The sequence below is a fragment of the Heterodontus francisci genome, chromosome 17, assembly GCF_036365525.1.
Source record: "Heterodontus francisci isolate sHetFra1 chromosome 17, sHetFra1.hap1, whole genome shotgun sequence".
Lineage (NCBI taxonomy): Eukaryota > Metazoa > Chordata > Chondrichthyes > Heterodontiformes > Heterodontidae > Heterodontus > Heterodontus francisci.
This window is the reverse complement of record NC_090387.1, coordinates 51,133,502-51,421,859: the sequence shown is the minus strand read 5'-3', so window position 1 is coordinate 51,421,859 and position 288,358 is coordinate 51,133,502. Positions and strand designations below refer to the sequence as shown.

At 43.5% G+C, this 288,358-nt stretch overlaps 1 protein-coding gene across 5 annotated transcripts; it reads left to right on the top strand.

The window, feature by feature from the left end:
- Window positions 1–59,416: 59,416 nt before the first annotated feature.
- LOC137378924 (dipeptidyl peptidase 9-like) lies at window positions 59,417–207,227 on the top strand. Of its 5 annotated transcripts, XM_068049423.1 has the most exons (22): window positions 59,417–59,572; window positions 87,514–87,628; window positions 89,551–89,640; window positions 101,103–101,347; window positions 108,623–108,735; window positions 119,364–119,537; window positions 129,687–129,855; window positions 131,381–131,491; window positions 134,314–134,442; window positions 135,591–135,652; window positions 136,680–136,780; window positions 139,170–139,347; window positions 144,710–144,869; window positions 154,795–154,874; window positions 156,628–156,780; window positions 179,234–179,369; window positions 183,251–183,396; window positions 192,731–192,877; window positions 195,109–195,261; window positions 198,554–198,696; window positions 203,933–204,044; window positions 206,400–207,227. In XM_068049423.1, the coding sequence occupies exons 3-22, from the start codon at window positions 89,585–89,587 to the stop codon at window positions 206,490–206,492; spliced, it is 2,661 nt and encodes an 886-aa protein (XP_067905524.1). In that variant the 5' UTR covers window positions 59,417–59,572; window positions 87,514–87,628; window positions 89,551–89,584; the 3' UTR covers window positions 206,493–207,227. The 5 variants fall into 5 exon arrangements, with proteins under 5 accessions (XP_067905524.1, XP_067905525.1, XP_067905528.1 ...); XM_068049424.1 differs by lacking the exon at window positions 89,551–89,640; XM_068049426.1 differs by lacking the exons at window positions 59,417–59,572; window positions 87,514–87,628 and adding an exon at window positions 90,390–90,601 and having other exon boundaries at window positions 89,552–89,640.
- Window positions 207,228–288,358: the final 81,131 nt, after the last annotated feature.

Below are 288,358 nucleotides of genomic sequence, written 5' to 3'. Positions count from 1 at the left end.
ACTACTAGCCAGATTAATAATCCAGAGAGCATGAGTTTAATCCCATCATAGCAGTTGGCGAATTATTTATTCACCAACAAATTCTGGAAAGATGGTATCTATAAAAGTGCCCATGCAACTGTTGGTTTGTTGCAAAAATACAATTGGTTCAGTCACATTTTGGGAAGGAATCCTACCCGCATGGGAATGAATTAAAAGGCAAGAACAGATTTAACATCAGACAGACAAAATAATCCTGCTGTCTGTATATTACAATAATGCAAGTGATTGTAGGGAAAATAATCAAATAACAATACTCCATTTGAGTCTGGCTGTCCGAACCTGACATTATTTTTATGTAATTCTCTGTTCTTTAACTTGCGCTGATGTGCCATGTTTTTTTTTAGTTGGAATCATTGGGTAGTGAGCAGGACTAGAAACCCCAGCTGATATTCCTATGCCACCCCTGCCTGACTCAGGGACATTGGGCCCACTCATAGTGGCCCAACTGCTTTCTAGGCCTAGCTATTTGTTCAAACGTCAGCCAGAGTTCCTGCTCTGTATCACTATCCTGTAACCCCTGGAAAGTTTGTGTGGGTGGAAATCAGATGAGAACATAGCAGTTTTTCTGAAATCTCACAGGACAATATTAGAAATGAAGGTATGAACACATTTATTTTAAAAGGATTCAAAGCTTTATTAAAGTAGCTTAGAGTAATTTCATGCAAGAGCATTAACAGGCTCATGACTAATATTGCACATCCCAATTTCAACCTACTTTGGGTTGGAAATGAAGTTACTGTATTTGAAAAGTCATTGAAGCCAATCATTTTAAGAAATAAGATTTCATCCAGTTTATACTTTTTCCCAGGTGTGTACTGTGAATCCCCAAAGACACTGCACATCCATAATTGCATAGTGCAAGTGCCTACTATATATGGTCAGACTTTTATAGATTTCGGAAAACAGATGGTCATTCCGTGGAAGAATATATCATGGACTTGAACTGATATTATAAAAGATTGATTGAAATTAAATTTGGGGATCCCGGGATCAGTACTGGCATTTAGATTGATGTATTGTGCTAAGATTTCTCATATGGACAAGTTGCTGGTTCTAACTAGTGTTTCATTCTGAGAGGGAGACCCTGCTTGATCAGATGTCTGCTGCCTTGGAAAGAATTCTGGGGAAACTGTCATTTCCTTCGGCCTTCATGGAACGAATGTGAGATTCTGCAGTGACGCAAAGAAGACTCAATGATTTCCAAATTTTGAAATGGTCCAGGTACTGGGCGCAGGCGTCAATACAATGGAAGGATTAAAGACTGGCAGAATGAGGATGGAAGAGCCTTTAACAGATCTGGCTGTTAGAGCAGAAGATAAAATTGGAACAGCAATAATGGGCCAATGAATTCCAGAAACGCCCAAGGAACAGTTAATAGGTGGTTCTTGTGTGATTGGAAGTTATTATGTGGTCAACTGCCCAAAGTGGAGTGTCAGGGTCCTCAATGACACATGATGAGGATGATGCATCCAAATAAATTATACTGGCCATAAGAGGTTTTCGTCCTGTGATGAAAGTGTTAGTTGTAGACTCCTTTTTAACGGTGCAGTGCTTAATAGTGCTTGCACTTTGACCAGTATGTGGAACAGATTGGTTAAAATGTTACATTAATTCGCTAAGTAGTGAGGATTGACGTAAGGATATGAAATATAAATGTACTACTTTAGGTTTGGTGATGACAGCACGGTGATTCTGTAATTCCATGTAAAATAGCTAGAGTAAGCCATTTTATAAATACTGATGTAGTCTCTTCAAGAGATACTTGACTTGGAACATGATAAGACAATTACTTTTGTAAAGTCAGTGATCTGCAGTTTACCCAGTCAGGACATTATTGTATTCCTTTAACAAAACCTGATGTTTCTCTGTGTTGGACAAGTATTAATGGCATCAGGCGATTAAGAGTGGGGGGGTGGGGGGGGGGAGAGTCTTCGTTACCTAGAAAATTTGCTTACCCTACTTGGCAAGGGTTAAAAGTCTTGTTACATGATGCAGGTGTGATTGATGAGTATGTGAGGCTAATAGAGATTAGTGAGAAGTGTGAAACTGTTTTTTTTTTAATGTATTGGAGAGTGCCGTCAAGTCCTATTTTAAGCCTTCATTGGCACATGACTTTAGATCCATGCAACTACCTTGTTAAAGTTATGGGACAAAGACCGGAATATTTTCATTCTAGCTTTTTGTAGACCTGGCGACCAGATTTAGTCATTCTACAATAATACTTGGTAAGGACAAAAGGGTTATTGTAGATAAAATAATGTAGGAATAGATATGGATCAGACTGGGACACCAGCAAAGGTTTCTTATGGAAAATTGAGGGGAATTTGCCAACAATGTGAGCTAACATATGAATGTCGTGGTCATGAATGCTGCAGCTGAAAGTCCTTTCAGCAATGGCCTCTGAAAGGAGTCATGTGGTGATTGGTGGAATGCTACATAAAAATTTAGCTGATCAATCAGACTGCAAATTGACAACTGCCCTGCCATGGGTGGTTCATGCAAAGAATTCACCCCCGATGTTTGAATGATGTAATCGCTATTATTTAGTCAATGGCTGAAATCCCAAAATTATTCTTCCTGTATGAATAGTCCTCCTGCTCTAGAAGTTACTACAATTAGTTGCTTTTTCTGTACACTTTAATGCTTTGCATGCAGGGAGATGGAATGTCATTAAGGCTGAGGGGTCTCAAAATTTGGAGAGCTCCTGAGGCATTGTATAAGACCAGCTGAGACTGAATTTAATTCTGGAGATTCGTTCTATTATAAGAGTGAATGGAAAGGCTCAGGTAAGGTAGGGCTTGATAAGTCAATTCTAATAAAACTTCCCATGATTATTGGAATCCATTACAAAATCTCGGATTCTGGGCAGCTAATGAAAGTAAATGAGGTACCTCAAGTACTCCTGTTTTGTGGTGAAGCTACTGAAGAACAGGATGCAGTCGATCAAGGGTTGGATAGTGGCAATAGGAGTGATCATGACGCACATGACCGAGCTATCTAATCCAAAGGCCAATTGCCCAGAGTGGGTGATATGTATTCCAGAGGGGTCGAGTGAATGGAGGGATGTGACAATTGTGGGACATGTAGGCAAAGCTACTGGCAAGTTTAAATATTGATTGAATGTTCAGGATGATGGCCAAGAAGCAAGATCTATAGACTGGCAGAATTGGGTGCAGGAGTGGAGAGCAAGAAAGTGCAGTGAAAATATTGATAATGGGTCAGGAAATGACCCTTGCATCAGAAAATGACTACATACTGGAGAAAGACCATCCAATTAGAGGGTGATCTTGCAGTAGTAGCCCTAACAGACCTAAAAATGCAAGTAGAGGCTATAGCTTGAATAGATTAATGAAATAAGGCCACAGAACAGTCTTGGAACAAAAGCAAAAGACCTCAGATCCTGAAATTATGGTAGTTGCCAATAAACTTGAGGATAAACTGATGAGGGGCAAAACAGAGAATTAGATAGTTAGAGAGCATTCGGAGTTTATTCTGAGGTACCAGATAAGGGGCAACCAGCCTTGTCACATTGATGGATACGTACTGGGAAAAATCCTTGCAGATGGGACTTATAAGGCTAAAGCAGGGCTAGTTGAAAGTAGGGTTTTGAAGGGCAACTGGGACTCCACAGCTGGAAAAGTAATCTTGAAAATCTCATTAGATCTTTTGGCCACCTGCTCATGGGAGTGCAGATCAATTGATGTAAAAAGTGCGTTTTTGTAGAATAATGCTTTTCGGAAAGATGTGTTCCTGAAACCAAAGAGGCAGCAGATGCAAAACTAAACAAATGTGGTTATGGCCTGAATGATGCATCCAAGGATTTATATTTTTGGTGAGGTCTGTTTTGTTGAAAGAGTTGTGCTCAACTAAAAGCAGTTCTCATCAGTATCATAGAGAAAAATTTTCAGGTGTCTTCATGATGCAGGTTGATTTCTTATAGGGTAGTACTGCGGAATTTGAGAAATAAATTTTAGAGTAGAATTTAAAGTTGGGAATCATACTTGTGCGGCTTTTAAATATAGTGGTTTAGATATTAAACACAGTAAGGAATAATTTATTTTCAATAGGTCTGTTATCTGATGTCCCTGCCTGATTGATCATGCTAGGCCATCACAAAGATGGAGAGTCAGAGCAATCAAAGGTTGAACTAGTTGGGCACTCAGACCTGACCAGATGCAAGCTTTGATGTGTTGGAGTTAAAGATAGAGTCATTATGGCATAGAAAGAGACCATTCAGCTCAGAGTCCATGCCGGCTCTCCGTAGAGGATTTCAGTCAGTCCCATTCTGTCCCCTCCATCCCCACAGCCCTGCAAGTTTATTTCCCTCAAGTGCCCATCCAATTTCCTTTTCAATTCATTTATCATCTCTGCTTCCACCACCCTCCATAGGTAGCGCATAGAGGTCATTACCACTCGCTGTGTAAAAAAAGAAAAAAGTTATTTCTTGCATTCCCCTGCATCTATTGCCCAAAACCTTAAATCTGTGTCCCCTAGTCCTTGTACTATTTAGCTAACGGGAACAGCTTTTCTTTGCTCATAGGATCATAGGAAATAGAAGCAGGAGTAAGCCATTGAGCCATCAAGTCTGCTCCACCATTCGAACAGATCATGGATGATTTATCTACCTCTGCCATTTTTCCCCACTATTCTCTTATCCATTGTCGTTAGTTGTCAGAAATCTATCAGTTTCGGTCTTGAACATGCTCAATGATTGAGTTTCCACAGCTCTCTGGGGTAGAGAATTCCACAGATTCACCACCCTCTGAGTAAAGATATTGTTCCTTATCTCAGTCTTATATGGCCTGCCCCTTTATTCTGAGACACTGTCCCTTTGTTCCGGACTCACCAGCCAGAGGAAACATCCTATCCACATCTACCCTGTCACACCCTATAAGAATTTTGTAACTTTCAATGAGATCACCCCTCATTCGTCAAAACTCTAGAGAATACAGTTTCTGCAATCGCTCCTCATAAGACAATCCCAACATCCCAGGGATTACTCTGAACCTCCATTGCACTCCCTCTATAGCAAGTATATCCTTCCTTAGGTAAGGGGGCCAAAACTGTACACAATACTCCAGGGGGGGTCTCACCAATGCTTTATACAATTGAAGCAATACATCTTTACTCCTGTACTCAAATCCCCTTGCAATGAAAGGGTAACATACCAGTTGCCGCCTTAATTGCTTGCTGCACCTGCATACTAGCTTTTAGTGACTCTTGAACAAGGACACCCAGGTCTCTTTGGACATCAACACTTCCCAACCCCTCTCCATTTAAGAAATACTTGGCCTTTCTGTTTTTTCTTCCAAAGTGGATCACTTCACACTTATTAACATTTATACTCCATCTGCCATGTTCTTGCCCATTCACTTAGCCTGTCCGAATCCCCTCGAAGCCTTCTTGCATCCTCCTCGCAACTTCCATTCCTTCCTAGTGTCATCAGCAAATTTGAAGAGAACAATTGGTCCCCCATATCCAAATCATTTTATGTAGATTGTGAACAGCTGTGGCCCAAGTACTGATCCTTGCGGTACTCTGCTAGTAACAGCCTGCCATCCTGAGAATGACCCATTTAATCCTACTCTCTGCTTTCTGTCTGTTAACCAATTCTCAATCCATTGCAGTATATTATCCCAATCCCACGTGCTTTAATTTTGCTTACTAACCTCCTGTGTGGAACCTTTATCAAAAGCCTTCTGAAAACCCAAATACACCACATCCACTGTTTTTTTTTTATCTATGCTACAAGTAACATCCTCAAACTCCAACAGGTTCGTCAAAAAAATTTCCCTTTCATAAAACCATGCTGACTCTGCGCAATCATGTCTGCCTTTATCTAAACCTGTCATAAACTTCAACATCTCTATCAAATCTCCCCTCAATCTCCTTTCCACCAAACTAACCTGCATACGAAAATACGAATTAGGAGCAAAAGACGGCCATTTAGCCCCTCGAGCCTGCTCCGCTATTCAGTAAGATCATGTCTGATCTCTGTTTCGAATTCCACACTTGCATCTACCCCTGATAATCCTTGATACCATTGCTTAACAAGAGTCCACCTACCTCCGCCTTAAAAATATTCAATGACCCCCGCCTCCATCACCTTCTGAGGCAATGCTCCAAAGTCGCACAACCCTCTGAGAAAACATTTCTTCTCATCTCTGCCCTAAAAGGGCAGCCCCTAATTTTAAAACAGTGCCCCCGAGTTTCGGACTCTCTCAATAGGAAACATCCTCTCCACCACCAACTTGTCAAGACCATTTAGGATCTTATAAACATCAATCAAGACTCCCCTCACTCTTCTAAACTCCAGTGAAAACAAGCCCAGTCTGTCCAACCTCACCTCGTAAGACAACCTGCTCATTCCAGGTATCAATCTACTAAACCTCCTCTGTACTGCCTACAATGCATTTACATCCTTCCTTAAATAAGGAGACCAAAACTGCACAGTATTCTAGATGTGGTCTCACCAATTCCCTGTGTAACTGAAGATCACATCCTTACTTTTATTTTCAATTCCTCTCTTAATAAAGGATAGCATTCCATTAGCTGCCTTTATTACCTGCTGTACCTGCATACTAACTTTTTTGTGACACCTGCATTAGAACACCTAGATCCCTCTGCACCTCAGAATTCTCCGTTTAAGTAATACTCTGCTTTTTTTATTCTTCCTGCCAAAGTGAACAACTTCATATTTTCCCACATTATACTCCTACAGATTTTTGCCCACTCGCTCAACCTATCTGTATTGGTCTGCAACCTCCTTTTATGTCCTCTTCACAACATACTTTCCTACTTATCTTTGTGTCATCTGTAAATTTAGCTACCATGCCATCGCTCCCCTCATCTAAGGCATTGGTATAAATTGTAAAAAGTTGAGGTCCCAGCACAGACTCCACTCGTCACATCCTGCCAATCAGAAAAGGATCCATTTTTGCGTATGTTTTTTGTCAGCCAGCCAATCTTCTATCCATGACCCCTACCCCATGAGCTCCTACTTTGTGCAATAACCTTTTATTGGCACTTTGTCAAATGCCTTCTGGAAATCCAAGTACAGTACGTCAATGGGCTCCCCTTTATCCACGCTGCATGTTACTCCCAAAGAACTCCAGCAAATTTGGTTAAACATGATTTCCCTTTCACAAAACCATGCTATTCCCAATTACCTTGAGTTTTCCCAAGTGCCCAGCTACAACCTCCTTTAATCGATTCGAACACCTTTCCCACAACAGACATCAAGCTATAGTCTATAATTACCCGTTTTCTGGTTCCCACCCTTCTTGAATAGAAGGGTTATATTTGCTACTTTCCAGTCTGATGAAACCTTTCCAGAATCTAGTGAATTTTGAAAAATTAACATCAACGCATCTACTACCTTATTAACTACCTCTTTAAGACCCTAGGATGAAGCCCATCAGGACCTGGGGACTTGTCAGCCCGCAGCTCCATCCATTTGGTCAGCACTGCTTCCCTGGTGATTGTAACTTCACCAAGTTCCTCTCTTCCTTCCACCTCCTGATTTACAGCTATTGCCGGAATGTTTTTTTGTATACTCTATAGTGAAGACAGAAGCAAAATATTTGTTCATCGCATATGCCATTTCCTTATTATCTACTATTAGCTCCCCATTCTCTCTCTCTAGAGGACCAACACTCACTTTACTTCTTTTCCCTTTTTTAAGTAAACTGTAGAAGCTCTTGTTATATGTTTTTACATTTCTAGCTAGCTTCCTCTCATACTCTAATTTCTTTCTCCTGATTAGCCTTTTAGTCATTCTCTGCCGTTCTTTATATTCTGACCAATCATCTGAACTACCACTCATCTTCAATTATGTGCCTTTTCCTGAAGTTTGATGCTTTCCTTAACTACTACTTTAGTTAACCATGGATGGTGGGCCCTCCCTTAGAATTTTTCTTTATAGTATACTTATTCTGAGCATTTTGAAATATCCCTTTAAATGTGTGCCACTGCTTATCTATTGATCTCCAAGCCTAGTAACCCAGTTCGCTTCAGCGAGCTCAGCTTTCATGCCCACATAGTTGCCCTTATTCAAGTTTAAAATACTAGTTTTAGACCCACTCTTCTCTTTCACACTGGCTGGATAATTCAATCATATTGTGATCATTGCTACCTAGAGGTGCCTTTACTCTGAGGTCATTAACTAATCCTGTCACGTTACGCAATACCAAGTCTAATATAACCTGCTCTCTGGTTGGTTCCAGAATGTGCTGCTCTGAGAAACTATCTCGAAAGCATTCTATGAACCCCTCATCCAGGCTACTATTGCCAATCTGATTTTTCCAGTTTATATGTAGATTAAAATCACCCATGATTATTGCTGTCCCTTTATCACAAGCACCCAATATTTCTTCTTGGATACTTTGTCCTACATTGTGGTTACTGTTCGCGGGCCTGGAGACCACTCCCACTAGTGACTTCTTTCCCCTCCTATTCCTCATCTCCACCCAAACCAATTCTACATCCTGATCTCCTAAGTCATCTCAAACTATTGCACCAATGCCATCCTTGATTAACATTGCTACCCCTCCATCTTTACGTAGCTTCCTATTCTTCTTGAACGTCATATACCCCTCAATATTCAGGACCCAATACTTGTCATCCTGCAGCCACATCTCCATAATGGCTATCAGATCATATTTATTTACTTCAATGTGTCGCCATCAGTTTGTCTACTTTGTTATGGATGCTTCATGCGTTCAGATACAGAGCCTTTAGTTTTGTTGTCTTTATCTTTGTAACAACTGGTCTTGACTGTGTTCTTAGGTTTTTTCTCTCTGTCCCTTCATTTCCCATATTACTATGCTGCTCTCCTGTCTTGACTCTACCCCTTGATTTGCTACATCTAGCCAAGCTTGATCCCTCTTACCCGCCCACACCTCCCCTGCGTTGTTTAGTTTAAAGCCCTCTCTACTTTCCTAGTTATACAGTTTGCTAGAAGACTGGCCCCAGCACAGTTCAGATGCAGACCATCCCAATGGTACAGCCCTTACTTTCCCCATTGCTGGTGCCAGTGCCCCACAAACTGAAACCCACCTCTCCCACACCAGTCTTTGAGCCACATATTCATTTCACTAATCTTATTTGCCCTCTGCCAATTGGCACGTGGCTCAGGTAATAATCCAGAGATTATTACCTTTTTGAGGTTCTGCTCTTCAATTTGGTGCCTAGCTCTTCATACTGACAACGCAGAACCTCTTTCCTAGTCCTACCTATGTCATTGGTACCTATATGGACCACGACAACTGGATCCTCCCACTCCAAGTTCTTGTCCAGCCTTGAGCAGATATCCTGAACTCTGGTAGGCAACACAGCCTTCTGGACTCATGCACTTGGCTACATGGAACAGTGTCAATCCCCCTCATTATACCATCCCTTGCTACCACCACATTCCTTTTTGCTTCCCCCCCCCCCCTCTCCCAACTTGAATGGCTTTGCTGTACCACAGTGCAATGGCCATTCTGCTCATCTACCTTGCAGACCTCACTTTCGCCCACACAGGTTGAGAGCAGCTCAAACCTAATTGACAATTGCCAAATCTGAGGCTGCTCCACTACGGTCTGCTCAGTCCCTTTACCTGCCTCACTCACGGTCACATCCTCCTGTCCCTCACTGCTGACCAAAACAGATGACCCTGTTCCAAGGTGTGACTGTGTCTTCCGGAAGACAAAGTGTCCAGGTATTTCTCCCTCTCCCTTATGTTGTGCAGTGTTTGCAGTTCGGCTTCCAGGTCAATAATCCTGATCCAGAATTCCTCTAGATGTTTACAATTTCTGCAGATGTGTTTGTCCTGGATCACCTTGGCATCCAGGAGCTCTCCACACACCACAGCTGCAACATTACACCTGTCCTGCTATTGTTACTTATGCTATTAGTTAATTTACTTTAATTACTTTCTTAATTAACATAGAATAATTCTTGCATATGGTAGAATTTACTGGGCTTATTAAATGCTGGTACCACCTACAACTAAAGTTATACTTTTTTTGATTTATACAGAAATATAGACCTTCCTACTAGTAATAGACCTTACTAATGCTCATAAAGCTTTGCCAATACTGATGAGCTGTATTAAGTATTATTAGGGTTTATGTGTTAAGTTGTCCTAATTTGAACTAATACATTCCCTGCTTCTCGCTCGCTCTCCCGTGCGCTCGCTCTATTATAAATTATAAAATCCACCTTCGTCTCTAGTTTGTATACTAATGAATTGATCAAATCTTTCTTTATGTTTGATTGCTTTAGATGAAATTAAATTAAATACTTACTGGTATACTCACCCAGGATGGCTTTCTGTTTCCCTGCATCTCTATCTCACCTTGAGAAGGTGGTGGTGAGCTGCCTCCTTTGACTGCTCCAGTCCTTGGGGTGCAGATACACCCACAGTGCTGTTAGGAAGGGTGTTCCAGGATTTTGACCCAGCGACAGTGAAGGAATGGTGATATAGTTTCAAGTCAGGATGGTGTGTGGCTTGGAGGAGGACTTGCAGATCCCATGCATCTGCTGCCCTTGTCCTTCTGGATCAGTGTTATCCAACATACGGCCCGCTGGCCAGGATCCAGCCCGTCAAACGTTTCCATCCGGCCGTGGATGTAAACTGTTCCCAGGACTGTTTTTCATCCTGACCTTGAATGGAGATGTGAAATTCCCTTTTGTCAGACTGGCATTTAAACTATTGTGCTGTCAATTTCACAGCTCACAGCTGCTGGCATCGGGAACAGCTGTTTCCCAACAGGCTCTGGGTTTTCTGGTGAGTTCTGACTTTTTTTAAAAACACACGGAGAGACGGAGGCGGGCTGCTTTGTCCTGGATGGTTTTGAGCTTCTTGAGTGTTGGAGCTGCACCCATCTAGGCAAATGGAGAGTATTCCATCACACTCCTGATTAGTGCTTTGTAGATGGTGGACAGGCATTGGGCAGAGAGGAGGTGAGTTCCTTGCTGAAGAATTTCTAGCCTTTGACCTTCTTTTGTAGCCACAGTATTTATGTGGCTGGTTCCCAGTTCAGTTTCTGGTTAATAGTAACCCCAGGATGTTGTTGGTGGGGGCTTCAGCGATGGTAATGCCATTGAACATCAAGAGCAGATGGTCATTGCCTGGAACTTGTGTTTCGTGAATATTTCTTGCCACCTATCAGCCCAAGCCAGGATGTTGTGCAGGTCTTGTTGCATCTGGATATGGGTTGCTTCAGTATCTGAGGAGTCGTGAATGGTTCTGAACATTGTGCAACCATCAGCGAACATCCCCACTTCTGACCTTGTGATGGCGGGAAGGTCATTGATGAAGCAGCTGAAGATGGTTGGGCCTAGGACACTACCCTGAGGAACTCCTGCAATGATGTCCTGGAGCTCAGATAATTGATCTCCAACAACCACAACCTTCTTCCTTTTGTGTTAGACAAAATAGGTGCTGTAAGTCGTAGCTGAGGCCAATTAGACATCAGAAAACTTTTGAAATTTCCTGGCTTTCTTGATTTTTTTTGTTTTTCATTTGTGACAGTGAGAGCTTGTGAGGTGCAAGACCTTTTTTATTTATGGAGGTATGTACATGCTGTGTACTGTTGAATGTTCTCTCTCCTTTCATAATGATACTGGCCCTTATCAGAGTTCAGTTCCACAGATGCCAAAACAAGTTCAGAACCTTGCCCAAATGGCCAATCTCCCCATGGTGGCTCTCCTGCTGTCACCAGGATATTCTGTTAGAGGAAATTGTTCTCACATCAGATCCTGTCCTCAATCTACAGTCTCCAGCAGTAGAATTCCTGGCTGAATTTTCCTCCCACCCAGGGTGTTGAGTCTAATAGTTCCCGCTTAAGCTGATGTCAGCTAATTCAACACAGGCCCAGGATTGAATTTGTGACTCTTCTAATATGCATGTCAACAAATGGTACTCCTTGTGTAAAGTAGAAAAGTGATTTGGTGATATATGTCTTGAAGTGCTTCACATGTAGTGAATTACTTTGAATTGTAGGGGCTATTGCTATTTGGCCAATACTGTGAATTCAAATTGAAGTCTCCCAGTAAGATCATGTAACAGAATGGTATTTGCTAGGGAAGAAAGATTTTGTGTCTTCATTGTTTGCAGCAAAATTCTAAACCTGAGTGTAAAGAGCACTTGAATGATTTAATCTCTTTTTTTAAAAAAAAACTTTCAGTTGAAATGCAGCTGTTGTATGCCACCTATAGAGAGACTAATTCTATCATTAAATTGTCTCCTCGCATGCTGTCTGCACAATGGCTTGGGTGCTTGTGTATCAATCTGCCACAGGAACCCTAAAGGCTGTGACAGCACTCAGCGTAGCTAACATGACACAGGTGTGAGAATGTTGGCATGGCGACATGGAGCGCCAGTTCCTGTTTGTCCCTCTGCCCCCTATCCCTGCTTCCTAGTCACACTGAGAGATGTGATTCCACTGGACACCTACTGACTTTGTAATTACTGAAACCTTTTGTTCCATAATGGCCTAGACACCTTTCAATCTTCAGTCAATACTGCTGTAAGCAGAGAAGACAGGTCAAAGCTGGGGACCATACAATTACTCCAGGCAATTACAAAAATTTGATTTTAGCCATGGCAGGACTGCGAGAGCAGGATGATTGTATGTCTAGAAAAACAGGCACGCACAATTGTTCATCAATAGGTATGCTCACTAACTCAACTTGTCATGGTTTTAGTAGAGCTACTTACAACTGTGTGTGTGTGCGTGTCACTTGGGTGCCTGCCACTCCTAGGTCATATCTTATGAGGACACAATGCCTTCAGGAGTGGAGCAGAGAAAACTGGAGCAAGGAGTAGACACCAGCCATGTTTCACTCTGGAATATTGTACGTTTGCATATTCTAAAATTATTAAAGGCATTGTGCAATACCCTGCTAGCTCAGTGGGTAATGCACTATATGGAATGACGCTGAGAATTGACCTCTGTGCCCATGGACCAGAGAGAGGGACAGACCCAGCAGAGGTGGCGGGACAGTGGTATACAGGAGGGAGGGAGTTGCCCTGGGAGTCCTCAACATTGACTCTGGACCCCATGAAGTCTCATGGCAGCAGGTCAAACATGGGCAAGGTAACCTCCTACTGATTACCACCTACTGCTCTTCCTCAGTCAGTACTCCTCCATGTTGAACACCACTTGGAGGAAGCACTGAGGGTGGCAAGGGCACAAAATGTACTCCTGGGGGACTTCAATGTCCATCACCAAGAATGGCTCGGCAGCACCACTACTGACCGAGCTGGATGAGTACTAAAGGATATAGCTGCTAGACTGGGTCTGCGGCAGTTGGTGGGGGAACCAACATGAGGGAAAAACATACTTGACCTTGTCCTCAACCAATCTGCCTGCCGCAGATGCATCTGTCCATGACTGTATTGGTAGGAGTGACCACCGCACAGTCCTTGTGGAGACCAAGTCCTGCCTTCACATTGAGGATACCATCCATCATGTTGTGTGGCACTATGACCATGCTAAATGGGATAGATTTCGAACAGATCTAGCAATGCAAAACTGGGCATCCATGAGGCGCTGTGGGCCATCAGCAGCAGCAGAATTGTACTCAACCATAATCTGTAACCTCATGGCCCAGCATATCCCCCACTCTACCATTACCATCAAGCCAGAAGATCAACCCTGGTTCAAAGAAGAGTGCAGGAGGGCATGCCAGAAGCAGCACCAGGCATACCTCAAAATGAGGTGTCAACCTGGTGAAGCTACAACCCAGGACTACCTGCATGCCAAACTGTATAAGTAGCATGCAATAGACAGAGCTAAGCGATCCCAAAACCAACGGATCAGATCTAAGCTCTGCAGTCCTGCCACATCCAGTTGTGAATGGTGGTGGACAATTAAACAACTAACTGGAGGAGGTGGCTCCACAAATGTCCCCATCCTGAACGATGGGGGAGCCCAGCACATCAGTGCGAAAGATAAGGCAGAAGCATTTGCAACAATCTTCAGCCAGAAGTGCCGAGTTGATCCATCTTGGCCCCCTCCTGAAGTCCCCAGCATCACAAATGTCAGTCTTCAGCCAATACGATTCACTGTGTGATATCAAGAAACGACTGAAGGCACTGGATACTGTAAAGGTCCTGACAATATTCCGGCAATAGTACTGAAGATCTGTGCTCCAGAACGTGCCACGCCCCTAGCCAAGCTGTTCCAATACAGCTACAACACTGGCATCTACCCGGCAATGTGGAAAATTGCCCAAGTATGTCCTGTACACAAAAAGCAGGACAAGTCCAACCTAGCCAATCACCACCCATCAGTCTACTCTCAATCATCAGCAAAGTGATGGAAGGTGTCATCAACAGTGCCATCAAGCAGCACTTGCTTAGCAATAACCTGCTCAGTAATACCCAGTTTGGGTTCCGACAGGGCCACTCAGCACCTGACCTCATTACAGCCTTGGTTCAAACATAGACAAAACAGCTGAACTCCAGAGGTGAGAGTGACTGTCCTTGACATCAAGGCAGCATTTGACCGAGAATGGCATCAAGGAGCCCTAGCAAAACTGGAGTCGATGGGAATCAGTGGGAAAACGGGCGGCGCAGTGGTTAGCACTGCAGCCTCACAGCTCCAGCGACCCGGGTTCAGTTCTGGGTACTGCCTTTGTGGAGTTTGCAAGTTCTCCCTGTGTCTGCATGGGTTTTCGCCAGGTACTCTGGTTTCCTCCCACCACCAAAAGACTTGCTGGTTGATAGGTAAATTGGCCATTATAAATTGCCCCTAGTATAGGTAGGTAGTAGGGGAATATAGGGATAGGTGAGGATGTGAGGAATATGGGATTAGTGTAGGATTAGTATAAATGGGTCGTTGATGGTCGGCACAGACTCGGTGGGCCAAAGGGCCTGTTTCAGTGCTGTATCTCTAAATAAATAAATAAACTCGCCACTGGTTGGAGTCATACCTAGCGCAAAGGAAGATGGCTGTGGTTGTTGGAGGTCAATCATCTGAGCTCCAGGACATCACTGCAGGAGTTCCTCAGGGTAGTGTCCTAGCCTCAACCATCTTCAGCTGCTTCATCAATGACCTTCCTTCAATCATAAGGTCAGAAGTGGGGATGTTCGCTGATGATTGCATAATGTTCTGCACCGTTCGCGACTCCTCAAATACTGAAGCCGTCCGTGTAGAAATGCCACTCTCCACTTGCTTGGATGGGTGCAGCTCCAACAAAACTCAAGAAGCTCGACACCATTCAGGACAAAGCAGCCCGCTTGACTGGCACCCCATCTACAAACATTCACTCCCTCCACCACCGACGCACAGTGGCAGCAGTGTGTACCATCTACAAGATGCACTGCAACAATGCACCAAGGCTCCTTAGACAGCACCTTCCAAACCCGCGACCTCTACCACCTCGAAGGACAAGAGCAGCAAATACATGGGAACATCACCACCTGCAAGTTCCCCTCCAAGTCACACACCATCCTGACTTGGAACTATATCGCCGTTCCTTCACTGTCACTGGGTCAAAATCCTGGAACTCCCTTCCTTCCTAACAGCACTGTGGGTGTACCTACCTCACATGGACTGCAGTGGTTCAAGAAGGCAGCTCACCACCACCTTCTCAAGGGCAATTGGGGATGGGCAATAAATGCTGGCATAGCCAATGACACCCACATCCCATGAATGAATACGAAAAAGGAAGTATCAGCCAGACTGCTGCTCTTGACCACTACCCATTTACCCCATCTGGCAGTTCATATATGTGAATATTAAATGAAACCAAGATTGGCGTTTTTTTTAGGTCAATTTCACCTAAAGATACAGATTCACTCTGTGATGGTGTCTGGCGTACTTGTCCAGTTGGCTATTTCTGACACTCTTTTCTCCATTTACTTTTCTTCTCTTCCCTGCTTCCTTGGGGTATAATGTTAGCTTGGCTCATTTGACTGCACAATTGCTTCTGAGTGAGAGGATTGTGGGTTCAGGCCCCACTCCCAGACTTAAGCCATGTCATCTAGGTTGGTCCTTCAATGCAGTACAGAGTGGTTAAACCAAGGCTCCGTGTTCCTGTTCATGGATCTTAAAAGATCCTGTGGTACTATGATTCTATGACTATCAAAGAAGAGCATCGAGTTCTGATGTCCTGGACAAAACCAGTATAGGTAGGTGGTAGGGGAATATAGGAACAGGTGAGGATGTGGTAGGAATATGGGATTAGTGTAGGATTAGTATAAATGGGTGGTTAATGGTCGGCACTGACTCGGTGGGCCGAAGGGCCTGTTTCAGTGCTGTATCTCTAAATCTAAAAAAAAAATTCAGCCTTCAACCAACAGCTCCAAAACAAAATCCTGAATAATTGATCATATCATTTGCTGTTCTTGGGCTGATTAAACAACAGTGGCTACATTGCAAAGGTAATGCATTAGCTGCACAAGTGCTTTGGGATGCCTTGAGGATGCAAAAGGATTCTTTCCTTTTATACAGATTGGAGGGCAACTGGTGCTCACAGAACTTTCACCCAAGAGTGCTATCAACTGAGCCAAGCTGCCGCCTTTTCAATGTAATCAGAGGGATTCTCCTAAAAGCCTCAAAACAATCCTTGAAAATCAAAAAGCCCAATTTTCTACTCTTTTCTCCTTTTCCTCAGCTGATATACACAAGTCCTGACAGTATTCCAATACCTGACCCACATGGTTATTCTTCATATGTAGCCTTATATATTGACTGCTGGTGGACTATTCAACTGAGAACATTACAGCCAAGCTTAGTTCTGTCGCACACACGCACGTTGGGTAAATGTGCATTCACAAATGATAAACAAGATCCTTGCTAGGGACAGCTGCACAGTTGGTTAAGTAAGTAACTAGTTAGAACTGGTTCCGTAGTCAGCAGGGCCTGACTCAGGTCTCTGGAAATGTAGTTGGTAAAAATGCAGGAGCTTTTGCTAACTTACAAAGTAAGAAGCACGACGTCCAGCTCGACAGAGTTGAACTCTGGGAATTTGGTAAGTGAAGAAAGAGGTGCTGGTCTGGTCTTCTACAGAACAAGTGATCCGAGAGGGGTAACTGGAGACTGAGGGCTGAAGCCTAGAGGCATTAATTAGGTGAGCAGGTAGGGGATTGGTCGGTGAGTTTTGAGGTTTTTATTTTTCTCTAAATTGGGGCAGTAGTTTCAACTGGTACAGGGGCGATACAAGTATTAAATTTATAGATTAATTAGTTTAGCTACTTATAACTGCAAATAATCATTGTTTCTAAACTTGGAACTTAATTAGTTAAGTACAACACAAAAATGGCAGGGCAGGTGATGTGATGCAGATGTAGCATATGGGAACTGGTGGACACCAGTGTGATCCATAGCAACCACATTTGCAGTAATTGCCTGTAGCTCGAAGAGCTTTGGCTCACAGTTGATGAGTTGGAGCCCAAGCTTCGGACACTGATGCATCAAGTAGGGGGAACGTTACCTGGATGCTATTCCAGGAGGCAGTCTCACTCCTTGGATCAAATCTGAATTACCTAGCCTATGGTCAAGGACAGGAGGGTGTGTGTACGACTTAGACAAGTATGGGGATCCAGAAGGTAGTAATGGAGGAGCCTCAACCCTTTCACTTTTCCAACAAGTTTGAGGTTCTTGCAGCTTGTGTGAATGAGAGCAGGGACTGCAGGGAGGATGAGCAAACTGACCACAGCACCTTGGTACAGGGGGTCATTCAAATGGGTTGTGGGGGGGCGGTGCTGGGGAGTAAAAAGGAATGTAGTTGTAGTAGGGGATAGATACTGTTCTCTAGCATTCGCAAGTGTGAGTCCTGAAGGCTGTGTTGCCTGCCCGGTGGCAGTTTTAATGACATCTCCTTGGGGCTGGAGAGGAACTTGGAGTGGTGCACGTGGGTACTAACAACATAGGTAGGAATAAGCTAGAGGTTCTGCTGAGGGGCTATGAGCACTTAGGGGCTAAATTAAAAAGCAGAACCACAGAAGAAGTAATCTCCGGATTACTACCTGAGCCACAAGTAAATTGGCATAGGGTAAAGAGGTTGAATGTGTGGCTCAAAGACTGGTGTGGGAGAAATGGGTTTTGATTCCTGGGACACTGGCACCAGTAATGGGGAAAGAGGAGCTGTACCATTGAGATGGCCTTCATCTGAACAGCACTGAGACCAGTGTCTTGGCAAATCATAAAACTAGGACTGTAGAAAGGGCTTTAAACTAAATAGGGTGGGAGGTGGGAGGGGAAGTGGATGTGGTGGCGGTAGGGTTCATGGAGCAAAGATTTGAAAAGGTCAAGGCAATGGTGCAGGGTAGCGATATGGGTAATGATAACCAGAGTGACAGGAAGGGACAGAGCGTACAAACAAGAGTGCACCAACAAATAAGATCAGAGTAGGGAAAAATGGCAAAAAGACAGAATTCGAGGCTCTTTATCTGAATGCACACAGTATTTGTAACAAGATGGATGAATTGATGGCTCAAATAGAAATAAATGAGTATGATAGCCATGACACAGATGTGGTTGCAAAGTTACCAAGGCTGGGAATTGAACATTCAAGAGTATTTGACATTTTGGAAGGATAGGAAGAAAGAAAAGGGAGGTGGGATAGCTCCTTTTAATAAAGGGTGGGATCAGTAGAGTAGTGAAAAATAATCTTGGCTCAGAAGATCAAAACGTAGAATCAGTTTGGGTGGAGATAAGAAATAACAAAGGAAAGAAGTCACTGGTGGAAGTAATTAACCCCCTAACAGTAGCTACACCGTAAATCAAGCAGTGGTTAGCACCGCAGCCTCCGAGCTCCAGCGACCCGGGTTTGATTCTGGGTCCTGCCTGTGTGGAGTTTGCAAGTTCTCCCTGTGACCGCGTGGGTTTTCGCCGGGTGCTCCGGTTTCCTCCCACAGCCAAAGACTTGCAGGTTGATCGGTAAATTGGCCATTATAAATTGCTCCTAGTATAGGTAGGTGGTAGGGGAATATAGGGACAGGTGGGGATGTGGTAGGAATATGGGATTAGTGTAGGATTAGTATAAATGGGTGGTTGATGGTTGGCACAGACTCGGTGGGCCGAAGGGCCTGTTTCAGTGCTGTATCTCTAAATAAAATAAATAAAATAAAAGATACTGCAATAATCATGGACGATTTTAATCTTTTATATTGATTTGGATGAATCAAATTGGCAAAGGTAGCCTGGAGGGTGAGTTCATAGTGTATTTGGGGCAGTTTCTTTGAACAATATATTCTGGAATCAACCAGGGAGCAGGCTATTTTAGACCTGGTAATAAATCAGAATTAATAGATGATCTCGTAGTAAAGGATCCTCTAGGCAAGAGTGATCATAACATGATAGAATTTCACATTCAGTTTGAGGGTGAGAAATTTGGGTCTGAAACTAGTGTCTTACCCTTGCAGTTGCTTTTTATTTAAGTTTATGCAGACAGATTTCGCTAAAGTAGACTGGGCAAACAGGTTAAAAGATAAGAGGGTAGAGAAGCAGTGGCAGACATTTAAGGAGATATTTCGTACCTCTCAAAGATGTATTCCATTGGGAAAGACTGAGAAGTGTGCACCATCTGTGACAAACTAAGGAAGTTAGGGATGGTTTCTAATTGAAAGAAAAGTCATACAATGCTGCAAAGATTAGTGGTAGGCCAGAAGATTGGGAAAATTTTAGAAATTAGCAAAACATGGCTTTAAAAAAAAAAATTAGAGTATGAGTGTAAACATGTAAGAAATATAAAAACAGACAGTAAAAGCTTCTACAAGTATATAAAAAGGAAAAGAGTAGCTAAAGTAAGTGTTGGTCCCTTAGGGGAAAAACTGGGGAGTTAAGAAACAAGGAAATAGCAGAGACGGTGAACAAATATTTAGTATCTGTCTTCACAGTAGAAGACAAAATCATGCCCAGAATAGTTGAAAATCAACAGGCAAAAGGGAGGGAGGATGTCACTATCGCTAGAGAAAAAGTAATAGAAAAACTAATGGAACTAAAAGCTGACCAGTCCCTTGAACTTGGCCTCCATCCTAGGGTCTTAAAAGAAGTGGCTGCAGAGATAGTGGTTGCATTGGTTGTAATCTTCCAAAATTTCCTTGATTCTGGAAAGGTTCCAGTAGATTGGAAAACTGCAAATGTAACACCTCTGTTCAAGAAAGGAGGGAGACAAAGCAGGAAACTATAGGCCAGTTAGCCTAACATCTGTCATTGGGGAAATGCTAAAATTCATTATTAAGGCAGTAGTAACAGGACATTTAGAAAATCATAACACAATGAGGCACAATCAATATGGTTTTATGAAAGTGAAATCATGTTTGACAAATTTATTAGTTCTTTGAGGATGTAACAAACAGGGTGGATAAAGGGGAACCAGTAGATGTAATGTATTTGTATTTCCAAAGGGCATTCAATAAAAAAAACATTGCACAAGAGCTCCTGGTATGGGGTATTATATAGCATGGACAGGGATTGGCTAACAAACAGGAACCAGAGTTGGGATGAATGGGCATTTTCAGGTTGGCAAACTGCAACTAGTGGAGTGCTACAGGGATCAGTGCTGAGGCCTCAACTATTTACAGTCTATATTAATGACTGATGAAGGGACAGAGCCAAATTTGCTGACGATACAAAGGTAGGTAGGAAAGCAAGTTGTGAAGAGGACAGTCTGTAAAGGGATATAGGTTGAGTGAGCGGACAAAAATTTGGCAGATGGAGTATAATGTGGTAAAATGTGAGATTGTCTACTTTGGGAAGAATTGAAAAGCAGAATACTATTTAAATGGAGAGAGACTGCAGAATGCTGTGGTACAGATGGATCTGGGTGTCCTCGTACATGAATCACCAAGATTAGCATGCAGGTACAGCAATTAATTAGGTAGGCAAATGGAATGTTGGCCTTTATTGAAAGGAGGTTGCTGTATAAAAGTAGAGAAGTCTTGCTACAGCTATACTGGGCATTGGTGAGACCACACCTAGAGGACTGCATATTGTTTTGGTCACCTTATTTGAGGAGAGTTATACTTGCATTGGAGGCAGTTAAGACCAGGTTCACTAGGTTGATTCCTGGAATGAAGTGGTTGCCTTATGAGGAAAAGTTGAGCAGGTTGGGCCCACGCTCACTGGAGCTTAATCTTTGGAATTCTCTACCCCAGAGAGCAGTTGAAGCTGAGTCATTGAATATATTGAAGGCTGAGTTAGACAGACTTTTGATCTAGAAGGGACTGGGGGCAGATAGGAAAGTGGCATTAAGGCCGCAATCAGATCATCCATGATCTTATTGAATGGCAGAAGAGCTCGAGGGGCCAAATGGCCTACTCCTGCTCATATTTGTTTTTGTGCCTTCTGTATGTTCTTGTGTATGTGACACCTTCAGATAATTTGGATGTGACCCCATTTCACAGAAGGGAGCTCAGTATGTGAGTTTTAAGACTTGGGATTATTAATAATGCAAGATTTCACTCACAATGAGTAGGCAAATGTGTTGATTTGAAATCTGACCCTCACAGAAATAATCTGTTTTACAGTACTCTGGTCTCAAGTGCCTGATTCTTAGCTACAGAATAATTTCCTCTTGTGAGTCAGTTATTCTGTTGTGATGACTTAGTAGTAGCCTCTCATAGTCGCTAACCAGTGTCACTTCAGCGCACTCTGAACTTTTGTCAGCACTGTTTCACTTTAGTCAAGCTATACTGCATCATGCAATGAAAAGACAAGATGGCAATGGGGGGGGAAAAGACTCATTTATTTGAGAGGGTCCAAAGAGACCACTCTAACTTCGTTTTCATACTTTCATGGTGTTCTACAAGTTGCTACTTTCACACACAAGGATGGGGGAGCCCATTATGCCCATCTAATTGGTCCTTCTGCATATTCTGGGGAACCTACAGTCACCCCAGCGTAGTATCTAACTGCCTCCGCTACCTCACTCTGACCAGTCTAGATGATCATTTTTATCTGCAATGTATTTCGGGACATCAGTCCTAACAGCCTATATTTTACCACTCTTCTCTGGTCCAACTGTTTTCCATGGTTCTACGTAGAAGCTCTAAGGAGCACAGGGGAATTCATATGCCTTGTTTGTGAAGTAAATTGGAATAATGAGCAGTGAGGGTGAGTTTAACATGAATGCAACTCTGAGCATCTGCCCTACACACAGTTGCCATGACTCCACATGGGCACATACATACAGATCAGGATACATGTATGCATATATGAGCACACTTATGCAAGGCATACACAAATATGGGCACATATGTACAATAGATGCACATATTTACATATGTACATGTACAATCTGGAACCTCATGGCCAGATGGTGGATGAACCATCTTTGTCTCATCCTGAGGTCCCCAGCATCAGTCAATTCGATTCACTCCATGTGATATCAAGAAATGGCTGAAGGCACTGGATACCGCAAAGGCGAGGTGCGCCAACACCATCCCCACTTGTAGTATTGAAGGCTTGTGCTGCAGAACTGGCCGTGCCCCTAGCCAAACTCTTCCAATACAGCTATGATGCTGGCATCAACCAGATAATGTAGAAAATTGCACAGGTGTATCCTGTCTACAAAAAAGCTGGCAAATCCAATCTGGACAATTACTGCCCTATCAGTCTACTCTCAATCATCAGCAAAGTGATCGAAGGTGTCATTGACAATGCTATCAAGCAGCACCTACTCAGTAATAACCTGCTTACCAATGCTTAGTTTGGATTCTGCTAGGGCCACTCGGCTCCAAACCTCATTACAGCCTTGGTTTAAATATGGACAAAAGAGCTGAATTCCAGAGACGAAGTGAGTGAATGCCCTTGGCATTAAGTCAGCACTTGACCACGTGTGGCATCAAGGAGACCTAGCAAAATTGAAGTCAATGGAATCAGGGGAAACTCTCTGCTAGTTGGAGTTGTACCTAACAAAGGAAGATGTTTATGGTGGTTGGAGGCCAAATATGACCCAGGACATCGCTACAGGAGTTCCTCAGGATAGTGTACCAGGCCCAAACATCTTCAGTTGCTCCATAAGGTCAGATGTGAGGATGTTCACCGTGCAGTGTTCAGTCCCATTCGAGACTCTTCAGATACTGAAGCAGCCTATTCCTGCATGCAGCAAGCGCTGGACAACATTCAGGCTTGCGCTAATGTGTGGCAAGTAAGATTCACACCACACAAGTTCCAGGCAATGATCATCACCAATAAGAGAATCTAACCATCTCCCTTTTGATGTTCAATGGCATTACCATCGCTGAATCCCCCACTATCAACATTCTGGGGGTTACCATTGATCAGAAGCTTAATTTGAACAGCCATATAACTACTGTGGTTACAAGAGCAGGTCAGAGGCTGGGAATTCTTTGAGTAACTCACCTCCTGACTCCCCAAAGCATGCCCACTATCTTAGACACAAGTCAGGAATGTGATGGAATACTCTCCACTTGCCTGGATGAGTGCAGCTCCACAACACTCGAAGATTGACACCATCCAGGACAAAGCAGCCCACTTGAATGGCACCCTATCCACCACCTCAAAATTTCACTTCATCATTGGTGCATAGTGACAGCAGAGTGTAGCATCCAAAAGATGCACTGCAGTGACTCACTAAGGCTCTTTCAACAGCACCTTCCAAACCCACAACTCCCTAGAAGGACAAGGGCAGCAGATGCATGGGACCACCACCTGCAAGTTTCCCACAAAGCCACACGCCATTCTGATTTGGAATGGTGATATAATTCCATCACTGCCGCTGGGCCAAAAACCTGAAACTCGCTTCTGAACACCATTTTGGGCATACCGACACCACATGGTGTGCAGAGGTTCAAGAAGGCGGCTCGCCACCACCTTCTCAAGGTCAATTAAAGATGCGCAACAGATGTTGGCCTTGCCAGTGATGCTCACATCTCATGAAAGATTTTTTTTTTATTCTAAGGATACACACGCATAGATAGAGATCCAGTTGGGTACTTGTACTCATGGGCACAGTACACATAGGGCATATGCAAGAGTACACAAACATTGGCATGTACATTTGTGCATGGACAAACATGGGAATATACCCACAGATGTGCAGATATACAAAAGCACACAGACATGGGCACAAGCATAGACTGTTGTAAGTCTGTTTTGTATGCTGTCACCTTGACATACTTGGGAATCTCTATAAGCTAGACTAACTGAGTCTTCAGTACATTGAACATTAACTCTTTATTACATTATAACGATGTACAGCTTCATACTAGTCTGTGTGACTCCTCTGAAGCCAAGCTGCATCTCCTTCTAAGTCTCTCTTTCATGTGATCTCTTGCATCATCATGGGAGGTACTCTTTACACACTCAACATTAACCCTTTCAGACTTATACTACCTCTCCCCCATATATATAATGTATAAATTTACATTTATTTTTACATACCCCCATCTTCCCCTGCCACCCCCTCCCCACTCAATTCTCTGACATCACAGATTTAATCCGTCGGGAGGCTTCGCAAGTCTCTCTAATCATGGTGTCAGATGCAGAAGATTTGTAGTCTTTCTCTGAACTCTTGCTTCTTGACTTGGACAGTCTTCATTGAGGTGTGGTATCCAGTGCTTTCTGAATTTCAGATTGAACATCTGGTTCGTCCAAATGTATGGCTGATTGACATCTTTGATGAGTAGGAATAAGATTCCTCCTGTTATAGTACCTTCTGAAGTATGTACTAAATAAGATCGCTGTTGATTCTCATCTCTCTGGATGATTACTCCTTCTCTGCCTTGGTCTCGTACCCATACCTTTTGTCCTTCAGTCAACTTGGGTTCCTGGTACAGTATTTCCTATTATAATAGGCCTGATGCTTTGTGTAAGACTTTTCTCTGCCTTGAATTTCCTCATAATCCTGGATTTGTAGCCCTTGAAGTAACATTTTGAGTAGGATAGGAAGGAAGCTTAGAACACAATTTCCAATCAGCAGTCCCGATGGTGCTAATCCATATAGCAATGGAGTAGTTCTGTTCAAGAGTGCTTTGATAGTTCTGACCCCTCTCTCAGTTTCTCCGTTAGATTGTGGATATCTATGGGAACTTGTAAGATGTACAAATCCACAGTTTTCCGCAAAGTGTGAAGTAGTGGTTTGCAAATTGTGATCCATTGTCGGACATTATTTGGCGAGGTATACCATGTGTTGCAAAGATTTCTTGTAACACTCAAATAACTGTCTCAGTTGTTGTGCACAAATGTTTGTCATCAACTACTTTTCAAGGTGCATAGAGGTCAATCAGGTCGGATTTTCCATTAAATATGAACAGATCGCCGAAAGTTCCCAGTCTGGTTGGGAAGTGGGTTGAGATAAGGGGGTCCCTCTGATCCTGTCTGTGCACTCACACACCTGGCAATTTGAAATCATTTCTTCTATATCTTTCAATTATTCCTAGCCACCAAAGACCCAGAGCCCGTGCTCAACACTTTGTTATACCCATATGACCCTAGTGTATTTTCTCCAAGATGTCTACCCGGAGTGAATACAAAATCACCAGTCTCTTGTCATAGGGCAGCGCAGTGGTTAGCTCCAGCGACCCGGGTTCAGTTCTGGGTACTGCCTGTGTGGAGTTTGCAAGTTCTCCCTGTGACCGCATGGGTTTCCGTCGGGTGTTCCGGTTTCCTCCCACAGCCAAAGACTTGCAGGTTGATGGGTAAATTGGCCATTGTAAATTGCCATAGTGTAGGTAGGTGGTAGGAAAATAGTAGGGATGTGGTAGAGAATATGGGATTAATGTAGGATTAGTATAAATGGGTGGTTGTTGGTCGGCACAGACTCGGTGGGCCGAAGGGCCTGTTTCAGTGCTGTATCTCTAAACTAAACTAATATACCAACAAATCATCCAAAATAGTAAAAGAGGGTAAAAGAGGGGGGGGTGTGGCATTGTTAATCAAGGAAAGTATTACAGCGGCAGAAAGGACGTTTGAGGACTCGTCTACTGAGGTAGTATGGGCCGAGGTTAGAAACAGGAGAGGAGAGGTCACCCTGTTGGGAGTTTTCTATAGACCTCCGAATAGTTCCAGAGATGTAGAGGAAAGGATAGCGAAGATGATTCTCGACAGGAGCGAGAGTAACAGGGTAGTGGTTATGGGGGACTTTAACTTTCCAAATATTGACTGGAAATACTATAGTTCGAGTACTTTAGATGGGTCTGTTTTTGTCCAGTGTGTGCAGGAGGGTTTTCTGACACAGTATGTGGACAGGCCAACCAGGGGCGATGCCACATTGGATTTGGTACTGGGTAATGAACCCGGCCAGGTGTTTGATTTAGATGTAGGTGAGCACTTTGGCGATAGTGATCACAATTCGGTTAGGTTTACCTTAGCGATGGGCAGGGACAGGTATATACCGCAGGGCAAGAATTATAGCTGGGGGAAAGGAAATTATGACGCGATTAGGCAAGATTTAGGATGTGTAGGATGGGGAAGGAAACTGCAGGGGATGGGCACAAACGAAATGTGGAGCTTATTCAAGGAGCAGCTAATGCGTGTCCTTGATAAGTATGTACCTGTCAGGCAGGGAGGAAGTTGTCGAGCAAGGGAGCCGTGGTTTACTCAAGAAGTTGAAGCGCTTGTCAAGAGGAAGAGGGCGGCTTATGTTAGGATGAGACGTGAAGGCTCAGTTAGGGCGCTTGAGAGTTACAAGCTAGCCAGGAAGGATCTAAAGGGAGTGCTAAGAAGAGCAAGGAGAGGACACGAGAAGTCATTGGTGGATAGGATCAAAGAAAACCCTAAGGCTTTCTATAGGTATATCAGGAATAAACGAATGATAAGAGTTAGAACAGGGCCAATCAAGGATAGTAGTGGGAAGTTGTGTGCGGAATCAGAGGAGATAGGGGAAGCGTTAAATGAATATTTTTCGTCAGTATTTACAGTAGAGAAAGAAAATGTTGCCGAGGAGATTACTGAGATACAGCCTACTAGGCTAGATGGGATTGAGATTCACAAGGAGGAGGTGTTAGCAATTTTGGAAAGAGTGAAAATAGATAAGTCCCCTGGGCCAGATGGGATTTATCCTAGGATTCTCTGGGAAGCCAGGGAGGAGATTGCAGAGCCGTTGTTGTTGATCTTTAAGTCGTCATTGTCGACAGGAGTAGTGCCGGAGGACTGGAGGATAGCAAATGTTGTCCCCTTGTTCAAGAAGGGGAGTAGAGACAGCCCTGGTAATTATAGACCTGTGAGCCTTACTTCGGTTGTGGGTAAAATGTTGGAAAAGGTTATAAGAGACAGGATTTATAATCATCTTGAAAAGAATAAGTTCATTTGCGATAGTCAGCACGGTTTTGTGAAAGGTAGGTCGTGCCTCACAAACTTTATTGAGTTTTTCGAGAAGGTGACCAAACAGGTGGATGAGGGTAAAGCCGTGGATGTGGTGTATATGGATTTCAGTAAGGCGTTTGATAAGGTTCCCCACGGTAGGCTATTGCAGAAAATACGCAAGTATGGGGTTGAAGGTGATTTAGAGCTTTGGATCAGAAATTGGCTAGCTGAAAGAAGACAGAGGGTGGTGGTTGATGGCAAATGTTCATCCTGGAGTTTAGTTACTAGTGGTGTACCGCAAGGTTCTGTTTTGGGGCCACTGCTGTTTGTCATTTTTATAAACGACCTGGATGAGGGTGTAGAAGGGTGGGTTAGTAAATTTGCGGATGACACGAAGGTCGGTGGAGTTGTGGATAGTGTCGAAGGGTGTTGTAGGGTACAGAGGGACATAGATAGGCTGCAGAGCTGGGCTGAGAGATGGCAAATGGAGTTTAATGCGGAGAAGTGTGAGGTGATTCACTTTGGAAGGAGTAACAGCAATGCAGAGTACTGGGCTAATGGGAAGATTCTTGGTAGTGTAGATGAGCAGAGAGATCTTGGTATCCAGGTACATAAATCCCTGAAAGTTGCTACCCAGGTTAATAGGGCTGTTAAGAAGGCATATGGTGTGTTAGCCTTTATTAGTAGGGGGATCGAGTTTCAGAGCCAAGGGGTCATGATGCAGCTGTACAAAACTCTGGTGAGGCCGCACCTGGAGTATTGCGTGCAGTTCTGGTCACCGCATTATAGGAAGGATGTCGAAGCTTTGGAAAGGGTGCAGAGGAGATTTACTAGGATGTTGCCTGGTATGGAAGGAAGGTCTTACGAGGAAAGGCTGAGGGACTTGGGGTTGTTTTCGTTAGAGAGAAGGAGGAGGAGAGGTGACTTAATAGAGACATACAAGATAATCAGAGGGTTAGATAGGGTGGATAGTGAGAGTCTTTTTCCTCGGATGAGGATGGCAAACACGAGGGGACATAGCTTTAAGTTGAGGGGTGAAAGATATAGGACAGATGTCAGAGGTAGTTTCTTTACGCAGAGAGTAGTAGGGGCGTGGAACGCCCTGCCTGCAACAGTAGTAGACTCGCCAACTTTAAGGGCATTTAAGTGGTCATTGGATAGACATATGGATGTAAATGGAATAGTGTAGGTCAGATGATCGGCGCAACATCGAGGGCCGAAGGGCCTGTACTGCGCTGTAATATTCTAATTCTAATCTAATCTTCAATGTTCAAAGACGATTTTCATCCAATGCTGTCATGAAGACCCCATCTGCCATGAACATTCATTTTAAACTGTTGCTGGAATGAAGAAATCTCTTGTTTAGAGATCAGCAGTGGCTGGAAAACATTTGCATACTAAGACAGTGCCTGGAGACAATAGAACGGCTCCCTGATCCAATTAACCCAAATGGATTTTGATCAGACATTGAATGTGTAAGAAAGCCAGCATTCCAGGATATCTGCTAAGATGGAGAATCCACAAATGCAGGAGTTTGTTAAACAACTAGTCACATGACTTAACCTGTTGGCCCAGGTTTTTGGTTTTGAACTGCTCACAGGAGAGTTTAGGTCTGATTACAACTGAACTTGAAAGAAGAGACTCTCGCTCTCTCTCAATCTCCGGATCCACTGAAAGAAAAGACTCCTACATAAAACAAGTTTTAAAGCGGGCACTGGGCCCCAACTAAATGGCAAGACTTACCGGCAATCAAACCCTCTGCATTTCATAGCGTCTTGCACTCCACCACCCCGCCCCTCTCTTCCCAGTGTACCTTCTTTTCTGGTTCTTTTACAGCCCTCTGAAGAACCATACGGTGGCTGGAGGTTTCCTGAACCAAGGTCTGTCTTCACCTCTCAGAATTGCCCTGTTCTTCTGGATTTCTGCCTGTCTCACCAGGTGAATTGCTTTGTCCAGGGTGAGGTCTTTAAACTGCAATAAATCTGATGAGGATTCTTCAGTAATACCTACTACAATGCGATCTCATTAAATCTGCTTTTAGGTTTCCATATTCACATCCTTCAGCTAGTCTGTAAAGATCATTAATAAAAGTATCAACTGTTTCACCTGGTTTCTGGACCCTTCTGTTAAATCTTGCCCTTTCTAGATTCTTATTGCTCCACAGGTTGAAATAGCAATCAAAGGCTTTTAAAAGTTCTTCAAATTTATCTGATGTCTCGTTATTGCAAGACAAGGCATTAATATCAACTATTGTGCTAGGGGAATACAGCAATGTGTTAACTTGCTCTGCTTCAGACTGGCTGTCTAATTTGGAAGGAATTCTATATCTCAAACCTTTTTCGCTAGAATGACCAATTTTGAGTTTGATTTCGTCCTTCCTTGTGTCCAAACCTCTCTAGTATTGTAAATTTAAGATCCATGGCTTTCTATTTGGTTTAGTTTCTGTTTTGAACTTTTCCCTCCAGTATTGGAAGTTTACCTCACTTTTCAGCCTCGTGCTGGCTCCAGCTATGGTCACTGTTTCTCCCTGTGAAATCTCGCCACTGGACTTTGGCTTTATTTCCTCCTTGTTTTACATGTAATATTGCAGCATTTCTGCTATATTCTGTTTACTCCCTTCACTTAGAGTATCATTAGAGTATCAAGTATTTGCAGCCTCTTTTTTTTGTTTCTCGCCTGCTCCGGTTGCCTTGTAAAATAGCGCTAACCTTGGATCTGCCCTCGCTAAGGACTTTTGATTTGCCTAGTGCCATTAGGAACAAATTTTTACCCTCTTTAAGGGTTGCTCACCAGATCCCCGATTGTTGCTTAGTTCTCCAACTCGAAGCATGCAATTGCTGGACCAGATCTTTTTCAGGCTATCTGCCTCTGTGGTGCAGCCTAAATGTCTCTACAAGCTGATTCCCGACTCTCTGTGTCTCCTTCATCCACGTAATAGCTCTGGAGCTTTTTCACCGCCTCTTCTCGAGTTCTCCAGTTTTTGCACTTTTTTCAGGTCAGACTTCAAAGTATTTCCTCATTCTTCTTGCATGGTAAGAACCACCGTTCAGTCTCACCGCTGATCACCATATTGTATGTTTGGTTTATCTGCTGCCACTTAGTTAGTCTAGCTTAGAGAAATTCCTGAGTCTTCAGTACTTTGAGCATTAACTCTTTATTACATTATAACTATGTGCAGCTTCACACTAGTCTGTGTGACTCCTCTGAAGCCACCCTGTATCTCCTTCCAAGTCTCTCACATGTGATCTCTTACATCATGGTGGGAGGTAATCTTTACACACTCTCGACATTAACTCTTTCAGACCCTTACACTACACAGACCACCATTCGTGTGCACACAAATAGGCGCCTCTCGCGCTCTCCCCGGAGTTTTTGTTTGTGCCCTCAGTGAGGACACTGAGCTACTGGGAGCATATATCAGGATATCACTGGCAGCCTGTGATTTTCTATCTATTGGAAGATCATGGTATGTGTATGCCCATTCAGCAAGTTTATGCTTTAAATCTTTGTGATCTGTATTTTGTGCACTTACCAATCAAAGATTGCAGGTTCCATATCTGGTCTGTGCTGTCTTAGTGGATCACAGACAGGATAACAATGGGGGTGCTACAACTGCCTGTGGGCTATGGAATGGAAAAAGTAAGCAGTCAGAGTTTTCTCTCCCGATCTTTATTCTGTCACACCTGCTGGAAACCGTGCATGTATGGATGTCGACGAGTCGAATACCTGGTATAGTCTGGTACATTTGAACAAGCTGCTGGAGTGCTGTTAGTGAGTTCGCACTGTGCCCAGCATGAGTTGGCATTATCAGGAGAAAATAAAGATGAAACTAAGAGGGGACATTTCATAGTCATTTTGAATCGACAGAACTGGTTAACAGCTGTATGAAGAGTTCTGATGCACTAATCAACTGTGGGAGGAATGCTATTGACATTGTAGGAGGAGCAGTGAATAAACCACACAGGAATGAAACTGCAAGTGTAGGGTAAAGGTTGTGAGCTGGACGAACAACTAAAGCTTGTGTTGTAACATCAATACAGCACCAGCACACCTACTATAGGTATATTTATAACCTTTCCTTTAATGCTTTTGGGAGTCACACCATGGTCTCAGTTCCCAGTAATACTGCCATGTTTCATCATTGCACCTCCTTCAAAACCTTAATGTGATTATAAAGTGGAACCTTTAGTAAGGAGTGTTTTAATCAGAAGATGTTTTGCTGTTGTAATCATTCACTCAGCTCTTTGTCTGGTAAGTCTGTCTCATAGATGAGCTTCTCTGCAGCAGGTGATTTTCATTTTAATCAGTCGGACCGAGATCTCTGGCCTGCTTCTGTTTGGAAGACTAGTGATTTTGTTGTTTTTTGTCTGTTGACAACAAGTCACAGTCTGCCGTACAGCACTGGGCAGAACACCATGACTGCAAACGAATGCCAACTTCATATTCTCACGGTTTTACAGTCAGAGTTAATTGGGCAAAGTCTTTTTTGAATTTTATTCGTTATAACTACATTTAAAGATGCATGTTTTGCCACCAAATGACACGGTTGGTACAGGTTAGGAAAATGACACATTCAACCCCCGTCTGTTCATTAGCTGATCAAATGTAGCCTGATCATCCCTACATTGACATTTCTGTAATCAACTATGTTTCCTCTTCCTACTTGGTATCTATTGCAAGGTATGTGAATATTTTGCAAGCATCTGGCTCATTTGTGATGGCCTTCACAGAGGAATAACCCTTTGACACTCAGCAGGGGTTTCTGCTGCTGAACCTCCTAATTTGGGGTGCCATGTTTTCCTTTTGTGCTATCGCACTCTTCCAATGTTGTAATGAATGGGACCATCACATGCATTACCTCCCCTCCATATGTCACTCAGGTCAAATGCAGTAAAATGTTTGATCTCTGCAGAAAATCGCATAGTGTGAGGTGTTCAAGTAGTAAGACATTTCTGGCACGTCACCTGCACTGCTTGCATCTGGAAGACCTTTAACAAATAATTTACCAGTACCTTTCAGATGCCAATCTCGAGGCAAGCAAGACGATGCTAGGCGATACTTGTCTGATGAGCTGGGGTGCTTCTTTCTGCTATCAGCGAGCATTCAATCAATTACAGCCATCCCGTCATAAGTCCATGAATTCTTAAAAGATTCAGAGTAGAATTTTGAGGAGCAAAAAATTGTCGTCATAAGGAAAGCCACGATCCAGAGGGAGTAAAACCTTAGGTTTATTATGGTGCCAGAGATGAACAGATGAGCTCACTTTAGGAACATACTGACGGATTGGAGAACTGGAGCCAAATACACCTGATTCTTGAGGTGACTCAGTGATTCCACATCATGCCCTTATGGGGATATGTTTTTGCAATTGAAAATATCGGATTGAGGGGAAAGTCAGTGGGTGTGAAATTTTGATGTCTGATGTTGTCCAACCCCATCAGTGTGAAGATGAGTTTTCTGTTTACCCCATTCAATAAAGTAGCAATGTCCCACCTGTTCAAAGCATTGCTCATTGTGTGTTTTTTCACCCAGGTCACCAGCCGACAACTGAAAAGTCAGATTTTCATCTCTAAGTTTACGTATGGTAGTATTAAGTCGGTTAACCAGTTCATTTTTTCAAATCAACTGAATTTCAAGAACCTTAGCCAAAATTGTGGTATCGAATTCAACTTGTGTAGGCTGATATATAGAGCCATGTGATAACACAAGTGGTTGAGGCTGAGGTATAGACATAATATCATGGATCTGTTATTAGAAATTGTGAGAGAACGACATCTTCAAGAAACGAGCGTGGAAGCCACAGGATTTTTATGGCTAGGGTTGATGGGAAGGTCTGGAAACAAATCTTCTGTAATTTGAGTGAGTATAAGCAGCATATGTAATAATCCATAAAATAGTAACTAAAGTGACAAAAGAATAATCAAGGCTGAAATAAAACAGTACCTCAATCCTTTCTTTACTCGAGAGCAAGTCCCATCACTGAGAGACTTTGGTGCTTTGTTCCTTTCCCGCAGTTTCTCCTTTTGTGACTTGACTATTGCTCATTGCATCTGGCGTGGTTTCCAGTGAAACCAACCTTTTGAGGCACTCCGAAGTCCTGCGTGCGGGAGGAACAGTTATTGACGCAGTTGATTGTAGTTCGATTTAGTGTAGTTTCCGATGCTATCCTCCAGCTGGGTCCTGAAAGAGTGTACGACTGCACCTTGTACTGTTCCTCCATTCCTGTACCCTTCAGGACACCCCTTCAGGTTGTCTACAGAGACAAGTTTAAGAGATTGCTTGCCATTCGGCTGGTTAGCAAACATTTTGACAGTTCTTTCATTAATAACAATGTATTTGAACAGGTTTCTTCCACCTAGGTCTCAAACTAGGTTTTGTTCAAACCTTTTCTCCTGAACCCACTCCCTGGTTACAGGTTGCAAGCTTTGTTAGTTACCTGTTTTTGTCTATTCTCTCTGATCCTCTGATCAATTTTATGAATTTGATCGGTTTATTATTTCAAATCTAATTGCTGTCATGTCAAGGAATCAGAAAGCGTAGAGGTAATAAAAGAATCGTGAGTAAGTGATGTATGCATTTCAGCACCATACATTAAATAATACGGTGTTCTAGGGAACACTGTCCCTGATGCACATGGCACATTATTTAGTGACGGCTGTACCTCGGCCCACTTATTTCCTCTGATTCTCAACAGTTTGGTCAATAGCTTTTTTACTTCCTGGTTTTTACATTGCACCAGTCCTGCTGACTGCAAATGATGTGGTGTGCTGTGCTCTAACCCAATCCCCCTTTTGCACACAAGTCTTTTGAAGACCTCTGAAACAAAGGCTCCGCCTTGATCAGTGTCTGATTTTGGGTGCACCAGTTACAGTAATAATGTCAATAGCATTGACAAGTGCAGTTTCCAAAACAGTTTTTGTGGGGACCAGCCAATAAAAAAGTTCAGCCATCAATGCAAATGAGAACATGTTTATACCCCATTGATGGGGGAAGTGGTCCAATGAAATGAACAAAATAATTCTCCATTGATTTATTAGGCTTCACAGGTGCCAACAGTGGCGGTTTAATAAATGACGATTTGTTGGCTAAATTACATGGCTCACAATTTGCCACATATGTTTTACAGGCTTTAAGCATGCCTGGCCACCAATATAAAGGAGTCAACTTGCAGAATGTTGTTCGGGCACCACTATGCGTCTGACCTATACCTTCGTGGGCTTCTTTCATTTGCAACTCAAGTACTTCCCGGACACCCTTGGGCGACTTAACCAGTACAATGCCTGTTGGGATCTCCGAATAGAAGTACTTTGGGTATTCTTTTGGATTCTCTTTCATTGGGTCTAACAGCTGAATCAGTTCCTCATCCTGATCAGATGCCCATTCTGCCCTAGTGATTACATTAACTGTGGCAGGCCCCTCTCGAGGAGGTGTCATGCAGACTGAATGTTTTGCCTGTCCACCTGCCACTCTGTTGCCCTTTGAGTGTACTGAACCAGTAGTATGCCCGGGTATCTGAATTACTTGACAATTGCGTTTCTCCTTCCATAAATTGAGAATATGTTTTATGGGTTTACCTTTGATTAGTAAAGCCTGTCTGCTCTCTCAACACTAGGTCTTGGTTGTAAGCCAGTTTACAATAGTCACTATCTGTACAAATCAATGTGGGCTAAACTGGGTCTGCCTTTTCTAAAGCATTACGTAATGCAGTAGCTGCAGCATACTGTGCTGTCCATTGGCCAAAGGTTATGGATAACAATCCCTCCAGATAGAGAGAATAAAAATCCTGAAAGGTACCTATTGCTATCCCCATCCCAGCTGAGGATTGTTGGTATGTCCCTTTTTTAATCATCATTGACCCATCACAGTAAATAACCTGGTGATAATCTGTAAGTGGTTTCAGAGGTACTTGTTTAACTCTCCTCAGTATCATCATCTTCCATAGCAGGGAGGTTTCTAAGTCCATGTATGAGAATAGAAATTAAAAAATGAGTGTAGGATCATTCAAAAAGGAAGCCCATTTGTCATATCAGATTTGAGTACTTCTCTCATCAGAAGCCATTCACAAAACTGATCTCCAGTCTGGTATTTCAATACAAATTGTAATGGGGTGTATCCCTTGAGGGGGTTGTGCTTTAATGAGACACTGAACTATCATTGTTATGACTTTTTTTTTGTTGTACCGTCTTTCAACGCTGGAAAAATTAGAATGAAACTGAACTGGCACATGACCATTTTCATTGTTAAAAAAAAATAACTGCAACTGCTACTTTAGGAGATGTTTTAACATGAAGATTAAGTGGGACCTGCAAATCCCTTTGCTCCAGATTTATAGCCTTCTGTTTATCGTGGCACAGTTGCTGTGATTTCAAGTAATTCTCTGGGGGAAAAAATGAATGGGCCTTTTAGCTGTCTCGCCTACTCTAGCATACAGAGGTGCTGAGAGCTCAGCAAAGTCCAGGGGTCCTAAACTTGCCTGCAGATTTTTCAAAGTTCAGGGATATTGAATTGTGTCTCGTTTCTCTTTTATAGGATTGAATTAATCCTCAACCATTCCCAGTTATACTGAGGCCTGAGAAATCTACTTCCTCTCGATTGAACTGACTCTTTTTAATGTTGATCAGGTATCCAGCAGCAGTGAGCCAGGATAAAGCTTAAAGTGTTCTTGGAGGTCATTATGTGAAACATAAATGCTTTCCACAAGAGTTAACACTGGGCAAGTCTTTTAAAAGATTGATGACGAGCAGAAAAAAGAACGGGACTGTTTTGAAATCCCTGTATTATCTAGTCCAACAGTATTGAAAGCCGTCAGGGGCTGTCATTGCAGTCTTTTGCCAGTCAGATTCTTTAAGTAGGTGAGACCAAAAACCATTAGCCAAATCAATACAAGATTTAAATTTTTCTCTTTATGCTGGAAAGAAGGGCAGTGGAATTCTGTTGCTGAGCAGTGTTTGGCACTGAGACTTTATTAAGGGATGTGTAATCGACCACTAATCTCCATCTACTATCAGGTTTAGGGACACCAACCAATGGTAATAGTCAGAGATACAGCATCGAATGGTGAATTAGTTCTAAAGTGCATTTTGATTAGGACACCGTGGTCCTCTAAATCACTAATAGTGTCGAGTAGATCTAATTTCCCTTTATGATCCTGAATAGGCCACTGTTCCTGAGCTTGTGCCAGATTGCATCAAGAGAGTGAGGTTCTATATCTACCTTGCCACATTAATTCGGATGACACTGTAGATAAGGGTAGTACTTAGGAGCTGTTCCAAAAAACCCTTGTTTCCCCCCTACCTCCCCCCACCTCTAGGCAGGTGTGGTCTAGCAGTGCCTGAATATATTTGTCGGTCACCCTGGTTCGTTGATGCCTCCACAGGCTTGGATGTGATCTTGAGGAAGTGATTAATATTAGGCTGTCCTGTAATAGGGCAAACCAAACCAGGTACCAATCCCACCTCTATGATGGCCATAATGCCACAGATAGTAACAGGAATTTCATATCAATCAGCTGTGTCTTACACTGTGAATCCCCCTAATGATAACTGATAAAGCTGAGTTTTATAATTACAGGATCCATGGCAGAGTAATCAGCTCCTGTATCAGAGTGCCTGTACCTGTTCAGTAGTGGGCAATATTGCCAGGTCATAGGGGAATTCAAGAGACCCTGGCTGGGTGCCAGCCCTTCATTGTGGAGAGTCATATTCTTCAGAGGCCTGACTATCAGCCCTGTCTTGACCTGATTACTTTAATTGATGCTCGCCCTTCCTTCTTAGGAGTCTCATGCTTTCCCTATTCCTTAGGTGGTCTATCATGAGGCTTAGTCCCCCTTGGGGTGGATGCCGATCCTGTCTGGAATCTTTCTGATCTCTGCCTCGGTCAGCCCTGGATCCTCCCATTACCCAGTGTAAAATTCATCCCCATAGGGATCCCAGCTGACCCTGCTATCTGAGGTGTGGTGCTAGACCGTTCTGGGGAGGTATACCACTCGCGCTGCTGGCGAGATGGCAGTGCAGACCGACTAGAGCGCCCGGCCAGGGTCCCAAAGGAATGAGTCGGTGGGTGACTGGAACAAGAAGGAGCCCGCATCCTATCCTGTCCCTGTCTGCGTGAAGCAGAAACATTGTCTGTATTATTTTCAACCTTAGGAGCTGGTTGGACCACGTGCTTAGTATGGGGCAGACCCAGTAGGGTATGGTTCAAGCGGATAATGCGTTCAACGTTATCCCACCTCTGCTGGTCATTAGGATAGCAGATAAAGCCCCTTCACAAGATAGTCTAAGTGCAGAATTCAGATACTGGTTAGCCAGACAACAGCGAACAATTCCCCAGTTTCCATGGTAAGGTCCTAGCCTAATTGATAGGTGGCTATTAAACCATTTGACTTAATTGTATTTTGAAGGATTTCTTTGAGCCCATAACATGCCCACCTTGAGTTGTGGTTAGGAGGTGGGCATAAATTTGAATCCAGTTGTTGCACCTATTGATTGGGGGGACTAGCTCAGAGTTTAGCATCATGGAGAGGAGCTGCCTTAAAGGTGCAGCACTCCAGTCTTGACAGCAAGTGTCAAGTCTATCAAGGTTGTTTAAAATCCTTCGTGTTTTATCTTGGTTGCTTAGACCAGGCTTGCCATACATGGCATATATAGAGTTAAGATTCGCATTGCCTAGGGGTGTAATTTGAGACTACACTGGCAGTCCCACAGACACAGGAAAGCCTGCAGTACCATCATTAGCAAAAGCCTGGACAAGGGCCTGTTTCATTTGAAGGTGATGTACCAGTAGCTGTCTATAATCCTCTCGCAAATTCTGATCACGAACCTCATTGTGAGGAAGCCATCTGATCCAAAACCCATGGCCACCACCCACATAGAGAGACCCAGGACTTACTATTCTACCATGAATACCTCCACCCTGTCATGCGCCAGTCATTACGCCCCCCAATTGTGCAGACATGCACTTTATCATTAAGGAATGTTGTGGGTCTGGGGCATCAGTCTGATTATCCCATCGGATATGTTCTATCCCTTCCACCTGGGGGTCAGCCAAAAAGTACCATGAGCTATAACTGACCTATCGGTATCAAAATTATCTACCTCAAAGACAACTACCTGATCTGCCTGAGGCAGCAGAATGGAATTCTGTAATCTACTGAAACAAGTTGATGGATCATCCAAGGGGAAAATTAAGCCAATCCCTTCAACATTAGTCATTATGTCTGAACGGAACCTGAACTAGGAGATAGAATGTGTCGGGACCTAATAGCAGCTAGGATTCAAAATGAACTTTAAAACACACCTTCCGTACTTACAAATCTAAAATAAGCATGAAAGACAATTGGATGAATACAGGATTCTGTTAACAGTAAGACATGTTTTGGGTGCCAACTGAAATGATTTATGACTTTAACCCCTTATAGGGATTAAACCAAATCAGGAGTACATCCCTATGAATCTCTTGCGTTCAAACCCAGACAAATTCTTATAGATGCTTATTTGGGTTCAAAGAATTGAACTAGTTTTCCCTCAAAGAAAGAAAACCAACAGAATATTACCATCTTTCGGATAGTCTATTTTTTAATAGTTATGGCGAAGTCATAAATATTCCAGATATTATAAGGGTCTGGGAAACTCTCTTCAATAAGTATATCTCCACTTAGAGACACAGGAGGGGTTCTTGTAGTTGGATACAGAATGCCTACATGAGACAATTTATTAACCATTATATATTAAAGAATTTAACAATTTAACATAACTTTTAAGTGGATAAGTATACTACAATATCAAAGATTACTAAGAAATGTAAAAAACAATGTTATTTCTAAAATAGAATCCAAACGTTCAACCTTGACACTGTTACAGTAAAATATCTTAGAATATTCATCAAAATTCAAAGTTACCTTAAATTCCCCAAGTAAGCCTCCTGCTTAACAAGACAAAGCGCTCTTGTTTAAGAGCAGAATTCTCTTGTCATGCAGTCAGCCGTTCTTGCCATAGGTTGAGAAGCATTGATGAGGAATTTCAATACCTCTGATTTTTCAATTCAAAACTCACGTTTATACTGTTTCTAATCTATTAATTCATCTTTTGGAATGTAGGTGTTGCCTTTCTGTGTGGGTTTTTCCCACTTTCATTATCCATATATGATATCATTGGCTGCTTATTCCGAATTAATTATCTGCTGAGTATTTGCTTCTCATGAAGTTGTGAGCTTTTATCTGGTCAAAATGTTTGTAGTCTTTTATAGTAACACCAAGACTTAACTTTATAAATGTGTTTTATACTTAAATGATTTTGAATTAAACTTGTGCAGTAACTGTTTTTTCCTTTTTTTGGGGGTAAATTGGGTTTACATGGCAGCTGTTTTTGTAGGTAACATTCCATTTTATGATCGATCATCTGTGATGGTTCTTTGGTACCTTGTACCATTTCCTTGAGTCAGTCTGTCTATACCATTAATCCTAATTAATTGATAATGTTATAGTTATCAGTACGGACCACGTATAGCCTGTCTCATTTAACTTAAAAGACTTTTCTGGTACACGTTCCATTGTAACAGGGATGTTCATGGATTTTTAACTTAATGGAAATTTCAGTGAGTCTTGAAAACTGACCATTTATTCAATTTTTAATTCTAAAAGATATAATGTATTAATTATATCTTAATCCTATCTAATTAAGCCTATTATACCTATATTTCATCACAAAGGTACTCCCACAGCGCTGTTAGGGAGGGAGTTCCAGGATTTTGACCCAGCAACGATGAAGGAATGGCGATATATTTTCAAGTCAGGTTGGTGCGTGACTTGGAGGGGAACTTGCAGGCAGTGATGTTCCCATGCATCTGCTGCCCTTGTTCTTCTAGATGGTACAGGTTCCAGGTACGGGAGGTGCCTTTGAAGAAACCTCCTAGATGGTACACACTGCAGCCACAGTGTGGAGGGAGTGAATGGTTCAGGCGGTGGTTTGGGTACCAATTAAGTGGGCTACTAAGTTCTGGATGGTATAAAGCTTCTTGAGTGTTTGAGCGACACTCATCCAAGCAAGTGGAGAATGATCTATCACAATCTTGACTTGTGCCTTGTAGATGGACAGGCTTTAGGGAGTCCGGAGGTGAGTTACCCGCTGCAGAAAATCCAACTTCTGACCTCCTCTTGCAGCCACGTTATTTCTGCGGTTGGTCCAGTTAAATAACTTCCCTGATGCCGATGGTGGGGGATTCAGTGATGGTATTGCCATTGAATGTCATGTGGAGGTGGTTAGACTCTCTTGTTTAAGATGGTGATTGCCTGGCACTTGTGTGGCATGAATGTTGCTGCTTATCAGCCCAAGCCTGAATGTTGTCCAGATCTTGTTGCATGTGGGCATGGTCTGCTTCATTACCTGAAGGGTTGCAAATGGAACCAACCATCCTCCTCTCTTGCTAACCTTCCTGCTCAGCAAGCCCGCTGGGGGCTAACTTTTTTCCTATCTGCGTCCCATCCCACTCACCCCTTCTATTGCTGGCCCTGTAGACTCTCAGTTGATGAACTATCACTGCTCCTCTCTTCTCCCTTCAAACAAGCCTTTACCATTTATGAGCTTATTGTGGATTATTGCATTGACAATAAGGTCTTGATGGAAATCTGGCTGAGACGTGATGACACCTTCCCCCTCAATGAAGCCTCCCTGCCTGGCTATACCTTCCATCACTTGCCTCGTCAAGACTGTCACGGTGGCAGTCTGACACTCCTCAATCACACTTTTTGATCTGTCCCCTTACTCCCCTGGCACCTTCTCCTACTTTTGACCATTTCATCTTATTCCACACTCTCATCTCATTTAAAATCCTGGTTCTCTATCATCCACAAAAGTAACATGCCAGTTTTCTCACAGATATCTTCACTATTTTCTTCCCTCAGCTTCTGCACCAAGCAACTTCTCATCCTCTGATTTCAACCTCCATCTCAATACATCATGCTCTCTCTCCTAAGTTCACTGCCCTTCTATCCTCTATATAAACTCCCCAGTCCATATTCACAGCTACCCCCTTGTTCTTGCCATCTCCCATAGTCTTGTTACACCCATTGTATCAACCATAGAAGAAGCCATCTTTGATCATGTACTTGTAACCTTCTCCACCTACATCCTCCTTCACCCTCCCAACCCTACTTCCTTCTGTTCCTGTCCCTGGAAATAACATTCTCCCAATTCACTCACAACTGACCTTTCAAACCTCATCTGTTTAGACTTTGGTCCTCCGTTCAACATAACATTTGTGCAGTTACTGATCTGTTCAACATCCTCACTTCCACCTTTTTTGATGCCTTAGTCCCTATTAAACCATTTGTCTCACTCACTCTGGCCATTCCCCTGAAATTGCTCACTATTTGAGGATCATCCTGGAATGCAAAGATAACCTCTGGCTTTCTTTCTCTACTGCAAACTATCTTCTTAAATCCCTCTCCCCTGACAAGTGTGAGGAGCTTATGGATTTCTTTGTCACTAAGATTGAGACGATCCGTTCAGCTGCTTCTGACACCTCCCTTTCACCCCTAGCCCACTAGGCCACACTTCCCTTAAGATTCTCTCCTGCCCTCGCCCTTTCTCTAGTTTCTCTCCTATCTTCCCTCATACTCTCTCTGAGCTCATCTTGTCCATGAGATCCACTTGCTGCTCCTTAACCTTATTCCCACTAAACTACTGACCACCCAATTTCCCCTCTTGCCTCCCATGTTAGCTGATATGGTTAACAGTTCTTTCTCTTTTGGGTACTGCCCCTCTTCCCTTTCAAATCTGCCATCATTACCCCTCCTCAGAAGCCAACTCTTGGCCCCTCCATCCTTGTAAACCACTGCCCCATCTCCAGCCTCCCTTTCCTCTCCAAAATCCTTGGACGTGCTGTCACTGCCCAAATCCGTACCCATCTTTCCCAGAACTCCATGTTTAAATCCCTCCAATCAGGTTTACTCCCCTGGTCCAGTATAGAAATGGTTCGTATTAAATCCACAAATGTCATCCTATGTGACTATGAAAAAGTTAAACTATGCAGTCTTTGAGCCTTTTACATGGGTGACTGCACCATCGGCCTCCATACCTCTCCTCCATCATCTAGCTGGGTGAGAATGCACTCGCTTGGTTCCATTCATATCTATCCAGTCGTAGCCAGAAAATTACCTGCAATGGCTTTTGTTCCCACTTCCACATCATTAGCACTGGTGTACCCTAAGGATCTATACTGGCCCCTCCTATTTCTCAGTGACATACTTCCCCTCAATGACAGCATCAGTTTCCACATATACACTGACGACACCCAGCTCTACCTCACCACTTCTCCCGACCCCTTCACTTTCTCTCTATTTTGTCATATTACTCGTTCAACATCCAGAACTGGATGAGCAGATATTTCCTCTAAGTATTTGGAAGACCAAAGCCATTGTATTTGGTCCCCACCACAAACTCCATCCCCGAGCCACCAATTCCTTCCCTCTCTGACAACTGTCTGAGGCTGAACCAGTTTGTTCACAACCTTGATGTAATATTTGACCCTGAGATGAGCTTCTGAGCGCACATTCGTGCCATCACTGACTGCTTTTTCCACCTCTGTACCATCGCCCGACTCTGCCCTGCCTCAGCTCATCTGCTGCAGAAACCCTCTGTTACCTCTAGACTTAACTATTCCGATGCACTCCTAGCCGGCCTCCCACCCTCTGCCCTCTGTATACTTGAGGCCATCCAAAACTCTGCCCTGAAGTCCTAACTCTCTCCAATTCCCGTTCACCCATCACCCCTGCGGTTGCTGACCTAGCCAATTGGCTCTTGGTTAAGCAAATTTCTTAATTTCAAAATTTCTTGATTTCAAAATTGTCATCCTTGTTTTCGTATCCCTTCATGGCCTTGCCCCTCCCTATTTCTGTAAAAGCCTCCAGTCCTACAATCTTCTGAGATATCTGTGCTCCCCGAATTCTCGCCTCTTGAGCATCACCAATTTTAATTATTCTACAATTGGCGGCCATGCCTTCAGTTGTTAAGGCCCTAAGCACAGGAATTCTCTCCCTAACCCCCTCCACCTCTCCCTCCCCTCTTTCCTCCTTTAAGACACTTGTTAAAACTTATGTCTTTGACCAAGCTTTTGCCTTAATATCATTTTATGTGGTTGTTAAATTTTGTTTCATATTGCTCCTATGAACTGTGTTGGGATGTTTTACTATTAAAAGATGCTATATCAATGCAAGTTACAAGCTGTTGTTGCTTTTCTGGGATATTCTGCTCTGGATAATACAAACTTCATAATTAATAAGCTTTAATTATTTCACTTTTTGTTTGTAGGTCAGACAGCCCCATGAAGACTCCGGAGAAGTTGGCCTGAGCAACATTTAAGGATTGGGATCAAGTCCCAAGAATGTGGTGGGGAGTTAGTCTTTTAACCCTCTGCCTTTTAGCACAGAAATGATTTTAAACAGCTGAAACAGGCTTCAGCTTTAGGCTGAGCTTAGTTACATCTCAACCAGCAGCTAGAATCTTGCTGTAAATAGGCTCAATGGTGTAGTCAGTGTTACCATGGCATGGATCGTACTGAGGGTTAGTCCATACTGCCCCTCGATTATGCTCCTCTATTCAATAAAACTATGGTTGATCTACCTGAACTCCATTTTCCTCCCCTGTCCCCTTATCCCTTGATTCCTTTAGCATCCAAATTTCTCAGTCTCATTCTTGAATATACGCAACAATTGAGCATCTGCAGCCCTCCAAGGTAGAATATTCCAAAGATTTTACAACCTTCAAGAAATTTCTCCTCATCTCTATCCTAAATAAATGACCCCTTATCCTGAGACTATGCCCCTCTAATTCAATACTCTCCAGCCAGAGGAAACAGCATCTCCGCATCAGTTCAGACTGTTAAGGAAGACCCTATTATACTAGATTCACAAAAAATGGGCATTGCTTTCTAATGTTCTACAACCATCTAACTAATGAGGTTTCAACAATTCCTGGTGTTCTGAGCGGACTGTTAAATTTAGTAACTTAATTTGAATATTCCACCCTCCATTGTTCAGTGGTACCATACTATAGTATGAGAGCCATTTTACATAAAATTATATTTATTTATTTAGAGATACAGCACTGAAACAGGCCCTTCGGCCCACCGAGTCTGTGCCGACCATCAACCACCCATTTATACTAATCCTACACTAATCCCGTATTCTTACTACGTCCCCACCTGTCCCTATATTCCCCAACCACCTACCTATACTAGGGACAATTTATAATGGCCAATTTACCTATCAACCTGCAAGTCTTTGGCTCTGTGGGAGGAAACCGGAGCACCCGGCGAAAACCCACGCAGACACAGGGCGAACTTGCAAACTCCACACAGGCAGTAACCAGAATTGAACCCGGGTCACTGGAGCTGTGAGGCTGCGGTGCTAACCACTGCATCACTGTGCTACCCAGCAACAGTTATGAAACCAGATGCTCGACCTAGCCACTCCATATTGGTGTTTACCTGAGCAGTAGTCCTAATCCCACATGTCTGCTCTGTTCACAGATAACTTTACCCTCCTACCTCTTCCCTTCAACCACCTTTCAAATCAATTTTTAAATGTTGGCACATTCTGGGCATTTCCTGCTGCGTGCTGTAACATCACTGGCAACCTCATTTACAAGCCTGAGTGGGATTTCCACCACTTGTGAGGCAAAGTTACACTGGCAGAGTGGAAACAGCTGAGAAAATTTAAGCTCTGGTCTTTACCGCAATCACTAAACTGAGTGAATTCCAAAGCCCTACCACACTCTGTTTAAAAAAAAAAGTAAGTTTCTCTTGCACTCTGTCTGAAATCTCTTGCATTTAATGTTATATCCCTGTCATATCAACCACTGGAGACCATCTGTTTATTTCTATCCTGTCCTATCCGTTCAAAATGTTAAACACCTGTTAAAGTGGAAACTGTCCTGTTCCAATGAAAATAGCCCCAATATTTCAACTTTCTTTGAATTTGTCTCTCCTAACAGAAGGTGGCATCCTTGAGAATTTGTACTGTCCTAATGCTATTGCCTCAACATCCTACAAGTCAGGCCATTCAAGAATGAAAATAGGAAGCACTTTTTCATACAAGGAAAATCTGGAATTTTCTCCTCCGTAAGACTGCAAATGGTGCATCAGTTGAAATTTTCGAGACTGAGTAACAGAATTTTATTCAATTTATAGATATCAAAGATGATGTGGACTAAAAGGGGGTAAATGGAGTGGAGGTAAAGATCAGCCATGATCTAATTGAGTGGCAGAACAGGCTCAAGGGACTGAATGACCTATTCCTGCTTCGACGTTTCTTCCTATAGTGTGGAATTCAAAACTACGGTGTATATTTTTGATTGGATTATCTGTTACCTCTATAATGTGCACCACATCCCTTTGGTGACCCTTAACTGACTTGCTCCATGTGTTTCTGGGGTTCAGGCCACAGGCTGTCCAGCTGTGGGATGTTGGACAAGCTGAGATTCCCTGCACTCGTTCTCTTGCTGTCCAGTGAGAGAAGGCAAACGAATGTAGAAGGAGGAAGTCTGTATCAACTTCCATAGGGCAAGTGAACGCACTCTATTAAAACTATGATCGGGCCTATGGTTTTATTAAATCATAGAATTTTAAAGCTCGGAAGGAAGTTAATCAGGCTGTCAGCTTTGTGCAATACCATTCCACTTTATCCCATTCCTCTACCTTTAAATTTTATTTTCACTCCCTCAGTTCTACCTTTGATGTCCTTATCCCCAGCAAATTCTTTACTTGATCCCACCCAGGTTGTTCTCCTAGTTTAGCCTCATCTTCACTTCCTCAAGTCCATGTGATGCAGAGTTGAGCATGTCTGATGCACTATTACCAGATCTGGCTGGACTACATTAAGCACCATCAGGCCTCACTCACCTCTGCTAAAACTGCCCATTACTCCAGGATCATCTGGAAATAAAGATAACCCCCAGTATTTTTAATGCCAACAATCTTGTTAAACCCCTCTCCCCTACCCATCGCCCCTGATCTTCAGCAACAGTTTTGTTAAATCTCTCTTCCCATCACCTCCAACAACAGTCTTATCCAGCTCCATGGGAACCAACCTTGATTCATTGGGGAATGTAAACCCTTGTGTCAGAAGTAGCACCGAAAACAGCTTGCATGAGACCTGGGCCCACCTGTATGCTAAACACTAAAACCAGCAGGCTCAAGTGAGAGCTAAATGGTTCTGTAACCAATGGGTCAAAGCAAAGCGTTGTATCTCAAACACATCCTGTTACGTATGGTGGTGCTAATTGATGGGAGAGGTTATATTAACATCCGCACCTTGACCTATGGCGGAATCTAGCACATGCGTACAAGAGACATGGCTGAGGTGGTTGCAAGTACCTTTTGTCAAAAATGCCAAGTGAACATTCCCACTCACATCTTGAAGTTATCAGCATCTTATAGGCTAGTGCTCAGCTAATTTGGTTCACTCCATTAACAAATAGCTGAGTAGATGGGATACAGTGAGGACTATGAGCCCTGACAACATTCTAGCTATAGTGCAGTCCTGTGCTCCAGAGCTAGCAGCCCCCAGCTATGCATTTCCAGTGCAACTATAACATTGGCACCTACCCAACAATTTGGGGAAATTGTCCAGTTTTGTTCTATGACAAAAAGCAAGACAAATCTAACCTAGTCAGTTGCTGCTTTATTAGCCTCTTGCCAATCATCAGCAGTGGAGGAACGAGACATAAATGTTCTATAAAGTGACATCTACTTACTGTTAACCTGCTCAGTTTGGGTTCTATGGGAACCACTTGGTTCCAAACCTCACCACAGCCTTTTCGAAACATGAATACCAGAGTCGAAAACCAGAGGAAAGGTGAGAGCAACTGCTTTTGACATATAAACAGCATTTGCCCATGGATGGCATAAAGGTACCCTAACAAAATTGAGACTGATAAGTCTCAAGGGGAAAGCCCTCAGCAGCTGGAGTCATACTCTACAAAAAGAAAGATGGTCGTGCTTGTTGGAGGGCACTTTACACTTTACCTCAGTGTAAAGTTCCTCAAGACAGATTTCTTGGCCTAACCATCTTCAGCTGTTTCATCAATGACTATCTCTATCAAGCAAAGGCCTAACAACTTGTCCTGACCTTCAACAGCAGCACCATTACTGAGTGCCCTACCAACAGCATTCTTTGGGACGGCAGGGGGTGGGGGAGTTGGGCTACCATTGGCCAGAAGCATAACTGGCCTGGTTTAGCAACGGCATAGCTGCAAGTGCAAGACCTCCTAACTGCTCGAAGCCTCTCCCCTGCTTACCAGCCTCAAGTTGGGAGTGTGGTGGAGGCCTGTATGGGTATAGCTGCAACAATGCTCAAGAGATTTAACACCATCTAGGACAGATAGTTTACATTGTCAGTTCCCTTGTCACTGGAACCAATATCCATCCCTTCCACATAGTGCATACTGCAGCCGCAATTGCCCAATCTCCAGGATGCACTACAGCAACTCACCAAGCATGCTCCAACACCACTTCCCTTCCCTGTGAACCCTACCACAAACAAGGATAAGGGCATAAAGATCATAGGAATGCTATCACTTCCAAGTTCCATTCTGAGTAGCACACCATCCTGACGTACATATGCCGCCGTGCCTTCTTTGTCACTGGCTTAAAACCTTGGAGTATCCCACTCAAAACTATTTGGAAGCACCATCACCAGCAGGACTGTACTGGGTCAAGATGAAAGCCTAGCACTACCTCTCCTCGGGATATAGGTGACATTGATAAGGCCACATTTCTTGTCCACCACTCTTTTAGTGACGAGAAAGGGCTGTGGCCTTGCCGACGCCGTCCACATTACAAGAACAAAAGCAACTGCCCATGGTATCAATTGGAATGTGGATCTCAGGTGCTCAAGATGAGAGGGCTGTCACTGAGCCAGAACGTATTAACTATTGGAAATAAATGAAACAGAGAAAATCCTGGTCAATGTGTTTATGCTTTGCTCCAGATTACCACTCTCAAACAGAAAGTAAAAAAAATTCCGGCTGTTGGTCTTACTGTTATATAAGATGAATGTTTCTTTTTTGAAGAGTTACTCAATGCATTAATCTATAAGGGGAGGTGTAAGTAAGGCATTTATGGAAATCACTTCCTTTTCTGTAAACTCCAGTCATTATCACTAGTGTAGGCAGCAGGGGCTGTGGTAGCTCACATGGTACATACATCTGGCTGTATTTGCAAGATAACCATAGGTAACAGCTGTGGCTGTACTACAGCTCCAGGGGCAGGCTCATTTCGTCTTCCTCTAAATACTATGTATGTAACATTTAAATACACCAATATATCAAACAGTGCAAAAATCGGAAATAACAACTTGAAGTATTAATAAACTACAAATGACATCCACACGCACAGACAGATCTAAGTGTCAATTTCTGCCACAAGCTTTATTTTGTTAGCTATAAACATTTTTGTTTGGTTTTAAAACTAGTCTCCATCACATGGTTTCTTACTGGAGTTACAAAAACTACTCGTAGCAGAACATTAAAAAAATCTGTTATGATGTTGCAAAGTTATAAATTCCTCATGATCGCCCATTCATGGATACCCCGCCTCCCATTTCGCCCTTCCCATGGCTACACAAAAACTTGCAATTTCAGCCATTTTCCCTTGCTTTTCTTTCCTTAGGAGGTGAAACATTTTCAGCCACTACCTCCTTTTAAACTGGCCTTGGAATAACCAACAGTCTGAGCCAATGTTATGCGTTGGACGGGTGATTAATGTGTTGCTGAGCAGGGCCCAGTGCTCTCCCTTCCCACTGAATATCAACAGGTGTACGATACTGAATTTTTACGATAACCACTTTCCTTCATCTCAATGCAGGTTCAAGGACCAAGAAATATAAAGACGTCTGATTCATAATTTTTTTTAATGCACACATGTGGGCGGCGCAGCGGTTAACACCACAGCCTCAGAACTCCAACGACCCAGGTTCGATTCTGGGTACTGCCTGTGCGGAGTTTGCAAGTTCTCCCTGTGAATGAGTGGGTTTCCGCCGGGTGCTCCGGTTTCCTCCCGCAGCCAAAGACTTGCAGGTTGAGCGGTAAATTTGCCATTGTAAATTGCCCCTAGTGTAGGTAGGTGGTAGGAGAATGGTGGGGATGTGGTAGGGAATATGGGATTAATGTAGGATTAGTATAAATGGGTGGTTGTTGGTCGGCACAGACTCGGTGGGCCGAAGGGCCTGTTTCACTGCTGTATCTCTCTATGACTAACACACATACATGCAGTATTGATGATATTGTAATCAAAAATAATCACAAAGAACTCATTGAGGCTGGTGAGGTGGTTTCTTTCCACCACTCATAGTAGTTACAGGTTAGACTCCCATGATAGGGAAGCCTGGATCTATATGTTAACTATGAGACCCTAAGTTCTGGAATTTCCTCCCTAAACCTCCCTGTCTCTCTACCTCTCTCTCCACCTTAGAATCTACACCTTTGACTAAGCTTTTGGTCACTTAGGAACTGCAATAAGCCATTTAGCCTCTGGAGTCTGTTCCACCATTCTGTAAGGTTCTGGCTGATCTGATATCTAACTCTAAATACTTGCCTTTTCCACACGTCCCTTAATAACTTTGATTAACAAAAAATCTAGCAATCTCAGCTTTAAAATTAACAATTGTTTTAGCATCAGTTGCTGCTTGCGGAAGAAAGTTCCAAACTTCTACCACCTTTTGTGTCTGGAAGGTCTGGCTCTAACTTTTAGACTATGTCGCCTAGTCGTGGACTCCCCAACTGGCGGAAATAGTTTCTCTCTATCTACCTTATCTTGAAAACTTCAACCTGATCACTCCTTAACCTTCTAAATTCCAGGGAATACAGCCCTAGTGTAATCTCCTTGTAATTTAACCATTGGTGTCTAGGTTTCATTCCGGTAAATCTATGAAGCCAATGCATCCTTCCCCAGGTGTCCCAGAACTGAACACAGTGCTCCAGATGTGGTCAAGCTAAGCCTTTTATAGCTGAAGCATAACTTTTACCCCTTTGTGTTCTAGTCCTCCAGATATAAATGCCAGCATCCCATTAGCCTTTTTATCGAGTCGTACAAGCACAGAAACAGGCCCTTCGGCCCATAGTGTCTGTGCCGGCCATCAAGCACCTACCTATTCGAATCCCGTTTTCCAGCACTTGACCCGTAGCCTTGTATGCTATGGCGTTTCAAGTGCTCATCCAAATACTTCTTAAATGTTGTGATGGTTCCTGCCTCTACCACCTCTTCAGGGATCATAATATTTATTATTTATTTATTATTTTTTATTAATAAATAAATCAGATTTAGAATAGTTATGGAAAAGGACAAGGAATAATCAAACATAAAAGGACTTACCTAGAAGAGGTAAGAACTTTGGTGAGTTGAAAAGGGATCTTAATATGAAAAAAATTGGTAGACAAAATGATAACTGAAAAATGGGAGGCCTTTAAAGATGAAATGGTTCAATAGAAAATAGTCACATTTCCACAGGGGGAAAGGAACCTGTTTGTGACATTTTAATCATCTACGTATCTGGACCCCCAAGTCCTTTTGGACCTCTGCTATTTCTAGCTTTTCACTATTTAGAAGTACTCTGTTCTATCCTCTTTAGGTCCAAACTGAATTACCTCACATTTGCCTACATTTAAATCCATTTGCCTCAGTTTTGCCCATTCACTTAATCTGTTCATATCTTTGTAATTTTATACCTATTATTATGCAATTATTTTCTCTCTCACACTCTAAGCCAGAACCCTTAATTCACATCTGTTACGGTTCCCAAGCTGCCAATCTTGCCCAATAGAACATAGAACATTACAGCGCAGTACAGGCCCTTAGGCCCTCCATGTTGCGCCGACCTGTGAAACCATCTGACCTACACTATTCCATTTTCATCCATATGTCTATCCAATGACCACTTAAATACCCTATCCAATGACCACTTAAATGCCCTTAAAGTTGGCGAGTCTACTACTGTTGCAGGCAGGGCGTTCCACACCCCTACTACTCTCTGAGTAAAGAAACTACCTCTGACATCTGTCCTATATCTTTCACCCCTCAACTTAAAGTTATGTCCTCTCGTGTTTGCCATCACCATCCGAGGAAAAAGACTCTCACTATCCACCCTATCTAACCCTCTGATTATCTTATATGTCTCTATTAAGTCACCTCTCCTCCTCCTTCTCTCTAACGAAAACAACCTCAAGTCCCTTAGCCTTTCCTCGTAAGACTTGCCCTCCATACCAGGCAACATCCTAGTAAATCTCCTCTGCACCCTTTCCAAAGCTTCCACATCCTTCCTATAATGCGGTGACCAGAACTGCATGCAATACTCCAGGTGTGGCCTCACCAGAGTTTTGTACAGCTGCAGCATGACCTCGTGGCTCCGAAACTCGATCCCCCTACTAATAAGAGCTAACACACCATATGCCTTCTTAACAGCCCTATTAACCTGGGTGGCAACTTTCAGGGATTTATGTACCTGGACACCAAGATCTCTCTGCTCATCTACACTACCAAGAATCTTCCCATTAGCCCAGTACTCTGCATTCCTTACTCCTTCCAAAGTGAATCACCTCACACTTTTCCGCATTAAACTCCATTTGCCATCTCTCAGCCCAGCTCTGCAGCCTATCTATGTCCCTCTGTACCCTACAACATCCTTCGGCACTATCCACAACTCCACCGATCTTCAATCTCTTACTTAAATGGTCATGATACGTGCGTGGGGCGTCTTGGTATGAGACACCCCGCCCCCCCCCTCTTTTTACTAGAGAGCTGGTTTTGTTGTGTGGTGTCTCCTGCCAACACTGGTTGTGAAAGCATCTGGTTTGGCCCAGGCATCTGGTACACCTTGGGAGTCTTGGTTGAGCCTCTCCACCCAGAGATTTGGGAATAAGCAAAATTTAAATCTTGGGCTTTTAATCCAGGGGATAAACCTCTGAATAAAAACTGTCACAAAGACGTTGCAAAAAGATTAACTGAATAAGTCAGTTTAATAAAATCATTGTGGATTATTATGAAGAAATAACCAGTTAGTCCCACACTCTCTGCTCTTCGCCGCATAATATGTTCCATGCTGATCTAACTTCAACCTGTTTTCCATCAATAGTCATCCTTTTGGCTAAATCTAGGTTCACATGAGGTTTCAATCCTCAGAGAACTGATCAAATCTTTCTTCAGGGCAGATTACAGCAACTTTGCATGCTTTTATTCAGACCATTCCATGGGGGAAGTGTTAGATTGACCAGCCAGGGTCTTGCACAGGCTGAGAAAGGAATGGGGGGAGGTTGGGAGTTTGAGAACTGTTGGGCAAGATAGAATTTTCCCCACTCCCCAAAAACTGCTCGTTAGCAGGCAGTACAGAGGCAGTCTTCATTTAGGTGCTGTGGGAGGCCTCATCCTTCTCTCTCCTTGTCTCCCCCTCGCCCCCCCCACCCCAATCCTCCTCCCCTGTCCTCCCTTACTCCCACATTCACTTAATGCTGATAGTGTGAAAACTCTTCCGCAACAAGGCTTCAATATCTTCATTTCCCAGAAAGTGGGCCAGGGTTAACAACAGAGTCTGCATGGGGGCAGATGGTGGGAGGGGGGGAGTCGGGGTGGTTATGGGCTGGGTAGAGGCATATGAACCTGGCTACCCAGGGCTGCACCCAAATTAAGCTGGGTGGCATTAAAAGCCTAGGCCACAGCATAGCTCCCGAATATCTGTGGTGCACACTATGCATATCAGGCGTTTTTCATTTAAACTTACAACTCTGCTTTGTATTCAATGTAGAGCCTTGTCCTTACATAGAATTATAAAATAGAACTATAGAATGGTTACAGCACATTGGGCCCGCCAAACCAGTGGTGGCTCTCTGCAAGAACAATCTAGCTAGTCTCACTCCCCTGCCCATTCCCTATAGCCCTGCAATTTTCTTCCCTTCATGAATTTGTCTAATTCCCTTTTGAAAGTCTCGATTAAATCTGCCTCCACCACCCTTTCAGGCAGTGCATTCCAGATTATAACCACTTGTTGTATAAATAAGTTTTACCTCATGTCTCCTTTGCTTCTTTTGGCAATCACCTTAAACCGGTGTGCTATGGTTCTCAACCCTTCTGCCAATGGGAACAGTTTCTCTTTATCTACTCTATCAAGACCTCTCATGATTTTGAATACTTCTATCAAATCTCCTCTTAACCTTCTCTGATCCAAGGAGATCAACAATCTGAGTTTCTCTAATGTATCCATGTAACTGAAGTCCCTCATCCTTGGAACTGTTCTGGTAAATTTCTTCACCATTTCTAAGGCCACGCAACTTTCCTAAAATGTGGTGCTCAGGATTGGATACAATACTCCAGTTGTGGCCAAACCAGTGTTTTATAGAGGTATGTCATAACTTTCTTGTTTTTTTACTCGATACCTTTATTTATAAATCCCAGGATCCTGTATCCTTCTTAACCACTTTCTCTCCTGCCACCTTGAAAGATTTGTGCACATGCCCAGGTCTCTCTTTTCCTGCGCCCCCTTTATATTGCCTCTCCTCATTCCTCCTACCAAAATGTATCACTTCACACTTCTCTGCATTAAAAGTGATTTACCACTTGTCAGCCCATTCGACCAATCTGTCTATGTCCTCTTGAATTCTATCACCATCCTCCTCACTGTTTACTACATTTCCAAGTTTTGTTTCATTTGCAAATTTTGAAATTGTGCCCTGCACCACCAAGCCTAAGTCATAACATATATCACAAAAAGCAGTGGTCCTTGTACCGAATCCTGGGGAACCACACCATATTCCCTCCTCCTGGCTGAAAAACAGCCATGTACCACCACTGTCTGTTTCCTGTCACTCAGCCAACTTTGTATCAATGCTGCCACTGTCTCTTTTATTCCATAGGCTTTAACTTTGCTGACAAACCTGTTATGCGGAACCTTGTCAAATGCATTTTAAAAGTCCCTGTACGCCACATCAACTGCATTGCCTTCTTCAACCTACTTAAAAAACTCAATCAAGTTGGCTAAACACGATTTGCCTTTAACAAACACCTGCTGGCTTTCCTTAATTAATCCATGCTTATCCAAGTGACTGCTAATTTTGTCCTGAATTGCTGTTTCTAAAAGCTTCCCCACTACTGAGGTTAAACTGACTGGCTTATAGTTGCTGAGTTTATCTTTGCACCCTTTTTTGAACAAGAGTGTAAATTTGCAATTCTCCAGTCCTCTGGCACCACTCCTGTCAAAGGAGGGTTGGAAGATTATAACCAGTACCTCCACAATTTCCACCCTTACATTCCTTAGCGTTCTTGGATGCATCCCATCCAGAGCTGGTGACTTATTAACTTGAAGTGCCTCCTGCTTTTCCAGAACCATCTCTTTATCAATTTTTAGCCGATCTTGTGTATCAACTACTTCCTCTTTTGTCAGCATCTTTTTCCTTGGTAAAGACAGATGCAAAGTACTAACTTAGAATCAAGCCATGCCCCCTGCCTTCATGTGTAGTTCTCCTTTTTGGTCCCTAGTCAGCTCCACCTCCTGTCTTCGTGATTGTCTACTATTTATATGCCTATAGGAGATTTTTGGATTCCCTTTTCTGTTAGCTGCCAGTCTATTCTCATACTCTCTCTTTATATCTCTTTTTTCCCTTTTCACTTCTCCTCCAAATTTTCTATATTTAGCCTGGTTCTTACTTGTATTATCAACCTGACATCTGTCTTATGCACCCCTCCCCTTTTTCTGCTTCATCTTACTCTCCATCTCTTTCACTGCATTGCCCAAAATTGTCATTGACAGCAGTCCTCTGGCCAACCCAGCAGCAGATCTCCTTTTTTCCTCCTCCTATACCACCATTTGTTTCTCACCTATGTACAGTGACTCACCTAATGCTGCGGGCTCATGATCTGCATTCTCTGGGATCGGGATAGGGTTCAGAGATGGCCTTCATCCCCTTTCGAACATTGTTGAGAGGGATACATGTAACTGTGAGGTGCTGTGCTGCTCAGGGCTGACTGCAACTTCTGACGGACTGCTCTTCAAATCCACACAAATAGAGGGGAAAGTATGTTATGGTACCGCATTGAGAGACTTCTTTGTGATATACTGCTGTGATGCTTTTTTTTCTGTGCATATGTCTGTGTTTCTGAGAATGACTAGGGGACAAAACATAAGGAGAAAAGAAAGGAAGTATTTACATAATGCCTTTCATAAACTCAGAACAACCCAAAAATTTTCGAACTCAATAAAGTACTTTTGAAGTGCAGTGACTAGGTGGAATTTTCCTGTTCCCACGGGGGCAGGCTTGAAGGCAGGACTAGGTGGAATTTCGCAGAAGTTGATGCCAGGTCATCAAGCCGACATGTTCCTGCCTCTGGGCAATCTTCCCAGAGGCAGGTCATCACCTGCAGAGGCTATCTGCCTGACAGCGGCCCATTTGTGGGTTGATTGGGCGCACCGCCAGGATCTTCTGGGACCCCCACTGAGGGCCAGGCCTGGCAGGTGCCTGGAAACAGTTTGCCAGCAGCTGACCTGGGAGACCCTCCAAAACCTCTGTTACGATCAGGTGAGTGGGGGGGGGGGTCAAAAGACTCCCCTCTTGTCCCTCCTTGTTTGACTGCAACAGGGTTTATTTCTTTTAAACGGTGTATGTGCTTACCAATTCAGTGAGTGTTTAACCCTTCTATATGCTATGATCATAAAAGAACCAATCAGACAGGTTTTCTTGAGTTTAAACAAGAAAGAGGTTAGTTTATTGTACTTAACATCAAAACCTGATCAAAGTAAAAATAACAACCTACGCTCCAACTTTCACACACACACACACACACACACACACACGAGAATCACACACACACAAATAGGTTACAGAGGGAAGAAAGATAGATTGTTGAGTTAGAGTCCAGAACAAATAAAAGAATATACAGTCTGTGGTGTCTGGTAATTCAAACAGCAAAAGTAAAGATAAAACTGGCATGGCTGCACTCCTGGCACAGAGGTGGCAGCAGTAAGAATTAAGCTATCATTATTAATTGTATATCAATTGTGTTTAATTGTATGCTGGTGGAACCCATTAATTGGGGCCTTACTTGAGCATGTATAAAGAGAAACATACTGAAACAGTGTGGGGGCTGAGTTAGGAAGAATATGCTTGTATTGTTTCACTCTGTAAATAAATATAATACTGAGTAAAGATTGGCTCCAGTATCATCCTTCACCAACTGGCTTTCTGGAATATAACAATCATTAACCCATGCTGATGCCTATTGAGCCTCCATGGTTGAAGTACAGCCTTGCTGAAGTGGTCATATAGTGCCCAGCCTGAGGTCCTTTCCATGTATCAGTAATTTCGCACACAACTGGGGTGTGTTGGAAGGATGTGTTGTGCCAAGTCCTGTTAATACTTTTGTTTGATAATGCTCCAGTGAAGCACCTTGGAATATTTTACTATGTTAAAGGTGCTATATAAGTGCAAGTTGTTGTTAAGTCCAATTGAGTAATATTTAGAATTAGAATTAGAATTAGAATATTACAGTGCAGTACAGGCCCTTCGGCCCTCGATGTTGCGCCGATCATCTGACCTACACTATTCCATTTACATCCATATGTCTATCCAATGACCACTTAAATGCCCTTAAAGTTGGCGAGTCTACTACTGTTGCAGGCAGGGCGTTCCACGCCCCTACTACTCTCTGCGTAAAGAAACTACCTCTGACATCTGTCCTATATCTTTCACCCCTCAACTTAAAGCTATGTCCCCTCGTGTTTGCCTTCCTCATCCGAGGAAAAAGACTCTCACTATCCACCCTATCTAACCCTCTGATTATCTTGTATGTCTCTATTAAGTCACCTCTCCTCCTCCTTCTCTCTAACGAAAACAACCCCAAGTCCCTCAGCCTTTCCTCATAAGACCTTCCTTCCATACCAGGCAACATCCTAGTAAATCTCCTCTGCACCCTTTCCAAAGCTTCGACATCCTTCCTATAATGCGGTGACCAGAACTGCACGCAATACTCCAGGTGCGGCCTCACCAGAGTTTTGTACAGCTGCATCATGACCCCGTGGCTCTGAAACTCGATCCCCCTACTAATAAAGGCTAACACACCATATGCCTTCTTAACAGCCCTATTAACCTGGGTAGCAATGTTCTGTGCATATGCTGTAATACAATATTCTTTAATAGTTAGATTAGTTGCTGTCACTTGTTGTTTCAGATATAAAGTGTAGCCTTTAAGATTGCCTTGCAACTGTGCAACCATGTGTGGCAAAGCATTCAGGGGGCTTTGGAGAGGTGACCAGTAAGACTAACTCTGCGTTTTGCATATTTGAGATAGATTATTGTAAGAGGAACCTGCTGGATAGCTTTATGACGGTATAATTCAGAGCTTTCACATTTGCAGCCAGACCTCTAGCTGTTCATAGTCGTAGAGTCATAGAGAGATACAGCACTGAAACAGGCCCTTCGGCCCACTGAGTCTGTGCCGACCATCAACCATCCATTTATACTAATCCTACATTAATCCCATATTCCCTACCACATCCCCACCTTTGTTGCAGGCAGTAATCACCTGACAGCTATTTCCTGCAAGGCATTTTCTATGCCTCTCAGGGAAGGGTACCCTTGAATGCTCACTAAGTCAACTGCCTTTTGCCTCACTTTACTCATCAGCTCCTAAGGACCACTATCCATAAACGTGCCCGTGCATTATCTCCAACACTCCAATGGATAATTCAGTGCGAAACTCTAATCCCTTTCACATCTCTTTTCTTTATATCCATTGCAACACTTTAAATGGCTGCTGCAGCTCTTTAAATAACCAAAACAGTGTAGCTTTCCGTGATAATTCAGCATGTGCAAGGTCACAGAGATAGAACAACTCCATGGATGAAAGCTTGCCATGAATATGTAGTCCAAAAATTCTGGTGGGAACAGCCATACACTACAAATCAATGGGATCTCCCAAAGTAGACTGTACACTCAGGCAACATGTTTTCACCAAGGAATCGCGTACACGTACTTTTTTTTTTTACTGATGTATTCAATTCCTACATTTTACATTTCTTAAATCCCAGGTTATGCAGCAAGATGACAGCTAGCGTATTGGAAGTAGGTAGCAGGATCAGTTGGAACTGATGTGAGAATGAAACCGGGCACTGGAGCTCGGAGTGCTGAGAGAAAGGGGATGGGGTGCTGGGGATCAGGATTTGGGAGGCCATGGTCCACATTTAGAAATGATTGGAAGAAACTAAAAAGAAACTCAAGCAGTTGGAGCTGTACCAGAATGCCCAGTATCCTCAGTAATTTACTTTTGATATAAGATCAAATAGGATGGGGCCAGGCTGCTGTCTGACAGTAGAATACAATCCTGAAAAGGAACCAGAGGTTGGGACTGGTCTTGGTGTGCAGGTAATAGAAAAATATCCCTTAGCTACTGGTGTACTGCTATGGCCCTGCACACATCACTAAAGGAGCACCTCAGCTGAAATTGTGGCTGAGCCACAATTTGTGACAGAAGGGAAAGTTAAGGGGGAAGGAACAAAGCAGATAAAAAGGAAGGGGGTTTATGTTTAAAAAGAAATGAGTGGGGCAAAGGAAGAGGCAAGTAAGAAAGAACAGACTAACTTGTTCCAGAGACTTGGACTCATAAAACTTCAGTGCAGTAAAAAAGACTTGAGTTTATATACCCCCTTCAGGATGATCAGATGTTCCAAAGTGATTTACAGCCAATGAAGTACAGTCACTGTTGAATTGTAGGAAATATAGCAGCCAATTTGCGCACAGCAAGTTCCCACAAACAGCAATGTGATAATGACCAGCTAATCTATTTTTGTGATATTGATTGAGGGATAACTATTGGCCAGGACACCCAAGCTCTTCTTTGAAATAATAGCATGGGATCTTTTACATCTGAGAGGGTAGATGGGGCCTCGGTTTAATGTCTCATCCAAAAGATAGGACCTCCAACAATTCATCACTCCACTGAAGTGTCAGCCTTGATTTTTGTGCTCGCCCTGGAGTGGATCTGTAACAAAAAATGCAAATCAGCCAGAAGGCTCCATACTGCATGTACAAAGTTTGCACTCCGGGCCGCGGTAGGCGCTGTGGGTCCTCCGGGCAGCAGGAGGCGCTGTGGGTCCTCCGGGTAGCGTAGCCGCAGTGGACCCTCCAGTCCGTGGGAGGCGCCTCCTCTCTGCGGGGTAAGGATGTTCCTGCGGCCGCCTTGTCGCGGGATGAAAGGCCGGGGCTGCGGCAGTGTGGGTTTCTGGCGCTGATTCCCGCTGTTGGTTTGAATGAAGCGAGAGGAGGAGTCCGTGTTATTTCCTGAAGCTGTGGAAGGTGAGGAGCGTGGAGGGGGCTGAAGGCGAGAGTCTGCAGCGGCCCAGGCCTACGCTTCGTACCGGTGCTTGTGTGACAATGAGCTTGGGGCCTGGGATGCAGCCAGTTCCTGGGGCCGGGAGCTATCCTGCGGCCGCTTTCGTGCCTCAGGGTCTGTGTACCCGGGCCTTGCCGCAGTTGCAGCCCCATTTCCTGCCTGTCCCGGGCTCTCGAATTGCAATTAAACTGAACCGTGAAATGGCTCAGCCCCTGCGGCACATTGGGACTGGGTGAGGGGTGGGAAGGAGAGGCTCCGGGACAAGAGGGTCGCGGGCCCAGTCCTTCCAGCTTCTCAGCTCCATATTTAGTATCTCCTTCTTATTCCTCAGTGAGTGATGTGCGGGCACCTTGTCCTTAGCAGGAGGAAAGCTGGCTTCAAGTTTCGGGTGGGGATGCTTCCTCAAAGATTAAACAGAATTGGTGGTCCCCTCGGAAAGTTCACTCTCCCCCCCCCCCCCCCCCGATGAAACTCCTGCATATTTGTAACGGATTTTTTAATTTAAATTACATTTTTAACATTTGCAGACTCCTCTCTTCTCTTCTCTTCCCCCCCCCCCCCTTTAACTTTATAGAATATGTGAAGGGTCGGTGAACCAAAACGTTTTGGGGAGGGGACACAACGCAAACCTGAGTCTCAAGGCCATTTGGCTGCATCTCAAACACTTGACAGGAGTTTTCACTCGAGAAATATCTTTGGGTTGGAAAGTCTGTTTTGAACCCCAACACAGTAGCTTTTCCCTTTGAGAGAATAAATCTGGGATACTTCATAAATCTTGCAATACAGCTTCCAATTTTGGGATGCTTTCTACCTTCACACTTTCATTTGTAAATTAAGGATGAGTTTTGTGCTATCTCTGATGGTTTAATGAGTAAATGGTGTGGCACTGAGCAATATGGAGTAGGGAGGCCCCAAGTGTGTGTGGTCATATGGGTTATCTGAACATGGGTAATTGTAGAAGTACTACAGTTGGCTTTGGTACCCAAGGGTTGAGGAGAGAAGAAAATAGTACTTTTGATGACTTTGGGCTCAGGTGTTAGGAAATGTAATTGTGCGGAAGGACTGGATTTAGCTGTGATGTCCCTATGGGCAATTAGTCTACTCACTGTCTAATCTTGCTCATGATCAAGGTAATTAGAAAAGACTTCTTATGTCAGGGGTCTTGTGATTCCACATACCTGTTCATGATTAACTGCAGGCCTTTTTGTCATGAATGGTGTTTAGCCTAATGTGTTAAAACATTGTTCAATGGGGATTGAAATGGGGGTGGTAGTGAATAATTGAACTCAGCATTACACAAACTTCTCTCTCAGATCTGGAATAACATTTGAATGGACGCTGGTTCTGTTCTTGAGATTCGCAAGTTGGGAAGCTCTCTGTTAAATTGTGTAAAAATTGTGCAAATATCTTATCTGTGCAGTTAATGTGTATTGATAATTTTCCAGCTAGTGTGTAGGAAGGCAGCTGAAGTAAGTTGGTACCATATAGCAAATATTCAGATGAATAGAAGACATGCCTTTTTTGCCAGTAGTGGTACAGATTGGCTGCTTGTAGTTTTGGGATTTTATACCTTGTCCATCCATTTATTCTATTTATACTCTCTTATCCTTGTGCAACCACTGAATTTGATAGTTTCAGTAAATAACATATTAGCCAGTTTTAAAGCAGAATTTGGGGTTGTTTCTTTTGCAGGGTCTGCACCTCCCAGTTTTTGGACTGGAGCCTCTTGTGCAGAGAATATGGGCAAGTGTTCAGTTGGTTATACCGATGTAGTGAACTTGAACTGGCTCGTTAGTTCATTGGGTAAATCAGCCATAAGTGATAAGTTGTGATTACTGCACGTTTTAATCTGTTGGATAAATATTGTGTTTGAGAGCTCTGACTCTTTGTTTCTGTCAATCCGTGCACTTCTTGAAACATTTACCAATTATCTTTTGTCACACTAAATTCGTGTTACAGGGAGTTTGTATAGAGAGAGTAGAAGGAGTTTTTGTAACAGTTTGATCTGTCGCTTGCGCATGTAAATACTGTTGTCATGGTCGCATAAGACTGTGTAAATAGCTTGGTGCCATTTGTTCATGGGGATCATTAGTACATCAGTTTTTTTAATTCCGTTCATGAATGTAGAAGCAAGAGATTGACTTGGGTTTCAGCAAATCTCAGTCCCTCTGATATTGTAAATTGTAGAAATTAAAACTGGACCCTGTTCAGACACACGAGACCATTTGGTCCGTTGTGCTGGTACTAGCTTTTTAATGAGCTTTCTACTCTCATTCCATTTCCTACTTTTCCTGTTGTCTTTTGTATTTTCCAAATACATGAGTAATTCCCTTACATTATAGTTTCAGCCTATAAAGTGATGTGGAATTCCCTTTCTAATACTCTGTCTCTCCACCTCCCTCTCCCATACAAGACTCTTAAAACCAATTTTTTGGCCACTCCTAATATATCCTCTTTCAGCTTGGCATCTGGTTTTATCTATGCTTTTGTGAAGCACCGTAGAACTTTTTCTCCATTAAAAGGTGCTGCATATGTGCAAGTTATTTAATTGGACATGGGAGGGTTTGTATAATTGACAGCTGTATGCAGCTTGTTACATTGGCTGGTGAATACCCACTCCTCAGGGAGGTCTAGTATCAAAAAGCAGGCCAGGAGACTGCAGTTTAACTACAGGCCTCACTTCTGCAGCTGCACTCCTGACCCTGAGCATTAGGGCCTTCTGGCTGCCGCTCTCCAGCAGCAGCATCAACTTCAGTGAGAAGCCCAAGGTCACAAATCTATTAGATAAGAGTTCCTTTAGATGTCAGCTGTGGCTCAGTGGTGCACTCTTACCCCGAGTCAGAAGGTTGTGGGTTCAAGTCCCACTTTAGAGACTTGAGCACGTAATCCAGACTGACACTCCCAATGCAGCATTGAGGGCACTCCCTTCAAAACAGCACTGTGGGTGTACCTACCTCACATGGACTGCAGCGGTTCAAGAAGGCAGCTCACCACCACCTTCTCGAGGGCAATTAGGGATGGGCAATAAATGCTGGCCTAGCCAATGACGCCCACATCCCTTGAGTGAATAAAAAGGAATACTGCACTGTTGGTGCTATCTTTTGGATGAGGCATTAAACATCCACCCCCTCAGGTGGGCACTAAAGATCCCTTGGTACTATTTTGAAGAGCAGAAAGAGTTCTCCCTGATGTCCTGGTCAATATCCTTCAACCAACATAATTTCAAAATCAGATTGTCTGGTTATTCTCACATTGCTATTTAGAAGTCATAGAGTCATAGCAAGATACAGCACTGAAACAGGTCCTTCGGCCCACCAAGTCTGTGCCGACCAACAACCACCCATTTATATTAATCCCATATTCCCTACCATTCTCCTACCGCCTTCCTACACTAGGGGCAATTTACAATGGCCAATTTACCTATCAACCTGCAAGTCTTTGGCTGTGGGAGGAAACCGGAGCACCTGGCGGAAACCCATACGGTCACACGGAGAAGTTGCAAACTCCGCACAGGCAGTACCCAGAAGCGAACCCGGGTCGCTGGAGCTGTGAGGCTGCAGTGCTAACCACTGTGCCACCCTATTTGAGACCTTAATGTGTGCAAATTGGCTGCAGCATTTCCAAAGCACTTTAACAGAGACTGCGCTTTAAAAAAAAAGGACTTAATTGACTTAAAAGTGCTTTTGGATGTCCTGACCCCCTGAAAGGTGCTATATAAATGCAAGTCTTTAGTTGTTGTTTGCTCTAGCAAAAATATAAATATATTAAGACTTTATTTAAAACCTACCAGTTGACCAAGCTTTAAGTCACTCCCTCCTAATATTTCCATCTTTGGCTTGGCATCTATTTCTTGTCTGATTATGCCTCAGTGAAGCACCTTGAGATGTTTTACTATTTTACAACAACTTGTGTTTATATGACCCCTCCCTATAAAACATTCCACATTTCAGTAAGTCTGGCAACATTTCTTACTGCTTCACCAACCAGGAGGAGAGAGCATTTGCGTGGTAGCATTCCTGCCACTGAGTCAGAAGATGTAGGATTTAAACTTCACTCCAGACAGCTGCAGTGAGTGGAAACCAGAGCTCCGGGTCTGAATACAGTGAATCTAGTGTCCAGTGGGTGTAAGTGGCCCCATCTTGTGTATGTGCTGTGGGAGCCCATAAAATCTTTCATATAAAACTAACTACAGGTGTAAAGTATTATTTTTCCCTCGGAAAGAGGGCTTGTATCGCGTGATCCTTCTATTAATCCGACTGTTAATCGAACATAGGAATTAGGAGCAGGAGTAGGCCACTCGACACCTCGCGCCTGCTCCGTCATTCAAAAGGTTCATGGCCGAACTGATTACTCCACGTTTCCACCTACCCTCGATAAGCTTCCACCCCCTTGCTTATCAAAAATCTATCTCCCTCTGCCTTAAAAATGTTCAAAAACTCTGTTTCCACTGCCTTTTGAGGAAGAGAATTCCAGATACACTCAACCCTCAGAGAAAAAATTTCTCCTCATCTCTGTCTTAAATGGACAACCCCTTATTTCTAGATTCTCCCACAAGGGGAAACATCCTTTCCACATCCACCCTGTCAAGACCCCTCAGGATCTTGTATGTTTCAATCAAGCTGCCTCTTACTCTTCTAAATTCCAGTGGATACAAGCCGCGCCTGTCCAATCTTTCCTCATAAGACAGGCCACCCATTCCAGGTATTAGTTTAGTAAACCTTCTCTGTACTGCCTCCAACGCATTTACTTCCTTCCTTAAATAAGGGGACCAGTATTGTACAGAGTACTCCAGATGTGGTCTCACCAATGCCCTGTATAGCTGAAGCATAACCTCCCTACTTTTGTATTCAATTCCCCTCATGATAAACGATAACATTCTATTAGCTTTCCTAATTATGTGCTGTACCTGCATACTAACCTTTTGCGATTCATGCACTAGGACACCCAGATCCCCCTCTAACTCAGAGCTCTGCAATTTCTCACCATTTAGATAATATGCTTTTTTATTCTTCCTGCCAAAGTGAACAATTCCCCACTATCCCACATTATACTCCATCTGCCAGGTCTTTGCCCACTCACGTAACCTATCTATATCCCTTTGTAGCCTCCTTATGTCCTCTTCACAACTTACTTTCCTACCTATCTTCGTGTCATCAGCAAATTTAGCCTCCATACCTTCGGTCCCTTCATCTAAGTCATTTATATAAATTGTAAAAAGTTGAGGCCCCAGTGCAGATCCCTGTGGCACACCACTCGTTACATCCTGACAACCAGAAAATGACCCATTTATGCCTACTGTTTCCTGTCAGCTAGCCAATCTTCTATCCATGCCAATATATTACCCCCTACACCGTAAGCTTTTATTTTCTGCAATAACCTTTGATGTGGCACCTCATCAAATGCCTTCTGGAAATCTAAGTGCAATATATCCACCGGTTCCCCTTTATCCACAGCACATGTAACTCCCTCAAAGAACTCCAATAAATTGTTTCAACATGATTTCCCTTTCACAAAACCATGTTGACTCTGCCTGATTACCTTGAATTTTTCTAAATGCCCTGCTGTAACATATTTCATAATAGCTTTGAACATTTTCCCCAAGACTGATGAGCTAACTGGCCTGTAGTTTCCTGCTTTCTGTCTCCCCTTTTTGAGTAAAGGAGTTACATTCACTATTTTCCAATCTAAAGGAGCCTTCCCCGAATCTAGGGAATTTTGGAAAATGAAAACTAATGCATCAACTATCTCATTAGCCACCTTTTTTTTTAACACCCTAGGATGAAGTCCATCAGGTTCCGGGGACTTGTCAGCCCGCAGCTCCAACAATTTGTTCAGTACCACTTCCCCAGTGATTGTAATTTTCTTGAGTTCCTCCATCCCTTCCATTTCCTGACTTACAGCTAATACTGGGATGGTACTGTGAATCCTTCCACACTAATGTTGAAGGAAAGTGAGAAAATATGAAAACAGCCAACCTTTGGGAACAGTCTTTAACTATTTACCTTCAAACCTTTCATAATTTTGAAAACTTCTATTAGATTCTCCTAGCCTTTATTTTGATTTTAAAAAAAAATAGTATTCTGGTTCAATCTTTTCTGTGCCCTCTCCATGGCTGTTATATCTTTCCTACAATAGGATGGAGAGAACTACACATCAGCTGGTGCCTAAACATTTCATACAAATATATGCATACTTTGTTTTGCTATTCAATGCCTCTGTATAATTAATGGTGAATCACAATTGCTTTTTTATAGCCTTTTTGCCATACGCTCTGGCATTTAATTTTGTGTCTGTATGCTTGGGTTTCTCTGTCTCTTCACTCTGTTAAGAATCTTACTATTTGAATAAACTTCCATTTAGTTATATCCTGAAATTAAACTGCATCTGCTTGCCCAGACTACTAACCTGTCTGTGTATGTCGTACTGTTCTGGATTCTTACTCATTTTGCCATGTCCCCTGCTGGTTTGGTATCATTCTTCTTGTGCCTGTCTAAATCATTGATTTAAAAAATGGGGAACAGCATACAGGGAAGTCCTGGCCTCTAGTATGGCAGTAACAATCATACAACAATAACCCTAAATTTGTGAGAAAGAACAAACGTTTTACAAGATCTAATCACCTGTTAAGAACATCGCAAAGCATTTTTAATTGATCTGAGCTGTGTATAAAGTGCAGTCATTGTTGTAGTGTGACTGCCTTTCATACCTGTATGTTTGCAGCACTCCTTTGTGTGCATTTGGTGCAAGGATATCACAATTGTGCTTAAACTGAGAACTTTTATATCCAGGTTCAGTTCTTGGTCTCTGCTGAGTAAGTGTGGCTCTATGATTAGCCTGAGCATATTGGGTGAGGGAGGGGACTGATTTTCTGCAGTTCCCACTCATGAACATTATCCAGTGCCCCTCTGTTGGATGGCGCATGTGGATTAGGTCAGGGCCTATACCTGGATGAAGATCAGCTGTGATATCCTGCTTATAGTTGAACATCCTGCCCATGTTCTCTTTCTACATTGATCTGTTTGTGCTGTAGACTCTTTCAGCCCCACTGGGCTCAGATGAAGAATAGCCATTTATGTGATGCAGCTGCAGCTACATGGACCTATAGAACTATACCCCAACAGGAGTCAGCATCTTCAAGGGGGGAAAACAAAGGAGGAAGCTAAAGATATAGTTTTTAAAAAAAAGTTTATTTTCCATTATTTCAAAGAAAGAACTTACATTTATAGTGTCTTGCATATAGAAATAAAAATATATAAAGGAAAATAAATAATTAAAACACATTAAAGATGGCAGGACAGGTGATGTGTCATGGCTGCAGCATGTGGGAGTTCCTTGATGCCAGTGTGATCCAGGGCCAACACGTCTGCAGTATGTGTTTGTGGCTTGAGGAGCTTCGGCTCATTGTCATTGAGCTGGAGGCCGAGCTGCAGACACTGTAATACATCAGGGAGTGGGAAAGTTACCTGGGCACTTTGTACCAGGAGGTGGTCTCACCTCTTAGGATAGGGTCTTCCGGTTTGGTCAGTGATCAGGGACAAGAGAGTGTGTGGCGGCAGGTAAAAGGACCAAGTGGGCAGGAGTGCAGGAGCCTCAGCCTTTGCGATTGTCCAACAGGTTTGAGGTTCTTTCAGCTTGTTTGGATGAGAGTGGGCTGCAGGGTGGATGAGCTAACTGACCATGGCACCATGGTACAGGAAGCCATTCAAGTGCAGGGAGCAAAAAGGAATGTAGTGGCAGTAGTCGACAGTATAGTGAGGGGGATTGACACTGTTCTCTGCTGCAAAGAGTGAGAGTCCAGAAGGCTGCTTTGCCTGCCCAGTGCCAGGGTTCGGGACATCTGCTCAGGGCTGGAGAGGAACTTGGGGTGCGAGGGGGAGGATCCAGTTGTCATGGTCCATGTAGGTACCAACGATAGGCAGGACAAGGAAGGAGGTTCTGCATAGTCAGTATGCGGAGCTAGGCATCAAGTTATTACCCTAGCCACATGCAAATTGGCATAGGGCAAATAAGATTAGAGAAATTAATACATGTCTCAAAGACTGGTGTTGGTAGAAGTGGGTTCTGGTTTGTGGGGCACTAGCACCAGTACTGGAGAAAGTGGGGGCTGTACCGTTGGGACGGTCTACACCTGAACCATGCTAGGGTGGGGCTGGTGATCTGGGTAGAGATGAGAAATGATAAAGGTAAGAAGTCGCTCCTGGGAGTGGTGTACAGCCCCCAACAGTAATCTCATGGTAGGACAGATTATAAAAGAAATAATAGGAGCTTATCAGAAAGGTACAGCGATAATCATGAGGAATTCTAATCTACATATAGACTGTAAAAATCAGATGGGCAAAGGTAGCCAAGATGAGTTCATAGATTGTTTTTGGGATAGTTTCTTAGAACAGCACATTCTGGAGCCAACCAGAGAGCAGGCTATGTTAGACTGGTATTATGCAACATGATGGGATTAATTAATGACCTCATAGTGAATGTGCCCCGAAGCAGCAGCGATCATTATATGATTGAGTTTTGCATTCAGTTTGAGGGAGAGAAGAATGGGTCCAAGCCTAGTATTTTAAACTTAAACAAGGGCAATTATGATGGTATGAAAGCAGAGTTAGCTAAATTAGGTTAAGGGATAGGTCAATAGAGATGCAGTGGGAGACATTTAAGGGGATGTTTCAGAATACACAGAATAGATACATTGCAACGAGAAAGAAAAATTCCACGGGGAGGACCCACTATCCATGGTTAACTAAAAAGTTAAAGATAGTATCAAACTTAGAGGAAAAGCATATAATTACGACAAGATAGGAGGCAGGTCAAACGATTGGACAGAATATAAAGAACAGCAAAGAATGACAAAGATTGATGAGGGAAAAATTAGTACGAGAGAAATCTGGCTAGAAATGTAAAAACATAGGGTTTTTATAAATATTTAAAAAGTTAACAAAGTGAGTGTTGGTCCTATAGAAAGTGAGTCTGGGGAATTAATAACGGACGCAAAGGAGATGGTAGGTGAATTGAACAGGTATTTTGCATCAGTCTTCACTATAGAGGATATAAGTAATATTCCATTAATAGCTGTAAATCAGGAAATGGGAGGAACTCAAGAAAATTAGTTAGCAGGGAAGTGGTACTGAGCAAATTGTTGGAGCTGTGGGCTGACAAGTCCCCGGGTCCTGATGGACTTCATCCTAGGGTCCTAAAAGAAGTGGCTAGTGAAGATAGTTGATGCGTTTTAATTTTCCAAAATTCCCTCGATTTGGGGAAGGTTTCATTAGATTGGAAAATAGTGAATGTAACTCCTTTATTTAAATAGGGAGGGAGACAGAAAGCAGGAAACTACAGGCCAGTTAGCTTAACATCTGTCATGGGAAAATGTTCGAAGCTTTTATTAATGATGTTATAGCAGGACACTTAGAAAAATTCAAGGTAATCAGGCAGAGTCAACATGGTTTTGTGAAAGGGAAATCGTGTAACCAATTTATTGGAGTTCTTTGAAGAAGTGATGTGCTGTGGATAAAGGGGAACTGGTGGATGTACTGTACTTGGAGTATAATATGGGAAAATGTGAAGTTGATCATTTTGGCAGGAAGAATAAAAAAGAAGCATATTATCTGAATGGTGCGATTGCTGAGTTTTGAGATGCAGAGGAATCTGGGTGTCCGGGTGTCCTAGTGCATGAATCGCAAAAGATTTGTCTGCAGGTTCAGCAAGTAATTAGGAAAGCTAATAGAATGTTATTGTTTATTGCGAGGGGAATTGAAAACAAAAGTCGGGTGGTTATGCTTCAGATATACAAGGCATTGGTGAGACCACATCTGGAGTACTGTGTACAGTATTGGTCTCCTTATTTAAGGAAGGATGTAAATGCATTGGAAGCAGTTCAAAGAAGGTTTACTAAACTAATACTTGGAATAGGTGGGTTGTCTTACGAGGGAAGGTTGGACAGGCTAGATTTGTATCTGCTGGAGTTTAGAAGAGTAAGAGGTGAACTTGATTGAAACATATTAGGTCCTGAGGTGTCTTGACAGGGTGGGTATGGAAAGGATGTTTCCTCTTGTGGGAGAATCCAGAACTAGAGGTCACTGTTTCAAAATAAGTTGCCCATTTAAGGCCAAATTGATTAGAAATTTTTTTCTGAGGGTCGTGAGTCTTTGGAACTCTCTCCCTCAAAAGGCAGTGGAAGCAGAATCTTTGAATATTTTTAAGGCAGAGGTAGATTCTTGATGAGCAAGGGGGTGGAAGGTTATCAAGGGCAGTTGGGAATGTGGAGTTGAGGCTACAATCATGGTGGCTGTCCCTTCAGTTGCCTTGGCCCTTTGCTCTAGAATTACCTCTCTGCTTCTCCACCTCTCTTTAAGACAGTTCTTAAGACCAGATTTTTAACCAAGTTTTTTGGTTATCCACCTTGTTATCTCCTTATCTGGCATGGAGTCAAATTTTATTTGATAGCACTCCTGTAAGTTGTCTTGGGGTGTTTCATGACTTTAAAGGTGCTACATAAATGCTCGTTAATGCCTATAAAGTTATGGTTGATGAGCAATATAGGCCGGGCGCCAAACAAGCTGCCTGCTGTTCTTCAAGCAGTACTGTGGATCCTTAAGCTGAGGCCTGTCAGCCCCACTGGGATTGTGGCCCCTTCCTTCCCTGGCATTGTGGCCATCTTCTCCTGCCCCCCGTCTCAGTACTATCCTGGAGTGTTAACCTAGATTATGTCCTGAAGTTCTGGAATAGGGCTTGTACTCAAAACCTTCTGATTCATAAGTGAGAAAGTTACCACCGGATCAGGTCTAAGCTCTACAGTCATACCACATCCAGTCGTAAATGGAGGTGGACAATTAAACAACTAACTGGAGGAGGTGGCTCCACAAATTACCCCATCCTCAATGATGGGGGAGCCCAGCACATCAGGGCAAAAGATAAGGCTGAAGCATTTGCAACAATCTTCAGCCAGAAGTGCCAAGTGGATGATCCATCTCGGCCTCTTCCTGAAGTCCCCAGCATCACAGATGCCAGTCTTCAGCCAATTCGATTCACTTTGCGTGATAGCAAGAAAACATGAAGACACTGGATACTGCAAAGGCTATGGGCCCTGACAATATCTCGGCAGTAGTACTGAAGACCTGTGCTGCAGAACTTGCTGTGCCCCTAGCCAAGCGGTTCCAGTGCAGCTAGAACACTGGCATCTACCCAGCAATGTGGAAAATTGCCCAGGTATGTCCTGTACACAAAAAGCAGGAGAAGTCCAACCTGGCCAATGAGCTCCCCATCAGTCTACTCTCGGTCATCAGTAAAGTGATGGAAGGGGTCATCGACAGTGCTATCAAGTGGCACTTGCTCAGCAATAACCTGTTCACTGATGCTCAGTTTGGGTTCCATCAGGGCCACTCAGCTCTTGACCTCATTACAGCCTTGGTTTAAACATGGACAAAAGAACTGAACTCCTGAGGTGAGAGTGACTGCCCTTGACATCACGGCAGCATTTGACGAGTATGGCATCCAGGAACCCCAGCAAAACTGGAGTCGGGGGAAAGCTCTCCACTGATTGGAGTCCTACCTAGTTGTGGTTGTTGGTCAATCATCTCGGCTCCAGGGCATCACTGCAGGTAGTTCCTCAGGGTAGTGTCCTGGGCCCAACCATCTTCAGCTGCTTCATCAATGATCTTCCTTCAATCATAACGTCAGAAGTGGGGATGTTCACTGGTGATTGCACAATGTTCAGCACCATTCACGACTCAGATACTGAAGCAGTCCGTGTAGAAATGCAGCAAGATTTGGACAATATCCAGGCTTGGGTAGATAAGTGGCAAGTAATATTTGCGCCACACAAGTGCCAGGCAATGACCATCTCTAACAAAAGAGAATCTAACCATCTCCCCTTGACATTGGATTACAATCGCTGAATCCCCCACTATCAACATCTTGGGGGTTTCCATTGACCAGAAACTGAACGGGGCCAGCCATATAAATACTGTGGCCACAAGAGCAGGTCAGAGATTAGGAATCCTGTGGCGAGTAGCTCACCACCTGACTCCCCAAAGCCTCTCCACCATCTACAAGGCACAAGTCAGGAGTGTGATGGAATACTCTCCACTTGGATGGGTGCAGCTCCAACAATACTCAGGAAGCATCCAGGACAAAGCAGCCTACTGGATTGGCACCCCATCCACAAACATTCACTCCCTCCACCACCGACGGACAGTGGCAGCAGTGTGTACCATTTACATGATGCACTGCAGCAATGCACCAAGGCTCCTTAGACAGTACCTTCCAAACCCGTGACTTCTACGACGTAGAAGGACAAGGGTAGCAAATGCAGTGGAACGCCACCACCTGCAAGTTCACCCCCAACCAAACACCATCCTGACTTGGCACTATATCGCCGTTCCTTCACTGTTGCTGGACCAAAATCCTGGAACTCGTCCTAACAGCACTATTGGTGTACCTACCCCACATGGACTGCAGCGGTTCAAGAAAGCTGATCACCACCACCTTCTCGAGGGCAGTTAGGGATGTGCAATAAATGCTGGCCTAGCCGGCGATGCCCACATCCCGTGAATGAATTTTAAAAAAACTGAACTAAACTGGCACTTGGAATTAACATCAGAGAATTATTTTAGGAATGGGAAGTTTTTTGGGAGGTTTTGTAACCAATTAGAAAAGACATATATAGTGCAAAGACTAAATCTTAACATTTGAAGAAAAATACCTTTTCAGTTTATTTTCCTTAGTTTGCCTGTATTCTCGAGAATGAGATGTGATCTTATTAAAACTTACACAATTCTTGCAGGGCGTGATAGGGTGGATGTCGATAGGATTTTTTTCCCTGGCTGGTGAGTCTAGGACCAGGGGACATGATCTCAGAATAAGGGGTAGGCCATTTAAGTTTGAGATGAGGAGGAATTTCTTCATTCAGAGGATGGTGAATCTTTGGAATTCTCTACCCCAGACGATCAGCCATGATCTAATTGAATGGCAGAGTAGGCTCAGCGGGCTCACTGGTTGACTGGTTGTCTCTGTGTCTCTGTCTTGTGTGCACTTCTCTCTCTCTCGCTCTCTCTCTCTCTCGCTCTCTCTCTCTCTCGCTCTCTCTCTCTCTCGCTCTCTCTCTCTCTCGCTCTCTCTCGCTCTCTCTCTCTCTCGCTCTCTCTCTCTCTCGCTCTCTCTCTCTCTCGCTCTCTCTCTCTCTCGCTCTCTCTCTCTCTCGCTCTCTCTCTCTCTCGCTCTCTCTCTCTCTCGCTCTCCATCTCTCTCGCTCTCTCTCTCTCTCGCTCTCGCTCTCTCTCTCTCTCTCTCTCGCTCTCGCCCTCTCTCGCCCTCTCTCGCCCTCTCTCGCCCTCTCTCGCCCTCTCTCGCCCTCTCTCGCCCTCTCTCGCCCTCTCTCGCCCTCTCTCGCCCTCTCTCGCCCTCTCTCGCCCTCTCTCGCCCTCTCTCGCCCTCTCTCGCCCTCTCTCGCCCTCTCTCGCCCTCTCTCGCCCTCTCTCGCCCTCTCTCGCCCTCTCTCGCCCTCTCTCGCCCTCTCTCGCCCTCTCTCGCCCTCTCTCGCCCTCTCTCGCCCTCTCTCGCCCTCTCTCGCCCTCTCTCGCCCTCTCTCGCCCTCTCTCGCCCTCTCTCGCCCTCTCTCGCCCTCTCTCGCCCTCTCTCGCCCTCTCTCGCCCTCTCTCGCCCTCTCTCGCCCTCTCTCGCCCTCTCTCGCCCTCTCTCGCCCTCTCTCGCCCTCTCTCGCCCTCTCTCGCCCTCTCTCGCCCTCTCTCGCCCTCTCTCGCCCTCTCTCCCCCTCTCTCGCCCTCTCTCGCCCTCTCTCGCCCTCTCTCGCCCTCTCTCGCCCTCTCTCGCCCTCTCTCGCCCTCTCTCGCCCTCTCTCGCCCTCTCTCGCCCTCTCTCGCCCTCTCTCCCCCTCTCTCCCCTCTCTCCCCCTCTCTCCCCCTCTCTCGCCCTCTCTCGCCCTCTCTCCCCCTCTCTCCCCCTCTCTCGCCCTCTCTCCCCCTCTCTCCCCCTCTCTCCCCCTCTCTCCCCCTCTCTCCCCCTCTCTCCCCCTCTCTCCCCCTCTCTCCCCCTCTCTCCCCCTCTCTCCCCCTCTCTCCCCCTCTCTCCCCCTCTCTCCCCCTCTCTCCCCCTCTGTCCCCCTCTGTCCCCCTCTGCCCCCCTCTGCCCCCCTCTGCCCCCCTCTGCCCCCCTCTGCCCCCCTCTGCCCCCCTCTGCCCCCCTCTGCCCCCCTCTGCCCCCCTCTGCCCCCCCTCTCGCCCCCCTCTCGCCCCCCCTCTCGCCCCCCCTCTCGCCCCCCCTCTCGCCCCCCCTCTCGCCCCCCCTCTCGCCCCCCCTCTCGCCCCCCCTCTCGCCCCCCCTCTCGCCCCCCCTCTCGCCCCCCCTCTCGCCCCCCCTCTCGCCCCCCCTCTCGCCCCCCCTCTCGCCCCCCCTCTCGCCCCCCCTCTCGCCCCCCCTCTCGCCCCCCCTCTCGCCCCCCCTCTCGCCCCCCCTCTCGCCCCCCCTCTCGCCCCCCCTCTCGCCCCCCCTCTCGCCCCCCCTCTCGCCCCCCCTCTCGCCCCCCCTCTCGCCCCCCCTCTCGCCCCCCCTCTCGCCCCCCCTCTCGCCCCCCCTCTCGCCCCCCCTCTCGCCCCCCCTCTCGCCCCCCCTCTCGCCCCCCCTCTCGCCCCCCCTCTCGCCCCCCCTCTCGCCCCCCCTCTCGCCCCCCCTCTCGCCCCCCCTCTCGCCCCCCCTCTCGCCCCCCCTCTCGCCCCCCCTCTCGCCCCCCCTCTCGCCCCCCCTCTCGCCCCCCCTCTCGCCCCCCCTCTCGCCCCCCCTCTCGCCCCCCCTCTCGCCCCCCCTCTCGCCCCCCCTCTCGCCCCCCCTCTCGCCCCCCCTCTCGCCCCCCCTCTCGCCCCCCCTCTCGCCCCCCCTCTCGCCCCCCCTCTCGCCCCCCCTCTCGCCCCCCCTCTCGCCCCCCCTCTCGCCCCCCCTCTCGCCCCCCCTCTCGCCCCCCCTCTCGCCCCCCCTCTCGCCCCCCCTCTCGCCCCCCCTCTCGCCCCCCCTCTCGCCCCCCCTCTCGCCCCCCCTCTGCCTCTGTTTCATGTGCTCTCACATCCTCTTGCTGCCTGGCGGTCTCTGTTTTGCTGGCTCGCGCTCGCTCTCTGTCTCGCTGTAGTATGCGCTGCAGCGCTCTGGCTTCGCACTCCAGCTCGGGTATTGAGAATTAACTAACATAATGACCACTACACTGGAAGTGTGCTAAATCAGCACAGATTAAGAATCAAACCTAAATGTGTATGGATCAGTTCTACATCATGTGAAACATTTATATATTTAACATCAGAAAAGCTCAATCCTATTTTTATAAACTTGCGATTATATTTCGGTTGAAAAATCATGTATTTCAATATAGGATTTTAACTGAGAAACCAGCCACATGCACTGGTGGTTAGGACCACTGAGCACTTTTGTACATACAGAGCTATCTATATATTCCTGGAAAGGGTTAAATTCCAAGGATTAGAGAGTCAGAAACTGCTATTTTTAAGTGCGGATTAGCAAGCAATGTTTCTTTTAAGTCCTGGACTTTGATGAACAGGCTAATACTTGGGCTGGATGGTGAGTTTTAATCTCAATGCTCTGACCACAATTAAAGATTGGTCATAATAACGAAACTAAATTTAAAAAGTGAAAAGATTTAACAGTAAGAAAATTCTTGCAACAGTAAGCCAGGACTCAAGGTCACTGTTGATTACAGTATTTAGATCAGTAGTACATTTTCAAAATGTATTGATCCTGAATGGTAACAATTTCTGACGACTCCTTTTGATATGGTGAGTTTGAAATGCAGTGCTGGAGATGGCGATATTGGTGAATGAACACCTGCAGGTCCTTGTTCAGTTCAGGAGGGCTCTGAGTTGGGGTTCCCAATTGCAAGTGGGAAGGCTGTTAGCAAATATACAACTGGGCTTCCTTGTTTGAGGTTCAAAAGGATATTCATTCAGAGATTGGTTTCCTTGAGATGAGACCAGATATTTAATTCTGGATAAAGAATACCAGCTCTAATCAGAAGGAGCAGAACTTGATAGTAAATATGAGAGTTGGGTACCTGGTTGGGAATCATGGTGCAATCTGTAAATGTGCCCTTGTATATCTGATTTCCACAGAAGCATAGTTGCATAAGTTCTTGTGTTGGCACAGTAATGCTGCGTGGATTCTGAGCAACCTGATGAAAATGGTACCCTGGGATGCTGCTGTGACTGGGTTGGAATAATTTTCGACTCTCGCACAGATGATCTGTAAAATATTTCACAAGTGTGTGGCAGCACCATCACTGGAACTAACTGGTCTAACATTCCCTTTCGGGTTTCAATTTGGCTGTTTAGCCTTGGTCTTGCTGTAGTTTTATACAGAATTCAAATAGGGAGGTGGTCTGAAGCTGAAGAACTTGATTCCAGGATACTCTACAAATATCATCTATTAAAATGGAATAAAATCTGCAACTTATTTAAAAAATAATCCAGGAAAGCCTATTTGCCCCAGTAACTGCAGGTTGCCTGTCTTTCCTGGAGCTTTTTTAAAATACTTGTTGGGATGTGGGTGGCACTGCATTTGTTGCCCATCACTAGTTTCTGTGCGAAGGTGATGGGCTCTTGAACTGCAGTTTCTCAGTTTTGTGCTCCCATGCTGGTGATACGTCTTGGATTCCATGATTTTTGACGCAGCAAGATTATGGTAACAGCATTATGTGTCCAAGTCAGAAGTGTGACTTGGAGGTGATCGTGTTTTCATGATTTTGCTGTTCTTGTCCTGGGTGGTGAAGGTTATGGGGCTCGGGTTGCTGTTAAAGTAATAAATACAAACTGCATCAAGTATTCCTTAGAGGAACAATGCAATGTCCTGTACAGGTTCAACATCTTATTGTATAATCTGTATTCTATTCCATAAGGTATGCATGCTGTCAAGTAAAACTTAGCTGTGCTTGATATTTTGATAAAACCCATTATGAATCATTTCAAAATGGATTAATACAGGAACAGTTTAAGGGTTGCAGTACTTCCAATATCCAAGGAATGGGTTTTCTGCATATCTCGTATGCCCTATTATCTAATATGTTGCTTTTCGAAGTAGGACTCCCTGATGAGTACAATATTGCAGCTGATGTGGCTCAATGTGCAAGCTCATGAGACCCTTCTGTTATTTGAGGAGCGAGGAGATATTCTTTGTCTTGTTTGCGTTTGAGGTGAAGCCGGAGAGGCAGAAGGCAAAATTAAGAGTCCACACTGGTCATCTTGTATTTAATTCCAAAAATAAATGCACTGTTTTCCAAAGTTCACGGGGCTCGTGATTTTAGGTCTGTTCTTTGTCATTTCAAAGTTTCATTTAGCTGGAAAAATAATTATCCGGTAGTATGAATTAAGTAATTGTAATAAGACCATACAGGGGAGGCATTTTTGTGCAAATTTAATCTGAATTAAAAGATAATTTGAATTAAGCAACTTTTATTTATCTAGGCAAAGGAACAATTAACCAATATGTCTAGCAAGAAGCAGAATCCTGAAATAAAAACAGGAAATCCTGACTCTGTCATAAACCTGAAAGGTTAGCCCTGTCTTGCTGTCTCCACAGATGCGGTCAGACCTGTTGAGTGTTTCCATATCTGATTAACAAGCTTTTTCACTTGTGACCAGGAAATACACAGCAAGTCAGCATCATGAGAAAGATAGGGGAATGTGAATGGAGCCTGTCATCAGATACTGTTCGCCCAGATGCAAACTGACTTGTGTGTTTCCTGTATTTTTTTTAATTGCCTATGGTTGCAAGGGTTAATAGTACTGGGACTGTTTGCAAGGTTGGAATGTAGTAAGGGTGAAAACTAAAATGCTGTAAACACCAGTGCTGCGATTGATGGCATCATTTAAGTATGACATTAAAGTGAAGGCATTTATGATATGCTTGGCATGTACACAGAGGTGTGCTGAAAAGCTGAGTCGATATCCTTTGGCGTCCCTGCTGCTGTCACTGCAGTGTTGCCTAGTGTTCAGCCGGCCATAACGGAACCCAGTTTTGAAACAATCTGTGTATCTTGTCCCATAAAATTGCTGTCTTATGGCTGGGAGTGGAAGAAGATGCAAAGTCTTCAAAAATAGTGGTGCTTTGTTAATGTATAGTATTACTTTGGCCTCATGATTTACTAACTTAATCATCCCCCATCTCTTGAAGGTTGATTTGCACTAAAATGTTCACTAACTGCACCCAGGGTGTAATAAGATCATGAGAAATAGGACTAAGCCACGCTGCCCATCCAGTCTGCCTTGCCATTTACTAGATGTCATGGCTGCACTACATTAACTCCACTTTCCTGCCCCATCCTCATATCCTTCAATTCCCTTAGTGCCCAAAAATCTTTCGTGAATATGCTTAGCATGTGCATCCACAGCCCTCTGGGTATTTTATTTTATTTTTATTTTATTTTATTTAGAGCTACAGCACTGAAAGAGGCCCTTCGGCCCACCGAGTCTGTGCCGACCAACAACCACCCACTTATACTAATCCTACATTAATCCCACATCCCCTCAATTCCCCTACCACCTACCTACACTAGGGCAACTTACAATGGCCAATTTACCTATCAACCTGCAAGTCTTTGGCTGTGGGAGGAAACCGGAGCACCCGGCAGAAACCCACGCGGTCACGGAGAACTTGCAAACTCCGCACAGTTAGTACCCAGAATCGAACCCGGGTCGCTGGAGCTGTGAGGCTGCAGTGCTAACTGTGCCACTGCGCCACTGTGCTGCCCTATAGAGAATTTCAAAGATTCACAACCCTTCTGAGTTTAGACATTTCTGCTCCCTCAGTCCTAAATGGCTGACCTCATATCCTGAAACTATGACCCCTGGTTCTGGACTCTCCAGTTAGGGGAAATAACCCATTTGCATCCACCCTGCCAAGCCCTCTAAGAATTGTATACTTTTATGGGATGTGAGCATTGCTGGCAAGTCCAGCATTTGTTGCCAGTCCCTAATTACCCTTCAGAAGGTGGTGGTGGTGAGCCGCCGCCTTGAACCGCTGCAGTGCTGTTAGGAGGAAGTTGCAGGATTTTGACCGAGTGATAGTGAAGGAATGGCAGGCGATACAGTTCAAAGTCAAGGCGGTATGTGACTTGCAGGGGAATTTGCAGGTGGTGGTGTTCCCACATGTCTGCTGCCCTTGTTCTTCTAGCTGGTAGAGGTTGCAGGTTTGGAAGGTGCTGTCAAAGGAGTCTTGGTGAGTTACTGCAGTGCATCTTGTGGATGGTACACACTGTTGTTACGGTGTGCCAGTGGTGATGGGACTGAATGTTAAAGATGGTGGGTTGGGGTGGTGGGGGGGGTGTTGATCAAGTGGGCTGCTTTGTCCTGATGGTGTCAAACTTCTTGAGTGTTGTTGGAGCTGCACTCATCCAGGCCAGTGGAGAATATTCCATCACACCCCTGACTTGTGCCTTGTACCTTGTAGATGGTGGACAGGTTTTGGGGAGTTAGGAGGTAAGTTACTCACTGCAGAATTCTGAGCCTCTGACTTTAAAAAAAAAAAAAATTCTTTCATGGGATGTGGGTGTCGCTGGCAAGGCTAGCATTTTTGCCCCATCCCTAATTACCCTTGACAACTGAGCTTGCTAGCCCATTTGAGAGGGCAGTTAAGAGTCAGCCACATTGCTATTGGTCTGCACTCGGTCAAATGCTGCCTTGATGTCAAGAGCAGTCACTCACCTCACCTCTGGAGTTGAGCTCTTTTGTCCATGTTTGTACTGATGTCTGGAGCCAAGTGGTCTTAGCAGAACCCAAATGAAACATTGGTGAGCTGGCTATTGCTATGTAAATGCCGCTTGATAGCACTGTCGACAGCACCTTCCATCATTTTGCTCATCGAGAGTAGACTGATGGGTGGTAATTGGTCTGATTGGATTTGTCCTGCTTCTTGTGTACAGGACATCCTGGACAATTTTCCACATTGTCGTCTAGATGCGAGTGTTGTAGCTGTACTGGAACAGCTTGGCTGGAGCACAAGTCTTCAGTACTACTGCTGAGATGTTGTCAGGGCCCATAGCCTTTGCAGTATCCAGTGTCTTCAGATGTTTCTTGCTGTCATAGTGGAATGAATCAAATTGGCTGAAAACTGGCAACTGTGGTGCGGAGGACTTCAGGAGGAGGCCAAGATGGATCATCCACTTGGCACTTTTGATTAAAGGTGGTTGCAAATGCTGCAGCCTTGTCTTTTGCACTGGCATGCTGGGCTCCCCCCTCATTGAGAATGGGGATGTTTGTGGAGCGTCCTCCTCCAGTTGGTTGTTTAATTGATCGCCATTCATGACCGGATGTTGCAGGACTGTAGAGCTTTGAACTGATCCATTGGTTGTGGGATCGTTTGGCGCTCTATTGCATGCTGTTTCTACTGTTTAGCATGCCTGCAAGCCTATGTTATAGTTTCACCATGTTGGCACCTCATTTTTAGGTATGCCTGGTGCTGCTCCTGGCATGTGCCCCTGCACTCCTCATTGAATCAGTGTTGATCCCCTGGCTTAATGGAAATGGTAGAGTAAGGGAAATGTGAGGTCATGAGGTTACAAATTGTTGAATACAATTCTGCTGCTCATGGATGCCCAGTTTTGAGTTGCTAGATCTATTCTAAATCTACCCCCTTTAGCCCAGTGGTGGTGCCACACAACATGATGGATGATATTCTCAGTGCGATGTAGGGACTTTACTCCAAGGACTGTTGCGGTCACTCCTACCAATATTGCCACGGACAGATGCATCTGTGGCGGGTAATTTGGTGAGGCTAAGGCCAAGCATGTTTTCCCATCTTTTTGGTTCCCTAACCACCTGCCGCAGACCCAGTCTGGCAGCTCTGTCCTTCAGGACTTGGCCAGCTCAGTCAGTAATGGTGCTACTGAGCCACTCTTGGGTATTGAAGTCCCCCACCCAGAGTGCATTCTGTGCACTTGCTACCCTCAGTGGTTCTTCCAAGTGGTGGTCCACATGAGTATTGATTCATCAGCTGAGAGAGGGCAGTAGGTGGTAATCAGCAGGAGGTTTCCTTGCTCATGTTTAACCTGATGCCATGAGGTTTCATGAGGTCTGGAGTCAATGTTGAGGACTCCCAGGGCATCTTCCTCCTAACTACACCACTGTGCTGCCACCTGTGGTGGGTCTGTCCTGCAGGTGATGGAGGAGTCTGGGCCATTGACTGAGGTATGATTCGATGTGTGTGACTATGTCAGTCTGTTGCTTGACTAGTCTGTGGGACAGCTCTCCCAATTTTGGCACAAGTCCCCAGATGTTAGTAAGGAGGGTTGACTCGGCAGGGTGTGCAGTTGTTGTTTTGAGTGCCCAAGTCGATGCCTGGTGGTCCATCCAGTTTTATTCTTTGTCACCTTTCCTGTCGCTGTTTGTTACAACTGAGTGGCTGGCTGAGTTAAGTCAGCCACATTGCTGTGGGCCTGGAGTCAGACTGGGTAGGCAGCAGATTTCCTTCCCTAAAGGACATTAGTGAACCAGATGGGTTTTTACAATAACCTGGCAGTTTCATGGTCACCTTTACTGAGGCTAGCTTTTAATTCCAGATTTATTAATTTAATTTAATTTAAGTTCCACCAGTTGCCAGGTGGGATTTGAACCCTTGTCCCCCAGAGCATTAGTTGGGACCTTTGGATTACGAGTCCAGTAGCATTACCATAATGCCACCATCCCCCATGAGATAACTCCTGATTTGTTCTAAACTCCAGAGAGTAACCCATTCTACTCGATCCTCATATGACAGCCCTCTCATCCCAGGAAACAATCTAGTGAACCTTTGTTACACCCCCTCTAAGGCAGGTATATCTTTTCTTGGGTAAGGAGACCAAAACTGTACATAATGCTCCAGGTGTAGTCTCGCCAAGGCCCCGTATAATTGCAGCAAGACTGTATTACGCTTGCACTCCAACACTCTTGCAATAAAGACCATCATGCTATTTGATTTCCTAATTACTTATTGCATTTGCAAGTTAACTTTCTGTGATTCATGTACAAGGACATCCAAATCCCTCTGCATACCAGCATTTACGGAAATAGTTGAGGCCCAAGCACTGATTCTTGTGGCACTCCACTAGTTACACACTGCCACCCCAAACGTGACCCATTTATTCCTGCTCAGTGGGTTGGATGTGAAGGGGCAGTGGAGGAATATGCTTATCAGTATATCTTTTTTTTTTCTGTGGGTTCGGTTACAAATTTCCATAACAAAAGTTGGGGAGACTCTGGTTTGCTACTGGTGATGAACACTGGTTTGAACAATAAGTTTGCTGCTGTACAAATTTACTGAAGTAACTGAGCTATTTGGTGTATCAAATTGCAGAACACCAGGATTTATGCTGAAACCTGCATTTTCCAAAATAAGTAGTTCCTTCCAAGTTCGGTTATGACTACTTTTAATTGTCTTTGCATTTCAAATGGAAATTGTGCAGAATTTCATTTTAAACACCTTCTCTGGATTATTACCTGAGCCACATGCCAATTGGCAGAGGGCACATGAGATTAGTGAAATGAATACGTGGCTAAAAAACTGGTGTGGGACAAGTGGGTTTCGGTTCGTGAGGTGCTAGCACCAGTACTGGAGAAAGTGGGGGCTTTACCGTTGGGACGGTCTACACCTGTACAGTGCTGGGACCAGTGTTCCAGCAAACCGTTTAACTAGGGAAGTAGAGAAGCCTTTAAGCTAAGCAAGGGGGGAGAGGTGAGGGATCAAGCCGGGTAGATGTAACAAACCAAGGGTTAGAGTCAAGGCAGGAGAGCAGCATAGTAATATGGGAAATGAAGGTCAGAGAATGGCAGGCAGAGACAGAGAAAAAAACCTAAGAACACACCAACAGTTGAGGCTAGTTGTTACAAAGATAACAAAGACGAAACTAAAGGCTCTATATCTGAATGCACGTAGCATTCATAACAAAGTAACTGGTCGCGCACATTGGAGTAAATAAATATGATCTGATAGCCATTACGGAGACATGGCTGCAGGATGACCAGGATTGGGTCCTGAATATTGAGGGGTATATGACGTTCAAGAAGAATAGGAAGCTACGTAAAGATGGAGGGGTAGCAATGTTAATCAAGGATGGCATTGGTGCAATAGTTTGAGATGACTTAGGAGATCAGGATGTAGAATTGGTTTGGGTGGAGATGAGGAATAGGAGGGGAAAGAAGTCACTAGTGGGAGTGGTCTCCAGGCCCGCGAACAGTAACCACAATGTAGGACAAAGTATCCAAGAAGAAATATTGGGTGCTTGTGATAAAAGGACAGCAATAATCATGGGTGATTTTAATCTACATATAAACTGGAAAAATCAGATTGGCAATAGTAGCCTGGATGAGGGGTTCATAATGCTTTTGAGATAGTTTTAGAGCAGCACGTTCTGGAACTAACCAGAGAGCAGGTTATATTAGACTTGGTTTTGTATAATGTGACAGCATTAGTTAATGACCTCAGAGTAAAGGCACCTCTAGGTAGCAGTGATCACAATATGATTGAATTTTCCATCCAGTGTGAAAGAGAGAAGCGTGAGTCTAAGACTAGTATTTTAAACTTGAATAAGGGCAACTATGTGGGCATGAAAGCTGAGCAACTGAAGTGAACGGGGTGTTACTAGGTTAGGAGATAGATCAATAACGAAGCAGTGGCAGATATTTAAAGGGATATTTCAGAATACTTAGGATAAGTATATTCCTATTATAAAAATCTCTGAGAGGAGGACTCAACTTCTTTAACCACGGATGGTAAGAAAAGCATCAAACTTGAGGAAAGAGCATATAGCTGCGCAAAGATGAGTGGCAGGTCAGATGCTTGGTCAGAATATCAGGCACAGCAGAGAATGACTAAAAGGTTCATCAGGAGAAAGAAATTAGAGTATGAGAGGAAGCTAGCTAGAAATGTAAAAACAGAAGAGTAAGTAAAGCGAGTGTTGGTCTTCTAGACAGTGAGAATGGGGAGTTAATAGATAATAAGGAAATGGCGGATAAAATGAACAAATATCATCTTTCTTCACTGTAGAGTATACAAAAAACATTCTGGCGATAGCTGAAAATCAGGAGGCGGAAGGAAGAGAGGAACTTGGTGAAATTACAATCACCAGGGAAGCGGTACTGACCAAACTGATGGACCTGCGGGCTGACAAGTTCCCGGGTCCAGATGGGCTTCATCCTAGGGTCTTAAAAGAGGTGGCTAATGAGGTAGTAGATGTGTTGGTGTTAATTTTTCAAAATTCACTAGATTCTGGAAAGGTTCCATCAGACTGGAAAGTAGCAAATATAACCCCTCTATTCAAGAAGTGGGTGGGCAGGGAGGCAGAAAACTGGTAACTATAGGCCAGTTAGCTTGACGTCTGTCGTGGGGAAGGTGTTAGAATTGATCATTAAGGAGGCTATAGCTGGGCACTTAGAGAAACTCAAGGTAATCGAGAATAGTCAGCATGGTTTTGTGACAGGGAAATTATGTTTAACCGATTTATTGGAGTTCTTTGAAGGAGTAACATGCAGCGTGAATAAAGGGGAGCCCATTGACGTACTGTACTTGGATTTCCAGAAGGCATTTGACAAAGTGCCAATAAAAGGTTTTGTGCAAAGTAGGAGCTCATAATGTAGGGGGTAGCATATTAGCATGGATAGAAGATTGGCTGGCAGAAAAGAGTATGCATAAATGGGTCCTTTTCTGATTGGCAGGATGTGACGAGCGGAGTCCCACAGGGGTCTGTGCTGGGGCCTCAACTTTTTACAATTTATATCAATGACTTAGATGAAGGGCGCGATGGCATAGTAGCTAAATTTACAGATGACACAAAGATAGGTTGGAAAGTATGTTGTGAAGAGGACATGAGGTTGCAGACTGATATAGATAGGATGAGTGAGTGGGCAAAAATCTGGCAGATGGAGTATAATGTGGGAAAATGTGAAGTTGTTCACTTTGGCAGGAAGAATAAAAAAGCAGAATATTACTTAAGCGGAGAACAGCTACAGAATTCTGAGGTGTAGAGGGATGTAGGTGTTCTAGTGCCTGAGTCTCAAGGTTCGTATGCAGGTGCAGCAAGTAATAAAGAAGGCTAATGGAATGCTATCCTTTATTACGAGAGGAGTTGAAAACAAAAGTAAGGACGTGATGCTTCAGTCATACAGGGCATTGGTGAGACCTCATTTCGAATATTGTGTGCAGTTTTGGTCTCATTTAAGGAAGGATATAAATGCGTTGGAGGCGGTTCAGAAGAGTTTACTCGTTCTGATGAAGGGTCACTGACCTGAAATGTCAGCTCTGCTTCTCTCTCCACAGAGACTGCCAGACCTGAGTATTTCCAGCATTTCTTGTTTTTATTTCCGATTTCCAGCATCTGCAATATTTTGCTTTTAATTTACTAGATTGAGGAAAAGTTGGACAGACTGGGCTTTTTTTCACTGGAGTTTAGAAGAGTGAGGGGAGACTTGATTGAAGTATATAAGATCCTGAATAGGCTTGACAAGGTGGATGTGGAAAGGATGTTTCCTCTTGTGGGTGAGTCCAGAACTAGGGGGGCACTGTTTTAAAATTTTAGGACAGAGATGAGGAAAAATTTCTTAGTGTTTTGTGACTTTGAAACTCTCTGCCTCAGAGGTGGTGGAGGCGGGGTCATTGAATGCATTTGAGGCAGAGGTAGATAGATTCTTGTTAGACAAAGGAATCAAAGTTTATCTGGGGTAGATGGGAATGTGGAATTCGAGACACAAACAGATCAGCCATGATCTTATTGAATGGCGGAGCAGGCTCACGGGGCCTTTAGGCAATTGCATGCTAACCTTTCATGGATGACATTTGAGAATGACCCTTGCAGCTTAGACTCATTGTGGTCAAATGGCCTCACTGTTCGATTGAGTGTTGCTGCTGCTACATCATCTTGATCTCAAAAGTATTTATTGATTCGGAGAATAAATGTGCCAATTTTTATATTTTTGTTTAACATCAGTGAAGGCCAAGCAGAAGATCTGCAATGTTGCTGCTCGATTGGTATTCAGTGGTCTTCGAGCCCACATGTATAGCTGCTTGGAATAGCATTCCTTTGCTTCTATCCTGTCTTGCTATATGAACAATTCTGACTTCCATTTCCCCAGGAATTCCTTGGTTTGTCTGATATAAATTTTGCAAATTCCTCCTCACTGAAATAATTTTATATTTCCCCTAAATGGAGGCTTCCTATAGCGGGTTTCTTGGCAACAGGAACATTTAGTTTCTTCTAAGCTGTTGCTTGTGCAAGGTAGAGATTTTAAAAAATTGCAAATGCTTGAAATCTCAAATAGAAAGTGCTGGCAGCACACTTTAGGTTTCATTAATTTCTACCCATCCCCTCCCAATTTTTTTTCTTCCGAAGGAACTGTTTCACAGTTGCTGCAGTTCCACAGGTCCCAGCTGACCTGGGACAGTGATCCTGTATGACTTTATGCCGCTCTGCTGCCCACTTCCCTGGGATGACTGCTAACACAGCTCAGATCATGCTTTGAATCTGGGACCTTCCTGATCTGTATGAGAGTTCTTTTTATTATTCATTCTCCAAATATGTGCTGGCAAGGCTGGCATTTGTTGCCTATCCCTAGTTACCGTGAGAAGGCAGTTTGATACAACAGTGGCTTCAGAGGGCAGTTAAGAGTCAACCACGTTAGTGTGGGGACTTAAATCATGTATAAGCCAGGCGTCGTAAGGTCCCTTTCCTGAAAGGATGTCAAGAGAACTGGTTGGATTTTTCACAAATCCCGTGCTTCCTGGTCACTTTTATTAATACCAGCTTTTTGTTTCCAATTTTTTTGTTTAAAACAATTCAAATTCTTGAACAGCCACCATGGAATTTGTACTCGTGTACTCTGGGAATCAGAACCACTAACATAACCACTACTTTACCGTAGCACCAGTTTAGCCTTTACCCAGCTTCTTTAGTTCTACCTGGAGATTCTGGAGGGGAGAGAGAAGTAAATTAATTATGAAAATAAAGGTGTATGTTTCAGTAGTGGGTATGAAGCACATGTTCTTTCCCTGATTCCTTTTGTCTGTGTAGGCAAAATATTAACCATTCACCAAGTCAAACATCTGTTCAATTCCCTGATTGCTGAGCAGATTTGCACAGAGTAATGGAATAGTCACTAATAGAGACAAAAGAAGGAATTGGTGACCATCCTAGAGGAAGCATGTTTCCTGTTGTTTCTTGGTGTGTTTAGCAACATCCTTTAGGTGTCAGCCGGGGCGCAGTTGGTAGCGCATTCGCCTCTGAATCACAAGGTTCTGGGTTCAAGTCCCACTCCAGGGTGTGAGCGCAAAATCAAGATTGACACTCCAGTCCAGTTCTGAGGGAGTGCTGCGCTATCCGAGGTGCCATCTTTCAGATGGGACGTTAAACTGAGGCCCCATCTGCCTGCTCGGGTGGATGTAAAAGATCCTATTTCGAAGAGCAGGCAAGTTATCCCCAATATTTATCCCTCAATCGACATCACAAAAACAGATTCTGATAATTATCACATTGCCGTTTGTGCATGTTTGCTGTGTGTGAATTTACTGTTGCGTTTCCTGCATTATAACAGTAACTACACTTCAAAAGTACTTAATTGGCTGTAAAGCGCTTTGAAATGTCTGGTGGTTGTGAACGGGGCTATTACAAATGCAAGTCTTTGTTTGCTGACGTTTAAAATTACTGCAGGCTATTCAGGAGTTCCTAAAGACAGCACATTCTTCCTGAATGAATGCCTATTAGGACTGTTGACTAAAGTGCAGCTTCTCTGCATTGCTGCCTCCTTTCAGCGAAAGTAATAGTGAACTGAGTGACCTGGGTCCCACTACCATCTTCCATAGCCAGCACCTATTTACTGTAAGCAGGGTATGTACAGTTTTTTTTTAGGGAAAACTCTGTTATCTCTCTCTGTTGCAGATTCTGTCCGAGAAGCCTAATTATACCATGGGCTGTGCTGTCCAGTTGCTTTTGACTATGGCGTAGAAGACATTGTCTCAGCTCTGAATCATTTCATGCTTGAAAGTAGTCGCTGGTAAGTCCTGTGTTTTTCTTTACTGTTAACATGTTTGCTATTTCCAGCCCTTGGATGAAGTAGGTACCTTTTGTGGATTCCAAAAGCATGATCTGTGGCCAGGGGCATCATTGAATGACCAGTCACCATGTGTGTGGAATAAAGTTTTTAATTCTTGTAACATCTCAACTAGAATTTGTCATTGGAGATATTTTTTCCGGGCCCACTGGAAATTGAGAAATCAGTTTCAAGCAATTATAGGGTGGCGGTCCATGCAGCTGTAACCATAGTAATTGCTGCCTAATTATTTCAGGGCTCCCTGAAGTCCTTGAAAGTCAATGCTTTTTGTGAAGTACTGCAGGGTGCCCAATTTGTGATTCCCTAGCCCAGCCAACTTGTTAGTTAAGCTTATGAGTCTGAGGTTAAAGGGCTTCTCTAAGCACTATTCTTAAAAGGTGGATAAAACAAGATTTGCAAGGATCAGGAGCTTGAGCTATACACAAATTAATAGTAATACGGATTCAAATTTTATATGTGGCACAGTGCCATTATGGTGCACCCATATGATCCACAAAGATTGAAACTTGGACACCCTTGTAGTGCTGAGGAGAAGGACTTGCATTTATAAGGTTTGATCACATCCCAAAGTGCTTTACATTGTGCAAGTATAATGGTTAAACATGGTAGCTGTTTTGTGCAGAGAAAGTTCCTACAAACAACAATAAAATAAATGACCAACTAATCTGTTTTTGGGAGTTGAGAGGAATATTGACTAAACACTGGGATAATTCTCTGTTCTTCCAAATGTGCCTGGGACCTAGCAAGGCCCCTATTTAACTTCTCATCTGGGGAAAAAAAAAAGCACTATGCTTGCCAGAGGGTGCTAAGTCAGTGAGGGAATTGAGATGCAGTTATCCTCAATGTTCCTGACTTAGGGATACTCAAAAATGGATGCGCATTAAGGGAAGTCTTAAAGTCTGTGAACACAGTATGCTTTGCAGAGGCTTATGAAGGTGGAGAAGTAGAAAGGGTTGGGGTAGAGTTTGAGTGTGGGTTTAAAATGTGCTCCAGAAGCTGCACAGCTGATGGAGTAGAATAAGTGATGTAAAGGAGACCAGAGGGCATGACCTGGATGTAGGGCTGGAGGAAGTGGGAATGGTGTATGAAGGAGCAAGACCATAGAGGGATTCAATGTTAGTATAGGTTGGCGAGCAGCAGAATTTTGCTTGATTTGATGTAGGCTTGGAGCTCAGGAGGCTAGTGAGGTGAACATTGCAGACATCAAACTGATAGATGATGAAAGCGTGGATGAGGATCTGAATGGTGACATTTACAAGAAAGAGGGAATTAGCATTTAAATATAATTTATCCTAAGACATCCCAAAATGCATATTTAAAAACAAAACTCAATTTGGTCATTTAGTTCCAGGCAAAGTTGACCGCCATTATTGCACAGCAAGTCCCAAAAACATGAGATGAATGACCAGATAAGTTGTTTTTGTTTGTGGTGATGATTTAAGGGAGAACTCCTGCATAGTGCCATTGGGTCTTGTACATTTATATGTATGAGCAAAGGAGGTCTGCTTTATCATCTCATGCAAAGGATGTCATCGCTGACAATAGAGTACTCCCTTGTGCACTGAAATGACAACCAGTTTATATTCAAGTCCTGGCGTAGTTTTTGAAGTTGAAACCTTCTCACCCAGTGGTCAGTGCTGCCAGCTGAACGTCCTATTCATTGCCAAGACTGCCAAAATAGGTAATTTAAATTAATTTTTGTTAACAATAGATTATGGGGCTTGACTCTTTCAAAATCACAGAACACGAAGGCTGAGTGCCATGAGAAGGTTGGAAGCCTGAACTAAGATATAAGTGATGAGAGCTGAATAGGACTGTTTGATCTTGTCAATATTGAGGTATTGAAGTGCTGCTATTTTTTTTAGATTACTGACTTGGTGGAGGCTTGTTAGCCTGTTAATGCATAGAGTAAAGAAAGTTAAACTTGAAGACGATACCACAGAAAGTTGGAAAAGGTAAGTGATTTCAAAGGTTGCCCTACCCCTATATGCTTAAATATCAATCTCTTGCCTTTTGAAGTTGAAAGAATTTTACCAGAATTGCAGTATTTTTTGAGGCGTTAGACTGTACTGCAGTTCCTGTCTGAGTTTGTCTGTACTAGATTTCTGATAGCCAGTGGCTTATTGCCTATATATTATAAAGGAAATTGCTTTCTAGTCTGTAAAGCATACTGTGTTTAGAGCTGTCTCATACTGTTAGCACTGCAGAAGCACTCTAATCAGTGCTTTCACCTGCTGACTTGGGGTAAGGTTTTGTATAATGGATGCCTGATTGTGGTGATGTAATCTGATCTGTAGGATTGGGTGATGAGAAACCGCAACAGCAAAACTGAAGGGGTTTATAACCATCTGAACCCTAAAAGATTGAAATCAATCCCATGCATCCTTCAAACAAAAAAAATTAGTGGGGCATCAGTTTTTGTTGTGGGAGTCATGAACTTTGTAAACCAGACATTCTGCATAATTGATGCATCATGGCCATACTATGAGGTTTTGGATTTAAGGTAATGCTTGGGACTTTGGTAAACCACATTGATTGCTGAATTTTTTTCCAGTATATGTTGCAATACGTTTAATGCATTTGTTTCTTTCTGTGCAAGAATAGTCACTGCCATGGCAAATGAAGGCAACATTTTCATTTTTTTTAGCAAAAGTACATGGAGAGTGTAGTAATTTAAGAACCCAGTTCTTGCATTCTCTTCCAGAGCGGAGCAGTAAAGCAAGATGTTGCATGTTACGTGCATGTGGTGATTGCATACGTGGATCCGATTGGCATGGCCTGATAAGCGAGGGCAAAAGTTCGGAGGGTTGGAGCTGGCTAGCCATGTGTCCGAAAAAGATAGGCAGACCCTTCAGCAGCAACGTCAGAAATTAGGCTATCACATGTATTCAGGAATCGCAGGCAAAGGTGCACCAGGTGCGCAATGATCATATAGTTAAGTGCCATAATTTTAAATTTCTGAAAATAGTCAATACTGTTGTGTAAACAATGGTTTCTTTGCAGCTTACATTGTTTAATCCTTTTACCGAACTATAGAGTAAGACTTGCATGCATAAGCCTTTATCTCTTTAGTGAAGCAAATATATGCAGAGTGATAAATCTGAGGTACACCCCAGCAGTATTTTGTATTATCTTTGGGGAACCTGATGCATTGCAGGGTGCACTAGTGTGCTTTAACTTCTGAAGTGATTGGGCATGGATTATTCTTCCTATAACTATCTGGTTATTTTTTGGGTGGTGGGGACAGGTGGAAAGTAGACGTAGAGGAGTCTGGAGGGCAGGGAAAATAAAAGCCCAACTATTGAGACTCCTGGGACCAAATTCTTTCACTAGGCTATTCCACCTTTGGCAGAGTCATGGGCACAGGTCCATCACTAGGATATCAGTGAAGTGAAATGGCTAGTGTGTGGAAAAGTTTGTTATCTCTACTTGAATTGTGAAAAGCTGTGCCATTACAGATCTTTGCTCAAACCTGGATTGATTTCTGCGGGGCCCATTTTGTATAATATCGGGGTGAACTGCTGGTGGTCACAGATCTGTCACTGGGTGGGACAAATTTGAAGTGTTGAACTAAGTGTCAGTGTTCTGGCACAATAGTTAAATGTATTGGGTTTAAATGAGAGCTGTTTTCCTTTCTTATGGAATACTGGGTACGGAATGGTAAAGAAGCCAGGTGGAAACATTGGATATTCAAGCTGAGTTGATGGGGCATGTACAGGTTAATATCTTAAATAAATTCCTTCATTCAAAATGTGTTTTTAAAATGCATTTCTTCATTTCCCCCCCCCCCCCCCCCACTTATTTCCCAAAATTTAGTCAAAGTTTCTTGGAATAATTATTATTCCATGGCTGTTGAGAGGATTTTTTTTCTTCAAACAAGCGGCCTATGAGGTCTGATTTTGATAATTGGAAAAAGCCGTGTAACTACCTGTGAAGGATATAACTCTTCCATTTTTTTTTTAAAGTCTGTAACAAGCTATTTAGTGTTCGGGTCACCAATACATGGGGAGCCTCTCTTTTGGGCAGTCCTATTACGACAGAATAATAAAATAGTGTGGATGCAGTAAAACTGAAATAGAAACAAAAACTCCTGGAAAAACTTGGCAAGTCGTGCCATCTCTGTGGGGAGAGAAACAGAGTTAATGTCAGATCGATGACCTTTCATCAGATCTGGAAGATGCGCAGGTTGATATGTAGGCAGTATTTGACTGTGTGTGGCATCAAGAAGCCCTAGCAAAACTGGAGTCAATGGGATTCGGGGAAAACTCTCCGCTTGTTGGAGTCATACCTAGCACTAAGGAAGGTGGTTGTCTTTGTTGGAGGTCAATCATCTCAGTCCCAGGACATCACTGCAGCAGTTTCTTAGGGTAGAATCTGAGACCCAACCATCTTCAGCTGCTTCATCAATGACCTTCCCTCCATCATTCGGTGAGAAGTGGGGATGTTAGCTGATGATTGCACAATGCTCAGCATCATTCGCAACTCCACAGATTCTGAAGCAGCCCATGTCCAGATGCAGCAAGACCTGGACAACATCCAGCTTGGCCTTATAAGTGGCAAGTAACATTCGCGCCATACAATGACCATCTCAAACCAGAGAGAATCCAACCATCTCCCCTTAATGTTTAATGGCATTGCCATCGCTGAATCCCCCATTATCAACATCCTGGGGGGTTACCATAGGCCACAAACTGAACTGGACCAGCAGCATGAATACTGTGGCTACAAGAATAGGTCGGGCTGGGAATTCTGCGAGTAACTCACCTCCTGACCTCCCGATGCCTGTCCACCATCTATGAGACACAAGTCAGGAGTGTGAAGGAGTACTCTCCACTTGCATAGATGGGTGCAGCTCCAACAACACTCAGGAAGCTCAACACCATTCAGTACAAAGCAGTCCACTTGATTGGCACCCCATCCACTACCTTCAACATTCACTCCCTTCACCAAAGTACAGTGGCAGCGGTGTGTGCCATCTACAAGATGCACCGCAGCAACTCACCAAGGTTCCTTTGGCAGCACCTTCCAAACCTGACACCTCTTCCACCTAGAAGGGCAAGGGCTACAGATGCATGGGAATGCAAGTTCCCCTCCAAGCCACACACCATCCTGATTTGGAACTATATTGCCATTGCTGGATCAAATATGGGTCAAAATCCTGGAACTCCCTTCCTAACAGCATTATAGACGCACCTACACCCCAAGGACTGCAGCGATTCAAGAAGGAAGCTCACCGCCACCTTCTCGAGGGCAAGGCAATAAATGCTGGTCTAGCCAACAGTGCCCACATCCCATGAGCGAATTAAAAAAAAACCTGATTAATTTCTTTGTAACAGAGAGGATTGTTGAAGTTGGTGCAGTAGATGTATGCATGAGCTTTTGATAGGCACTTGATAGGTACTGCATAACAGACAAATGACTAGAGGGAATTATACAGTGGGGTCCCCCCAGGGATCAGTACTCGAACCATTGTTTTTCTTAAATAAATGATGTGGACATGGGTATGGAATATATAATTTGGTGTTTACGGATGATAAAGCTTGGCAATGTCGTAATTATGAACAGGATAGTAGATTTAAAAAGGACCTAGACTGGTGAAATTGCAGACAAAGCAGATACATTTTAATACTGAAATCTGAAGTGAGACACTTTGGGAGAAACAACACAGAGACCGTATAATCTAAATGGTACTATTTTGAGTTGGTTCAAGAGCAGAGCAACCTGAAGGGGTATGCACATTCACAAATCTGTGAAGGTGGCAGGGAAAGTTGATAAGGCAGTTAAATAAGAGTATGGGGCACTTGGTTTTGTAAATAGGGACATTGAATGCAAAAACAAGGAAGTAATGCTAACCTTTTACAGATCACTAATTCGGCTTCACTTGAAGTATTGTATACAATTTTGGGCAGCACCACACTTTAGGAATGATGTCAAGCCCCTGGAGAGGGTGCAAAGGTGATTTACCATCATGATGCCAGGGATGAGGGACTTCAGTTGTGTGGATAAATTGGAGAATCTGGGGTTGTTCTTCTTGGAGCGTAGAAGGTTAAGAGGAGACCTGATATTTTTATTCATTCATGGGATGTAAACATCGCTGGTGAGACCAATGTTTGTTGCCCATTTCTAATTGCCCTTAAGCACTTGATCGTGAGCCGCCAACTTGAGCCGCTGCAATCAATGTGGTGTAGGTGCACCCACGCTGCTGTTGGGGAGGGAGTTCCAGGATTTTGGCCCAGTGACACTGAAGGAACAGCGATATAGGTCCAAGTCAGAATGGTGAGAGACTTGGAGAAATTGCAGGTGATGGTGTTTCCATGAATCTGCTAACCACCTCCTTCTAGGTGGTCGAAGTCGCAGGTTTGGAAGATGCTGCTGTTGGAGGCTTTGTGTGTTGGTGCAGTGCATCTTGTAGATGATACACACTGCTGCCGTTGTGCGCTGGTGGTGGATCGAGTGCTGATCATGTGGGCTGCTTTGTCTTGGATGATGTTGAGCTGCTTTTGTTAGAGCTGTACTCATCCAGGCAAGTGGAGAACATACCATGACACTCCTCACTTGTGCCTTGTAGATCGTGGACAGGGGACGGTAGCATAGTGACACTGTAGGTGTACCTATGTCACATGGTCTACAGTAATTCAAGGCCGCGGCTCATCACCACCACCTTAAAGGCAATTTGGGATGGGCAATAAATGGTGGCCTTGCCAGCGATGCTCATATCCCAAGAACAAATTACAAATTAGTTGCTGGATTTATAATCCAGAGGCCCAGATGAACACTCTGGAAATATTCTTGCAAAAATCCCACCACAGCTGGTGGAATTTAAATTCAATTAATTAAAATGTGGAATAAAATGCTAGTCTTGTTGATGATCACAAAACTACTGGATTGCCGTAAAAACCCATCTTGTTCATTTATGTCAATAATCATGGGTAATTTAATCTACATACAGATTGGACGAATTAGATTGGCAAAGGTAGCCTGGAAGATGAGTTTGTAGAGTGTATTTGGTACACTTTCTTAGAGCAGCACATTCTAGAGCCAACCAGACTATTCCGGGCTATTCTGGACCTGGTCATGTGCTATGAGACAGGGTTAATTAATGACCTCCTAGTAAAGGAGCTTCTAGGCAGCAGTGATCATAACATGATTGAATTTCGTATTCAGTTTGAGGGTGAGAAATGTGGGTCTAAGGCTAGTATTTTAAACTTGAAGGCAATTACAAGGGTATGAAGGTAAAGCTGGCTAAAGTGAACTGGAAAATTAGGTTAACAGGTTGGACAGGAGAGATGCAGTGGCAGACATCTAAGGAGATATTTCATAACACTCGGCAAAGTTATTTTCTAGTGAGAATGAAAGACTCTGAGAATGCACACCATCTGTTGCTAACTGAGAAAGTTAAGGAGAGTATCAAATTGAAAGAAACAGCGAAGATGAGTGGTAGGTCAAAAGATTGGACAGGATTTAAAAACCAGCAAAGATTGGCGAAATAAAAATGAGGGAGAAATTAGAGTACGAGAGAAAGCTAGATAGAAATATAAAAACAGATGGTAAGAGTTCTAAAAGTATTTAAAAAGGAAAAGTAAGTAAAATGAGCATAGGTCCTGTACAGTGAATCTGGGGAATTAATGGAAAATAAGGAAATGGTGGAAGTGTTGAGCAGATCTTGTGCCTGTCTTTACTGTAGAAAACACCAGTAATATCCCAGAAATACTTGTAAATCAAGAGGTGAAAGAGAGGGAGGAACAATTGCAATCACCAGGGAAAGGTTACTGAGAAAACTTAGAACTATAGACTGACAAGTCGATAGGACCTGATGGCATTCATCCTAGGGTCTTAACAGAAGTAGCTGCTGAGATAGTAGATGCATTGGTTGTAATTTTCCAAAATTCTCAACATTCTGGAACAGTCCCATCAGTTTGGAAAATAGTGAATGTAACTCCTCTATTCGAGAAAGGAGGGAGACAGAAAGCAGGAAACTACAAGCCAGTTAGCCTAACATCTGTCATAGGGAAAATGCTAGAATCTATTATTAAGGGGGTTGTAGCAGGGCACTTAGAAATTTTTAATGCAATCAGGCAGAGTCAGCATGTTTTTGTGAAAGAGAAATCGTGTTTGACTAATTTATTACAGTTCTTCAAGGAAGTAACAAGCAAGGTGGATAAAGGGGAATCTGTAGATGTGGTGTACTTGGATTTCCAAAAGATTTCCATTTGATAAGGTGTCATATCAAAGGTTACTACACTAAATAAGAGTTTGTGGTGTAGGGGGGAACATTTTAGCATGGATAGAGGATTGGTTAGCTAACAGGTAGCAGAGAGTAGGGATAAATGGGTCTTTTTTGGGTTGGCAAGCTGTAACTAGTGGCGTGCTGCTGGGATCAGTGCTGGGGCCTCAAGTATTTACAATCTATATCAATGTCATGGATGAAGGGACTGAATGTATGGTTGCTAAATTTGCTGATGACACAAAGGTAGGTAAGAGAGTAAATCGTGAAGAAGACATGCGTCTGCAAAGGGATATAGGTAGGTTAAGTGAGTGGGCAAAGATTTGGCAGATGGAGTATTAGATTAGATTAGAGATACAGCACTGAAACAGGCCCTTCGGCCCACCGAGTCTGTGCCGAACATCAACCACCCATTTATACTAATCCTACACTAATCTCATATTCCTACCAAACATCCCCACCTGTCCCTATATTTCCCTACCACCTACCTATACTAGTGACAATTTATAATGGCCAATTTACCTATCAACCTGCAAGTCTTTTGGCTTGTGGGAGGAAACCGGAGCACCCGGAGAAAACCCACGCAGACACAGGGAGAACTTGCAAACTCCACACAGGCAGTACCCGGAATCGAACCCGGGTCCCTGGAGCTGTGAGGCTGCGGTGCTTGCCACTGTGCCGCCCCTAATAATGATAATGTGGGAAAATATGAACTTCTCCACTTTGGCAGGAAGAGTAGAAAAGCAGTGTACTATTTAAATGGAGAGAGTTTGCAGAACTGTGGTACAAAGGGATCTAGGTGTCCTGGTACATGAATCACAAAAAGTTAGTATGCAGGTAGAGCAAGTGATTAGGAAGGCAAATGGAATGTTTATTGCAAGGGGAATGGAATATGAGGAAGTTTTGCTACAGTTGTGAGACCACATCTGGAGTACTGCATAAAGGTTTGGTCTCCTTATTTAAGAAAGGATTTAATTGCTTTCGCAGCAGTTCAAGAAGGTTCACTCAACTGATTCCTGGGATGAGGTGGTTACCTTCTGAGGAAAGGTTGGACAGGTTGGGCCTGTATCTGTTGGAGTTTAGAAGAATGAGAGGTGATCTTATTGAAACATATAAGAAGCTGAGGGGACTTTGACAAGGTGGTTGCTGAAAGGATGCTTCCCCTTATGGGAGAGATGAGAACTTGGGGACACAGTTTACAAATTATGGTGTCCTATTTAAGATGGAGATGAGAATTTTTTTCTCTGCAGATTGTTTGTGGAATTTTCTTCCCCAGAGAGCAGTGGAGACAGGATCATTGAATCGTTTTAAGGCTGAGTTAGATAGATTCTTGATTGACAAAGGAGTCAAAGGTTATAGCAGGTAGACTGGAAAGTAGAGTTGAGGCCGCAGTCAGATCAGCCATGACAGAGCAGGTTTGAGGGGCCGAATGCCCCCCTCCTAATTCGTATGTTTGTAAGTCCTTCAGGCGAGGAAATCTGCCGTCTTTACCTGGTCTGGCTGATGCATGACTCCAGACCCATAGCAGTTGCTGTCTGAAATATACCAGCAAACCACTCAGTTGTATTAAACTGCTGCAGAAAAGTCAAATAAGAATAAAACCAGACAGACCACCAGGAAGTGACAAAGGCATACCCTGTGTTAGTCATTTAGTTATTGCTGATGTTCTTTGCACCATTGTTGTAAGCAGGTGTGGCCAATATTTTGACTGACTTATATGTGAGGGTGCATTCGTATTTATAATGAGTGACTGGGATGTGGTTTCACCTCGCACTAAAGCTGCATGTACAGTGAAAATGAAACCCAAATCCAGTTTTGGGGCCTCAGCCAACATAACTCAAGAGCACTATGGTTCCACTTTCCTTTGGCGCTAATGCACAACAGTAAAAATAATCACTGCAATCAATTTGCACTCATTCTAATCACAAATCACTCCTAGCATTTCTAGGATATGATGGCTCTGACTGTGGGCATGAAACCTTTTCTTCTCGAGAAAGATTTCTGTTTTATGCAGTGTGGGGTCAGTATTCAATGTCAGTGGGTAAATACATTGTAGAGGGTGGTTCTGAGCTATGCAGAGAACATTTTGGGATTGATCCCTGGTATGTTGCGTTGGTTGAGCTCAGCAGCTTAGCCATTGATGTTCAACTATTGGCCTCAACACCCCAGGGCTAGGGAAGGGTGATGTCAATCCAGATTCTCACTCATGTTTGCTATCCAGTAGCTCTTGCTGAAAAGTGTGTGGACTGCAACAACAGTTTAGTCATCATACATTTGCCTTCTCCAAATTCTGTTTAAGTAAAATATAAAAACGGTTTATATTTAGCATACATTCCTGTCCACCACCGGAAAATTTGTGTTGTGCTTTAAAAATATACAAAGAAACAGGGAAGTAGGATATAAGGGGAGTGAGGGGAGATTTGGTAGAGGTGTACAAGATTGTGACAAGCTTAGGTAAGTTAGAGAAGGCGAAACTGTTTCCATTAACTGATGGTACACGGACTTGGGAACAGATTGAAGATTTTGGGCAAGAAATGCAGGGGGAACGTGAGGAAGAACTTTTTTTATACAGCGAGTGGTAATGACCTGGAACTCGCTGCCCACAAGGGTGCTGGAAGCAGAGACGATCGATGATTTCAAAAGAAAATTGGATGGGCACTTGAAGGATATAAACTTGCAGGGCTGTGGGGATCGGACGGGGGAGTGGCACTGACTGGATTGCGCTGCGGAGAGCCGGCATGGACTTGATGGGCTGAATGGCCTCCTACTATGCAGCAAGTGACTGACCGTGTTGGAGCTGGTATGTCTGCAGCTGCTCACTTGATCTCTATGACTCACCCAGTGTTCACTTAACTTCTTCAGTGAAGATATGTTGTCTTATGTATGGTATACTGTTTTTCTCCTTTTTAAAATAGTCCATCCTCTGCTACAATAGTAAGCAGTGCTACAGGAAACTTGTTGACATTTATTTATACTCTGAACTATTTTATATCTAGGAGGCATCCATCATACTCCTGATGGATGTGTCACACCTCATTATAGAAAATGAACCTGAAATTTACAAACCTGTGATTGCTCTCATAAATTTACAAGCTAATGACATGCCTTAGATTTTCACAGGGAGTATGTAAGTAGATTAGAATAAGCATTGTCCTTAACTGGGTTAGCTAGGTTAGCAACTAAAACATCATGACTAACTCCAGATCCCAGACTACCTGTGAGCAACAAATGGAAGATGAGCTTGTATTCACTATCCCGGCTCTGAACGAACATCTATTTGAGTGAGCTATCAGAGGGCTGCTGTGGTATCTATGAAAACATTAGAGCAGCAAAGGTTGACATCTTCAGAAATGGGGAGAGAATTGAGAAGAGAGAAAATATTCCAGATTTTGGGTGAGGACTGATAGCAATTGGCTGCAGGATTAGTGGGAAGCATGCAGTGGCTTCCATGTAATGTTTTTGTTTTGCAGTCAAAATGAAAATGCAAGTAATGAGCACATTCCCACATAGTTCTGTTCCTAACTATTCATATTGCTGCCTTTAATTGCAAAAGTTCCTTTTTTTTAAGCATTGAGGGTGGAGGTTCCCTTGGCTGTGAATATTAATTTATTTAAAATAGTGACTCTATAGGGAAGTGTGTGTGAAGAGTTCCTTTACTTAAAATCTTCCCGACAATCATCTGCCGAGACACTGGAGAAAATGTCAAGCAGCTGACTAGTGTAGTTTTAATACATCAATAGAGAGTTGCACACTCGTTGCATTTGACAGATGGCAACAGAGTAAGAAACTTGGTTCCAGCATTAAAAACAATTTTATACAGTAAATATTTCTTATTGAAGGCCACAAGACTACAAGTGGATGTCTGAGAAATTACTTATTTCCTAGACTTTTTTCTAATTTGTTAAAGTCCCCAGTGCCTAACTTTGTTCATAGCACTCTAAATTTCTATCATTAGGTCAGATCTTGCATTTCCAATTTCAATAGCTTGATTTTCCTTAAAACCCCAGTAGCTGTCTTACAGTCTAGGCCTGGACTATACTTGGGTGGGGTTTGAGGGGGACGGTGTGTGCGTGTGTACTTTTCTGCAGTTAGGGATTGGCTGCATGATTCAATTCAACCTTCAAAGGTGTCCACCTCTGATTATGATTATAAAGATTGTGTTCAAGTCCCACTCCAGAGCTTTGAGCTAGGCAGATACTTCTGTGCAATACTAAGGGATTGCTATATTGTTGGATGACAGATTTATATGTGACATCTGCTCTTTCAGGTGAATATAAAAGATCCCATGGCACTATTCAAAAAGTAAGAGAGTTCTTGTGTCCTGGCCATGATTTATCCCTCAGCCAATATCATTTAAAAAAAAACTGTTAACGGTCATTGTCTCATTTCTGTTTTTGGGATCTTACTGTGCACAAACCAGCTGCCAACAGTGGCTACACTTCAAAAGTACTTAATTGGCTGTAAAGCACTTTGGGATATTGAGTTCATATTTTGTTTTACAGTGCCTCTATGAAGCGCTTTGGGATGTTTTATTACGTTAAAGGTGCTATATAAATACAAGTTGCTGAGGCGGTGAAAAGCATTTGAAAGCTTTTTTCTTCACTGACATTTTTAAGTCTAGCTCAGCCTAGTTTGGCAAGAGTCAGACACATATGTCCATTATTGGTTTTATTACAGTCTTTTTATAAAGTTGTGATGGATTTTTAAAATATTTTTGAGTCATGAATGTTCCCAGCTTCTGAAAACAGCCTGACTGCTCTCCTGACAAGAGCTTATTGATCCATGTTGCATCAAGACCAAGCTTTGAGATATAGTCTTCTTTGACGATGAGACTTAGCAGAAGGCTTATGTGTCACACAATCACAAATGAGTTGTGGTTTTCTTGCGGGTGAGAGATTTATCCCATCACGTTGCTGACCAGGATGTTTTTTTTTCTAACCCTTGTAGGTTTCAATTGGGATGGAGTTTTTATATAATCCAAGAAAATCAGTTCAGCTTTAATATTCACTGTAAATACCTAATTTTTATTTCCACTGTTCTCGTGCAAAATAAAGGTGTAATAAATTTTTGTTGCTGACTTTGCAGAGTGGAGGAACCCATATAGCAGCTGTATGTATTTCTTGTTTCTGTCTCTCAAACTAGATCTGTTTACATATGTAACATTTAAAGTACATATTTTTATTTTTGCTGCAGTTGTGTAGCAAGGGCTGAGGAGATGGCTACGGTGGAAGCACTGTCTGAAAGCACAGAGGTGGTGGATATGGAGGATGCATCCTCTCCATTTTATGTTGAGAAGCACACATGGGATGGACTGAGAGAGATTATCCACAGCAGCAGGAAGTACCCTGGCATTATCATTAACAAAGCACCTCATGATTTCCAGTTCATTCCAAAAAACGATGAGTCTGGGCACCATTCCCACCGTGTCTATTACTTGGGTAAGTATTGTGTTGTAATAGAATGCTGAGTTATGCAGTAAGCGAGAATTAAAAGTCATGCTCAAACTATGCACCTTGATTACTGTATCCGGTTCTGGTCACCAAGATATAAAGGAGTCATGGAGTCATAAAGCGATACAGCACCGAAACAGGCCCTTTGGCCCACTGAATCCGTGCTGACCATCAACTACCCATTTATACTAATCCTACATTAATCCCATTTTCCCTCTCTCATTCCCACCTTCCCTCAATTCTCCTACCACCTACCTACACTAGGGGCAATTTTTTTTTTAAACAATGGCCAATTTACCTATCAACCCACAAGTCTTTGGCACGTGGGAGGAAACCGGAGCACACGGAGGAAACCCAAGTGGTCACAGGGAGAACTTGCAAACTCCACACACAGTACCCAGAACTGAACCCGGGTAGCTGGAGCTGTGAGGCTGTGGTGCTGGCCACTGTGCTGCCCCAATTCCTGGAGGCAGTTCAGAGAAGAGCCATAAGGCTGATTCCTAGCATCAGATAATTAATTTATGCGGAAAGGCGTGAGAAAAATTGACTTTTTATCTTTCTGAAGGAGGTGATTTTGGTATTGACTTTTAGGGGTAGAATGATGGGATGCAAGTCTCATTTGGATTGTAAGAATCTCAAGTAAGATGAGCTTGAAGTGGTTTCATTCATATTTCCAGTGGCTTATGATTCTCCTAGACTAAATAGGGGAAAAAGTGTCCATAATTTCAGACAAAGTAGGAATTAGTCAGTGCATGGACCTGGCCTCTTTGCATGTGCGCATGGAAGCAGAACCTGTGATCAGAGCATGTTAAAATTTTCAGATGAACACCATATTGCTGCAGTAATATTACAATATGCTCTTGTGTTACAAATCCTCTCCCAAGAACTAGCTAAGTTGAGTTGATGAGCATCCAGTGCAGTAAAGATGTGTTGTTAAAGGAAATGCGTGGATAAATACACTGCAGGTCAGGTTGAGAAAACTGTTTGCTGCGGTGACCTGGAGCTGGAAGGCAGCATGATTGGAAAGTTTATTTTTGTTTAGAATCCAGGGACGAAGGAATTATATGTGAAAAGACTGGAAAATCTGTGATTGTCCTCCTTGGAGCAGTGAAGGTTAATGGGAGATTTAAGTGTTCAATATTGTGAACGATTAGGAAAGAAGTAGTGAGAAGTTGTTTCCACTGGCAGAAGGGTCAGTAGCCAGAGGAAATAGATATAAAGTAATTGGCAAAAAAAACTAGAAGGGAGATGGGAAAAATTTATTCAGCACATTGTGATCTGGAATGCACTGGCTAAGAGAATGGTGAAAGCAAATTCAGTAGCAACATTTAGAATAGAATTGAATATATACTTGAAAAGGAAAAATTTGTAGGGCTATAGGGAAAGACCACGGGAATGGGACAAATTGGATAGCACTTTCAAAGAGCCCAAATGGGCAAGATGGACTGAATTAAAGCATGCTTAAGGCATGGCAGGACAGCTCGGCTGCGTGGAATGCCCATCCTATGACGTGGGGAGTCGTGGACGCTTCACGTGGCCTGGATGATCACGTACATAGGAACATATGAATTAGCTGAAGTAGGCCATTTGGCCCCTCGATAAGATTATGGCTGACCTGTTTCTGTCTCGAACTCCACACTCCCATCTACCCCCGATAACCTTAGATTCTTGTTAGGCAAGGGAATCAATCTACCTCCGCCTTAAAAATGTTCAATGACCCTGCCTCCACCACCTTCTGAGGCAGAGTTCCAAAGCCGCACACCTCAGTAGAAATTTCGCCTCATATCTGTCCTAATAAGGCGTACCCTAATTTTTAAACAGTGCCCCCGACTTCTGGACTCTCCCACAAGAGGAAACATCCTTTCTACATCCACCTTGTCAAGACCGTTCAGGATCTTATATACTTCAATCAAGGCTGCCCTCACTCTTCTAAACTCCAGTGAAAATAAGCCAGTCTGTCCAACCTTTCATCATAAGACAACCTGCTCAGTCCAGGTATCCAGTAAACTTCCTCTGAACCGCCTCCAACGCATTCACATCCTTCCTTAAATAAGGACACCAAAACTGCACACAGTAGTCGAGATGTCTCACCAATGCCCTGTATAACTGAAGCATCACATCCTTGCTTTTATTTTCAATCTCTCTCGTAATCACATGTTCAACTATCAACAATAAAGGATATAACTCTATTAACCTTGTTTATGACGCGCTGTACCTGCATACTAACTTTTTGTGACTCATGCACTAGAACACCTAGCTCCCTCTGCACGTCGGAATTCTGTAGCTGTTCTCCGTTTAAGTAATACTCTGCTTTTTTTATTCTTTCTGCCAAAGTGAACAACTTCACAATTTCCCACATTATACTCCATCTGCCAGATTTTTGCCCACTCGCTCAACCGATCTATATCGGTCTGCAATCTCCTTATGTCCTCTTCACAACATACTTTCCTACCTATCTTTGTGTCATTTGTAAATTTAGTTACCATGCCATTGCTCCCTTCATCTAAGTCATTGATATAAATTGTAAAAAAGTTGAGGCTCCAGCACAAACCCCTGCAGACTCCACTTGTCACATCCTGTCAATCAGAAAAGGACCCATTTATGCATACTCTCTGTTTGCTGCAAGCCAGCCAATCTTTTATCCATACTAATATGTTGCCCCTCTACACCGTGAACTACTTTGGTAGCTACCTCCTACTTTGCGCAATAAACTTGTATGTGGCACCTTATCAAATGCCTTCTGGAAATCCAAGTACAGTATGTCATCAGGCCCCCCTTCATCCACAGCGCATGTTTCTCCTTCAAAGAACTCCAATAAATCGGTTAAACATGATTTCCCTTTCACAAAACCATGCTGACTATTCCCGATTACTTTGAGCTTTTCTAAGTGCCTAGCTCTAGCCTCCTTAATGATTTGATTCTAACACCTTTCCCACGACAGGCATCAAGTTAACTGGCTTAAAGTTGTCTGTTTTCTGTCTCTTCCCCACCACCCCCTCCCCCTTCTTGAATAGAGGGGTTATATTTGCTACTTTCCAGTCTGATGGAACCTTTCCAGAATGTAGGAAGTGTTTCCAGCTGCAAAAACTTGAGCATTTTGGAACTCAAGCGGAGGTTGGAGTCACCGGTGCATCTGCGAAGTTGCAAACTACATGGATAGTGCATTTAACGAAGTGGTGACCTTGCAGATTAAGAGTGTGCAGAGAGGGAATGGGTAACCGCTAGGCAGTCTAGAAAGATCAGGCAGGGAGTGCAGGAGTCCTCTGAGTCTATCTCACTCACTCACTAACCAGTTTTCCGTTTTGGATACTAGTGATAATTGTATCTCATAGGAACGTAGCAAGAGCCAAGTTTGTGGCATCGCAAGTGGCTCTGCTGCGCAGGTGGGGTGAAGAAGAGTTGAAAGGCAATAGTGTTAGGGGAACAGACAGGCATTTCTGTGGCCATAGACATGGTATGGTATGTTGCTTCCCTGGTGCCAGGGTCAAGGATGTCACAAAATGGCTGCAGGGCATTCTTTCAGCAGAGGGTGAACAGCTAGAAGTAGTGGTCCAGACTGGCACCAACGGCATAGGTAGAAAGAGGGATGAGGTCCTGAAAGCAGAATTTAGGGCGCTAGGAAAGAGATTGAAAAGCAGGACATCTAAGGCAGTAATCTCAGGATTACTCGCAGCACCACGTGCTAGTGAGTATAGAAATAGGAAAATTGAGCGAATTCACACGTGGCTGGAAAAATGGTGTAGGAGGGAGGGCTTTAGATTCCTGGGGCATTGGGTCTGCAAAATGGACTGGTTACACCTTAAAGGAATGGGACTAATATCCTCATGGGGAGATTCACTAGTGCTGTTGGGGGGGTTTAAACTACCTTGTCAGGGTGTTGGGAACCTGTGAGAGAATTCAGATAGGAGAAAAACAAAGCTGGTTATGCAAAGTAGAAAAGGAAAAGGAGGTGGGGTCGTGCTGATAAGTGAGAAAAGATCTTCGAACAGGATGTAGAATCTGTTTGTGTGGAGCTAAGAAACAGCAAGGGGCAACAATTATTGGTAGGGGTGATTTGCAGGCCAGCAAACAGTAGTGGTAATATAGGGCATGGTATAAATCAGGAAGTTAGAAGTGCATGTAGCAAGAGCAATGCTGTAATCATGGGTGATATTAATCTACATACAGACTGGATAAATCTAATGAACACCAATGCTGTGGAAGAATAATTCCTGGAATGTGTCAGATGGTTTTCTGGAGTAATATGTTGAACCAACTAGGGAACAGGCTCTTTTGGATCTAGTATTACGCAATGAGAAAGGGCTGATCTGGTAAAAGAACCTTCAGGAAAAAGTGATCATAGTTTCAAAAAACATACATTCCTTTAAGGCAAAAGAACCCAATAGGAAAAGCGAGTCAGCCATGGCTAAAAAGGAAGTTAAAAATAGTATTAGATCAAAGGGGGAGGCTTATAAAGTTCCAAAAAAAAGTCATAAGCCGGAGGATTGGAAGAATTTTGGAATCCAGCAAAGAAGGACCAAGAAAGTGATAAAAGAAAATATGACTGTAAAGCAAGAAATATAAATACTGATTGTAAAAGCTTCAGTGGTATGTAAAAAGGAAAAGAATAGCAAAGATAAATGTGGATCCATTACAGGCAGAGACAGGAGAATTTATAATGGGAAATAGAGAAATGGCAGAGAAGCTAAATAATTACTTTCTGTCTTCAAGGTGGAAGATTCAAGAAGTCTCCCTGAAATTATTGAGATCCAAGGGTCTAGTGAGAATGAGGAACTGAAAGAAACTCGGATCAGTAAAAAAAAAGTAGTATTGAAGAAAATAATGGGACTTAAATTTGACAAATTCCAGGACACGACGATCTTCATCCTAGAGTGTTGAAAGAGATGGCTGTAGAGATAGTGGATGCATTGGTAATCATCAAAATTCTATAAATTCTGCAATGGTGCCTGCAGATTGGAAGGTTGCAAATGTAACCCACTGTTTAAGAAAGGAGGGAGAGAGAAAATGGGGAACTACAGACCTGTTAGCCTGACGTCGGTAGTAGGGAAAATACTAGAATCTATTATAAAGGATGTGATTACTGGACACTGAGAAAATAATGGTCTGATTGGGCAGAGTCAGCATGGATTCATGAAGGGGAAATCATGTTTGACAAACTTGGTAGAGTGTTTTGAGGATGTTACTAGCTGAGTGGATAAGGGAGAACCAGTGGATGTGGTGTATTTGGACTTTCAGAAGGCTTTTGATAAAAGTCCCACATAGGAGGTTAGTAAGCAAATTTAAAGCCCATGGGATTGGGGGTAATATACTAGCATAGATTGAGTATTGGGTAACATACTAGCATAGATTGAGGATTGGGTAACAAGCTGAAAACAGAGTAGGAATAAATGGGTCATTCTCAGGTTGGCAGGCTGTGACCAGTGGGGTACCACAAGGCTCAGTGCTTGGGCGCAATCTATATCAATGATTTGGATGTGGGAACCAATTGTAATATTTCAAAATTTGCGGATGACACAAAACTTGGGAATGTAGGTTGTGAGGAGGATGCAAAGAGGCTTCAAGGAGAGATTTGGACAGGCTGAGTGAGTGAGCAAGAACATGGCAGATGAAATATGATGTGTATGTGTGAGGTTATCCACTAGTCGGAGGAACGAAGGTGCAGAGTATTTCTTAAATGGTGAGAAATTGGAAAGTGTTGATCTCCACAGGGATCTAGGTGTCCTTGTTCATAAGTCACTGAAAGCTAGCATGCAGGTACAGCAAATAATTAGGAAGGCAAATGGTATGTTGCCTTTATCGCAAGGGGATTTGCGTACAGGGACAAAGAAGTCTTGCTTCAATTGTATAGAGCATTGGTGAGGCCGCACCTGGAATATTGTATGCAGTTCTGGTCCCCTTGCCTGAGGAAGGATATACTTGCCATAGAGGGAGTGCAGCAGAGGTTCAGCAGATTGATTCCTGGGATGGTGGGATTGTCCTATGAGGAGTGATTGAGGAGATAGGGCCTGTATTCTTTGGAGTTTAGAAGAATGAGAGGCGATCTCATAGAAACTTACAAAATTCTTAAAGGGATAGACAGGGTAGATGCAGAAAGGATGTTTCCCCTGGCTGTGGGGTCTAGGACCAGGGGATGCAATCTCAATAAAGAGAAAGACATTTAGGATTGAAATGAGGAGGAACATCGTCACTCAGAGTGGTGGAAGTTCAGTCATTGAGTAAGTTAAGACAGAGATCAATAATTACATCAAAGGCTGTGGGGATAGTGCGGGAATATGGCAGTGAAGTAGAGGATCAGCCATGATCTAGAATGGTGAAGCAGGCGCGAAGGGCTGAATGGCCTACTCCTGCTTCTATGTTCCTAAGTGCTGTATGATTCTATGAATCCAGAATGTCAATTTTGTGACCCTTGGCTGACTGGCTGAGTCAGGAGCATGCAGTGACATTGCAAGAGTCAGAAAGGAATTTTCCATGGCTTGTTGCCCATCTGTGAATCGTCCAGGTCCTGTTGTATGAATATGTAATAGAGCCTCTCCTATTACAGATAACCCACATAAATGGAGTAATGCACTTGCTGCAAAGTCCAATTATCCACTTCTGTGCCAGTTCAACTGAAAGCTGACTGAGGCAGTAACTGTGTAGTAGATGACTCTAATCTGGTGCCGCTCAGCAGCTATACCGAGCAGTGTGAACATATCTGGCATGATTCTGTAGCGGATTTGTTGCATTTGAAGATGAGGAACTTAATTATTTAATACATTTGGTGGAAATCATAATTCCACTTCCCTTACATAAGATGTATGTCTAATTCATCATTAAAACTGGGATATTTTTATTATTTTACAGTTTATTCTTAATTTGAAGGTATTCAAATTTTTCATTTTGAGTATTTTGAATAAATTCCGACTTTGCTTTGTTTACATTTTTAATTCAAATTATTGGCGAACGCATTGTTTTAGTGCTAAAAAATGTCACTTCATATCAGGGTAGACTGGATTATATGGTTGCTACTTATGAAATATACATTTTTCTAATTTCTTTTTGATTTTCTAAGTGTTGTCTTTAGTACTGTTCCCAGCGTTTTTGCAAAACAGGCTGCAGCTGGCCATTTAACTGACAGGACAGGCAGACCTTGCTGGAAGTTTCAGTATAAATATCTGTTTTAGTCACCAGTTGTCACAACCTGGGCCAAAGTTGTGTGATTGACTGAATCACCTGGATTGTAACATTGCTACTGATTAATACTGGGAACTGTCTTTTCTATAGGGATGCCATACGGGAGTAGAGAGAACTCGCTGTTGTACTCTGAGATCCCAAAAAAGGTCCGGAAGGATTCTCTCTTGCTGCTGTCTTGGAAACAAATGCTTGATCACTTCCAGGTGAGTATTACGTTATAGCAGAGGCCAGTGATGAGGGGGCATAGATTTAAAGTGATTGGTAGAAAAATTAGAGGGGAGAAGAGGAAAAGCTTTTTCACACAGAGTGTGGTGCGGGTCTGGAACTCACTGCCTGAAAGGGTAGTTGAGGCAGAGACCCTCAATTCATTCAAAAGGAGCCTCGATATGTGCCTCAAGTGCCGTAATCTGCAGGGCTGCGGACCAATTGCTGGAAGTTGGGATTAGAATAGGTGGATCGTTTTTCAGCTGGCACAAACACGATAGACCAAGTGGTCTCTTTCTGTGGCCTTAAATCTTCTATGATTCTATATTCTGTAAATTCTTTTAGCTTTGGGTGGCATGATGGTATAATGTTTTAATGCTCCAGTGTCGAGTGCTGTGCAGTAGTTGGGCAAGGATTTGTCGAGTGCTGTGCTGCCAATCTTTGCTATGTCCTAGGGAGGCCAACCTTTTTAATGGGAGGGAATATCAACAGCCTGGTGACCTTGCCTGTTCTCACTACTTGTTACCAAATGAGAGCAACCAAAACAATGGAGCTGTAAACCCGTGCTAAGTTTGTTTTTGTAGTTTCTCTCAGACCATACTTCCTGTCTCGGCTGAGAGAAAGAGATTGGCTGGCAACTTTATCTGTGATAGCTGTGTCTCACTGTTGTCAAGAAATGTGCACAAGCAGCCCAAGGTGAGACTGCTGGAATTTTTTTCTCTCTCTCCCATCATAGAATGGTTACAGCACAGAAGGAGACCATTCTGCCTGTCATGTCTGTGTCAGTTCTCTGCAAGTGCAAGTCACCTAGTCCCACACACTCTCCTTTTTCCCCGTAGACCTGCAAATTTTTGCCCTTCAGATAATTATCTACTTTTGAAAGCCACGATTGAATTTGCCTCCTCCAAACTCTCAGGCAGTGCATTCCAGATCCTAACTGCTCACTGCATTTAAAAAAAAAAAGTTTTTCTTGTCGACTTTGGTTCTTTTGCAGTTCACCTTACCATAAATCGGTGTCCCCTGATGTTTGACCCTTCCCCTCATGGTTTTGTGCACCTCTATCAAATCTCTTTTCAACCATCTCTTCTCCAAGGAGAGCAGCCCCAGCTTCTTTAATTTATCTGTTACTGAAGTCCTTCATCCTTGGAACCATTCTCAATCTTTTCTGCATCGTCTCTAATGCCTTCACTTCCTTCCTAAAGTGTGGTGCCCAGAGTTGGACACAATACTCTAGTTGAGGCTGAACTAGTGTTTCATAAAGGTTTACCATAACTTCTTTGCTTTTGTACTCTCTACATCTTTTTATAAAGACTAGGATGCTTTATGCCTTATTAACTGTTTTCTCAACTTGCCCTGCCATCTTCAATGATTTGTGCATATTAAGCCCCAAAGTGTGTCTGTTCCTGCAACCACCGTGGAATTGAATCCTTTATTTTATATTGCCTCATTTTTCTCTCTCCACATTTCTCTGCAAGAAATTTCATCTGCCATGTGTCCACCCATTTTATCAGCCTGTTTAGGTCCTCGAAGTCTATCGCTATCCTCCTCTCAGTTTGCAATACTTCCAAGGCTTGTGCTTAACTCTTTCCCTCGAACACATGGGTAAAGGTGTAGCAGTGGGCCATGCACTTAAATACCATCTGATCCATACAACCATACCATTATTTTAACCGTGCTCATCTATTTTCCAAAACACGCTGAGCCAGTATTTATAAATTCAAGGCTGTAACATCAGACGCTTGTGACTGGTCTACATTACTATTACTTCATCAAAGAGGTTGATTAGCTCAAATCTTGTATTTGTGAAATGGCAACAAATCACAACTGAATGAGTAGGACCAATCTGCAACAAGCAAGCAGGAATTAAAACTGCCAATAATATTTGAGAGAGAAAAACAAACTTACAAAAAACAGGCAGTCAGCTTCAAACTGCTTTAATCAAACTGCCCCAAGTAGCTTTGACTGCATCTTATGTTCTCTAGTAAACAGCAAATTACTACTGGAAATAAGGTTTTTTAATAATAAAGACATTGAAGATTACATATTACAATTTACAATGTGGGTGAAGCACATGTTTTAGGAAGCCAGTGCGAGAAACCTGAATCTTGAGTTCATTCAGGTTCTGAGACCCGCCGCTGTTAGCTGGCAGGCAACTGCTCCAGCACGCTCTAGTGCATCCAACACCTAGAAACTACACGCAAAGTACTTGAACAATAGCTTTAGAGAGAAAGGTCAGGCAGTTAAATCATGACTCTCAGCCCCAAGCTATATGTTGGCTGAGATTAGCCAGTTTTACAAATTTTTAGTTTTTAAATTTGAATTACAGTCTGTAATTTAAAGCAATTCCTCCTCCACCTATACCTCTTTTTAATCCCTATCATGAAAAACTTCTATTGCAGCCCTGGTTCTGTGGTACATGATACAGTATATCCTTAATAACCACTTGGCACCTAAAGGCAGAATAAAATCCTGCGCCCACCTTCATTTTATTTAACTGAAAGCATGTGAGGTGTGAGCAGTGTCTAGTTCTTTGTGCAGTTGGGACATCAGCTGTGCGGTGTAACTCAACTTAATCTAACCTATAGAAGGGACACCATGTTTTTGATTTGTAGTTGCTACTTTTTAATGTCTTGATTAGAAGAGTTTGCAGTAACATCGAAATACCCATGAACACTGAGCATTTGCAATACACAACAGGCCCACCAGCATCTAATGAGGGCTGACAAAGGAGCTACACTCAAATTGCTGACCTTTTCCTTTCCCAGTTGCCAACAGATGTGTGGTGCATTTACCAAATTTGTATTTTTTACCAATCAAGTTGTATTTGACTCTGGGACTGGATCGACCCTGACCTGATGGAACTGTACAAGAGTATGCTTCTGCTTGGAAGTATGTCAGAATCCATGAGGAAAGGCTTCATGGCACTCACCTACAACCAAGAGGGGGAGAGGAAGGAAATAATTTAATTGCTTAATGTGGACTACAAAATTCTGTCCAAGGTCATCGCCAGTATGGTCAAGTCTGCTTTGGAGTTGATGAATCACCCTGGTCAGATCTGCACTGTATCCAGCAGAAAGATCTCTGATAGCGTGGCGCTATTCAGGGATATGATTGCCTATGTATAGGACAGGGGCGCGGACATCTGCCTCATCAGCTTGGACCAGGGGAAGGTCTTTGACAGTGTATCGCACACTGACCTGATGGACAATGCACTCTAAAATAGGGTTTGAGGAGGGAATCTGCAATTGGATCCAATGACTCTACGCAAACATCAATAGCACAGTTTCAATCAAATCTGGGGTCAGGCAGAGCTGTCCTCTCTCCCTTGTCTTGTTCATTTACTGTATTGAACCTTTTGCTGAGTCTGTCAGGAAGGATGTGGGCATAAGAGGCGTGACAGTCCCAGGCAGTGGAGGCACTCTGGTCAAAGCCTCCCTCTACATGGGCGATGTTGCGTCTTTTGCTCAGATCCGCAATCATTGTCATACAGCACTGAAACAGGCCCATCGTGTCTGTGCCAACCATCCAGCACCTATCTATTCTAATCCCATTTTCCAGGACTTGGCCCATCGCCTTGTATGCTATGGCGTTTCAAGTGCTCATCTCAATACTTAAATGTTCCGAGGGTTCCTGCGTCTACCACCCCTTCAGGCAGTGTGTTCCAGAATCCAACCACCCTCTGGGTGAAAAATCTTTCCTCAAATCCCCTCTAAACCTCCTGCCCCTTACATTAAATCTATGCCCCCTGGTTATTGACACCTCTGCTAAGGGAAAAAAATTCTTCCTATCTACCCTCCTATCTACCCTATCTCTGATCCTCATAATTTTGTGTACCTCAATCAGGTCCCCCCTCAGCCTTCTATGCTCTAAGGAAAACAACCCTAGCCGATCCAGTTTCTCTTCATAGCTGAAATGCTCCAGCCCAGGCAACATCCTGGTGAATCTCCTCTGCACCCTCCAGTGCAATCATATTCTTCCTATAGTGTGGTGACCAGAATTGTACACCGTACTCCAGCTGTGGCTTAATTAGCATTTTATGCAGCTCCATCATAACCTCCCTGCTCTTCCATTCTATGCCTCAGCTAATAAAGGCAAGTATCCCATATGCCTTCCTAACCACCTTATCTACCTGTGCTGCTGTCTTCAGTGATCTGTGGCCAAGTACACCAAGGTCCCTCTGTACTTCCTAGGGTCCTACCACCCATTGTATATTCCCTTGCTGCCTTCGCCCTCCCAAAATGCATCACCTCACACTTCTCCGGATTAAATTCCATTTGCCACTGCTCTGCCCATTTTACCAGCCCATCTATATCGTCTTGTAATCTAAGGCTTTCCTCCTCATTATTTACGACACCTCCAGTTCTGTTGTCATCTACGAACTTACTAATCCTACCTCCGAGATTCACATCTAAATCACTAATGTACACTACAAACAGCAAGTGTCCCAGCACTGATCCCTGCGGTACACCACTGGTCGCAGGCTTCCAATCGCAAAAACATCCCTCGACCATCACCTGCCACTAAGCCAATTTTGGATCCAATTTGCTAAATTGCCCTGGATCCCATGGGCTCTTACCACCTTAACCAATCTCCCATGCGGGACCTTATCAAAAGCCTTACTGAAGTCCATGTAGACTACATCAGCTGCTTTACCCTCATCCACACACACTGTCACCACCTCTCAAAATTTAATCAAATATGTTAGACACAATCTCCCCCTGACAAAGCCATGCTGACTATCCTTGATTAATCCTGTCCCTCAGAATTTTTTTCCAATAGTTTCTCTACCACTGATGTTAAACTCACTGGCCTGTAATTACCTAGTTTATCCCTACTACCCTTCTTGAATAATGGTACCACATTCGCTATCCTCCAGTCCTCTGGCCAGAGAGGATTTGAAAATTTGTGTCAGAACCCCTGCTATCTCCTCCCTTGCCTACATAGCAGCCTGGGATACATCTCATCTGGCCCTGAGGATTTATCCACTTTTAAGCCCACTAAAACAGCTAATACTTCCTCCCTTTCAATGTTAATCTGTTCGAGTATATCACAATCCCCCTCCCTGATCTCTACACCTGCATTGTCCTTCTCCATAGTGAACACAGATGAAAAGTAATCATTTAAAATCTCACCTATGTCATCCGGCTCCACACACAGATTGCCACTTTGGTCTCTAATGGGCCCTACTCTTTCCCTGGTTATTCTCTTGCCCTTGATATACCTATAAAATGCCTTGGGATTTTCCTTTATCTTGCCTGCCAGTATTTTTTCATGCCCCATCTTCGCTTTCCTAATTACTTTAAGTACCTCCCTACACTTTCTATACTCCTCTAGTGCCTCTGCTGTTTTCAGCCCCCTGAATCTGCTATAAGCCTCTTTTTTTTTTTTCTTATCCAATCCTCTCTATCCCTCGACATCCAGGGTTCCCTGGACTTGTTGGTCCTACCCTTCACCTTTACGGGAACATGTTGGCCCTGAACTCTTACTATTTCCTTTTTGAATGACTCCCACTGGTCTGATGTAAACTTTCCTACAAGTAGCTGCTCCCAGTCCACTTTGGCCAGATCCTGTTTTATCATATTGAAATCGGCCTTCCCCCATCCCCAATTCATAACTTTATTTCCGGTCCATCTGTGTCCTTTCCATAACTACATTAAATCTTAGTTATGTTCACTATACCCGAAATGCTCCCTCACTGACACTTCTACCACTTGTCCGGCTTCATTCCCTATGATTAGGTCTAGTACCGCCCCTTCTCTTATAGGACTTTCTACGTACTGACTCAAAAAGCTCTCCTGTATGCATTTTAAGAATTCCGCCCCTTTAAGCCTTTTGTACTAAGTCTATCCCAGTTAATGTTGGGAAGTTGAAATCCCCTACTATTACCCTATTTTTACACCTCTGAGATTTGCCTACATACCTGCTCCTCTATCCCTCCCTGACTGCTACAGGCCTCCAAGCACACTCCCAGCAAAGTGATTGCCTCTTTTTTGTTAAGTTCTACCCATATAGCCTCATTTGAGGAACCTTCTAAGATATGATACCTCCTTACTGCAGTAATTGACTCCTTGATCAATAGAGCAATGCTGCCCCCTCTTTTTACACCCCCTCCGTCCCCATCACACCTGAAGATTCTATATCCTGGAATATTGAGCTGCCAGTTCTGCCCTTTCCTCAACTATATTTTTGTAATAGCAATGATATTATATTCCCACGTGTTAATCAATGCCCTCAATTCATCTGCCTTACATTATTCACTTGTCTTAACAGGTCTATATTTGCTCTGTCTTCCAGACTGACTTGGTTTCTCTCCTATATTTGGCTGTGCATCACCCCCTACTGTACCTCCACTCTGTATCCCGTCCCCCTGCCAAATTCGTTTAAACCCCCGTTTTCTCCCCCCCCCCCCCCCCAACAGCACTAGCAAACCTCCTTGCAAGGATGTTGGTCCTGTTCCAGTTCAAGTGCAACCCGTCCGACTTGTACAGTTCCACCTTTGCCAGAAACAGACCCAGTGATCCAGGAAACTAAAGCCCTCTCTCCTGCGCCATCTCTTCAGCCCTGCATTCATCTGCTGTATCCTCCTATTCCTATACTCACTAACACGTGACACCGGGAGTAATCCAGAGATTACAACCTTTGAGGTCCTGCCTTTTAATCTACTTAGATCTATCTTTCTATGTGAACCGTGACCTCTGACTGTTCACCCTCCCCCTTCAGAATGTCCTGCCAGCTGTCAGTTCGCAGACTGATGAGCATCTGCGACCAATTTGAACTGGCCTCAGTTGCCAAAGTAAATTGCGGCAAGAGCGAGGCCATGTTCTTTGGGAACTGGGCCGACTGATCCTTTGTCACCTTCACCATCAGGTCAGACTCCTTGAAGGTGCTGGGGATATGGTTCAGAGGAGCTGGGGTGTGCACCAAAAGCTGGAAGGAGCATAGAGCCAAGGTGAAACAGAAACTGGGCATGTGGGAGCGATGCTGCCTCTCCAGTGTGGGTAAGAACCTGGCCATCAAGTGTGAGGTGCTCTCGGTATTGCTGTATGTGGCGCAGGTCTAGCCCATACCCAACTCCTGCGCTGTGGTAGTCACCCGAGGCATCTTTCGCTTTATCTGGAGATCGAAGATGGTTTGCATGTAACGTCCTCGAGGCCCTGCAGGGATGATTCCCTGAGCAGACTGTCAAACTCATTTTGGCAGAATGCCTCATCGCCAGAACTTTCAAATAAGCACCAAGACGTAGCGTGGCTAGTGGTGAGAAGGGCCTTCCCCATCAGCTCCTTCCTGCATGCCCGGAGCCTCACCACCTCTGCACGCTGCCCTCGAGGCAGCTGCGGTGGGGAAGAGACCGTCGCCCCCCCCCTTTCTGGAATATGCCTTTGCAAAACAAGTCTGGAAAGCGATGCAGTGGTTTTTGTTGAGGATTATCCTGAGCATCTCTGTAATGCAGGCCTCTGCTCTACGAGCTGTTCCCAGGGATAAACTTCAACTGCTGCTGGAGCACCATCAACTCTGTGGAAAACGTGCTTTAGTCTGCCCAGTGCATAGAGCTGTCAACGACCAAGTGTTGCAGACTGGCACATTCCAAGGTCCAGGGCGCACTAAAACTTGGGGCAGCTGCCGCAAAGGCTCGATGGGGGAAGGCTACTTTTGTAAGGCTCTCTCACCATACTATACTGAGGGGCTGGAACCCATGTAAAACTCCTTGGGCTGTATGCACCAGAGAATGTTGTTGATATGTATTGAAAGTATACACTGTAAATATAACCTGAAATGGCAAGAGTAGTGAGGCACCTCATGTACTGTATTGAAAGAAACTGATCTGTATTATTCATTATCTAATGTCCAATTTGAATTGTTCTGTAATTCATTTTTTAATGAATTTTTATTAAGTAAGTATATTTTTGAGGAAAAACGTATTTTTTCTTTTTGCATTTGCAGCCATATTCTAAACACCTGCTAAAAATGGTCCAGGTATTAAAATTAATTAGGATCAAAAGTAGCCAAGGACAATTTTAGAATCTCACTGCTGGGTGTGGTCAATCTTATGTTCTGTTACTTCCCACAAATATTGCATCTTTGAAACCTAAATCTAGTACATTTCTGGTAAATTTTTTTGTAATGAAAAATCTCAATTCAGCTCTTTAGTCATTCAGCAAAGCGCAAAAGTTCTGTATTTCACCAAAGCTGCAATGTTATTGCATATATAACTGGTGTTTATGTTGAAGATTGCTTTCTTTTTCTTAAATTAATCTAATCGTTACTCACATGGTTTAGGACAGCAGTGGCCCTGATAGCAGGTTAGAATGCTAAGTAATGATTTTCAATACTGTTCATTCAGGTGTGGCAAAGTTTTTTTTTTTGCCGATGTCATGGACAGGTGGGTGATGGTGTAGCTTGTTTCCACTTTTTACCTCTCACTGACTGCTGTTTTTACTCGTGTTTCAGTCCCTGTGTTCGGTTTGTCAAAGTGATTGTTTTAAACCTACAAGAAAACTGAAGATTAAATATTTATTGAACAATATTCACCCGAAATGTTTGCATTCTCTCTCGTGCACACACAGGAGAAGATAGATAGAAGGGTAAGAGGTGTTAAGAGTTCAAGATGTAAAAGTCTGCTTCAGGAAAAACTTGTGGGATCCTCTTGGAAAGTGAGTTTTAAAGTTTCAGGTCTGTTAGCTGGTTGCCTTGTATTTGGTGGGTTGCTAAGTCTTGCAGATCATTTCAGTTTGAAGACGGTGCTGATTACTTCAGTTTTCACAGGTGGAGGGGTGTTTTAAAAGGCACTCTCTTTGCTGCAGTTGGCTTTCAGCCTGTGTTAGCTGGAACTGATCGGTCTCTCTCAGCCTGTGTATTGGAATTCAAGATGGCTTTTGATGTTGACCATGGCTAGAGAGTCCAGACTGATGTTAATAACTGATGTTCTGAACTGAAAAAGACCCTTTTAAAGATGAACTCAAGTGTTGGTTTTACCCATGCAACCACAGGTTTCAGTTGTTGATGGGTTAGTACAATAGATTTTGCTGGCCCTATTTTAATAATATGAGGGCTGTTCACACACTATTGTGGTGAAGGGTAGCTGGGGATGTAGATTCTGGGGAGTGCCTTTGTCTTATTTTGATTTGTGTATAGCTCACATCCATGTTTGATCAGCTGTCTCATTTCCATGCAGACGGCATTAGTTGGTTTCAGTTCTAGTGGATGTGGATTTTAGTGCAGGGGTTGATATGGGTCATATGACTTGTCCTCTATTTTGTTGACAGCAAATATACCAGTCTTATAAAATTGTAATTTTTTGCAGTTTGTGTTTTCATTGCTGCACTTCTCGTGAGTGTGACACCTTTATTTTAAAAATCTTTTTATTGCAAGGAAACAACTTTCAATAATTACTGTTAGATTACTGTTGTAATTCTTTTCAACTAAGTGAAGAGAAACTGTTGAATTAATGTATTGAGTGAGAGTTGCTGTTGCGTTGTGGCTCGGTACTTTCCGCAAGGGAGGTTTATCTGAGGAGATGATTTGCATCGGATGGCAAAAACCAATGCAACAAGAGAGCGGAGAATGGTGGCCTTCGGCATTTATAAATTGCTAACTTCACTTTAAAAAAAAAAAAAAATTCCACTGAGGAATTCAAGTTGCTTTGTACAAAGGAACAGCTTCAATGGCATTTCCAGTATTGGTTCATGACGTCTCCTAAATCTTTAGTGGACTTTGCCTTTCCAAGGCGCACTAATCACAGTATACTTTTGCCTCTTGTTTTCAGGAGCGTTATTTCCCTCTAGTGGTCCCTATTTTGCGCACTCTTTTGTGGTTGAGGAGCTAGGAAACCTGCTGTAGACCCTCTGCTAATGTAGCTCTTGAATGGGTCACTAAGGGCAACACTGATTGGGCTGACTCATATCCTGTCTTACACTAGCAGCCAGCCGAGGAGACTGATCAAATATTTACTTAAGCTGGATTTCTGGTTATCAGTATGCTTTCTACCTTCCACACAAACGTGGCACAAAGGCAATGATGTCTGGGATTTGTGTTTTTTTCTGACGAGGCGACTTTTTTTTTTGCTCCTTTCTAGTTCCCTCAGGGTGCTAAGTTACCTATCGATTGCGCTAGGCCACTGAAAGGGATTAAGAGTCAATCGAAAAGTGTGGTACTAGTGTTACAGGTAGGCAGGTTCTGTTTTTTGAAGGGTATTAGTGGATCAGTTCAGTTTTAATGACAGGCAGGTAGCTTTGCTTATTCAGTGTCAGCCCACCAGATTTATTAAATTAAGTTTCACAAATTGCCGTGGTGGGATTTGGACTCATGACCTCTAGATAACTTGTCCAGTACCACACCACTATGCTATCTTCTAGTTCCTGAATTAAAATAGTGACAGCCTCCAAAAGCATCCAATCCATTCCCTGCTGTGCACTGTATTCTGCATCCTATTCATAGTTTTAATTCATACAAGTAGTTTTGCATATGTGCATACTGATGTAAAAAACACAGTGGCTCCAGGTGAGAACCAGACAGGTTTTTGGATTGTTTTGAGTAGATCTAATTAGTGTATCATAGTTCTGCTAATAATTACACATTGTTATTCAAAGAATTGATGCAAATTAGTTTTGTTCTTGTGGTTATCTTATAGGCGACTCCACACCATGGGATGTACTCACGGGAAGAGGAGCTCCTGCGTGAGAGGAAGCGCCTCGGGACATTTGGAATTACCTCATATGACTATCACAGGGATAGTGGGCTTTTCCTCTTCCAAGCTAGCAATAGTCTTTTCTATTGCAAGGATGGAGGGACAAATGGATTTAATGTAAGTATAGATTTGATGCTGAAGCCACTGGTAGTCGGGTCCTTGCATGTCTGATCAGATTTCCTGCTGTTTTTCTAGCTACCTCTATTAGGGCTGTGCACACTGTTTGCATTACTTGAAGCTTTGGAGTGATTAATTGCAATTAAAATTATATTTTGGTTTGTGTATTGCTGAAAATAGACATTTGTCAAAGCTTTTTGCCTTGCACTCATCAGGACAAATCAAGAATACCAATGTAAGGCAAACAACAAATTTATACTGTACGAGAAAAGAGTGATGATTGGTTGGCAAGTGGACTCGGGTAGAGGCGTTGCTATGGAAAATGCACCAGTTTATGCTGACCGTTAACTAACCAGCTTTGTTTGAAATTTAAACCAGGCAGCTTGGCTCTGATTGGTCAAGGCATTGCCCTAAGGCATGAACCAGCGAATGGCAGTCACTTATTTTGTTTAGCTGAAAGAGGCGCAATGTGTACATGTTTTTCTGTTAGTAAAGAACAGGGCCCTGTGTATTAATATATGTAGCTTTCAGTGCACGCAAATGCGCCACACTGAGAGCCCGACTAACCATCTTAAATTGTTTGTCAGCGTAATTCTTAGCACACTGAGGATTATTTAGCAAATTGTTGAAAGTTTTTTTTTTGTAGGGTACTGACTGACGTGACAGACAAAGATACACTGAAACCAAAGTCTCGTATAACTTCACTTTATTAGTACTAAAATCACAAAGCATACAAATGCTTACAACAGTTTTATTTAGACACCAAATAAGTACAAGTCTCACTTGTACAAGATACTACCCATCAACACAGGTGATCCGTCTCTTGTCACGGTTGATCACTGAGCCTCCAGACTCGGGGTCCTGCCTTCGAGAGTTGTTCCCAGGTTCTCGCTGGGAATACCCTCCAGTGTTAACCCATATATATTCTTTGAAGGCTCCTTGCTCAACCCATGACTCACGTGATCTTGTTTTGCACAAATCTTCAAGCATTATCTCAACTTTGGCAAGCATTAGCCATTTAGCCACCTGGACAGAAGTCCAGACTTGTTTACAGTAACCTCCGTCCGTTCCCCTATATCTGTTCCTCTTTTATTTATTCTTGTTCAACACTCTAGTCTAATAGTCACATATCCCTAACCACAAGCTGCGACATGTTTGTTAGCTTACTTCAGCAAGTTCTGCGCTTATCTTTAGTTGCCTTAGAGCATGCTGGGTATAAAGCGTTACTTGACCAACTTTTCAGGGCCTACAGTCCCCCCTTTGACACTTATAAATTTTCTATTTTATTACATTGCTCATTCTTCTAAATCATGCCCTTGTACAGTCATAATTTCATTACTAAAGGAAAAGCATACATAAAGCAATGTTAAAGAAAGCGCAATTTCAGAATCACTATCACATAAACAATCACTTGTGCCAACATAATATAGTCGCAATTTTTTTTTTTAAAGAGTATATTGATCGTTCATTAATTCATTTGAAGTATCCACTCATAGGTTATACGATTATGCTTGTGTTACATAATTGTCTATCTTTTTGTAGAGCAAGTTCGAATACTGATTGCCTTTAAGGTAGCTGTCCAACCTGTGTCCATACATCCTCTCATTCCTTCATTGATTTTTTTAAGTTTCCAAATTAAGTGTGTCACATATAACACCAGGATACCCAAAACCACTATCCGGACATGGGAGATAATTCTAAACCAGGGTTGTAGCTGCATATTTGACCCCCAGTTCCATATGTCCTTCCACCAAGTAGAATCGTTTATCTCGTCAGTCTCATCTTGTAGCTTCTTTGACTGTTCCAGTTTGTAGTACACTTCACCAATGGCTTTTAGCTGCTGTCTCTCTTTACACAAATGTGTGGGCAATGGCTGATTAGTATATTCATATTCCCAGAGGTAATTTTTAAAAAAGTTTTTAATTTAGAGATACAGCACTGAAACACGCCCTTCGGCCCACCGAGTCTGTGCCGACCATCAACCACCCATTTAAACTAATCCTACACTAATCCCATATTCCTACCACCTGTCCCTGTAATGAATCAAGTCCTACTCAATACGTTCTGTCACAGTTTCTGTCTTCCATTTATGTATGTCTACCAACTCTATCTTCCCTCTTTAGTTGGTATTTGTGGGTTGAAACAAAACGTACTGTTGCTCACTGGGCAAGTTCAGTTATGTCCATACTGGTATTCCTTCATCGTGGTGTTTTAAGCAATATCTCCCCTTTCCCATATAGGCCACATGGGTTAGCCCTGATTCTGCTTTCCTAGTCTCCATGATGCAATTTACTGTGGCATTAAATCCACATTTTGGCTCTGCTGTTTTATATATAGGATGAGGACATATGACCACCTGGTATTCCAGACTACACTTAGACAATACTGTCCCAATTATATCTCTCCCAATTTCCACAGCATAGGGTAATATATCATAGTATTTTATGTAATTTCTTCCCCTTATATTTTCTACTTTGTATAAAGTTGCATCCCTAACTTATCCCTTGGAATTACAGGTATTCCCACTACTACTCCAATACTCATAGATCTTGTATTTACACACTCCTGACCTTTCCATACTTTAACAAGTTTTCTGAGTTGGCACCGGGTAATTTTATCCTTTGTGTGACTAGCTTCGTCAGATACAGGAGAAATGCCGCGAACAACAGATGCCCCTCTACATTGCTTTCATTGATCTCACCAAAGCCTTTGACCTCGTCAGCAGGCGTGGTCTCTTCAGACTACTAGAAAAGATTGGATGTCCACCAAAGCTACTAAGTATCATCACCTCATTCCATGACAATATGAAAGGCACAAATCAACATGGCGGCTCCTCCTCAGAGCCCTTTCCTATCCTGAGTGGCGTGAAACAGGGCTGTGTTCTCGCACCCACACTTTTTGGGATTTTCTTCTCCCTACTGCTTTCACATGCGTTTAAGTCTTCTGAAGAAGGAATTTTCCTCCACACAAGATCAGGGGGCAGGTTGTTCAACCTTGCCCGTCTAAGAGCGAAGTCCAAAGTACGGAAAGTCCTCATCAGAGAACTCCCCTTTGCTGACGATGCTGCTTTAACATCTCACACTGAAGAGTGCCTGCAGAGTCTCATCGACAGGTTTGCGGCTGCCTGCAATGAATTTGGCCTAACCATCAGCCTCAAGAAAACGAACATCATGGGGCAGGACGTCAGAAATGCTCCATCCATCAATATTGGCGACTACGCTCTGGAAGTGGTTCAAGAGTTCACCTACCTAGGCTCAACTATCACCAGTAACCTGTCTCTAGATGCAGAAATCAACAAGCGCATGGGAAAGGCTTCCACTGCTATGTCCAGACTGGCCAAGAGAGTGTGGGAAAATGGCGCACTGACACGGAACACAAAAGTCCGAGTGTATCAGGCCTGTGTCCTCAGTACCTTGCTCTATGGCAGCAAGGCCTGGACAACGTATGTCAGCCAAGAGCGACATCTCAATTCATTCCATCTTCGCTGCCTCTGGAGAATACTTGGCATCAGGTGGCAGGACCGTATCTCCAACACAGAAGTCCTCGAGGCGGCCAACATCCCCAGCTTATACACACTACTGAGTCAGCGGCGTTTGAGATGGCTTCGCCATGTGAGCCGCATGGAAGATGGCAGGATCCCCAAGGACACATTGTATAGCGAGCTCGCCACTGGTATTGGACCCACCGGCCGTCCATGTCTCCGCTTTAAAGACGTCTGCAAACGCGACATGAAGTCCTGTGACATTGATCACAAGTCGTGGGAGTCAGTTGCCAGTGTTCGACAGAACTGGCAGGCAGCCATAAAGGCGGGGCTAAAGTGTGGCGAGTCAAAGAGACTTAGCAGTTGGCAGGAAAAAAGACAAAAGCGCAAGGGGGGAGCCAGCTGTGTAACAGCCCCGGCAACCAAATTTTTCTGCAGCACCTGTGGAAGAGCCTGTCACTCTAGAATTGGCCTTTATAGCCACTCCAGGCGCTGCTCCACACACCACTGACCACCTCCAGGCGCTTACCCATTGTCTCGAGATAAGGAGGCCAAAGAAAAGAAGTGACTAGCTAAGTACTCCAACTAGGTGTCATTTATCCAAACTGGCACCTGTCCCGCACCAATTTGCCTCATTTTGCCACGTTTGTTCTAACATCCGTGAACCATATGTAGACAATCCTCTTGTTTTCTCAGGGCACCAGTCAGGTAGCTGGATATCTGAGATAGTCCATATTACCAGTACCAACTAATGCTGCACGTTATCACATACAATTTTATTAGTTTTATGATCGCAAGTCCATTTCCTGGTCCTGCAGTTAAAGTAGGGCAAGGGAGATCGGTCGCTTGTTGTTGGGGTGGTTGATGCTTCTCGCCCCCATACGCCCACGGTACAGAGCCAAGGGGCGTTGACGTCATCTTTTGCAACATAATAGAGCCAAGAGCCCCCAATGTTGAATGGTTTCACACATGTTGATTGGTTTCTACAGTCTTTATCAACGCACTGCCATACGGGGAACTCGGGGCCCCATCTTTGTGAACTCATCGGACCTCCTATTTCCTACGGGGATCTCGGTTAAACTGTTTCACACTATCAAAATATGTATCAACCGGTAGGGGAAACGTGTGGTTGTGTCACCATAAAAACGACCGCAGCTAGTTTTGCACCCTTCACACTTAGACTCACCGGTAACTGAAAGGCAAGGTCTTTGAGATTTTCCACAATGATCCTGTCTCTCTAATCTTGTTCTCTACTGTAGAGGAACAGTCAACAAAATTTTTTTAGTGCTGGTTTGATTGCTGGCTCTTTCCCTTGTACAAAATGTTGTCCAATCGCAGAATCCCATCTAATGTTGGACATTGTGTTTTGAGTTTTACAAGCACGGGCTGATTGGGTACGGCCTTTACCTTGCCCGTTGTGAACAGCAGAAAGGGCATATTGTTATGATCTGCCAGTCTTTGGGATGTATGGCCTATATACCTAGCGTCTCACTGGCATTGAAATTCATAGAAACATAGAAAATAGGAGCAGGAGTAGGCCATTCGGCCCTTTGGACCTGCTCCGCCATTCAGAAAAAAATCATGGCTGATGGTCTAATTCAGTGCCCTGTTCCCGCTTTCTCCCCATATCCCTTGATCCCTTTGGCATTAAGAAATATATCTATCTCCTTGAATAGATTTAATGACTTGGCCTCCACTGCCTTCTGCGGTAGAGAATTCCACAGGTTCACCACCCTCTGAATGAAGAAATTTCTCCTCATCTCATATCTAAATGGCATACCCAGTATCCTGAGACTGTGACCCCTGGTTCTGGACTCCCCAGCCATCGGGAACATCCTCCCTGCATCTAGCCTGTCTAGTCCTGTTAGAATTTTGTAGGTTTCTATGAGATCCCCTCTCATTCTTCTAAACTCTAGTGAATATAGGCCTAGTCGACCCAATCTCTCCTCATACGTCAATCCTGCCATCCCAGCAATCAGCCTAGTAAATCTTCTTTGCACTCCCTCCGTGGCAAGAACATCCTTCCTCACACTACTACAGATGCAGTAAGACATCCTTGCTCCTGTACTCAAACTCTCTTGCAATGAAGGCCAACATACCATTCGCCTTCCTAACTGCTTGCTGCACCTGAATGCTTGCTTTCAGCGACTGGCGTACAAGGACACCCAGGTCTCGTTGCACCTCCCCCTTTCCCAATCTATCACTATTCAAATAATCTGCCTTTGTTTTTACAACCAAAGTGGATAACCTCACATTTATCCACGTTATACTGCATCTGCCATGCATTTGCCCATTCACCCAACTTGTCCAAATCACATTGGAGCCTCTTTACATCCTCCTCACAGCTCACATTTCCCCCCCCCAGCTTTGTGTCGTCGGCAAACTTGGAAATGTTACATTTAGTTCCCTCAGCCAAGTCGTTAATATATATTGTGAATAGCTGGGGCCCAAGCATTGATCCCTGCGGTATCCCACTAGTCACTGCTTGCCACCCGGAAAAAGACCCATTTATTCCTACTCTCTGTTCCCTGTCTGTCAACCAATTCTCAATCCATGCCAGTAAATTACCCCCAATCCCATGTTTTTTAATTTTGCACACTAGCCTCTTATGTGGGACCTTATCAAAAGCCTTCTGAAAATCCAAATACACCACATCCACTGGTTCTCCCTTATCTATTCTGCTAGTTACATCCTCAAAAAACTTCAGTAGATTTGTTGAGCATGATTTCCCTTTCGTAAACCCATGCTGACTTTGTCCAGTCCCGTTTATGCTTTCCAGGTGTTCTGCTATCACGTCCTTTATAATAGACTCCAGCATTTTCCCCACTACTGATGTCAGGCTAACTGGTCTGTAATTCCCTGTTTTTTTGTCTCTGCCTCTATTTTTAACTAGTGGGGTTACATTTGCCACCCTCCAATCTGTAGGAACTTCTCCAGAGTCTGTAGAACTTTGGAAGATGACCACCAATGCATCCACTATTTCCGGGCCACAAGATGTAGATTATTAGGCCCTGGGGATTTGTCCGCCTTTAACCCCATTAATTTCCCGAGCACTTTTTTTTTTACTCATACTGATTTCCTTCAGTTCCTCCCTGTCATTAGACCCTTGGTTACCTAACATTTCTGGGAAGTTATTTGTGTCCTTCTTTGTGAAAACAAAACCAAAGTATGTGTTTAATTGTTCTGCCACTTCTTTGTTCCCCATTATAATTTCCCCCGTTTCTGGCTGCATGGGACCGAAATTTTCTTCTAGTCTTTTTCTCTTCACACATTTATAGAAGCTTTAACAGTCAGTTTTTATGTTCCCCCGCTTAATCATCCTCTTTGTCCTCCTTTGCTGGATTCTAAACTGCTCCTAATCCTCAGACTTACTGCTTTTTCTGGCAATTTTATATGCCTCCTCTTTGGATCTAATACTATCCCTGATTTCTTTTGTAAGCCGCGGTTGAGCCACCTTTCAGGTTTTATTTTTGCGCCAGACAGGAATGAATAATTGTTGTAATTCATGCACACGTTCTTTAAATATTATCCATTGCGTATCCTTTTCATAAAGTTCCTCAATCTACCATAGCCAACTCGCGCCTCATACCTTGGTAATTTCCTTTATTTAGATTCACGACCCTAGTTTCGGATTCAACTCCTTCACTCTCCATCTTAATGAAGAATTCTATCATGTTATGGTCGCTCCTCCCCAAGGGACCCTGCACAACAAGATTGTTAATTAATCCTTTCTAATTGCACAATCTAGGATAGCCTGTTCACTAGTTGGTTCCTCAACGTATTGGTCTAAAAAACCGTCACGTACACACTCCAGGAAATCCTCCTCCACAGTATTATTGGTAATTTGGTTTGACCAATCTATATGTAAATTAAATTCACCCATGATTACAGTTGTACCCTTTTTGCATGAGTTTCTAATTTCCTGTTTAATGCCATCCCTTACATCTCCACTACTGTTTGGGGGCCTGTAGACAGCCCCCATCAATGTTTTCTGCCCCTTGGTGTTTCTTAGCTCCACCCATACAGATTTCACATGATTTTCCGAGCCAATATCCTTCCTCGCTGTTGTATGATTTCCTCCTTTAGCAACGCTACCCCACCTCCTTTCCCTTTTTGCCTGTCCTTCCTAAATATTGAATACCCTGGATGTTCAGTTCCCATCCTTGGTCACCCTGCAGCTATGTCTCCGTAAGCACAACTATATCATAACCGATCTATTTGCGCTGTTAATTCATCCACCTTATTGCGAATGCTTTGCGCATTAAGACACTGCCTTTAGACTTATCTTTTTAACATTTAGTTATCTTAGCTTTATTTTGCACTATGGCCCCATTTGTTTCTTGCCCTTGTTTTCTCTGCCTTCCACTTTTGCTTCTTACCTTTGTCTTTCATTTCTATCCTTGTTTTCCCCCTCCTCTGTATCCCTGCTCAGATTCCCATCCCCCTGCCATTCTAGTTTAAACCCTCCCAGACAGCGCTAGCAAACAACCCCCCAAGGAAATTGGTCCTGGTCCTGACCCTGCCCAGATGCAACCCGTCCAGCTTGTACTGGTCCCACCTTCCCCAGAACTGGTCCCAATGTCCCAGGAATCTGAATCCCTCCCCCCTACACCATTTCTGCAGCCACGTATTCATCTGATATATCCTGCTATTCCTGCTCTCACTAGCACATGGCACTGGTAGTAATCCTGAGATTACTACCTTTGAGGTCCTACTTTTAATTTACGTCCTAACTCCCTATATTCAGGTTGTAGGACCTCATCCCTTTTTTTAACCTATGTCATTGGTACCATTATGCACCACGACAACTGCTGCTCACCCTCCACTCTCAGAATGCCCTGCAGCCGTTCAGAGACATCCTTGATCCTAGCACCAGGGAGGCAACATACCATCCTGGAGTCTCTTGTGGCTGCAGAAACTTCTGTCTGTTCCCCTTGTGATTGAATCACCTATTAATATAGCCCTGCCACTTTTCTTTCTCTCCTCCTGTGCAGCAGAGCCACCCATGGTGCCATGAACTTGGCTCTTGTGCTTTCCCCTGAGCCATCTCCCCAACAATATCCAAAGTGGTATATCTGTTAGAGAGGGGGTCAGCCATAGGGGACTCCTTCCCTTCTTGCCTTCCTCTACTCTGTCTGGTGGTCATCCATTCCCTTTCTGCCTTTGCAGCATTTACCTGCAGTGTGATCACCTTGCTAAACGTGCTATCCACGACGATCTCAGCACTGCGCATGCTCCACAGTGAATCCACCAATAGCTGCAGCTCCGTAATGCGGGTAGCTAGTAGCTGCAGATGGATACAGTTCCTGCACACGTGGTCGTCAGGGACACTGGAAGCGTCCTACCAAACGACTATTTTGCCTTGTATTAAATGCAGTGCTCGGTGTGTTATTTGATCATAAAGAGTCAACAGAGCTGCATTTTGTTACTTCCTATGATTCTTTGTGCAATGAAGAACATCTCCTGCATCTGTGTAAATTCTGTTCTACATGTGACTAGCATCACTAATTGAGAACAAAAGACAAACATTGCGGCTCCCCGGTCAGCGTATTGCCTGTTATGGAACTGAATCTCTCAGACGAGTGATCCCAGGTCTTTTTGAGTTAATAGGTCTCACCTGAGCCAGGCTTAGGGTTTCTACAGTTAGCCTCGATGCTCCTTAGTTAGGGAAAAAGACAATAATCAGGGATTCCTCTCTAGAATCAATCAAGTGAGGCCAGGCTCAGGCTGATATGAATTGAGGATGGAATTGGACACAGTTGAGGTGCTTTCCATGGTTGAACACCGAACAACACCTGGTGTCTCAGGTGAGTCATGAAAAATTTAGATGAGACACTGTCATATGCCTGAACACTTTGGGATAGTACGTTAGTTGGAGTCGCCACTATGAGAGGAGTGTGCAACCTGGGCAGGGGACTAGGTTAAAAATGTGGACATTTTTTTGAAGTTTAGTTGCTATGGGCTGATGTATCATTTTAATATTCAAATCATGTTAATGGGGGTACTGAACACTTGAATTAGAAACTATTATATAGTTTTTGACATACTAGCAATTGTAACTTAAGAAAGCAGAGTGTACTTGGACCTTACTGTTTAAATGTGTATGTAAAAGGAGGAATTACTGTGCAGAAGAGTAGTTTGATGGCCCTTTAACACATCAGGTTATGGCTATTTGTCATGGATGAGTTCAGCGTACCACTCTGGCTGAATATTATGCTTTTAGAAGTTGAACTTTGCTCCCAGCTAACCAGAGCTCCCAGGCTCTGCAGTGAACCTATCTGTTGAAAAGCGTTCACCTAAGGACAGTGGGGAGCAAGATTTGTCTGGGTTGGGAAAAAGTATTTAGTTTTGTTACTGAAACTTCGTCAATGTTTAGGTTCAAACATGAAGTGTAACCATTGATTTGAGGATTTGTACTTTCTGAAAGAGGAGGGGAGAAAGTTTGGGTGGAACAAAGATGAAATCTCACCAGAGGTAGCTTCACTAACAAAGTCGAATGGACCCATATGGGACCCTGAAGTATTTGATAGTCTTGTGTTTTGCTAATTAAAGTTACAATTAGATTTGTATTACCTACAGCTAACCTGTGGTCAGCACCATGGTTCTTTGCTATCACGGACGTTATTTGTTCCTTTTTTTTAACCAGTTGGGTGTCTGCTCTTTTACAGATGTCGCCAATGAAGCCAGTAGAGATTAAGACAAATTGTTCAGGTCCTCGGATGGATCCTAAGATATGTCCTGGAGACCCCTCCTTCATCTCATTTATAAATAACAATGACTTGTGGATATCAAATATTGGATCTGGCGAGGAGAAGCGATTAACATTTTGCCATAAAGGTGCAATAATTTACCTTTGGGTAGTAAAAGTCTGCTATAGTACATTAATGTTGTAGATCTATTTCAGGCAATGGCTTTGCAAGACTAGCTTTGGTTCCTGGAGCTGTACAGTTCACCCCATCAACATAGCAAGGCAATTTCTGCAGCAACTGGTTATACTTTAAACCAAATGCTGGCAGAAAATTAAGCTAAGTTTCCAATGGAGCTATTTCTCACAACTCTCTCTATTTATATTGAAGCTAGTTTCAAACTAGCTTTGAGGGAAGTGGCAAGTTGGGGAAAGTGCACTGTTGAGAATATTTTTTGCCCCAAGTATTCTGTTCTCTCCTGCTCAAGTCAGGGTATTGTTCTCTGGTTTGACATTTAACCTTGTTATTTTAAAGTGGACATTATTCATATGGGCCCCTAGTCTGTATTTTTGCAGGCGAGTGGGTTGGAGGGTTGCGGGTGGGGGGAGAGGGTCTGGATGTTGGAACTGCTATCAGTTTGCTGATCCTATCCTCATGAACAAACTTGCTTGTAGGTGGTCAGGAGCAGGAGCCTATCTATTTAATGGATATGAAGGTCAACTATAAGATCACCACTGCTGTTGCAGCTACGAGGTGATATTACATAGTGTTTACAGCACAGAAACAGGCTATTTGGCCCAGCAGGTCCGTGCTGATGTTTCTGCTCCACATGAGCCACCTCCTACCCTACTTCATCTAACCCTCATGAATATATCCTTTCTCCCTCATGTTTATCTAGCTTCCCCTTAAATCTATCTGTGCTAGTTTTTTCAACTGCTTATGAGTTCCACACTCTAACTACTCTCTTGATAAAGATCTTCCTCTTGAGTTCCCTATATTGTGTGTACGTGACCCTTATGATATCAAAGCTCTACACCAGCAGCATTGTCCAAGAATAAATGGCGTGCTAATCTGTTAGTATTATTTGGGAGGGACATTTTGGCCAAGATACTAGAAGACTCCTTCCCTACTTTTCAAATAGAGCCAAAAAGGCAGGCAAAGGATAACTCATAATTCTGCACTCAATCTCTCATTAATATTTGAATGTCAGTGTAGACTTTTTCAGGACATAGTATGGAACTTAAATCCACTACCTTCTAATTCGGTAGAAGTAAATGTGTCACGAACTGAGCTAAACTGAAGCCGAATTGACCAGGGATTAACCAGGGATCTCCAAAGATATAAAGTGAAGTTACTGACAGCTGTCTGGAGAGCCTTGAGTCAAATTAAATCTATTGCATATATAGAAGCTTTAGACTCTTCCATATAATATTTAAATTTACAATAGTGCTTTAAAATGAGTCCTCAAGTGTTTCAGTTAATGAGTTTTGTTTTTGAAATGTAATGACTGGATGGTGACTTTCAGTCTGGCTTTGATTCAGTTTAGTTGCCCATGATTAAGACATGGTGAGCATTGATGTAGCCCAGCAACTAAGAAACATGTACATTTTCCTCATTGTTCTGTATACTAAATTGCACAGGAGAATTTAGTGTGACTAAGATATTCTCTTTTCCAGGTTTGCCTAATGTAATAGAAGATCCCAAATCTGCAGGAGTAGCAACTTTTGTAATACAGGAAGAATTTGACCGGTTTACAGGTTACTGGTGGTGTCCTACGGGAACTGAAGGTATGACCTTGGTTGCAGTACTCTGTTCTTGCAGTTGATAGATTAACCTCAAAATGGATAAAAATTCTCAGTACTTTCTTGGCTTCAAATTTATAAGAAGTGGAGGTTTCTTAATGGCTTTGCTCTGCAGTGTTTCAATTACATTGTTCATCTAGCCACAATCTGTGTTCCATTTCAATCTGTAACCAGTTCAAAAATCTTACTGCCTTCAGCAAGTTAGCACATTAATGATTTGCCTTACTTTGAATTCAGTCTAAACTAGTGGGATGTTCTCCTACTGCAACATACTCCCACTTGCTGTACTTCATTCCCCAGAACTAAATCCAGCACTGCCTCCTTCCTCATTGGGCTAGAAACGACTAGAAATGCAGTCTTTTTTAAACAAATATTCATTCGCGAGATGTGGGCATTGCTGGCATGGCCAACATTTGTTGCCCGTTCCTAATTGCCTTTGGTGATGAGCTGCTGCCTTGAACTGCTGTAATCTGTGAGATAAAGGTACTCCCACAGTGCTGTTAGGGAGTTCCAGGCTTTTGACGCTCTGATGTTGAAGGAGTAGTGATGTATTTTCAAGTCAGAATGGCGTGTGACTTGGAGGGAAACTTGGAGATGGTTGTATTTTCATAAGCCCTGCCTTGTCTGTCGAGGTCGTTTGGGAGGTGCTATCGAAAAAAGCCTTGGTGAGTTATTGCAGTGCATCTTGTAGATGGTACACATTGCAGCCAAGTTGTGCTGTTGGTGGAAGGAGTGAATGTTTAATATGATAGATTGGGTGCCAAGTTTACTCTTGTGAATCTTTCTTTGTATGCCTATAGAAGCTTTTACAGTCTGTTTTTAATACTCTTGCTTACTTTCATATCCTGTTTTCTCTCAGTTTCTTTGTTATCCTTTGAATTTTAAAATCCTCTCAATCCCCAGACTTAACCACTCTTTTTGGCAACATTATAAGGCTCTTCCTTTAAACTAATCTTTGAATTCTCTTGTTAGCCGCAGTTGGATCACTTATGCTGAGGGGGTTTTGTCCTTAGGGCATGTATAATTGTTGCAAATGATGAATTCTTTAAATGTTTTCCATGACTTATCTGCCATCATATCTTTAAATCTAGTTTCCCAATCTACCTTGGCCAGTTCGCCCCTCATATTTATGTAGTTTGCTTTGTTCAGATGCAAGAACCTAGTTTTGGACTAAATCACTCTCAAACTCCATATAAAATCTAACATTTTATCACTGTTTCCCCAGAGGCTCCTTTTATACAAGCTTATTCATTAACCCTGCCTCACTTGTACAAAGCTAGATCTAAAATAGCCTGTTCAGTAGTTTTCTCTTTGACATACTGATCTAGAAGACTATCTTGAATGCATTGCATGAACTTCTCTCCCACACCATTATTGCAAATTTGTTTTGACCAGCCAATAAGGATTACAATCCCCCATGATTACCATAATACCCTTGTTCCATGCACCTCTTTCTTGATTTATGCCCTTCCCAACACTAGGGCCTATAAACTACTACTATAATTTTCTTCTTCTTGTTTCTTAATTCCAGCCAAACAGATTCTACATCTTAATTTTCTGAGCTAGGATCCTTTCTACTGTCTTTATCCTGTCCTTTATTATTGGGGAAATCCCTTCTCCCTTTTCCATTTTCTCTAGCGCTTCAAAAGGCCAAGAATCCTGGAATATTTAATTCCTGACCATGGTCACCCTGCAGCCAAGTCTCTCTAATGGCTATTGGATTACACCCTTAAACTTCTACCTGTGCTGTTAATGTATTTTGCTGTGAATGCATCATGCCTTCAAATTTAGTGCCTTTCTCATTAATGGTTTTCTGTTTTTCCCTGATGTCATCGGGGTCACTAATTCCCTACTATTTTTGTTAAGCACTCTATCTCTTCCTGACTCACTATGCTGATTTTTACCCACATTGCTACTGAGCTTTACACGATCCACATTTCTCTTGCTTTTGAATTTACCCTTTCCTGAATCCTCCCATCCCCTCTTGATTAGTTTAAAGCCCTATCTACCGCCTTAGTTATTAGTTTCACTAGGATAATAGTCCTGTAATCCCTTTACGAAGAAGAATTTATCTTGTCCCTTTGTTAAATTTGTCATTGTTGGTTCTTCCACTTTCCACGCAGCCCTCCCCACCCTTCAGTGGTAATCTGTTCCACAGTTTAATCACCCTGTTAAGAAATGTTGTCTAAATTTCTTTTCCTTTAAGCTGTGTCTCCTCATCCTTGAATTCTTCACCTGATGAGGAGTGAAAGATCCAACTTCTCCATATATGGAAACCTTGAACACAAAAATCAAGTTCCCCATCTCCACCTTTAATGAGAGTAAACTCCTGGGCTAGGTATTCTTTCCTCAGACCGCATGGTTCAAACTCGCAGCCCAATTCTAGACTTTTAATAATTGCTTTATTCCCCCATGTAACACTGAGATGAGATGTTAAAACAACATCCTGTCTGTCCGCTCAGGTGGACATGAAAGATCCCATGGCACTTTCGAAGCAGCAGAGGGTATTCTCTCTTGGTCAATATTTATCCTTCAACCAACATCACTAAAACAGATTACCTGGTTATTACCTCATTGCTGTTTCTAGGAGCTTGTTTGTGCACAAATTGGCAGCTGTATTTCTTATATTACAACAGTGAAGTACTTTATTGGCTGTAAAGTGCTTTGTGGCATCCATCCTGAGGTCATGAAAGGTGTTATATAAATGCAAGTTTCTTAGAACTGAACACAGTACTCCAGCTGACCAAGGCCAGGTACAATATTCAGTATCATCTTGACTTGCATGAAAGTATTTGTGTTGCTTGCAGGTCCAGATGGTGCAAGGACTTATTATCTCTTGTATGAGGAAGTGGATGAGTCAGAGGTGGAGATCATTCATGTACCCTCCCCTGCCCTGGAGGAGAGGAAAGCTGACGCTTACAGATACCCAAGAACAGGTTAGAAGTAGAGTCTATGATCTGAGATATCCTGGTTTAATGAGAGAATAATGATCAATGTGAAAGCTTTATTGTTTATACGCTGCACAGTTTTAAAATCAGTTATTTCTTAGATTAAGGAATTAAGTATTTGAAATTCAGTGGAATTTCAATTAATTTCCCTCCCGTTTGAAATTGAATTGTAGGTGTTAAAGTTGTGGTCACTGAAATCTGGAATATATACCCACCTAGAAGAGCTGCCTAACATTTTGAACCTGCTGTGCTCTTCCTAGAATAAGAGTGTGAAGCGGCTATAACAAAGGGTTGCTGGCTTAATGCCACTGATATTATGCTGCAGCCTGAAACTCTATGCAAGATGCAGTTGAGTGATTCACAAGACTCATGGAGTTAATCATTGTTGCCCTTGTAATGGATTCTGTGAAAACTGCAAGTTTTTCTATTGCACTAGAGGACGGGATAAATAATGCTCAGTGATAATGTTATGATAAGAGCCATGATATGGTATATACTCCTGTTACACAAATTTAGATGTATTTAATTCAAAATGTGTGGTAGTTCATATTCCATATGCAGTATTTTAGCACTTAAATTGTTTAGGTCTAATTTTGTTGCACTTCCATAAAGCTTGAATTGAGGAGAGAGAATTGCTTTAATTGTCCAAAACTTTAATTGAAAATTGCATCCAAACAACTTTGAAAACGAATCTTTGCTCAAACCTTTGGGCAATTTAACTTATGGACATTAATCTTCAAAGAGTGCCATTAATTGCATTTATTTAAGGTGTTATCTGTTGTCCCATTTGTATAGAGTATGCCACTAATTAGTGGCAGAAGCTGCAGCTGCTATTTTATTATTGCTCTGTGTAGAATGGCTTCCTTTGCAATTTCTGACTGCCCCAGTCAACCTATTTGTTGAAAATGAACTGGTTTTGAGATGTTATTTTTAAAAAGTGACACTTTAATGAATTTGGGAAATTTGTAAGTGACGCTGGGGAGGAGAGTTGAACAAGTGTCTTGAAAATGTTGTAACCTATTTAAATGATTGAAATTGCACAGCAGCAGGAGGGTTTTAAGGTCCATTAGGACTTTTCTGTTGCAGAGCTAACACTGTGACTTTTTAATATCTCTCTTTCGCTCTCTCTCTCTCAGGGAGTAAAAATCCCAAGATAACACTTAAATTATCTGAATTCAGAGCAGACAGCCATGGGATGGTGAGTATTCCTTTAAATCTGAAGTATTAGGCACCTAGGAATGATGAACATTTATTTATATTGAGAGGTTCAGGTTATCATAAATTGTGGAACTTTTTTTTCACGTTATCTCCTAAAGGCAGTGAACCTTTTTTGTATGTTCCAATTTTAAAACAAAATGCCACTGTTTTTACTCCTCCAGATTGGTATTTCTCAGATTTTTAGAGGAAGAATATGGAGAAGAAACATGCACTAAGTGATTAAACTTTAAAAGGGGTGGAAAAGCCAAAAAAGTTGGGATTGAGATGTATAAATCTTAGTGTGACAAATTGCTAAAACATTTATTTTCAAAGAAAAGCATAATGGAACCTGAATTTTATGAATAATTGTATATTGTGCAAAAGTGGCAATGCTAACAACCTATTTAGATCATTAGGTCACTGTTGGAATATTTAGTATTGGGTACCCTAGTTTAGGAGGAATACTGAGCTGTTGAGAGGGTGCAGAAGAGATTTACTAAGATGATATGAGATGATAGGCTTTACTTATGAAAAGGGCTAAAGATGCTGAGATTGTTCTCATTAGAACATAAGGTTAAGTGGAGATCTGTTAGGTGTGCTCAAAAACTGAGGGGTTTTGGTATATTAATTGGGAGGAAGAAGCTATTTACACTAGGCAGCATCAGTCAGTACCGGGTATGAATTTAATAACATTTTTTTTCAACAATGTTGGGACATCGAATGGTGGTACAAGAAGGACTCATAGCTTTGTGAAATATTTATTCCCTTCTCTTTTAAAGGCTATGGAGAAAAGACAAAAGAATGGGATTAAGTGGCCTCTTGTTAAGCTACAAAATTCTGATTCTTTAAATAATAATGGGGAATCATGATGCCAATACCATTAAAATTCTTAGAGAACAAACTGATTTCTCACCACCCTTTGACAGTATATGACAGAAGAAATCCCAGTGCTGTGTTTTATACAGCACACTGTTTATATGGCATTGTACAGTGCTAATCCTAACTCAAAACATTTTTTCCTTTGATAGATCCTGAGTGCACAAGACAAAGAGCTGGTCCAGCCATTTGAGAGTCTTTTCCCTTGCATTGAGTACATAGCACGAGCCGGATGGACGAAAGATGGAAATTTGTATGTGTTCTTCCTTGTGGGTTACTATGTAGTTGACTGCATATATTTTCCTTTTTTTCAAAATAAAAACTATTAAAATTTAATGTTAAGTTTGTTTGAGTACCTGTAGGTCAGGAAGAAACCATTACATTATATCTATGTACCCCCAAAGTTCAATATTACCACTGTATTCTGTCTAGCTTACCCCTTAACTGCTTCTCCCTGCCCCAACTACCAATATTATTCACATTTCTCTTGAATTTGCAAAAACTATCCACTGCCACTGTGGCCCTGACCTGATGTCAATATACATGTTTGGATCGAGCTGCTTATCCAATTCTTTGTCTGATTTTAGCAGCTCAGTCGCGTGTATTATAGTGCATGAACATGAGCATAATACAAGAGGTACAGTTTGGCATTTTTAAGAAATGTTACACTTTGGGTTGGATGGTTCATTTTTGGAACAGCTTACCCAGAGCATTTCGGAGGAAGGAGTTTCAATCTCCATGGTGAGTCATAGAGTCATACAGCACAGAAACAGGTCCATCATGTCTGTGCTGGCCATCAAGCACCTATCTATCCTAATCCCATTTTCCAGCACTTGGCCCGTAGCCTTGTATGCTATGGCATTTCAAGTGCTCATCTAAATACTGAAATGTTCTGAGGTTCCTGCCTCTAACACCCCTTAAGGAACGTGTTCCAGAGTCCAACCACCCTCTGGGTGAAAAATATTTCCTCAATCCCTTCTAAACCTCCTGCCCCTTACCGTAAATCTGTGCCCCCTGGTTATTGACCCCTCCGCTCAGGGAAAAAGTTTCTTCCTATCTAACCTATGAAGGCCCCTCATAATTTTGTATATCTCAATCAGGCCTCCCCTCAGCCTTCTCTGCTCTAAGGAAAACAACCCTAGCATATCCAGTCTCTCTCCATAGCCGAAATGCTCCTGTCCAGGCAACATCCTTGTGAATCTCCTCTGCACCCTCTCCAGTGCAATCACATTCTTCCTATAGTGGTGCCCAGAACTGTATGTCCTCCAGCTGTGGCCTAACTAGCGTTTTATACAGCTCCATCCTAACCTCCCTGCTCTATATTCTGTGCCTCGGCTAATAAAGGCAAGTATCCTATTTGCCTTCCTAACCACCTTATCTACTTCTGCTGCCTCCAGTGATCAATGGACAAGTACAGCAAGGTCCCTCTGACCCTCTGTACTTCCTAGGGTCCTACCACCCATTGTATATTCCCTTGCCTTGTTATTCCTCCCAAAATGCATCACCTCACACCTCGGGGTTAAATTCCATTTGCCACTGCTCTGCCCATTTTACCAGCCCATCTATATCACACTGTGATCTAAGGCTTTCCTCCTCACTATTTACAACACCACCAATTTTCAAACTTACTGATCATTCCTCCTATATTCACGTCTAAATCATTAATGTACACTATAAGCAACAAGGGTTCCAGCACCTGTCCCTGCAGTACACCATTGGTCACAGGCTTCCACTCGCAAAAACAGCCCTCGACCATCACCACCTGCCTCCTGCCACTAAGCCAATTTTGGATCCAATTTGCCAAATTGCCCTGGATTCCATGGGCTCTTACCTTGAAATTGGATACACATCAGAAAGCATTATATTTTCAGACATAAACACTAGGACAGTGGGGTGGTGGACTTGGACCTATGGTCTCTCCCAACTGAGATTTTCTATCCCATAAACATATGTGGACAGTATATTGTATTTCTATCTTGTCATCTTTATAAATACAGCTGTTTTATTGACTACATTAGAAATTGAACAATTGGTAGGAAGTGCACATTTTGTATTAATACTCCATTCTGATCTCCATTCAGAAGAACAACGCAACTTCAATGTAACAAACTGTACAAACCTGGAGGTTAACCATTAGAAGGCCAGTTGATTCATACCTAAATCCCCCGAATAGTTTTTGAGTCCTTTGAGCCCAGTCCTACATTAGCATCTTTTCAAGAGAGGAGTTCTAAGATGCTCTATTACCTGAGGAGTGCAGACAATTCAGCTGAGTACTTCCACTGTACAAAGTATAAAGGACCCAACCCACTGCAACAGATGGCATTTTTGGCTTATAAAAGTGTGGCTCTGTGAATTTTCAGTCAGATTTAAGACCCCTGATTAAGGGATGTTAGCATGGGCCCTAGTTCCACGCAGTCCTCTGTTTGGATTCTTATGAAATGGGGTCTTCACTGGAGCCCAAGAAGACTGGTTTCCAGAGAGAATAGAACATGTACGTCGCACTCATGACAGGAAGAGTGAAAGTGTCTTTAGACCAAATAAATCTATTGCCTCTAACAGACAGTTGTTCCAGAGAGACCCTCACTGGAGAGCCCAAATTACAGCAGTGAATAACTTCCTTTTCTCTTTCCTTTTCATTATAGTGCCTGGGCAGTGTTACTCGATCGGCCTCAACAGAGACTTCGTTTAGTTTTGATTCCAACATCACTATTTATTCCTGTAACTAAGGATGAAAACGAACGGGTTAAGTTTGTTGAGGCTGTGCCAGAAAATGTTCATCCACACATTATTTATGAAGAAGTAACTGATGTATGGATAAATGTAAGTACAGACCATCACTGAAGAACAAAAGTTTTTTCTTTGAAAAATTTTGCTATTCCCAATGTGGGGAGTATACGTGCTAGAGAATGAGACACTTTGTTACAAGTCTTCCAGTTCTAACATCAAACCAATCAGTATCGTAACTTGTTCTGATCCATGACAACCAAGAATTGGATTAATACTGCCACACTCATTTTATGTAGAATCCAACAGCTAGTGGACACTGGGGAATTTTATTCCGTTAATCTGTGTTGGGTCTGAACCCTGTTCATCAAAGTGAAAGACCTGCATGTAACCCACTGCAGTACATAAATGTTTAGCCAAAATTTGGCCAACACATTTTTGGAATATCTTGGTTGTGCAGCCGATAGACTGACTGCCAGATGGTTGCAGATTTCAATTCCCAAAATGCACTTTGAGTTCACAGTGCAGCTTCTCTGATAGATTCTGCAGTTCTTTGTTGGGCTACTCCCTCCAGAGGGCTGTTTAGTGTCTTGGTAATGAGGGGGAAGAAGGCTAAGCAAAAACATTTGAGTTGATTTTAGTGCACCTTGTGCTTATTGATTTCAATTAATTGGATTGAAAAGTACTCAGTAACAGGGAGCAGAGGATGTTGATGGGAAAAGAAATGAATTTGGGTTAGTGAGTAGTCAGAACACAAAAGCAAAATATTGTAGATGTTGGAAATCTGAAATAAAAATAGAAAATGCTGGAAATACTCAGATCAGGCAGCCTCTGTGGAGAGAGAAATAGTTGATGACCTTTCATCAAATTAGTGACTAGTCGGGTTCCTTACTGATCTGTTTTGGATCCTGAGCTGTTCACTCTATCGATAATTTAATAAATAATTCTTGAGTATTATAAATTTGCTGATGAAGTTGATGGGCATGTGGTAAATGAGAGGCCAATAAGTAGTATGGAGAGGGATCTGAACCAATTAAGAACAGACAATGTTGGAATAAAAGTAAGGTACTGCAGCTGTTGGAAATCTGAAATAAAAACAGAAAATGCTGGAAATTCGCTGGTCTGGCAGCATCTGCGTAGAGAGAAAGTTAAAGTTACAGGTTGATGACCCTTCATCAGAATTGGGAAAAGTTAGAAATGTAGCAGGTGTTAAGTAGGGAGGAAATCGAGGAAAGTGGACAAAGAAGAAAAGGGAATGTCTTTGATAGGGCAGAATACAGACATTAACTGATTTGGTGGGGCAAAGCTAAAAGGACATGTAAAGAGACAAAAGACACGTCCAGAGGAGCTCTAAATGGCAGAATAATGAACGGCTGCTGTCTGAAAGCAAAACAAGAGAAACCAAGATTAAGACTGAAACATAAGGAAACAAACTGCAGAGCAGAGGTTACGTTCTGAAATTGTTAAACTCTGTATTGAGTCCTGAAGCCTGTAAAGTGCTTCATTGGAAGGTGAGGAGCTGTTCTCGAGCTTGCATTGACTATCGTTGGAACACTGCAATAGGCCAAGGGCAGAGATGTCAGCGTGAGAGCAAGGTGAAATAAAATGACAGGCCACCGGAACTCGGGGCCAGGCTTGCGGACTGAATGGAGGTGTTCCGCAAAGTGGTCACAAAATTTGCGTTTGGTTTCTTTGCTGTAGAGCAGGCTGCATTGTGAGAGAACTAAATTGAGAGAAATGGGCTGCTGGGTGGAGCACTACCTAGAACTGTACTCCAGGGAAAATGTCAGAGACTGCCCTCAATGCAGCCCAGTCTGTGCCAGTCATGGATGAGCTGGACAAACAGCCAATAAAATCGGAACTCAGTGATGTCATTGATTCTCTAGCCAGTGGAAAAGCCCCTGGGAAGGACGGCATTACCCCTGAAATAATCAAGAGTGCCAAGCCTGCTATACTTTCAGCACTCCACAAACTGTTTTGCCTGTGCTGGGATGAGGGAGTCGTACCACAGGACACGCGCGATGCCAATATCATCAACCTCTATAGGAACAAGGGTGACTGCAACAACTATCGTGGAATCTCCCTGCTCAGCAGAGTGGGGAAAGTCTTTGCTCGAGTCATTTTAAACAGGCGCCAGAAGCTGGCTGAGTGTGTCTACCCTGAGGCACAGTGTAGCTTTCGAGCAGAGAGATCCACCATTGACATGCCCTTCGCCATCTACAGGAGAAATGTCGCAAGCAACAGATGCCCCTCTATGTTGCTTTCATAGATCTCACCAAAGCCTTTGACCTCATCAGTAGACGTGGTCTCTTCAGACTACTAGCAAAGATCGGATGTCCACCAGAACTACTAAGTATCATCACTTCATTCCATGACAATATGAAAGGCGCAATTCAGCATAGCGGTGCCTCATCAGACCCCTTTCCTATCCTGAGTGGCGTGAAACAGGTCTGTGTTCTCGCATCTACACTGTTTGGGATTATCTTCTCCCTGCTGCTCTCACATGCGTTCAAGTCTTCAGAAGAAGGAATTTTCCTCCACACAGGTTCAGATGGGAGGTTGTTCAACCTTGTCTGTCTAAGAGCGAAGACCAAAGAACGGAAGGTCCTCATCAGGGAACTCCTCTTTGATGATGATGCTGCATTAACATCCCACACAGAAGAGTGCCTGCAGAGACTCATCGACAGGATTGCGGCTGCCTGCAACGAATTTGGCCTAACCATCAGCCTCTAGAAAACAAACATCATGGGGTAGGACGTCAGAAATGCTCCATCCATCAATATCGGCAACCACGCTCTGGAAGTGGTTCGAGTTCACTTACCTATCGCCAGTAACCTGTCTCTCGATGCAGAAATCAACAAGCGCATGGGAAAGGCGTCCGCTGCTATGTCCAGACTGGCCAAGAGAGAGTGGGAAAATGGCGCACTGACACGAAACACAAAAGTCCGAGTGTATCAAGCCCGTGTGCTCAGTACCTTGCTCTACGCCAGCGAGGCCTGGGCAATGTATGTCAGCCAAGAGCGACGTCTCAATTCATTGCATTTTCGCTGCCAGCGGAGAATCTATGGCATCAGGTGGCAGGACCGTATCTACAACACAGAAGTCCTCGAGGCGGCCAACATCCCCAGCATATACACCCTACTGAGCCAGCGGCGCTTGAGATGGCTTGGCCATGTGAGCCGCATGGAAGATGGCAGGATCCCCAAGGACGCATTGTACAGCGAGCTCGTCACTGGTATCAGACCCACCGGCCGTCCATGTCTCCACTTTAAAGACATCTGCAAACGTGACATGAAGTCCTGTGACATTGATCACAAGTTGTGGGAGTCAGTTGCCAGCGATCGCCAGAGCTGGTGGACAGCCATAAAGGCGGGGCTGAAGAGTGGCGAGTCGAAGAGACTTAGCTGTTGGCAGGAAAAAAGACAGAAGCGCAAGGAGAGAGCCAACTGTGTAACAGCCCCGACAACCAATTTTATCTGCAGTGCCTGTGCAAGAGTCTGTCATTCTAGAATTGGCCTTTCTAGCCACTCCAGGCGCTGCTTCACAAACCACTGACCATCTCCAGGTGCTTGCCCATTGTCTCTTGAGACAAGGAGGCTAAAGAAGACGACATGTAAATTGCTGTTTCACCTGGAAGGACTGTTTGGGGCTTTCAACAGTCAAGAGACAGGAAGCAAAAGGGCAGGTGTTGCATTTCTTGCGCTTGCATGGAAAGGTTAGACCAGGATTGTCCAACATACGGCCGTGGGCCAATAACGGCCCACTGAGGGTTTCCGTCCGGCCCAAGGATGGATTTCAGACATGAGAAATTTCCCATCGACTTTTTCCAGACCGACTTTTTAAAACAATTGCAAGTCAGTTTCACTGCTGACAGTTGCTGGGAGTAGGAACAGTAGTTTCTGAACTTCGGACAGATTCGGGGTTTTCCAGCAGGGCACCGACTGTTTTTGAAAAGACTGCTGGAAAACCCCGAATCTGTCCAAAGTTCAGGAACTGCTGTTCCTGCTTCTGTCGTCTGTGAAACTGACAGGCGATTTTGAAAAAAAAGTGACCAACCACAAAGCTGCTGTGCTAAGCATTCCTGCTCCCTGCAACTGTCAGAGAAAGAGAAGGGTGACGGTGGGAGAGGGGGACGGATGATGGGACAGAGAGGGACACGGATGCTGGGGCGGCGTGTGTTGGGGACCACGGATGCTGGGGCGGGGAGGGGTGGGGGGGGGGTTGGAAAACCATGGGATGGGGAAGCACAGGATGGGGGTGGGAGGGCAGGAGAGAGAGAGAGATCAAGATCACTCCTGACAAATGGACATCTATCCAGAATACTCCACATCGATGCAACAAGTGTGCAAGCAAATATTTCTAGGTTTCTCATTAAAAAAAGTGTCCAACGTAGTGATGAGAAAGTAAGTCAATAAATTAATCTCATTTCAAGCTTCTTCACAAAAATGCGCATTTGTTGTTTTGATGGTAAGATAAATTTCTAATGCCTTTTTTTTTCTGAAGTTGTCTCGCTGACCCCCTTATGTAAGACAAAAGTTGTAATGTTGTCCACGTGGAAAAAGTTGGACAACCCTGGGTTAGACAATGGTAGGATCTCTGCTAAAACATTTTAGAACTGGATCATATACATAAAAGGATTCTCATTAACACAAATGGAAATGGGTTTGGGTGTAGTTATTGACCATTCACTGAAGTTTCCAGCCTAAACTGTCACAACAAAGCTGTTAACTTCTAGCAGTCTACTCGAGCTAATTTGATTCATTTTAAATGAGATTTTCCTGCAGTGTACGTGTCATTGATGCTACATTTGGAATACTGTACATATTTTGGGGATTATACCTCATGGTCAGTGCCTTAGCTAATGTTTGGAGGAAGACACCAAGCTGTTTGAGAAGGGATTCAGGGTGCTGAAGTAAATTTCCATTGGATAAAAGAAGATTGAGGACTAATATAATTCATATCTATAAATAAGAGGCATAGAGAACTGTAAGGGAGGCTATTTAATCCAAACATTCAGAACTGGAGGCTTCGGATTTTTAAAGAAGTTAGCCACAAGGGTAATTATAAGTATGTACACAGACGGGAGGTCACTTTGGATATGTAAAAGGACTGTAGGCAAAAGTTGACAGCAGTTCAATAACTCACATCTTGCCCTTTTGAGAGTAGCAGGATAGGATCGAATAGGGAAGATGTGAGGATGGATATATGAATATTTTGGAAACTTGATTATATTTGAGGATCCTATGCTAATGCAGAACCTACAGGAGGTTAAATAGTTGAGTAGAATCCACAGATATTTGTTTGTGGGATTTAAGGAAGCTGGGTGGGAAGGGTAGTTGATGACCTATTTTGATTCCATGTTTCCTTGTTATTACCAGAGTAATGGCTGCACCATGTTTGTTTACAGAACCATGCTAATTAATGTCCTTTTATTCCCCCCCCGCCCCTCCTTTCTCAGGTTCATGACATATTTTATCCCTTTGTACAAACTACAGATGATGAACTGTCTTTTATCTGGGCTAATGAATCACAAACAGGGTTTTGCCATTTATATAGAATTACTTCAATTTTAAAACCAGGCTGCTACCAATGGGCAAAGCAATTCAGTCCAAGTGCAGGTGAGTTACTGTTCTGTCCTATTAACTTGCCTCATTGTCTGTACTGCATGAGGGGATGTTGAGAGTACAGAAAATTGGGATAAAATCACAGGGTTACTGGTTAAAATATGGCAGATTATAATATTTTGTATTTTGATATGGTACAAAAGAAGGAGGATGTTGGTGGTAAGGGGTTACGTGTTTTGGTGCTTTTTGCATCAAGTGCTTGTAGGTTAAAGTGGCATAGCTAGGTGCAGGGCAAATCTGAGTTCTAATATACATATCCCAGTATGCATTTTTTTTTCTATTCTGCCACAAATGATCTCATGCCACCCTTGATCAAAGTGTCAAATTATAGGTGGCTTAGTGTTGACTTGGCCACTAGGAACTTGATTAAAAATGGTCAAAACAGTTGTACGTTAGATCCCGATAGTTGATTGAGAGCGTGGAGACTTTCATCTCATCTGGATTTGATTCAAACCTGTGCAAGTCCCAGGCGTGGAGGGAAAATGTTCAATTTGTTGCCTCATCATGTTTATCCATTAGCATAAATGAGCCTAAATTGGCTGTATTTTAATACTGCAGTCATAGTGCCAGAGGTGTCTGCAGTCAACAGTGAAATAAAATTGCTCCTTTGGGTACATTTAGAATGTTGATGCAGGGGGAACAAACCTCATTTGCGATGGTGATGTTTGTCATTTGACCTATGCATGTCACATCAGTTTATAACAAAATGCAACAGAATTCACTATCCGCAGTTTGACTGCAGCTGACTAAGGGAAAATACTGTGAATGGTAGGATTACTGTAGAGCCACCACAGTCCAGTTGGCCTGAATGGCCTATTTCTGTCCTGTAAATTCTATGTAACTGCTGTAATCCCTGGTGGAAAATTTACAAAATGGGTCACCTGGTGAGAACAAGATTGGGCTTACCTATGATGCCCAGTGCTGTTAATATCTTGCTCACAATTATAAAATCATACAGCAGAGAAGGAGGCCATCCAGTCAATGGTGCTTGTACCAGCTCTTTGAAAGAGCTTGTTGTTTAGGATTGCACTTAGCTAGAGATCTCCCAGAATCCGTGTAATTGTAATATTAACCTATGCCTTTATTTTTGATGTGTGATGGGATTTATAATCACATTTAGTTTAAAAGTTTAATCCATGAATTATATAGTGTAGCACTCTGTCAAAGGTCGAACAAACATACCAGCTCAAAGGTCTTGTTTTTGCCACATTTTGCAGTGCTTTCTCTTAGATATGTCTCAACAACATAGGTTTAAGTTGAGATGAAACAACAGAAACTGGAAATTGAGTAAGAGGGGGACGCCCGCAAGGTAGAGAACAGTGCTCAGAACTCTTTTAACCTTTTTTAAAAAAGAAATCCTGTTGCCAGGAAGTACAAATATGTGAATAGCAGAGACCTGCAAAACATTTGCAGTGAAAGTATATCTTTGTTGTAACAGTGCTTTTTTAAATACAGGACTTATGGTTATTCTTTCAGCAAAGACTTTATCAAATAATTGTTTCCCCCCCCCCCCCCCCACCCCATCTTGCCACACTTAACCAATTACCTCATCCCATGCCAACCCCCATACCACCCCTTCTTCTGATGGATCCCCATCCCCCTTTGCATTCATCGCATACCACCTCAACTGATCATCTCCTGGGGAGAGAGTTGGCACCTTGCCTGACTGTACCCCAGGGAGCTTACCTTTTGTTCCTTTTATCTCTGCCAACCACCCCCCGATCCTGCCATCACCAGCAACCATTGGCAGCTGAAGGGGACATCGCATATCTCAAAGCTTAATATAATGCAATAAATGGGACTGGACTTAAAAAATAGTAGTTAGCAACCAATTCCCTGAAACATTTTTAACAAATTTGTCATGCATCTTATCCACCTAATAAAAGAAAATTCCACTACTCCTTTGTGGTAGTTGAAAATGGGGCCGAAAATGAAACATGCCTCGTGTGTCTCCACTTACACCAAGCACCACTCACTACATAAACCCACCAACAGATGGACCCCTTAAACTGACCAATCAAAACAGTCTGGACAGACAAAAACTGCAGATTATTACCATTGATGTCTAATTTAGGCAAAAAGGTCATCCTATATCTGCAACAGTAACTGATATTTAAATAGTGCCTTTAACATAATAAAATAGCCCAAGCAGGTCTGCAGCAGTGTGAAGCAGATCCGGGTCAGCAGCTGTTTTTACGTAGTAAGTTTAATAAATAGAGGCATGCAGGAGTTGCCAGAGCACATCTCACTCACCGACCAGTATTCAGTTCTGAATATTGGTGAGAGTGAATACTGGTGGGGTGTGCATCCAGAGTCTAGGCCACGGGAACTCAGCTGTTCAGGGAGGCAGAAGGAAGATTGGGAAAGCAATAGCCATAGGGTATTCTATGGGGGAATAGACTGGCATTTCTGCAGCCACAGGCATGAATCCAGGATGATTCCGGCAACAGTACTGAAGACCTGTGCTCCAGGACTTGTCGTGCCCCTAGCCAAGCTGTTCCAGTGTAACTACAACGCTGGCATCTACCCTGCAATGTGGAAAATTGCCCAGGTATGTCCTTTACACAAAAAGCAGGACATGTCCAACCCGGCCAATTGCCGCCCCATCAGCCTACTCTCAATCATCAGTAAAGTGATGGAAGGTGTCATCAACAGTGCCATCAAGCTGCACTTGTTTAGCAATAACCAGCTCAGTGACGCTCAGTTTGGGTTCCGCCAGGGCCACTCAGCTCCTGACCTCATTACAGCCTTGGTTCAAACATGGACAAAAGAGCTGAACTCGAGGTGAGGTGAGAGTGACTGCCCTTGACATCAAGGCAGCATTTGACCGAGTATGGCATCAAGGAGCCCTAGCAAAACTGAGGTCAATGGGAATCGGGGGGAAAACCCTCCGCTGGCTGGAGTCATACCTAGCGCAAAGGAAGATGGTTGTGGTTGTTGGAGGTCAATCATCTCAGCTCCAGGACATCACTGCAGAAGTTCCTCAGGGTAGTGTCCTAGTCCCAACCATCTTCAGCTGCTTCCTCAATGACCTTCCTTCAATCATAAGGTCAGAAGTGGGGATGTGCAATCATCAGCGAACAATGTTCAGCACCATTCATGACTCCTCAGATACTGAAGCAGTCTGTGTAGAAATGCAGCAAGACCTGGACAATATCCAAGCTTAGGCTGAGTTAAGTTGCAAGTAACATTCACGACACACAAGTGCCAGGCAATGACCATCTCCAACAAGAGAGAATCTAACCATCTCCCCTTGACATTCAATGGCATTACCATTCCTGAATCCCACACTATCAACATCCTAGGGGCTGCCATTGACCAGAAACTTAACTGGAGTAGCCATATAAAATACTGTGACTACAAGAGCAGGTCAGAGGCTAAGAATCCTGCAGCGAGTAACTCACCTCCTGACTCTCCAAAGCCTGTCCACCATCTACAAGGCACAAGACAGGAGTGTGATGGAATACTCTCCACTTGCCTGGATGGGTGCAGCTCCAACAACACTCAGGAAACGCGACACTATCCAGGACAAAGCAGCCCGCTTGATTGACACCCTATCCACAAACATTCACTCCATCCACCACCAACACAAAATGGCAGCAGTGTGTACCATCTATAAGATACACTGCAGCAATGCACCAAGGCTCCTTAGACAGCACCTTACAAACCTGCAACCTCTACCAACTATAAGGACATGGGCAGCAAATGCATGGGAACACCACCACCTGCAAGTTCCCCTCCAAGTCTCGCACCATCCTGACTTGTAACTATATCACAGTTCCTTCACTGTGGCTGGGTCAAAATCCTGGAACTCTCTTCCTAACAGCATTGTGGGTGTACCTACCTCCCGTGAACTGCCGTTGTTCAAGAAGGCAGCTCACCATCACCTTCGAAGGCAATTAGGGATGGGCAATAAATGCTGGCCTGGCCAACAACGCCCACATCCCATGAATAAATAAAAAAAAGACGTGTTTCCTCCCTGTTGCCAGGGTCAAGGATATCACGGAGCAGCTGCAGAGCGCTCGGAGGGGGAGGAGCCAGCGGTCATGTACCATATTGGTACCAGTGACCTAATTAGAAAGTGGAATGAGGTCCTGGGCGGCGCAGTGGTTAGCACTGCAGCCTCACAGCTCCAGCGACCCGGTTTCGGTTCTGGGTACTGCCTGTGCGGAGTTTGCAAGTTCTCCCTGTGACTGCGTGGGTTTCCTCCCACAGCCAAAGACTTGTAGGTTGTTAGGTAAATTGGCCATTGTAAATTGCCCCTAGTGTAGGAAGGTGGTAGGAGAATTGAGGGAAGGCTGAGGTATGGTAGGGAATATGGGATTAATGTAGGATTAGTATAAATGGGTGGTTGATGGTCGGCACAGACTTGGTGGGCCGAAGGGCCTGTTTCAGTGCTGTATCTCTCGCGCTCTCTCGCTCTGTATGAGGAGCTAGGAAAGCAACTTGCAAGCAACACCTCAACGGTAGTGATCTCCAGATTGCCGCCAGTACCGTGCGCAATGAGTATAGAAATAAGGAGGATCAAGCAGATGAACGCGTGGCTTGATGGAGGGCTTCAGATTCCTGGGACGTTGGGATCGGTTCTGGGGCAGATGGGACCTGAACAGGCAAGACATTGCACCCGAACAGAGCTGGGACCAATGTCGATTTGCTAGGATTGGGAAGAGTTCCAACTAACTTGTAAGGGGTGTGGGAACTGGAAGGCAGTATTAAAAAGTAAAACACAGATGCACAGAATTGAGGGAGACAGATAACAACTAGAATAGGAAATAGGCATCAGGTGGGGTTAGTGTAATGCAATAAGGTCTAAATTAGGTTTACTGCGCATGTATATAAATGTGCGGAATGTGGTAAATAAGGTTGGTGAGCTGCAGGCGCAGAATGCCACGTGGAAATATGATGTGGAGATAACGGAGACTTAGCTCAAAAAAGGGCAGGACTGGGTACTAAATGTTTCTGGCTACACTGTGTTCAGGAAAGATAGGGAAGGAAGGAAATGAGAAGGGGTAGTTGTATTTATTAAGAGAACATTACAGTGCTAGAGAGAGAGGATATCCTAAAGGGGTCAAGGACAGAATCTGGTTAGTGCTAACAAACAATAAAGGTACCATTACATTGCTGTGTGTATTCCATAGGCCACCAACTAGTGGGAAGGGTATAGAGGAACAAATTTGCAAGGAAGTTAGAGGGGTGCAGGAATTATAGAGTAATTATAATGGGGAACTTTAATTATCCTAATATAGACTGGGATATTAGTGTATAAGGCAGAGGGGGCAAGAGTTTCTAGAGTGTTCTGGAGATTTTCCAAATCAGTATGTTTCCAGTCCAATGAGGAAAGCGGCATTGCTGGACCTGGTTCTGTGGAATAAGGTGGGATAAGTGGATCAAGTGACAGTAGGGGAACATTTAGGAGACAGAGACCATAGCTAACCTAAACCTTATGCTATGAAAAAGGACAAGGAGCAAGCCAGCGTAAAGATAATTAATTGGGGAGGACCAACTTCAATGGCTTGTGAATGGATCTGGCCCAAGTATATTAGAATCAAAGATTGAAAAGCAAAATTGTAACTGAACAATGGACTGCCTTTAAAAAGGAGATAGCTCAGGTACAGTTAAGGTACATTCCCACGAGGGAGAAAGGTAGGGCAGAGATCCAGAGCTCCCTGGATGATGAGAGATGGGGCGTAAGATGAAGCAGAAAAAAGGTGCATATGAAAATGAGATGGATGATAATTTAGAACCAGGCTGAATATGGGTTCAGAGAAGAAGTGAAAAACAAATGAGAAGTAAAGAAAGTATGGGAAGAGGCTCGCAGCTAACAAGGGAATCGAAAAGTCTTCTATCGGCACATAAATGGCAAAAGGAGGAGTGGGCCGACTAGGTTCCTAAATGGGGATTTACGCATGGGGGCAGAGGGCATGGCTGAGGTACTAAATGAGTACTTTGTATCTGTCTTTACCAAGGAAGATGATGTTTCCCAAGTCATAGTGAAAGAAAAGGTAGTTGAGACATTGGATGGGCTAAAAATTGACAGAGGAGGTATTAGATAGGCTGGCTCTACTTGAGTTGAGAAGTCACCAGGACCAGATGCTTGGGGAAGAAAGGGTGGAAATTGAGGAGGCACTGGCCATAATCTTCCAATCCTCCTTTGGTACAGGGGTGATGCCAGAGGATTGGAGAATTGCAAATGTTCCACCCTTGTTCAAGAAAGTGTGTAAGGGCAAGCCCAGCAACTACAGGCCTGTCAGTTTAACCTTGCTGGTGGAAAGCTTTTAGAAACAATAATTTGGTTCAAAATTAGCAGTCACTTGGACAAATGTGGATTAGTTAAGGAAAGTCAGCACAAATTTGTAGGGGCAAATTGTTTTTACCTAACTTACTTGAGTTTTTTTGATGAGGTAACAGAGTTGATTAAGGTCATGTGGTTGATCTGTACATGGACTTCCAAAAGGTATTTGATAAAGTGCCACATAACAGGCTTGTTTGTAAAGTTAGAGCCCGCGGAATAAAAGGGATAGTTGCAGCATGGATGCAAAATTGGCTGAGTGACAGGAAACAGTATTTGTGAACGGTTGTTTTTCAGACTGGAGAAAGCTATATTGTTCGATTTTCCCCAGGGGTCAGTGTTGGGACTGTTGATCTTTTCTTGATCTATATTAATGACTTAAACATTGGCGTTCAGGGCACAATTTCAAAATTTGCGGATGACAAAACTTGGAAATATTGTGAACTATGAGGAAGGTAGTGATAAATTTCAAGAGGACATAGACAGGCTGGTGGAATGGGCAGAGAAGTGGCAGATTGAAATTTAATGCATGAAAGTGTGAAGTGATTCATTTTCGAAGGAAGAACAAGGAGAGGCAATATAAATTAACGGATGCAATTCTAAAAGGAGCACAGGAACGGAGGGACCGGGGGCTATATGGGCACAAATCATTGACAGTTGCAGGGCAGGTTGAGAAAGCTGTTAATAAAGCATGTGTGATCGTGGGCTTTACTAATTGGGGCATGGAGTACAAAACAAGGTAGTTATGATTAAACCTGTACAAAACAATGCTTCGGCCTCAACTGGAGTATTGTCAGTCAGTCATTTATGGCACAGAAGTAGGCCACTCGATCCATCAAGTCCATGCCAGCTCTCCACAGAGCTATCCAGTCAGTCCCACTCCCCTGCTTGATCCCCATAACCCTGCAAGTTTATTTCCTTCAAGTGGCTGTCCAATTTCCTTTTGAAGTCATTGATTGTCTTCCCTGCACCACCTTTGTGGGCAGCGAGTTTCAAGTTGTTATCACCCGCTGATAAAAAAAAAGTTCTTCCTCATATTCCCTCTGCATCTCATGCCCAAAGCCCGTGTCCCCTAGTCCTTGTACTATTAATGTGAATAGTTTTTTCCTTGCCTAACTTATGCCTGTCATAATCTTGTACATAATTGTGTCCCGTTCTGGGCACCGCACTTTAGGAAAGATGTGAATGCATTAGAGAGGGTGCAGGAAAGAATCATGAGAATGCTTCCAGGGATGAGGAACTTCAGTTGCATGGATAGGTTGGAGAAGCTGGATCTGTTTTCCTTAGAGAAGAGAAGATTAAGAGGAGATTTGATGGAGGTGCTCAAAATGAAGAGAGGTCTAGGCAGAGTAGATAGGGAGAAACTGTTCCCATTGGCTTAAGAATCCAGAACCAGAGGACATTGATTTAAGGTGGTTGGCAAAAGAAGCAACAGTGACAGGAGGGAAAAACCTTTTTACGCAGTGAGTGACTAGGATCTGGAGTGCACTGCCTGAGAGTGTGGTGGAGTGGTGGAAGCAGATTCAATTGGGGCATTCAAAAGAGAACTAGATAATTATTTCGAGAGAAAATTTGCAGGGCTATGGGGAAAAGGCAGAGGAGTGGGCTAGATGAGTTCTTGCAGAGAGTCGGCACAGATGTGACGGGCTGATTCTGAGCTGTAATCATTCTACGATTGTATGATTGGTGCTTCACTGCAAAATTGACACCAAGCAACGTAAAGGATATTGGGCAGGTGACCAAAAGCTTGGTCAAAGAGGTAGATTTTTAAGAAACATCTTGAAGGAGGAAAGAGCTAGAGAGGCAGAGAGGGAATTCTAGTTTCAGGCCTAGACAGCTTAAGGCACAGCCACCAATGGTGGTGATTAAAATCAGGAATACTTGAGGCCAGAATTGAATGAACATAAATATCTTGGAGGATTATGGAGCTGAAGGAGATTAGAGATGGAGAGGGATGAGGCCATGGAGGGAAAGCAAGGATGAGAATTTTAAAATCCAGGTGTTGCTTTACTGGGAGTCCATGTAGGTCAGTGAATACAGGGACGTTGGGTGAACAGGCCTTAGTGCATGTAAGGACTCAGGCAACAGAGGTTTGGATGACATCAAGTTTACGGAAAGTAGAATGTGGGAGGATGGCCAGGAGTACATTTGGGTAGTCAAGTCTGGAGGTACTAGACATGGATGAGGGTTTTGACAGCAGATGAGGTGCGGCCTGATCAGAGTTGGGCCGTGTTGTGATGAAAATAAGTGGTCTTAGTGATTATTCAGATAATTAATTGAAAGCTCGGTGTCAAATATAATAGAGGTTGTGTACAGTTGGATTCAGCCTCTGATGGTTGCTAGGAAGGGGAATGGAATCAGTCGCTAGGGAATGAATTTTGTAGTGGACATTAAAGACACTGGCTTCGGTCTTCCAGTATTGGAGGAAATTTCTACTCCATTTCTGGATGTCCGACAAGCAGTCAGATAACTTAGCGACATTGGAGTAGTCGGGAGAGGTGGTGAGAGATTTGGGTGTCGTCAGCGTGCACGAGGAAACTAATGCTGTGCTTTCGCATGATGTCACTGAGGGAGGGAGCATTCAGTGAGAAATAAGAGGGGCAAAGGATAGAACCTTGGAGGTCATCGGGGTAACAGTGCAGGAGCAGGAAGAGAAGCCACATCGCCAGTGATACTCTGGCTACGTTTAGATAGATAAGAATAGAATCAGGCAAGTGCAGTCCCATGCAGATGGGAAACAGTGGAGGGGCGTTGAAAGAGGATGGTGTGGTCAACTGTGACAAAGGTTGCGGACAAGACGATGAAGGGTAATCTTTTGTCACAGTCACATAGGATGTCATTTGTGACTTTGAGAGCCATTTCAGTACTGTGGCAAGGGTGGAAACCAGATTGGAGGGATTCAAAAATTGAGCTCCAGGAAAGATGGGCAAGGATTTGGGAGGTGACAACATGATCAAACACTTGGAGAGGAAAGGGAGGTTGGAGATCTGGCAGTAGTTTGCAGGAATGGTGGAGACGAGGCTTGTCTTTTGAGGAGAGGACTGATGACAGCAGATTTAAAGGAGAGAGGGATAGTACTTGAGAGAACTGTTGACTATACAGGAAGGGAAGTTGGGTGGTCAGTTTAGAGTGGGAATAGGGTCAAAGGAGCAGAAGGTGGCTCTCATGGACGAGATGAGTTCAGAGATGGCATGAGGGAAGATAGAGAAATTGGATAAAGATGTGAGTTCAGGGCGAGGATAGGATGGGACTTGAGTGCATTTGGCCCAGTGGGCTTGTGGAATGAAGGGAAGCAGTTGATCGGATGGTCTCAACCTTAGCAACAAAGAACTCGTCACACTTAATAGAGGTGAGGGTGGAGAAGAGGTTTGAAGACGGTTTGCATGTTCTGACTGAACATCCTGTAGTTATGGCTGCTGCAGGTTTATAGCAACAGGTCGTTATTATTGCAAAGGACTCTAGGATTTTGGGTGTATTTAGATGTATTTGGGTATTATCTTTGGGAGGAAAAAATTGCAGATTTATGATCATAACAGCAACATCTCAACTGAATTTTCCTGTTTTTCTCTATCAGTTACTTGTGTTGTGTAACTTTGCTTTTATTGGACTAATTATTGGCTCTTTTTTCAGATGATTTTAAATGTCCAATCAAAGAGGAGGTTGCACTAACTAGTGGCGAGTGGGAGGTGCTGGCAAGACATGGCTCGAGGGTAAGCATACAGAGTATGGGTTGTAAAGATTGGTGGCTTTGCTCATCAGCTGAATGGGAGTGAAAGCAAGGCAATGAATTAATCAAGATTGTAAATCAAGTAAATGACATTCATTATTAAATTATGGTCTGAAATATTCTTCTCGTGCCATGAAAGTGTTGGCAGCTTGCTTGGATAGTGTTCCAGGAGCACAGGTTGCCTACTGATAACTACTTCAAGTGCATGTTATTCAGTTAAGAACTTCGACGATGAGCGTTAGCTATTTAGCCAGAAGATCTTAATTGTCAGTAACCAATCTCGCATCCGCAACCCATGCCCGACCTCCACCAGTTCCCCAAGCTTGCACGCACACATCCTCTTGAGATTGCGTAAATGTGAGGTAATGCATTTTTGAAGGGAAAACCAGGAATTGGCGTATCATTGTAGTGAAAAGACAACCACTAAAGGTTATAGTTGAACAGAGAGCCAGGGATTCAGATGGATAATTTCCTGAAACTGCAAATTACAAATAGATGTTGCCATAAAAAAGCAGCAACAACATTTTTGGGGTTTATAAGAGTAAAGAATTGGTTATTAAGTTTGTACAAAATGTTGGTTAGACTGCAATTTTGGGCACCCCATCATAGTAAGGACATTAAGCACAATTGAAATTCACCACCATGTTACCACTGAGGAGAAATGTGATGCATCCAACTGCAGTGACCTTATTGCCGCCCCAACTGAGGTCAGCTAATTCTGCTCGCCATACTGCAAATTGTATAGAGCCTGATCAGGTCATCAAACTGTCTACTAGTGCTTCACATAATGGCTCACTTTTCAGGCTGCAGTGTCCTTGGATGTTGGTAAATCAAATTGAGACTTTCAGGGCTCGATGACTGTCAGAAGCTTTTTAAAAACCTTTTTAACACCAGAATGTTTAGTGTCTTCGCATAGGTTGATCACAAATAATTTCCCATTGCTTGAGCAGTTTCTATGACCGGCCAAAATTAGATGTTTAACTAACTAGGCCTGCATGCGTACAAATATCCATCATAATTGCAAATGCACAATTATTTGTTCATGTTTTCAACCAGAGTTTTACTTTCGAGAGCATTGAATGAGCAAGTAGTGAACCCCAACAGGCACTGGTCACCCCCTCAAGGCCATGATTGATGTGTTGGTGGGGCTGTTTAGCCACAGGACCGTAATCTCTCCCCTCCCCACCCCTGTCACCGGAACAATCTTGAACCCCATTAATCATCACTTCCCACAGGTGTTGATGGATGGTGACCCAGAACTAAAGCTCTCAACATTATTCCTGTGTGCCCAGATAATGGGTGATGGCAAGCAGTTGACTTGGATGACAGCACAGCCGAGCTTCACCCAACAACCTCCTCAGTTAACAATACCCGGACGTCAGTTTCAGTAGTAGTGGGCATGGGAAGTTCTACAGTGTTTTCTTGAATTGTGCAGAAAACTAATAGTTGTGGACTTTGTCTTTCCAAGCTCTGGCTGTGCCTGGAGAAAGCATCTTGCACTGTACAATACTAGGGAAGATTACAGGTAGTTATAAATCTATTGCTAGTGATGGACACACTGATCTTTTGAGTTAAGAATGTCACATAATAACACATCATTAAAGAATGCTAAGTGTGATTTGTTTTTTTCCTGTTAAGCCTAAATAATTATGAACATTATTGGTTTCAAGTGGTGTTTTGTTCTGTGCTGGGTTGTTTTGGGACTTAGGACCATTTGTGCTTGTTACGTTTTTCAGATCTGGGTGAATGAAGCAACAAAGTTGGTCTATTTCCAAGCCACTAAAGACACTCCATTAGAACATCACCTCTATGTGGTGAACTATGAATTTCCAGGGGAAATAGTTCAGCTAACAAAAGCTGGCTTCTCACATAGCTGCTCAGTGAGCCAGGTGAGTATTTTCACTCCAGGAATTCAGGAAAGTTGTGAAGAAAATTAAAACTAATTAAGAGCTTATTCAATGAATAGCAAGAGAAGGTGACCAGTTATGAGCTAACTCAATTCAATCCTGCTTTCCTTTTCTCTGACTTTACAGGCTTTTAAATCCAAACAGCCTGATCACTTCCTGAACTATCTACTCTTTTCAGCTTTGCCTGTGCTATGAATCTTCATCTAGGTTTCTCAATTCAAGAAAAGTAATTGGTCGAGTCTTCATAAATCTATTCTTTATTTAACTTTCATATGTTAATTTTTTTATTCGCTACTTCCTGGTCAATGGAATAATTAGGTTCACTCGCATAGTTTCAAAGAGTGGTGGGGCCCAGGCTCAATTTCTCTGAATATGCAGTGTTCCTTAGGTCAGTTGTACTGCTTCAAGGTGGCATGACCATTCCCTCAAAGAAGCTCAGGTTGGCAGGATTCACTGGCTCGGGATCAGATTTTACGCATTTCTGCCTCTTTTTGTTTTAAAAGAAATGAATTCCAGATGTTAAATCAGTATAAAAGAGAAGCAACTTCCTCTTAAATTTGAGAACTCTTTTCCCCCCCCACCCCGGCCCACTCCCCAAAAACACCTCACTCACTTTCAATCCCACCATCTGAAATTTCCCAGTGTTTTCTTAGCGAAATGGGGCCTGAAGCTGCATAGGAATAGGAGAAGGCCGTTCAGTCCCTTGTGCCCATTACGCCATTCATCCTGCCAGCTCCATGAGGGATCCTGGGAAGCCCTTGGAGCAGGCTTTCAGTAACCCCTTCAAGAACACCCTGACACAGACCCACACAACCTGCATCCGGGCTCACCAGCTGGACGTGCTGGCTATGTGTATGTATGAGTTCCCGTCCGTGTAGCGTAGCCTGCTCTCCAATCGTCTTGGCCATCCCTGTCATTGGACTAAGACCTTGTTTCGCTTGGACCGTGTGGTAGTTAGTGTGCAACGGCCACCCCACATTAAAAGAACCCATGCACAGGCACCTTCCACCCCCTCAAAATGAACTTTGGGACCTGGAATTTCAGGATTGGACTAGTCAGTCACCTAAGGACCCACAAACCTGGAGTGGAAGAAAGTCATCCTCGTTCCTAAGGGACTGCTTAAGAAGAAGAGGTTATGGCTCATCTGTATTTTAACACTATCTATTCGCCTTGGATCTGTACCCCTTGATACTTCTACTTCACAAAAATCTATCAATCTGTTTTAAAAATTTGACCCCAGTCTGAATAGATTTATGGGGGAAGAATTCCAGATTTGCATTTCATTGTTTTCGTGGTGTCGGTCTTAATGGGGCATGCTGATCGCTAGGGCTCAGCGGTGATATTCACTTCTTGAATATTTTACTTGCAGCCTTGGTAGTTTTTAACAGCAGATTCCTTCTTATTAACTGCCAGATACACACCCTTTGTGTGAAGAAGTGCTTTCTGACATCACCCCTGAACGGACTGTCCGCCGCCCCGCCCCCCCACAACAGAGGAAATCATTTCACTCTGTAATCTGCCTTCCCAAATCCTTTAATCATCTTAAACATCGCCGTTAAATCACCCTTAATCTTCGAGTCTATACAACATGTCCTCATAATTGAGCTCTTTCAGCCCCGATAACATTCTAATAAATTTGCCCTGCGCGGCCCATCCAAGGCAGTTATCAAAGTTACAAATAACATCCTTTGTGATTGTGACAAAGGTAAACTTTCCCTCCTTGTCCTTTCGGCCTGTCTGCAGCCTTTGAGATGTTTGACCCCACCATCCTCCTCCAACATCCCCACTGTCGTCAAGCTGGGTAGGACTGATCTCACCTGCTTCCATTCTTCTCTAATCCTAGCCAGAGAATCATTTGCAATGGCTTCTCTTCTTGCTCCTGCACTGTTGCACTCTGGTGTGCCCCAAAGATCTATCCTTGGCCCCCTCCCATTTCTCATCTACATGCTGCCCCCTCGGCAACATTGTCTGAAAGCACAGGATTAATTTTCACGTGTGCTGACGACACACCACTTCGCTTGACAACTCCATTGTTGCTAAATTATCCAGCTGCTTATCTGACATCCAGTACTAGATGAGCAGAAATTTCCTTCAATTAAATGTTGGGAGGACTGTAGGCATTGTTTTCAGACCCCGCTGCAAACTCTGTTCCTTAGCTCCTGACTCCATTGCGCTCCCTGGCAACAGTCTGAGATTAAGCCAGCCTGTGAACAACCTTGGTATCACATTTGAGTTAGAGATGAGATTCTGACCTCTCATTCGTGCTATCGCTAAGACCACCAATTTCCACTTCTGTAACATCGCCCGACTTCACCCATCTCAACTCATCTGCAGCTGAAACGCACATGCCTTTGTAACCTCTAGACTTGACTATTCCAATGCATTCTTGGCTGGTCTCTTCGTAAACTTGTCATTCAAAACTTTGTTGTTCCTGTCTGAACTCTCACCAAGTCCTGTTCCCCTATTACCCCTGTGCTCGCTGACCTGCTTTGGCTCCCAGTCAAGCAGTTACTTCATCTTTAAAATTCTCATCCTTGTTTTCAAATCCCTCCATGGCTTCACCCCTCCCTATCTCTGTAATCTCCTCCAGCCCCACAACCCTCCAGATAACTGCGCTTCTCTAATTCAGGCCTCCTTATGCATCCCTGATTTTAATTGCTCCTCCATTGGAGGCTGCGATTTCAGTTGCTGAGGCCCCAAGCTCTGGAATACCTTCCCTACACCTTTCCACCTCGCTTTCTTCCTTTAAGACACTCCTTAAAATCTACCTCTTTGACCAAGCTTTTGTGTCTGTCATATTTTGTTTTATAATGCTCCTTGGGACATTTTATTATGTTGAAGGTGCTGCATAAATATAGTTGTTGATGCGTCCTTCCTGAGGTGTGGTGCCCAGAACTGTATGCATTACTCCTGTTCGGACTGAAGTGGGAGGAGTGCACTGTTTTTCGTCGTTCCACTTCTCCACAGGTCACAACGTATATTTAAATGTTTACATAGTTACTAATACGGTCAATCATAAACTCTGTTTGTATCCCAGAATAAAATACACCAACCAGGTTTCTTTAATAAACAACAAAAGTATCAGTTTATTATAAAATAAGATATAACCAGTAATGAAGCAAAGCATTTACGTACTGAAATAGGAAAGTTCCCTTTTACCTTAGCCCCTCTCACGTGCGCACACATACCGGTTAACCAGAAAAAAGATTTTCTTTTTTTAGTTTTGTTACAAAAAAAAAAGGCAAAAACAATAATTTGGCCAAATACTTGCTAATTCTTGAAGGAAAAAAGGAAGATACAGAAAGATGATACGGAAAGATGTCAGTTGTTCGTTTTTGGTTTGGCATCCCAAATATGCGTAGACAGCTGTCACTGGGATCTTGCTAGAACAGTTCTTTCAGGCGACATTGAAGATCAGTTTGGCAGGTTTTCCAGGTGAAATGCGGCATCGAGTTTCTGGCAGACTTTTCAGGAGAAATGCAGCATCAGTTTCTCTGTCTTGCACTTGATTTTCAGGAAGTTCTCAGAAAAGGCTGCTGATGATGACTGCTCTCTTGGCTGGTTTTCTCCAAAGGCCTTCAAAACAGTTCACACTCCAACACACTGTCCAAAGCAAAACCAGAAACAGTATCTCAAGAGTCAAGCCTCCTGACCCCTATAAATCTTGACCTGTCATTTCTCTGTAAACATCTCCCCCAAGTCAAAAAGCCCCTGCTGGGTATTTATCTGAAGACAGGTGACTTTCAGTAAGGATTATTGACAAACCAAGTCCCTTCAGTGTAGAGGCCTGCTTTGGGTCAGGAAAAAGAACCCGACCGAACCACAGCAGACCCGAGCCCGACCTGGCCTGAGTCCCTCTGATTTTGCCCTGACCCGAACCTGCCACTACTCGACCCGACCCGAGCCATACCCGACCATCACTTTACTTGCCTTCCCACTGGGAAGCTCCACCGAGCTGCAGCACATGCGCGATGACATCATAGTGACGTCTTCGCGCACTGCGCAGACTCAGTTTCGTCCTGGACTCCCAGCTCAGGTAAGTTTTTTTTTTTAATTAAAAATTTTTTTTTATTTCTACTTAACGGCAGAGCACTTACCGTGTGTAGCCGGCCCCGGAATATGGGCCTGGCTTAACCCAACACGTGTCTTTGGGTCCCATCGGGTTCTGGTCAGGTAGCAGGCCTCTACTTCAGTGTCCTTTTAATGACCCCAGCGAAAAAAATCCATGGAATCCTTTTCAATTTTTCCAAAGAAAACAATGCCCATAATTCTAAAATACATGAGTCCTCCAAATACTTCACAAAAATATATCTTTTTCTTTCTTTTTCTTTTGGGCCTCCTTATCTCGAGAGACAATGGATACGTGCCTGGAGGTGGTCAGTGGTTTGTGGAGCAGTGCCTGGAGTGGCTATAAAGGCCAATTCTAGAGTGACAGGCTTTTCCACAGGTGCTGCAGAGAAATTTGTTTGTCGGGGCTGTTGCACAGTTGGCTCTCCCCTTGCGCCTCTGTCTTTTTTCCTGCCAACTACTAAGTCTCTTTGACTCACCACATTTTAGCCCCGTCTTTATGGCTGCCTGCCAGCTCTGGCGAACGCTGGCAACTGACTCCCACGACTTGTGATCAATGTCACAGGATTTCATGTCGCGTTTGCAGACGTCTTTATAGCGGAGACATGGACGGCCGGTGGGTCTGATACCAGTGGCGAGCTCGCTGTACAATGTGTCTTTGGGGATCCTGCCATCTTCCATGCGGCTCACATGGCCAAGCCATCTCAAGCGCCGCTGACTCAGTAGTGTGTACAAGCTGGGGATGTTGGCCGCCTCGAGGACTTCTGTGTTGGAGATACGGTCCTGCAACCTGATGCCAAGTATTCTCCGGAGGCAGCGAAGATGGAATGAATTGAGACGTCGCTCTTGGCTGACATATGTTGTCCAGGCCTCGCTGCCATAGAGCAAGGTACTGAGGACACAGGCCTGATACACTCGGACTTTTGTGTTCCGTGTCAGTGTGCCATTTTCCCACACTCTTTTGGCCAGTCTGGACATAGCAGTGGAAGCCTTTCCCATGCGCTTGTTGATTTCTGCATCTAGAGACAGGTTACTGGTGATAGTTGAGCCGAGGTAAGTGAACTCTTGAACCACTTCCAGAGCGTAGTCGCCAATATTGATGGATGGAGCATTTCTGACGTCCTGCCCCATGATGTTTGTTTTCTTGAGGCTGATGGTTAGGCCAAATTCATTGCAGGCAGCCGCAAACCTGTCGATGAGACTCTGCAGGCACTCTTCAGTGTGAGATGTTAAAGCAGCATCGTCAGCAAAGAGGAGTTCCCTGATGAGGACTTTCCGTACTTTGGTCTTTGCTCTTAGACGGGCAAGGTTGAACAACCTGCCCCCTGATCTTGTGTGGAGGAAAATTCCTTCTTCAGAGGACTTGAACGCATGTGAAAGCAGCAGGGAGAAGAAAATCCCAAAATGTGTGGGTGCGAGAACACAGCCCTGTTTCACGCCACTCAGGATAGGAAAGGGCTCTGAGGAGGAGCCGCCATGTTGAATTGTGCCTTTCATATTGTCATGGAATGAGGTGATGATACTTAGTAGCTTTGGTGGGCATCCGATCTTTTCTAGTAGTCTGAAGAGACCACGTCTGCTGACAAGGTCAAAGGCTTTGGTGAGATCAATGAAAGCAATGTAGAGGGGCATCTGTTGTTCACGGCATTTCTCCTGTATCTGACGAAGGGAGAACAGCATGTCAACGGTCGATCTCTCTGCACGAAAGCCACACTGTGCCTCAGGGTAGACGCGCTCGGCCAGCTTCTGGAGCCTGTTCAGAGCGACTCGAGCAAAGACTTTCCCCACTATGCTGAGCAGGGAGATTTCATGGTAGTTGTTGTGGTCACCTTTGTTTTTATAGAGGGTGATATTGGCGTCGCGCATGTCCTGGGGTACTGCTCCCTCGTCCCAGCACAGGCATAGCAGTTCATGTAGTGCTGAGAGTATAGCAGGCTTGGCACTCTTGATTATTTCAGGGGTAATGCTGTCCTTCCCAGGGGCTTTTCCCCTGGGAATATGTAGAAGCATAGATATAACACCTCCATCCTTGGAGGAATGAAACGCCATTTTCAAATGCATTTCATTACAAAGAGTGGGAACAAAAAGAAGGTAAAAAATATTTTAAAGTATATTTTCACATTGATACTCAGTCACTCTTTGTCTGTAGCTAATACAGTTCTGCTTTGTACCATCTTTGCACTCAGATAATTCAAAGCAAAGTTAAATCTAGACAAAGCATCCGCAATCACATTGTCTTTTCCCGCAATGTGGATAAGCTTTAAGTGATGAGGTTGAAATAGTAAACTCCAGCAGAATAGTCTGGCATTCTGGCTTTTGAATTTTTCCACAAAGGCGAGGGGGCTTTGATCAATATATACCAGTGTGTCTCGGTAGTTATGGCGGACAAAGACCTCAAAATGCTTAAGAGCTAGTAACAGGCCTAGGGTTTCATTCTCCGCTGTTGAATATCTTTTTTGGTATCGATTTAGCTTTTTGGGAAAGTGTCCAGCTGGCCTTTCAATGCCTGATTCATGGTCTTCTAACGGGACTGCGCTGACCCCCCAGGTCACTAGCATCAATTGTTACTTTGAAGGCTTAGTGAAATTTGGTGCAGCCACCACTGGTTCATTAATAAAAATGGCTATCAGCCTCTCAAAAGATGCTTGGCACTTTCCTGATCATACTACCTTGGTTTTCTTTTTTTTTGTAGCAAATCTGTCTGTGGAAAAGCTTTAGTACTAAAATTTGGTACAAACTTGTAGAAACCACACATCCCCAAGCACCTCATGATTTCTTGCTTAGTCCTACAGGTGGGTACACCATCAATACTTGTACTTTTGCTGTTTTTGGCAGCACTTAATATATGCCCAAGGTAGGTTACTCTGGATTTTGCAAATTCACTTTGGACAAGGTTTATCACTAAATCAGCCGATTGTAATTTTCTAAACTGAGCTTCTAGTTGTTCCAAGTGGTTCACTGTATGCCAGCACATTGTCAAGGTAAACCACAGAGTTAGGAGTACTGGCTACCACTTGGTTCATTAGTCTCTGAAAAGTGACTGGGGCATTTTTTTCTTTAGCCTGAATGGCATCACTTGTCATTGGAAAAGACTGTCTGGTGTGACAAAAGCTGCTATTTCATTAGCTTGGGGTGTTAAAGGAACCTGCCAGTATCCTCTTAACAAACATATTTTGGTAACAAACATGGCAGTGCCCTCTTTGTCAATACAGTCTTCCAAGCGAGGAATTAGATAGGAGTCTGCCTTTGTTACTGCATTAACCTTTCTCTTGTCCAGGCAGAATCTAGTTGAACCAACAGATTTAGGCGCTAACATGACTGGGGAACTCCAGCTGCTTTGACTGGGTTCAATTAAGTGGCTTTCCAGCATTTATTGGATTTCTGCTTTTACCTGGGCCTGTTTCTCTGGGCTTAAGCAATACGGATGCTGTTTTAGATTAGAGATACAGCACTGAAACAGGCCCTTCGGCCCACCGAGCCTGTGCCGAACATCAACCACCCATTTATACTAATCCTACACTAATCCCATATTGCTACCAAACATCCCCAACTGTCCCTATATTTCCCTACCACCTACCTACACTAGTGACAATTTATAATGGCCAATTTACCTACCAACCTGCAAGTCTTTTGGCTTGTGGGAGGAAACCGGAGCACCCGGAGAAAACCCACGCAGACACAGGGAGAACTTGCAAACTCCACACAGGCAGTACCTGGAATCGAACCCGGGTCCCTGGAGCTGTGAGGCTGCGGTGCTAACCACTGCGCCACTGTGCCGCATTCCCCTAAATCCACATTTTTTTTAAAATATTCATTCATGGGATGTGAGCGTCACTGGCCAGGCCAGCATTTATTGCCCATCCCTAATTGCCCTTGAGAAGGTGGTGGTGTGCTGCCTTCTTGAACCGCTGCAGTCCATGTGGGGTAGGTACACCCACAGTGCTGTTGGAAAGGGAGTTCCAGGATTCTGACCCAGTGACAGTGAAGGAATGGCGATCTCGTTCCAAGTCAGGATGGTGTGGGACTTGGATGGGAACTTGCAGGTGGTGGTGTTCCCATGTATTTGCTGCCCTTGTCCTTCTAGTTGGTAGAGGTCGCAGGTTTGCAAGGTGCTGTCTAAGGAGCCTTGGTGTGTTGCTGCAGTGCATCTTGTAGATGGTACACACTGCTGCCACTGTGCATCGGTGGTGGAGGGAGTGAATGTTTGTAGATGAGGTGCCAGTCGAGCGGGCTGCTTTGTCCTGGATGGTGTCAAGCTTCTTGAGTTTTGTTGGAGATGCACTCATCCAGGCAAGTGGAGAGTATTCCATCACACTCTTGACTTGTGCCTTGTAGATGGTGGACAGGCTTTGGGGAGTCAGGAGGTGAGTTACTTGCCGCAGGGTTCCTATCCTCTGACCTGCTGTTGTAGCCATGGTATTTATATGACTACTCCAGTTCAGTTTCTGGTCAATGGTATCCCCTAGGATGTTGATAGTGGGGGATTCAGCGATGGTAATGCCATTGAATGTCAAGGGGGGATGGTTAGATTCTCTCTTGTTGGAGATGGTCATTGCCTGGCACTTGTGTGGTGCGAATGTTACTTGCCACTTATCAGCCCAAGTCTGGTTGTTGTCCAAGTCTTGCTGCATTTCTACACGGACTGCTTCAGTATCTGAAGAGTTGCGAATGGTGCTGAACATTGTGCAATCATCAGCGAACGTCACCACTTCTGACCTTATGATTGAAGGAAGGTCATTGATGAAGCAGCTGATGTTTGGGCCTAGGACACTACCCTGAGGAACTCCTGCAATGATGTCCTGGAGCTGAGATGATTGACCTCCAACAACCACAACCATCTTCCTTTGCGCTAGGTATGACTCCAACCAGCAGAGAGCTTTCTCCCTGATTCCCATTGACTTCAGTTTTGCTAGGGTTCCTTGATGCCATGCTCGGTCAAATGCTGCCTTGATGTCAAGGGCAGTCACTCTCACCTCACCTCTTGAGTTCAGCTCTTGTGCCCATGTTTGACCAAGGCTCTCTTGAGCCGTTCCCGGAACACAGATACACAATCAACACCGAAGTTTTGTCCCTCTGCTCCAAAAAAAATCTTCCTTTAATTAGTTCTAGAGGACCTCTTATTTCATGTCCATAAACTAATTAAAAAGGACTAAAACTGATTGACTCATTAGGTGAATCTCTAGTGGCAAACAAAAGACATTTGAGCCCTTTATCCCAATCATAGGGATGTTCATGACAGTACGCCCTGATCATAGTTTTGAGAGTCTGATGGTATCTTTCTAAAGCCCCTTGTCTGTGGGTGGTCTGCTGAAGACTGTGTTAGACCCAAAGTCGATATTAAATTGGAACCCTGATCCGACTGAATCTCAATCGGTAATTCATATCGAGTGAAGAACTGGATTAACTTCTCTACAACTGCCTATAGCACCAAGGAATGGTACAAGAGTAGGGAAATTTGATGATAGAACAAATTTCAAGGCTTTGTATCTGAATTCATGAAGCATTCGTAATAAAATTAATGAGTTAACAGCGCAAATAGAGACGAATGGGTATGATTTAGTGGCGATTACTAAGACGTGGTTGCAAGGAAACCAGGTTTGGGAATTGAATATCCAAGTGTACTCAGTATTTCGGAAGGATAGGCAGGAAGGAAAAGGAGGTGGTGTAGCTTTGTTAGTAAAGGAAGAGATCAGTGCTGTAGTGAGAAATGATATAGGCACTGGAGATCAAGACGTAGAATCAGTCATTTTTTTAATAGCAAGGGAAAGAAGTCCCTGGTGGGAGTAATCTATAGGTCCCCAAACAGTAGTTCCGCAGTGGGGCATGGTATAAACCAGGACATACTGGGGGCTTGTAAGAAAGGTGCGGCAATAATCATGGTTGATTTTAATATGCATATAGACTGGATTAATCAAATTGGCAAGGGTAGCCTCGAGGGAGAGTTCATTGAATGTATTAGAGATTGTTTTTTGGAGCAATATGTTGTGGAACCAACCCGGAGGGGACAGGCTATTCTAGATTTGGTATTATGTAATGAGGTGGAACTAATTAATCTCATAGTTAAGGATCCTCTAGGGAAGAGTGATCATGCTAGAATTTCAAATTCAGTTTGAGCGCGAGAAACGGAGTCCCACGCGAGCGTTTTGGAGTTAAACGAAGGTAATTACATAGGCATGAGGACAGATTTGGCCCTAGTGGACTGGGCAGGAAGATTAAAAGATAGGGCAGTTGATGAGCAGTGGCAGATGTTTAAGGAGATATTCAATTCTTCTCAACTAAAATATATTCCAGAGAGGAAGAAAGATTGTAAGAGGGGGCAAAAACATCCATGGCTAAGTAAGGAAGTTAAGGATAATATAAAGACAAAAACCACGGCATACCATATTGCAAAGGCCAGTGGCAGGCTGGAAGATTGGGAAACTTTTGAAGATCAACAAAGGGTTACTAAAAAAAGTAATAAAAAGAGCAAAGGTAAATTATGAAAGAAAACTAGCGCAAAATATAAAAATGGTTAGCAAAAGCTTCTATAAGTATATAAAAGGGAAGAGAGTAGCTAAAGTGAATGTTGCTCCCTTGGAGGATGTGACTGGGGAGTTAATAGTGGGGAACACAGAAATGGTAGAGACACTAAATCAGTATTTTGCCTCTGTTTTCACAGTGGAGGACACTAGTACCATCCCAATAGTAACAGGTAATGCGGAGGTTATAGAAATGGAAGAACTTAAAACAATCATCACTAGGGAAAAAGTACTGAGCAAACTATTGGGATTGAAGGCAGACAAGTCCCCAGGGCCTTCTGGCCTAAATCGTAGGGTCTTAAAGGAAGTGGCAGTGGAGATAGTGGATCCATTGGTCATAATATTTCAAAATTCCCTGGATGCAGGGAAGGTTCCAGTGGATTGGAAAAATGCTAATATAACGCCCTTATTCAATAAGGGAGGGAGGCAGAAAGTAGGGAACTATAGACCAGTTAGTTTAACCTCTGTCGTTGGAAAATTGTTAGAATCCATTATTAAGGAAGTAATAACAGGACATTTAGAAAGTTAAAATGCAATTCATCAGAGTCAGCATGGTTTTATAAAGGGTAAATCATGTTTGACTAATTTGCTAGAGTTCTTCGAAGATGTAACAAGTAAAGTGGATAATGGGGATCCTGTAGATGTTGTATATCTGGACTTGCAGAAGGCATTTGATACGGTGCCGCACAAAAGGTTAATACACAAGGTAAGATCGCATGGGGTTAGGGGCAGTTTATTAGCTTGGATAGAGGATTGGCTAGCAAACAGAAAACAGAGTTGGGGTAAATGGGTCCTTTCCTGGTTGGCAAGATGTAACTAGTGGGTTTGGTCCTCGGGCCCCAACTATTCACAATCTATATCAATGACTTGGATGCAGGGATAGAAGGTACTATAGCCAAGTTTGCAGATGACACGAAAATAGGTGGGATAGGAAGTTGCAATAAAGAAATAAGAAATTTACAAATGGATATGGATAGGTTAGGCGAATGGGTCAAAAGTTGGCAGATGGAGTTTAACATGGATAAGTGTGAGGTTATCCATTTTGGTTGGAAGAATAGAAAAGCAAATTATTACCTAAATGGAGAGAAACTTCAGAGTGCTTTGGTGCAGACGATCTGGGTGTCCTCGTGCATGAATCGCAGAAAACTAGTATGCAGGTACAGCAGGTAATATGGAAGGTAAATGGAATTTTGGCATTTATTGTTAAAGGAATAGAGTATAAAAGTAGGAAAGTGTTACTGCAACTGTACAAGGCATTAGTGAGACTGCACCTGGAGTATTTGGTCCCATTATTTGAGGAGGGATGTAGTTGCATTGGAGGCAGTTCAGAGGAGGTTCACTAGATTGATTCCAGGGATGAGGGGTTTGTCTTATGAAGAGAGATTGAGCAGTTTAGGCCTTTACTCTCTAGAGTTTAGAAGAATGAGAGGAGATCTAATTGAGGTATATAAGATGATTAAGGGGATTGACAAAGTAGACGTAGAGAGGATGTTTCCTTTGGTGGAGCAATCTAGAACGAGAGGTCATAGCTTTCGGATAAGGGGTAGCAGATTTAAAATGGCGATGAGAAATTATTTCTCTCAAAGGGTCGTGAAGCTGTGAAATTCACTACCCCAGAGTGTGGTGGATGCTGGGGCATTGAGTAAATTTGAGGAGATAGACAGATTTTTAATTATTAATGGGTTGAAGGGTTATGGAGACCGGGCAGGAAAGTTGAGTTGAGGCAGAGATGAGATTAGCCATGATCGTATTGAATGGTGGAGCAGGCTCGAGGCGCTGAATTGCCTACTCCTGCTCCCAGTTCTTATGTTCTTAGCAGTAATTGTTCTCCAAGGAATGTCCTCTGGGAACTGAGTAGCCGTATCCATGATAGTGAGTACACATTGTTTTTGATAAAGGTCCTACACAGTCTACCAACACCCGACTAAATGGTTCCCCAAAAACTGGTATGGGAATTAGAGGTGCCGGTTTTATAGCAGGTTGCGGTTTTCCCACAATCTGGCACGTATGGCATGTTTCACAAAACTGCACCATGTCCTTGGAAAGACCTGGCCAGTTAAAAAAAAAAAAATCAACTTGTACATGATTGGGTCTTCCGAATCCCCACATGTCCTGCTGTAAGAATTTCATAGAAATCATAGAATCATGAAAGTTTAAGGCACAGAAAGAGGACACTTGGCCCATCGTGTCTGTGCCAGCCAAAAAACGATCCACCTATTCTCATCCCACCTTCCAGCATTTGGTCTGTAGCCCTGCAGGTTACGGATTAAGGTGCTTATCCAGACTCCTTTTGAATGATTTGAGGGTCTCTGCCTCAACTACCCTTTCAGACAGTGAGTTCCAGACCCCCATCACCCTCTGGGTGAAAAAGATTTTCCTCATCTCCCCTCTAATCTTTCTACTAATCACTTTAAACCTCTGCCTCCTCGTCGCTGACCTCTCTGCTAAGGTGAATAGACCCTTCACCTCCACTCTATCCAGGCCCCTCAAAATTTTGTACATTTCAATCAGATCTCCCCTCAGCCTTCTCTGTTCCAAGGAAAACCCAGTATATCCAATCTTTTCCCATAGCTGTATTTTTCCAGTCAGAGCAACATCCTTGTAAATCTCCTCTGTACCCTTTCTAGTGCAAATACATCCTTTCTGTAATGAGGTGACCAGAACTACACACACTACTCAAGTTGTGGCCGAACCAATGAATGATACATTTCCAGCATAACCTTCCTGCTCTTTATATTCTATACCTTGGCTAATAAAGGAAAGGATTCCATATGTCGCCTTAACCACCTTATCTACCTGTCCTGCTGCCTTCAGGGATCTGTGGACATTCACTCCAAGGTCCCTCACTTCCTCTACATTTCTCAGTATTTTCCCATTAATCGTTTATTCCTTTGCCTGGTTTGACCTCCCCAATTGCATCACCTCACACTTCTCTGCATTGAATTCCATTTGCCACTTTTCTGCCTATCTGACCAAATCATCAATATCTTCCTGCAGCTATCCTTCTCGCTTTCTGCCACACAGCCAATCTTTGTGTCATCTGCAAGCATCTTGATCATGCCCCCTACATTTACGTCCAAATTGCTAACATGTACCACAAAAAGCAGGGGACCCAGTACTGAGCCCTGAGGAACGCCAATGGAAACAGCCCTCCAGTCGCTAAAACACCAGCAATTACCCTTTGTTTCCTGCCACTGAGCCAATTTTGTATCCACCTTGCTACATTTCCCTGGATCCCCCGGTTTTTTTTTTAACCAGTCTGCCATGTGGGACCTTGTCAAAAGCCGTGCTAAAATCCATGTAGACCACATCAACTGCACTACCCTCATCTATCTTGTTATCTCCTTTTCAAAAAATTCAGTTAAGTTGGTCAAACAAGATCTTCCCGTAACAAATCTATACTGAATATCCTTGATTAACCTGTGCCTTTCTAAGTGACAGTTTCTCCTGTCTCAGGATAGATTCCAATAATTTGCCCACGACTGAGGTTAGACTGATTGGCCTGACTGGTCTATCCTTCGCTTCCTTTTTAAACAGAGGTACAATGTTAGCAGTTCTCCAACCTTCCGGCACCACACCCGTATCCAGTGAGGACTGGAAAATTATGGTCAGACCCTCTGCTGTTTCCTCTCTCGCTGCTTTTAACAGCCTAGGGTACATTTCATCTGCCCCTGGTGATTTATCAACTTTCAAGGATGCTGATCCCATTAATACTTCCTCTCTCCCTATGTTTATCACATCCAATGCTTCACAATCTTCCTCAACTACGATATCTGCATCGTACCCTCTTTTGCGAAGACAGACGCAAAGTTTTCATTAAGAACCATACCAACATCTTCCGCCCCTACACGTAGGTTACCTTTTTGGCCTTTTATGGGCCCTACTCTCTCCTTAGTTATCCTCTTACTCTTAACGTATTGATACAACTTCTTTGGGTTCACCTTGATTTTGCTTGCCAATATTCTGTCATGCCCTCTCTTTGCTTTCCTAATTTCCTTTTTGATTTCACCCCTCCACTTTCTATATTCCTCTCAGCTTTCTGTGGTATTGAGTTCTCGGTGTTGGACATAGCTTTTCTTTTCTGCCTTATCTTACTTACCCAGTAAGCTCCTTGACACCGATGGGGCTCTAGATTTGGCTGCCTCACCCATTTGCTTTGCGGGAACATGTTTACTCTGAACCCCTTGAATCTCCCCTTTGAGTGCCTCCCATTGTTCTGACACTGATTTACCTTCAAGTAGCTGTTTCCAGTCCACTTTTGCTAAATCACTCCTCAGTTTAGTAAAATTGGCCTTGCCCCAATTGAGAATTCTCTGTCCTTTTCTATAATTATGTTACAACAGACTGAATTATGATCACTGCCACCAAAATGTTCTCCCACTGCCACTCCTTCCACCTGCCAATCTTCATTTCCTAAAACTAAGTCTAAAACTGCGCCCTCTCTTGGACTTGCTACATACTGGGCAAAAATGTTCTCCTGAATGCAGCTCAAGAATTCTGTTCCCTCAATTCCTTTCATACTAAAACTATCCCAGTTAATGTTGGGGTAGTTAAAATCCCCCACTATTACTGCCCTGTTGTTCTTGTACTTCTGAGATTTGCCTACATATCTGCTCTTCTATCTCCCTCTGGCAGTTTGGAGGTCTATAGTGCACTCAGCTGTGTGATTGCCCTTATTTTTGTTCCTTAGCTCAATCCATATGGCTTCACTTGATGAATCTTACAACATATTCCTCCTAACAGCTGTAATAGTTTCCTTGACCAATATTGCCACTTCCCCTCCTTTCTTATCCCCCTCCCCATTGTGTCTGAAAACCCTGTAACCAGGAGCATTGAGCTGCCATTCCTCTCCCTCCTTAAGCCATGTTTCTGTAATAGCTATGATATCATACTGCCACATGTCTATCTGTGTCCTCAGCTCATCTGCTTTATTTGCTATACTCCTTGCATTGAAATAGATAACCTTTGAGCACTGACAAACTCCTTCGCTTTTTTATTTTCTAACCTTTGTTTCCTCTGTCTTCCAGTCTCATCCATTAAGTTTCTGCCTTCTATTTTCATTTCTGATTCTGTCCCAACTGAGTCTACCCTCAGGTCCCCCATCCCCCTGCCAAACTAGTTTAAACCCTCCCCAACAGCACTAGCAAAACGACCCACAAGGAACTCAGTCCCGGCTCTGTTCAAGTGCAACCCGTCCAGCTTGTACAGGTCCCATCTCCCCAGAGCCAATCCCAATGTCCCAGGAATCTCAAGTCCTCCCTCCTGCAGCATCTTTCCAGCCACGCATTCATCTTTCTGTTCCTACACTCACTTGCTATGGACTATCCTTACTATTTCCCAGCAATACTTGGGAGGTAACACTAGCTGGTGAACAACCGTCCGCTCTTTATCCACATGTCTGTGAGTAGGTCTCCACTTCCTCATCAGAATGCTGTTTTTAATATAGTAGCCTTCTGCACATACGAACATATGAATTAGGAGCAGGAGTAGGCCGCTCTGCCCCTCGAGCCTGCTCTGCCATTCAACAAGCATCAGGGCTGATCTGATTGTAACCTCAACTCCACATTCCCGCCACCCCCCAATAACCTTTCACCCCCTTGCCCTTGCTTATCAAGAATCTATCTACCTCTGCCTTAAAAATATTCAAGACTCTGCTTCCACCGCCTTTTGAGGAAGCGATTTCTAAAGATTCATGACCCTCAGAAGAAATTTCTCCTCATCTGTCTTAAATGGGAGACCCCTTTGTTTAAGCAATGACCCCCTAGTTCTAGATTCTCCCACAAGAGGAAGCATCCTTTCCACATCCACCCTGTTAAGACCCATCAGAATCTTGTGTTTCAATCAAGTCACCTCTTATTCTTCTAAATTCTAGCGGATGCAAGCCTAGCTTGTCCAATCTTTCCTCATAAGACAATCTGCCAATTCCAGATATTAGTCTAGTAAACCTTTCCTGAACTGCTTTCAATGCGTTTACATCCTTTAAAAAGGAGACCAATACTGTACACAGTGCTCCAGATGTGGTTTCACCAATGCCCTGTGTAGCTGAAGCATAACCTCGCTACTTTTGTATTCAATTCCTGTCACAAACAATAACATTCTATTAGCTTTCCTAATTATTTGCTGTACCATCATACTAATCTTGTGATTCATGCACAAGGGCACCCAGATCCCTCTGCATCTGAGATCTGCAAACTCGCCATCTAGATAATATGCTCTTTTTATTCTTCCTGCCAAAATGGACAATTTCACATTTCCCACATTATACTCCATTTGCCAGATCTTTGCCCATGCACTTAACCTACTATATCCCTTTGTAGCCTCCTTATGTCCTCTTGCAAGTTACTTTCCTTCCTATTAGAAAAGTCACAGATTATAAACAAGTGAGGTGGGGGTTGCCCAACCCCCACCTCACTTGTTTATAATCTGTGACTTTTCTAATATTTGTCAGTTCCGAAGAAGGGTCACTGACCCGAAACGTTAACTCTGCTTCTCTTTCCACAGATGCTGCCAGACCTGCTGAGTGAATCCAGCATTTCTTGTTTTTGTTTCAGATTTCCAGCATCCGCAGTATTTTGCTTTTACTTTCCTTCCTATCTTTGTGTCATCAACAAATCAGTCCCTTCATCCAAGTCATTTATTTAAATTGTAAAAAGTTGAGGCCCCAGCACTGATCCCTATGGCACACTACTCATTTTGTCTTGCCAACCAGATTTATGCCTACTTACTCTCTCCTGTTAGCTAGCCAATCCTCTGTCCATGCCAAAATGTTACCCCCTATACCATGAGCCTTTATTTTCTGCAATAATCTTTGATGTGGCACCTTATCAAATGCCTTCTTGAAATCTAAGTACAGTACATTCACCGGTTCCCTTTTATCCACAGCACATGTTACTTCAAAGAACTCCAATAAATTGCTTACACATGTTTCCCTTTCACAAAACCTTGTTGACTCTGCCTGATTACCTTGAATTTTTCGAAGTGCCCTGCCATAATGTCTTCAATAGCTTCTAACATTTTCCAGATGATGGATGTTCAGCTAACTGGCTTGTAGTATCCTGCTTTCTGTCTTCCTACCTTTTTGAATAAAGGAGTTACATTGGTTATTTTCCAATCTAATGGAACCTTCCCTGAATCTAGGGAATTTTGGAAATTTAAAATCAACTATCAATCACTAGCCACTTTTAAGACCCTAGGATGAAGTCCATCAGGACCCGGGGACTTGCCAGCCTGCAGCTCCAACAATTTGCTTGTTATTTGCTACTTCCCCGGTGATTGTAATTTTCTTGAGTTCCTCCTTCCTTTCCATTTCCTGATTTACAGCTATTTCCGGAACTCCTTTTGCCTCAGCTTCAGTTAGAGCAGATTGTGCCACTTTTTTAAAATTCTGGATCGGCTTGCTGAGCCTTGTTCAGAGAAGACTTACTGAACATTTCCTTCGGATTATCCAAATCCCCAAAGAAAGTTTCAGATATTCTGCTATCTGTCTGTGGTGCCAACTTTACCTCTGACAGTGGAACTTGTTTAGCCATTGCTTGAGTTACCACACATGAAGGAAAAATTCCTGGAACCTTTTCCTGCAACTGTTTTGTCTCTCTAACTCCACTTGATTTTTTCTGTGACTACTGGAGAAGCTATTACCTTTGCTCTGGCCAAGTCATTCCCCAGGTCGACTCCAACTATAGGCAAACTATGGACAACTCCTGCAGTTACCGTTCCAAACGTTAGGTCACACTCTAGGTGTACCCGATAAAGGTACAGGTATATATTCCCCGCTGATACCATTCTCTAAAACCTTGGCATTCAATGCGTGCTCTGGTGGAAAAGTTATGCCTTTTCCCAGCAAAAGAGTTTGGGTGGCTCCTGTATCCCCAAGTATAAATATAGGTTTACCTGCCTCACTTGAGGGATAAGGAGTTACTTTTCCTTTTGACACTCTGGAATCTTACTCATGACCCTTACGTACTCTGGTTTTTGTATTTGACCTTACAGCTGCAGTCAGGGCTACAGCCTGATCTGTCGTACTCTCGGTCATGGCCCCTTTCTCTGCATTGACCTTGTGCACCCTAATAAGTCCCATCGGTTTACCCTGCAACTTCCAGTGATCTGCAAGGTGTCCCACCTTGTGATAATGGTAACACTTAGGCTTGTGGACCTCACTTTGACCCTTAGCATATTACTTTCTGGCCTAAGGAGGAGATCCCGGGGCTTTCCCAGCTGTCCCTTCTTGTCCCTGGCTACTTGCCTTCCTTTCATCCTCCATCTTCTATCCTTGTCGGGTTTGTGGGGGTGACGGACAAAGGGTTTGGGCTTATAAACAAGCTCATCAGTGATTCCCGCTGCCTGTCTGGCTGTTGAAACTTTGTGGTTCTCTACATGGGTTCTTACTAACTGAGGGAGTGAATTTTTAAATTCTTCCAGGAGAATTAGTTCCCTTTCGTTCCCGCATCCAACGATCAAAATTAATTTGCTTTACCCTCTCATTCTATATAAGTCTTCCCAGACTCTCTCCAGAGGTTCTGAAATTTCTGCCTGTATGCTTCAGGGACTAACTCATAAGCAGCGAGAATTGCCTTTTTTGCCATCTCATAATCTGCAGAAGCCTCCCCAGAAAGCATGGCATAAATTTCATGAGTTCTGCCCATCAACCTGCTTTGCATAAGCAGTGTTCTGCTTTCCTTCAGCCACTTCATCTGTCTGGTTATCTTTTGAAAAGAAATGAAAAATGCCTCCACGTCACTTTCCTCAAATTTCAGGAGGGCTTGTACAAATTTAAACAGCTCTCCACTGGGTCCTGGGCTGGAGCCAGATCTTTTCCCACCAAAGTTTTCAGTGGAGTCAAGACCACCCCTTTATCTTAGTTCCATCTTTTTTAATTCAAATTCCCTTCCTTATCTTTCACTTTCTCTTTGAAACTCAAGCTTAAGTTTTACCAATTCTATTCCTTTTTTCTTTTTCTTTGTCAAGTTCAAGCTGCCTCATCTGCAACTGGAGTTTAGCTAATTCAACTGTACTACCATATGGTTTGCCGCCTTCTAATTGCAAATGCTGTGCTATTACTGCAATTATGTTTGCTTTCATTGCTCCTAGTTTTAACTCTGACACCAACAATTCTGCCAAATCCTTTATAGCCTAGCCTTGGTTACGTTTCTCAAATCATTCAGGGGTATACCCTCCTTCCCCAGAAAGGTCGTAGCAACAAACAAACATTCCGGTAGTGTAAACTTTAATGCAGAAGAAACCTTTTTTTTTACTTTTCCTCTTTTCAATTATTTTTTTACCCCACTTACAATTGTATGTCAGCATTGTGTTATCCTGCACAGAGCCCCCAGTTATATGTTACGACTGAGGGGGGAGGAGTGCACTGTCTTTTCTAGTTCCACTTCTCCGCAGGTCACAACATATTTATAAATGTTTACTCAGTTACCAATATGATCAATCATAGTCTGTTTGTATCCCAGAATAAAATACACCAACCAGGTTTCTTTAATAAACAACAAAATCAGTTTATCATAAAACAAAACTTAACCAGTGACAAAGCAAAGTATTAGCACACAGAATGAAATATTGAAGTTCCCTTTTACCGTTGCCCCTCACACGCACGTGTGCGTACTGGTTAACCGTAAAAAATAGATATTTTCTTTAAAAGAGCTCTACAAAAAAAGGCAAAAATAATACTTAGTCCAAATACTTGTTAATTCTTGAAGGAAAAAGAAAAGATATAGAAAGATGTTTGGTGTCCCAAATATGCGTAGACAGCTGTCTCTGGGATCTTTCTAGAAAAGTTCTTTCAGGCGCCATTGAAGATCAGTTTGGTAGGTTTTCCAGGTGAAATGCAGCATTAGGGGTTTCTGGCAGACTTTTCAGGTGAAATGCAGCATCAGTTTCTCTATTTCTTACACTTGATTCTCAAGAAGTTTTCAAAGAGATGGAAGAGGATGACTGTTTTCTTGACTGGTTTTCTTCAACTGCCGTCAAAACAGTTCACACCCCAACACACTGTCCAAAGTGAAACCAAAAACAATATCTCAAGAGTCAAGCCTCCTGGACCCCTATAAATCTTGACCTGTCACTTCTCTGTAAACGTTTCCCACAAGTCAAAAAGCCCCTGCTGGGTATTTATCTGAAGGCAGGTGAATTCCAGTAAGAATTATTTACAAACCAAGTTCCCTTGGTGTCCTTTCAATGACCCCGGTGACAAAAGCATCCATGGGGTCCTTTTCAGTTTTACCAAATGAAAGTGTCCATAATTCTAAAATGATTTCTCGAAAAAAAACTTTACAAAAAGTATAGAAGCACCATTACAACACTCCAGATAGGGTCAAAGCAGTGTTTTATAATTGCTATAATAAACCTTGCACCTCTTTGTATTCCAGCCTCTTGAGATAAAGGCCAATGTTCCATTAACCTTTTTTTTTGTATCTGTCCACTAGCTTTGTGATTTCTGTACTTGGACCCTAAATTTCTGCTCCTCCACACTTCCTTGCTTCTCCCCATTCAGAAAATACTCTGATCTATTTTTCTTGAGTCTAAAATGAATGACCTCATACTTTTCCACATTGGGCAAAAGTAATTCATCGATTATATGATTGAACTCTATCTATTTGCAACTTCTTACTGCTCTCATTTACATTTTTTACTGTTTACTGTGTTAACTAACTTCATATTGTCAGAAAACTTGGATATGCGTGCTCTATTCCTTCATCCATGTTACTTAGATACTCCCTCATCTAGTTAATGCCTCAAAAAAAATCAACCAGGTTTGTTAGATATAACTTGCCCTTTACAAATCCATGGTGTCTGTCTCTCACCAGCTTATATTTGTCCAAATACTCATTCGCTCTGTCCTTAATAGATTCTAGTAACTTACCCACAATTGACGTTAGACTAATAGGCCTGTAATTTCCGAATTTATCTCCTCCCCTACTAAAAAAAAAAGAATGACATTGGAAGTTTTCCAATCCCAAGGGACAATTCTTGAATCAAAAGTTTTGAAAGATCATGACTGATGCAGTAACAATTTCTTCACCTGCCTTTAATACCCTGACGTGGAAAGCATGGTCCAGGAGATTTGTATATCTTTAATAAAAGCAAAATACTGCAGATGCTGGAAATCTGAAATAAAAACAAGAAATTCTGGAAATACTCAGCAGATCTGGCAGCATCTGTGGAGAGAAGCAGAGTTAATGTTTCACTCTTTTGATTCTTGTTCTGATGAAGGGTCACTGGCCTGAAACGTTAGCTCTGCTTCTCTCTCCACAGATGCTGCCAGACATGCTGAGTATTTCCAGCATTTCTTGTCTATCTTTAATCTCATCAGTTACTCCATTGCCAGTTTTTTTTTAAACTTGTGTTGAATAGTTAGTTCCCTTGATTTATTTTTATTTTTCCATAGACATCAGCATGCACATTACAATCTATACTGGCCATGGATATGTTCCAGGTGTATCTCTTTTAGATTTTGAATTTATTCTAAGGGGACCGTAAACTGACCGTAAAAATACCACTGATTCTTACCACTGGCTCATGATTAGTATGGCTTCCTGGTGACTGTCAGATTGGGAGTAGCAATAGGCTAGAGAACAGGCGGGAACTGGCCTCCTCGGCTAGTTATTAGGGAGATGACCATAAAAGCTGTTCAATTTGGCAGCTCAACTATACACCTGAATCTGAGCATCTCCAGTACTGTTAACTTCTAATTCTTGGATTGGCAAAGACCACATTTAGTCACCTTGTGTAAAATCAAGATTTAATATGTCTCTGTCTGAGCCTGTACCTCTCCCAGCATAGGAATTTGGTGATCTTATAAAACAGTAACACTGTCTTGAAAATTTCTCTCAAATTTTCTTCAGAACTTTGACATGTTCATCAGCCATTACAGTAATGTCAGCACACCTCCCTGTGTCCACGTGTACAAGCTGACTGGTCCCGAAGAAGACCACTTACACAAAAAGCCGGAATTCTGTGCCAGCATGATGGAAGCTGCGGGTGAGTGTCCTGATGGAATGTGCCATCGCATCGAAGGGTAAATACTGGTGTTTATTTTATGGGCTGAGGTGCAGCTAGCTCTCCAGTGTCTATTGATAAAGGCAGAGACCAGACAGTTCCGGTCTCTGCCTAGTCTCCGCAGCCATAATCGCAGCCAAGGTGGCAGCTGGAATGCTACAATTTGCTTCTTCATCCCTGGGCGAAGTAAAGTGGAGTGGGGGAGGTGGTGAAAGACAGTCTGGCTTCCTGCTTCAGCATGTGGATGAATATCCGATAAGGACCAGATTGGGCTGGCTGTCATGGTTTTCCCTGTTGAATAGCTCACTGTTCACTGTGCAAGCTCTCTCCCAATTTCCACTTCTGGGAAGTGTTGGAGATGGTCAAGTACCTGAGTATCTTCACCCCAGCAATAAATTAATGCGAGGAGAAAATTGGCAAAAAGTATTATAGTTGAATGATATTTTATTCTTGGAATCTGTAGTACAATGAGGAGCTTATTTTTAGGTATGTTTTCAGTCTTCAGAACTTGTTGGTTAACAGTAAAGTGGGCAGTTTTTAACCAGGTTTAAATTCTTGCTGCTGTACTCAGAGTAAAGAAGGCACAGCAAAACTGTATAAGTTTATGCACACCTCTACTGGTAGAAAATTAACACTGCAGTGATTTTTCTGAACATATTTACTGTGGAACAGTTCCTAATCATGCAAAGAAAAGCTCATAAGTGTGCAGCATGTACCTACCTGGAAACTACTGCAGGAAACTCAAAAACTGGGGTGTGCACTTTACCCCGTGTTCTGCATAGAAACGAACATTGTTCACTAATTTTGCAAATCAGGATGTCCTGCCTTTATTTTGTGTTGTGAACGTGCAGATGCCTATTTTATGTAAAGGACCCCCCTCTTAAATGGATGGATATGTGCCAGTTAAGAGAATATAAGGAAAAGATCTCCCAACAAATGTACAAAGGAAATATCTTTCCCCATAATTAGGTGCCCACCACTATCAGAGCCCTAAAATCAGTGGATTGGTTGCTATGTAGTAACTAACTTCCACTATTGATACTTTCTTGTTGCATACCCATCAAATGTTAACCTCACACACATCTGCTACAGTAGCTGATCTTTGAAGCTATGACTGGGATTCTGCAATGGCTCAGCTGTTAAGTCAGTGAATAGTTGAGGAAGCTCAAGAAGGTGAGGCAATCCCAGGTCTATGCTGAGTTACTTGAGCACCAGTAGGGCCACTTGGGTTAACCTTGGCGATCCTGATTAGAGCGGGGAAAGTCATCTACGTATTGTACTCCTGATTATGATCCAGCCAACTCCCCTTTGAATTGTAGATTTGAGTGTGTCAGTTGACGACAGAAATAGGCTTGGCTATTTATGGCCACTCCATTTTAACAGACTGCTGGTATTTACTGTTGAGGTCCACATGAAAATAGCCTCCGTAGTGATGTACCAGTGTGCAACTGGTACCGATGGAATTGTATCCCGGTAAGACTCAAAATCTTTAGGAAGATGAGGTGTTGGTTTAATAAGTAATGAGAGAAGTGTTTGCAACCATTTAGCAAAATTAACAAATTCTATGGCCTGTAACTGAGATTCAAAAGAAATAAAACTGAAAAACTGACATTCCTTGGCCAGCCGCTAGGTGGAGTTCCACCATAGAGTAAGGAGCCTGCGTCCTGTTATTCATACGAACATACGAATTAGGAGCAGGAGTAGGCCACCTGGCCCCTCGAACCTGCTCCGCCATTTAGTAAGTTCATGGCTGAACTGATTACTCCACATTTCCACTGACCCCTGATGACCTTTCTTACCCCCTTGCTTATCAAGAATCTATCTACCTCTGCCTTAAAAATATTCCAAGACTCTGCTTCTACTGACTTTTGAGGAAGAGAGTTCCAAAGACTCACCATCCTCCGAGAAAAAAATTCTCATCTGTCTGAAATGGCGACTTTTTTTTTAAACAATGACCCCTTATTTCTAGATTCTGCCACAAGGGGAAACATCCTTTCCACATTGACCCTGTCAAAACCCTTAGAATCTTTTACATTTCAATCAAGTCGCCTCTTACTCTTCCAAATTCGAGCGGATACAAGCCTAGCCTGTCCAATCTTCCCTCATAAGATAGCCCGCTCATTGGTCTAGTAAGCCTTCTCTGTACTGTCTCCAACGCATTTACATCCTTCCTTAAATAAGGAGATTAGTACTGTAAACAGTACTCCAGATGTGGTCTCACCAATGCCCTGTATAGCTGAAGCGTAACCTATTTTTGTATGCAATTCCCCTCGCGGTAAACGATAACATTCTATTAGCTTTCCTAATTACGTGCTGTACCTGCATACTAACCTTTTGCGATTCATGTACTAGGACACCCAGATCCCTCTGCGTCTCAGAGCTCTGCAATCTCTCACCATTTAGATAATATGCTTTTTTATTCTTCCTGTCAAAATGGACAAGTTCCCACTTTCCCACGTTATACTCCATTTGCCAGCTGTTTGCCCACTCAGCTTATCTATATCCCTTTGTAGCCCACTTATGTCCTCTTCGCAAGTTACTTTCCTATCTATCTTTGTGTCATCAGCAAATTTAGCAACCATACCTTCAGTCCCTTCATCTAAGTCATTTATATAAATTGTAAAAAGTTGAAGCCCTAGCACAGATCCCTATGGCACACCACTCATTACATCTTGCCAGCCAGAAAAAGACCCATTTATGCCTACTCTCTGTTTCCTGTTAGCTAACCGAACTTCTATCCATGCCAATATGTTACCCCATACACCATGAGCTTTTATTTTCTGCAATAATCTTTGATGTGGCACCTTATCAAATGCCTTCTGGAATGCTAAGTACAATACATCCACTGGTTCCCCTTCATCCACGGCACATGTAACTCCCTCAAAGAACACCAATAAATTGGTTAAACATGATTTCCCTTTCACAAAACCATGTTTTGGTTTACTCATCATTGGGTGGTATGAATGATGATACTCATCATTGGGTGGATTAGATGGAAAACACTGGCAGCCAGGGCAGAGGTGCCTAAATTAAGGCTCGCCAGCCCTGACATTCTAGTCCTCAGCCCAAGTGACTCAGTCATATTTGTGTTCACTTATTACTGGTGTGCCCTGCTTGAATTTTGTGAGCCTGGGATTTTGTAAATGGTTCTTTTCAGCATTCTTGTCTCATTGGTGGATCAAGTGAAAATCGCATTAAAATCATATCCATATCAGATTAATTGGAATATTAAGCATTTCCTATGGCCTTAAAGCTCCATGGTATGCATAAATCTAATGTGGGCTGCTTCAAGTAGTCTAAATGGGAAGAGGGCAATCTTAAAATAAATGCTGATAGACTGAGTCTGGCTGGGCTCTTTTTCCTTCCACTCTGAAGACAATGACACTTGCTTGGGTGCAGTTCCACATGCCAGCTGCTCTATATACCTCACCCAACTGAAGATTCAACAGGTGTAAACTTAAACAATGAGTGTCAGCAGGCTATAGTGCTGAATCCAATGCTGTTTTTTGTGTTGTATCCACACGTTTATTGCCAGTGCAGGAGACTGGTTAATGAATAAATGCAAGGACCCTGGCTAATATTTTTCTTGTCTAGCCTAAGGGCGTTGAGAAGTTTGAGCCTAACTGTCCTGATGGCTGAGATCGGCTAATTCGACAGAGAATTGGGATCAGAATGGTCTTGTGGTCTGTTTTAGTGCTGGACTGTATGTGCCATCTACTAGGTTACTGGAGGAATTTCAGCTGAGCTTTGAACGGTGCTAATGCCATTCTTTACTATCTAAAACTGGACAAAACTGAGATAAATAGACCTGAATTCTGTCACTTTGTAGAGTAAGGTTTAACTTTTCTCCTTACATTGAACAGGTTGCCCCCCTGATTATGTGCCGCCTGAAATTTTCAACTTCCCTAGTAAATCTGGTTTCAAGCTGTACGGCATGCTATATAAACCTCACAACCTGCAACCAGCTCGCAAGCACCCCACCATCCTCTTTGTTTATGGAGGGCCACAGGTAAGGCTACCAGAAGATATCTTTTCTTGTCTATTTGGAACATGTGAGTCAGCTTTTCAAATAAACAGCAAGAAAATGTGTGTTTAAAAGTGCAAGAGGAACTTCTGAAGAAAATTGGAAACTAGCATTTTATATTGGTGAAATTAGCTTTAGGAACATTATCACTTTCTTTTCTGCTCTCTATTTTTGCCACAGCCAGAGTTTATCGTTTATGCCTAATTGCCTTTGAGAAGGTGGTGGTGAGCCACCACCTTGAGCCGCTGTAGGCTTTGGTGAATGTACTCCCATGGTATTGGTAGGTAAGGAATTCCAGGATTTGACCCAGCGATGATGACGGAACGGTGATGTATTTCCAAATTGGGTTGGTGTATGAATTCATTTTTTCATCTAAAACATGTTTACAGGGCACCTATTGCCTGTTGGTGACTAGTGATTGTTCTCTTGGCCATGAAGGCATGTTGGGGTCTCTTTGGAGTTGAGAGATTCCAAGATGACATACCTGGCAGTAGAGATTCATAACCAAACCAACCCTCTGATGTACTGGCTAATCTGAGAGCACAGTACTCCAGATTATCCAGAGTATGGCTCACTAAGGTTACTGAGTAGGTCTGTCACTGGGGGCTTATCTTTGCCACTTTCCTGGTCGAGAAACCAAGAGTATCTTTGCAAGTGCTGATTATGGTAGCTTTGAGGGTGAACCAGGCATTGTGGACATTCTGTGGCTCCTACTCGTTGAGCGTCGCCAGGTTGCTTGCAAGACGCTGCCTGAGTAGGTCTGTCTTTGCAGATTCCCAGATACCATCGACATTGATTTTCCTGTGGCAGTGCTTGTGCTGCCACTGCTTGTGCTGCCACTGCCGTTTTTGGACTGGGTTTATGGAGATTGTAGCTTGGATTAGGCGATGATCGGGCCAGCAGTCATCGGCTGCTATCGTGGCATGGGTGATGCGAATATCCTTGTGGTCCTTCGAGCTGCAGTACACTGACGACGCTTGAATACGTGCGCGCTCAGGCCAAGCTTCAAACCCTCGTTGATGCATTTACGGAGGCATATGGATGAATGGGTCTTAAGCTGAACATCCAGAGGACAAAAGTCCTCTACCAGCCTGCTCCCGCAGCGCAACACTGCCTCCCAACTATCAAGATCCACGGAGAACCACTGGACAATGTGGATCACTTCTCATACCTTTTGGAGCCTCCTCTCAGCACAGCCAGACGTAGACGATGAAACTGAGCATCACTTCCAATGTGTTTGCGCAGTCTTCGGTCGTCTGAGGAAAAGCGTGTTTGACGACAAAGACATCAACCCTGGCACCAAGCTCATGGTCTAGGGCCGCAGTATTACCTGCCCTCCTGTATGCGTCGGAAGCATGGATACTGTACAGCAGACATCTCAAAGCCCTGGAGAGATATCACCAGGGGTGCTTCTGCAAGATCCTGCAAATTCAGCGGCAGGACAGGCGCCCCAATATCTGTGTCCTCTCTCAGGCCAGCAACCCCAATATCAAGACACTGGGTCATGTCTAGTCAGTTAGGTTGGGCAGGCCACGTCGTCCGCATGCCTGACAGAAGACTCCCAAAACAAGCTCCATCACGGCAAGAGGTTACTAGGCACAGGAAATGCTTCTGAAAAACTGTGACATCTCCACTGATTCGTGGGAATCTCTTGCCCAAGACTGCCCAAAATGGAGACTAAGCATCCGTGAAGGTGCCAGCCAGTTCGAACAGCGGCGACATGCCCGGGCAGCGACCAAGTGCAAACAGTGGAAAGAGCTTTCGGAAATTCGAGCATCCCAATCACTCGCCTCACCACACAACACCTGCCCCAGCTGTGGTAGAGTGAGTGGATCTAGAATTGAACTATTCAGTCACCCAAGGACCCACAACCCTGGAGTGGAAGAAAGTCACCCCTGTTTGTAAGGGACTGCCTAATATAGAAGAGAAGGGAAGATCTTCTCACTTGGTAGCAGATAAACCTACAAACCAGTGCACTAATGGGCATTTTCAGGAAAACCCTATGTACCAAATGGGGCACATTGATTTCATCAGTTGGAAACTTGCATTAGACTTTTAATGGAAAAAATCCTACAAGTTAACTTTTTAAAAAAAAAAACTAGCAGCCAAGATGGCCACGGCAGTTTACATTTGAAACACCGAGTTTGGCCTGGAGAATAGTGTCAAACAGAAGCTCAGCCAGAACAATGGCTTGCCCTAAGTGATTGAATTACCTAGAATGGTGTTATTAGCACGGCCGTCAAGGCCATTACCACCCATCGACTTTGAAAGAGTCAAACCCCCCTCTCCAAGTGTGGTTGGATGCTCTGGGGCATGTAGCACTTTGAATTTCATTAGTAGATTCCAGAAAAAAACCTCATTAGAAACAAAGGGTATTGATAGATCCATGTGATTGACGGCTCATCTCTGAGGAAACTAAAGTTTTGTGACAGACAGCAGAACAGGCAGTAACTGAAAAGATTGCGACGAAGCAGGTGGCTGCTCCTGTGTCTCCCCCTCTCTTTTTCTCTCTCTCTCCCCAGAAAATATCAAGAGAAGAACAGACTGGGGGAACCCCCTCCAAACCTATAGACCGCTAGTGCCAGCAACCTGGGGAAGAGAATCAATAATCAATTCTGCCTTCAGAACCCCTGAGCAAAGCAAGCCAACCACAGTGCACTTGGGCCAGCGAGGACTTCAAGTCTAAGCTCCAATTGAAGATTACTGGACTTGCAGACTGTATTTAAATTCCATTTATTCTGGACTTTAATCCAACCACCAAATCTGTTTCCCTCTGTAATCTGTGTGTGTGTGTGTGTGTGTGTGTGTGTGTTTGACTCTCCTGTGAATCTGTGTGCAAATGTGTAGTGTATTTTTAGTATTTTACATCGGGTTAGAGTGTTAGGTGTAATAAACTTGCCTCTTTCTTATTTAAACTCAAGAAAACCCTGTCCGATTGATTCTTTGCAGTTACGTTACGGCAAGGGTGAAACACTTACTGAGGTGATGAGCATAACCATTGTTTTTTTAAAAAAAAGGAATAAACGCTGTTGTGGTCAAACCAGAGAAGAGGCGAGAGGGGAGTCTGAGACCCCCTTCCTCATCTGACCATAACAGAAATTTGGGGGCTATAGTCCAGGATTGTAACTCAATGCCAAAGGAGATATTGGAAGTGGGAAACCAAATTGATCCCGATCAAAGTTTCAAAAAAAACTTCAATATAGGTTTTCTTGTGGTTTTCATGCTAGAGTACTAACATGTCCAAATTTGACGACAGTACCTTCCCAAGTCAGGGTGAAGTAACTTGGGATAAGTTAAAGACCCTATCTATTGAAGAGTTGAGGAATGTAGGTGGGCAGTTTGGGATTACTTTCCATGCAAAAGCGAAGAAATCTGAAATCCTAAGACTTGTGGCCAACCATTTTACACTTTGAACCTGAAGAATCAGAAACGGGGTTAGAGTCAGACACAGACAGGGTAATGTTAGCAAAAATACAATTAGAACAGAGGAAACTTGAACTGTAAGAAAGGGAAAAATAATTTTCCAGAAGGAGAAAGAAGAAAGAGAGCTAAGGCGGCTTGAATCAATTAGGGGGCAACATCGTACCCCCAGTGAAAGCCTGGCGAGTGAGGAAGCTCTTAAAGTTCTCCCAGTTGATTCCTAAGTTCAGTGAGGGAGATGTGAAAGTCTTTTTTTTGTCACTTTTGAAAAGCTTGCAAGACTGTTGAAACGGCCGCGAGCTGGACCCTATTGTTACAAAGCAAGCATAGCAACAGGAAAAGCCAATGAGGTTTATTCACTGCCAGATGAAAGTTCATCGGATTATGAGTTGACTAAAAACACTATCATCGAGGAATATGATCTGGTACTGGAAGCGTACTACCAGAAATTCCGACCCTCCGGAAGCAACCTGATCAAACCTACCTCGAGTTTGAAAGAGTTAAGCAGCTGGCTTTTGGACAGTGGTTAAGGGCCCTTAAGGTACAGCCCACATATGAAAACCTCAGAAGTAATTTTTCTTGAATTTAAAAACTCGCTTCCCCTTTCTCGTTCTCCATCTAGAGGAACAAAAGGTTCAAAGAGCCAGGCAGACTGATGAATTTGCTCTCGTACATAAGTCATCCCCACAAACCCGAAAAGGATAAAAGGTGGGAGGGATAGGAGCCCAAGCAGCCCTGGGCGAGAAAGGAAAGCTGGACACACGGGGTCATCCTCAAGCCAAAAAAGATGGTGATGAGAACAGGAATGAGACCCAAAAACCTGTGTGTTTCCACTGTAACAAGGCAGGTCACCTCCGAGCTGACTGCTGGAAATTATGGGGAAAACCTGTAAGATTAATCATGGCACACCAGACCAGTGTAGGAGAAGCAACCCTGATGGAAAACACAGCAGAGCAGGCTGTGGCTGTAACTGCAGCAGCAGTAAGACCCAGGAAACATACTGCTGTGGGTGCGGGAAAAGTTAATAAAATCCCTGAAGTTTATCGGGATTTTGTATCCCAAGGGAAAGTAACTCATACCCTTCAGGGATGAAGGAGCCACCAGATTCCTTCTGCTGGGAAAAGGCATGACCTTTCCCTGTGAGAGTATTAGTGAATGATATCGGAGGGCGTGGTATGTCCGTACCTTTATATCGAGTGCACTTAGAGTGCAGCCTGGTTTCGGGACTGGTGACCGTGGGGATTGTCCCTAGTTTGCCTGTGGACAGGGTGGACCTCCTGAATAATGATCTGACGGTGGCGAAGGTGGTAGCTACCCCCATAGTGGTAGAGAGACCGAAGGAGGTCAGAGAAATAGGACAGTTGCAGGAGATGGTCCCCAGAATTTTCCCTGACTGTGTGGTGACTCGGTCCGTGGCCAAACCAGCTCCATCAGAGGAGGCTGCACTGGCACTACAGACAAATGACCTTATGGTCTGCTTATCTGAAACCTCCTTTGGGAAGTTAGAGGAACCAAGGAATAGGTTAAACAGATTTTCCCTAGTTGAGGTTCAGCAAGCCAACCCAGTATTCAAGTTGTTAGCACAGGCTTACCAAATTGAAACTGAAGTAGAGGAAGCCCCCTGAGTGCTACTATTTAAAGAATGAGGTGCTGATGAGGAAGTGGAGACCTACTCATAGACCTGTGGACAGGGGTTCACCAGATAGTGGTGTTGCCAAGGTACTGTAAAGAAATCTTAAGAATGGCCCACAAGCTTACAATGGCTGGACACGTCTGTGTACAAAAAAACCAAAGCCCACTGGCCAAAACTCCACAAAGATATGGTGGAGTTCTGTAAAATTTCCCACATGTGCCAGGTATTGGGGAAGCTCCAACCTGCAGTAAAATCTGCACCCCTAATTCCCATACCAGCTATTGGGGAACCCTCCAGCAGGTGGATTGTGTGGGACCTCTGTCGAAAACAAAAGGAAACTGATAAGCACAGGTCTGTGAGACAGTTAGGGAGGAAAGGGACGCAAAGGACAGTGAGGGCAGGTTAAAGGAGGGTCGGGAGGCTTCCCAAATGGAACCCCCTACTGTCCGGTTAGCCAACCCTGAAATGTTGGAAAAATTAGACCCCGCACGTTCCTACTTAAATGCAGGCTAAAGAAGAACTCTACCCAAGCTGCGAACAGCATTTATAGAAACCTGCAGTGACCAGGAAAATTCCAAAAAAGACAAACCAACAGTAAGGACGATGCCTCAACTAGTTGAAGTGCCACAGGGGAGTGCAGTGGGAGTTGGACAATTACCTGCGAGCAGGAATGTCCCAGCGGACATGGGGAATATTAGCAAAGCGACTCTCTCCACAGTAAAGGGAAACAAAAACAAAAATGCCCTAAAGTGAACAGCACTTGTGTGACTCACCAGAAAACTAAGTGAAGCCAGAGTGAATCTATCCACTGAAGAGGCCAATGATCAAGGACCAAGCCCAAAGCTAATTAAATCTAACTATTTCACTTCAGAAGTCAGTAAGAACAACAGTCCAGAGGAAACTTCAGACACCTCACAGGGGCTTAAAACCAATTTATTACCCGCCACCCCTATAGGGAGCGAAATTGTCAAGGTACTGGATCCTGAATGGTTAAAACCACATGTCGCAAAAACATCAGCTGAGGGGTTAAAGCTTGTACGTACAGCAGAACTTGCCATAGCTAATCATGGTAATTTGCAGACCTCAAGTTTCTTCAACAACCACATGTTTATTAAGATGCACCACTCCAGGGTATTATAAATCGATACGAAAGAAACCTTAATCCCATTTGACAACACACAAATATCCCAGACAGATTCCAAGAAAAAAGGAAATTAAATCAGCATTGCTGTTGCAGAGAAAACCAGCTGCAACAATTCTAAGATTCATGAGTGCATTGTAGAGTGAATAAGAATGAATGTGTTTTCCTCTCTCTCTTTTCCACTCCCATCGTCTCACCTCCGTACCAAGCAGAATGAAGTATCAGGAAAACTCTATATGCCAAATGGGACATATTAATTTCATCAGTTGGAAACTTACATTAGACTTTTAACGGAAAAAATCCTACAAGTTAACTTTTTTTTAAAAAAACTAGTAGCCAAGATGGCCACTGCAATTTACATTTGAAACACCAAGAGCTTGGACGGGAGAATAGACTCTAACAGAAGCTCAGCCAGAACAACAGCTTGCCCTAAGTGATTGAATTACCTAGAATGGTTTTTATCAGCATGGCCATCAAGGCCATTCCCACCCATTGACGGTGAAAGAGACAACCCCCGTCCAAGTTTGGATGGACAGGCAGGGGCACGTAGCATCTTGAATTTCATTAGAAGATTCCAGAAAAAACCTCGTTGAAAACAAACTGCCTGTTCATCTCTGAGGAAACTAAAGTTTTGTGATACAGCTGACAGGCAGTAATTGAAAAGACAGCAACAAAGCAGGTGGCTGCTGCCCTGTGTCTCCCTCTCTTCTCTCTCTCTCTCTCCCCAGAAAATATCAAGAGAAGAACCAGTTGCAACTGGGAAACCCCCCTCCGAGCCTACAGATCGCTATAGCCAGCAACCAGGGGAAGAGAATCAGCAACCAATTCTGCCTTCAGGTGCTCTGAACAAAGCAAGCCAACGATGACTTCGACCAACGATGACTTCAAGACTACAGCTCCAACCAAAGATTGCTGGACTTACAGACTGTATTTAAGTTCCATTTATCCTGGACTTTAATCCAACCATCAAATCTGGTTCCCTATATAATATATTTGTGTGTGTGTCTGTCTCTCATGTGAATGTGTGCGCAAATGTGTGGCTTATTTTTAGTATTTTAAATCGGGTTAGAGTGTTAAGTGTAATCTTGTTTAAACTGCAGAAAATCCTATCCAATTGATTCTTTGCAATTATGTTAGGGAAAGGGTGAAATACTCAGAGGTGGTAAACATAACCACTGTTTAAAAACAAAAAGGAATAAACTCTGTTGTGGTCAAACAAGAGAAGGGGTGAGAGGGGAGCCTGAGACCTCCCTGCTCACCTGGCCGTGACAACATGGTAGGCTTAGCTGAAAAAGCAGCAGGTAGCCTATTTTCTACTGTTGAGGCATGTGATAGCTCAAAAAAAATACAGCTGTATCTCTGTACACACCTGGGCTTCTCATACTAGGCTCTGTTAACCTGTAGCTCTGCTGTTTGAACTTGTGCAAAAGGCAGTGGAGGAGGGAACAAATATCTTTTTGGGGAGTGTGTATGCTCGATATCTGACAGCAGCAAAAGCAAAATACTCCGAATGCTAGAAATCTGAAATAAAAACTGAAAATGCTGTAAATACTCAGCATCTGTGGAGAAAGTTATTGACCTGAAATGTCAACTTTGATCAAACCTGGGCACTTGATAGTCTTGGTCCATTCAGACAATGTGTGCATTTACTGACCGAGTCTTTGAGATGGCCTGTTTCCCTTACTTTGGATCTCCTTACATTTTCTTTCTCTGTCACTCCATGTAACCTTTTTGGCTAAACAGGTGGTCTGCTTATAAAGTGTTGCTCAAGGAGTGTATAGCTGATCTCCGTGCACCTTCTGGAGACGTGGAGCCTTCTGGCTGTCTTGTCGCCCACATACGAACAAGCTGAAATTCAACAAATGGTGTGAAGAAGACATCAGCATGAATTTTTGCCAGTCTGTGACTTAGCCAATCTCTCACTAGTTTTATGATTGGCTGTATTTATGGCATAACCCATCATAAAGCTAGTGAGATAGATGGGTTATGCCGTAAACATAGCCATCTATCTCACTAGCTTTATGATGGGTTATGCCGTAAATATAGCAATGTACCAACAAATGCATGCACTCGCTTTTTATCATTTGTGTGCTTGTACAGAGTGTGCTGCACCTGCTTCAGCCTCATACTGATGAACACATTAGGAAATTGCGCATTCCCAGTCTGCAATCTTCTGTCCATTAATGTTAATGAGTAAATCACAGGTTGGAAATGTGAAGTTTTGCACAATGCGATTCCTGCCTCAAGTCAATATCAGGAGCAGTGGAATTTTTACCCTGAAATGCACAAAATAAAAATTGAAAGTAAATGCAAAGCAATTTTAATAAGCTACCACTTAATTTAAAATAGTTCAAAAAGGGGTGTCTGTTCATTGTCCTTTCCCAGTGTTGAAGCTTAAGCCTTAGATCTACCGGTCAAAGGCTGCCTGTGAGGGGGTGGATTTTAAATAAGTGATGCCATGAACCCAGCTTGCTATTGTCATCTGGCTGCCACTGGTGAAAGCACAAAAGGTTTTAATTTCCTCTCTGCCATTTATTTTGAATGGGCTGTTTGTTAAACTATCTTAATTAGGAATTTAACACAGACACATTAACCACTGCAGTGAATGAAACCCACTTGGTCTGTTCTGAGACTGCATGAGACATCTTCGTGACAGCTTGAAGAATGTTGTCATGCTCTCTCCTCCTCTGCCAACTCCTTTAATAACGCAAACAGTTGTTAAAATCAGTTTTTAAAAAGGTTTGAGGTTCACTTTGCAGCTTTCTGGGTTCTTACATGCGTGCCATTTAGAGTTCTGCAGAATCAAGCATCTCAACTATGTTGTGTTCTCCACTTCTGAGATTGCTCAGTCAGGTAGAGGTAGAGGTACAGGTGCAGTATTGTGGCCTTTCATTTATGGTGAGATTCACAGCCAATCTTAATCCTTGTTTGACATCCACATATACGCTTTTAAGTGGATTACTGTAAAGCAGTCAAGTGAGGAATCTAGGGAAAATTTGAGACTGTTTTGAGATTGGACAGTGCACTCCAGTGGAGAATTTGGAGCTCCTGCAGTTTCTTTTGACATCTTCACTCATCTGGTTATTAGGATATTGACTATAGAATTTGTTCCCTTTTTCATGTAGGTCCAGCTGGTGAACAACTCATTCAAGGGAATAAAGTATCTGAGGCTGAATACACTGGCATCTCTTGGCTACGCAGTGGTGGTGATCGATGGCAGGGGGTCCTGCCAGCGAGGTCTTTTGTTCGAAGGTGCCCTCAAAAACAAAATGGTATTTTTCCTTTTTACCACAGTGATTTTAAAGTGACATTTAACTAAACATGGCTGTACCTGCCATGTTCTTATAGTCTGTAGAACTATATATATTAAAAAGCTCAACTTCATTCCCTCCCCTTAGGAAGGCATGGATATTGGTGCTAGGGTACAGGTTCCACAGACACTGGTTGTTCATGTGTGATCCTTAATGTTGTGCTGGTTAATCCTGGTAGTCATCACTCATTCTACTTCAAAAATGTAATATGTTCTGACACGTCTCACATAAAGAAAAACTACTGCCTTACTCACTGTCATTGTAAATATCATTCTGTAATTTCTCTGGTGCCACTAGCTCTTTCTAATACAACAAAGCTATTTGCGGAGATGCAATCTGTATGTTTCTGGGCCAGAGCTTTCTCTGTTGTGCCTTCACTGTTGAACAGACGGTTCCAGTTGCTATAATACATCATATCTATCTTTTCCGCAATCTTTGTGCAAAGGTGGGAAAATAAGGGTGGTATTGGTGAGCTGTCATCGTCTGTCTAAAAGTCCTTTTCCCCTTAAAACAAGATTATTTCAGGAATGAGGCAGACAAATAACTCGAGCACCCAGTTGACCCTCAAAACAGTATTATGTAAGTGTACTGCTTAGTTTCAAGGTTCCTATTTATCACATGTTGAATTGCTCTCCCAACTTTATATTCCAGCTGGGCATGTTGAGTGCTTTGGATCAGATTGTTCACTCATAATTTTGGACGCACTATTGCTGATGCATATTTCATTTAATGTGCTGTGGTAGCCAGATTAAATGCTTTGTGTAACAGTAAATATGTTCTCTGCACAAAAAAAATGGAGATTTTTAGTTACCCCCTCACCCCACACATTGTTTTTCTTTTTGTGGCTATGTTGTGTAGCAAAGGTGATGATACCAGCCCTGGGGAATAGAAATGTTTCCATATCGGGCAGCTTGTTCCAGGCCCAAGCAGACCCAGGTCAGTTCAGGATGATGTAGATGCAAAATAAAGCTGTCTACTTGGCTCCAGCAAAATGCCAGGGCTGCAGCCACAGAACATTGCACCAAAGTGATTGGTTTATGTGGGAAATGGAAAACATTCTGTGGCTTTCTACGATGTCCAATTGGTGCCACATTGGGAGATATTTTGATGTTGTGGGCCATGCCATTAGGAACTGTGCTGACAGAACCTCATTACACTTGTGACTTAAAGCCAGGAAGCATTACTTTTTCATCTCATCAGACGAGGGTGTACTTTAACTCATTCCAATTTTTCTACTTTATTGATTTATGTCTCCCAGCACCCAATAAGTTAGCGATGTGATCTGCTTTGAGGTCTCTGTCGCTTTGTAACCACTCACCATCAAGGGATGTGTGCAAGAGGACATGGGGTATCTAACCCTTCCCTACTGGCAAGCCTTACTGTATGAAGGCATGATTGTGACAATTGCCATATAAGAAATCAGTATCAGTTGGCCAGGTAGTGTACATAGTTGCTTTGCTGGGTTTTGCAACAGGGTAACCCAAGATGCCTATTGTCTTTTAGTTTGCACAAATCAGAAGCAGTGACATCAACTTGGTGTTGAAAATGTCAAGGAAGAGCAAGTATTCTTTGGCCCATCAAGCTTGTACATCTAGTAATCACACTCACCTAGCTTGGCATCCATTGAACATTTTGAACTCACCTAATCATAAAGATAAATAGAAATGAGGGAGGCCATTCAACCCATCTAGTTCAACCTTCCATAGAATTCTAAGGTCCTACCCCCTCTCAGTAGGTATTTCTAAGCATTCATCGCCCTCTGGATAACATTTTTTTCTGAGGTCTGCTTTGAATTAATGTTTCACTTATTTAGGTTTATAGCTTTAGTCCCACATACCTGACTTAAATCTTTGATCTTGTATTTACAATTTCCCTGTGACTGCTACTGCCGAATTGTAAATAGACTGAGGTAACCCTGCGAGATAACAATTAGGGGGCGATAAGTCTGTTCGATTAAACCAAACAGTTCAGAATCCACATTGTTCTTGGAACTTAAAATGATTTCCTGCCTCCTGAATGTCTCACCCAAATCTCTGGACCATTTTCCATCTGCACTGTGCTAATGCTGCTTGTAAATTAACCACCTAGCAGCCTGTACAAGTGACTGCTTTGTTTTTACTCTCTCAGGTGTTCTTAATTGTAGAACTCAGTAATTATTGAAATTTTTGATGTCTCTTTTCTCTTCTACACAGGGCCAGGTAGAGATTGAAGATCAGGTGGAAGGGCTGCAGTGGGTTGCTGAGAAATATGGCTTCATTGATCTAAACAGAGTTGCCATCCATGGCTGGTCATATGGAGGTTTTCTCTCCCTCATGGGTTTGATCCACAAGCCCAAAGTCTTCAAGGTAATGAAAGCACTAGCGGAATCGATTTGGATGAATTGTGTTTAAAAACTTGCAACCTTTTTATTTAAAAGCAGGATAAAATTACACCTCTGGAACCAGTTGCAAAGTACATTGCTCCTCCAGAAAGCTCCCCACAGGAGTGGAGATAACCGACAAGACGGACGGGAAATTATTCAGCCTCCATCGGCTCCACTCCAAAACACATGTTACTCCATCCTCAGTCATTGAGCTTCAGTACACGGACAGTGCTTGTGCATGTGCTCACTTGGAGACTGAGCTCCAAGTCGTCATTGACTCACTGAAGCATACAAGAGGATGGGCCTTACTTTAAATATCTGGAAAACTAAGGTCCTCTTCCAAGCTATTCCCGCAGCACAACATCATCCTTCGATCAGGATCCATGACGAGACCCTGGAAAACGTGGACCATTTTCTATATCTCTGGAGTCTCCTCTTAACGAAGGCAAACCTAGCTGACAAAATCCACCACTGCCTTTCAGTGTAACAGCTTTGCCTTCGGCTGACTGAGGAAAATAGTATTTGAGGGCCAGGACCATGGTCTACCGGGCAGCAGTGATCCATGCGCTCCTATATTCTTCAGAGACTTGGACAATCTATAGCAGGTACATCAAGGCACTGGAGAAGGACTACCAATGCTGTCTCCACAAATTCCTTCACATTCGTTGACTGGATAGGCGATTTAATGTCAGCATTCTCTCTCAAGCCAACATTCCCAGCATTGAGGTGCTAATCACCCAAAAAACAGCTTCTCTGGGCAGGCCAAGTTACTCGTATGCCTGACACCAGGCTCCAGAAGCAGCTGCTCTACTCTGAGCTTCGCCACGGCAAAAGGCTCCCAGAAAGACAAAATAAATGCTTTGGGACATTCACAAAGCATCCTCGAAGGAATCCAACTTACTCACCAACTCACAGGAGACCTGTTCCTCTACTGCTCAAAGTGGAGAAGGTGCGTTCGAGAAGGTTCTGAGCACCTTGAGATTTCGATGGGAGCAGGAGGAGCTCATAGTCCCCCAAGTAACTCTCCTGTCCAACTCTTCAAACACTACCTGCCCCACACGTGGTAGAGTCTGCAGTTCACGCGTCAGACTCGTCCGCCATGGTAGAATGCACTGAGCCAGAGTAGAAGCAAGGCATCATTGGTAGAGAGTGCTTGCCTAGGATGATAAGAGAAGACATTGCTCATGTTCATGGTCTTAAGCAATTAAATTAAATCATGGAATCCTAAGTGAAATTTCATTTAATCTCTTCAAAATTTGCATGCTTAGATTATCACATGATGGATCCCTTTGTTAGCAGGTGATTTCAGTCTCTTTTTTTGGATTCATTTTACTGTTTAAAAAGTTACAACCTTATTTTGTCCTTCAAAGGAAAGTGAACACAAATAGGAGGAAGTCATATTTCAGTTGTACACCACTCTCATAAGCCAATGTTTTGAATGCTAGTGTCCCCAAGACATGAGACACATACAAACTTGAGTCAGTGTGTGCAAAGAGTAGCAGCACAATGGCCTATAGATTGATACTCGTGTTGGTGCAGTCATGTTTTGTACTGTGGAGTGTAGGGATGAAGCTTTGCTCAGTTCTTTCTGAACTCGAGTGCCTTCAGTCCAGCTTCTGTCGTCCTCGTAGCATCAAAACTATTCTGACCATAGTCTTCTGTAACTGTTGTCATGGCATGTTAGCGTTCCTTATCTTCTTTTGACCTCTCTCCCATTTGTACCATCTTGTTCCATCACCCCATTTCCATCAACGCTCCTTTTGTCTAGTCCATGGAACAACCCTTCACTGGTTCCACTGTTATCTTTTCCAGTGCAACCAGCACAGCTTCAACAATAGCTTCTGTTCCTGACCAGAGTCCCATATGCAGCTATCTTTGTTTTCTTTCTCCTTCCTCAAGTATGTATCCCCATTTGATGAGTATATCTATAAACACAAAGTTAACTTCCATCTATATGCTGCTGACATCTAGTACTGCATCAACTGCAAGATGACACTTTGGCATGCTACCTGTCACTGTTGTACATGTGTCAAAACTTCTTCCAACCGTGTTAGGAAGATTGAAGCTGTTCTTTTTTTGTCGTCTGCCATTTGACTCCTCTCCCTCCTTGGCTATTTGCTTAGACTGAACCAGGCCACAAATCCTGTTCAATTCTGATCTAACCTTTAAGCCCCACATTCAATCCATCAGCAAAATCACTTCCATCTCTTTGACGGTGACCGGTCCCATCTTTATCTCACCCAAACTACTGCCAAATGTTTGTTTCATGTTTTTTCCACATCTAGACTGGAATTCTCCATGATTATGCTTGTCGCCTTCCTATGTACTCCAATTTGCTCAAAATTTGTTCATATCGTGTTCAGCACTGAGTTACATTCACTAATCGCTGTCAAACTCACTGACCTACAGTGGTTCCAAATTTCCCCAATGTATTACATTTCCTATTATCTCCCTTCATGACCTCACTACAGCTGCAACTTCCTCTCGCCTTAAGTCCCCTCCTGCATTTTAGTCCTTTGATTCTAAACTTTTATGCATAACCCCTGCCCCTTCATCCTATCAGTTGCCTTGGACTTACAATCTAAAACTCCTTTCCTAAACTCCCATCTTTAGTTTTCTCCATACTACTTTAAAAAAAAAAATTAAAATCCATCTTGGCTATGTTTCCAGTTGCATTTCTAACTTTGCCATGACAGTTTGGCATCGTTACTTTATGGTGTGATAAATAAGAAAAGTACCTTGGGAATTTCTGTACTTTAAAGACACTATATAGATACCAGTGATAGGGCTGGTAGTAAGTTGCCTGCTCCCCTTTCTCCATCTTTCTGATGAGACGTTAACCCAAGGCCCTGTCTGTGCTCTCAAGTGGGACTAAAAGATCCCAAGGCGCTATTTTGAAGAGCAGGGGAGTTATCCAATATATATTCCTCAATCAACATCATGAAAGCTGATGATCTGATCATTATCACGTTGTTTGTGGGAGCTTGCTTTGTGCAAATTGGCTGCTGCGTTTCCTGCATTACAACAGTGATTTCAAAGTACTTCATTCATGGCAAAGTTCTTTGAGATGTCCGGTGATGTTGGAAAGACCTATATAAAGGTTTTTTTTTAAGGTGCCATGTATCCAAGCCAGAAGAAATTTAAAAAAAAAAAGTGGGGTGAGGGAATCTTCTAATAGGAGTCATTGAGCTCAGACACTGAACTTTGTGATAAAAGACATAACGTTACCCAAATGTTGTCTTGTGTATAAAACAGGGAATCTTGATATCTTGCAGGTTGCTGTAGCTGGTGCGCCAGTCACAGTCTGGATGGCCTACGACACTGGTTACACTGAGCGTTACATGGACGTCCCAGAGAGCAATCAACAGGGTTATGAAGCTGGTTCAGTGGCGCTACATGTTGATAAGCTACCAAATGAGTGAGTAACATAGTTGTTTCTCAAAGTAGAATGCTGCGTTAGAGAATTTCCAACACCAGAACAGGTCAATTGGCCCAAAAGCTGTATACAAGCAGTCTCACCCCCTCCAGCTAATCTGATCAAATATTCCATTCCTTTCTCCTTTACTGGTTTATCCAGCTTCTCTTTAAATACATCACAAGCTGTTTCCTGTTCTGTAGACACACAAAGGCTCAAATTTGTAAGAATGTGTTCAGTTTAACAATGACTGGTGCTGTTTCTAATGTGAGGAATGATTCATTCATTCTACCATGTTGATCATGCAGTTGTAATTTGAATTGGAGATTTCAGGTAGTGATTTGGATTTAGTTCCTTATTATTCATTACCATTATCTCTACTTCCATACAGGAAGAATTTGTATGAAAGTTAGGCAAGATTAAGTAAAAATCTGCAAATGCAAGATATCTGACATAAAAATGCTGGAGACCTGTCAGCAGCTGAAAAAATGGGCTAATGTTTGGATGGAAACCCTTTGTTTCCCCCACCTCTAATGAAAAACACTGGCTAAAACAAAGAAGGGTGGGGAGACGAACTGGTGAAGCAACTCTGTAAGCACTATTAATAAAAGATTTAACACTGAACATTTTTTGATCTAAGATTTTAAAAAATGCTGCTTGGTGCACACAAGATGTTTCACTCAGACTGAGTGTATTTAAAGATGAATCGAAATAACCCCGAAGTGTGGAATTGAAAAAAATTGTTAGATTAGGTATTCTAATTGACTTAACAGCGATATCTAGCCTCATCATCATCTCAATCAGTGTAGGCTGAATGTTATAGTGGTGCAGCCTATATTCTCCCAGTGGTATTGTCACTGGACTAATAACTCAGTGACCCAGGGTATGCCCCTGGGGACGTGGGTTCGAATCCTACCATGGCAGAAGGTGGAATTTGAATTCAATTAACAAAACAAAAAACTGGACTTAAAAAATCTAGTCTAATGATGGCCATGAAACCATTGTTGATTGTTGCAAAAACCCATCTGGTTCAGTAATGTACTTTAGGGAAGGACATCTGCTGTCCTGACCTGGTCTGGCCTACATGTGCCTCCAAACCCACAGCAATATGGTTAACTCTTAAAATGCCCTCTGAAATGGCCTAGCAAGCCATTCAGTTGTACCTAACCGCTAAAAATTCAAGGAATGAAACCGGACGGACCACCCGGCATCGACCTAGGCACTGGAAATGACAACAGCAAACCCTGCAAAGTCCTCCTTACTAACGTCTGGGGGCTTATGCCAAAGTTGGGAGAGCTAGTCAAGTAACAGCCTGACATAGTCATACTCACGGAATCATACCTTACAATGTCCCAGACACAACCATCACCATCCCTGGGTCTGTCCTACCAGCAGACATGGTGGCACAATGGTATACAGTCAGGAGGGAGTTGCCCTTGGAGTCCTCAACGTCGACTCTGGACTCCATGAAGTTTCACGGCATCAGGTCAAACATGGGCAAAGTAACCTCCTGCTGATTACCACCAAACGCCCCCGCCCCCCAACCCTCGGCTGATGAATCAGTACTGCTCCATGTTGAACACCATTTGGAGGAAGCACTTAGGGTGGCAAGGGCACAGAATGTACTCTGGGTGGGGGACTTTAATGTCCAACACCAAGAGTGGCTCGATAGCACCACAGCTGGACGAGTCCTAAAGGACATAGCTGATAGACTGGGTATGCGGCAGATGGTGAGGGAACCAACAAGAGGGGAAAACAAACTTGACCTCATCCTCATAAATCTGCTGCCGCAGATGCATCTGTCCATGACGGCATTGGTAGGAGTGACCACCGCGTAGTCCTTTTGGAAACAAAGTCCCGTCTTCACATTGAGGATACCCTCCATCATGTTGTGTGGCACTACCACTGTAAATCGGATAGATTTCGGACAGATCTAGCTATGCAAAACTAGTCATGCATGACGTGCTGCAGACAGTCATGCAACAGCATTATACTCAACCACAATCTGTAACCTCATGGCCCGGCCTATCCCGCACTCTACCATTACCATCAAGCTGGGGGATCAACCCTGGTTCAATGAAGAGTTTCAGGAAGGCATGCCAGAGGCAGCACCAGGCATGCCTCAAAATGAGGTGTCAACCTGGTGAAGCTACAACCCAGGACCACTTGCATGCCAGATAGTGGAATCAGCATGCGATAGAGCTAAGTGATCCCACAACCAACGGATCAGGTCTAAGATCTGCAGTCCTGCCACATTAAGTCGTGAATGGTGGTGGACAATTAGACAACTAACAGGAGGAGGTGGCTCCACAATATCCCCATCCTCAATGATTGGGGAACCTGCACATCAGTGCAAAAGATAACGCTGAAGCGTTTGCAGCAATCTTCAGCCAGAAGTGCCAAGTGGATGATCCATCTTGGCCTCCTCCTGAAGTCCCTAGCATCACAGATGCCAGTCTTCAGCCAATTTGATTCACTCCCCGTGATATCAAGAAACGACTGAAGGCACTGGCCACTGCAAAGGCTATGGGCCCTGATAATATTCCAGTAATAGTACTGAAGTCCTTTGCTCCAGAACTTGCCGTGCCCCTAGCCAAGCTGTTCCAGTACAGCTACAAAGCTGGCATCTGCCCAGCAATGTGGAAAGCTGCCTGGGTATGTCCTGTACATACAAAGCAAGACAAATCCAACCCGGCCAGTTACCACCCCATCAGTCTACTCTCGATCATCAGTAAAGTGATGGAAGGTGTCATTGACAGAGCTATCAAGCGGCACTTGCTTAGCAATAACCTGCTCAGTGATGCTCAGTTTGGGTTCCACCAGGGCCACTCGGCTCTTGACCTCATTACAACCTTGGTTCAAACATGGACAAAAGAGTTGAACTCCAGAGATGAGGTGAGAGTGATTGTCTTTGACATCAAGGCAGCATTTGACCGAGAATGGCATCGAGGAGTCCTCGCAAAACCCCAGTCAATGGGAATCGGGGAAAACTCTCCACTGATTGGAATCGTACCTAGCACAAAGGAAGATGGTTGTGGTTGTTGGAGGTCAATCATCTGAGCTCCAGGACATCATTGCAGGAGTTCCTCAGGGTAGTGTCCTAGGCCCAACCATCTTCAGGTGCTGCATCAATGACCTTCCTTCAATCATAAGGTCAGAAGTGGGGATGTTCGCTGCTGATCGGACAATGTTCACCATTCGTGACTCCTCAGATACTGATGCAGTCAGTGTAGAAATGCAGCAAGACCTGGACAATATCCAGGTTTGGGCTGATTTGTGCCACATAAGTGCCAGGCAATGACCACCTCCAACAAGAGAGAATCTAACCATCTCCCCTTGACATTCAACGGCAGTACGATTGCTGAATCCTCCACTATCAACATCCTATGGGTTCCCATTGACCAAAAACTGAACTGGACCTGCCATATAAATACCATGGCTACAAGAGCAGGTCAGAGGCTGTGAATCCTGAGACGGGTAACTCACCACCTGACACCCCAAAGCCTGTCCACCATCTACAAGGCACAAGTCAGGAGTGGGATGGAATACTCTCCACTTGCCTGGATGGGTGCAGCTCCAACAACTTTCAAGAAGCTCGACACCATCCAGGACAAAGCAGCTTGCTTGATTGGCACACCGTCTATAAACATTCACTCCCTCCACCACCAACGCATAGTGGCAGCAATGTGTACCATCTACAAGATGCACTGCAGCAATACACCAAGGCCGCTCAGGCAACACCTTCCAAACCTGCAACCTCGACCACCTCAAAGGGCAAGGGCAGCAGATGCGTGGGAACACCACCACATGCAAGTTCCAAGCCACACGCCATCCTGACTTGGAACTATATCGCCTTTCCTTCATTGTCGCTGGGTCAAAATCCTGGAACTCCCTTCCTAATAGAACTGTGGGTGTACCTGTCCCACATGGACTGCAGCAGTTCAAGAAGGCAGCTCACCACCACCTTCTCATGGGCAATTAAGGATGGGCAATAAATGCTGGCATGGCCAGCGCCACCCACATCCCACAAAACGAATTTTTAAAAAATGGTGCTGGCAGCAGTTGTGACTCTAAGCTAAAGGTAATTCTAAACTTTCATCTTTTCATGCTGCTTATGCAGCACAGAGCCCAAAGGTTCATTGGCGAATGACCGCAATAAAAATCCATATATTTTAGCTGCAGCCACATCTGATATTACCCACGCCTTGTGTGTTAGTGATATTTGATGAAACTCAACCTGAGTTCTGAATACTATTTCTAAAAGATTCATGGTATTATTGGCAATATTTATTTATTTAGGGATACAGCACTGAAACAGGCCCTTCGGCCCACCGAGTCTGTGCCGACCAACAGCCACCCACTTATACTAACCCTGCAGTAATCCCATATTCCCTACCACCTACTTACACTAGGGGCAATTTACAATGGCCAATTTACGTATCACCTGCAAGTCTTTGGCTGTGGGAGGAAACCGGAGCACCCGGCGAAAGCCCACGCAGTCATAGGGAGAACTTGCAAACGCCGCACAGGCAGTACCCAGAATCGAACCCAGGTCCCTGGAGCTGTGAGGCTGTGGTGCTAACCACTGTGCCGCCTATATCTTTACCTTACTGCTGAAGATTCATTAACAATCACTGTATTCCCGAGCTCAGTATCATAGATTGATTTGAGGCAATCTTGTCTGTACACCTGTATATTTCGTCATGATTGCTGAGCAAATCACAAAAGAGCTGTTGAGTGGGTTTTTGAGGGAGGCAGGGGTACAATATGGTTCTGATTAGACAAAGCTCATGTGACTATATGGTAAAGGAGTATTTTTGCATTGTCTTTGGATACCAGACAATAAATTGTAATTAAAATCGAAATATATTAGAAACAGAAGATCGACTGATCAGCAAACTAATTACCCAGACTTGAACCTTGGCTTTGGGTCTAGGTGCTACCTTGTGGCCCAGCTGACCTCTAGCTGAATGAGTCTTGTCCATCTTTAGCTCTGCAAGGCTTCACTCAGTGTTTTGTTTCCCTGGAGAGGAGGCCTGCATTGCCTCCTAATGCTTATCTACAAAATTGCATGAATAGTTGGTTGTGGAAAAACCTATAGCCTGGGCAAACCTGTCTGGAGATTTGCTGATGAACACCAAGAAGAAGGAAAGGGATCTAAATTTAGGTGATGTAGAAATCTTGGGTTTGTTTTGCCTTTTGTTCATTGTTGTGACGCTTTGTTATTTTGTTCATCCAGGCCCAATCGTTTGCTGATTCTGCATGGATTTTTAGATGAAAATGTGCACTTTTTCCACACAAATTTCTTAGTATCGCAACTAATCAGAGCTGGAAAGCCATATCAGCTTCAGGTAAGTAATAATTTGTGACCAACTAACTTGGTTACTTTAATATGAATGCCAATTAATTCAGCATTCCTGGGTGTCTAAAATCAAACTGTTGAGATCTGAATGTCCAGTAAGATTTTCCAAAGCAGCAATTGGGGCTAGCCCATCATCCTAGAAATATATATGCCACAATGCGCATTGAATCTATCTGATAACTGGAATAAGATAGAAGCCCTCGGTTCTGTAATCTTGAGCAAATTGAATACGTTACTGGCCCCAATTTTCTCTGAGCTATGTACTGCATTCTAGCTTTGTCCTTATTTGCATTTGTGCAGGAGCACATGTAAACTCTGAAAAAGCTAAGGCTTCACTCCTTGGTGGTGTTGCGACCAGGTGAGAAAGGGGTCTAGGGGCTCCCTCTCAGCCTTTGCCTGGTCCAACCATAACCAGGTTTAATCTTTTAAAACAGCTTGTTTTTAGCTCCCCCTCAGTGAATCCTTGTTCACTGCTTTTCAATTGTAAGTCAAAGAAATCAATCAGACAGATTTTCTTAGATTTAAACAAGAAAGGTGGAAGTTTATTAACCTTGAACTCTAATTCGTCTAACGACTAAGAGTACGCGGCACGACCACGCTAGCATGCATACGCAATAAAAACACAGACAAAGTAGAAAGGACAAAGGGGAAAAGTTTGAGGCAATAGCTGGGTGTATTTGCTGTCCTTTGAGTTCAGTCTGGAGCCTTTGGTTGCTGGTAAGTCTTGCTGATCATTGGGGCCCAGTGCACACTTTAACTTGTTTCCATGTAGGAGTCTTTTCTCTCTCGAAGTTTAAGCGACTTCAGTGGGTCCAGAGGCTTGTGAGAAAGTGAGAGAGATACAGCCAGGAGAGAAGCTGTCTTGTTCCAGGTTCAATTGCAATCTGCAGTCTGTCTTCAAACTGTCCTGTGTGTAGTTTAAAAAAAAAAGCCTGGGCCAGCAAGTTAGTCATGTGACCAGCTGGTTTACCCATTCCTGCATTTGTGGATTCTCCATCTTAGACACTGGAATGCGAGCTTTCTACACCTTCAATGTCTGGTGATCAAAATCCATTTGGGTTAATTGGACCAGGGAGTAGTTGCTTTGTCTCTCCATGCACTGTCTCTTAGTATGCAAATGTCCTACAGCCAAATGTCTGGTGATCCCTTTAAACAAGTCATTTCTTCACTCCAGCAGCAGTTTAAAATTAATGTTCATATGAAATTAATATGCCTCATTCTTGGCAGGTTGGGGTCTTCATGACAGCGGCATTGCAGCTTTGTCAGCCTTGCTTTTGTTAGTGTTCAGTCCAATGAACACATTAACTCTGGAGTGGAAACAAAGGAAGAATTTGAATCCAAACAGGTGTGAAAATATGCTGCTCCAGAATGTGCTGTTGCCCTGTCCTGAAGGCACTGACCTTTCCCTGATGTATGGTTCCACAGGTGCTGGTCACCTTCCAGTAGCTCACCCAAAGGGGCATTCTTCAATTGTGAGCCATTTAATCATGGATGCAGTCGGGGGCACACAAGTTTTCAGCAGTGTTTGTCAGATAGGCATTCGAACTGATGCCTTTTTATATGATTGACTAGAGTAATTGACTACCTGGGGTCATACCAACTCTCTTCACTTTTCAGGTATGTGAAAGATCATTATTGGATTCCCCTTGCATTCATTCCCTTTATAGTGTCATGTTTTGTAAATATTTAAAAGCCTGATAGGAAACCAAAGGGATTGCTTGAATTGTATCTGTATATCTCTCTCTATTGTAGCAGTCTCCCCCACGCCCCCACCCCTGCCATCTACCCCAACTCATCTGACTGTTAGCAAATGACATCACAATGCCAAATATTGATTGGGATTGAGAGTGCCTCCTTTTGATGGGTGACAGTTCTACAGATGCTGCCATTGACTAAGTGAACTATATTCAGACTTTTTGATCGTGGAAGGCATTAGCTAAGCTCAATCCCGTCTTTGTCTGATGTCCACTTGTACCTTTCTGACAGGAGCCCTGACTGGCACTTGAAAGTGGGATCCTTAACAGATTATTCCCTCCCTAACCCAGGTGAGGGACAAAGGAAAGCTTTAGTAACCCGGCTGGTGTACTGAGACAGCTAATTCAGTGCGAATCAAAAGTGGGATCTTCTGGCCTACATCAGGTCATGTCTTCAGCCATTAGGCCAGCAGGGAAGGTAGGGAAATGATTTTAATCTTGGCTGAGTTGGAATTTTGCCTTTGCTCCAAGGAATGGGAATCTCAAAGCTGTACCACTGGCTTTGACTGGCCCTATGTCTGTATCCCTTAGTTCTGAACTACCCTGCTGTAATGCTTTGCAAATAACTGAATGTTGTCTGTCTGTTGCAGATTTATCCCAATGAAAGACACAGTATTCGCTGCCCTGAATCTGGAGAGCACTATGAGATAATGCTGCTACACTTCCTACAGGAATACCTCTGAGCAAACAAATGAACGACAATGAAAGAAATGTTTTTGGACCGTTGTTGATATTCGGCTCCTGGTGACTTCCTTCATGTCAAACAACATATTCCCCACCCCCAACCCATAAATCTTTGGTCCTAACTGCACCAGTTTAGCATTTTATTTTGCAACTTTATTTCTGAGCAAAGTTGGGATACTACACTGAACTCACTGAATTTGATTTTAAATTGTGATTTGATGAGACTCAAACCTAACCTCCTGTTACTTCGGTTTAATTTACATAAGTGTTAATGGTACAGTGTGGAATCAGAGTCAATTCACCTAAACTGTACACTGGCATTGATTTCAGCTTTTGTACATGCCTTGAAAACTGCATGATGGTAGGAAGAAGAGGAGAAAGAGGAAGATTGAAGCCAAATGATTACACTGTCAGCTTCAAAAGACACGTCCAAACGTGCTGCTGTGAATTTGACGTACCACTTTGCAAAAAAAAAAAAGCTTCAGTTCGGATCAATCGCTGTGTTTCTGAAATGCATCTCCATAGGACCTTGGTTTCTTATCATTTAGTAAAAGACTTGTGTTTTAACCTCTGCAAGCTGCACCACTCAAGAAGTATGTTTCAGGGCAGGAGCCAACTCAACTTTGCTGAGTATTCGAAGTGCGTATTATTAAAAGAAAATATTTTTATGGATTCTTATTCTTTTATAATGAGTGTATGGCATTGTAACTCATTAAAATAATTGTAACGCTTAATTCTGAATGTGTTATTTCTCCAAAACTTTCTCTCCTGAAGACATTAACCCTGCTGGGCTGCAGTTGCATAGGTGCTAGTTGCCCTCTGGTACCTAACCCACGTGACTATTCTTCATGTGTAACTTTAGACGTTGCATGTCAGGCGAATATTCAACTGTGGAGGGCATTGTATGCAAACCCAGTTTGTCCTTATCCAATGGCAGTAATAACTGGCATTTTATATTGGCGTTAACATAATAACATCGTGTCCAATGGCATTTCATAGAGATGCAAGGCAAAAAAATGGATGCTGAGCTAAAGAAGGAAAAATTAGGTGCAATGATGTGTTTCAAGGAGAGTCTGAGAGGAGGAGAGGGAGGTGGACAAGTTGAAAGAAATTCCAGAATCTGGGACCAAAATGGCTGAAAGCATAGCCAACAATAGTTGAGCAAAAGGAGGGAGTGATGCACAGAGGCCAGCGTTGCAATGGCGAGTGAGAGGTTTTAGACTGGAGGAGATTATGAAGATTAAAGGTGAGGGCCAAACATAGATCCTTAGGGGACTCCAGAAGTAATAGTAGAGCAAGGGAAGGGAAACCATTGATAGAGATGCTTTAGTTAATTGGATAGATTGCAATGGAACCAAATGAGAGCAGACCCACTGAGTTGGATAACCGAGGTTGGCAGATTGTGTTGATCCTGCTCTTTTCGACTTCTGTGCAGCCAATGTACCACAGTCAGTGTCACGGATAATGTTGCTTGTGACTTTGGTTAGGGCTGCTTTGGTGCCATGGGAGGAACAGATATCTGTTTGGAGGAATTTATATAAAAAGTCGTGGAAGAAATGGGCCCGAATCTGAGAAGCAACCATTTGCTACAATCTAACATCCATTCAAGTGCCCTTTCTAGAGGAGTCAATTGAACAAGAGTTTTCTGTTCTATTTCCAGACCCCAATTTCGCTACAGCCAATTGCAATGCCTCAACTGAAAGCAGCTAACTCAGCCAAGACCAAATCTGAAAGCAGGGACTATGTGAGTTGTGCAGCTTAGTACCTCACTAAGCAAAGCTCTTCCCAAGTAAACCTCTGGGAAATATACTTTGCATCCTTTTTAACAAAAAGATGTATCGAAGATCAATGCATTTTGCAAAGGTACTATCTATTAAACAGCAACCCTATTGAAAGTTTTACAGCATATCAATTGTTAACTAAATTTAGTGCTTTGAAGTAATTGGTCATGTTTTCAATGTGGTAGAGTTTAAGAGCACTGGAATGGGGGACAAGCTGCTGATTGAAGAAAAATGTAACAGGCAAGTGCATGTATCAATAGAAGGTCCTTTATGCTGCAATGTGATTTGTGCGTTTGTGTTGGGTGGATCAAATTTTTGGTTGATTTTATTTTTGGGGGAAAGTACAGTTGAAGGACTGAACCCATAGTGTGTAGCACACCAGCATGGTTTAAGAGTAGAATAACTAGATTTCACTCCTAACCCAATGCAGCCAGCGTAACTCCTGCAATAGCTTATCTTCCTGCCTACACGTTCACTCCAGAATCCCCCAGGCTCATTTGGTTTATTCATTTCTCTTTATCCATATGTGGCTTCAGTGGCATCCTCTGTAAGCATATGATCAGCTTCCATATGTCTGCTGTAGACACTTCACCTCATCGCTTCCCTCAACCCCATGATCACCTTTGCTGTAGTCTGCCACCTAACATCATAGAGTCAAAATTTCCTCGGCTTGAACATTGAAACCACCATTTTTGGCCTTGCCAGAACTTTGCCACCTTGCCATTGTTTCCATTCCTGGCACTTGCTTATACTGAAAGAGGCCATGAAAAATGTGTCCTGTTTGATTCAGAGCTATGTTTCAACTCTATCACCAAGACTCTTAATTCCATTCCTGCAGAATCATAAACCTTCATCCCTACCTCAACCAACTATTGCCAAAACCCTTGATCCTCACTTCTGTCACCTCCAGCGTTAATTTATCTGATATCTCCTCATGTTCCCTCCATAAGTGCTTAACATGTTCCAAATTCTGCCACCTGTTTCTTATCCTGCACAACTTCTTCAACCCCACATGCTACTCTCTATACATTCCAATGCATTGAATTTAAACTTAAATTCCTCAATGCACTTGGCTCCCTCTGCTCTTGCAACCTTCTGCTGCCTTACAGCCTTTCCCACACCCATTGCTCATCTTCTATGGCCTGCTTCACTTCACTTCAGTGCTGGAAGTAAATTCTGCCTCCTCTTTCCCTTGTCCCATCATTAGCAGTGCCTCTCCACTCCCTTTGACGATTCCCCTGTAATTAACCCACAATTGGTGGCAATACATTTCCCTCCCTTTATCCCATTATTGGTGGCTGTGCAACCACACTCTCTTTTCCCCCACTGTTTACCTATAAAAGCAACTGTGATTACACTCCAAAAAAATAATCCGTTGGTTGTGAAATGATTTGGGGTCGCCCTAGAATCTGAAATATGATACATAAATGAATTTTTTTTTCTTCAATAGGTATTGTACTGCTTTTTTTCTCTTTAAAATACTGGAATTTAATGAGACCAAACTGCTGCAAATAAAGAAGAGCCAACAAACTGCAATTTCAGAGTGAGTGTTAATAGGTTGAATAACCTACAAATTACTTACATAAAAACCTCTTAGATAGTTTGAAGATCCTTAGTGAGACAATGGAAAGACATTGAAAGTTCAAAAGGACATGCAGTTAAGATGTAGCAGCATGGAGTAACCATGTTCCTAAAGCACCTTTAGTGATATTTTTAGTGGCATATGTATTACATTTTATTAAATGTATAAATACTAATTCTTAACTGAAGTCTTAAGTTGTTTTATAAAAAGCAAATGGCTCACTGAGCTGAGGAAGTTGCTTATCTTAAACCTTTTTTTAGCCACGCAACTAATTGTCCAAACTGATCTAAGATTATTTGCTCATGTTAGCTTTGGTTTTCTGCCACATTTCTGGTTAGTCTTATTTTCTGTCATATTTGGGTTTGTCAGTGATGCATATAATTCAGCCAGAAAGCTCCTATTTTTGCAGTAGTTTCCTGATTTTATTTTTTAAAGAATCACTTTGAAGATGCAACACTGTACTTTTACCTTTGGGACAGTTCAAATCCATATCCCCCCTCAATCTTTTTCTTGTGAAAACATTCAGCTCTAATTCTCTGCTTGAAACTTCAGTGTCATTTCCACAATTCTGTTCTTGTTCTACTCTGAAGCCACTCCATTATGCTGCTTTTTTAAAGTAACATGCAAAATTTCACAATATTTCACATCTGGACTCGAGATCTGTGAAGTTAGAATAAATTAGTTTGACTTATAGCCAAATATTCTTGAGATGCATAACAGGAGAGAAGATGGGAAGGGAGGGAACTACCAAAGTGTAAGGCTATTTGGACTCTCAAAATAGCTTGAATCTAAAAAACCTTCAGTAGGACTGGGATTTTGGGAGGGGTGATGTGTTTCACCAGCTTCTTAAGGCACTGAGGAACCTCCAAGGTGGCCAGGATGGGGTCTTGAGCTGAAATGCTGCATTAGCCTGCTTAGTGCACGATGCCAACTTGGTCAAGGCGTTGAAGTGCATGCTAATAATTATCAAAGATCATTCAGGGGCTGATTGACAATTAAATTGACTGCTAGCACTCATTCAAGAGGCTGCATGGCATTTTGGGAGACTGCTTTGACCTGACACCCTTTCCTAATAGTGACCAGCTGAATAAGAATATGCAAGTCATTAAGGATTTCATGCGCTATCTAAAAGCATATCACGTTTTACTGTTCATTTGCTGCTGGAGGTTTGAAGAAGACTTCAGGACCATATCTGGAGACTTTCTGGGACGCTGTCAAGACTTCAATGCTATAAACATTTATTCTAGAAATACTCAGAATTTCGCCTAAAAGGAGTAAGTGCCGTTATATTCGACCTTATAGGAGTCATCAGGAGAAAGGAAGTGCTTGGTCATGGGTATCTTGCTATGGTTCCCCCTTGGCCTGCAGGATGAATGGGCGGAGGACATCAGAGCAAGCAGAGTAGCACTAGCTGCTGCAAGAGCGAGGGATAGGATGGCGAAGTGGACTCCTTCCTCTCCAACTCCCTCCCCCTCCTCTCTGGTATAGAACATCTCTGGACCTCCAGTGTTGTGTCCAAAAACCTATGCTCCCTCTCCCTCGGTCCCTGAGCCACCCTTATAGGTTTCAGCATGTGTTGGCCATTGCACTACACACCTTCAATGGATGCGTGGAACCCACTTCATGAAAATCGCTTCTATGAGCGCTTGAGTGCTAACACCTTCAAGCAAGGTCAAATTATGGTAATCAGCAATTCGGCCCAAAATTGTGGGCTAAAATCAGACTTTCAAATAGTCTTAACACACTGCCCACTTAATGCCTGCTTTCATCCTTTCATCAAAATAACCTCAAAGTTCTTGAATTGCAAGAGGCCAACTTAATAAGTTTTTTTTGCAGAAGGGAGGTTAGGAAGCGAGTTTGCCACATGAGGAATAGACATGACTCTGCAATATCAGATAACTGGAAATTAGCTCAATCTAATTAATTAGCATACAAATACAGTGCTGATTAGGAATCACTCTAAACACGTCCATGATGTGTCACAGGGTATGGCAGCAGAGTGGTTATGTTTCTAGATGAGGAATTGAGCGATCTGGACTAATGATGTGGAGATGAGTTCAAATACCACCATAGCAGCTGGGGAATTCAAATTAATGTAAATTTAAAAAAAAAACTAATCAGTAATGATGATCCACTTAACTACCAGATTGTTGTAAAAACCCATTTGGTTAACTAATTTACTTTAGGAAATGAAGTCTGCTGTCCTTACCTAGTCTGGCCTGTATGTTACTCCTGAAATGGCCTCGCAAGCCCCACAGTTGTATTCAGGAAGGTGGCTTGCTATTCCTCTGGTAAGCCCAGCATTTGCTACACATCCCGAATTACCATTGAGCAGAGGAAAAAAGTTATGATTCTGCAAAGTATCCATGAGCACATATACACGAAGTGTCAAGTTGTGTTCCTAAGGATCATCTGGATACATTCTGTAGCATATAGGGGGAGGAAAGATTTCTTAAAAGACAAGTTCTGGAGGGTGGTCACCCCACAGATAGAAAGGAATGCTGAGGCATTTGAAGGGGAGCAGGTAGCGCGAAGCAGATTTGGGTGGAAGAGATGATGAGAGGATTAAGTACAAGAAAACCCTGTAGGTCTGAACTTGTCCAACAGATATAATGTCCTGGCTTTGTTGTAATCATTAAGAGCGAGTGGAACATTTTGAGAGGGAAAGGGGAACAACCAGAAATTGTAATCCATGTGAGAACCACAAGGAGGGCAAGTGGTTGAAGTCCTACAATCTAAGTTTCAGGAGCTTGGGACTAGGAAATTGAGCAGGACCTTGAAGATAATCTCTGGATTACTCCTAGTGCCATGCACTAGTGAGTATAGGAATAATATGACAGGTTAACAACACCTGTGGCGTGAGAAATGGTGCAATAGGGAGGGTTTTAAATTCCTGGAGCATTGGGGACCTATTAAAGTTGGATGGATTGCACCTCAATGGAGCTGGGACCAATGTCCTGGCTGGAAGCTAATCTAGTGCTGTGAAGGAGCATTTAAACTCATTTGGCAGGGAGATGGGCACCACGATAAAACATTAGAGAGGAGAAGCGAGGTGTACAGAGGACTAGGAGAGACAAATAGCACTAGAATATAGAATAGTTCATAAATGGGAGGTTAGCAGACGGAGCAAATGCAGGGCAGTCTAAGATGGGGTTGGAGTGTATGTGCACACAACAGTAAATAAGGTTGATGTTGCATTTTGGTAGTGTCATGCTCTGAAGGAGCAGTGATGAAATAAAATAACTGGAGGAATTATAAAATCAACTGTTAAACTGAACCACAAGAAAATGGACACATTTCTACCACAGACAAAGTGGAATAGAGGTCAGGTGACTGTTCCTGTACTGTCAATAAGCATGCCTGTCTGCAAAGACGAAACTCATTAACTGTCTGAACTAGCTCTGGGGGGGAATCCCATTGAAATTGAAAGGAGCCCATTAAATGTTGGACTCCTATCTACAGGAATGAATTAACAAAGGTTCTGTAGACAGACTGACTCCACACTAAGTGTGGAGATGAATAAGTGTGAAGTAGCATTATTGTAACAGAATGGTCCCCATCCCAGACGTCAACAGATACCAATGGTTTCCGTGTCCTGGACCATTGTGTGGTCACACCAGGGGAGAGGGCCCTGTGTCACATAACAGAGACTCAAATGTGATGGATTTTTGCCTTAAAAGGGAGGGAGAGAGGGGAGATCAACCAATGACCACAAAGCCAGTTCCAGTAAAAGGCCATGAGATCAGTCCAGCTAAGGAAGAAACCCTGCTGCTGATACTATACTTCAACTTTTTGCAGTAGAGAACTTAAAAGGTGACCACTGCCTCTGGACTGAAGTTTTAATCACCAGAAATCGACAACACCTCAGCAAGTTCACAACTGGCAACATCCAGGCCTGCACCTTTGGAAAGACTTTCCTCCTGAGAAGATTCAACAGGTTTTTGTGGACCATGAACTCTTAGATCACTTGAGACTTTAATTGAATCTTCCCCTTTCCCTTCTATCTGTCTTTGTGCGTGTGTGAATGCGCGAGTGGGTGAAAGTTGTGAACAATTTGGGTTTTGCTATTTAAATAAAAACTTAACCTTTCTTTTTTAAAACCTACACGAACCTGTCCTCTGTTTGAACCTAAAAACACTCTGGGACTAACACTGTTTTTAACACAAAACTATCTATGATCAGTTGGGAGATGAAAAGGGGAAGCCGCCCACACCACTTACCACCTGTCCGTATTAGGAAGAATTGGGAAAAGCTATATAATCTAAATTATACAATTTTAAGGTATGTTCAGGAACAGATCTGGGGACATTTTATGAAAATCCTTGCAGGTAGCAGGACAAATTGAGAAGGCTGTTAAAGCATTTGGGTTCATTGGCTTTAAGCAAGGGAGTTGTGCTAAACCTTTATAAAACATTGTTACCCTTCTTCTGGAATATTGTTCAATTCTGGGCACCACACTTTAGAAAGGATGTCAAGGCCTTGGAGATGATGCAGAAAAATGTTAAAGCAAATAAGAAAAAAAAAACATTTCCAGTGGCAGAAGGGTTGGTAACCAAAGGGCACATAATTAAGATGATTGGCAAAAGGACCAAAGGTGGCGACACAAAACATTTTTTTTTTTTTTACACAGTGAGTTGTTGCAATCTGGAATGCACTGCTTGAAATTATGGTGGAAACAGATTCAATAACTTGAAGGGAAAAAACGTACACTTTCGGGTTAGAGAAGGGACTTTGGCACTAATTGGATAGCTCTACCAAAGAGTCCACACAGACACAATGGGTTGAATGGCCTCCTTCTGTGCTGTATTGTTTTATGATTCTATAAATGCAGGAGATTTTTTCTATTCGTTCGTGGGATGTGGGCATCGCTGGCTAGGCCAGCATTTATTGCCCATCCATAATTGCACTTAAGGGAAGCTGCCGCCTTGAACCGCCACAGTCCTTGGGGTGTAGGTACACCAACAGTGCTGTTAGGAAGGGATTTCCAGGATTTTAACCCAGCGACAGCGAAGGAACGGCGATATAGTTCCAAGTAAGGATGGTGTATGGCTTGGGAGGGGAACTTGCAGGTGGTGGTTTTCCCATGCATCTGCTGCCCTTGTCCTTCGAGGTGGTAGAGGTCGTGGGTTTGGAAGGTGCTGTCGCAGGAGCCTTGGTGAATTGCTGCAGTGCATAGTGTATATGGTACGTACTGCTGCCACTGTACGTCAGTGGTGGAGGGAGTGAATATTGAAGGTGGTGGATGGGGTTCCAATCAAGCAGGCTGCTTTGTCCTGGTTGTTGTCCAGCTTATTGAGCGTTGGAGCTGCACCCATCCAGGCAAGTGGAGAGTATTCCATTGCACTCCTGACTTGTTCCTTGTAGATGATGGACAGGCAGTGGGGAGACAGGAGGTGAGTTACTTGCCACAGAATTCCCAGCCTCTGACCTGCTCTTGCAGCCACAGTATTTATGTGGCTGGTCCAGTTCAGTTTCTGGTCAATGGTAACCCCTAGGATGTTAGTGGAGGATTCAGCGATGGTAATGCCATTGAAGTCAAGAGGAGATGGTTATATTCTCTCTTGTTTGAGATGGTCATTGCCTGGCACTTGTGTGGTGCAAATGTAGCTTGCCACATATCAGCCCAAGCCTGGATGTTGTCCAGGTCTTGCTGCATATGGACATGGGCTGCTTCAGTATCTGAGCAGTTGCAAATGGAGCTGAACATTGTGGCAATCATCAGCTAACATCCCCACTTCTAACTTTATGATGGAGGGAAGGTCATTGATGAAGCAGCTGAACATGGTTGGGCCTCGGATACTACCCTGAGGAACTCTTGCAGTGATGTCCTGGGACTGAGATGATTGACCTCCAACAACCGCAACTATCTTCCTTTATGCTATTTATGACTCCAACCAGCAGAGAGTTTTCCCTCTGATTCTCATTGACTCCAGTTTTGCTCGTCTTTTTTTTTCATTCATGGGTTGTGGGCATCGCTGTCTAGGCCAGCATTTATTGCCCATCCCTAATTGCCCTTGAGAAGGTGGCGGTGAGCTGCCGCCTTGAACCGCTGCAGTCCATGTAGGGTAGGTACACCTACAGTGCTGTTCTGAAGTGATTTCCAGGATTTTGACCCAGCAACAGTGAAGGAATGGCGATTATAGTTCCAAGTCAGATGGTGTGTGTCGTGGAGAGGAACTTGCAGGTGGTGGTGTTACGGCCAGGTGAGAGGGGTCTAGGGGTCCCCTCTCAGCCTTTGCCTGGTTTAACCATAACGGTTTAATTTTTAAAACACCATGTCTTTAGTTCCCGCTTCGTGAATCCTTATTCGCTGCTCCAGTTGTAGGGCAAAGAAATCAAACAGACAGGTTTTCTTAGTTTTTATACAAGAAAGGTAGAAGTTTATTACTCTTAAACTCTAATCTGGTTACCAACTACAAATATGCGACGCGACTACGCTAGCATGCATACGCGATAAACATACACGCAGATAGTGACAGAAAAGTAGAAAAGAAAAGAAAAAAGGGGAAATGTTTGAGCAATAGATGGGTTTCTATTTTACTGTCCTTGGAGTTTGCTGTGAAGTCTTTGGTTGCCGGTCAGGCTTGCAGTTCATTGGGGCCCAGTGCACGCTTCAACTTGTTTCGAGGTTGGAGTCTTTTCTCTCGAGTCTTATGTCTTCCGTGGGTCTGGTGGTTTGGGAGAAAGTAGAGAGAGAGGCTTCCTTGCTCCAGCTTCATTTACAACAGCCTTCTGACTTTTTCTCTGTGGCACAATTTTAGAAAAGCCCAGGTAGCCCGGCAGGTTAGTCATGTTGCCGTCTTAGCAGTCATCCTGGAATATGAGCGTCCTCACCTTCAATGTCTGGTGATCATGTCTCATTTTGTGTTAAGTGGACCAAGGAATGGTCCTTTGTCTCTCCAAGCACTGTCTGTTACTTTGCAAATGTTTTTCCATAAAGTGTTTGGTGATTTTTCTTTTGAACAACTCCTTTCTTCACTCCAGCAACCGTTTAAAATCAATGTTTATATGGCAAAATTAATATGCTGCATTCTTTGCAGGTGGGGATCTGCATGACCCCTTCAACTGTTGCCCTTGTCCTTCTAGGTGGTAGAAGTTGTGGGTTTGGAAGGTGCTGTCTAAGGAGCCTTGGTGCGTTGTTGCAATGCATCTTGTAGATGGTCCACACTGCTGCCACTGTGCGTCGGTGGTGGAGGGAGTAAATGTTTGTGAATGGGGTGCCAATCAAGCGAACTGCTTTGTCCTGGATGGTGTTGAGCTTCTTGAGTGTTGTTGGAGCTGCACCCATCCAGGCAAGTGGAAAGTATTCCTTCACACTCCTGATTTGTGGCTTGTACATGGTGGGCAGGCTTTGGGGAGTCAGGAGGTGAGTTACTCGCCTCAGGATTCCTAGCCTCTGACCTGCTCTTGTAGCCACGGTATTTATATGGCTACTCCAGTTCAGTTTCTGGGCAATGGTATCCCCGAGGATGTTGTTAGTGAGGGATTAGGCGATGGTAATGCCATTGAATGTCAAGGGGAGATGGTTAGATTCTCTCTCATTGGAGATAGTCATTGCCCGGCACTTGTGTGGCGCGGATGTTACTTGCCATTTATCAGCCCAAGCCTGCATATTGTCCCTGTCTTGTTGCTTTTCTACACGGACTGCTTCAGTATCTGAGGAGTCATGAATGGTGCAGAACATTGTGCAATCATCAGCGAACATCCCCACTTCTGACCTTATGACTGAAGGAAGGTCATTGATGAAGCAGCTGAAGATGGTTGGGCCTAGGACACTACCCTGAGGAACTCCTGCAGTGATGTCCTGGAGCTGAGATGATTGACCTCCAACAATGACAACCATCTTCCTTTGCGCTAAGTATGACTCCAACCCTCGGAGGGTTTACCCCTGATTCCCATTGACTCCAGCTTTGCTCGGGCTCCTTGATGCCATACTCTGTCAAATGCTGCCTTGATGTCAAGAGCAGTCACTCTAGCCTCTCCTCTGGAGTTAAGCTTTTTTTTCCATGTTTGAACCAAGGCTGTAATGAGGTCAGGAGCTGAGTGGCCCTGGCGGAACCCAAACTGAGCGTCACTGAGCAGGTTATTGCTAAGCAAGTGCCGCTTGATGGCACTGTTGATGACACCTTCCATCACTTTACTGATTGAGAGTAGGCTGATGGGGCGGTAATTGGCCAGGTTGGACTTGTCCCGCATTTTGTGTTCAGGACATACCTGGGCAATGTTCCACATTGCCGGGTAGATGCCAGTGTTGTAGTTGTACTGGGGAACAGCTTGGCTAGGGGTGCGGCAAGTTCTGGAGTACAGGTCTTCAGTACTATTGCCGGAATATTGTCAGGACCCATAGCCTTTGCAATATCCAGTGCCTTCAGTCGTTTCTTGATATCACGCGGAGTGAATCGAATTGGCTAAAGTCTGGCATCTGTGATGTTGGGGGCTTCAGGAGGAGGCCGAGATGGATCATCAACTCGGCACTTCTGGCTGAAGATTGTTGCAAATGCTTCAGCCTTATCTTTTGCACTGATGTGCTGGCCTTCCCCATCATTGAGGATGGGGAAATTTGTGGAACGACCTCTTCCAGTTAGTTGTTTAATTGCCTGCCACCATTCACGGCTGGTTGTGGCAGGACTGCAGACCTTAGATCTGATCTGTTGGTTATGGGATCGCTTAGTTCTGTCTATCGCATGCTGCTTACGCAGTTTGGCACGCAGATAGTCCTGTGTTGTAGCTTCACCAGGTTGACACCTGATTTTGAGGTATGCCTGGTGCTGCTCCTGGCATACCCTCCTGCACTCTTCATTGAACCAGGGTTGGTCTCCTGGCTTGATGGTAATGGTAAAGGTGGGGGATATGCCGGGCCATGAGGTTACAGATTGTGGTTGAGTACAATTCTGCTGCTGCTGATGGCCCACAGTGCCTCATTGATGCTCAGTTTTGCATTGCTAGATCTGTTCGAAATCTATCCCATTTAGCACGGTGATAGTGCCACACAACACGATGGAGGGTATCCTCAATGTGAAGGCGGGACTTCATCTCCACAGGACTGTGCAGTGGTCACTCCTACCAATACTGTCATGGACAGATGCATCAGCAGCAGGCTGATTGGTGAGGCCGAGATCAAGTATGTTTTCCCCTCTTGTTTGTTCCCTCACCACCTGCCGCGTACCCAGTCTAGCAGCTATGTCCTTTAGTACTCGGCCAGCTTGGTCAATATTGGTGCTACCGAGCCACTCTTGGTGATGGACATTGAAGTTCCCTACCCAGAGTATATTCTGTGCCCTCGCCAGCCTCAGTGCTTCTTCCAAGTGCTGTTCAACATGGAGGTGTACTGACTCATCAGCTGAGGGAGGGCAGTAGGTGGTAATCAGCAGGTGGTTTCCTTGTCCATGTTTGATCTGATGCCATGAGACTTCATGGGGTCCAGAGTCGATATTGAGGACTCCCAGGGCAACTCCCTCCCTACTGTATACCACCGTGCCACCACCTCTGCTGGGTCTATCCTGCCAGTGGGACAGGACATACCCAGGGATGGTGATGGCAGTGTCTCGGACATTGTCTGTCAAGTATGATTCCGTGATTATGACTATGTCAGTCTGTTGCTTGACTAGTCTGTGGGACAGCTCTCCCAACTTTGGCACAAGCCCCCTAATGTTGGTTAGGAGGACTTTGCAGGGTTGACAGGGCTGGGTTTGCCGTTGTCGTTTCCGGTGCCAAGGTCGATGCTGGATGGTCCGTCTGGTTTCATTCCTTTTTATTGACTTCGTAGCGTTTAGATACAACTTGCTTGCTAGGCCATTTCAGAGGGCATGTAAGAGTCAACCACATTGCTGTGGTTCTGGAGTCACATGTAGGCCAGACCAGGTAAGGACAGCAGATTTCCTTTCCTAAAAGTCATTAGTGAACCAGATGGGTTTTTACGACAATCGACAATGGTTTCATGGCCATCATTAGACTAGCTTTTTAATTCCAGATTTATTAATTGAATTCAAATTCCACCTTCTGCTGTGGTGGTATTTGAACCCATGTCCCTAGAGCAATACCTTGGGTCTCTGGGTTACTAGTCCAGTGACAATGCCACTATGCCACCGCCTCCTGTTGGTTGTGCGATTGCTTAGCCCTGTCTATTTCATGCTGCTTCTGCTGTTTGGCGTGCAAGTAGTCCTGTGTTGTAGCTCCACCAGGCTGCCAGCTCATTTTTAGGTGCTGCTCTTCGCATGCCCTTCTGCACTTTTCATTGAACCAGGGTTGGTCCCCGGCTTGATGGTGTTACGAAAGTGCTTCCATTTTATTTGATATTTGATTTTTTTTAAGGACTTGTGTTAAACCTGAAAAGATTCCATGGATGTGTTTTTTTTACCAACTTCACCGAGAGGTGAAGATGTTGTCTGAAAGCCACCTGTGCTGGAGGCTACCTGTGATTTGGGCTGCGAAAACAGCAGCACCCTTGGTGACCTGGAAGGAAAAAATGGTTACAGAGAAGCCATGTGTCAAGGTTATGGAGGTCAGGAAGTTGACTCACTTGGGTTTGAACATAGTTTTCAGTTTTAGTTGTGGTGTGAACTGTGTGAAGACAGTTGGTGTTATTCTGCCAAGGAAAAATAAATCGCCCAGCTCACCACCACCTCACCTTTTTTGAAGAAATCCTGCCAAGAGTCAGTGTGGAAGAGAAAAAAGTCCCCAGTGCTGTATAGCTCCAGAGGAGCTGAAAGAAAATCCTGCAATTCAAGTTTGCACTGGCAGAAAAACCTTGATGCCAAATTCATCCTAGAAAGCTGACTAGAAGAATTCTCGACAGTCTGTTCTAGAGATGCTTCTTAAACAAACCCAGTGACCCATCTTCATGTAACCGGATGCCAAACCAAAAATGGGACAGCTGACTTTCTGTATCATCTTTTTTCATGAAGGATTAGCAAGTATTTGACCAAAGTTTTTTTTTGTATCAGACCTCTTTTTTTTTTCGCGTGTGTGTGTGTGGAATTTTTAAAAATGGAACTTTCATATTTCACTGTTAATGCTTTGCTTCATTACTGGTTGAGTATTGTTTTATAGTAAACTGAAAATTTTGTTTATTAAGAAACCTGGTTGGTGTATTTTGTTCTGCGTTTAAAAAAAAATAGAGTATATGATTGGCTGTATCGGTAGCTGGGTAAACATTTAAATATATGTTGTGACCTGTGGTAAAATGGAGCTAAAAAGAACAGTGCAATCCTCCCGCCTCGGTCGTAACATCTAATTGGGTGCCCGTCATCCCGGGTACCCGAAGCTGACAATGTGCAATTGTAAGTGGAGTGATGCTAATTGAAAAGAGGAAAAGTTTTTTTTAAAAAACAGATTTCTTCTGCATTAAAGTTTACACTACCAGAATTTGCCAGTTGGTACGACCTTTCTGGGGAAGGAGGATGTCTCCCTGAGTGATTTGCAAAACGTAACCAAGGCTAGGCTAAAGGCCTAGGCAGAATTGTTGGTGTTAGAGTTAAAACCAGGAGCGAAGAAAGCAGACATAATTGCAGTAAAGCATTTGCAATTAGAAGAAGGCAAACCGCATGGTAGTACAGTTGAATTAGCTAAATTTCAGTTGCAGATGAGGTAGCTTGAACTTGACAAAGAAAAAGCAATAGAATTGGAAAGACTTGAGCTTGAATTTCAAAGAGAAATTGAAAGAGAAGGAAGGGAATTCAAATTTTTTTAAATGGAACTAAGACAAAGGGGTGGTCTTGACTCCAGTGAATTTTAGTGGGGAAAGATCTGACTCCAGCCCAGGACCCAGTGGAGAGCTGTTTAAATTTGTCCAAGTCCTCCTGAAATTTGAGGAAAGGGACATAGAGGCATTTTTAATTTCTTTTGAAAAGATAGCCAGGCAGATGAAGTGGCCGAAGGAAAACTAGACACTGCTTATGCAAAGCAGGTTGATGGGCAGAGCTCATGAACTTTATGCCATGTTTTCTGAGGAGGCTTCTGTAGATTGAGATGGCAAAAAGGCTATTCTCGCTGCTTATGCATTAGTCCCCGAAACATACTGGCAGAGATTTTGGAACCTCCGGAGACAGCCTGGGCAGGCTTCTATAGAATTTGAGAGGGTAAGCAAATTAATTTTTATCATTGGATGCGGGCACTAAAGGTAGAGGCCACATACCTGAGGGAACTAATTCTCCTGGAAGAATTTTAAAAATTCACTCCCTCGGTTAGTAAGAACCCAAGTAGCGAACCAGAAAGTTTCAACAGGCAGTGGAAATTGCTGTTGATTATGAGCTTGTTTACAAGCCCAAACCCTTTGTCCGTCACCCCCACAAACCCGAGAAAGATAGAAGGTGGGAGGGTGAAAGGAAGGCAAGTAGCCAGGGACTAGAGAGGACAATTGGGAACGCTTCAGCATCTCCTCAGGCCAGAAAGGAAGATGCTGAGGGTGGAAGTGAAGTCCGAAAGCTTAAGTGTTACTATTGCAACAAGGTGGGAGACCTTCATGCAGAATGTTGGAAGTTGCGGGGTAAACCTTATTCGGCTGCACAAGGCCAATGCAGAAAAAGGGGCCCTGACTGGGAGTACAACAGATCAGGCTGTAGCTCTGACTGCTGCTGTAAGGCCAAGTACAAAAACTGCTGAGATTGCGGGGGATGTGAACAGGATACCCGAGAGTTCTAGGAAATTCTCGTCAAAAGGAAAAGTAACTCCTTATCCCTCAAGTGAGGCAGGTAAACCTATAGTTATATTTATGATTACAGGAGCCGTCGAAACTCTTTTCCTGGGGGAAGGCATAACTTCTCCACCAGAGAGCGTGTTGAATGCCAAGTGAATGGAATCGGCGGGAGTATATACCCATACCTTTGCATCGGGTGCAACGAGAGTGTGACCTAATGTCTGGAATGGTAACTGTAGGAGTTGTCCATAGTTTGCCTATAGACGGAGTTGATCTACTCCTGGGGAATGATCTGGCCGGAGTTTCTCCAGTAGCCACAAAAAAAACAAGAGACAGAACAGTTGCAGGAAAAGATTCCAGGAATTTTTTCTTCATGCGTAGTGACCCGAGCAATGGCGAAACCAGTTCCAGTGTCAGAGGTAAAGGTGGCACCACAGACTAATAGCCAGATATCTGAAACTTTGTTTGGAGATTTGGATAATCCAAAGGAAATGTTCAGCAAGTCTTCTCTGATCAAGGCTCAGCGAGCCGATCCAAAGTTAAATAAAGTGACACAATCGGCTCTAATTGAACTTGAAGCAAAGGGATTGCTGGAAGGCTACTATATTAAAAATGGGATTCTGATGAAGTCAAGACCTCCTCACAGACCTGCGGACAAAGAATGGACGACTGTTCATCAGATAGTCGTACCTCTCAAGTATCATCGGGAAATATTAAGGATCACCTCTGAAATTCCTATAGTGGGACATGTGGGGATCCAGAACATCCAACCACATATAGGTCGATATGTCAGGCCATGAGATTACAGATTGTGATTGAATACAATTCTGCAGCTGATGGCTCACAGCTCCTCACGGATGCCGAATTTTGAGTTGCTACATCTGTTCAAAATATATCCCATTTACCACGGTGGTAGAGCCACACAACACAATGGAATGTGAAGACGGGACTTCATCTCCAGAAAGATTGTACGGTGATCACTCATACCAATGCTGTCATGAACAGATGCATCTGCAGCAGGTCGATTGGTGAGGACGAGGTCGAGTAGGTTTTTCCCTCTTATTGGTTCCCTTACAACCTGCCGCCGACCTAGTCTATCAGCTATGTCCTTTACGACTTGGTCAGTTCGCTCAGTTGTGAAGCTACTGAGCCACTCTTGGTGTTGGACATTGAAGTCCCCCACTCAGGGTACATTTTGTGCCCTTGCTGCCCTCAGTGCTTCTTCCACTTAGTGTTCAACATGGAGAAGCACTGATTCATCAGCCGAGGAGTGGGGGGGCATTAGGTGGTAATCAGGAAGTTTCCTTGCCCCTATTTGACCTGATTTCATGAGACTTCATGGGGTCCAGAGTCAATGTTGAGGACTCCCAGAGCAACTCCCTCCCGACTGTAAACCGCTGTGCCGCTACCTCTGGTGGGTCTGTCCTGCTGATGGACAAGACGTGCCCAAGGATGGTGACGGTGGCGTCTGGGACATTGTCTGCAAGATATGATTCCGTGAGTATTTGGACAGCTCTCCCAATTTTAGGACAAAACCCCCAGATGTTAATAAGGGGGACTTTGCAGGGTCAACAGGCTGGGTTTGCCTTTGTCGTTTCTGGTGCCTAGGTCGATGCCAGGTGGTCCATCCGGTTTCATTCCTTTTCTTAGACTTTGTAGTGGTTTGATACAGCTGAGTGGCTTGCGAGGGCATTTAAGAGTCAACCTGGAGTCTCACGTAGGCCAGATCAGGTAAGTCCTTCCCTAAAGATGGGTTTTTACTACAATTGACAATGGTTTCATGGTCACCATTAGACTAGATTTTAATTCCAGATTTATTAATTGAATTCACATTTCACCATCTGCTGTGGTGGGATTCAAACCCATGTCCCCAGAGCATTAGCCTGGGTCTCTGGGTTACTAGTCTAGTGACATTATCACTATGCCACCGCCTCCCTTCTGGACATAGCTGCTAGACTGGTTCTGCGGCAGGTGGTGAGGGAACCAACAAGAGGGAAAAGCCGACTTGACCAATCTACCTGCCGCTGATGCATCTGTGCATGACAGATTGTGGAAGGACGAGAGAGGCTCATGGAGTAGACAAATGTAGAGAAGTGTGCAGCAGTGTATTTTGAGAAAATGAACAGTGGAAGTGTATATACCTAAATAGTAATATTCTTAACAGAGAGGAGGCACAGAGTGGCCTTGGGTTATCGATGTATAAGTCTTTACAGGTGGGAGTGTAGATGGAAAAGGCCGCAAGAAGCAAATGGGTTTCAGGGTTTTATGTATAGTGATGTGAAAAGTAAAAGCAGCTTAATTTGTACAAGCAACTTAATTCGACCAGTATTAAAGTATTGTATGCAGTTCTGGGTGCCCCATTATAGGAAAGATTATATTAGTCATGGAAAGGGCATAGCAAATATTCGTAAGGATGCTAAAACTGTCAAAACAAGGAGTTTTATCATGTTGGCAAGATTAGGGGATCTAAAAGATTTTCAAAATTTTGAGAGGTACTAAGGCTAATGGCAGCTACTTGCTTTTATGTAGCACCTTTAACATAGTAAAATGTCTCAAGACGCTTCACAGGAGGGTTTTAAAACAAAGTTTGACACCGAGCCACGTAACTGGGGGAAAAAAAGGCTTTACATAATGCGTTTCATGACCAGATGTCTCAAAGCGCTTCACAGCCAATGAAGCACTTTTGAAGTGTAGTCACTGTTCTAATGTAGCAAATGCGGGAATCAATTTGCGCACCGCAAGCCCCCCCAAGCAGCAACGTGATGACTAGGTAAGCTGCTTTTATGATGTTGATTATGGCATAAATATTGATTAGATTAGAGATACAGCACTGAAACAGGCCCTTCGGCCCACCGAGTCTGTGCCGAACATCAACCACCCATTTTATACTAATCCTACACTAATCCCATATTCCCAACAAACATCCCCACCTGTCCCTATATTTCCCTACCACCTACCTATACTAGTGACAATTTATAATGGCCAATTTACCTATCAACCTGCAAGTCTTTTGGCTTGTGGGAGGAAACCGGAGCACCCGGAGAAAACCCACGCAGACACAGGGAGAACTTGCAAACTCCACACAGGCAGTACCCGGAATCGAACCCGGGTCCCTGGAGCTGAGAGGCTGCGGTGCTAACCACTGCGCCACTGTGCCGCCCTGTGATCAGGGCACTAGGGGTAACTCCTCTGCTCTTTGTAAGTGTCAAGAGATCTTTTACATCCATCTGAGAGGGTAGATGTGATGGGGTCTTGGAGATGCCATCTTTCGGATGAAACGTTAAACCAGCAGTGCAGCACTCCCTCAGTACTACACTGGAGTGTCAGCCTTGTTTTTTTTTGTGCACAAGTCCTGGAACATGTAATGAATACTGGACATTGTAGGATGATTTGTTTTTAAAACTGTGATTTTTAATGCAGTGTAAAATTGAGTCAGAGGAGACATGTGACCTCACACCTAGTCTGACCAGAAACAAGCCAGGCGTCTTGGTTACCATGCGAACAAGGAACCCAGATCAAAGACCCTTTTGAAAGCAGAATGCAAAGTTGTAACACCTGACCAACGATGGGTTTTGCTCTCCCAGACACTCAGATCGTAAATGTGGAGCCAGTGGCTCTGAAGATGCTCAAGTTGAAATTTTTAGCACTTGGAAACAAAGGAAGGCCTGGATGATTCGGCTGTGGCCAGACTTGTGGACTCTGCATATTTAAAAAGGCAAATGACTATTGATTTTTGATTCTGGATAAATTCAGTAGGTTTTGAGAAGTCTGGAGGCAGTAAGGAAGATCAGCAGTGGCAGCCTCAGAAGAGAGAGAAACCAATTACTCTCAAAACACAGATGTGGCCAACTCAAAAGCTGAGATTTGCGGAGGAAAAAGGCCAAAAGTGTCACCAGACATCGCCTTATTCATGGAAGTCCAGGTCAAAAGTGCTCGAAAGAAGTGAACGAAGGGGACATTGACTTTGAAAAAGACTGGGAGATCCAACCCATTGCAACTAGGAATAGTTTGGGATTCTTAACTGCAAAGATATCACTTCAATGAGGACACTGTGTAACATATAAATGTGGTGTGGGGTTTTCAAGTATATTAGTAATTTAAGGGGAAATGCTTTTCTCTAATTTGTACTAGCTACTTAGAAAGTACAGTTTAGTTAAGGTTGATTTTTAGTTTAGTTGTTAGAGTAAAATCTTTAAAATGTGAAATCTTATGTACTTTAAATTGTTCTGGGGAGTTCATATTCTGGTTTTAAAGTTAATGATCTCAACTGAGGTCATAAGTGGGATTTGAACCCACAGCCTTGTGACTCAGGTGAGTGCTATCAATTGAGCCACAGCTGGCACACAAGGAGATATTAGCTAATAGTTGGTGGAAACAGTAATGAAAGCCTGGTTATCAATAGAGGAACGAAGGGAGAAGTTAAAGAATTTTTCCACACTGCCCAAGTGATCTCATTCAGTATTTTGCCTTTGGACAGTTAAACACTACCACAGTAGACTGTTGTCCTGAGGGTTTGCAATAATGTCTGACGTCTGAGGCCGCTATTAGCCCCAACGTCGCTGCTGTGAGCCAAAGGATCAGCAATGAGTGTTTATCAATGACCCTTCATTTTGGAGAACACTCATACAAGCTCATGTTGCTTATGGTTTGTGACCACAAAAAATGAACTGTCTCCAAGAACACTGCACTTGCCTGAAGATTAGTCAATGAGATTGCTTTGTGGCTAATGGTGACAAATATTTTCCAACATATCAACAGACTGATCAGTCTTGGTACCTACCTGAATCTTGTTGCATGTATCTACAGAGAAATATAAAAGTGTAGCTGCACAATTACTCTATACGCTGGAACTCTTACAAAATATATCAGAAATCTATTGTAACAAGTATTTCAACTGGTATTGACTAAGGTTCCATTATAGTCAGTGATTGAGAATGCAGGTATGCAACCTGTTGCAGTCTCTAAAGTGAAAAGGGGTTGCAGAAAAAGATAGTTTTGTTGAGTAGAAAAATTGAAATTAAACTGGAATTCAAGAGGGATAAACTGATAAAAATACAAGTGCCAGGCTTTGACCATTTCCAACAAGACAGAACTGTAACCATCTTGCCATAAACATTCAATGGTGGTATAGAAAAGTGCAAAACACAATACAGCCTCTACCACATTCTGGAAGGCAAAGGTACCTCAGGCCCTGTTTGTCTACTGTCAGCTCCCTCGTTGAACCCCTTTTTCCTTGCCCCTTCCGCTGTCAATTGATGCATGTGAGAGTGAGTTACTCATTAACTTAGCAACAGCTAGTGTGTCTGAGTGAAGCAAGGCCTTGGGGCTAAAACTAGAGGTCCTGCCAATAAAATATTCCAAACAACAAGAAGGCTGTGACTGGAGCCGTGATCATGGGATATTTGAAGTTTGATGACCATACTTAAGACAAGATACTAAAAATTAGGCTATAGATTATCATATAATATCGTCTTCATTGTTATCGAACATGCATACTAGGAGGAGTAGGCTATTCGGCCCCTCGGGATCGAGGATTGCTTGCTTCCACTTCAGGTTGATGGATTCTGAGATGGCTGATATCATCCATACATTGAAGAATTCTGGAAATGAGCAACTTTGACCATTTTATTTCCAGCCGCAGTAGAAGTCTATAAGCTAAGTGAAAAGAAAGCAATAACATGAATCATATGCGATTGAACCAAATCCTGACCCTACGTATCTCTGTTTTTAAGAATAGGGTATCTTACAGAAATTTATTCCATGTGTTAATAATTCTCAGCATGAAGAACTTCCAGACATCAATACTAAATTTGCCTTTTACTAATTTGAACCTGCGTCCTTTGTCCTCCTCTTGTAATTCAGTGTGAGATTTCCTTGATTTACCTTTTCTATCATGTTTACCATCTAATTTCCTTCTGTAAATCAGAGACCCCATTTCAAAGCTGCAAAACCCCAGACTTCCCTAGTCTTTCCTCATAACTCTACTATTAGCGGTCTGAGTTAAACCTCATGGCTGTTCCAGAGTTGGATCTTTCTTGCTGACCAGATCTAAAAGCATTACTCAAGGTGTGGCCTGACCAGAGCACTGTACAGTTTAATCAAAGCCTCCTCCCACTTGAGTTTTACTGTTTTTGTTATAAAGTTCAACATTCTGTTGGCTGTGTTGATCGTTGAGTCTAGGACGACTAGGTCTCTTTCAATTTTATCCTCAGTTATTTCAATGACATTCATGGATATCTGCCACTATTTTCAGCCGTAAAGGTCTGCCAATGGACAAACTAATGCCTGGAGTGCATTGAGCATGGAGTAACAACAACTTGTAAATACAAACTTAATGTCAGCTCTACCTTGCTTGGACCTCGATGGAGGGGGAGGAAGAAAAATGGCTCCAAGACTCGTATTTGAATTTATTTTGTATTTTTGAGCTGTTACAATGCTATCCATTTGAATGTCCCGCTTCCCTGAAGGCAATGGGATGTAAGTTGAGCAATCCGCTTGGGCAGGTTACCACACAGTTGGTGTAGTTGAACATCTACCCCAGTCTATTTCTATTTACTCAGTCCTGCCCCTTTCAAATTTTTAAATATCTCCATGTACTCTCCGCTATTCTAATGAAACGACCCCAATTTTTCACGGCTTTCTTCATATTTGTATATAAAATTGCATAAAAAATACAAAGTTGGATTGAACTGAAATATTTATCTATTTTCAAAAGGTGAACCAGTAAATTGAAGTTCTACAGTTAAGAGAAAAGCCAATCTGTTGTCAGTGCAAAATTCAACATTTTGGCACAATATAATTTAAGGATCATCAATCATATTTTCTGTAACGAAGGTGTTGTATTCCTGTAAGAAATTTAATGTTGGTGCTTGTGGAAAAAGATCAGTTAGATAAAGCTAGTCTCACTTAAATCAATCAATCACTGACTGTGTACGGTGGTTCTGGAAATTTAAGTACTGTATAAAGTTACTGAGCGGCTTATTCTGACTGTGCTATATGAGGGGGACCAGACCGCAGAAAGATAAACTTGCTGAGGTAAGGTGATTTTCTTCGCTGGCAGGACTGATAAGTCGCACACTGGCAGTAGGATTGAAATCTCACACTAGTAGTAGAGCTAATGGGGCAGAATTTGCTGGTAATGTAACAGCGAGTTCAATGTGCAGAGTTGTGTGTGTAAATTATTCACCAATGTTTGAGGAAGGGATACCCCTTGAGTTGCGATTCACCATAAATTTCTGGATAATTTGCACAACTCTAAAGGGGGTGCAGGAGCAGAGAGACCTGGGTGTATATGTGCATAAGTCATTGGAGGTGGCAGGACAGGTTGATAGAGCAGTTAATAAAACATACAGTATCCTGGGCTTTTTTAATAGGGTCATAGAGCACAAGAGCAAGGAAGTTATGTTGAACCTGTATAAGACACTAGTTCGACCTCAACTGGAGTATTGTAGAGATGCAGGAAGGATGTTCCTAATGAAGGGGGAGTCCATGACCAGGGGTCACAGTCTAAGGATAAGGAGTAAGCCATTTAGGACTGAGATGAGGAGGGATTTCTTCACCCAGAGTGGTGAACCTGTGGCATTCTCTACCACAAGAAACAGTTGAGGCCAAATCATTAAATATATTCAAGAAAGAGTTAGATATAGTTCTTCAGGCTAAAGGGATCAAGGGATACAGGGAGAAAGCGGGAACAGGGTACTGAGTTTGGATGATCAGCCATGATCGTATTGAATGATGGTGCAGGCTCGAAGGGCTGAATGACTGCCTCTTATTTTTCTACTGGTTAAACAAAAGTTCTCTTGAATGTATTTTAAGAATTCTCCACTCTCTGCTTTTTGAGCTAATTCTAGCCCACTTAATATTATGGGAGTTGAAGTCCCCTCCTATTACTGCTCTATTGTTTTGCATCTCTCAGCAATTTGCCTGCATATTTGCTCTTCTATCTCCCTCTGACTGTTTGAGGTTATAATGTGTGCTCCCAGCAGTGTGATTGCCCTTTTTTGTTGCTCAGTTCAACCCATACAGCCTCATTTGATCCTTCTAGCATATCATCCCTCCTTCCAGCCGTAATTGTTACTTTTACCATTGTGCCCCGCACTTTTTTATCCCCCTCTCTATCCTGTCTGAAAGCATTTTAACTAGGAATATTGAGCTGCCATTCCTGCCCTTTAAGCCATGTTTCAGTAATAGCTATTATATTATGATGGAAAACCCACATGCCAAATGGAAAAATATTAATTTTGTTGTATCAAACTTTGCCTGAGACCTTTTACTGGACATTACTACAAGCAACTTTTAAAAAGCAGATCAAAACAGCTAAAGATGGCCATGCACAATTTGCATATGAGAAGCCAAAGGCCAGCTGGGAGACAGATATTTGCCCAGTCTAGCCAGAGTAATGGGGTGTTCCCTGATTCAATTAACCAGAATAGTTTCATCAGCTTTGGGCATTAAAAACCATAGACACCCACTGGCTTTGAAAGAGCCAGCATACCACCCCCTGTTTCAAACAGAGGTGGTCACATGATTTCCTGTGTGACTGAGAGTTTGTGAATTGTGCCTCTGGAGGTAGACTAACAGAACTCCATGAAGGAACATCTCTCCTCCCTCTCTCTCTCCAGCAAAGTCCCAGGGAAGCCTTGGCAGCTACTAAGTCTCAAGACTACAGGTTCTCACAGGCAGCAACCAGGGGGCATGGATAAAGCTCCTCTCCTGCCTTCCGGAACCAGAGAAGCAAGCCTCAATTGTGCATGTGGCCCAGCAAGGACTTCAAGACTTTAACTTCAACTAAGGACACTGAAACTCCGTGTTTGAATTACATTTGTTATGAACCTCAACCTCCCAACTCTTTTTTTTTTCCCCCCTCTGTATCTATTTGTGTGTGTGTGCCTCTCGTATGAATGTGAGCATGGATGCATCATGTATTTGTCATTTTAACCGGTTTAGCGTGATAAGGTTAATAAACTTGCATCTTTCTTGTTTAAACTCAAGAAAACCTATCTGGTTCATTTACAATTATAATTCAAGGAACTGAGCAAATACTCACTGAGGTGGTAAACTAAATAACTGTGTTAAAAGAATAAACCCTGTTGCAGTCAAACCAGAGAAGGGGCGAAAGGGGAGCCTGATACCCCTTCCTCACCTGGTCATAACTGAAATTTGGGGGCTCTAGTCCAACATTGTACCCACAGACAGACGAGAAATTGCAAGTGGGAAAACAAATTGTTCCCAATCAAAAGAGAAAAAACTGCAATACAAGTTTTCTTGTGGTTTGCGTTGTTGGAATACTAACATGTACGCATCCGAAGCCAGTACCTCCCCAAGCCAGGATGAAGTAACTTGGGATAAGCTAAAGGCACTAACTGTGGAAGAGTTGAGGAATATGGCTGGGCAGTGTGGGATCACTTTCCGTGCCAAAGCTAAGAAATCCAAACTCAAGACTTGTGGCCAACCATTTTTCCCTCAAACCTGAAGAGTCAGAGGCAGGGTTGGAATTTGATTTTTTTTTATTCATTCAAGGGATGTGGGCATCGCTGGCTGGGCCAGCATTTATTGCCCATCCCTAATTGCCCTTGAAAAGGTGGTGGTTCGCTGTCTTCTTGAACCGGTGCAGTCCATGTGGAGTAGGTACACCCACAGTGCTGGTAGGAAGGGAGTTCCAGGATTTTGGCCCAGCAACAGTGAAGGAACGGCAATATAATTCCAAGTCAGGATGGTGTGTCACTTCGAGGGGAACTTGCAGGTGGTGGTATTCCCATGCATTTGCTGCCCTAGTCCTTCTAGTTGGTAGATGTCGCGGGTTTGGAAGGTGCTGTCTAAGGAGCCTTGGTGTATTGCTGCAGTGCATCTTGTAGATGGTACGCACTGCTGCCACTGTGCGTCGGTGGTGGAGGGAGGGAATGTTTGTGGATGGGGTGCCAATCAAGTGGACTGCTTTGTCCTGGATGGTGTCGAGCTTCTTGAGTGTAGTTGGAGCTGCACCCATCCAGGCAAGTGGAGAGTATTCCATCACACTCCTGACTTGTGCCTTGTAGATGGTGGACAGGCTTTGGGGAGTCAGGAGGTGAGTTACTCGCCGCAGAATTCCTAGCCTCTGACCTGCTCTTGGAGACACGGTATTTATATGGCTACTCCAGTTCAGTTTCTGGTCAATGGTAGCCCCTAGGATGTTGGTGAGGATTCAGCGATGGTAATGCCATTGAATGTCAAGGGGAGATGGTTAGATTCTCTCTTGTTTGAGATGGTCATTGCCTGGCACTTGTGTGGCACGAATGTTACTTGCCACTTATCAGCCCAAGCCTGGATATTGTCCAGGTCTTGCTGCATTTCTACACAGACTGTTTCAGTATCTGAGGGGTTGTGAATGGTGCTGAACATTGTGCAATCATCAACGAACATCCCCACTTCTGACCTTATGATTGAAGGAAGGTCATTGTTGAAGCAGCTGAAGATGGTTGGCCCTAGGACACTACCCTGAGGAACTCCTGCAGTGATGTTCTGGAGCTCAGATGATTGATCTCCAACAACCACAACCTTCTTCCTTTGTGTTAGGTATGACTCCAACCAGCGGAGAGTTTTCCCCCTGATTCCCATTGACTCCAGTCTTTCTAGGGCTCCTTGATGCCATACTCGGTCAAATGCTGCCTTAATGTCAAGGGCAGTCACTCTCACCTCTGGAGTTCAGCACTTTTGTCCATGTTTGAACCAAGGTTGTAATGAGGTCAGGAGCTGAGTGGCCCTGGCGCAACCCAAATTGAGCGTCACTGAACAGGTTATTGCTAAGCAAGTGCTGCTTGATGGCACTGTTGATGACACCTTCCATCACTTTACTGATGACTGAGAGTAGACTGATGGGGCGGTAATTGGCCATGTTGGACTTGTCCTGCTTTTTGTGTCCGGGACATATGTGAGCAATTTTCCACATTGCAGGTTAGATGCCAGTGTTGCAGCTGTACTGGAATAGCTTGACTAGGGGCGCTGCAAGTTCTGGAGCACAGGTCTTCAGTTATATTGCCAGAATATTGTCAGGGCCCATAGACTTTGCAGTATTCAGTGCCTTCAGTCGCTTCTTGATATCTCACGGGGTGAATCGAATTGGCTGAAGTCTGGCGTCTGTGATATTGGGGACTTCAGGAGGAGGCCGAGATGGATCATCAACTCGGCACTTCTGGCTGAAGATTGTTGCAAATGCTTCAGCCTTATTTTTTGCACTGAAGTGCTGGGCTCCCCCATCATTGAGGATGGGGATATTTGTGGAGCCACCTCCTCCTGTTAGTTGTTTAATTGTCCACCATCATTCACGGCTGGATGTGGCAGGACTACTAGAGCTTAGATTTGATCTGTTGGTATGGGATCGCTTAGCTCTGTCTATTGCATGCTGATTTACGCAGTTTGGCATGCAAGTAGTCCTCTGTTGTAGCTTCAGCAGGTTGACACCTCATTTTAGGTATGCCTGGTGCTGCTCCTGGCATACCCTCCTGCACTCTTCATTGAACCAGGGTTGGTCTCCTGGCTTGATAGCAATGTAGAGTGGGGGGTATGCCGGGGCATAAGGTTATAGATTGTGGTTGAATACAATTCTGCTGCTGCTGATGGCCCGCCGCGCCTCATAGATGCCCAGTTTTACATTACTCGATCTATTTGAAATCTATCACATTTAGCACGGTGCTAGTGCCACACAACACGATGGAGGGTATCCTCAATGTGAAGATGGGACTTTGTCTCCACAAGGACTGTGCGGTGGTCACTGTCATGGACAAATGCATCTGCAACAGCCAGATTGGTGAGGACAAGGTCAAGTATGTTTTTCCCTCTTGGTTCACTCAACACCTGCCGCAGACCCAGTCTAGAAGCTGTCTGCTTTAGGACTCTGCCAGCTCAGTCAGTAGTGGTGCTACTGAGCCATTCTTGGTGTTGGGCATCGAAGTCCCCCACCCAGAGTACATTCTGTGCCGTTGCCACCCTCAGTGCTTCCTTCAAGTGGTGTTCAACATGGAGCAGTACTGACTCATCAGCTGAGGGAGGGCAGTAAGTGGTAATCAGCAAGAGGTATCGTTGCCCATGTTTGACCTGGTTCATGATATGGCGGACTGCATCGTAGGTGATATAGCACCAGCATGTAAACCGTGGCACGGAGTTAACTCCCCCTTGGCTCCTTTATTCCCTTCACCCACTTGATCCTGGCCGTCACGTGGGACTAAGTCCTCTTAATTCAGGCTCAGGCTGGGTGTTTGGGATATCGGGTTACAGGAGAGCCATCCTCCACCTAATCCACCGGCTACAGTTAATGGCTTAGTACAAAGAGGAGGAAACTCAGTCCTTTCTTTAACTATCAATTTACTATACTCACGTTGTACAATGTAAGAATAAGGCTTATACACTTGGTTAGACAAAAGCATGCAACTCAAACTGGGTTATACAGTTAATAACAAAGCTAGCTAGAATCAATAAGCACACCCACTAGGTTCCTCTGACCTTTCCCTGACCTATTCACAGAAAACGAAGGATAATACCCGAAAAAGAGAGAGCTGACACTTGCCAGGCGTTCCATTCTCTCTCTCTTTTATGTCGTCGCCGCGTTGCTCACGCAGGGTCTTCCACTTCCGCGATGGTTGGTCTCCGGAGTTTCTCGCTGGCTGTATGCCCGAGAATCTATATACTTATTCTCTCTCTTATCTCTTCAAAACTGTGCTGTCTCTTTCCGGTTGGTTTAAGCCTGCTCACCTCGTTCGTATCTTCTCCTTATTGGCCCAGGCCCAAAGAACCTGGTATCACACCGTGTCCAAATAAGGCTCTATTCCTGTGATCTTTCCTTTGTCTTGTCACATAAATTAATTAGTTCAAACTGGTTTTCGCCAGTGTCTGAGCACAGGTTACTATAGTTCACAAACAATCCAACAGTGTCTGAGTGCCAGTTACTTTAGTTCATGAGCTATGCAACAGTTTGTAACAGACTCTGTATTTCTTGCAGCCCCTGGCCAACAAGTAGATAAGAACATAAGAACTAGGAGCAGGAGTAGGCCATCCGGCCCCTCGAGCCTGCTACGCCATTCAATAAGATCATGGCTGATCTTTTCGTGGACTCAGATCCACTTACCCGCGCTCCCACTGTATCCCTTAATTCCTTTATTGTTCAAAAAAATATCTACCTTAGCTTTAAAGACGTTTACTGAAGAAGCGTCAACTACTTCGCTGGGCAAGGAATTCCATAGATTAACAACCCTCTGGGTGAAGAAGTTCCTTCTTAATTCAGTCCTAAATCTGCTCCCTCTAATCTTGAGGCTATGCCCTCTTGTCCTAGCTTCACCTGCCAGTGGAAACATCCTCTCTACTTGTATCTTATCTATTCCCTTCATGATTTTATATGTTTCTATAAGATCCCCCCCTCATTCTTCTGAACTCCAATGAATATAATCCCAATCTACTCAGTCTCTCCTCATAAGCCAACCCCCTCAACTCCGGAATCAACCTAGTGAACCTCCTCTGCACCCTCTCCAGTGCCAGTATATCCTTTCTCAAGTAAGGAGACCAAAACTGCACACAGTACTCCAGGTGTGGCCTCACCAGTACCTTATACAGCTGCAACATAACCTCTCTGCTTTTAAACTCAATCCCTTTAGCAATGAAGGACAAAATTCCATTTGCCTTCCTAATTACTTGCTGTACCTGCAGACCAACCTTCTGCGATTCATGCACAAGGACACCTAGGTCCCTCTGCATCGCAGCATGCTGCAACTTTTTACCATTCCAGTAATAATCCTTTTTACTGTTACTCCTACCGAAATGAATGACTTCACATTTATTAACATTGTATTCCATCTGCCAGACCTTTGCCCACTCACTCAATGTATCTATGTTCCTCTGCAAAGTTTCACAGTCATCTGCACACTTTGCTCTGCCACTCATCTTCATGTCATCTGCAAACTTTGACACCCTACACGTGGTCCCCAACTCCAAATCATCTATATAAATTGTAAATAATTGCGGTCCCAACACCGATCCCTGAGGCACACCACTAGTGACTGCCAACCAGAATAGCACTCATTTATCCCTACTCTCTGCTTCCTGTTAGTCAACCAATCCTCTATCCATGCTAATACTTTACCCCTAACGCCATGCATCCTTATCTTATGCAGCAGCCTCTTGTGCGGCACCTTGTCGAAGGCCTTTTGGAAATCTAGGTACACCACATCCACTGGGTCACATCAGTAAAGAGGAAAAGCATAGGCGAGAAGAAGCTTTGAAACTTCATGGGGTCTGGAGTCGATGTTGAGGCCTCCCAGGGCAACTCCCTCCTGACTGTATACCACTGTGCTGCCACCGGTAGGCCCAGGTATGGTGATGATGGTGTCTGGGACATTGTCTCTAAGGTATGATTCCGTGAGCGTGACTATGTCAGGCTGTTGCTTGACTAGTCTGTGGGACAGCTCTCCCAACTTTGGCACAAGCCCTCAGATGTTAGTAAGGAGGACTTTGCAGGGTCGACGGGGCTGAGTTTGCCGTTGTCATTTCCGGTGCCTAGGTCGATGCCGGGTGGTCGGTCCAGTTTCATTCTTTTTATTGACTTGGTAGCAGTTAAATACAACTGAGTGGCTTGCTAGGCCATTTCAGAGGGCATTTAAGAGTCAACCACATTGCAGTGGGTCTGGAGTCACATGTAGGCCAGACCAGGTAAGGACAGCAGATTTCCTTCCCTAAATGACATTAGTGAACCAGATGGGTTTTTACAATAATCGACAGTGGTTTCATGGCCATCATTGGACCAGCTTTTAATTCCAGATTTATTAATTGAATTCAAATTCCAATTTCTGCTGTGCTGGGATTCGAACCCATGTCCCCAGAGCAATACTATAGGTCTCTGGGTTACTAGTCCAGAGAGAGAGAATGTTCCAGAAGGATAAGGAGGAAAGGGAGTTACGGCAGCTTTGAATTAGCTAGGGGGCGACAGAATAACCCCAGTGAAAGCATGGTCAATATGGAGACTGCACCTAACTCAGGGCTGTGTGCTGAGCTTTTAAGATTCTCCCAGTTGATCCCAAAGTTCAATGAGGGAGACGTGGAAGCATTTTTTGTAACTACTGAAAAGCTTGCCAGACAGTTAAAATGGCCGGCGGAGAGCTGGAGCCTTCTGCTACAAAGCATGCTAACAGGAAAAGCCCATGAGGTTTATTCCCTGTTGCCAGATGAAAGTTCATTAAATTATGAACTGACGCAAAATGCTATCCTCGAGGCATATGCACTAGTACCAGAAGCCTACCGCCAGAAATTCTGAACCCTCTGGAACCAAGCTGACCAAACATACCTGGAGTTTGAGAGAAGTAAGTAGCTGGCTTTTGACCAGTGGTTAAGGACCCTTAAGGTACAGCCCACATATGAAAAGCTCAGAGAGGTGATTCTTCTTGAGGAATTTAAAAGCACACTCCCATTTTCTAAAAGACCCATGTGGAGGAACATAAAGTGCACAGAGTGAGGCAAGATACATTTCAGGCTGATGCATTCACTCTCATTTACAAGCCCGTACCCCAAGGAAAAACCTTTCCTCGTCACTCCCACAAACCCAAAAAGGAAAAGAGGTAGGAGGGTCATTGGAGCCCAAGCAGTCCTGGGAGACAGAAACATAGAAACTATGAGCAGGAGTAGGGCATTTGGCCCTTCGAGCCTGCTCCGCCATTCATTATGGTCATGGCTGATCATCCAACTCAGTAACCTGTTCCTGCTTTCGCCCATACCCTTAGAATTTTATAGGTTTCTATGAGATCCCCCCTCACTCTTCTGAACTCCAGTGAATATAATCCAAACTGACTCAATCTCTCCTCATACGTCAGTCCCGCCGTCCCAGGAATCAGTCTGATAAACCTTCGCTGCACTCCCTCTATAGCAAGAACATCCTTCCTCAGATAAGGAGACCAAAACTGCACACAATATTCCAGGTGTGGCCTCACCAAGGCCCTGTATAATTGCAGCAGGATATCCCTGCTCCTGTACTCGAATCCTCTTGCTATGAAGACCAACATACCATTTGCCTTTTTACCACCTGTTGCACCTGCATGCTTACCTTCAGCGACTGGTGAACGAGAACATCCAGATCTCGCTGCATATTCCCCCCTCTCAGTTTATAGGCATTCAAATAATCTGCCTTCCTGTTTTTGCTACCAAAGTGGATAACCTCACATTTATCCACATTATGCTGTATCTGCCATGCATTAGCCCACTCACTCAACTTGTCCAAATCACCCTGAAGCCTTTCTGCATCCTCCTCACAACTCACCCTCCCACCCAGTTTTGTGTCATCTGCAAATTTAGAGATATTACATTTAGTTCCCTCATCTAAATCATTAATGTATATTGTGAATAGCTGGGGTCCTAGCACTGATCCCTGCGGTACCCCACTAGTCACTGCCTGCCATTCTGAAAAAGACCCATTTATCCCTACTCTTTGTTTCCTGTCTGCCAACCAATTTTCTATCCATCACAATACACTACCCCCAATCCCATGCGCGTTAATTTTATATGCTAATCTCTTATGTGGGACTTTGTCGAAAGCCTTCGGAAAGTCCAAATAAACCACATCCACTGGCTCCCCCTCATCAATGCAACTAATTACATCCTCGAAGAATTATAGTAGATTTGTCAAGCATGATTTCCCTTTCGTAAATCCATGCTGGCACTGCCCGATTCTATCGCTGTTCTCCAAGTGCTCTGCTATAAAATCTTTGATAATGGACTCTAGAATTTTCCCCAGTACTGACGTCAGGCTGACTGTTCTATAATTCCCTGCTTTCTCCCTATCTCCCTTTTTTAAATAGTGGGGTTACATTAGCTACCCTCCAATCTGTAGGAACTGTTCCAGAGTCTGTAGAATCTTGGAAGATGACCACCAATGCATCCATTATTTTTAGGGCCACTTCCTTAAGTACTCTGGGATGCATACCATCAGGCCCTGGGGATTTAGCGGCCTTCAATACCATCAATTTCCCCAACACCATTTCTCTACTAATACTGATTTCCTTCAGTTCCTCTCTCTCACTAAACCCTGTGTTCCCCAACATTTCTAGTATGATATTTGTGGTGTCCTTTGTGAAGACAGAACCAAAGTATGCATTTAGTTGGTCAGCCATTTCTTTGTTCCCCATAATAAATTCCCCTGTTTCTGACTGTACAGGACCTACATTTGTCTTCAATCCTTTTCCCTTCACATACCTATAGAAACCTTTACAGTCAGTTTTTATGTTCACCGCAAGCTTGCTCTCATATTCTGTTTTCCCCTTCTTAATCAATCCCTTGGTCCTCCTTTGCTGAATTCTAAACTGCTCCCAATCCTCAGGTCTGTTTTTTCTGGCAAATTTGTATGCCTCTTCCTTAGATAATTTCCCTTGTAAGCCATGGTTTGTCTACCTTTTCCGCTTTACTTTTTTTTTTATTTCCAAAATATACTTTATTCATAAAAATCTGTAAAAATTACATTGCCAAACAGTTTCCAAACAGCACCAAAAAATACAAACATTGCAAGGGAGATCAGTTTCCTTCAATACTGTCATGAGTTTCTTCCCAACCCTTCCGTTTCACAATTGTCATGTCAATTACAGTTTTACATTTACAGCAATTGAGAATATTAACGATACAGTTCGAGGGGTTTCCATTGGATCCAGACCCTCAGTCCAGCTTGGTGGGGGAACCTTACACAGTGGTCTTTCCCCATTGAGCCTTTGCTGCGGCTGCCCCAAGCTTTAGTGCGTCCCTCAGCACGTAGTCCTGGACCTTGGAATGTGCCAGTCTGCAACATTCGGCGGTGGACAACTCTTTGCGCTGGAAGACCAGCAAGTTTCGGGCAGACCAAAGGGCGTCTTTCACCGAATTGATAGTCCTCCAGCAGCAGTTGATGTTTGTCTCGGTGTGCGTCCCTGGGAACAGCCCGTAGAGCACAGACTCCTGTGTTACAGAGCTGCTTGGGATGAACCTTGACAAAAACCACTGCATCTCTTTCCACACCTGCTTTGCAAAGGCACATTCCAGGAGGAGGTGGGCGACCGTCTCTTCCCCACCACAGCCAACGCGGGGGCACTGTGCGGAGGGGGCGAGACTTCGTGTGTGCATGAAGGATCTGACGGGGAGGGCCCTTCTCACCACCAGCCAAGCTACGTCTTGGTGCTTGTTTGAAAGTTCTGGTGATGAGGCATTCCGCCAAATGACTTTGACGGTCTGCTCGGGGAACCATCCGACAGGATCAACCGTCTCCTTTTCCCATAGGGCCTTGAGGACATTCCGTGCAGACCACTGCCTGATGGACCGGTGGTCAAAGGTGTTTTCCCGCAGAAACTGCTCCACGAAGGATAGGTGGTACGGCACGTCCCAACTGCATGGAGCGTTCCGCGGCAATGTGACCAGGCCCATCCTTCGCAACACCGGGGACAGATAGAACCTCAGCACGTAGTGACACTTGGAGTTTGCGTACTGGGGGTCTGCACACAGTTTGATGCAGCCGCACACGAAAGGTGGTCATCAGGATGAGGGCCACGTTGGGTACATTTTTCCCGCCCTTGTCCAGAGATTTGAACATCGTGTCCCTCCGGACCCGGTCCATTTTAGATCCCCAGACGAAGCGGAAAATGGCTCGGGTGACTGCCACGGCGCAGGAGTGGGGTATGGGCCAGACCTGCGCCACGTAGAGCAACAACGTGAGCGCCTCGCACCTGATGACCAGGTTCTTACCCACAATGGAGAGAGATCGCTGCCCCCACATGCCCACCTTTTGTCGTACCTTGGCTACTCGCTCCTCCCATGTTTTGGTGCACGCCCTGGCCCTTCCGAACCATATCCCCAGCACCTTCAGGTAATGATTAGATTAGAGATACAGCACTGAAACAGGCCCTTCGGCCCACCGAGTCTGTGCCGACCATCAACCACCCATTTATACTAATCCTACATTCCTACCAAACATCCCCATCTGTCCCTATATTTCCCTACCACCTACCTATACTAGTGACAATTTATAATGGCCAATTTACCTACCAATCTGCAAGTCTTTTGGCTTGTGGGAGGAAACCGGAGCACCCGGAGAAAACCCACGCAGACACAGGGAGAACTTGCAAACTCCACACAGGCAGTGCCCAGAATCGAACCCGGGTCCCTGGAGCTGTGAGGCTGCAGTGCTAACCACTGCGCCACTGTGCCGCCCCAAATCTGACCTGACGGTGAAGGGGACAAAGGATCGGTCAGCCCAGTTGCCAAAGAACATGGCCTCGCTCTACTTTTGAGCCAGACAGGGATAAACAATTGTTGCAATTCATCCATGCGCTCTTTAAATGTTTGCCATTGCCTATCCACTGTCATCCCTTTTAAGTAATGTTTCCCAATCCGTCATAGCCAACTCGTGCCTCATACCTCTGTAGTTTCCTTTACTAAAATTCAGGACCCTAGTCTCAGAATCAACTACGTCACTCTCCATCTTGATGAAGAATTCTATCATATTATGGTCGTTCATCCCCAAGGGGGGTCTCACCACTAGATTGTCAATTATTCCATCCTCATTACACAATACCCAGTCTAGGATGGCCTGTTCTCTAGTTGGTTCCTCAACATATTGGTCCAGAAAACCATCCCGTATACACTCCAAGAATTCCTCCTCTACGGTGTTGTGACTAATTTGATTTGCCCAATCTATATGCAGATTAAATTCACCCGTAATTACAGATGTTCCTTTATCACATGCGTCTCTAATTTCCTGTTTAATGCCATTCCCAACGTCACCAGTACAGTTTGGGGGTCTATATACAACCCTCACCTAACATTTTTTGCCCTTAGTGTTTCTCAGCTCTACCCATACAGATTCCACATCGTCAGAGCTAATATCTTTCCTCACTATTGCGTTAATTTTCTCTTTAACCAACAATGCAACTCCACCGCCTTTTGCTTTTTGTCTATCCTTCCTAAATACTGAATATCCCTGGATGTTCATTTCCCATCCCTGGTCGCCTTGCAGCCATGTTTTCATAATCCCGACTATATCATACCTGTTTACATCGATTTGTGCAATTAATCCATCCACTTTATTTCGAATGTTCTGCGTGTTAAGGCACAAAGCCTTAAAGCTTGTCTTTTTAACATTACTTGTCCACTTCCCACTATTTTTCACTGTGGTCCTGTTTGATTCTGGCCCTTGATGTCTCTGCCTATCACTTTTCTTATTCCCCTTTTGTTCTGGTCTTTGATCCCCCCCCCCTCCTCTGACTCCTTACAAAGGTTCCCATCCCCCTGCCATTTTTGTTTAAACCTTCCCCAACCACTCTAGCAAATACTCCTGCTAGGACGTCACTCCCAGTCCCGGAGAGAGAAAAGCTGGACACACAAGGCCCTCCTCAAGCCAAAAGAGAGAGTGCTGAAAGCAGGAGTGAGACTGGGAGACCTGTGTGTTTCCACTGTAACAAGGCAGGTCACCTCAGAGCTGACAGCTGAAAACTACAGGGGAAGCCTGTAGGGTTAATCAGGGCACACCTGCCCGGTGCAGCAGAACATGCTGTGTCTTTAACTGCAAAAGCAGTAAGACCCAGAAAAAAAACTGTTGTGCGTGCAGAAAAATTTAATGAGATCCCTAATTTTGTGTCCAAAGGGAGAGTAACCCCATACCCCTCAAGTGGGGCGAGCAAGCCCATCATCATACTCAGGGATACGGGGGCCACCAGATCCCCCAGAGAGTGTAGTGAATACCAGAATGGTAGCGAATGGTATCGGAGGGCGGTGTACACCCATACCTTTATATTGGGTGCATTTGGAGTGTGACCTAGTTTTGGGACTCTTGACCATAGGGATTGACCCTAATTTGCTTGTTGACGGGGTTGACCTCCTGGGTAATGATCTGGCGGGAGCAAGGGTGGTAGCTTCCCCAGTAGTGGTACAGACACCGAAAGAGGTTAAAGAGACAGGGCAGTGGAAGGAGATGGTCCCCTGCTTTTCCCGATTGTGTTGTGACTCGGACAGTGGCCAAACCAGCTCCCCCAGAGGAGATTGAATTGGCAAAACAGACAAATGACCATGCTGTCTGGTTGTCTGAAGCTTTCTTTGGGAAGTTAGAGGACCCAGGGAATGGATTAAATGAATCTTCCGTAGTTGAGGCTCAGCAAGCCGCCCCAGTATTGAGAGAACTAGCACAGGTGGCCCAAACTGAAACTGAAGCAGAGGGAGTCCCTGATTGCGACTATGTAAAGAATGAGGTGCTGATGAGGAAGTGGCGTTCTCCTCACAGACCTGAGGACGAAGTGTGGACAGTGGTTCACCAGTTAGCGGTGCTGCCGAGGTACCATAAAGAAATATGAAGAATGGCCCATGAGTTTACAATGGCTGTACATGTCAGTGTACGAAATACCGAAGCCTGCATGCGACAGAAGTTTGACTGGCCAAAACTCCACAAAGATGTGGTGGAGTTCTGTAGGAGTTGCCATGTGTGCCAGGTTGTGAGAGAGCCCCAACCTGCAGTGAAATCTGCACCCCTAATTCCCGTACTAGCTTTTGGCGAACCCTCCAGCAGAGGGCTGGTGACTTGTGAGGGACCCCTGTCGAGAACAAAAGGGGACAGACAGACACATGTCTGGAAGAGAGGAGGAAGGGGATGAAAAGGACCGTGAGGACCGGTTAAAAGAGGTCCAGGAGGATTCCCAAATGAAAACCCCTACTCTCCGGTCAGCCAACCCTGAAATGTTAGGAAAATTAGACCCCACATCCTCCTACGTAAATGCAGACAAAAGGAGCACCCTACCAGGGCTGCTGACTGAATTTACAGAAACCTGCAGGGACAAAGAAAGTCCCCAAAAGGGCAGAGAAGCAGTGAGGGTGATGGCTCACCTAGTTGAAGTGCCGCAGGGGAGTGCAGTGGAATCTGGTCAGATACCTGTAAACAAGAATGTCCCGGAGGACATAGGGGAGATTAACAGAGTCCCTCCCCACAGTCAGGTGAAGAGAGAAACAGCCCTGGTAATTATAGACCTGTGAGCCTTACTTCGGTTGTGGGTAAAATGTTGGAAAGGGTTATAAGAGATAGGATTTATAATCATCTTGAAAAGAATAAGTTCATTTGCGATAGTCAGCACGGTTTTGTGAAAGGTAGGTCGTGCCTCACAAACTTTATTGAGTTTTTCGAGAAGGTGACCAAACAGGTGGATGAGGGTAAAGCCGTGGATGTGGTGTATATGGATTTCAGTAAGGCGTTTGATAAGGTTCCCCACGGTAGGCTATTGCAGAAAATACGGAAGTATGGGGTTGAAGGTGATTTAGAGCTTTGGATCAGAAATTGGCTAGCTGAAAGAAGACAGAGGGTGGTGGTTGATGGTAAATGTTCATCCTGGAGTTTAGTTACTAGTGGTGTACCGCAAGGTTCTGTTTTGGGACCACTGCTGTTTGTCATTTTTATAGATGACCTGGATGAGGGTGTAGAAGGGTGGGTTAGTAAATTTGCGGATGACACGAAGGTCGGTGGAGTTGTGGATAGTGTCGAAGGGTGTTGTAGGGTACAGAGGGACATAGATAGGCTGCAGAGCTGGGCTGAGAGATGGCAAATGGAGTTTAATGCGGAGAAGTGTGAGGTGATTCACTTTGGAAGGAGTAACAGCAATGCAGAGTACTGGGCTAATGGGAAGATTCTTGGTAGTGTAGATGAGCAGAGAGATCTTGGTGTCCAGGTACATAAATCTCTGAAAGTTGCTACCCAGGTTAATAGGGCTGTTAAGAAGGCATATGGTGTGTTAGCTTTTATTAGTAGGGGGATCGAGTTTCGGAGCCACGAGGTCATGATGCAGCTGTACAAAACTCTGGTGAGACCGCACCTGGAGTATTGCGTGCAGTTCTGGTCACCGCATTATAGGAAGGATGTGGAAGCTTTGGAAAGGGTGCAGAGGAGATTTACTAGGATGTTGCCTGGTATGGAAGGAAGGTCGTACGAGGAAAGGCTGAGGGACTTGGGGTTGTTTTCGTTAGAGAGAAGGAGGAGGAGAGGTGACTTAATAGAGACATACAAGATAATCAGAGGGTTAGATAGGGTGGATAGTGAGAGTCTTTTTACTCGGATGATGATGGCAAACACGAGGGGACATAGCTTTAAGTTGAGGGGTGAAAGATATAGGACAGATGTCAGAGGTAGTTTCTTTACGCAGAGAGTAGTAGGGGCGTGGAACGCCCTGCCTGCAACAGTAGTAGACTCGCCAACTTTAAGGGCATTTAAGTGGTCATTGGATAGACATATGGATGAAAATGGAATAGTGTAGGTCAGATGATCGGCGCAACATCGAGGGCCGAAGGGCCTGTACTGCGCTGTAATGTTCTAATGTTCTAAAAAAAAAGCGCCCTAAAGTGAGTAACCCTCGCCAGAGCACTGAAAGTGAGGTTAGAGTGGATCCACCCACTGCCAACTCCCATGACCCGAGCTCAAGGTCAGAGCTAATTAAACCCAACAATCTTACTTCAGATTGCAACAAGAACAAAAACCCAGAGAAAATCTCAGGTACCTCACGGGTTTAAAACCAACTCATCACCCAATAATATCCGAAGGAGAGAAATTAGCAAGGTATTGGAACCTGAAGAGTTGGAACCAACAGCTGAGGGGGTAAAGCTTGTGCACAAAGAAGAACTCACCCTAGACAGTTATGGAAATTTGCAAACAAGCTCCCCCAGCAACTACATGTTTATTGAGATGCCCATTCCCCAGGTTATTGTAAATTGATACTAAAGGAACTTTAAACCCATTGGACAGCATTTAACCATCTCAGACCAACCATAAGGGAAAAGCGCAGTTTAAATCAATGCTGCTACTGCAGAGAAAAGATAAGCTGCAACAACTTTTGTAAGATTTCTGAATGGATGAGAATGAATGAAGAATGCTTGTGTTTTCCTGTGTTTTCTGTTTTTAAACTTGTAATGAAATGCTTTCCATTATTGCATTTCAGCGTGGTATGGAGGTGTGTTGGAAAACTCACATACCAAATGGAAAAATATTGATTTTGTTGTATGAAACTTTGCCTGAGATCTTTTACTGGACATTACTACAAGCAACTTTTAAAAAAGATGGCCATGCAAAATTTGCAAATGAGAAGCCAAAGGCCAGCTGGGAGACAGACGTAATTGCCCAGTCTAGCCAGAACAATGGGGGTGCTCCCTGATTCAATTAACTAGAATAATTTTGTCGACTTTGAAAGAGCCCACCCTCCAACCACCCACCAAATATGTTTGCACAGTTTGAGAGAAGGTCTTTGAATTTCAAAAGCCTTCCAGAAACTTCTGTTTCAAATAAAGAAGTGGTCAAATGACATGACTGCCTGCATGACTGAGTTTGTGAATTGCGCCTCTGAAGACGGACAGTAACGGAACTCCAAGAAGGAACATCTCTCCTCTCTCTCCAGCAAAGTCTCAGGGAAGCCTCAGGGCAGCTACTAAGTCTCAAGACAACAGATCCTTACAGGCAACAACCAGGGGACACAGGTAAAGCCCCTCCCCTGCCTTCCAGAACCAGAGAAGCAAGCCCGAATTATGCACATGGCCCAGTGAGGACTTCAAGACTTTACCTTCAACGAAGGACACAAACTCAGTATTTGAATTACATTTATTACGGACTTTACTTCAACCTCCCAATTTTTTTGCCCCGCCCCCCCGTATCTATTTGTTTGGGTGTGTATGTGTGCCTCTCGTATGAATGGATGCATTGTGTAATTTAGTAATTTTAACCAGTTTAGGGTGATAAGGTTAATAAACTTACGTATTTCTTGTTTAAACTCAAGAAAACCTATCTGATTCATTTACAACTATAATTCGAGGGACAGTGAGTAAGTGCTCACTGAGGTGGTAAACTAAATCGGTTAAAATCTTATTGTGGTCAAACCGGAGAAGGGGCGAAAGGGGAGCCTGAGACCCCTTCCTCACCTGGTCATAAAATAAACTTCCAAGTGTCTCTGTGCCCTCAGCCCATCTGCTATATTCACTAAACTCTTTGCATTGAAGTATATACCATCAAGCACTGCCAAATCATTTTGTCTCTTTTCTCCCTTGCTACTTTTCCTTCTTTCTCTCATTGCTCTTAGACTCTCAGCAGTTTATCTGCTATCTCCTTTCTGTAGTTTTCTTATTTTCTCAGAGTGTCCCTCAACCTTTTTCCCATTAGTTTTTGCTGTTGTGCAGATTGAAAGCGGTCAAAATAAATAGAAAATAAACTCAATGTCTTAATAGTACAGTTACAGTGTACAGAAAGATGAATCCTGCCCTCAGCACAACAGCTAAAATAATTGGTTCTGATGCCGTCTACAGATTATTTACTTGAAATATCTGTTGAAGGTTTTGTTCCATCAGACTGTCCATCATGAAGTTCCCTCTGTGGTCTCAGGTAATTTTATTCTGGCTGCAGCCTTTGTTCCCACATTTGACCCCACATTGGATGAAGACTCGATCAGCTGGAAATCACAGCATGAGAAGCAATGTGTTACGACCAGGTGAGAAGGGGTCTAGGGGTTCTCTCTCAGTCTTTGCCTGGTTTAACTGTAACAGGGTTTAATTTTAGAAACACTGTTTTTAGCTCCCCCCTCAGTGAATCCTTGTTCACTGTTCCAGGCAAAGAAATCAGACAGGTTTACTTAGGTTTAAACAAGAAAGGTGGATGTTTATTAATTTTAAACTCTAATCGGTTAACGACTACGAATATGTGACATGACCATGCTAGCATGCATACGCAATAAGCACACATGCATGTAGAGACAGAGAAAGTAAAAAAGAATAAAGGGGAAAAGTTTGATGCAATAGCTGGGTTATAATTACAGTCCTTTAAGTCCAATGTGGAGTCTTTGGTTGCCGGTAAGTCCTGCAATTCATTGGGGTCCAGTGCACGTTTCGACTTCTTTCGATGTCTGAGTCTTTTCTCTCTCGAGGTTTACGTGTCTTCCGTGGGTCCAGTGAATGGGGAGAAAGTGAGAGAGAGGCGCAGCCAGGGGAGACGCTTCCTTGTTCCAGCTTCAATTGCAAACTGCCTTCTGTTCCTTTCTGTATGGCACAATTAACTCCCAAGTTGGCCAACAGGTCAGTCTGACTTACAATCCACAAACACAGGAGTGGTTATCATCTTAGCAGTCCCTGGAATGTGCTTCCTTACACCTTCAATGTCTGGTGATCAAAATCCATGCTTGCCCTTTCACTTTCTCTTTCACTCTATCTTTTTCTGTATCTTCCTTACTCTTTGCTTGTTTTCTTTCTTGCTTGCTTGCTCTTTCTCACTTGATCTTTCTTGCTGGCTCTTTCATGTTCTTGCTTCCTCTGTTTCTTTATGTTTCACACCTTTAGATGGGGTGCACAAAGACACTTGTAATTTGGCAGGCATTCCTTCTCTCCTGACCTTCCCTCTGCCCTCTCTGTATTGCTCCTTTTCTAGCATTCTATATAAATTATAACTATTACGATGGTCATTGCTCCCTGATTTTTCCTGATCTCTCTCCTAAACTTCAAGTATCCATTGTTGTTCTTACTATTTCTCTATATCTCCTACAATAACTCCTTCCTCAGTATGTAAAGCTGTAGACTCCTCATCTTCCTCAGTCTTCCCTTCCTCCTACATTCTGGTCTTTTAAAGCACTGTGTTTATAGTAATTCACTTATCTCTTTCTCCTAATCTCTTCAACTTTTACATTATCCTTTATATGGGCCTTTTCCCTACCCGTGGGTTTCTTTTTTTTAAAAAAACTGACTTTTTTTTAAAATCGCTAGTTGGGAATGGCATGTGCCCTAATTCCTGATAGCCTATTAATGTTGGGTAGCTGGCCTCCAGTCTAAAGAGCGGATGTTTTAATCTCCTCCGCATAGATATAATGGAGGTTCTGAAGGTTAGAACACAATTCAACAACACTAAGAAACTTGGATTAAAACTACTGTTACTTGGATTTCCATAACCTGCATATGGAAATCTTAGAACCATAGAAAAATTACAGCACAGAAGGAGGCCATTCAGCCCGTCGAGTCTGTGCCGGCTGAAAAAACTAGCCGCCCAATCTAATCCCACCTTCCAGCACCTGATCCAAAGCCTTGCTGGTTACAGCACTTCAGTTGCATGTCCAGGTACCTTTTAAAACAAATTGAGGGGTTTTGCCTCCACCACCATTCCTGTCAGTGAATTCCAGACACCCACCACCCTCTGGGTGAAAAAGTTTTTCCTCATGCCCCCTCTTCTCCCAATCACCTTAAATTTGTGCCCCCTGGTAATTGACCTCTCCACTAGGGGAAACAAGTCCTTCCTGTCTCCTCTATCTGGGCCCCTCATAATTTTGTACACCTCTATATTATGTCACCCCTCAGCCTTTTCTGTTCTAAGGAAAACAACCCTCGACTATCCAATCTTTCCTCATATCTGCAACTTTCGAGCCCTGGCAACGTTCTTGTAATTCTCCTCTGTATTCTCTCCAGAGCAATTATGTCCTTTCTGTAATGTGGTGACCAGAACTATACGCAATACTCCAGCTGTGGCCTAACCATTTTATACAGTTCCAACATTACACATCATCCCTGCTTTTAAATTCTATACCTGGGCCAATAAAGGAAAGCATTCTATATGCCTCCTTCACCACTGTATCTACCTGTCCTGCCACCTTCTGGGACCTGTGGACATGCACTCCAAGGTCTCTCACTTCTACCCCTCTCAATATCCTCCCGTTTATTGTGTATTCCCTCGCTTTATTTGCCCTCCTCTTGGGGTGTGCATCAGTGAAGGCAATTCACTACTCATGGGTGCAGTTTTAAAATTGAGGCAATTGATTTAAAGTACAATCATCTAAATGTCAGCCCATCTGAAACCACCTGGAATCTAGATTGCTTGTGTCTTTAAAAAAAAAAGCTCTACTCTGTGTGTTGGAGCCCATCAGATCCTACTCAGAATCCAGATATACCAATGTCCTTGGACGATGAGGGAGAAAGTCTTTCTGGTTTGGGTTTTCAATTGAAGAATTAGCATTTGACTTGGTGTAACCTTTTTTGTATAGGATGAGGAAACCTGCAGGAGTATGGTATGGGAGGACAATGTGAGATACAACGAACAGCACAACTTAGAATGTTCAATGGGAAAGTGCACATTTACCGTGGGATTGAAACAGTTCGGAGACCTGGTATGCATAAACATGTTTGGAATCTGTAGTGACTTGTCACAGACCAGAAACTTCACCTTGCCATATGGTTAAATTAGTTTGTATCACTGAAATCCACTAGTTATCTCCATCCCTATTTCCAACATTCACTCTACATCCTCCCCTGAGTATTGATTCTGAGGTTGATGCAGATACAGACATGTCAATGAATGGTTTTCACCCACTTCTTCATTAATTCACTGGAGAGAATAGTTCATTATCTGTAAGAGTTTGTCAGATCATCTGCCTTGTTCAGATGAGGCCATTTTCCAACCATGGTGAAGCTCTGATACAGTCAATGCAACTGTGATTGGGACTGGTGTTTAATTCACTGACATTTCCAGAATTAAAAAAGCAACATTTGTGTGAAATGTGTTGGTTTTAAAGCAACAGAACACGTGGAAATCCACATGGGTGTTTAATATATAGTAAATGTATGATTTGTGATTGTCGTTGCATGTTAATATCATACAGAATCCAGAACACAGGCCATTCAGTCCAATTGCCTACGCTAACACTTAGGTTCCACATGAGCATCCTCACACCCTCTTTTAACCAGCTCTCTTCTAACCCTATTAGCATATCCTTCTATTTCTTTTTCCCTTTTATTTATCTTCCCCTGAAATGCATCGATGGCATTTGCCTCAATTGCACCTTGTGTTAGTGAGTTTCACATTCTTATAATAAATAAAAACAAAGTGCAGGAAATACTCAGCATGTCAGGCAGCATCTGTGGAGAGAGAAACAGAGTTAATGTTTCAGGTCTGTGACCTTTCAGAACTTCCACATTCTTATCACTCTGGGGAAAGAAGTGTCTTCTGAATTCCCTATTGGATTTAGTAGTGACTATCTTATATTTATGACCCCTAGTTTTAGACTCCTTCACGAGTGGAAACATTTTCTCTACATTAGAATTTTTTTAGAACATTACAGCGCAGTACAGGCCCTTTGGCCCTCGATGTTGCACCGACCTGTGAAACCATCTGACCTACACTATTCCATTTTCATCCATATGTCTATCCAATGACCACTTAAATGCCCTTAAAGTTGGCGAGTCTACTACTGTTGCAGGCAGGGCGTTCCATGCCCCTACTACTCTCTGCGTAAAGAAACTACCTCTGACATCTGTCCTATATCTTTCACCCCTCAACTTAAAGCTATGTCCCCTCGTGTTTGCCATCATCATCCGAGTAAAAAGACTCTCACTATCCACCCTATCGAACCCTCTGATTATCTTGTATGTCTCTATTAAGTCACCTCTCCTCCTCCTTCTCTCTAATGAAAACAACCCCAAGTCCCTCAGCCTTTCCTCGTAAGACCTTCCCTCCATACCAGGCAACATCCTAGTAAATCTCCTCTGCACCCTTTCCAAAGCTTCCACATCCTTCCTATAATGCGGTGACCAGAACTGCACGCAATACTCAAGGTGCGGCCTCACCAGAGTTTTGTACAGCTGCAGCATGACCTCGTGGCTCCGAAACTCGATCCCCCTACTAATAAAAGCTAACACACCATATGCCTTCTTAACAGCCCTATTAACCTGGGTAGCAACTTTCAGGGATTTATGTACCTGGACACCAAGATCTCTCTGCTCATCTACACTACCAAGAATCTTCCCATTGGCCCAGTACTCTGCATTCCTGTTACTCCTTCCAAAGTGAATCACCTCACACTTCTCCGCATTAAACTCCATTTGCCATCTCTCAGCCCAGCTCTGCAGCCTATCTATGTCCCTCTGTACCCTACAACACCCTTCGACACTATCCACAACTCCACCGACCTTCGTGTCATCCGCAAATTTACTAACCCACCCTTCTACACCCTCATCCAGGTCATTTATAAAAATGACAAACAGCAGTGGCCCCAAAACAGAACCTTGCGGTACACCACTAGTAACTAAACTCCAGGATGAACATTTGCCATCAACCACCACCCTCTGTCTTCTTTCAGCTAGCCAATTTCTGATCCAAAGCTCTAAATCACCTTCAACCCCATACTTCCGTATTTTCTGCAATAGCCTACCGTGGGGAACCTTATCAAACGCCTTACTGAAATCCATATACACCACATCCACTGCTTTACCCTCATCCACCTGTTTGGTCACCTTCTCGAAAAACTCAATAAGGTTTGAGGCACGACCTACCTTTCACGAAACCGTGCTGACTATCGCAAATGAACTTATTCTTTTCAAGATGATTATAAATCCTATCTCTTATAACCTTTTCCAACATTTTACCCACAACCGAAGTAAGGCTCACAGGTCTATAATTACCAGGGCTGTCTCTACTCCCCTTCTTGAACAAGGGGACAACATTTGCTATCCTCCAGTCTTCCGGCACTACTCCTGTCAACAATGACGACATAAAGATCAACAACAACGGCTCTGCAATCTCCTCCCTGGCTTCCCAGAGAATCCTAGGATAAATCCCATCTGGCCCAGGGGACTTATCTATTTTCACACTTTCCAAAATTGCTAACACCTCCTCCTTGTGAATCTCAATCCCATCTAGCCTAGTAGGCTGTATCTCAGTAATCTCTTCGACAACATTTTCTTTCTCTACTGTAAATACTGACGAAAAATATTCATTTAACGCTTCCCCTATCTCCTCTGATTCCACACACAACTTCCCACTACTATCCTTGATTGGCCCTATTCTAACTCTAGTCATTCTTTTATTCCTGATATACGTATAGAAAGCCTTAGGGTTTTCTTTGATCCTATCCGCCAATGACTTCTCGTGTCCTCTCCTTGCTCTTCTTAGACCTCCCTTTAGATCCTTCCTGGCTAGCTTGTAACTCTCAAGCGCCCTAACTGAGCCTTCACGTCTCATCCTAACATAAGCCGCCTTCTTCCTCATGACAAGCGCTTCAACTTCTTTAGTAAACCACGGCTCCCTCGCTCGACAACTTCCTCCCTGCCTGACAGGTACATACTTATCAAGGACACGCATTAGCTGCTCCTTGAATAAGCTCCACATTTCGTTTGTGCCCATCCCCTGCAGTTTCCTTCCCCATCCTACACATCCTAAATCTTGCCTAATCGCGTCATAATTTCCTTTCCCCCCGCTATAATTCTTGCCCTGCGGTATATACCTGTCCCTGCCCATCGCTAAGGTAAACCTAACCGAATTGTGATCACTATCGCCAAAGTGCTCACCTACATCTAAATCGAACACCTGGCCGGGTTCATTACCCAGTACCAAATCCAATGTGGCATCGCCCCTGGTTGGCCTGTCCACATACTGTGTCAGAAAACCCTCCTGCACACACTGGACAAAAACAGACCCATCTAAAGTACTCGAACTATAGTATTTCCAGTCAATATTTGGAAAGTTAAAGTCCCCCATAACCACTACCCTGTTACTCTCGCTCCTGTCGAGAATCATCTTCGCTATCCTTTCCTCTACATCTCTGGAACTATTCGGAGGTCTATAGAAAACTCCCAACAGGGTGACCTCTCCTCTCCTGTTTCTAACCTCGGCCCATACTACCTCAGTAGACGAGTCCTCAAACGTCCTTTCTGCCGCTGTAATACTTTCCTTGATTAACAATGCCACACCCCCCCTCTTTTACCCTCTTCTCTGTTCTTACTGAAACATCTAAATCCCGGAACCTGCAACATCCACTCCTGCCCCTGCTCTACCCATGTCTCCGAAATGGCCACAACATCAGGATCCCAGGTACCAACCTATGCTGCAAGCTCACCCACCTTATTCCGGATGCTCCTGGCGTTGAAGTAGACACACTTTAAACCAAGTTCTTGCTTGCCAGTGCCCTCTTGCGTCCCTGTAACCTTATCCCCTACCTCACTACTCTCAACAGCCTGTACACTGGAACTACAATTTAGGTTCCCATTCCCCTGCTGAATTAGTTTAAACCCCCTACCCTACCCTATTAAATCCTTTCATAATCTCGAAGGCCTTCTAGAGAAAAGAGACCCAGCCTGTTAAGCCTTTCCTGATAAACATATCCTCTCAGTTTTGGTATCATCCTTCAGAATATTTTTTGCACCTTCACTAGTGCCTCTCTATCCTTTTTATAGTATGGAAGCCAGAAGTGTACAGAGTACACAGTGTGGTCTTAGCGAGCTTCTATAGAAGTTTAACATAACTTTACTTTTCAATTCTAACTCTCTAGAAATGAACCTGAGTGTTTTGCTTTTTATAATGGCCATATTAGCCTACATCACTGCTTTTAGTGATTTGTGTATCTGTACCCCTAGATCCCTTTGCTCTTCTACCTCATTTAGACTCGTATTCTCTAAGCAGTACGCGACTTATTATTCTTCCTACCAAAATGCATCACCTTACACATAGCTATATAGGAATTCATTTGCCAATTGCACGTTCATTCTGCAAGTTTGTTAATGTCGTCTTGTATCTTGTTGCATTCATCTGGATTAACTATACCGCCCAATTTGGTGTTTTCAGCAAATTCTTAAGTTGTACTTCCGATTCCAGATTCCAAATTGTTTATGTAAATATTGAACAACTGTGGCCCTACCAGTGATTATTGTGGAATATTTTCCACCTTTTGCTAATATGAGTAGCTACCCTTAACCTATACTCTCTGTTTTCTCTGTCCTGTCAATCTTTTTGTCTTGCTTTTCTAGACTACGGAGGAGTTTATTCTCCGTTTTGAATGAATTCAATGAAAAGGAAGCTGAAAACTCAACTTACAAGTGTTTGCAGCACCGGAGAATGTTGAATTGCCTCAGATTGTTAACTGGTGTAAAAAATGCTACATTACTCAAGTGAAGAACCAGGTAAGAATATGGAGATAAAGATACTTTATTAGATTACAGACTTTAAAAAAAACTGTCCTTTCATTTATCCTCAAATAAGTAAGGAAAGTCCTTAAATTTCTATTATTAAGCTCGATGTGGAAATTTATAAAATAACTGGTACAGAAGTAAGGACTGAAATGGCGTAATGTGGTGGATAACACATTGTGTGTCTAAAGGGATGGGGTGCACTAAAGGTATGCATCAAAAGGGTAGTGTGTTTTAACTGGGGTAGTATGAACTTTGGTCAGTGTCCCCAATTTCTTGTCGTTACTATGGTGGAAGAACAACAAAAGTCCTGGAGATAGGATGTAAGCAATCCATTTGTGCTGTTTCTCTGAGGAGAAACCGGAAATTCCACAAGTCTGTGTATTATTGGGACAGTGGTGACTTGCTGATCAGGAAGGAGATCTGCAATCATTGTGGACAAATCTGTGAAAGCCTCAGGCTTGTATTCAGCTGCAGTTTAAAGAAAGCAAATAAGGTATTGAGATGAATTAACACAGGGAGTAAGGTAAAAGAACAACAGAGGTACACTAGTGCTGTATAAGTTTGAGATATACAACCTTTTGGAGCTGGGAGCTTTTTGTTTTAAAATCGTTCAGGATGTGGGCATCGCTGGCAAGGCTGGGCTTCATTGCTTATCCCTAGTTGCCCTTGAGGTGGTGGTGGGCTGCCTTCTTGAATTGCTACAGTCTTTGTGAAGCTGCTCCCACAGTACTTTTGGGTCAAACTTCTCAAACTTCTATCTAGCGACAATGAAGAATCAGTGATATATGTCCAAGTCAGGATGATATATGATTTGGAAGCGGCAGTGTTCCCGTGCACATGCCTGCCCTTGCTTTAGGGGATAGAGGTCATGACAGTGCTGTTGAAGAAAAACTTGGTGGCTTGCTGTAGTGCATCCTGTACGTAATACAGCCGCAGTACCCTGATGGTGGAGGGAATGGTGCAGGATGAACATATTGAAACTAGTAAGCAGGTTGCAAATGATCACTTTTTTATATTCGTGCATGGGATGTGGGTGTCGCTGGCTATGCCAGCATTTATTGCCCACCCTAATTGCCCTTGAGAAGGTGGTGAGCTGCCTTCTTGAACCACTGCATTCCATGGGTTGTAAATACACCAAGAGTGCTGTTAGGAAGGGAGTTCCAGGGTTTTGACTCAGCGACAGTGAAGGAACGGCGATATACTTCCAAGTCTGAATGGTGTGTGGCCTGGAGGGGCACTTGCAGGTGGTGGTCCCATGCATCCGCTGCCCTTGTCTTTCTAGGTGGTAGAGGTCATGGGTTTGGGAGGTGCTGTCGAAAGAGCCTTGGTGAGTTGCTGCAGTGCATCGGTGAAGAAGGAAGTGAATGTTGAAGGTGGTGGATGGGGTGCCAATCAAGTGGGCTGTTTTGTCCTGGATGGTGTCAAGCTTCTTGAGTGTTGTTGGAGCTGCACCCATCCAGGTAGTGGAGAGTATTCCATCACACTCCTGTCTTGTGCCTTGTAAATGGTGGACAGGCATCGGAACGTCAGGAGGTGAGTTACGCAACGCAGCATTTCCAGCCTCTGAACCTGCTCTCGTAGCCACAGTATTTTTATGGCTACTCCAGTTCAGTTTCTGGTCAATGGTAACCCACAGGATGTTGATAGTGGGGGATTCCGTGACTGTAATGCCATTGAATGTCCGGGGAGATGGTTAGATTCTCTCTTGTTGGAGATGAACGTGGCCTGGCACTTGTGTGGCACAAATGTTACTTGCCACTTATCAGCCCAAACCTCGAAGCTGTCCAGGTTTTGCTGCATATGGACACGGGCTGCTTCGTGAATGGTGCTGAACATCGTGCAATCATCAACGAATATCCCCACTTCTGACCTTATGATGGAGGGAAGGTTATTGATGAAGCAGCTGAAGATGGTTGGGCCTCGGACACTCCCCTGAGGAACTCCTGCAGTGATGTCCTGGGACTGAGATGATTGACCTCCAACAACCATTTTCCTTTGTGCTATGTCACGTAGCTATGAATTTTTGTCAAAGGGGAAAGTAATTCCATATCCTTTAAGTGAGGCAGGAAAACCTACCATTATACTCGGGGATGCAGGAGCAACCCAAACGCTTTTGCTGGGGAAAGGTATAACTTTTCCACCAGAGAGTGCCTTGAACACTGATGTTTTAGTTAATGAATTTGGCAGGGAATATATACCCGTACCTTTATATAAAGTACGCCTAGATAGTGACTTAATATCTGGGATGGTAACTGTAGGAGTTGTCCACAGTTTGCCAGTAGAGGGAATTGATCTCCTCGGAAATGATTTGGCTGGATCAAAAGTATCAGCTTCTGCCATAATTACGGAGGAGCCAAGTGAAGTTAGGGAAACAGATCAATTACAGGAACAGATTCCAGGAATATTTCCTGCGTGTGTAGTCATTATCAGAGATGAAAGTGGCACCACAAACAGATAGCCAAGTATCTGAAACCTTGTTTGGGGATTTACATAATCCGAATGAGTTGTTTAACAGATCTTCTATAATTGCAGCACAGCAAGCTGATCCAGAGGTACACAGAATAGGACAGACGGCTTTGACAGAAGCTGAAGCAAAAGGAGTTCCAGAAGGCTGTTCTATTGAAGACAGTGTTCTGAGGACGAAATGGAGACTGCCTCATAGACCTGCGGACGAAGACTGGACAGTTGTTGAACAGATAGTGGTACCACCTAAATATCACCAGGGATTACTAAGGTTAGCATATGACATTCCTTTTGCAGGACATAGGGGGATTCGAAAGACTAAATCACGTATTAGTGAACATCTTAAAGCATCCCAAGCCAATATGAAAAATTGGGTAAAAACGAATGCAAAAATCTGCAATTTTCAACCAGAGGGTGATGTTTAGGTATTGTTACCGTTACAGGGGGAACCATTAAAAGTATGGTTCAGTGGCCCATAGAGAGTGATCAAAAGAGTGGTAGATTACTTGATTGATACCCCTGATTGTCGGAAGAAGAATTGGTTATGCCACATCAATATGTTAAAGAAATATTATCGCAGGGAGGAGGATACGCCAGTACAGTTATGTCAGGTAATCGAGACTGTTGAGAAGGTAAAGCATAATGAGGATGAGGCTGAAGGAGGCTGAGACAATTCTCAGATTGAACCTCCAGGTTAGCGAATATAGAATGGCTAGGAAAATTAGACAACATGCTTTTGCATTTAGAGGCAAATCAATGTGAAGACCTAACCAGATTTTCACAACATTTAAAAGAGTCTGTAGGGGATAAACCAGGATGTACATACATAATGTGGTTGTAGGGGAATCCGTTCCTTTGAAACAACATCCTTACCGCTTAAGTCCAGCCAAACGGGCCCAAGTAAAAGCAGAAATCCAGTACATGCTGGAAAACAACTTGATCGAACCTAATCAAAGCAGATGGAGTTCTAGTACCGAAACCTGACGGGTTTGTATAGACTACAGAAAAGTCAATGCAGTAATGAAGGCAGACTCCTACCTAATTCCTCGTTTAGAAGACTGTAGTGACAGACTGGGCAGTGCAAGGTTTCTTACCAAGATGGATTTGTTAAAGGGATACTGTCAAGTTCCTTCGACTCTTCGAGCCTAGGAGATATCAGCTTTTGTAACAACTGATTGTCTTTATCGGTGCCGAGTGTTGCCATGCGAGCTAAAAAATGCCCCAGCCACCTTTCAAAGATAATGAATCAGATGGTAGCCAGTGTTCCCAACTGTGTAGTGTCTCAATGATGTACTAATATACAGTAACACTTGGTAAGAACACTTAAACTAGCTAAAAATTCTGTTTTAAAAGAACTACAAGCAGTGAGTATAGTGATAAATCTGGGAAAAAGCGAATTTGTAAAAGCAAGAGTAACTTACTCTGACACATAGTGGGTAAGGACAATTATTGCCAAAAACAGCAAAGGTACAAGCCTTAGTGTTTCCTATCCCTAAGTCTTAATGGGAAATAATGAGGTTTTTGGGGATGTGCAGTTTTTACAGGAAATTTGTACTAAATTTTAATACTGTGGTTGCTCCATTAACCAATTTGCTACAAAAGAAGAAAAACAAAGTCGTATAATCAGATGAATGCCAGGCAGTTTTTGAGAAGCTAAAGGCAATCTTAACTAATGAACCAATGTTGGCTGCTCCAAACTTTTCTAAACCATTTAAACTAGCGATCGATACTGGTGACCTAGGGGCTGGTGCAGTCCTATTGCAGGATGACAAATCGGGCATAGAGAAGCCAGTAGGGTACTTTTCAAGAAAACTAAATTGCCATCAAAAAAAATATTCCACAATGGAAAAAGAAACATTAGGACCTTTGACAAGGCCCCGCATGGCAGACTGGTGCAAAAGGTGAAGTCACACGGGATCAGAGGTGAGCTGGCAAGATGGATACAGAACTGGCTCAGTCACAGAAGACAGAGGGTAACAGTGGATGGGTGTTTTTCTGAATGGAGGGATGTGACTAGTGGTGTTCCACAGGGATCAGTGCTGGGACCTTTGCTGTTTGTAGTATATATAAATGATTTGGAGGAAAATGTAGCTGGTCTGATTAGTAAGTTTGCGGACGACACAAAGGTTGGTGGAGTTGCGGATAATGATGAGGATTGTCAGAGTATACAGCAGGATATAGATTGGTTGGGGACTTGGGTGGAGAAATGGCAGATGGAGTTTAATCCGGACAAATGTGAGGTAATGCATTTTGGAAGATCTAATGCAAGTGGGAAGTATACAGTAAATGGCAGAACTCTTAGGAGTATTGATAGGCAGAGAGATCTGGGCGTATAGGTCCACAGGTCACAAAGTGGCAACGCAGGTGGATAAGGTAGTCAAGAAGGCATACGGCATGCTTGCCTTCATTGGTCGGGGCATAGAGTATAAAATTGGCAAGTCATGTTGCAGCTGTACAGAACCTTAGTTAGGCCACACTTAGAATATTGCGTGCAATTCTGGTCGCCACACTACCAGAAGGACGTGGAGGCTTTGGAGAGGGTACAGAGGAGGTTTACCAGGATGTTGCCTGGTCTGGAGGGCATTAGCAATGAGGGGAGGTTGGAAAAACTCGGATTGTTTTCACTAACGACGGAGGTGGTGGGGCGACATGATAGAGGTTTACAAAGTTATGAGCGGCATGGACAGAGTGGATAGTCAGAAGCTTTTTCCCAGGGTGGAAGAGTCAGTTACTAGGGGACATAGGTTTAAGGTGCGAGGGGCAAAGTTTAGAGGGGATGTGCGAGGCAAGTTTTTTTTACACAGGGTGGTGAGTGCCTGGAACTTGCTGCCAGGGGAGGTGGTGGAAGCAGATACGATAGCGACGTTTAAGAGACATCTTGACAAGTATATGAATAGGATGGGAATAGAGGGATATGGGCCCTGGAAGTGCAGAAGGTGTTAGTTTCGGCAGGCATCAAGATCGGCGCAGGCTTGGATGGCCGAATGGCCTGTTCCTGTGCTGTACTGTTCTTTGTTCTTTTTTGACTTCTGCTGGCTCACAAACGTTTCGAAGTATATGTCTGCCAAGACGATAAAGAAACACTAATGTACACTGGCCATAATCCATTAATGTTTGTGGAAAAATTTAAAATCGGAAATGCTTGAATATTTAGATGAAGCTTGTTACAGCCTTATTTGAAAGTTGTACATATTTCAGGTAAAAACAATGTTATGGCCAATGCTTTGTCATGAATTTAACCATGTTAAGTTATATGGATGGCGATGGTACAAAGAAAATTCTATAAATTATCAGTAGAGTGAATGGGGGCATGAATGTGGAAAATGTTAGTGTTTTTCCCATTTTTTTTTTGCATTGTAATGAAACACATTTTCAGAATGGCGTTTCATTTCACCAAAGGCGGAGGGGTCAGGGAACTGCTCATCACAGCTCCAGGGACCCGGGTTCAATTCTGGGTACTGCCTGTGTGGAGTTTGCAAGTTCTCCCTGTGTCTGCGTGGGTTTTTCTCCGGGTGCTCCGGTTTCCTCCCACAAGCCAAAAAACTTGCAGGTTGGTAGGTAAATTGGCCGTTATAAATTGTCACTAGTATAGGTAGGTGGTAGGGAAATATAGGGACAGATGGGGATGTTTGGTAGGAATATGGGATTAGTGTAGGATTAGTATAAATGGGTGGTTGATGGTCGGCACAGACTCGGTGGGCCGAAGGGCCTGTTTCAGTGCTGTATCTCTAATCTAATCTAAAAAAACTGTGTTGTTCTCCTCTTCTCTTTGCAAACGGCGTGCCTTTCAGCCCCCGTTTTGAAAACGGCGTGCCTTTCAGACCCTGTTCCCCAGGCAACTGCAGGAGACGTGCTGTGATCTAACTTTCGATTGTGTGGAAAGGCTAGCTTCAACCGGGTTGAGCTAGAGAGAGAGAGACACAAGCAAAGCATGCTTGCCTTGAAGGAAGAGAATTCTCTTGGTTGAAATTCTACAATGAGCCACAGGCTGTGTTAATTGCCTAAGAAGAAGGAAAACTCTTTTGAAGAAACATTTGTATTGCTGGAGGTAGCAAAAATTCCTTGTCTTTACTTCCAATCTGAGTCTTTGCTTCAAGATTGACTCTCTTGACTCATTGTGTTTACTGGAATTCGCAGTAAAGTTTTGACTGAAATCTACCAATTTGAGAATCCAAATAATAGACCTGTCGTACACCGCGTTGAAGGAACTGTGTGATGCCTGCTGCAGCCGAAGTGCTTTGAATGTCTATCAGGTAAAGACTGTTCAGCAAATCCGTGTTGAGACTTCAAGTGTAATTTGATTGTTCTAATCTGGACACCTCATCAACCAGGAACGTAACTCACAAAGACTTGTAACCCGGTTATTTATTTATTCTTAAACAGCTAATTTTTTTACACCATTTTTAAAACCGATTAACCGTTAGTTTTTGACTGTATGTGAATGGAAGAGTTACAATAAATAGGTTATAAGGTCATAAACACTATTAAGATAAATTTATGTCTTAAAATTTTGTTCATTAATAAACAGTTAATTTGTTGTCTAAAGATACCTGGTTTGGTCTATTTTTATTCTGTGGGGTACTAAAGTGTTTAATTTGGCCGCTTTCCGGTTTGGTGGGAAAACTTTAATATGTGGGGTAAGTACACCCACAGTGCTGTTAGGAAGGGAGTTCCAGGATTTTGACCCAACAACAGTGAAGGAACGTTGATATAGTTCCAAGTCAGGATGGTGTGTGACTTGGAGGGGAACTTGCAGGTGGTGGTTTTCCCATGCATTTGCTGCCCTTGTACTTCTAGTTGGTAGAGGTCGCGGGTTTGGAAGGTGCTGTCTAAGGAGCCTTGGTGCATTACTGCAGTGTATCTTGTAGATGGTACACACTGCTGCCACTGTGCGTCGGTGGTGGAGGGAGTGAATGTTTGTCGATGGGATGCCAATCAAGCGGGCTGCTTTGTCCTGGATGGTGTCAAGCTTCTTGAGTGGAGTTGGAGCTGCACCCATCCAGGCAAGTGGAGAGTATTCCATCACACTCCTGACTTGTGCCTTGTAGATGGTGGACAGGCTTTGGGGAGTCAGGAGATGAGTTACTCGCCGCAGGATTCCTAGCCTCTGACCTGCTCTTGTAGCCACAGTATTTATATGGCTACTCCAGTTCAGTTTCTGGCCAATGGTAGCCCCTAGGATGTTGATAGTGGGGGTTTCAGCGATGGTAATGCCATTGAATGTCAAGGAGGAGATGGTTAGATTCTCTCTTGTTGGAGGTGGTCATTGCCTGGCACTTGTGTGATGCGAATGTTACTTGCCACTTATCAGCCTAAGCCTGCATATTGTCCAGGTCTTGCTGCATTTCTACACGGACTGCTTCAGTATCTGAGGAGTCATGAATGGTGCAGAACATTGTGCAATCATCAGCGAACATGATTGAAGGAAGGTCATTGATGAAGCAGCTGAAGATGGTTGGGCCTAGGACACTACCCTGAGGAACTCCTGCAGTGATGTCCTGGAGCTCAGATGATTGACCTCCAACAACCACAACCATCTTCCTTTGTGCTAGGTATGACTCCAGCCCGCAGAGGGTTTTCCCCCTGATACACATTGACCTCAGTTTTGCTAGGGTTCCTTGATGCCATACTCGGTCAAATGCTGCCTTGATGTCAAGGGCAGTCACTCTCACCTCACCTCTTGTGTTCAGCTCTTTTGTCCATGTTTGAACCAAGGCTGTAATGAGGTCAGGAGCTGAGTGGCCCTGGTGGAGCCCAAACTGAGCTTCACTGAGCAGGTTATTGTGAAGCAAGTGCTGCTTGATGGCACTGTTGATGACACCTAGCTTGGCTAGGGGCGTGGCAAGTTCTGGAGCACAGAGCTGCAGTACTATTGCCGGAATATTGTCAGGGCCCATAGCTTTTGCAGTATCCAGTGCCTTCAGGCGTTTCTTGATATCTCACGGAGTGAATCAAGTTGGCTAAAGTCTGGCATCTGTGATGCTGGGGACTTCAGGAGGAGGCCGAGATGGATCATCAACTCAGCACTTCTGGCTGAAGATTGTTGCAAATGCTTCAGCCTTATCTTTTGCACTGATGTGCTGGGCTCCCCCATCATTGAGGATGGGGATATTTGTGGAGCCACCTCCTCCTGTTAGTTAAAAGCACAATACTGCGGATGCTGAAAATCTGAAACAAAAACAAGAAATGCTGGAATCACTCAGCAGGTCTGGCAGCATCTGTGGAAAGAGAAGCAGAGTTAACGTTTTGGGTCAGTGACCCTTCTTCGGAACTGACCAATATTAGAAAAGTCACAGATTATAAGCAAGTGAGGTGGGGGTGGGGCAAGAGATAACAAAGGAGAAGGTGCAGATTGGACCAGGTCACGGAGCAAAGGCAAACAATATGTTAATGGTGTGTTGAAAGACAAAGCATTAGTACAGATTAGGTGTGAATACACTGAATATTGAACAGCAGCAAGTGCAAACCTGAAAAAAACAGTGGGTAAGTTTTTTTTCAGGTTTGCACTTGCTGCTGTTCAATATTCAGTGTATTCACACCTAATCTGTACTAATGCTTTGCCTTTCAACACACCATTAACATATTGTTTGCCTTTGCTCCGTGACCTTTTGGTCAGCTATGTGGCCTGGTCCAATCTGCACCTTCTCCTTTGTTATCTCTTGCCCCACCCCCACTTCACTTGCTCATAATCTGTGACTTTTCTAATATTTGTCAGTTCCGAAGAAGGGTCACTGACCCGAAACGTTAACTCTGCTTCTCTTTCCACAGATGCTGCCAGACCTGCTGAGTGATTCCAGCATTTCTTGTTTTCCTCCTGTTAGTTGTTTAATTGTCCACCACCAGTCACAACTGGATGTGACAGGACTGCAGAGCTTAGATCTTATCCATTGGTTGTGGGATCACTTAGCCCTGTCTATCCCATGCTGCTTCTGCTGTTTGGCATGCAAGTGTTGTAGCTTCACCAGGCTGACACCTCATTTTTAGGTATGCCTGGTACTGTTCTCGGCATGCCCTCCTGTTCGTTTCATTGAACCATTGTTGATCCACTGGCTTGATGATAACGGTAGAGTGGAAGGTATGCCTGGCCATGAGGTTGCAGATTATGGTTGAATGCAATTCTGCTGCTGATCACCCACCGCACCTCATGGAGGTCAAGTTTTGAGTTGCTGGATCTGTTAGAAATCTATTCCATTTAGATTTGATAAGATTGTGGTGTTTTATACCCCCTTCTAAGTTGGGAACAGACTTGGCAGCACAAAGCTTGTTATGAAATGACTTCATTGAGATAAAGGTAAGGGCAAGTTTGTTAGGTTTTCAGATAACCCGTAGTCACAAATGCAGGCAGTAATTAACAGTCTAATACAGATACTACCCATATTAGAGACTGTACGGCAGATTGGTCTTCAAGTTGTTGGTGTCTCTCTCTCTCTCGTCTCTTGTTCAAAATTCTCTGCCGTACAGTATCAAAGACAAGACTGCTTTTATCCTGGAAACTTTCCAGTTTACCCTCCCTCTGCCAATCAGTGATTAGTCTTATACTAGAGGATGCGTTTCTTAACCAACCAAAGATCGTTTGTGATGGTTGCTATTGCGCAAGCAGTACCCCTTTGGGTTGACTACTTTGTCTAAATGCTTTTACATTTTGAGGCTGCATTTCTCACTACAAGACAAATCTACACAGAAGCTGTTTTCATCGTCTGCTCTCAAGGTCTCACCCTTTTGCTGCACGTAAGCAATTTAAAACTTGACATAATCTCCCGGAATCCCTCTGCTTTGACATCTTGTCCATACTGTGCCTTATTTCCTAAGTTTTTCCACTTTACCATACTACAAAGAAGGGTTCTAATAAAGCTAAATGTTAGTTTATGATAAGTTAGTTGTTAGCTGGATTTTAACAATTAATATGCTGGTTTGTAACTTTTAGTAACTTAATCTTGCATTCCCCTAGTTGAGGGGGAGCTATCCTTATCAACCCCTCGTTAATTATTTTATTATTTTCAAGAAAAGCCTCGAGCTCTAAGTTTTGTGTTTTGTAACACACGTGTCCCACAAGTAGCAAATAGCAAAGTATTAAGAGTCCTACTACTACTATCACGGCCTGGGTTATTATCATAAACATGGACAGAGTCCGGAGCCATGGGTGTTGGCCCACATTATATACAGTCTCCCACCACTGGTGGTTGTCTAGCCATTGTATTTTCTGCATTCTACGGTCATTGTTCTGCACCATCTTACTAAGTGTTTCTGTAGGGTGGTGGTCCTTTCTATTCCAGGCTGCAGTGCTGGCTGCTGTACCAATACCCAACAATTCCCCTTCCTTGATTCTAACCCACCTAATCGTGATGGCAACATCCATAGATCCATGGCCCAATCACAGTGGTCACAAAAGCGTCATTACATTCATTACAATATCATAATACTTCCATCATGCATGGATTTAAAAGATGCTCCAGCTCTCTTTGACTGTAACCATCTTGTGGATATTTCTTGCTAAATATTTTCTGAGCCCTTTAACTGTCTCTCTCGACTTGAATTTTACTCCCTCTGATCATTACCAATATGTTTAATTTATCCTGATTGTTGTAAAGTCATTTTCTCTATGGAGTATAACTTAAAGTGTTGCCTCACTCTACTGGCTACATTAACCATTTTATGCCATGCTGTTTGTCAAGTAGGTGATCATGTCTGAGACCTGTTCTTCACTGCATTTCACCATACATTTTGCATGTTGGTTGCTTTACATGTAACAAATCACATCTGCACACTTACACCAGTATCCCAATATCATGCCAAACATTCTCGACTCTCGGGCGATCTTATTAAGAGATCAAAAAGGTGGGGTGGGGGAGTGATGGTGGTCTGTCTGAGATCTTTTCCTACCTCCCCCTGCAAGGTTCTGATGTCTCGAGTAGTAGCCAGACTATCAAATGTAGCTCACTTTACAAAAAACACTCATAGACAAGGATACAAATATCTCCAAGAGAAAACTATCAAATTACCAGTCTTATCTCCACTTTCCTGACTTTCACTGGCAAGTTCGAGACTTCTTGGAAGTACTACACTATATTATTAAGCTATATTAATTTAATGGTTTGAATTCTAATTTCAACATTGTTTGTCCCCAACATTCCTTTATTAGCTCTTGCATCAGCCAGATCTAATTGCCAATTCCCATTAATTATAATTTTTCATTTTGAGCCCTGGAGAAACTTTACAGTCCAATATTCTTATCTTTAAAACAGAACTCAAACATTCCCATTTGATTCCAGGCATTGCCATATTTTGTTCTCTATCTTAGATGATATTTTAATTTCTTAAAAGTATCTTGCTAAATTGCACTGGATTTTCAACATCTCAAATTATTCCAAATTCAGATAACTGTGTTGCTGGGGTTTTGTTGATCCATTTAACTCCAAAAGAGCCTTATTTCTCAATTTTATTTATTTTATTTTTATTTAGAGATACAGCACTGAAACAGGCCCTTCGGCCCACCGAGTCTGTGCCGACCATCAACCACCCATTTATACTAATCCTACATTAATCCCATATTCCTACCACATCCCCACCTTCCTTCACTTCCCCTACCACCTACCTACACTAGGGGAAATTTATAATGGCCAATTTACCTATCAACCTGCAAGTCTTTGGCTGTGGGAGGAAACCGGAGCACCCGGCGAAAACCCACGCGGTCACAGCGAGAACTTGCAAACTCCGCACAGGCAGAACCCAGAATCGAACCCGGGTTGCTGGAGCTGTGAGGCTGCAGTGCTCGCCACTGTGCCGCCCGATGTTCAGAAAATTTCTAAAAATGTGATTATTCCCATAAATTTCAAATAAGTTCCCTTTTGAGTGCTTGAAATAACCACTCATATCAATTTAATTTTGATTATCGATTCCAATTTCTTATGCCCAGGCTTGGTGGTATTGCATGGTGTTTTACATTAAAGACAGAAGTGTTTGCAAATATCTCTCCTCCTCGAGCACTTTATCTCGGAAGATAACAAGTAACAAAGGTATTGAAAAAGCAGAGTCCTTAGTCCAAATTTTGACTATGCTGTGACATTTGATGTCTGCAGTTAAGTTCTTAAATTCATAAAACTGCTGGATCTATTGCTGTGGCATCAGTTCTCATGTGGCCTGTTTAAAAAAAAAAACGCACAGAATCCATTATGGCTCTGCCCCTGAGCCCAATGGGTTAATTTATAAATGTTACACTCAGCAATGCAAAAATTGTGTGGTGCATTAAATAAAAAAAAAAAAACAGCTGCAGTGGGGTTAATTTCTTTGCTTGTCTCCAAGGAGCAAAACATTCTCAGATGCGTCACTTTACGTAACTTTTTTTTAAAACCTCCCGATCGAAAAAGAACTAAACGCTACTTTAAACTATTTTTCCCAACTGTTTTTGGTATCCTTAAGGTTCGAAAACAACAAACTCATTAGTAACATTGTCAATATGAAAGGAAATCATCTCCATCAGGGAAGACTGCATTTTAGATTAAACTCCAATTGTTTCCAAATCTTTTGTAAGGCGTTTCTAATCCAATCATTTTTTGATAGAACCAGGATGATTCCAAATTCCAATTCACAGCAATAAACACTTAAAATTCAAAACTGCCAATGTTATATGAGTAATCCTTATATCTGGAATTAAAGCCTCCCTTATTCCATGACATGATGACTTGAAAGTTCATTGTGGCTACCAATGAAATTCCAGTTGTTCCCACTTAACAGGTCAGTTAACCTTAATAATTTAAACTTAATTCAGACTTATTAACTTATAATAATTATCAACTACACACAGAACAGAATAGCGCATGCCTTTTTTGAAAAGAAAAGGTAAATTACATAATTTTTCTTCTTTCTTCAGGCTCCTTTTCAAATGACTATAATAAAACCAAAAACTAAAGAAAAGGTTATTTCACATTTTTACCACAAAAGCCTCTTAAACAAACTTTAAACAGACAGAATCTTTCCCATATCTCCTTTGTTTATCCATTCTCTCCCTTAAACCAATATCCAATTCCTGACATTTGCTACTTAAAAACAATCAATAAGACATGTCTTTAATTTAAACTGCAAAAAATAGCAAGAGCAGTTTTTAAAGTTTGGTCCAATTAAAACAATGTTTTAAGCTTCAAATGGGATTTCTGTCAGTCATCTTCAGGCCTTCAAGGCTGAAGCTTATCTCTTACAAAATTGTTCATTGTCTTTTCACAGTTGCAAAACCAACTTTTCAAATAAAAATAAAATATTACACCAGCATCTTTAATATGAAATGTAGTTCAGTTTTTATATCCCATTTCTGGGTGTACAATCTTAAATTGAAATGAACACACTCAACAATCGCTTTCGCACTTACTCAATTCCAAACAACTTAGAAAAATTGATTCCTGTAATGGGTTATGAATTCAAAGTACCAAAAATCTGTGTTAAATTCCCTGTCCCAATCCCAAGGAACACACAGGTTCAACTAGTTCACAACCAAAACATGACTCAAGGTTCCCACAAAAATATACACATATAAAAATAGAACAAGTAACAGACTCGTGCTTTCAATATTAAATCCAGACTACAAAGGGTTAATAACTGTTAGCTCTACAGAACACGAGCTACACAGATAAGGACATTCATTCGTGGAAGCTTCCAACATTTACAAATTTGAACAAAAGACACAGTAACTTTCTTTTACTCACTTTAAATTTGACTAAAGGCATCTTAAGTAGTCCCTCACTTTCTCACTCCAGCTCCCCCCATCTACATTTTGACCACCGTCCTTGTAGGAGGCTGGAACTGTGCCTCCCACGGTTACTCAGACACAATTGCCTGTGGTCTCCCCAATCTTCACTGCAGTTCCAAATCTCTTCTGAAACACTCATTCTTCTCCTCCACCTGTTGTTTCAGCTGGCCTTTAGCTTCCTGAGCATCAACCACGGCTGCGCCAGCGTTCATGTTAGAGACATGCTGCTGCTGTAACACAGTGGTCGTACGCTTGTGGCACAGCTCTAAATCTCAAACCCGCTGGTTCAGTCGCTCAACCTCTTTATCTTTCTGAGTAGCGGTCTCTTGGATCTACTGAGTGCTGTGAGCCAGAAGGATTTTTGCCTTCTCTATCTTTAACTACTTCTGGCCTATCTTGTCTTGATTGAGCTCTATAACTTCCTTGTATTTCAACTTGAAGACCCGTTTAACATCTTTAGACGACATGACTTTATTATTCTCGTATAAGTGCCTTTGGATCACTGGTAGGTCCTTTAAGGTCTTCACACTCCCCAAAAGGGTTTTCCCTCCCAAGCCACGTGTTGGCCGGTCTCTCCTTCCTTTCTTCCAAAAAGCGTTCACAATGTGCCAAGTCCCATTTGGGGTGCCAGATTGTAAGACTTGATAGGATCAGGGTGTTTTATACTCCCTTGATTGGGGTGTTTTATACCCCCTTCTAAGGTGGGAACAGACTTGGCAGCACAAAGCGTGTTATGAATCAACTTCATTGAGATAAAGGTAAGGACAAGTTTAAGTTTTCACATAAACCATAGTCACAAACTCGAGCAGTAATTAACAGTCTAACACAGATACTACCCGTATTAGAGACTGGACGGCAGAGCACATGACTCTTTCTCTTGCAGCTTTTGGTCTTCATGTTGTTCGTGTCTCTTTCTCTCTCGTCTCTTGTTCAAAATTCTCTGCCGTACAGTATCAAAGACGAGACTCCTTTTAATCCTGTCAACTTTCCAGTCAACCCTCCCCTCTCCTAATCAATGATTAGTCTTGTATTAAAAGATGCCTTTCTTAACCAACCAAGGATCGTTTTGTGATGGTTGGTAACCTTTTGGATTTGCGCAAGTAGTACCCCTTTGTGTTGACTACTTTGTCTCAATGCTTTTACATTTCAAGGCTGCCTTTCTCACTACAAGACAAATCTACGCAGAAGCTGTTTTCATTGTCTGCTCTCAAGGTCTCACCCTTTTGCTGCAAGTAAGCATTTTAAAACTTGACATAATCACCCAGAATCCCTCTGCCTCGACATCTTGTCCATACTGTGCCTTATTTCCTAAGTTTTTCCACTTTACCATACTACAAAGAAGGATTCTAATAAAGCTAAATGTTAGTTTTTGATAAGTTAGTTGTTCGTTTATAATAGCTGGATTTTAACAATTAATATGCTGGTTAGTAACTTTTAGTAACCTAATCTTACAGCGCAGTGGTCATGCCACACAACGCGATGATGGATATTCTTAATCATCTCCACAAGGACTGTGCTGTGGTCACTCCTACCAATACTGTCATGGACAGATGCATCTGCGACAGGTAGCTTGGTGAGGACAAATTCAAGTAGGTTTTTCCCTCTTGATTCCCTCACCAGCTGCCGCAGCTGAAGTCTAGCAGCTATGTCCTTTAGGATTCAGCCAGCTCGATCAATAGTGGTGCTACCAAGCCACTCTTGGTGACCCACCCACCCCCAATTCTGCACCCATGCTACCCTCAGTGCTTCTTCCAATTGGTGTTTAACATGGAGAAGCACTGATTCATCAGCCGAGGGGGAAGGTAGATTTCCTTGCCCATGTTTGATCTGATGCCATGAGACTTCCTGGGAGTCCAGAATCAATGTTGAGGGCAACTCCCTCCCAACTGTATACCACTGTGCTGCCACCTCTGATGGGTCTACCCTGCCAATAGTGGTGTCAGGGACATTGTCTGTAAGGTATGATTCAGTGAGTATGATGAATCTGTGGGACAGCTCTCCCAATTTTGGCGCAAGCCCCCAGATGTTAGTAAGGAGGACTTTGCAGGGTCAACAGGGCTGGGTTTGCTATTGTTTCCAGTGCCTAGGTTGATCTGTCTGGTTTCATTCTTTTTCTTAGACTTTGTAGGTAGCTTGCTAGGGCATTTAAGAGTCGGCTTCATTAGTTTATAATTCCAGATTTATTAATTGCATTGAAATTTAACCATCTGCCATGGTGGGATTCGAACCCATGTCCCTGGAGCATTAGCCTAGGCCTCTGGATTACTGGTACAGTGACATTACCACTATGCCACCACCTCCCCTTGTGATTCCCATCTGCAGAAAAATCCAATTCCCAAGCATATGAAGTTAAGACTCCTCACCCACACACAACTGTGAGGCCATAATCAAAAACCTGATACTCCATAGATTAAAACAAAATCAATGCAAACCAGCAATCAACAAAGCTAATGAAATGTTAAAAGTCAAAACAGCAGAATTGTAAGTCAGAAGAAGCAGTGTAGCTTGGGTTCTGTGTCCAGTTCTGATAAGCAAGACATTCAAGTCCTGGATTAACACAGCAGAGAGCAATGAGGCCATACATACCATGCCATACCAGCTTATAATCAGCATTTCAAGCCCAGTAACAGCTAGTCAGTATTTCACAAGAAAAAACATTTTTATGACTTGGATTATTGGAGATTATCAACCAACCAGATCAGTTGTTGGCTGTCAGAACCAATCAGATTGGTGATTTTTAAAAAATAAAGTGTTAATTCCTCTGTTAAAACAGTGGACCGATGAAACTTCTATTAACTTGTTGAATGATTGCTATTGTCAATAGTAATTTCTCGCCTGAGGTATTATTTTAAAAATAGAAAATGTTTGACATGAGCAAAACGTTAATTCGTTAATGAAGTAAAGACAGATTAATGTTTGGGTCTGGCCCTCTGTAGAAACTCCACTCTAAGGTTTTCTTTGATTATTGACTCCTCCCTCCTGCAGCAACTCAAAACTTGAAGTTGAAACAAAATCAAAATACTGTGGCTGCTGAAAATCTGAAATAAAGATAGGAATTCCGTAAACACTCAGCAGGTCATGCAGCATCTATAGAGAGAGAGGCAGTTAACATTTCAGGTTGACGACTTTTCATGTGAACTAGAATGTTCTGTCTCCTGATTTGCTCCATACCATTTGTTTCTCCCTCCACAGATGCTGTCTGGCCTGCTGAGTGTTTCTGTTACGACCAAGTGAGAAAGGTATCTAGGGGTCTGTCACTAACTTCACCTGGTCTTATTGTAACAGGGTTTAATTTTTAAACACGCTATTTTGAGCTCCCCCTTTTGTGAATCCTTGTTCACAGCTTTCCAATTATAAGGCAAAGAAACCAACGCAATATGTTTTGTCATGTTTAAAGGAGAAAAGTGAAATTTGTTAAAACTTAGACTTACACTCGAATACGGTTGACACCTACAGATATACGACACGCCCACGTTAGCATGCACATGCAATATATGCATGCAAATAAGGACAGAAGAGAGAAGAAAAGATAAAGTGGAACAGTTTGAGGGACTATCCTGTTGCTGTGCTTCAAGCTCACGGTATAGTTCTTTTGTAGGTAATTCTTGCTGTTTCGTTGGGGCCCAGTTTTCTGCTTAAACCTTGTTCATGTAGGAGACTTTTCTCTCTTTGAGGTTCACGTGTTTTCACAAGATACAGTTCCATGGGAAGGAGATGGAAGCAGGCAGACAGGAGAGAGTTCTGCTTCAGTTCCAGGAGCACACGGCATTCTGAGTTCAAATTTTGTTGGAAGTTCAAACTCATGTGACTAAAACTGGTCTGACCACTTCTTCTGTGTTTGTGGATTCTGCTATCTTAGCAGTCAACCTGGAATGCTAGCTCTTTCCACCCCCCCCCCCCCCAAACTTTCACTTTAAACGTCTGGTAATCCAAAGTCCATTGTTGGTTGAATGAGTCAGGGCATGGCCCTTTGTCCCTTGTTTCAACACTCTCTGTTACCATGCAAATGTCTTTCCAGTCAGGGGCTTGCAATTTTAAGTTTTAATGTTCATGTGGCAAAATAATGTGTGCCTCAGTCTTGGCAGGTGGGGTGGGGGGGGTGGGGGGGGGGGGGTGGTGCTTGCCTGGCAGTTTCCAACACTTTGGTTTTTATTTTGAAACTAAAAGTTGTCTGTTCCAAATAGTTAAATCTGCAGACCTTCAACCAGTTAGTTGCCCATCTGCTTCTGGGCTGCCATGGGATTTTGAACCGGGACCGATGTGACTGTGACCTTTTTTTAAATCTTGTCAGTGGGTAATGCACTGCCCCTCGGGGTTATTGTAGGTGTCTTGTTGAAGGGTACCATTCACTAATTAATATGATATATCTGGTGTTAGTTTTCTAATAAAGTTGTCGTAAAGTCCCTACAGTTAATTTATTTTCAGATTTAAACAGTAAACATTTTGTAATAAACTTATTTGTCTTGAAAAGCAGATTTAAAGTTGGCCTCAAAATACCACAAAATACACTAGATCATGTTCAACAGCAAGGGTAAGTGGGAATGTAGGGGAAGAGAAATGGTAACTTCTCACATAAGATGAGTGATCTTAATGGAGAATTTTGATCTTTTGCCTGAATGTATCATGAAAGGACATCCATAGTGAGAGTAAGAAGTTCTTCTGTACCTAGACAAAAGCTTTTCTATATTCAGATGCAAATTTGCACTGTTGCATCATCCACTACAATGCAAACAGCAGTCCGGCACCTCTGAAGTCTGCTTTGCACGGAGCTGGTAAGCAGGCAGCACCATTATGCCAAACAGCAGGGGATACAGTTGTGCTCTTGAAAAATGATGGTGTGGGAAAAGGAGGGCAATGTTGATTTGCTTATGAGGCTTCTTGTCTTACGGCTCAAGACCCCATGGCAGCCCAGAGGCAGGTGGACAATTACCTGGATTGAAGATCTGCAGATTTAACTATTTAAAACAGACAACTTTTAGTTTTGAAATAGAAACAGAAAACGCTGGAAACAATCAGCAAGCCAGGCATTGCCTGTGGACAGAGAAACAATTAACATGGAGGGTCAGGGAATAGAACATTTCTAATTCATGCTCGGGTATAGGGTAGCAGTTATTAGTTGCATGGTACCGTCCCAGGTGAATGACTTCAGCAGCTGTCAAGTTTCTGGTTGTTTCCTCTCTCCCACTAAGTAAGCCATATCACAAAAAGCACAGCATTGAACACTGCTTCCATTACTAATTGTAAAGGACTCTCGGCAATCTGTAACAAGTAGAGAAGCAGCAAAACCATTCTTTTTTAAATTCGCTAAGCCTTTCTTGAAGACCTTTCTTGACGAGAGCAGCCTGTCACTTTAAGACTGCACTTAAATCGCCCAATACCAGGGCTAACACTCCAGTGCAGTACTGAGGGAATGTTGTACTGCTGGAGGTGCTGTCTTTCGGATGAGCCATAAAAGATCTCGTGACACTATTTTGAAGAAGAGCAGGGGAGTTCTCTCTGGTGTCCTGGTTAATATTTTTCCCTCAACCAACATCATTAAAGCAGATTATCTGGTCATTATCACATTGTTGTTTGTGGGACCTTACTGTGTGCAAAATGGCTGTCACGTTGCTTACATTGCTGCAGTGACTGCACTTCAAAAAGTACTTCATTGGCTGTAAAGTCTTTTGGGAATTCCTGTGGTGGTGTAAGGTGAAATATAAATGCAAGTCTTTTCTTTCTAAGGCACTTTTTCGGTGCTAAACCCAGAGAAATCATTCATACTATTTCCTCTGAATTGTGAGCATTGTCATGGGAATTGACTACTTTTAAACAAAAGAGTTCATATTTATGTAGCATCTTTCATATCCTTTCAGTCAATGAAGTACTTCTGAGATGCATTCACTGTTGTAATGTTGAAGCCAATTTCCATACTTTCCCCCAAACATCAATGAAATAAATTACCAGATAATCTGATTTACAAATTTATCCATCAGGACAGCCATTCCTTTTTAATCTTAAATCAAGGAAGGTAATCCCTTCCTCCTTGCAGCAGTAGTGACTACACTTTTTTTTAAAAAGTGCTTCATTGGCTGTAAAGCACTTTGAGATATCCTGATGTTAAATGGCACTATGCAAAGGCAAGCCTTTTTTCTTTGTGATGTTAGTTGAGGGATAAATGTTGACCAGGAGAACTCCTCTGCTCTTCACACAGTGCCGTGAAATCCTTTATGTCCACTTGAGATGGCAAAATGGTTCTCTGTTTAATGTCTTGTTTGAAAGACAGCATCTTCAACAGTGCAGCATTCCCTCAGTATGCACTGAAGTGTCAGCTGTAATTTTGTGATCAAACCTCTGGAGTGGGGCACGAGCGCACCACCTTCTGACTCGGAGGCAAGAGTGCTAGAAACCGTTGTTCATCTCCAAGAGGCTGATCTGACTGGATTTTTGCCCACTGTCACTTTGGAGTTAAAAGCTACAGAAGTGCAGTCTGGAATGATGCACCATCTGATTTCTTTTCCTCCCTTTCTCTGTGCAAGTCATAGTCATAGAGTTACACAGCACAGAAACAAGCCCTTCGGCCCATCGTGTCTGTGCCGGCCATCCAGCACCCAACTACTCTAATCCCATATTCCTGCACTTGACCTGTAGGCTTGTATGCTATGGTGTTTCAAGTGCTCGTCTAAATACTTCTTAAATGCTGTGAGGCTTCCTGCCTCCACCACCTCTTCCGGCAGTGCGTTCTAGATTCCAACCACCCTCTGGGTGAAAACGTTTTTCCTCAAATCCCCCCTAAACCTCCTGCCCCTTACCCTGAATCTATGCCCCCTGGTTCTTGACCCCTCCGCTAAGGGAAAATGTTTCTTCCCATCTAACCTATAAATGCCCCTCATAATCTTGTACACCTCAATTATGTCTCCCCTCAGCCTTCTCTGCTCCAAGGGAATCAACCCTAGCCTTTTCAGTCTCTCTTCATAGCTGAAATGCCCCAGCCCAGGCAACATCCTGGTGAATCTCCTCTGCACCCTCTCCAGTGCAATCACATCCTTCCTATAGTGTGGTGACCAGATCTATACACAGTACTCCAGATGTGGCCTAACTAGCATTTTACAGAGCTCCAACATAACCTCCCTGCTCTTATATTCTATGTCTTGGCTAATAAAGGCAAGTATCCCAATGCCTTCCTAACCACTTTATCTACCTGTGCTGCTGCCTTCAGTGATCTATGGACAAGTACACCAAGAGCCTTCTGTACTTCCTAGGGTCCTACTACCCATTGTATATTCCCTTGCCTTGTTAGTCCTCCTAAAATGCATTACCTCTCACTTTTCAGGATTAAATTCCATTTGCCACTGCTCTGCCCATCTTACCAGCCCATCTATAGCTCCCTGTAATCTAAGGATTTCCTCCTCACTATTTACGACACCACCAATTTTTGTGTCATCTGCAAACCTACTGATCATACCTCCTATATTCACGTCTAAATCATTAATGTACACTACAAACAGCAAGGGTCCCAGCACCAATCCCTGTGGTACACCACTGATCACAGGCTTCCAATCGCAAAAACAACCCTTAATCATTACCCTCTGCCTCCTTCCACTAAGCCAATTTTGGATCCAATTTGCCAAATTGCCCTGGATCCCAGGGGCTCTTACCTTCTTAACCAATCTCCCATGCAGGACCTGATCAAAAGCCTTACTGAAATCCATGTATACTGAATCTACTGCTTTACCCTCATCGACGCATCTAGTCACCTCCTCGAAAAATTCAATCAAGTTAGACACGATCTCCCCTTGACAAAGCCATGCTGACAATCCCTGCCTCTCCAAGTGGAGATTAATCTTCCTTAGAATTTTTTCCAATAGTTTCCCAACCACTGATGAGACTCACCGGCCTGTAATTACCTGGTTTATGCCTACCACCCTTGTTGAATAATGGTACCACATTCGCTGTCCTCCAGTCCTCTGGTACCTCTCCTGGGGCCAAAGAGGATTTGAAAATTTGTGTCAAAGCCCCTGCTATCTCCTCCCTTGTCTCACATAACAGCCTGGGATACATCTCATCTGGGCCTGAGGATTTATCCACTTTTAAGCCCACTAAAACAGCTAATATTTTCTCCCTTTCAATGCTAATGTGTTCAAGTATATCACAATCCCCCTCCCTGATCTCTGCACCTACATCGTCCTTCTCCATAGTGAACACAGATGAAAAGTAATCATTTAAAACTTCACCTATGTCCTCCGGCTCCACACAAAGATTGCCACGTTGGTCCCTACTCTTTCCCTGGTTATCCTCTTGCCCTTAATATATTTATAAAACGCCTTTGGATTTTCCTTTATCTTGCCCGCCAGTGTTTTTTTCATGTCCCCTCTTCGCTCTGGTAATTACTTTTTTAAGTACCACCCCACACTTTCTATACTTCTCGAGTGCCTCCGCTGTTTCCAGCGTTTGGGATCTGCAGTAAGCCTCCTTTTTTTTCCTGTTGCAATCCTCTATATCCCTTGACATCCAGGAATCCCTGAGCCTGTTAGTCCTACCCTTTACATGTTGGCTCTGAACTCTCACAATTTCCTCTTTGAATGACTCCCACTGATGTGATGTAGACTTTCCTACAAGTAGCTGCTCCCAGTCCACTTTGGCCAGATTCTGTTTTATCATAAAATTGAAAATATGATAAATATAAATATATATTCATTTGGGATATCGGAAGGGAATGTTCTGCTTGTTTATTCAAATTCCAAAATTAGAACCAAAGCAGCAAGACAAGCTGTTGAAATTTAACTGGTGAATCTTCCACACAAAAGTACAAAAAAAACTTTTCAAGTTTGTGCTTGTGGCTGTTCAGATTTCAGTCCATTACACCATCTCTGTACTAACGCTTTGTCTTTCAGCACGCCATTAACATACCATTTGCCTTTGCTCCATGACCTTCTGGTCATCTATTCTGTGACCTTGTCCTATCAACACGTTCACTTTTGTTATCTCTTGCCCCACCCCCGCTTTACTTGCTTAAAATCTTTTACACTTCTTATATCTGCCAGTTCTGAAGAAAGGTCACTGACCTGAAACGTTAACTCTGCTTCTCTCTCCACAGATGCTGCCAGACCTGCTGAGTATTTCCAGCATTTTCTATTTTTATTAAAGCTAAAGACACCATCTGAATGCGCAGAACAATTACCACAAATTAGATGAATTTACAGCACAGCTAGAAATTAATTAATAGGTTTGATCTGATGGCCATTACGGAGATGTGGTTGCCAAGTGACCAAAGTTGGCAACTAATTGTTCCAAGATATTAACTTTTAGAAGAGAGCAGCGAAAGGGAAAAGGAGGAGTGGGTAGTGCTGATAAAGAATGTGTTTTTAAAAAAAATAGAGGTAAAGGATCTTAGCTCAGCAAATCGAGAAGTCGATCAGTTTTGGTGGAGCTAACAAACAGCAAGGGGCAGTAAACACAGGCCCCTAACAGTAGCTGTAGGGCAGAGTATAAATCAGAAAATTAGAGGCGAATGTAACAAAGGTAATAGTCATTTTGAGGGACTTAAATCTTCTTATGGACTGTGTTAAACTTCAGTTGAGACTGTTAACTTTAAAACCAGAGATATGAGCTCCACAGACCAATTTAAAGTAGTACATGGTGATTTCACATTTAAAAATTTTTACTATAATAACCAAACTGAAAACAAATCAACATTAACTGAACAGTACTTTGTAGGTTGATAATACACTTAATTACAGAGAAAGGTATTAAAACACTTGAAAACCCCACAGCACATTTATACAATTCACAGTGTTCTCATCGAGACGATATCTTTGCAGTTAAAAATCCCAAAATCCTACCAGTTGCAATGAGTTGGAGCTCCCAATCCTTCTCAAAGTCAATGTTGTCTTTGCCCAGTTCTGCTGAGCATTCAACCTGGACTTACATGAATAATACAATCTCTGTTGACCTCCCGTTGCTCTTTTTTTCCTCCACAAATCTTGACTTTCGAATCAGGTTCTGAGAGCAGTTGTTTTGCCTCGCCCCCTCTCTCTCTCTCTCTCTCTCATTTGAGGCTGCTACTACTGGCCTACCTGTCTTCCTTTCTTCTTTACAACGTGTCAGACTTAGGAAATTGGTTGCCATCCTTCCATCTAGGAAAGATGATGGACACACAGCAAACAATCCATTTAGGTGGAGTGCCTTCTCTTGGTGCACCTTTGCTGATGGCTGTGAAGGCCAATCCTTGAGAGGCAGGTTCTGCCACAAGTGCTGCACGTGAAGCTGCCAAATGTTGAGGTTTCCATTTTTTGTTGAAACTTGAGAATTTATATTTTTTTAAACTGAAAAGGATTTCATGGACATTGAAAAATCTGGAGATTGCTGAACTTTGTAGGTTTTTTTTTAAAAGGAAGGTCAACAAAAGGTTGACCAGTAAACAAGTACTGGAAAGCATGTGATTTCAAGTAATCACAGGGGTGTTCTAACCTGAAGGGACAGATGTTTGCAAGGACATGACAGACCACAATATATAGCTGTCACAGGATTGTTGCTGAACTGCCTTTTTAGTTTCACTTTGAACTTTTTTTTTTAAAAAGCCAGTTTTTGGACTAAAAGAGGCTGTTGGAGTTTTGCTTAGTGACCTGCTAGGAGGAAGAAAATCCAGACAACTGTTGCCTCTCTCTGAAGAATCCCTGCTCTTAAAAAGCAAATCCTGTATGAACATGTATAATTGCCTCCTGTATTTTGAAGAAGCCCTGATTGTTTGCAGAAAACCTTGCATCTTTAAAAGAACTTTGCATCGAATGTGAGAGAACTGAAACCTTTGTTGCTGCACACCTGATGGAAGACCTATGTAAAGCCTTCTGTAGTTGTATTTCTTTGGATGCCTACTCAAACAGTCGGTTCATCAGCATCGCCTGGAAAGATTCCTAGTGGCAGCCACCTATTCGACTTTGGAACACCTCGCCAAAACAAAGAACTTCCTTCCATATCTGCTATTCAGTATGATTTTTTTTTATTCCTCTATTTCTTTGTAACAGCTGTAAATTCCTTTTTTTCCCTCAGTGAACTGGTTGTATATATGTTTGTGTGTGTGTGAGGGTTAGGGTAAAAATAAGGGGCTTTAAATTTCAATTTGCGTATATATTTACTTCATTATTGGTTACGACTTTTGTTGTTTATTAAAGAAAGCTGTTTGGTGTGCTTTATTTTGGGGACAAATATAGTATCTAATTGACTCTTTCGGTAAATGGTAAAATTTATTGATACATTGTGACCTGTGGAGAAGTAGGACTGAATTAGCAGTGCACTCCTCCTGCCTCAGTCGTAACACAAATGGTGCTGAGAGTTGTTGTTTTTGATGTTGGCCCCTGTTGCCAAACTGCCGTAGCAACTTATCATCGTGGTAGTGCTTACCAGTCCACGGGATGTGCCACCATTTCCCTCTTCCACCAGCTTATGACTCCCGGGTGCGGTAGTTGACATTTAGGGCCCTCATATCACGCTTGCAAGCATCCTTGAAGCAAAGCTTTTAGCGCTCTGCTGGTCGCCTGGCCCTGGCTACCTCACCTTACAGAAGGTCCTTGAGTTTGCGATCATCTTCCATCCTGTGGACATGTCCAATCCACTGAATTCGCCTCTGTTTGATTTGTGCCATAGTCATAGTTATACAGCACAGAAACAGGCCCTTTGGCCCATTGTCTCTGTGCCGGCCATCAAGCACCTATCTATTCTAATCCCATTTTCCAGCACTTGGCCCGTAGCCTTGTATGCTGTTCAAGTACTCATCTAAATACTTCTTAAATGTTGAAAAGTGTGTTGCCAACACATGGGCGTTCTGCCTTTGAGAGGACTGCCATATTTATGGTTTTGTCCTGCCAGGATATACCCATAATGTGCCAGAGAAAGCTAAAATGGAAATTATTGAGCTTTTTTTCCTGGTAAGTCGCCCATGTTTCACAGCCATGCAGCAAGGTGCTGAGGACCTAGGCCTCATAAACCATCAGCTGGTCCTAAGAGTCAGCTTGGTGTAATCCCATCCATGTTTCGTGAGTTGGTCAAAGGTGGTAACTGTTTGCCCTGTGCATACGCTTAGGAAAACCTGTTGAACTTATCCAGAATCAAAAGGCAATAGCCATTTGCCTTTTACAATATTCAGAGTCCATAAGTCTAGCTGTAGCAAAACCACCTGGGCCTTCCTTTGTTTCCTGGTGTTAGCACTTGCAACTCGAGTTTGAGTTTTCAGAGCCTTTGGTTCCCTGTTTACGAGCTGACAGTCTGGAAGAGCAAACCCATTGTCCTTCGGGTGATAAAACCTTGTACTCTGCATTCACAAGGGTCCTTAATCTGGGTTCTTTGTTCTCAAGGTAGCCAACATCCCTGTCTTGTCTCGAGGCAGAGTTGTTATGAGGTCACATGCCCCCTCAGAATCCTTTTCACACTGCATTACAGATCACAGGTTTTTAATACATAATCATACTACATAGTCGAGAGTTCATAACACCTCCCCCAAAAAGTAGTACTAATTTTTCTACCACATTATCAACGTATAACATTGTAAACATTTCAGTCACTAATGTTCTACATGTTACACAGGTATTTTCATCTCTGGGTTGCATTTTAACTTTTGGTGTGGGTCTTCTAACTTTTCTCTTTTTTTCTTTTAACCTGCCTCTGGTATGTCATTAACCAGTGCAACTGAAGGGCACCAGCTGCTTTGACTGGGTTCAGTTATATCATTCTTTAGCATATATTGAACCTCTTCTTTGACTGGAGCCAATTTATCAGGATTGTGTCATTGGACTGAGGTGCAGGAGTAGGCCATTTGGCCCTTCGACCCTGCTTCGCCATAGAACATAGAACAGTACAGCACAGTGCAGGCCCTTCGGCCCACGATGTTGTGCCGAACATTTAACCTACTCTAAGATCAAATTAACTACTTACCCTTCATTCTACGATCATCCATGTACCTATCCAAGAGTCGCTTAAATGCCCCTAATGTATCTGCTTCTACTACCACCGCTGGCAGCACATTCCACGCACCCACCACTCTCTGTGTAAAGAACCTACCTCTGACATCTACCCGAAACCTTCCTCCAATCACCTTAAAATTATGCCCCCTGGTGATGGCCCTTTCCACCTTGGGAAAAAGTCTCTGGCTATCCACTCTATCTATGCCTCTCATCATCTTGTACCCCTCTATCATGTCACCTCTCATCCTTCTTCGCTCCAATGAGAAAAGCCCTAGCTCCCTCAATCTTTCTTCGTAGGATATGCCCTCCAGTCCAGGCAGCATCCTGGTAAATCTCCTCTGTACCCTCTCTAAAGCTTCCACATCTTTCCTATAATGAGGCAACCAGAACTGAACACAATATTCCAAGTGTGGTCGAACCAGGGCCTTATAAAGCTGCAGCATAACCTCGCGGCTCTTAAACTCAATCCCCCTGTTAATGAAAGCCAACACACCATACGCCTTCTTAACAACCCTATCAACTGGCGTGGCAACTTTGAGGGATCTATGGACATGGACCCCAAGATCCCTCTGTTCCTCCACACTACCAAGAATCCTGTCTTTAAGCCTGTATTCCGCATTCAAATTTGACCTTCCAAAATGAATCACTTTTTACACTTTTCCAGGTTGAACTCCATCTGGCACTTCTCAGCCCAGCTCTGCATCCTGTCAATGTCCCGTTGCAACCGACAACAGCCTTCCACACTATCCACAACTTCAGCAACCTTCGTGTCATCGGCAAACTTGCTAACCCACCCTTCCACTTCCTCATCCAAGTAATTTATAAAAATCACAAAGAGCAGAGGTCCCAGAACAGATCCTTGTGGAACACCACTAGTCACCGAGCTCCATGCTAAATACTTTCCATCGACTACCACCCTCTGACTTCTATGGGCCAGCCAATTTTGTATCCAGACAGCCAACTTTCCCTGAATCCCATGCCTCCTTACTTTCTGAATGAGCCTACCATGGGGGACCTTATCAAATGCCTTGCTAAAATCCATCTCCACCACATTCACTGCTCTTCCTTCATCAATGTGTTTTGTCACATCTTCAAAGAATTCAATAAGGCTTGTGAGGCATGACGTGCCCCTCTCAAAGCCATGCTGACTGTCTCTAATCAAACCATGCTTTTCCAAATAATCATAAATCCTGTCTCTCAGAATCCTCTCCAATAATTTGCCCACTATCGACGTAAGACTGACTGGTCTATAATTCCCAGGGTTATCCCTATTCCCTTTCTTGAACAAGGGAACAACATTTGCCACCCTCCAATCATCCAGTACTACTCCAGTGGACAGTGAAGACGCAAAGATCATCGCCAAAGGCGCAGCAATCTCTTCCCTCGCTTCCCGTAATATCCTTGGGTATATCCCGTCTGGCCCCGGGGACTTATCTGTCCTCATATCATTCAAAATTTCCAGCACATCCTCCCTCTTAACCTCAACCTGTTCGAGCATATCAGCCTGTTCCACGCTGTCCTCACAAACGACCAGGTCCCCCTCTCTAGTGAATACTGACGCAAAGTATTCATTTAGGACCTCCCCTACCTCTTCCGACTCCAGGCACAAGTTCCCTCCACTATCCCTGATCGGCCCTACCCTCACTCTGGCCATCCTCTTGTTCCTCACATAAGTGTAGAACGCCTTGGGATTTTCCTTAATCCTACCCGCCAAGATTTTTTCATGTCCCCTTCTAGCTCTCCTAAGTCCATTCTTCAGTTCCTTCCTGGCGACCTTGTAACCCTCTGGAGCCCTGTCTGATCCTTGCTTCCTCAACCTTAAGTAAGCTTCCTTCTTCCTCTTGACTAGCTGTTCCACATCTCTTGTCATCCAAGGTTCCTTCATCCTACCATCCCTTCCCTGCCTCATCAGGACAAACCTATCCAGCAGTCGCAGCAAGTGCTCTCTAAACAACCTCCACATTTCTGTCGTGCATTTCCCTGAGAACATCTATTCCCAATTTATGCTCTCCAGTTCCTGCCTAATAGCATTGTAATTCCCCCTCCCCCAATTAAATATTTTCCCATCCCGTCTGCTCCTGTCCCTCTCCATGACTATAGTAAAGGTCAGGGAGTTGTGATCACTATCACCAAAATGCTCTCCCACCGAGAGATCTGCCACCTGGCCTGGTTCGTTGCCAAGCACCAAGTCCAACATAGTCTCCCCTCTAGTCGGCCTATCTACATATTGAGTCAGGAAACCTTCCTGGACACACCTGACAAAAACTGCTCCATCCAAACTATTTGCACTAAGGAGGTTCCAATCAATATTAGGGAAGTTGAAGTCACCCATGACAACAACCCTGTTACTTCTGCACCTTTCCAAAATCTGCCTCCCAATCTGTTCCTCCATGTCTCTGTTGCTATTGGGGGGTCTATAGAAAACTCCCAACAAAGTGACTGCTCCTTTCCTGTTTCTGACTTCCACCCATAATGACTCAGTAGACAAACCCTCCTCGACGACCTCCCTTTCTGCAGCTGTGATACTATCCCTGATTAACAATGCCACTCCCCCACCTCTTTTACCTCCCTCCCTATTCCTTTTGAAACATCTAAACCCCGGAACATCCAACATCCATTCCTGCCCCCGTGATATCCACGTCTCCGTAATGGCCACAACATCGTAGCTCCAAGTACTGATCCATGGTCTAAGTTCATCACCCTTATTCCTGACACTTCTTGTGTTAAAATAGACACACTTCAACCCATCATACTGGCTGCAACTTTGCCCTGTCAACTGTCTAACCTTCCTCACAGACTCTCTGCACTCTGTATCTGCCTGTTCAACAGCTACCCCATCCACTGATCCGTGGGTCCAGTTCCCATCCTCCTGCCAAACTAGTTTAAACCCTCCCGAAGAGCTCTAGCAAACCTCCCGCCCAGGATATTGGTGCCCCTCCAGTTCAGATGCAACCCGTCCTTGTACAGGTCCCACATTCCCCAGAAGGTATCCCAATCATCCACATATCTGAATCTCTCCATCCTACACCAGTTCTGTAGCCACGTGTTCAGCTGCACTCGCTCCCTGTTTCTAGCCTCACCGTGGCACCGGTAACAATCCTGAGATTACTACTCTGCTCGTCCTGCCTTTCAGCTTCCAACCTAACTCCCTATATTCGCTTTTCAGGTCCTCATCCCTTTTCCTAGCTATGTCATTGGTACCGATATGTACCACGACCTCTGGCTGCTCCCCCTCCCCCTTAAGAATCCTGTGGACTCGATTCGAGACATCCCTGACCCTGGCACCCGGGAGGCAACATACCATCTGGGAGTCTCGTTCGCGACCACAGAATCTCCTGTCTGTTCCTCTAACCATTGAATTGCCGATCACTATCGCTGTCCTATTCTCCCCCCTTCACTTCTGAGCCAGGCTCAGTGCCAGAGACCTGGCCACTGTGGCTTTCCTCTGGTAGGTTGTCCCCCGCAACCGTATCCAAAACGGTATACGTATTATTGAGGGGAACGGCCACAGGGGATCCCTGCACTGTGCGCCTATTCCCTTTCCCTCCCCTGACGGTCACCCAGCTACCTTTATCCTGTAACTTAGGTGTCACTACTTCCCTATAACTGCTCGCTATCACCCCCTCAGCATCCTGAATGATCCGAAGTTCATCCAGCTCCAGCTCCAGTTCCCTAACGCGGTCTGCGAGGAGCTGGAGTTGGGTGCACTTCTCACAGGTGAAGTCAGCAGGGACACAAGTGGTGACCCTCACCTCCCACATCCTGCAAGAGGAGCATGCAACTGCCCTAGCTTCCATCCCCTCTGCTCTAAATTGACAACAGAGATTTTTAAAAAAAGGAAAACCTTACCTTACCAAACCCTCCACACAAGAGTCCTTTTTTTTTGGTTAGAGGAGGAGGATGGGTGGGAGACACTACACGTGTAGTGTTTCGTGTTTAGACACTGCTGCAACAAAAGGTAAGTTATTTTAAACTGCCCGAATATATAGGTCTACTTACCCAGCAGTCCCCTTGTCCGCCGAAACAAAAGGTAAGTTATTTTAAACTGAAACTCACCTTCCCAGCTGACACCTCGCTCGCACTATCGCTGCTTCAGTTGATCTGCTTGTGGTTTCAACTCCACTTTCCCGTCTGCCCCCCATAACCCTTAACTCTGTTGTCTATCAAAAATGTATCTAACTCAGCCTTGAATAAATTCAATGACCCAGCCTCTACTGATTTCTGGGGAAGAGAATTCCACGGACTAACGACTCTGAGAGAAAAAATTTCACATCTCCATCTTAAAAGGAAGACCTTTTATCCTTAAACTGCATCCCCCAGTTCTAATCTCCCCCACAAGAGGAAACATCTTCCTGGTATCCAGTCTATCAAGTCCTCCTAGGATCTTATATGTTTCAAAAAGATCACCCTTCATTCTTCTGAACCCCAATGGGTATAGAAAGAAAGAAAAATTACAGCACAGGAACAGGCCCTTCGGCCCTCCAAGCCTACGCCGATCCAAATCCTCTATCTAAACCTGGCGCCTATTTTCTAAGGGTCTGTATCTCTTTACTTCCTGCCCATTCATGTATCTGTCCAGATACATCTTAAAAGACGCTATCGTGCCCGCGTCTACCACCTCCGCTGGCAAAGCGTTCCAGGCACCCACCACCCTCTGCGTAAAGAACTTTCCACGCATATCCCCCCTAAACTTTTCCCCTTTCACTTTGAACTCGTGTCCCCTTGTAATTGAATCCCCCACTCTGGGAAAAAGCTTCTTGCTATCCACCCTGTCTATACCTCTCATGATTTTGTACACCTCAATCAGGTCCCCCCTCAACCTCCGTCTTTCTAATGAAAATAATCCTAATCTACTCAACCTCTCTTCATAGCTAGCGCCCTCCATACCAGGCAACATCCTGGTGAACCTCCTCTGCACCCTCTCCAAAGCATCCACATCCTTTTGGTAATGTGGCGACCAGAACTGCACACAGTATTCCAAATGTGGCCGAACCAAAGTCCTATACAACTGTAACATGACCTGCCAACTCTTGTACTCAATGCCCCTTCCGATGAAGGAAAGCATGCCGTATGCCTTCTTGACCACCCTATTGACCTGCATTGCCACCTTCAGGGAACAATGGACCTGAACACCCAAATCTCTCTGTACATCAATTTTCCCCAGGACTTTTCCATTTACTGTATAGTTCACTCTTGAATTGGATCTTCCAAAATGCATCACCTTTCTTCATAAGTTGAGCCCATCACCTCCAGAATTAGTCGAGTGAACCGTCTCTGAACTGCTAACACAATTGTATCCTTTTTCAAGTAAGGAGACCAAAACTGTACACAGTACTCCAGATGTGCTTTCGCCAAGATCATGTATAGCTGCAGTGAAACGTCCTACTTTTATACTCTATTCCCCTTGCAATAAATGCCAACATTCCATTTGCCTTCCTAATGACTTTCTGTACCTGCATACTAACTTTTTGTGATTCATGCACCAGGAAACCCAGATCTCTCTCTACCACTGAGTTCTGCAATCTTTCTCCACTTAAATAGTATACAGCTTTTCTGTTCTTCCTGTCAAAATGGACAAGTTCACATTTTCCCACATTATACTCCAACTGCCAAATTTTTGCCCACTCACTTATCTTTATCCCTTTGTAGACGCTTTGCCTTCTCTTGACAACTTAATTTCCTCCTTATTTTGGAGTCATCGGCAAATTTAGCGACCGTACGTTTGGTCCCTTCATCCAAGTCATTAATATAGATAGTAAATAGTTGAGGCCTCACCACTGATCCCTGTGGCATTTCACTAGTTACAGCATTCCAACCCAAAAAAGACCCATT

Coding starts and splice junctions, on each gene's coding strand:
- LOC137378924 (XM_068049423.1), top strand. CDS start 89,585: ATGCATAGAGTAAAGAAAGTTAAACTTGAAGACGATACCACAGAAAGT. Junction 119,538..129,686: donor GAGGGACAAATGGATTTAAT/GTAAGTATAGAT, acceptor GCTCTTTTACAG/ATGTCGCCAATGAAGCCAGT. Junction 154,875..156,627: donor TGGCAAGACATGGCTCGAGG/GTAAGCATACAG, acceptor TACGTTTTTCAG/ATCTGGGTGAATGAAGCAAC.